The sequence below is a fragment of the Camelus ferus genome, unplaced genomic scaffold (assembly GCF_009834535.1).
Source record: "Camelus ferus isolate YT-003-E unplaced genomic scaffold, BCGSAC_Cfer_1.0 contig322, whole genome shotgun sequence".
NCBI lineage: Eukaryota > Metazoa > Chordata > Mammalia > Artiodactyla > Camelidae > Camelus > Camelus ferus.
This window is the reverse complement of record NW_022588593.1, coordinates 196603-484960: the sequence shown is the minus strand read 5'-3', so window position 1 is coordinate 484960 and position 288358 is coordinate 196603.

Genomic DNA, 288358 nt, shown 5'->3' with positions numbered 1-288358 from the left:
TGCTTAATCTAATCATACAAATATTCCCATTTTATAATATTTAAAACATATACACATTACTATATATAAAACAGATATATATTACTATATATAAAATAGATAAAAAACAAGGACCTACTGTGTAGCACAGGGAACTATATACAATTTCTTGTAATAACATATAATGGAAAAGAATGTGAGGAGAAAAAATATATATGTATGTATAAAAAGCTTATATGCAAAAAGGAGAAAATAAAATACGTCTATGATGGTTTATTTTATTTCTATGATCTCTCTATAATATTTTTATTTTATTAATTTAACAGAAAAAATAACATTTTTATTTTCATATCATTTTAGTTATTTCTCTTGTTTTTTTTAAAAATTAAATTATTATGTATATTACTATTACTCATATTACCTTGTCTCTCTTTGTCTTTCTCAGTCTCCCTCTCTCTCACACACAAACACACATCATGACAATCTTTTCACGATATTATGTCTTACTCTCCAGTGCTTTCTTCATTGCTGCATTCATAAACTATTACACAGGTTTTATTTAGCCTTCTTTCAAAAAACATTTGATTTCTTTCTGTTTGTAATTTCTGTCCTCACTCATTGGAACTGTCTGTCTTCTTAAACTTAAACATACTGCTAGGTATCACCTCTTGGTTAAGTAGCTTTTCATAAGTTTATTGGCCATTTGGATATCCTTCTTGTGTAATGCCTGTTCAAATCTCTTGCTCGTTTTTCTTTTTGTTTTTCTGACACTTCTTATTGGATTCTAGTCCTTTTTGTAATTCCAATATGCACTTTTTTGTCCTAGATACTTTCTTTGACTCCATAGCTTCCCTTCTTTCTCTTAAGTAATTTAATAGACGTCATTTTATGTAGTTCAGTTAAACCATTTTTAATCATTTAATGATTAATATTTTTAGGAAGTTATTGTTTATTTTCAGATTATGAAGGTATTCTTTTATGTTTTCTTCTAGAAATTTTACTAGTTCCACAAGTTGGCTGGAATTATTTTCTGTGTAGGATCTGTTGAAAAAATTAAGTTTATTTATCATTGTTGTTATTATTAATTTGTCCACATGTATATTCAATTGATCTAGCACCCATTATTAAAAAAGATCATACTTTCCCACTGTCTTAAACCACCTTGATCATAAATCAGAGTTAGATGCTATTTCTGGATTCCACACCTGGTCATTTTCTGCCCTCTCTCCCTAATTAGGACGGCTTTAATATAATTCTTGATGTCAAATGATGAACTTCTTTCCACTTTGCTCTACCTCTTCACGTGTGTATGAGACATCCTTGACACTTGGCACTGCTAATAAATTTTGGAATTTTCATTTCAACTGCCATTTGAGATTTTTTGTTGGAATTTCATTAAATTTGGGGGGGATTATTAATATCTTTAAAACATTATGAAAACTGTTTCATAATATAATATATCCCTCTATTTTTCTTTATTAATGTCTTTGGCAGTGTTTTAAATTTTATTTAACCCTTTTATGTAAATCTTTATTTTTTTCTCTAGATTTTATATTTTCAAATTGCATGCTATTAAAAATTGCTTTCTTTTATGTTAATCTCTAGTTGCTTGCTATGTGCTTATAGATATACTGTTAATTTTTATATATTGACCTTGTGTTTATCATCTCTTGCTGACATACTTATTAATTTTAATATCTTTTGGTAAGTTTGTAGGTTTAATTTTTCACAATTAATATAAATAATAGTTTTATTTCTTCATTTTCGATAACTCACCTTACTTTTATTGTATTTTTTCACTGGATACACCTTCTAATAAATAAAAATGATAACAGGCCTTTTAAAGTTATTTCCAATCTAGAAATATATATATTTTTTAAATTTTACTATTAAATGTGATAGTAGCTGTATAAATATCATCTCTATCTACCCATATGCTTTCAGATTGACGAATGAATGCCCCCTCTTCCTAGTTTGCTAAATTTTTTACCGTAACAATTTAAATAATAATCTGTTGATATAATCATGTAAACTGTTTCCTTTATTCTGTTAATGTGGAGAACTCCATTGATTGTTTTTTTAAAATGTTAAACCAAAATCATATTTCTGGAAAAACCAACTTTGATTATATTGCATAATCCTTTTATACACCCTAATGAATTTGCTAATACATTTGACTCCATGTTTTTATTATGGATTGTTCAAATTGTTGATATCCTTACTAATTTTTTGTTGTTCCATCAGTTTCTACAAGAATATTGTTAATATTTTCCATTATGATTTTTGGACATTTTCTTTCTCATTTTTGTCCATTTTTGCTTTATATTTTTGAGGCTATATTACTAATAATGCACAAAATTAATATTGTTATATTTCCCTGATAAATTTTACTTTTTTAATCATTATGAAGTTAGTAATATTATGTGATGGTATTACTGCACTTCTAAACAGCAAATATTATTGGTTCAGTCACTTGCTAAAACCCATCAGTATATGTGTATAATTAAGACTGCAAGATCTTTCTAAGATTAAGACAAAAAACCTTTTAAAGTTGCTATGTAATCAAGAATAAATTCCATCACATGGCATTCAAAAGCCTTCCATGACCTTCCATAAAATTAGCTTTTTTTAAAAAATTTAATTTAATTTTTTTTTTTTTTTTTTTTTGCTAGGGGAGGTAATTAGGTTTATTTATTTATTTTTAGAGGAGGTACTGGGGATTGAACCCAGGACCTCATGCATGCTAAGCATGTGGCCTAGATCCTTCCATTTGGAAATCTCCATATCAGGAACTTGAAGACAATTTTATCTCCACTCGAACTCAGTAGTCAGTACTTTTCCACTTTTACCCCTTCCTTTTCTCTCCCTTAACCTACAGTCTTTGGGTCATACAATAACTGGAGTCCTTTGTTCAAGGTTCCATCCACAGCGAGAATCTGCTGCATCTGCACTGATCCTCAGTGCTGTTCCATGGGGAAAGCAGATGCTTTCTCCAATTTATTCTCTTGCTTATACTATTACAAAGTGACTAAAGACTTGACTGTTACTGGGTTTTGTCTTAACTGAACTACCCCAACACTTGGCAGCTCAGCTTTCTTCAGCTCAGCTGATAAAAAACCTACTGTAGTTTTTCACTTGCTTCCTCCTCTTGCTATTAAAGTGACTAGAATGTCCATCCCCTAAATTTTTCCCTCTACAAATTTTCATCTTTTAAGAGTTATCTCAAATACCGGCTCACCTACAGAGACATCACTCTTTGCCGTTGACTATATTTTCATACTAGCTTTATTAATTCTATTATATATATTACATATAATATGTAATTATAATTAATATAAGTATAAACTGTGTAATTATAATATATAGTATTATATATTATGTAGAGTTTATATAACTATATAATAATACATTATAAAATAAATATTATATTTAAATGTATATTTAATAACAGCATATTTACATTGTTATAATAAATAAATAGTATATTTACATTGTTGTAATAAAATTTTTAATAATAAGTAGTATATATTTACATTGTCTCCTTCTAAGTTGCATATATGTGTAGCCAGTTACATAGTGGCAAATATAGTGCCTGATGCAAAGCAGATACTCTTTAAATGTTTAAAAAATAATTGAATGAAAAATGCTCAAAATAAATAAAAAGTAAATAGCATCCCCTAGGGTATTTTTTTAAATAATTTTTAATGTTTTATTTAGTGTTAATTTAAGAAAAATAGAACCTGATTACATACCATTTCAATTTTGAAATAATTTAAAAAATGAAAAAAGATTTTTCTATGTTGAGTTCTTATTTGTTAGCTAATTAGGTTATTCTTTGAAACAATAGCTTCAAGTAAAAGTTGTAATGCATATGGAAGTAGCACATTTAAAATATACAATTACTCTACAATCATAAAAGTGAGGTTGAAAAGAGATTTTTTAAAAAAACAAATCTCTAAAAAAAGTATAGCAATCCCTTCATAGGATGGATGATAAAAACTTCAGGGAAACATTGACCACAGTGGTGTTTAGTTTCAGGAGTTATACATATATTCACTTATCTCTCTCTCTCTCTCACACACACACACACATACACACACACACACACACTTACATTTTTAAATTCTGACTTAACCCAATTTGAAATTATTTTAAGAAAAATTATGATAGAAATACTTTTTTTCTATTCCATAAAAACTTGCCAAGAAAAATAGGTATACTTTTACTTCAGTGCAAATGTGTTTGCATGTGATTCTATTTTGAAACAGTGACACTATACATGTAAGGGCCATACTATAGGCTGAAGAAGTTGGGAAGGTTTAAGGCCAAACCATAAGTGAACCTTCTTCTAGATTTCTTAGCATGTAAGATAAACATTCACATCATATAAGCTTTATTTATTTTAAATTTCTGTAATTTAATCCAAAGTCATCTTGTCAGGCAGGTTATTCAGTAGTTTTAAAGAAAAGATCCTTGGATTTAGCACAGAAGCCAATACTGCCGTCACAAATCCTATTTGTGCAAAGATGTTGATTAGATGAATACGAGAACTGACATGGTTGTTCCTATGTAGGCTGCTAACTAATTACCCTGATTATATCCTGTTTCTGCATATTATTTCTATTGTATGTAGACTTCTACCTTGACTCCTCTCTCCAAAGTGTCTTCTTTAGATTTTTGGTGGAGTCCTACCCCCACTTCCATCTTCTCCCAAATGTTTGCTTACAGTCTTCTATATGTTGGTATATTCCTCAAACTATCCCATTATTATCTTACAAAAATTTAAGTTTCTCTTAAGTTTCTAGCCACTCATGTCTACTCCACCTAGTCTCAGTGTCATGAATCTACCCCTTTTAGTATACTTCCATCGTCATTTTAATAAGATTAAGGGGTGGGGGTGCAGTATGTGAGAGCAGTTACCTCAGTTAACAATTGTCAAAGAAAAATTGCATTGGACTTATTAAATAAGCATTAAGACTGTGTTCAAGGCTATTGCAATAAGGAGAGATTGAATTTAACTCCTCTGAAACAAAGGAGGGATAAGTACAAAAGGGTGAGCCAGTGGAAAAATTACTAGAGGGCATCAGAGAGAGGTTGGTCAATGTGTGTGGCCATCTGTGCTTCCTAATGGGCCCTTTATCTAAGTTAGATTTCTACCCTTCCACAGGGCCTGGGAGACAGGAGTCCTATCTTGATGATTACATTCAAAGGAATGTCTGCGAGGTCCTTGGGAAAGACATTTCTGGATTATAGAAGATTTACATCACAAGGGGGCAGAGAAAGAATTCATAATGATAAGTTGTCTAAAGTAAATGCTCTCAGTAAAAAGAGGTGAGGTGCCCATAGTTAGGAAAAGAAAACAAACAACAACAACAACAACAAAAAACCTGTCTAAAATTTCATCAAGCTGAGAGGAACTTTAGGGCCATCATAATCACTATCTTTATCAGATTCTCAGAATTAGTATTTCTAAAACCTTCCTAAATAATTCTTATGCATGGCTAGTTCAGGTACAACACAACTGTAGTCTTTTATAATGGTTTCATTCAAACTGATGACTAAAGTAAACTCAGAGGACACTTTGTCTTCTTTCTTATAAAAGAAATTCATTTTGCTTTTACCCCACCTACAAATAATTCTACTAATTGTTCTCAGCAAATGATTGTGTTATATTTGGTATTTATTATTTTGCAGATTAAATTAAGACCAGAAAATACATATTTTTTTTACATTCCTACCAACTGTGTAGGAAGTTTCCCTTTTCTCCACATCCTCTCCAGCACAGAAAATAGTTTCTTAATTTATTAAAATCAGTAACATAGTCCAAGAACCTCATATGTCACAACAGTGGTAAAGCTAATCTGGGCTCTGTTACTGTAAAAGTAAAACATTTTGTCATGGTTAGGCCATTTTGGGGGGGGCTTAAATTTTAAGCAAATTAAGTAGATAGAAGAAGCTTCTCATGAGGATTATAGTAATGAGTCCTCCAAGTGTCTAAGGCCCTTTCCATTTCTCCAGAACTGAGGGGCCTCCTGGAGATAACTGGTCCCTACAATCTAGTGAGATTGGGCATTAGATGAAACCTGAGTGCTTCTCCCACTTAAGCAGTGGTAGAAGGACACTGGCTGCTATTTTATTGCCACTGCTGTACTCCAGGGAATCTCTTCTGGTCACTATAACTTGAACAATCTAAAGGCTCTCCTTTATGGACCCTTAAGCCCCAGACTTCGTCACTGTACTGCAGAATGCTGGACACTACCAGAGTTCTCATTTTAAGGACCCTTTTTCCTGCCTTTAGCAATTGAACTAAGTTAATGGATTTCACCTGCTTCTACAGTGCCCCTTGAGGCTCCCGCAAAGGATTTAATCCAATTTCACAAGAAATCTGGAGCCTCTAGTGATTCAGTTAGAATCACTAGTCAGATGGCCGTGAACAAACGCGGATGATCTGCATGACCTTCACTGAGATCAGCATTGCTAATGTAGGCAGGAAAAATGTAGCTGATGGCATTTGTTCACCATCTTTCACAGATCTGGGCTCTGGTTGTATCTCTACAGGACACAGTCAACTGGTAATAAAGTTTCACAGATTAAAATTAGGCCGATAGATATTGAAATGAGATTTTTTTTCATGTTAAACCAGTTAATACTTTTTTCTCAGAATTTTTTTCATTTGTTTGACAATTATGCTTTTATTAATGCAATAATTTCAATCATGATGTTTATACTGTATTTCTTAATTCTAGAATGCTCCTATATATTTTGCTTGTTAAAATATTTTATCAAAGTGTATGAATTTTATACAAAAAGGATAGGAACAAGCTTATCCAAAACATATTTCTTCTCTTCAAAATTAAAGTGTAATACTTCTATCATCACACTAATACTATTTTTAATATCTTGTTGAAAAATAGGGTGTATATGAGTTAGTTTATTAAAAAAATTACTATTCTGTCTTAAAAGAGAGATTAAAAATGGATAAATACAATTTTATACACCAATGACAGATTCAGAAATCTAGTACTGTACTCTTGTTAGAGTACCCATCTATGACTATGGAGCTTTGGAAATGTGGTCAGTCCAAACTGAGATGTTTGTAAGGGTAAAATACATAGTGGATTTCAAAGACTTGGTAGAAAAAGAGTAAGTAAAGTAGCTCATAATTTTGTATTGATTGCATGATAAAATGGTAGTATTTTGTAAATCTTGCATTAAATACAGTTTTATTAGAATTAATTACTTTTTGTTTTACTTTTGTGGCTACTAGAAAATTTAGAATTGCATACGCAACTTTTCAATTTTCAGTATTCAACTATTTTGAACCTATAAAAACAGCTAGTTCATGTAGTTCAATTTTTCCATCTTTCATTTTCCCTTTTGATTTAGAAGCTTGCTAGAGTTTCTCTTGTGGTATCAAATGACCCATGACCATCTCCTCCTTACCTCATAGCATCCAACCTAATTAATGTATCAGGGCTGCTCAAAAGTCCCATTTTCATAAGAGATTTATTTGTGACAATATATTGGGCTGGATCAGAACCTGCCTAAATTTATTTTGAGGAATTACACAATAATGCCTGTATGGTTTTCTGTGGGTTCCTACTCTTATGACTAGTATAAAGCTTAGAGTTTCATCTTAATAGTCTCAGAATGTTGCAGATACTGAAATATACCCAGTGATGCTGTTTGATTTTAATGGGGAGAGGAGTTAATTTTAATCTACTAGTATGACTCTAATTAGAATAAATCTGTCTAATAGACTAAATGCCCCAGAAGCTGTAAATGGAGAGAGATAATGAAAACTAAGAGGGAAAATTCATAGAGGTGATGTAGTATGGCTGTCTGAGCCACGAGGGAAGACAGAGACTGAATGTAAGATTAAGTAGTTTCTTGCTATACTGTGTATCTGTGCCCAACTGCTCTTTGATCTGCCTCCCCTTAAAGCTACAGTGTAAGGGAAGGAAGTGTACCACTATTGGCCCAACAGCTCCGCTGTGGATAACTTCTCTGAAAAAAAGTTGAGTATGAGGAGAGAGGGAGGAGTTTCCATGTTGAGGATGGGGAGAGAAAAGAGCAGAGGTTGACAGGTTGGACAACCTCAGTTGGGGCAAAACCACTGACAGTGGGAAGAGTAGGTTGCTGACAAATCAAGTGAACATAAGAGCAGAAAAATTAAAGTTACAAACGGCATGTCTGATTATAAGTGGCAATTCCACAGTATCAGAGGTGGTTACAGAAACACTTTAGGGAAGCAAATTACAGAAATAGTCTGAATTTTGAATTCTAGAAACATCCTTTGTTTCAAGTCGGGAGAAACAGAGCTTTGGGATATTATTGTAAATATAGCAAAATTTTGCTGTCTGGTGCTTCAGATGAAAGGGCAGACAGAAAACATATTGTAAAAAGTTTCATTCTTATTCAACTCTCCCTGCACATGTATTTGCATTATCTCTTGAAAATACATTTCATAATGTCTGTATCTTAAGGTTGAAGCATTCTGGTCAAATTTAGAATTTATCAAAGGCCCCTTTGAATATAATTTGTATGGAAGACTTCATAGATTTTCAATAAAGAACATTTTGTCCTAGAAACTTCAGGCTTTTCCCAAGTCTGTCTTGTACATGGAGACACTTTCTGCTATATACTTTAGATTATAACATGATGTGTCTGTTACAGTCCAATGCCATTGTTGAAAACTTCACCTTAGCTCAGTTAATATCTGTTTCCCATAGGTTTCAAGCGACTTGCCCTAATGCCTTCAAGCAACTCTGTGATAAAGCAACCCAGTAGGCCCCTCAGTGAAGCAACTGTACCAGGTAAGAAATGCTACTGAAATCATTCTTTGGTCTAATATCTTGACTTGTTTGCCTTCATACACACATCTTTACACATGTGGATCCTTTGTCCTCTTTTATCCCCTGAATGATCCCCTGCTCTTTCCCAGCATTCTGCTATATGTTGACGATGGAGTGATAAATAGAATTTTAACACAGGATATATTAAAATAAAACTGTTAGCTCCCAATAGTAATTAGTAGTGAACCTTTGCCTGGGACTATGGGAATTAAAAATATAGCCATTTTTAATGCTTTTGTTTTCCTAGATGATATGAACTTCTAGTTCCCAATGAATGTAGGTCCAGATAATTATGTGACACCTTGATATCTAAGAGATGCTAACCTAGGCATTGTCTCTCTTCAGTTCTCTTGTTCTTCATTGATAGTGGCTAATTTGAAACTTGCTGTTTGGGAAAAAAAAGTAAATTTATAATATTTCATCTACTCACTTATTCTTTCATTCAGTAAACAAAAAGCAAGTAGTGCTAGCTTGAATTTTATAGTAATTAACGGTAACTATGGCGTAGTTAGTTAATAGGGCCATCTTAAACCCCTTTTGTGTTCTCAGAATAAATTTTATTGATAAAAGCCTCTTAATATCTTTCACATTTATTTTCCTTTCTAGTAATATTGTCCAGAATGCATAGTTCCTGCCCTAATTTGCTTTCTGCTGGGTATTGAATTTTTTGCTTTAGCAGGATTACTGAAATAGACTGGTGAGAAGGAGATTAGACATGAAGAAGATCTAAACTAAGTGAGGAGGCAGTCTGACTCATGGAGATGAGTAGAAGTGGAGATGCGGAAAGGGTTGAAAATATTTGGAACACAGGATTAGAAGGACTATTTTTTTTGAAAGGATACATAGGCTGAGGAAAAGTCAGTCTGGGAACCTAGGATGGCTTGTTCAATACATAAATGCTTTGCAAATATTTTTCATGATTTTTTTTTCCTGAACATGTTTTGCCTGGTCATTTGTGAAGTGCCATTGGATTGACTTCAAGTGTGTGGGATTTTTCAGATAGATGTGGACCAAAAGAAACATAACACAAATACTGGTTGAAGGAATAAAATAGTAGGGAAAGAAATAACTAAATGTACAGACACATGGATTTCCTGAAATTTGAACTAGTGATGGTAAATATTTATTATGGAGTGCTAGGTACACTCTTTTAAATGTTTTACCTATAATAAAAAAACTAATATTTATAATAACTCTACAAGTTAGGCACTATTATTTTTCCAATATAACAGATAAAGAAACTTAAGTCTGAGTCATTTAGCATCTTGTCCAATGTTTTATAGCTTGGCAGAGTAAGGATAAGAACAAATTTAAGTCTGTATACCTACAGCCTAGTAATATTTATACTTTATTGTCCCTATTAAATTTCTGAAGTACTCCTTAGGGATAAATACTGTATCTTCTTCTTTTTTTTTTTTTTTTTTTTTTGAAGGCTAAAAAATATATACATTAAAATTTCATTTTTTTGTATCCACTCAAAAATATATTCTAAGGCTACTTAGGACTTTGATAACCAGCACATCATAATTTCATGTCTAGAAATCTTACTGCTTAACTTTATCCATATCAACAGATTAATTTTCTATTTCCCTGTGTGGAAATTTCACACAAGTTGATATTCCCCACCAATGAAACATTATTAATGGAGGTTGATAATTCCTACTAGAGTTTGCCTAAAGTAAAGATTTTATTTTTGACAACTTCATATCAAACTGACTAGAAGAATTTGAAGGATAATTACTTTAAAGTATTTATTTCCAAAGTCATTTTTAAACTATATTATGGTTTTCAAGTGTGATCAGCCTACATTATTTCCAGAGAAGAGGCAATTTGGGGAGAGAATCTATAGTAGCTGACACTTATTCTCACACTTTTTTTTAGTGACAAAAAACATAACAATATTAGAATAAACATAACTAAGTAACAATTTTCAAGTATTCCCCCATAATACATTTGACTTTAGAAAACTTAAAATGAAGATAAATATAGATCTCTGTAATGCCTTGAGAAATTTATACATTTTAAAAACATATTAAGGAAGCTTTTTTGATTTTAATAGTAAATAAGTCTTCTAGAATAGTTTTTTAAATTTTAATTTTAGCCTGCATCATGATTATCTGGGATGCTTATTAAAATGCCAGTTCCTGGACCACAAACCAAGGGATTCCGATCCAGTGTCCAGGATTAAGCCCATGACTTTGTTTTAGTGACAAGCCCCCAGGTGATACTGATGTTGCTGCTTCATGGCTCATACTTCAAGTGCCATTGTTATAGAACACTTTTGAGATATCATGAAATGAAGCAAAAAATAAAACAGTTAATCAAAATACAAAAAGAGCTAGATCTATTCCCAGAGATACTTCTTATTTTGTGTATTTGTTTGTTTACTTTTGAAGCTGAATGTCTACCCAGAAAACAGAAAACAAACAAACAAACAAACACTAAGTATTTTACTTGCATAGTCTCTGTATAGTAAAAGACAAACTCTACGTGTCTGTGCTGAAGAGTACAATCAATCAGCCTCTGGACATAAACTGATCCCACCTGTGTTAATCTCCGTCCATTCTGTCTGTCCTATTCTCATTAGATCCAAAACACACTAATCATGTATACTAAAATTAGAAGCTTCAATAGAAAAACAGCAAAGGCAGGCCATGAGAACCAGCAATCTTAAGATTGTAATTTACATTCCAGTGGGACTCATCTATGAAAAGACTTATTTTAATTTAATCCTCAGTGAGAGGTCCTATTTTTAAGAGAAAAAAAAAAAAAAAAAAAAAGAAAGAAAGAAACACTGAAATGGGCTCTCTATGAACAATGCAGATTTTTAACATAGTTAGATTATAAGGTAATAACATTTTGCAAGTTTCTCAAAACTTATGCTCCCACACAGGTTTAATTGCTCCAAGCCATTAGTGGAGAACATTTTCCTGAGAAATGTATTTTAAACAAAAAGGTGAATGGAAAGCAACTGTTTCAAATATCTTAAAGTGTGGAACTTTATGTAAAATGTTTTTGTTCTATAAAAAAATATTATGGTCTATTATAAGTTTAGAAGTTCTCAAATTGCTCAATTGAAGAAAATACATCAGTGGGAACAAACTCCCTTATAAATGAAAAGAGATAACTTTATCCGAATTTCCTTTTTGTGTGTTATTTTAGGAGACCAAGTTAATCTATAAGCACAGTAAAATTTCAAAACAATCCAAAATCTAAAAAGTGTGCTATCTTTTCCTCCATTTACCCCACCCCAGCTCCATTCCCTACCCTTTTCTATATTGCTCTCAGTTCAGGATACTGACCCCTGGACACTGTCTCTCTACGATTCCTTTGATAACTATCTTTAGTTAGATTTGGATAATGGTAGCACAGGCAATTTAAAGGAGGAGACGAAAGTTAAAGTATTTTTTCCCCACCAGATGATTCTGATGCAGACTTAAGTTTGATAAGCACTATATTAGAGGACTTATTTAATACTGAAATCAGATGAGCTTCATTAACATTTTTAAATGTATAATTCCCCAAGGCATTACAGAGGTCTGTAGTTATCTTCCCTATAAGATTTAAGTTCATGCAGTCCCTTGGCAGTCCCTGCATCCCTCTGGGGTAATAGCTTCCACCAGCAGGCATACTTATCCAAGTGTCTAGCACCAGTAGCTATTTCCTCCTTTTCCCCTCAGGTCCTTGAGGTGTTAACTGTGTCCTTCTGTAGGTACTCTGGGGGTGTCCCACTATCTGGTTTGATTTTTTAACACAGTTTTCCACCTCTACACCACTGATGTTTTGGACTGGATGGTTCTTTATTGTGCAGAGGTATCCCGGGCACTGTAGGCTGTTGAACATCATTCCTAAACACTAAAACAAGTAGCACTTCTTCCCAGGAGTGACAGCTACAAATGTCTCCAGACTGTCAGATGTTTCCTGGAGGACAAAATCTACTACCCCGACATCACACACACTCTAGCTGAGAACCGCTAAACTATCTCACACTTCTGAAACTATTCTTTTCTTTCACATCTCATTATTTCAACCTTTGGAGAAAAATCTTGATTCATAACAGAAACTGATTAGCTAAAAAATATTTTAAAATGGACTTATTGACCAATAATGGAAAACTAAATCATGATTAATTAAATCTATATGATAAGATTATATTAGGCCACAGAAAAAACTTTAATCTTTACAAATGTATAAGAATAGTTCTTAATGGTATAACTATGGAATTTACTTAACAAAATAATTATTTTCCAAATTGGAACTTTGTTTAAATAAAAATAATATAATATTACTAAAATGTGTATAATATTATAAAAAGAATCATATTATATGAAGTAATATAAACTTTTCTAAAGAGTTTTAAGAAGAGTCAAATAGCCCAAAGCATATAAAAATATATAGATGTTCATCAGAATGATGTAAAATGATTATTACTAACACCAGGAAATATGAAAAATAAGTAATGTCAAAATACCAATGAGCATATTTAAAATATTATAAAATAGTCCTTATTAATGCTGTACAAGCATTTCCAGCTCTCTGCTTACTGACCATAAGATAAGACTGCAGAGAACAAGTCTAGCCACATGACTCTCTTTACCCAAAAAATACGTGCAGAAGCAGTTTATTTCTCTTTTCATTTTTTTGGAATTGATGCCTTATGATTGGCTCTCATATTTAAACACAATGATAGTAAATACTAGTCAACCTCACACATAATGATAAATAAAATATATCATCAGTTAGTCATGATACTGACCTCGTTCATCTGTTTTAACAGTTTATTTTTTTATGCCTATTCTAAAATTTCAAATTATTAAAAACAAAATTAATTTCTTGTCAACTCATCATTCATGATGAAGGTGGGAATGAAACACTGCATATAATTATAAAAACTTAGATTAGATTTAATATCACTAATTCACAGGGAAATATACTTGAACAAATAAATGAAAAGCTAATATTGTATCATATAACTGAATACTTTAAGAAGAGTAAACTATTTTGCAATTAATTCTCTCTAAAATTGCAAAGTAATCCTTTAATTATTAGCTCATCTACTCTCAACCCTTGAGAATTGTGAAAATTAAAAGTCTGCTAATTGTAACATACCTGAATTTTAACCTCATCCTTTAAAACCTCATCTAGTGATTTTTCTAATATACTTTTTTTCTTTTCGATGCATTACTTTCTACATCATAAAGTGTGATTAACAAATGTGGATATATAATGTATTCTATTAATTTCTAGATCATAAGATATTGTAAACAAATGTGGGCTGTCACATAATAATGTGGTAGAAATAATAAAAGCAGCAAATTAATATTTAAACCTGTGCATGATATTCTGGAAATCATGAAGGGGGCATTTCAAATGTAAATTCACTCAGTCTTCAAAATTACACTATAAATGTCTCTTGCTATTGTTGTTTGTGTGATATTTAAAGATATAGATGAACAACTCAAATATATTACTTTATTTTTCAAATTATTACTCCAATTGTACAAGTAGCTGCTCTTAAAGCAGCTTTTCTTTCATAGAAAGACTATTAAAGTAGCAAAAACCAGTCTCTTGCAATAGTTAAGAGAGTCTCAAAATTTAGGAAAAAGTTAGTTCACAGAAAAGAAAGCTTTAGGTTGTCTTTTGGTTTTTCATGATCAAGGACATTTATGTGTAAAATATATATGCCAATCAATCTGGTTATAGTTTAGTGATTCTTCATTGTACTTGTGTATCATTGGAAGGGAGAATGATCTCATGCCTCACAAGGAAATGTAGAGTAGAATGTAAACTCCATGAAAGTATATGTTTGTAGCTGTGGAATATGCTTGTATAAATTTGAATTTGTCTTGTTCTATGCTGCGTCCCCAGAATCTTGGCTACAGTTTAACATATAGTAGATATTTCACAAATTTTGCATTGTTGAACACATCAATAGGTAATCAGAGCTATATTTAGATAATAAAATGAGGATATGGAAAAGAAAATCAGAGGAAAGTTACTGTAAGAAGACACTGAGCACATAAAGTTATTGTAATTGTGACTTTACCTAAATAGTAATCTATATTTTTGTCTAATAAACATTTTTTTCATGGTGTTCCAATAAAGATGATAGCCTAAGGACTTAATGTACATTTAGTGAGAGAAACTTGTACAGGCCTATTTTAGATACTTTCATATTACAATATTGCTATCTCTGTACAAAATGTACATTGTAATAACAGTGATGCCAATTTCCCCGCTAGCAGCAGTCCAGTAGTCCTGTTGTGAGTATAGCCAAGTTTTAGCACATTAAAGCTCAGAAGACTAGGTTTCTAGAATATGATTTGTGAAATCTTACTTGTTCCTCATTTGTATATTGTATGTGTGTGTGTGTAATTACACCAGATGCTAATGTCTCTTTAAACTTCTAAATGAATATTTGGTTTATTATTATTTATTCTCTTCAGAGCCTTATTATGTATCCTTACCTGAATTGTTATATCATGTTTGTGAGTTTGAAAATTAGTCATGATTAAGATTATACTTAATTTTTAAAATTAATTACTATGTTTCAGCTTTCACTACTGTTTTTCCTCTCCAGACCGCCCTCCCGCAATTGACTTCACTCACAAACAGGTCTTTAAAATACTCTGCCACATTATAGCAGAATAGCATGGTGGGTGAGGCGCCAGGAGTCGTACCAGAAAGCATTAAACCTTACACAGATTATGCCAGTAAGGTTTGCCACAGCAGCAGTGCTGCATTCAATTATAAATAATAACACAACTGCAAGTGCATGCCCTGGGCTTTCAGCTGATTAAATATCATAACTACACAGGCTCCAGTACAGAGGTATGAAAGAAAGATTCCCAGTTTTTACCTAGAAGCTGAAACTCTATCACTTAAGTGTTAATTGGTGTTACACTGAGTAACAATTCTGTGAACTGAAAAGGCAAGACAAGGGCTCCCTGCTGTAATGTTAAAATGGTATGCATCTATTATCAGCTCCCTAAATTACCGATAGTGTATACACCACCTCATCCAGTTGAAATAATGCAGGAGAACAGTAGGGGGTGAATGGGGCAAACCTGCAAATTGATAAACAGATTCAGTTCATGGACATCTGAATTATATTTCACTATCATGCCTCCTACATCATACAAATAATTAAAAAGAAGCTATTAAATGAGATTCGGTCATGTATTTTAGAGTTAATATTATGTATTTGTAATTAATGCACATGTAATATTTTGTACTGTGAACATAAATACACAAATAAATGTAAACATTGACAAAAATTTAAATGTTGTCAATGTTTATATTGAGTTGTAATGTCAGAACCCTGGGGACTGTTCTGAGCAAAACAACAAAAAGATCATCATCCTTGAAATATGTATAGTTCTTCTGCACTGTTAACAACTGCATAAGGTAGATCATTATCTTCAATTTGCACAAGAGGAAAATGACACTCAGAGAATTAGTGCTGAAGACAGGTGCACAGTCAGCCAAGATGACCATCTCTAATTCTCAATTTTGATCTCTTTGTACTGGAGTATGTTATTTGTGAACATGTCAAAATTGAGTGCAGTGATAAGTTTGTCCCTTTATTTCAAGTAATCATACTTTTAAGAATTCATATACATTACATTATATAACAGAAAAGTTCCCATAGTCCCCTAGGGAGTCCTGGTGTCTCTTATTACAGTGATAATATAAAAAACTAAAGTATTTAGTTGTTTGAATTTTTGTTCAAGAAATATAATCCGTAATTTCTTTCTTTTTTATTGTAGTCAGTTTACAATGTTGTGTCAATTTCCGGTGTACAGCAAACTGTTTCAGTACAGTCATACAAATACATACATGTATGCATTTTCATGTTCTTTTTCACTATAGGTTACTACAAGATATTGAATATAGTTATCTGTGCTATAATATTAAAAACTTTTTGTTCATTTATTTTACAGATAGTAGTGTCCACAAATCTCCAACTTCCGATTTATCCCTTCTCACCCTCTTCCCTCCCTGGTAACCATAAATTCATTTTCTATGTCTGTGAGTTTATCTCTGTTTTGTACATGAGTTCATTTGTGTCTTTTTTTTTTTTTTTTTTTAGATTCCACATATAAGTGGTATCATATAGTATTTTTCTTTCTCTTTCTGGCTTACTTCACTTAAAATGACAACCTTCAGGTCCATCCATGTTGCCGAAAATGACTTTGTTTTTATTAATTTTTATGACTGAGTAGTGTTCCATTGTATGTATATGCATATATATATACATTTCACAACTTCTTTATCCACTCATCTGTGAACATTTCAGTTGCTTCCATGTCTTGGCTGTTGTAAATAGTGCTGCTATGAACATTGGGGTTTATGTATCTTTTCAAATTAGAGTTCCCTCCAGATATATGCCCAGCAGTAGGATTGTTGGATCATATGGTAAGTCTATTTTTAGTTTTTTAAGGAATCTCCATACTGTTTTCCATAATGGCTGCACCAAACTACATTCTCACCAGCAACGTTGGAGAGTTCCCTTTTCTCCACACCCTCTACAGCATTTGTTTGTGGACTTTTTAAAGATGACCATTCTGACTGGTGTGAGGTGATACCTCACTGTAGTTTTGATTTGCATTCCTCTGATAATTAGCAATATTGAGCATTTTTTAATGTGTATGTTGGCCATTTGTATGTCTTCACTGGAGAATTATTTGTTTAGGTCTTCTGTCTATTTTTGGCTTGGGTTGTTTGGGGATTTTGTTACTAAGTTATATAAGCTATTTGTATATTCTGGAAATTAAGCCCTTGTCAGTTGCATTTGCAAATATTTTCTCCCTTTCCTTAGGTTGTCTTTTTGTTTTGTTTATAGTTTCCTCCATCTGTAATTTCTTGATTAAGAAAAATAATTTGTTTTTTGGTAGTCACCAATGTGTTTAGATATGGATGAAAGATTATTTTTCATGCTTGAAAAAAATCTTTGTATGAATACATCTATTATGAACACATTGACCCTTCACATAGTGGGCTACAACAAAATTTATAGTATTTTCTTTATATGTACCCCAGTGTATACTGGAACAATATGTGCTGAGTTAGATTTCCTTTAATTGAAAATACTAAGCTTACACTTAGGTTTGATAAATTCTACAGTTGTGCTAATGTGGTAGTCATCAGCTTGATGTGGCTGTTTAAATTTAACTAAAATTAAATAAAATTTAAAATTCAGTTTCTCAGTCACACTAGCCACATTTCACATGCTATCTTGGTATAACTGTCCAGAGGCTATCAAACTAAACATTTTAATTGTTGCAAAAATCATATTTAACAAGGGAATTTTAGAGCATATAAAGTTGCATACATTTGAGGGTTTATATAGTTTTTCATGCCAATTATATGAGAAATGCTGAATATATCATAATACTCATTTCAAATATATAATATATATGACACAGATGTTGCAACAACCACATAGAAACAGTAAAATAACTATTGTTAATATGCTAAAGAATTAAGTGGTAAAAACAAAAACATTACACAAGATGTCTACAAGGAATTTCTTTGACAGGTTACCAGAAGTAGGAATGCAGCTGGGCAATCTATCAGTGAATTTAAAGATAGCTTGATATGTTATTTAAACTTAATAACAAGGAGAAAAAAAGAATGAAAACATCATCAATCATCATCATTATCATAATCATGAAGAAAATATAGGACAATGTCAAGCAGTCTTATATATGTAATTGGAATCCTAGAAAGAGAATAGAATGAGGCAAAAGAAATACTTGAAGAAATATATGAGAACTTCCAAAAATAATAGAAGACAATAATCCATAGTTTCAAGTAGTTCAAAGAACTCTAAGAGGCAAACAAATGAATATATAAAGAATAAAGCAGAACACAGCTTTGCAAGAAAGAATCTCAGAGTTCTACAGAGAGACCTCCCTGAGTATGCAGAAGAATACTGATCAGTGCATGCAAGTGTTGCCCAAGTCTAGGGAAATAATCATTTGAAAAATTAAAGAAAACAGAGCCCAACACTTGCAAAGGGCTAGGAATAGTGCCTGTTTCCACTCCTGGAAAAATCACATAATTCATGAGTAATGAGTGGAGTACATAGAAAAGTTTTCCCTCAGAAGTAGGAAATGTTTAGTCTTAAACACTCCACCAACCCTCACGAATCTTAAAAGCAAGCCATGAAAGGAATAAAGTAAATTAACTGCATTAGGAAATACAGAAATATTCAGCACCCAAAGTGTAAAATTCACAATGTATGCCATCCAACCAAAATTTTCCAGGCATGCAAAGAAAGGGGTAAATTTGATCCATCAATAGGAAAAAAAAAGTCAATCAAACCCTCTCAGGACTGATATAGATGTTAGAAAAGAGGCCATTAAAACTATATTCTATATGTTCAAAGAGTTATATAGGTGCATAGAAATATGAAAAGACCCAAATATAACTTCTAGAGATGACTATAATATCTGGGACAAAACATACACTAGTTAAACACTGCAGAAAGAAAAGATTAGAAAACCGTAAGACACAGTAGTAGAAATTCTTCAAAATAAACATAGAAGCTATTAAAATAAAATAAAGAATAAAAATTAATAAAAAGAGAAACATTCGTGGGACAACTTCAATAGACATCTAACTGAACTTCTCAAATTTGGGAGGTCAGAAAAATATGTGAAGAAATATTGACTGAAAGTTTTCCAAATATGAAGGTACCCACAGATCCAAGATTTTCAGTGATTTCCAAGTACATGACTCTTGAAGATAACATCAAAAGACATTATAATCCAATTGCTTAAAACTGCTGATAAAGGAAAAATCTCAAAAGCAGGAAGAGAAATAAAGACATTACATACAAAGGAACAAATACGTAAGATTTACAGTAACTAGTCTAGTGAAAACAATTGAACAATGTCTTTCACTGTTTTCAGCGCACTGTTCATTTGGTGTAGTAAAGGGGGAAAAAAACACTATTCAGAATTCCATGTCAGATGAAAATATCTATCAAAAACAGGCAAAATAAAGACTTCTATAGATATATAAAAGCTGAAAGAATTCCTCCCCAACAAAACCATACTAAGGGATTTGTTAAATAAATTTCTTCAGTAAGAGAGGAAATGATGACAGAAGGAAACTTGAAGCTACAGAAAGGGACGAAGTACACCAGAAAAGGTAATAATATGCAAAAGTGAACTTTGTTCCATAATTTACACCATGTGAAAAATAAACTTGACATGGATCAGAGATTTGAATAAAGAGTAAAATGATAAGGTCTTTAGAAGAAATCATAGAAGAAAATATTTCTGTTCAGGAATTTGACAAGGCTTATTCTTGGCTATGACACCAACAAAAGAAAACAAAACATAAGCATTTGAGTTCTATTAATTTTTTTAAAAGCTCTGCAAAATGCACTAAGAGAATAATAATAATAAACAGTCTAATAAAATATTTGCCAATAATATATCTAATAAAGAAAGTTTATGCACAATGTCAAAAATCCCTCACAACTCAAAATAAGATGAACCCAATGGTGGAGGAGGGGTGGGAGCAATGAAGTAGGATTTCTAGTTTCAGTTTCTACACGTAAATATCTTGGAGGTCGTCACTCCCATTCTTATAATAAGAAAAATCTGGACTAACTGAAAATAAATGAATTTTCTTAGGTGCCTTAGACAATTAGTATTTCAGGAAAGCTCCAATCTGAAATCTGTAGAGACAAGTGCATCCTCAGAGCTGCAGCTAAGGGTAGAGTCTGTTTCCCAGTAGCAGAAGCCTTTGAAGCCATAAATTAATAACAATTAAGTGGTAACTTTGATGAATGGCTGGACACTGAGTGTGGAAGTGTAAAAATGAGAAGTTCCTAAGGTTTAAATTCTTAAGGAAGCCACATACTTTTTTGGGCTTTACCTCAAGGAACCCCATCAGGTTCTCAAATTGAGAATCTAAGTAAGATACCTTCATGGTTCTAACAGGGTAAAGGAAAGAGTAATCCTTATTTCCCAGATATATTCCCAGAGACTTTTCCACACAAAAAGACTCAGTAAATAAACAGAAAGCCTATTCTTCAAGGAAGAACACTTTGCTTGAGACTTATCCTTGCTGGGTGAAGATCATTCCTCCCACTTCAGTCTCCTCTAGCATTTCTGCCTCACCTAAGGGAAAGAGAGTAAACAAAATCAACAGGACTCAGGGCTTCAAGGAATGGATTGGGAATGCTGCAAGCAGAGAAAAGACAAAAGAACAAGGGAAATAACTATAATACTAGAGATATATTTGTAAAGAACATAGCCCAGAGACACAGATCTATTAAAAACTAAGATGTTATCTTGAGATTATAATACCCTTCCTATACTTTTTATAAGCGTGCCAACAGTGCTCCAATGTAACAGTAGATTGCAGCTGAAAAAAAGCTATAGGCACAGACTCTCTCTCTAGGAAGTACCTAGGATAGATCAAAGTCAAGAGGAAAAATAAAAACAAGAATACCAGACAAATCTGAAACTTCTGGCACATACTGTAAACAAAGATTAAAATATGGCTGCAACCAACATCAAACTCAGCCCCAAAATACATGTAGGAATACCACATTCAAATTACAGAACACCAAGATAAGAAAAATCTTGAGGTCTGCAGGGAGAAAACAATACACATTACCCATAGATGAATAAGAATAATAATTACAATGAAAAAACATCAAAATCCAGATGATCAGGAGTAGGTTAGAGTGAACTATTTCAAGAGGTGAAAGAAGACTGCCAACCTAGCAATTCCATATCCAGAAAAATTATACTTCAAAAATTAAGGACAAATAAAGACTTTCACAAAGAAATAAAAACTGAGGGGTTTTATCAATAGCACATCTGTACTGCTAGAAATGGTAAAAGAAGTTCAGGCAAAGGGGAAATGATATAAGCCATAAACTTGGTTCTACATAAAGAGAGGAAATGAATTGTAAGAAAAAAAATATATGTAAGTAAAATTAAATCTTTTTTTCTTATTTTTAATTGACCTAAGTGTTCACAGTTTATTTAAAGAAATAATAGTAAGAAAGTATTGGATCATTATAGCATATGGATAAGTAAATTGTACAGCAAAGATGCAACTGATGTGACAAAAAGTTGGAAATACACTCTCATAGGTAGTTGTACTACATGTGATATTATATAGTGTTGTTTGATGGTAGAAGGAAGTGTATATAGGAAACTTCAGGACAACCACTAAAACAATTTTAAAAAGGCTTAAATTGAGAGGCTTAAAGGGGATATAAAGGAATATTATTAGATGCTCAGTGAGAACCAGGATGAAATGCAGGGTGAAAAAAGGAAACAAAGAACAAATGCAACCAAAACAGTCAATTGTAAACCTGAGAGGTATTAATGAAACTCTACAGATAATTATTAAAAAGAATGATCTAAATACACCAACTAAAAAATAGATTGCTAGAATGGATTAAAACATTATATATGTTGCCTATAATGTATTTATTGTAAATATAAAGATTTATATAAAGTTTCAAGTAGATTAAAAGCAAAAGGATGGGAAAAGATATACCATAATAATCCATACAAACAGCAAGATGCTGGAGTAGCTGTTTTAATTTAAAACAAAGCAGACTTCCAAACAAGGACTATCTGGGATAAGGAGGGACATTATATAAAGATAAAGGGGTAAGTTCTCCATGATGATTTAACAACCCATGATGTAGCCACACCTACTACAGAGTATCAAATATGAGGAGAAAACTGATAGATCTGAAAGAAGAATAGACAAATATGCTTTTATGGTTAGTAATCCACATCCTTCTGTAAATAATAGATCAAGCAGGCAGAAAATCAGCAAAGGTATAAATAACGTTGACCAGCACTAGCAATCAAGTTGACCTACCTGACAGTTATAGAATACTCTATCCAACAGTATAAGAACAGACATTCTTCTCAAGCTTACGTGGAACATTCAACAAGATAGTCACATTCTGATTCATAAAATACAACTTAAAAATTTAAAAGAGTACAAAGCATATTAAATGTATTCTCAGACCACAAAGAAATTAAACTAGAAATGAATAACACAAGTATATCTGAAAGCCTCTCAAATATTAAAAAATTAAGCAAGACACTACTAAATAACTTGGATCATATTAAGTGTCTCAAGAGAATTTAAGAAATATTTTGAACTTAACAAAAATGAAATACACCTTTTGGAAACTTGTGGGGTACAGTGAAAGCCACAATTAGAGGGAAATTTATACCATTAAATGCATATGTTAGAAAGAAGATCTAAAATCTGTAACCCAAACTTTCACCTTTGTAAACTAGAGGAAGATAGATTTAAGGCTAATGCAAGCAAAAGAAAAGAAGTAATAAAAATTAGAGCAGATATTTAAATGAAATTTTAAACAGGCCAACAAAAGGGGGGAAAATCAATGAAATAAAAAACTGTTTTTTTTTTAAAAGATTGATAAAATTGATAAATCTTTAGATGGGCTAACCAAATAAAGTGGAGAAAACAAAAATTACCAACATTATATAAGAAACAGGGTTTATCACTACTGTTCACACAGAGGATAATAATGAAGTTAACAGACAAATCTCTGTCCACAAATTTGATATCATAGGTGAAATAGACCAATTCATTGAAAGACATAAGCATAATTATATAGAATACCAAGGAATCTACATGACAAATGCTTTAACTAATAGACAGATATAGCAAAGTGGCAGGATACATGTCAACATATAAAAATCAGTTGCTTCCCTATATACCAGCTATGAATAATTGGAATTTGAAATTAAAAACTGTACCATTTATGATTGTACCCCCTCATCCCAAAATAAAATTTAGATATAAATCGAACAAAATATGTACTGGATCTCTATGTAGATAATTACAAAACCCTGATGAAGACAGTAAAAGGTGATCTAAATAAATGGAGAAATATTTCATGATCATGGATTAGAAGATTCAATATATTTAAGATGTTAGCTCTTCCTAACTTCATTTATAGATTCAATGCACTGAGAGTCAAAATCTCAGGAAGCTATTTACCCAATTAATTTGAACACTTATGTCAGCACAGAATCCATACATGGATATCTATAAAAGCTTTATTCACAAGTGCTCAATCCTGGAGACAATCAAAATGCCTTTCCACAGATGAACGAATAAACAAACCAAGATACATCCATAAAGAGAACACTAATCAGAAACAAATATTAATATTCTATAAAACCATCCAAACGCATGTGTGAATGCTTATTGCAAAGTAAAAAAGGCAGACTTAAAGGGCGGTATTCCATTTCTCTGGAAAAGGCAAACTTATAGAGACTCTGTATAGATCAGTGTTTGACTTGGATCCAGGGACAATAGGAAGACTTGAATAGTTGATGCACAGGGAATATTTTAGGAAAAACAAGATTTTCTTTATGATACTGAAATAGTAGATACATGACACACTTGTCAAACACATAGAACTTTACAGCACAATGACCTTAAAGTGTGCAAATTTTAAAATAAATCAGATAGTCAGAGGATCACAGGAGAGAATCAGACTGTGACAGATATTCTAATTGTATTATAAATGTATGGAATAACCTCACTGATAAGGTTAGCGGAAAAGTATCAACCTATGAAGTTTTGGAAGTATGTGGAATAATTAAAACAAGGCAAAAGAACTTTACAAGAGCACTGTGTTTTAGTTGATAAAGTTGTTTCCCATAGGAATACAAGTAAACAATTCTGAAACCACCCTATGTGTATACTAGCTTGAACAATTAAGTAAATAAATACCGTACGATGGGAGCCAGGTTCCTCACTGTTGGACTGGGAAATTACAGATACACAAGGAAAGAAGGCTACCATTACCCCATTGGAGATGTTAGTATGAACTCATGTTTAGCTTAATACAGACATAGTTGGTTACATATAAACATATTTATAGATATATGTACCTACTTGGTATAGTGTACACAGATGTATCTTCTTTCTCTGTCAATTGAAACAACTTAGAATGAACACCTCAGTAGCAATCAACAAACCATGCATTCAGATCTTGGTTTCTATTTTCTTTCACCATAAATGGATCCAGGGTTCCTTGGGAAATGACTGATTCTAGGACTGGGGCAGGAAATCCAATCCAGTAATTCTCCTTCTTGGTATTTGGTCAATATAAATAATAATATATGGTCACACAAAAACCTATACATAAACATTTGTAGTAGATTAATTCATAACTGCAAAAAAATGTAAATAAGCGAACTATTCATCTTATAATTAGCTGAGTAATTTTTGCTACATCTATCCATATACTGGATGTCCGAAAATTACTTTCAATTCTGATACTAACTATACTAGAGATAGTGCAGACCCCACAGGTGAAAGGCTCATTCTTACAAGACTGTCCTCACTTTAGATACCAGTTGCAAATCCAGGCTTCCCATACTTCTGACCAACTGGCTATAAATCAGTGGTTCCCATCAATGGAATCCCTTAGATTCTATAATTCACGAGAATGGTTCACAGAACTCAGGAAGACACTTTATTTACTATCACAAGGTTATTATAAAGAATACAACTCAGGAACAGCCAAATGAAAGAGATTCATAGGGCAAGATATGAGCAATGGTGCACCTCATTTTGTTTACCAATCCATAAGCTCTCTGGAGGACTTCATTTAGGAATTTTTAACGGAGGTTCCACTATGTGGGCATAATTGAGTAGATAATTTGCCATTAGTGACTGTACCTAATCTCTAGCCCTTCTCTCCTCCATGGTAGTCTGGAGGTGGGGGTGAAACTTCTGATCATCTAATCACATTGTTGGCTCCTCTGCTAATCAGTTCCCATCCTGACACTATCTAGGGGACCACCAAGAGTCATCTCATTAGTGTAAATTTAGATGTGGTTTAAAAGGACTTGTTATGAATAAGAAAAGATGCTCTTCTCAACCCCAAGGGTTTAAGGAGCTCTGTGCTGGTTATTGGGACAAAGGCCAAAATATATATTTCTTATCATATCACACTACTTTAATATTATACACAAGTAAATAACAATTATTAACACCTTAGGTCTTGGAGAAAATATTAATATTTTGGAAAATACTAATGTGGATATTTGATTTTTCTACTAGAGCATGATGTGTAACATCTTTGCACTTCAGTTTCCATTTCTATGTTATTACATATGTTTGTGCAATAATCAAAAGAGATGACACCTGTATGCAGTCAGGAAGTACCTGCACACAGTGCTCCAATGCATGACACATACTGCTGCTATCTTGGTTGCTACTACCACTATTACTATTGCTGTAGCCTATGTCTGTTATTAAAATTTGTAAAATAGTACACTTGATTAAGGCTACATAGTAGACATAAGGCTTAAATATGTTTTAATGTAAAAGCTGAAAAATTATTAATATGTAAAATAGAAGCTGGTTGGAAGAATTTGGGAAAAAGCAGGGCAGGACCAGGTTATGGGAGTGGACAAGACAAAAGCCTGGGATAGCTTCCGAAAGAGTCCTCCTTATGTGCTTCCACACAATATTTTGCTTCCCCCCATTGAAACATTTTATACTCAGTTTTGGGATTATTTGTGTCTGTGTTTGTATCTAGATTATTCATGATTTGTAAAGAGAAAAAGAGTTTGTTTTTCTTTAGTGTTTATATTCACAGAGTAAACCCAGAGCCTACCACTCAGTATGTACACAAGAAATACAAGTTGAGCAAGTAAGAATCCATCTCTAAGATTTTGTGTTTTTTAAGCTATATGGCTATTTTAGTAAATTTTGACCATACACCTGAGACGTGAAGATATCGTGCGTAGGTATCTAAAAGTGTATTTGGTCTTCCAAGAAAAAAAAAAAGAAAAATACAAAAACCACAACAGAACTTCAGTGCACTAATTTATGGGTCAGAAAACCCATCTTTCTTTTACTCTTCACATTTATATTTTGTATAATTATTCCTTTTCCATTTTATTGATACATAAATGTTCATTAAGGTTTTAAAATTTATTTTGCTATATACAAAATATTTTTGTTCTAATATCTAATGCATTTTAAATGTAGTAAATTTCTAATTTATTATTTTACAATTAACCTTTTGCCAGAAAATAAATTTTCTCTTGGCAATTGATTATAGTAGTCATTATATGTATAATGGCAGTCATAATCAATAAATCATACTCCAAAATAATATTTTCACATTAGTAAAGTATGTATTAGTTGACAACACTTAAAATAAATTGCATACTATAAGGAAAGAAAAATAATAGAAAATAAAATTTAAATGTCTAGGTTATTCAACCTAAACATATTCCCATTACCCTTGGAGTACATCGTAAGTGTCCATGTTTAAAAACCCTATATTTCCATCAATCTACTTTTTAAAAATTACAAATGAAATATGTTTGGTGCAGAAATAACGTTTATAATAAAAAATAAAAATATGGGGAGAAGGATTAGCTGTAATCACATGCCCCTCCCTCAACCATTGCTTACATGTTATACTGGCTTCCAGTATAATTTCTACATATATTTGTAAAAAAAAAAGAAAGTGGACTCTCCTAATAAAGGCAATAGCATAGTGTTGTTAAATGAGGAAAATCAAACCTTTGTACCTATTCACATTGACAATTTCCCAAACACCTGGAAAATGTACCTTCAGTTCACTACATACCAGCTTGTTGCCATATTTTACCTGCTATTTTACATTATAATGACATGATAAGGAAGAGACAAAATTGTGTTTCCCTGCTGACGATGTAATCAATACACACCTGTTTTCTGCTGGGAAAACTGCAGCAGTAGATGTGGTAGCGTTTTAACCTGTAAGACGGTGACAAAGTAGCATGCTGAAAACATATGAATTTGACAAATTTTCACATACTGTTTGTAAATTGAACACAAGCAGTGGGATGCTGGCATTTGTTACTATTTCCATAATGACAGATTATGATGCTTCAGGTAAAAGTTGGAATCATTCTTGGAAAAGAAGAGGAAACCCAGTCATGAGATAAAGCTATAGGGCATATACTTCATGTTTTCTAATATCTCCCAAATATATTTATTTTAATATGAAGTTTCTTCTAAAAGCAAAAAATACTAAGTCAACAATATCCATAAAAGTGGAGGAATGTAAAGTACATTAAATGTTTTCTTAAATTATTTTATTAATATATTTCAAACAAATTTGAAAGTCTAAATATGATGGTTGAGTAATTGTTTTAATTTTCTTTAAAATGAGTTATTTGTGCAGTGCATATGTAAAGATAAGCAGTGTCTGAATGTAGGTACAGCATCAGTTACTCTTCCTCCAAATTAGGATGTATTATCTACATTGTTCATCTGCTTCACACAAAATTGAACAAATTGGCCACGTAATCAAATACTTTCTTACATAGAACAAAACAAAAAAACTATTGAGTTTTTGATCAATTATACTTTGTCATTTGGAGAGAGTGCTTTCAAAGAATGCAAAGAAGGCTATTATTTTACTTTTTTGATGAAGGGAAATCCAATGGCACTTTAGAAACTGTTCAAAAGTTATTGGAGTATTCTTCATTAATAATAACAAATAAAATATAGTCTTTGTATATTTATCAATACATTTATTGCTTTACTAGTTAGTTATTTTTCTTCATACATGATCATACAAAAATAAAGTCTATTTGTCTTTAAGCTCTAATTAAGAAAGTTGATCTAAAGATACTCTGTAACCCAAACAATGGTATTTTGAAAGAATTACACTGGAATTCATCTAAAATTATGGTTTTAACAATTTTTTTCTGGAAAAAGAGCACAGCTTTTCTAGTTACTCTTTGTTATCTGTTTATTTTGTAGTGTATATTATAAGTTTTAATTTAGTTGTTATTTATAGTTTGTATAATGCCATTTTTGTCCAGTATTAAATAATGAAGTGGTTTAGAATGTGATACTAAAAAATCTAATTGCACGTGATTCTGTTTACAGCAGGAAATTATAGCTTCTATACCAGAAAAAGAGAAGGAAAAACCTAAGATAACATAAAGTATTAGCTTTCCCTTTTCAAAGTTTTGTTTGAATAATTAATAAAATCAACCAATCACCTATATGGAGATTATAGGAAATATAGCATCAAACATTTCTCTTGTCACAATTAGCCAATAGACCCCTCCATCATTTGCAATTCATAATCTACTGTTTACCAAAAGACCAAATAATTATGCTGTTGAGTTGCCACTAATGCTTCATGTGCAAACACTAAATCAGCCTACTTGGATGGTGCCTTCCCTGACTCATTCCTAATTTATTCAAGTATTTTACTCTTTAGTTAGTATTTTGTCCCTGTCAGAGGACATAAAGGTACACATTACAGTTTAAATCTTATATCCACTTCAGGGGACATATGCCAACTGAGTGGAAAAGTAGGGATAAATGCTTATACAACTAAATCTACTGCTTCTCTCAGGAATTGAATTCAACTTCACTCTAATACACCAAAGTCTCTTTAAGATCTGCTTCAAAGGGTGGAGAGATAATAAGTTTTTCTTGCCTTGACTCATAATTATTATGAGATTGAATGAGGCAATAATAATAGCTCACACAGAACTACCCTTAGTGCCCCTCTTGTCTGTGTTCATTTTGATACATTCAGCTGGCTAGCCTGTGCTTAACCTTGTTCTGTCCATCTCTACATTCTTAAATCCAACTGTCTTGAGATCTGACTCTGCCAAAGCCTGGTCTACACCATCTGCTTTGACTGACTGCCAGGATTTCCAGCTGCCCTGACAAGCCCTGAAAGACATTCTGGTTTTTGTGTCTCCTATGAATATATGAAGTTTCCAAATTAATAACTCTCAGTTAAGTGAAATACTACGATGTCCCAATCATAGACAACCATACTTCTCTATTCCGTTGATATTTGAGGTGATTTCCAGCTGTAAAACTCTCCAACACTTAATGTATATTACTTTATTTTCACTGAAAAAATTGACAATAAATGTTGAGAAACTGAAGCATTTGCGGAGTAGACCAGCGCAGTGTTATTTCTTATAACTGTATGTTAAAAGCAATATCTAAAGAAATTGATATGAGTCCTGAAAAACAGGATAGTAAGGAATGATGGGCTAGTGGTGACTTCATCTTTAAATGAGAAAACACAATTCAAGGAATAAGGAGAGTCTTTTAAAGAGTCTGCAGACTCACTGGGTGCTCATCAGTGAAAAACTAACTCTTGTCATTTCAGTTTAGCAAATGCTTACAAAACCACAAACACTTGAGTGTTTTCTGAACTGAGTCCCAGTACTCAATATCCTCAGGGTCTAGTGTTCAAGATTTGTTCAAACTTAGAACATGGTGGGTCTCTAAATTGATGGATAATATCATCCTACAAAGCCCTGTCTTTGTAAAGTAGACATTTATAAGCAAACTATTTCAAAGCACTTATTGTTCTTTTTTCACCTTCCTCATTTGTAAAATAGAGATACTGATGATCATCTCAGAGTCCTGACTATGTAAAATATTCAGCTTTCAAGCTATTTTAAAAATGCTTCTAATGCTGAAAATGCTAAAATTCTAAATAACAGACTAATATATTTTCTAATAATTCAAAATTAGAGAATATTAAAATCATTTCTTATTTGTTATATTTGTCCTTGTTATATAGGTTAGATTATTGGGTTGAAAAAGACTATTTTGTCTTGGTTTTCCATTGGGCTGCTTAAGTTTGATCCACTTCTGTAACTGGAAATTCTTTAAAAGAATGAAATTGGAGTGATTCTTGCTTTGAGAACTTATCTTTACAAGATATGTTCATCCTGACTGCTGTGGGGTTTATTCATTATAATTAACACATAAGACTTTCTGTTGAATATTTTAAAATACTCAACAAGTTGCAAATGTGTTTTTCTTAAAAATAATTTATAATCCTTCCTATATTAACTGCATTGGGGGAAGCTATGGAATCAGATTACCCAGAGTAGTATAAAAGGCAGTATAATTGATAAATATTATAGTTGTTTAATCTAAAATAAATATTATCTCATTGACCATTTGGCATTTTTGTTTATTGCTTGTTTATATTGCGTTAAGAAGTTTTAGCAAACATTTTCAAGGCTGAAGTTTTAGAAAACATATACTTTAGAAAATATATAATTATGCTGTGATTGGAAGGTCTGTCTCCCTCTCTCTTTCTCTCTTTCTTCCTCACAGATATACATACATACATATACATACATATCTCTGACCACACACACATATAGGTGAAATCTATTTTTTCCTGATAATAATCGAAAGGGAGAGAGAAGTAGATGGGTAAAATAAGGCAGCATCCAGAGGTAACTGCCAGGAAGAAAGAAGTAGAGGTTTGAATGAGATCCAGAAGATTAACAAAACCAGAAACTTTGCACACCATATCTAATGCATCATCTAATTTTCCACTTGCAGGCCACCATAGATTATTTAATAGACAATGTTTGTCACCTTGTAAAAGGGCAGACAATGTCTATTTATCTTCATTTCCCTTCCCTTCTTGCTAAAAAACCCAAAGACAAAAATATATAAAGGAGACTCAAAGACATTAAGAACATTGCAGAAAGACTACCAAAAGGTAATATTTATTAGAGCACATAGAGTAGGCTCGAGTTCATGCTATACAGTAATTATATAAGAGAGAAATATGGTGGATGAAATTCATAATGTGCTAATCATTAATAACTAGCAAATTATTGAGTATTTCTACACCAAAGAGTTGTTTAATGCTTTGAATGTAAAAATGTATAGAGCACATTCAAACTCACTGAATCAAATGAGTATTGCTATTAATAACTGATAAAACACATATATATACTTAAAATATAACACAAATGATTTTTATGTCTTTTGAATTTATTCTTTTGTCTCAACGTATTTCATAAAAGATTTTATCTACATCATCAGAGAGATGTTTTTTAGCTGACAGTCTAAATCTAATTATCCAATTTCTAAAAGTGCTATAAATTATCACTTAATAATAAATATTTAATTACCACAAGCCTACTATTTATTCTTAAAAGCCTGATTCTTACAGTTTACAATCTAAACCTAATTTTTTCTCCTCCCACCAAAAACAAACATACCCAATATATCTTTCTACTTAGATACTTTATTTATTCTTCAAACATGTATTAATTGAGCACGAATTTTGTGGCAGATTCAATTGTCTTTAAGTACCCCTTATGTACCATGCATACTTGCTAAATAGAAACCAAGTGGGCACCAGTCCTCTCCATTTCTGTAAAAGGAAGGTTGGTTATTGCTCTGAATGAATGCTATGCTCTTTTCATTTTCCACTTCACTAACTCAAGAGTTTTTTGAGGTTACTCTCATCCCCCATTATAGAATGAGTATGTTATGAGCAGGTAAATGGAGCTTTAGTTTCTGGGTTACAAACATGAGGAACCACATCTATATCTGATACCAAGGTCTGTCCAGCACCAGATATAAAAGATACGGGGCTTCACAGAATAACTGGATATAACCTTGTGGTTGTCCCCCTTTGGGAGGGATAAATGTGACTAATGAGACATTGTTTTTAGCACAGTTAATAAATATTTTACATCTTCCTTTGCAGGTAGGATGACTAAAGAAATGAAAGGAAGACTAACTGAGTGAAGCCTTTAAAAAGCTGTTTAAAAGAGATTGTCAAAGCTGGGAGATATGTATTTTGCCTTTCACATATAATCCTTCTTTCTCCTTGAAATAGTAATGTGATGTAGAAAATGGAAACAACTCACAAAGGAAGGCACAAAATGGTTGGAAAAAAAAAAAAAAAAAAACAGGAAGATTCTGGGTTCCTGAATGTCCATTGAGTTTCCATTAACATCCTTGGATTTCAACCTCCAGAATCATTTTAGGTAAGAGAAACTAAATCAGTATCTTGAAAATTCCACTGTTATTTTGAATTTTAAAAAGCATATATCCTAAATGATAGAGCATCAAAAGGACATCAGGACCAACAAAAGAGTATGTGCTAATAATTTTAAAGGAAAAGTTAGGAATAGAGTGAATTTTTAAACAACAAAAATGTTATCATCTCCACTAACAAAGAATAAATTTCTTTCAGGGAGTTAATTTTTATAAACAAATGATAAATGATGGATATACATTTTCCATCATTTCAGATTTTTTAGCAAAAGCTATTTTTTCTGTTCTTTTGATAATATTTAGCAAAAAAGTATTTTAGAAGAAAGTGATAAAATCACAGTAGATACAAAATAGTAACAACCAAAAGACTCAATAAGAAAACAATTTTTTTACTATAGAAGAATTTAAGATTTCAGATTAGTTGACACAAATCCTTGCATTAAAAACATAATCCGCCCAAGTCTACATGGGCATTTGAATATCTCAGGTACTAGATATCACATGTGTATTATATCAATAAATTATATTAGGTTATTTTCCTCTTACATTGAGAAGATTTTTAGAGCTTGCACTATAAAGTAGAGGTAACTGCAAATTTTCATTTGGGATATATTTTCATTCTTTACAGCAAATGAAGTTTCATTTGTGGCTCACATTAGTATATTCATTTGGCATCCAATTTAAAATAATAATTACACGCTTATTATTACTACTAACAAGAGTAATACAATTATTAAAATAATTACAAAATAAGTAAAACTTTTCTGCTATTTGCCAGGCATAAAAATTATTTGAATATTTTCAAAAAACTGATGGTAGGCATTGTTAACTTTAAGTTGCATACTTATGCATACTTAAGTCAAGGCAGTTAACTTTCTCAAAGTTACACATCTATAATATCTTAATGGAAATTCCACTTTCTGGTAACCCTAAACTCGTTCCAGTGTGTTATAACATTAACACTCATTTACGAATTTATATTCTTAAGAACAATACAATTTTCATTTTAAATATTGTAAGAAAGAAAAGTATGCTTGATCATTATCTTAAAATCATGATTCCTTTTGTCTATGTACATATATATCTATCTAATTTACACCCTTCAAAATTCACTATGTTTGTTGTAAGTTCTAATGAGTTTTGACAAGCACATAGCAGCATGTTTCTTTCATCACAGTCGAGACAAAGAATAGTTCCACTACCCCAAGAAATTCACTTGTGCTACTACTCTATAATCAATCCCTCTCGACCTCCCAACCACAGACGACCACTGTATTTATATAAATGGAATCATTCAGTATGTAGCCTTTTGAATCTGGCCACTTTCACTAAATTACCCTGTAGATTCATCATTCCTATCACATGTATAAACAATCTATTCCTTTTTGTTGTTAAACAGTATTCCATTATATAGACATACCATAGTTTATTATCCGATCACACGTTAAACTTTTATTTTTAATTTTAGCTATTATAAGCATATTACTATAGACATTCGTATAGAGGTTTTTGTATGAGGGAAGAAACTTCAATTTTTAATCAAACAGTAGACATCAATTTGACTTTATAAAAAATTGCCAAACTGTTTTCCAAAGTGGCCAACCATTTTGCATCCCTACAAACAGTGAATGAAAGCTCCAATAGCTCAGCATCTATGTCAGCACTTGGTATTGTCTTTTTAAAATTTCATTTTAACTATGCTTTCTTTTATAAACCATTCTCGAGTGAAAATAATACAATCTGGCAGAGAATTTTAATTTCCTCTTTCAAAGCTTACCTGTACCACAAACTATGTCATCAGGTGCACAAAGTTGACTTTTTTCTTATCAGGTGTTAATATTTACCCTTAATATAACTGACAATGGCTTCAAACATGGCAAACTTATTTTCTAAAACCTTTTGTTATATGCTCACTTTAATTCTGAGGTCATGAGGTTTTTTCTTTCAGTTACTACATTAGCTCTCAAGAACTGCAAACCATACGTATTCAGTATAAATGGGATGCCAACTGTTACACATGCAAACTTGTGTTTGAGCTTCACATACAGTGATTCAAAGGCAAGTCTAAAGAGCAGAGGATTAAAAGATAGTTAAACACGTCACCAGATCAATTTGGGTTATCCAAATATATATCCAGAACCATGATTTGAGCTTGTATGCGTACATATATACATACATCTATAATACATGCATGCAAACACACTTTTATGAAAGTATTTTAAAATTTGTATTTCTATTTTAATGATGGCAATGATAAAATTTTTTCTAAAGGTTTTTTGCATTTAAACACATTACTTATTAATGGCTATCTAATAGTATTGAAATAACATATTAAGTTGTAAAATAGTAAAGAAGTTTACAAACTATGTATTTTACTTAAAAATTGTATGTGTATATGCATCTTAGATCATAATCTATAAATAGACAATGTCCTATTGTGTATCATTGGATCATATTCTACAAACAGTTCTCTAATAGGGGTATTTGAAATGCATACAAATTAGGTATTGGAAGACGTGTGTCAAAGCTGATGGTGGGGAAGAGGATGGGAAGGAGTAAACTGGACGTCTGAGATTTGCAGATACTAACATATATATATATATATATATATATATATATATATATATATAAAACATAAAAAAAAACTAGTTCATACTGTATAGCAAGGAAACAATATTCAATATCCTGTAGTAACTTATGGCAAAAAAGAATATGAAAATGAACATATGTATGTTCATGTATGACTGAAGAATTATGCTGTACACGGATATTGACACAACATTGTAAACTGATTATATACTTCAAAATATATATATATATTTTTGTATATATATATATATTTGTATATATTTTGTATATATATATATATACAAAAAAAAGCTAATGGTAATTATCCACTAGGTGGTAGATTTTTAAAAATTCATCACAGTAACTATTAATTGATAATTAAATATAATAAAAACTAATTTTATTTTCTCTTAAGAATTTTAAAAATTATCAATAATTTTAAAGCTGTTAAATACATACAATGTGAAAGTAAACAGCTATAAGTAAGCGTAAAGTTAAACATAAAACTGAGTATTTTCTAAAAGGGTACACTTAAAATTGCCAGTTAATTTTGTAACTCACTGACATATTTATAAGTATGCAAACTAGTAGAAGGGAATTCATATCTCATGCTTCAGCACTCAAAGAATTATTGATGTAAAATAAAATAATTACTTATAATTATATATTGCTTTTACAGAATTATGTCCTATAGATATAAAAAGAAACAGTTTTAATTATTGGTACAAGTAAAACAATTACTTGTTCAGTTTTACAAAATTAATTTAAAATATTTGTTTTCAAGATATTCTTTTACAAAAGCATATAAATATTTATAAGTAAAGAGAAATTACTTGGTACACCACTGTTTATCACTGTAAATTTCTTATAAATAAGCCCCATACCATTGCTTAATACTATCATTTTACTTAATAAATTGGTTTAATTTAATTTAATATAGTCAACTAATTATTTAAGCCTCTCTCTGAACTTTTGAATGAGGTTTACTTTTCTCTCTATTTCTTCCTGAGTTCCTATATAACATTCCAAGGAACACACTGACCTAAAATCCTGAATTAACTCTCAGGGTTGCTCTGTTGCCTCCCTTCTCACTCATCTACAATTCATTCTCCTCTAAGTTACTTTTACCTAGCAGAATCCGAGTGCCAGACTTTCACTATGGTTGGCATATTATTTCATTAATAATTTTTAAAAATTGCTTAAATATCATTTTTAAATTCTATTTTTGTTCCCTTAGGGTTTTTGCGATAAAGAAGTAAATGCATTTCCACCGCTTGCTTTTTAAATAACACCTCAACAATAATTCAAATATTTCTTTCTGTTAAACTTGTCTAAATTTTTCATTCTCATTCAGTGCTACAGAATATTGTTAATTCTTGCTTCTTTGAGTCTTTTGTCCAATAAAACACTAGTTCAATAATGCAAAAGATTTTAAATTACTACAATATTTTATAGTCTTTATTGTTGACCACATTACTTAGAGTAGACATCTGTTGGATGCCAAATGCATTGTTTACCAAATTTTTGTTCATCGTAGTTTTTGCTGTATCTGTATATCACAAGAAATCTTATTTTAGTATATAATCCTAAAGATCACAAATGTATGCATAGAAATTAAGAGACATAATGAATGATCCCCTCTTGTTTCAGATGACTGAATACTTGTTGGGGTAGATTAAGCGGTTGCAATTTTGCAGCTGACATAGTCACAACCTAAGCAGCAGGTCTATAATTCAGGTGATGAGAACAAGCTAGAATACTAAAATGCTTCCCACAAAAGCCTCCTTCTAAGAAATAATACCCATAAAATCATAGATTTTATGTGATATATGTTTCTAATGAATACATTTAAGTATTTAAAACAAAATAAAATTTTTCATCATTTTTGATATAAAAGTATTTCATATATCACCAGTAGTAGTTTGAGAAAAACTAGCCAAGAACACTTGAATGGAAAGAATTTATAGGATTTCTATCATAGCCTGACTTCCTTTCTTCTGATTGTATTACATGAGTACCAAATGTAGCCTTGGCTTACATGTTATGATAAATGATCCCTAAGGATATAAATACTATAACCGTACTATTTTATGAACCATGTTTATCAAATTATTTTTCTCTATCATATTACTTTTTGTATTCCTGGCATCTAGCATATTACCCGGGTCATAATAGATTTGCAAAGTATACTTGGTCTGAATCCTGAAATAAATTAAACTTTTAAGAAACATAACAAAAATATTTGTAATACTATATGATGCTCTATTACTGTATATACATATATATTAACACACACTTTTATATCATTTTGTACATTTACTTCTGTAATACTATACTATGCACATTTCTCATTCCATCTATTTTTTTCTTTTTCACTTTCTTATTTTATATCTGTATTTCACATATTTTCTTTCCTTATTTCCCTTTCTTTCTTTCTTTCGTTCTTTCGTTCTTCCTTTCTTTCTTTCCTCAAACATCAGTCCACGGAGCTCTAAAAATTCCTGAGTTCTATTCTAAGAGAGTCTGAAAAAGACTCTGATATAGTGAGTCAAGGAAGTGAACTTTTAGCAAAGCTCTTTTGTGATTCTAATGCAGGTCATCATTTGAGAACACTTTAGGACTCACTGTAGTTATAAACACAAGATAATTTGGTTAATTTGTGAAAAAGCAATATGTTAATGAACCATTTTGGTAAATTGTAATGTTTTGTAGATTTTAAAATGAAATATCATTAACACAAGAGATCAAGAAATAGAGAAATCAACATAAACTAGAATACGGTAGTCTCTCCCAGGTTAGATATTTAACTTGTAGTATACAGTCAGTAGAAAACTTTTGATTGAGAAACATAACACCTACAATAAAATCAGTTTAAGAAGACCAATAGCATGAGTGAATTTTTGAAATCACCTAAAAGTTTAGCATGAGTAACACCACCAATGATAACCATAATAACAGGAGAGTAAATAAGAAGAATATCAATAATATTTTACATATGTTAAATTTATAACAATGGAGTCTTTCTATGATAGTAATTTTTATTCTCCAGGGGAGAATTTTCTTCTCTATTAGACACAATCAAGGTCTGTCTGAATGTGAGACATGGATTTGCTAAAGTCCACTCTCCTAGATGACTTGTGGCCCAGGAAACCTAGAGAACATGGATTCAAACATTCCAAGCCCACCCTACTTCATGTGCTTTTGTTGAACCACAATTATAATAGCTATTTTTTATAGCCCAATATTCATATCTTTTCCTTTATATACTGAAATATAGAAAACTAATAGAGAAATTTATTAGTGACCAAGATCTCCTTTACATTACTCTCAGGTCTCAGGTCGACTAAATTTTAGACAATTTTTTTTTCTTCCCCTGACTATAAGCCTCCCTTTCTTAGAGCATTTACTTTAGAGAACTTGCAGTTGTAAATTCTTTTTCTGCCCCTTTGAGATGTACATTTTCTTCTAGTCTCTAGCCAGTTTTGTAACCCATATGTGCCTTTCTCAAAGACCTGGGAGCCATCCCTTTTAAATATAGTCATAAAGGAAGAAAACATTCCTGTTTACCAGTTTCGGTGGGAGGGTAGGAGCATAACTATGATAAACTGCAACTGGCAAACATGACCTAATCATACCCTCCAGTACTTTTCCACTAGTTCATCCCTCCTGCCTTGTGTTTTAGGGAAACAGAGCTCAATCTCCCCATTATTGCAATAGTCCTGAATAAAGACTTCCTTGCCTATTTAACATTGTCCAGTGCAATTTCTTGACATTAGTACTTACTTCTTTTACTTAGTATTACATGAAATACCCCTAAATTACCAAGAAAACTTTAAAAATTCAGAAACTTTTAACTTCCATCTTCCCTTTCATAATACACACTACTTCTATTGGTTTGTTTTATAGAAATGGTATCAGAAAACTCTTCAGCTCCAGCATATCTAGCCACTCAATTGCTGCTTAATTAATTGGTAGTGACTCTGTCATTATAAACAGCAGTCAATATTGATGTGTCATTTTAACTTATCTCTAGTCCCAGGTTGCTATAAGTATACCCACCAACAACCTCTTTCTCAAGCTCCACATTTGTATTAGCATTACTTCCTAATTCAAATAAAGACTTGTAAGATGAAAATAATGGAGGCATTTTTCAAGTAAACAATTATTATTCTTTCCAATTCTTAGTTTTCTGATCCGTAAATACTCTTTCAGTGTTTGATAGATTAAAGCGATTTACCCAGTAAATTCTTCATATGTTATTTTTAAGTTCATACTGTATAGCAGAGGGAACTAAATTCAATATCTTGTAGTAACTCATGGTGAAAAAGAATATGAAAATGAATGTATGTATGTTCGTGTATGACTGAAGCATTATGCTGTACACCAGAAATTGACACCACATTGTAAGCTGACTATATGTCAATTATATATATATATAATATGAATAATTATACATATAATATTAATATCCAACTTAAAAATAGTGGCTGTTCAAAAATATAAAAGTTGATTCATTCCACCAAAGCGATTTGTATTCACTATGTCCTAATGTTGAGGCATCATCAATTTAATCATTTTTAATTTTCTCTAGACTTGATCATAATGTTCTTAAAAGAGAGAAAATGACCAGAATGAAAATTACTTAAATTGAAATAATTTATTTCCTAAGTATAAATTCTAATGGTATTGTTGATGTACTTGAATAGCATTCATGTCATTATAAGAAAAAGAGAACCATAAGTTGGCATATAAATCATAATATGATGACATTAACAATTTTATGGGGGGAGCAATTAGGTTTCAATATGTAAGGGAGTGCTTTGGGAAACTTAAAGTTCTTTTATAACCTCATTATATTAAAATTTAGCTATATAGTTGAAGCACATATTCAAAGCTTAGGGCTTCCTTAAACTACACTAGAAAATTGTTTAATCTTTGAAAATGGGTTATAGAGGCACTCTTTTACAAATTTTTCTCATGAGACTTATTTTTAACTTCAAAAATGTTACTCAAATGTATAATAAAGCATGCACTTACTGCATGCAAACACAACAAAAAAGCAAAATAAAACAAAGTAACGTATAGCCTCCTTTTCATAATGCATACCACTTCTATTGACTTGTCCTAACTTCCTCACATTTCTCACAGTTTAGGCACAATGGGTTCATCCAGTTTTTCTTAACATTTCTCATTTCTTGGCTTTAGTTGTTGGGAGATATGACTTAAAGTCACAGCTATCAGACACTGTGCTTTGAATTTTCTGAGCTTGGAAATCTTAAAATACCTGCCCAAATAGGGGATTTGTTCAAGTCTCATTAAAGCAAATCCTTAGTCACTAAATCTTGGGCTGTTAAAATCAACTTTCAATGGAAACAGGTCTATTGGATTGTTCCTGAAACGTATAATTCTCTAACTTTGGGATACTTCCCAGGAAGGAGTCTAAGAATTGAATAAAAATGTCAGTCTCTCTAGTAGGAAAAACAAAAGAGTCATTGTGACTGTTTATTGATTTTTTTTTTTGACAAAGCTAACATTCATTCTAGTAAAACTGTAGTCTTCCCCTTCAAAACATAAATTGCATTTTCAAAAGATTCTAGAGCAATATTAATTAATAAAAATGACATTAACTGTTAATGACAATGTCACATTAATGTTAAAAATTTACATTAAATTAAAAGTTTATCAAAATTTTAAAATAGAAATAAAATAAGAGATATGAATCTTTACTATTTGTATTTAGGAATACCTTTTTACATTCAACTTCATATATTTATTTTCATTCCCCCATTTTTTAATGTCCCTGAACATTTAAATGGTAATGATTTATTTCTCAGAAACTTCCTTTCTATTAATGTACATGGATACTTGAGATACATGCATAGATTCTTGAAATACATTCTCCTTTCCAAAATATTTATATTGAAATTGCTAATGTATTAATTTTTATAACAAAATAGCACAAAAGATTGAAAATTATAACAGCAGAATTTCTGCTTACTGCATTCATTCCCATACCTCTTCAATATAAAATAAGTTTGCAAAATTAAAACTGAAATATATAATATTTGATTCTGTAGCTGTGCTACCAATAATTTATTGGCTGCCTAAGTCATGTACATAGATGCAATTGTAAATTAATAAAAGGAATCAGGTCATTAGTAGGGGAAAAGAAAATGTGGGATGAATATGGAGTGTGGTGATGATGAGGCATAGACACATCTACAGGTTAAATGATTTCTTCCTTTTAAATAAAATTACAAATGTTTCAAGAGTAATACAAAATTAGCAAGCTTCTTGGCCTATTGCTAATTCTATGCTTAAATTGAGAGATGAAATAACCATATTACTAAAACTCATGATCATCCTTTAATTACATTGGAAATACATTTTGATTTTCTTCCATTTAATATGGAAAATTGCTTTGGCTAAAACTGTCCTTTTTGTTCCCCTGTTTTAAAAATGTAGCCCCTGTATTTTTAATCTATAATCTCCTAAAGTATTGAATTACGTGGTTTGACTTTACACTACGTGAAGATTGAGTATTTCCTTTTGTTCTTTTTAAATTAACCTTCCATTAGTTTTGAGTGATCTCTTCTTCTTGTATTATGGAATAGCATATAAAAAAAGGATCTTATCAATTTTTACTATACCCTTCAAAATCTTAAATAACTCAATTATATTCACTCTATCTTTTCACATTTCCAGGCTAAATAATCTTAGCTTCCCTACTTTCCTTTTGTATATGCATAAGTTTCATTCTACTTTAACCATCTTATGTGTCCTTTTATGAACTCTTTCATCCTTATCTTCCCCCAGGGAATATATCCTAACTTAAGACAGTGCTTCACATTGGAAGATTCTCTATACAATTATAACATACATTAGTGCTATTAATTTGCATTTATATACCATTTCATTTATGCAAAGTGCTTTTCAGTTTATCTTTATAATATTGCTGGGAACTTATTAGCATATGTTTTTGGAAAGAGAAAGTACAAAGAGGTTGAAACTAACCCCAAATCACTAGAGGTGCATCTAAATCATCATCTTTTTAAAACAACAAAAAATGATTTTTTTCATTTAAATAATCTATTTAAAATGCTAATTTGATTGATAGGAATTTACTAAAGGACCTGATAATTTTCTAGCAATAGAAAGAACAAGTGAACAAAATTATAATTTTGATACAGTTATTCTTTTCAAACTAGTAAGACCACTTTTAGACTGTGCATGAGAGTGACTTAGAAAAGTATAACTTTGCCATTTATTTTGAGTTTAACATAATTGTGTTCAAAGAATAATGAATTTTTGGTATTTTAAAAACTAAAAATTATTGCAATCACAATTAACTGAAATGACTCGAATCAAGCAAAACCCATTAGGAATATAGATTTCAGTTCAATATCCCAAGAAAAGCCTGTATTAGAAGTGACTGTTTTGGTTATTTGAATTATAAAACTCTGTTTTGGAATCTTGGCTTGGTGGATATTCACCATATTAATTCCTGTGCTTGCTTTTTGTCATGTTAGGTGTAATGTCTAAAATTAAGATTCAATATTATATGCAGCTTTGACTGGTGAAATCAGTTAAGTCTAGATGGCCTAACCAAAAGTTTAATGTTTTCTCTCTGCTCCTGCAAATAAGGTCCCTTAGCCAAACAAATCTCCTTCTCCAATGGACCAGCTGAAATTACTGCTTATCAATAAGTAGCAGATTTCAGTTCCATGCCAGTCCACGAAGTGATTCAAACAAGGCCCATTACATCCTCTTGGGGAATCAGTGGGCACCCTACCCTTTTGTCTGTCTGCTTTGCAGCCCCTGATTCTTCACTCTGTTCCAGATTGCAGCCCTCGTGTGGCCCTGTCTGGAGTGGGTGTCCTTCTCCCCTGAACTGTGAGTATACCTGACTCATAAATTACTGTCTATCTTATCTGTCAAGTGTTCAGTATCATATGTCTAGCCATCTCTATAACTCCAGGGCAGGCATCCCTCTTCTACCAAAGGGTTGAATAGGAGGTGATTAAAACTTCACATACTCCAATGATAATTCTTGCATCACTGGATACATTCTCCATTAGAGAGAGAGAAAGCCGTAGAGTATTTTATGTGTTAGCATATATTCCACTTTGATTTATTTAAAAACTGTGAAGATGTGGGCATTTTCAAATAAGCATAAAGGTTTTACAAGAATATTTTTTCACTCTATAGAGTCCCCTAGGGGAGTAATGTTTGAAAATCAATTTCTTATGATAAAATCAAATTCTTAAGGCATCTACTGGTTTTTCCAGAGCAAGCAAATTTATGCATTTTAAATAACCTTAGTGAAGTGTGGCTAATTTCAGTGTGGCATACAGAAATACCACAAGGAGTAAGCAAAGAATATCTCAGAGTAGATAAAAGAAAAGCCTATAAATACATACTAAAATTATTGAGAATACTCTGTGTGACAAAACAAATACTAGGACGTTATCTCACTTAATCTTTACAATAATTCTAAAGGATAGATGTTATTTTCTCACTTAAAACATATAGAATCTGATTCTAAGAGATAGTATATAACCTTTTCAAAATGTATACAGCTGGAGAAGAGCAATACCTTTTTTGGTAAATTTTTTAAATGCGTATTTATTTTTCATTATACTTGAAAGATACAACGACAGAGGAAAAATTCGAAGGAAAGAGAGAAAAGAAGGAAGGAAGGAATGAAGGAAGGGAAGAAGGACACTGATTAGGGGAAATCAGTTGGTTTTTTTTTTTTTTTTTTTTTTACCTTTTTTAAGTATAAATGATTAAAACTACAGAAATAGGATAATTCCAGTTAATTCACTTAAAGAATGAATCCTGTTTCTCTTTTAGTAAAATTACTGTGGACATAATTGTCCGCCTTACCTTCATCTCATTACTTACTGTTGAAAAGTATATGAAAAGTACTGCATAAAGAAAAAGCAAATTTAAAACTAGAAATGAGATTAGGCATCATAAAGTACCAGGACCATCAACTCCTAAAGCCATTGAAAATGTCCATCAGTCTCCTTTAAAAATCTTTATCTCACTTCTCTTCCTCTTTTAGTTAAAATTGTTTTCCCTTAAATACCAGAATTCATGATAAAGGTAAAAACTTAGTTTACATTTGGATTTTCAGTTTTATTTACATTTTTCATTTAACAATATATTATTTTCTCTGTTTTACATTCAGTATTTTACTGATGATATGGGATCTGTAATCTTTTATGGAGTAGCCTAGAAAAGTTTAGAAACATAATCTATGTAAAATTATTTACATAAAAATGCATTCCTAATTCTAAATAATGAGCTGATTGACAATTTTATTATTACAGCAAAGGGAGAGTGTGGTCCTTTATTTTTTAAAAATTGCAATTTTTGAAATGCATTTGGAATGTATATCTAACACTTTTTCTTTTTAAAAAAGAAAAATCACAGTGTTAACTTCAAATTCTTCATAATCTTTGACTACTTCTCGGGTAATAATCCTATATGCTAAAATGTTCAGTGGAGATGATATCACATACATCACTAGTCTTGGCTTATATTTACCATATCATTTATAATGAGTAATGAATAAATACAATGTGACTTAAGTGAGATTAATCAGTCTCTCCACCTTCCAACCTGCAATTTCTTCTCTCATTTCACTTGGCTTTAGAGAAAGAGAGTAATCATAACTTTGTTGTCAAAGTGGACAATAAAAATAAATATTAATGCTCCTTGTTGTTATTAAAAACTCAAGTTTAAAGAATCTTCCATGTATCTTCAATATTTATGTCACTGTTACAGAAAGTGAAGTGCTTTTTTGATACAGAAACTATCTACATAGCAAGTGCACTTTATAGAGAAGCAATGGGTCTTTTGTGATTGTTACTACAGTCCAGTAACTCAAACTTCTTTGATCATAAAATTGTACCTGGGAAACTTGTTAAATGGAAGAATCAGCCTTGGAAAGGAATTCAGCAAGTGGGGCCTAACCTTCCTAACCAGTCACATCACTGCATCCCAATGTGTCAAATTCTTAACTGCTAAGCTAAAATAATTCGTGTGTCACAATTACAGGCATCTACCCATATAGTTCTTTCAGTTTGAAATTCCTCCCTCCTATTCTCTGTTTAGTAAAATTCCACTCATCAGCCAAAAGTTTGCAGGTATGTGATCCCCATTCATGAAGTTATATTAATTTCATTAACAGAATTGTTCTTTTCTGTTTAGTTTCTAAGTTGGCATCTCTATAAATGACTTCATAGTGAGTCATAACATTATTATTATAACAGCTGTGATATCACAGCATCTTTATGTGCTGTGTGCTTTGTATATAGTACTTAATCCTCATACAATTCTATATTTTTATTTTATCCAAATAAACACTGAGACTAATAATAAATTTTTAAAAATTTCTTAATACTATGCAGTTAATTATGAAAGAAAGAATAATCAACACTTCTTAGTCTTTTGTCTTAAGTCACCTCTGTTTGGCAGAAACAAAGATTCTGCAAAATAATTTAAATGAGGGTATTATTTTAATGGCATATATCTTATGGATACATGGAAAATTATAAACCCAAGTCATAGGGAGATTAAAAACTGGGATAACTCTAGAGATTTTAGTGGCAGGTGGCTACAGCCTTGTGCCTTCATGCTCTACTGTTGATGTGTTTCCACAACCAATGGACAATTTCCCTGCCCCTGTGGAATGTTAGTCAAGAATGATATCAGTAATCCTAAACCACCCTATTTTGTAAGACAAATGAGCAAAAGTATATGAAAGTTTCTTTTAATTAACTGATCAGCAACTCTTTATTTAATTAGAAGAGTTAAAATTTATTCAGAGTTTATTTTCTTGCAAGAAATCACTCACATATTTTAAGTTAAAGGAGAAATGAGTTGTAAGTGAGAAAGCCATTTCATGGAAGCCAGGCACAGTGAAAAATCTAAATCTCAAGGAACTGGTGTTCACCTGGGAAATTAGGAGTCCAGTTCACTTTACCTGCAGCGTGCTTTTGTCTCTACTTGCCTTGGCTTCTCTATTTGGGTTGATTTCATTCTTATCTCTTTCTGCTGATGGATTTTCTTTGCACTTCAAACATAGTTTTACATAGGTATCAGAATTTCTATCAGAGATTTTATTAGTTGAATATTAATTTTATGATTAAAAGAAATTGATACATCCATTTTGGGTTGGTTATTCACATCTTATCCAATCAGCTAGTGATGATGGGTGGGTGATGATTCTCATTTCACAAAGAAAGAACGCACTGTGTGCCAGAAATCTCCTCAAAATTCATATACCTATTTTCCTCCTCAGGTTAATACCAATAGCACTCATGCCCACTCTGATTTACACTTACATTTATAATTACCATATTTATTAATCTAGGTTTAATAGTTTAACTAGTAAAGCTATATAATAAGAAATAAGGATTCTTAAAGCTTATAATAAAGAAAAATAAACATTTCTACTTTTTGATACTTTTGTCCTTGTCTGTCTTAAACCATGGCAAACCAATGATTTGCATCAGTATTTTTACTGAAGGGAAATGATTCAAACCTCCATAATGATATCCTTATGTGCCTGTGTAAGCCTGAAAATCATTCCAACATCACGATTGATGAATTTGCTGCTGTCTCAGGTTTTAAAATTAATTGGAGAGAAATGAAAATTGTAAAACAACTTGCTTTGTCTGCACAGCATGCCTCCTATGTAAATCACTAAATGAACACCAGAGGGAATTAAATATTTTGGAATGGTATAAAAATAAATTTGAAACAAATGCAAAACTTTTGAATGAAGTATATAAAGATTTTCTTAAGTCTATTATGATGTAACTATTAAATTTTAAAACAGAGAGATATATTGGTCTGTAAAGATAGTAGTGTTAGAATATATAGTTAATTAGGTCAGATTTTTGGTCATTTTATTTTATGCTTGGGAACAATGTTTTTTATTATAATTATAATATGATAGTCTAAATTTTCTCAAATCATATCTCGTCAACATTTCCAGAAGTAAAAAGTCATTCTACATCATTTTTCAAAGTGAACAGATCCTTTTACAAAGTCTGGACTCTAAACTCTAAGTAGTGAACCAAGGTTCCATTTCCTGGACACAGACAACTCAACTTGATGTCAAGTAGATGATCTGCTTAACTGAATTTTGGAAGCTGCCCTGCTTACATTCTCTGTCACAGTAATTTCTCTTTTGAATGGATAATCTGTTTTGTTTCAGATCACTGATGTCAGTAGTTTATCTTTACTGCTAGGAATGCCCTGACTTTACATTTTAGATCTCAGGCTTGTTATTTCCCCGACCTTGGCCTGTCCTGTAATACTTGTCATACTCCAATGAGTAACATATTAGTGATTTTACTTTGAATACCTTCTTTTTTTGAATTTTGCTGAAAATCAGCTAACCATGAAAGACAGAATATTTTAAAAATTCAGGAAGATATTTTTTCAAAACACAGTAGAATTTTTGGTTCATATTTAGCAATTTAATATGAAATACTTCTTGATACTTCAGGAGAATTACCTGGTGTCAGTGCATTTGACATATTCCTGATATTAAATAATTAAATCTTTCTATGAATGCTTCTCTGTATGGTCTAAACCCATTATGAAACATGGGGTTAATCTCCAGTCTAATCATGTGGAAACACGTGAAATAAATCTCAATTGATGGACATTTTACAAAATTCCTGATTAGTATTCCTCAAAACTATCAAGGTCACAAAAGACAAGGAAAGTCTAAGGAACTGTTTCAACTAAAAGGAGCCTTAAGGAGACAGGAGGCATGACAACTAAATGTAATGTGTATCCAGAATAAAATTTTGAAACAGAAAAAGGATATTAGGTGAAAGTAAGGGAATCTGAATCAAGTATGTATTTCAGTTAATAATAATATATCAATATTGGTTCATTATTTGTGAAATGCATACCAATAATAACGTAAGATTTTAATAATGGGGAAACTTGGCGCTTGGAAACTTGGTGAACTCTTGGTACCATCTTTGCAAATGTCTATAAATCTAAAACTATTCACATATAAAAAATTTATTAAAAATAGAGTTATTCATCTTCCAGGTGATTTGAAACCAGAATATAATATGTCTTGAATTATAAGTAAAATCTAGTGATTTCAAAAGTGAAATAATTTACTAAAGAATATATATATGTAGTATAGTATACTAAAATATACTAAATAATAAAATGAATGTTGTTTATTTAAAAATTATATGTTTTCCAAAAAAAAATTATGTGTTTTCCGAAGTATATTGATATAAAAACTAATACAAAAGTGTATTTTTTGTATTGTTAAGAAATAAGTATATAGGAAATAATTATATATAATGGAAGAAGGAGTCTGTATTGCCTTCTAGTTTATTCTAGAGTAATCCATTATTCACTTGAAACAAACATATATGTATATATGAATAATGTTTCTTTAGAGATAGAAGGAAAAGAAAGAAGAGTAGAAAAGAGCCATCCTAAACTCCATAGTACAAATATATCTTTCTGGCCAGTCTATTACATCTTTTTCATGTTTTCAAATTTACATAGTAATAATCACACAATATAAACATTTTGTTTCCTTAAACCACAATAATCCAAGTGTATTTAGATATTGATAATCTTCATTCTGATTCATTTCAATAGGGACATAATTTTCCACTCAATAAATGATCCCTTGTTTACTTAAGTATTTACCTAATACCTAATGTAGGACATTTAGATTATTTCTAAATTGTATAACAATACATTGTTATGAAGTATTTTGTACTTGTAAGCAGTAGAGTGTTCAGGTTTATAAAGGAGATATACTTGAGGAGAGAAAGAAGTGAGAGACAGACAGATGAAGAGACAGATAGAGAATGAGAGATTGAATTTGAGTGACTCTTCTCTTTGTGCATCTAGCATTTGGGTTTTCTGAGAAAGAATTATGGTGACTGCTGCTGTCTATGGAATAGCTATAATGGACTGTCTCCTTTAAAGCAACTCAGCAAAGTGAGCAGTTCAAGAAAATTTATTAAAGACAATAAAATTTGATTCTGTTATATATTCAGAAGTATTTTTATATTTCTGTATTAAGTCAGAGACATCTGGATATAAAATTTTTATTTGAAGTTTTTTTTAATATTTCCAAATATTTGATAGTTAGCAATTTGATAGTTATTTGAAACTCACAAGTGATCATTAAGCCTCTACGAATTCATTTAAGAACAAGTTACAATTTGATTTATCCTAGTCACAAAATGAAAATGAGCAGCAGAACACAAGTAAAAGGCAAAACTTTGTTTTTCTTGTGTTTAACTGATTTTGGAATTTCCCGGTTTTATGGACCAGCATATAGTCATTTAAGAATAATTTCAATCAGCCAAGGCAGTTCCCATTTATAGCCATATGGCCAAATTCTCCTAAATTTTACTTCTACATATTGTACTAGTTGGTATCAGAGCATCAATGATCTCGAGTACCTTGTAGTACGTTTGCAATAAACATCTGTTTAAGTTTGATTAACTGTCAGGACAAATGTTTATCTTTGGCATCTAATCAATCTGAGACTCTTTATTACTCTGTGTACTGTACATCTCAACTATTTCCATGATGTTGAAGGTAGCTGTCATCCTGGTTATGTATAAGAACTGAAATGCCAGTTCTTCATTGCCAAATCCAGTAAGATCTGAAGACATGTTTTCTCTTTTGCCAGTCTTACCAGTGATACAATAACTTACTGATATCTAGTCAAAAGCAAATTTATTACCATAACATATTTTTAAAAATCAGTTTTTAATTTAACTAAAAAAAGAAGAAAAGATTTTCAAATTTCAGCAAGCAAATAATTCTCTACCAAAAGAGCACTTTTAAGAAAGGGATACTAATGTTACAGGATACCCCCTCTCCACTAGTCCTAACGCATGGAATTTCTGGGTTAACCTGAAGAGAACAGAGGCCAAAACTTATGTAGATTATTAGCACTGTTTAATGTAAGCAACCGGGAATTGAAATAGGCTATGCAAGGTATCATATTCAATGGATTAAATAATGTTTTATATATAGATTAACCATTTTTTGTATTGCATCATTTTTGCTCTTTTAGTTTGTTCCTCTTTCCATCAACACAAAAGCAACCAATATCCCATAAGAGTTAGAAAGTATTATGAAGATAGATAGGTGAAGGTAACCCTCTTCATGGGATGCACTCCTCTCATTTGTAGTTGTTCCCACCAACTTGCAGGGATTTCATTAAATATCTTACTTCTTATGAATTTTATGGCATCTTTTGATATATCAAATCTCTTCATTCACTTGACAAAAGAATACTGAATGTTAAGTATGTGTTAGGCCCTATATTAAGCAGTGAGCTAATAATAATGATCACAATATAATTGCACACCCACATGGAATGGGCTAACTCCACTAGCCCTAACAATTTCTCAGATGGACGTGGGTGACCCCAGTATCTCACTGCCAAGGATATTGATGAAATTAGCATCCACATGTGGTAGATGAGATAAATCTTCTCCTTACAGAAACTGTACAAATGAAATGTAGGAGGAGAGATGGTCAGTACTTATTTATTCAAACATATCTTAGTAAACAACAATAACAACTGCCTCCCTCCAACACCTGTGAAGTAGCTCTAAAGAAATAAATAGGAAATGTAGGTTTATTTAGGTCTGGTACTGCCTTAGACCTTGTTGGTTATGATTTAATTATCCTGAAGAGAAAAAAGAAAATAAACAAATGAGCACTTCAAGATTATTTTTGATACTACTGTGTCTGCCAAATGAAATAAAATAAAGTGAATGGCAATATCAAGAATGCTTTACAGGAGTGTGTATGCCTGCTTCAGCTTAGATGGTAATGGAATGCCTGGGTGCTATATCAATTATGTAGTTACGGGGTTTTCCTGTCTATTGAAGAAGAAATGCAGAATAGAGAATACTGGATACTATGCTGATGGGGAAAAACCATTGGTCAAGGAGATTAACATGCATTTTAACTTCTGAACAATTAAAGGTGGAAATCGTTTACAACTATTTCAGTTTTGTGTATGTGTATCCCTTACTGAGACAGTAATAGCAACTTCTTTCTTTTCTTTAATTTTATAAGCAGATCCTAACCTGTGCTTTGATTGTTTAGCTCAAAGGCCATAGAAAAATTACTTAAGCTTTCTGTGCCTCAGTTAACTTAACTGTAAAATAGATACCTATAAAATAAATACATATATACCTCAGAGGTTCTAAGAATTAAATGAATAAATATATGAAAATTTATATTAAATCATAAGGTCTATGCTAAAGTATATAATATAAATAATTATACATTCATAAATAAATCACCAAAGAAAATTACATATAAATGACACTTGGTACAATGTAAGCAATACTTACCTATTTTATAAGTTTAAAATATCTCATTGTAATGAAATATGACAAATTATATTCATTTCCCCAGCTGCCTTAACAAACTAGCATAAGCTGGATGACTTAAAATAGAAAGTTATTCTCTCAAAGTTTTGGAGACTAGAGGTCCAAAATCAATGTGTCACCATGGCCATGCTCTCTTTAAAAGCTCTAGGGGAAACTCTTTGCTTGTCTCTACCTTGCTTCTGGTTGTTGCTGGCAATCCTTAATGTTCCTTCACTTGTAGACTCCTCAATCCAATCTTTACCTCCATCTTCACCTGGTATTCTCCCTATGTGTCTCTATATGTGGTGTTCTCCATGTGTGTTTCTCCTTTGTCTCCATATCCTCTCTTCTTCACAGGCACACTAGTCATTGGATTTAGGGCCCACCATAACCTGGTATGATCTCATATTAACTTGATCACATTTGCAAAAACTTATTTCTAAGTAAGGTCACAGTTGCACACACCAAAGGTTAAAGCTTGAGCATGTCTTTCTTTTGTGAGAGGGACACAACAATTCTTATGTAAAATTCATTTGGCCATCTCATAAATACTTACTGAGTACTTTTTAATAGTCTGGTCACTGCACCAAAAAGTGCTGTTTTGAAAATAGTTTTAAAATCTTTAGGTTATAAAGTGAAAGAGAGACTAAAGGTAATGAGTGGGAGCTCTCTTGAGTCAATTTACGAATGTTGAGAACTACTAGGCAGTGTGCTTAATGGTCATACTTCTATTGAAAATCAAAATTCTGTATTCAAAAAGTTAAATGCCTGTTAAGGGTCACACAATAGGTAAATTGGAACTGGATTCTAATACAGTTCTTCCTGCTGCCAAATGCATTGTGGTTACCATTAATCACATCTATTAAAAATAAAATTTGTTAATTATATTAATGAATTAGAAAAATAGATTGAGTTATAATTAGACTTGGTCAGTAAGACACCACACCTCATTTCATTACACACTTGATTTTGTGTGTGTATGAAAACCATATGTTCATCAATATATAGATCCATGCTGTAAACAGATGTGCAAGAGGTTTAGTTATCTTGATGTTTTCAGTAGTTTTTGTTAAAATGAATAAAAAACAATATGCTATAAAGCCAACCACAGAATAACTTCTCCATAACTACTACTAAGAATTATCATTCTCTGTAAATGCTTATTATTCACACCTTCATATTATTAGAAAATTTTAGGATGACAGACAGCAAAAAAAAAAAAATTTCTGCCTATCAGTTCATATGGTAGAAATAAATATCTTTTGGAAAGATAAACATCAAATAATGTTTTAAAAGTCAAGATGACATATTTAATTTGGTATTAAGTACCCTTATAAATAATGTAAACTATTACTTAAAATTACCTTAAATATATTGATGTATTAAATATTTAATGGAACACTCAAAATAAAATAAAAATATTATCCTGATTTCCATTACTGCTTATCAGTGGAAATATATGAGAAAACATGTCAAGATAAAGATGGCGACTACATTTTAAAATAAATAACTCAGGGAAATGACTCAAAGTTGGATTATAAGGAGATCCTGAATTTACCTCCATCCATGGATAACAAATTTATGACTGAATGCAAAATTGCTTCCTCTGAAAAAGCCCTAAAAATTGCATAAACAGTGCCTCCATAACAAAGGCAGCATCAAGATGGGTAGGATAGGCAAAGACATGGTCTTCCTCCCCTCAAAAAAAAAAAACACTCTAGGCACTGTCATCCACATATGTGAAGGGCCTGAAAAATACAGAAATTTTCTCTAAAGAATGAGAGGTTTGTGCTCCACATTGGGTACCTCAATCTTTAGATCCTGGGAGGAGAAATCAGCCTCCCAAAACCTGCTTTGTAAACCATGGGGATTATTTTTTATGAAAGCAATAGAACTTTAGGGAACAGAGAACCCACTCTTAAAGGGTTCATGCACAGATTCTTTCACCCTCTTACACAGGGCAAAAACATCAGTCTGAAAAGCACCAAGACCAAATGTGAAGGAGACTCATTTAGTAATCTTAAAACATTTGCCAGAGAAAGAAACCTATTGGGATACTCTTTGGAGCACCATTTTTTGCTATTGTAAACTCATTCAACCTTGATAAGGCTGCTGCTGGCAGGCACCATTTGGAACTTACCCTCTAACTGGCTAATGCCAGGAGGCAAGCCTTGTTGAGAGCCCTACCAACCGCCAGGGGACAGCTGAGCATTGCAGCAAGGTGGGTAAGAACCCTGCCCATACCTAGTCCACAGCAGGCAAGCATGCACAGCTTACACAGGGAATGCAGCTTGAGAGCCAAACTCTGGTCATCTGAGGGATTGCACCTCTGGCCCCATGGGACATATACTCAAGGCCACTCCTTCAAGCCTGAAGAGGTGACTTATTTGCCTAATACATAGAAAGAAACATGAGACTCAGGTGGAATGAGGAGACAGGGGAATATGTTCCAAAAGAAAGAATAAGACAAAAATCTCAAAAAAAGATCTTAATGAAATGGAGATAAGCAATCTACCTGATAAAGAGTTTAAAGTCATAATGATGTTTACCAAACTTGGGAGAAGAATGGATGAGCACAATAAAAAATCAACAAGGACATAGAAAATGTAAGAAAGTATCAAATAAATGTTACGGAACTGTAGAATACAAAAGCTGAAGTGAAATCTGCAATTCTACTATAGACTGAAAGAAGCAGAAGAAAGGGCTTGCAAGTTGGAAGACAAAGCAATGAAACTGACCTGGACAGAGCAGTAGAAAGAAAAAAAGGAATTAACAAAAAAGTGTCTTTGGGACAGCATCAAGCAGAATAACATCTGCCTTATAGGGGTCCCAGAAGGGAAAAGAGACAGAAAGGGACAGAAAATTTATTTGAAGAAACAATGGTGGGAAACTTCTGCAATCTGGAAAAGAATATAGATGTCCAAATTTAGGGAGCACAGGGAGTCTCAAACAAGATGAAGCCAAAGAAATCCACCAAAGCACATTATAATTAAAATAGTAAAATTTAAAGAGAGAATCTTAAAAGCAGCTGGAGAACAGGAGGTTATAATGTACAAGAGAACTCTCATAAGGCTATCAGCATATTTTTCAGCAGAAACCTTGCATACCAGAAGGGAGTGGCAAGATAGACAGAGTTCTGATAGGAAAAAACAAAACAAAACAAAAAAACTTTCCAACCAAAACTTCTCTACCTGGCAAGGTTATCATTCAGAATTGAAGGAGAGATTAAGATTTTTCTAGATTAAACAAAATCTGAAAACTTTCATCACTATTATACAATCCTTGTATGAAATGTTAAAGGGACCTCTTTAAATTGAAAAGAAATAGCACTAATGAATAACAGGAAAGCATAACAAAGTAAAAATCTCACTGGAAAAGGCAAATATGTAGTAAACATAATGGATCAATAACTTACAAAGCAAGTATAAAGGTTAAAAGATGGAGCTGAAAGACCTGTACACTGAAAACTATAAGAGAATGATAAAAGAAATTTAAGATGACACAAATGAATGAAGTTATACCATGCTCATGGATTGGAAGAATTTATATTGTTTAAAAGTCTGTATGCCATAAGGAATCTACAGATTCAATGCAATCACTATTAATATACCAGTGTCATTTCTCACAGAACTGGACTAATAATTCTAAAATTTGTATGGAACCACAAAAGGCCCCAAATAACCAAAACAATCTTGTGAAAGAAGAGCAAAGCTGAAGGTATCACACTGTCTGATTTCAATCACTACTCTAAAGCCACAGTAATCAAAACAGTATTGTATTGGCATAAAAATAGGCATACAGATCAATGTACTAGATAGAGAGCTCAAAAATCCACACGTATGTGGATAATTATGACAAAGGGGCCAGGAACACAGAACGAAGAAAGGATAGCCTCTGTAATAAATGGTGTTTGGATTAGTCAGAATGGCCATAATTAAAGTATCCATAAATAATAAATGCTGAAGGTGTGGAGAAAAGGGAACCCCTACACTGTTGGTGAGAATGTAGTTTGGTGCATCCATTTTGGAAACAGTATGGAGATTCCTCAAAAGACTGAAAACAGACTTACCATATGGTTCAGCAATCCCACTCCTGGTCATATATCCAGAGGGAACTCTTAATTCAAAAAGATACATGCACCTCAGTGTTCACAGCAGCACTATTTTCAGTAGCCAAGACATGGAAGCAACCTTTGTTGTAAAAGAATAAAATAATGCCATTTGCTACAACATGGATGGATCTGGAGATTGTCATTCTAAGTGAAGTAAGCCAGAAAGAGAAAGAAAAATACTATATGATATCACTTATATGTGGAATCTAAAAAAAAAAAAAAAAAAAAAGACTCAAATGAATTCATTTACAAAACAGAGACAGACTCACAGACATAGAATTAAAATGTATGGTTACCAGGAGGGAAAGAAGTGAGGGGGGATAAATTGGGAGTTTGGGATTTGTGGATACTAACTACTATATATAAAATAGATAAAGAACAAGGTCCTACTATATGTCACAGGGAACTATATTCAATACCTTGTAATGGCCTATAATGAAAAATAATTTGAAAAAGAATATGTATGTATATATGTATAAATGAATCACTGTACTGTATATCAGAAATTAACAACATTGTAAATGGACTATACTTCAATAAAAATAGGAAAAAATAAATGGTATTTGGAATATTGGACAGACTCATGCAAAAGAATGAAACTAGACCCTATATTATACAACAGACAAAAATTAACTCAAAATGGATTAAAGACTAGAATGTAAGCTGTGAAACCATAAAACTCCTAGGAAAAAAATACAGGTAGTACACTATCACATTAGTCTTAGCAATATCTTTCTGGATATGTCTCTCCAGGCAAAAAAACAGAAGCAAAAATAAATAAATGAGATTACATCAAACTGAAAAGCTCTGCACAGCAAAGGAAACCACTAGCAAAACAAAAAGACAACCTACCAAATGGGAGAGGATATTGGCAAAACATATATCGTTTGAGGGGTTAATATCCAAAATATATAACAAACTCACAACTCAACAACAAAAACACAAACAACCTGATTTAAACATGAGCACAGTATCTGAATAGCCATTTTCCCTAATTATTGGGGAAATGTAAATCAAAACCACAATGAGCTATCACACCTTTTAGAATAGCTATTAAAAAAAGACAACAAACACAGAAAGTTTGGCAGGGATGTGGAGAAAAGGAAACACTTCTACACTGTTTTTTGGGAGTGTAAATTGGTGCAGCCACTATAGTAAACAGTATGGAGATTTCTCAAAAAATTACAAATACAATTACTGTATAATCTAGCTTCCTTTTCTGGTTATATATTCAAGGAACATGAAAATACTATTTAGAAAAGACATAAGCATCTCTATGTACATTGAATCATTATTTACAATAGCTAAAATATGGAAGCAACCTTAGTGTCCTTCAGTGAATGAACGGATAAAAAGCACATGGTTGCCATTTTTGACAACATGAATGGACCAAGGTCCAATGAATGGACCTTGAGGATTTATGTCTGTGAAATAAGTAAGATGAAAAAAGACAAATACTGTATGATTCCACTCGTATGTGAAATCTAATTAAAACAAAGCAAAAACAAACTCATAGATACAGAGAAGAGATTGGTGGTTGCCGGAGGAGAAGGGGGTTGAGGGGTGAGCGAAATGAGTGAAGGAGGTTGATTGTATGTTGATGGATAGTAAGTAGTATGGCAGTTATCACTTTGTAGGGTAAACAGATGTTGATTATAATGTTGTACACCTGAAACTTATCTTACCTGTTTTATCTCAATAAAAATAAATAAATAAATAATTTTGATAGATTGAGCAAATATTTAAGAAAAGAAGAAAACTGTCACAAAATGTAATTATTAAATATTCAACCAGGTACATGTTCTTTTCCTTTAAAACAATGGCCATTAGAGAAATAAGGTAAATTTCAAATTACAGATTTCTTACAATGTTTCATTTACTTGGAGGAAGACAAAAAAGATAACGAGATTCTTATTTATGTTTAAGGAATTAACTAAATGTGGCGAGGATTTAACCAAAGCTCTTCCCAGATGAGAAAAAGATAGCCCATTTCAAAAAGTTCTGACTTGTTAGATGAACCAGTTCCATTCACCCTTGGTGTAGCTTGTGTGCTCTAACTAAAACCACCTATGCTAACCTATACGAACAACTAGAAAATGCTTCCTTCTGTATCTTAGGAGCATCATTTCTCTTCCTCAGCTTTTGAAACGGAATGGAAAGGAATATAGTTCCTCTGGTGAAAAAAATCAGGACCAATATTTAAATATTCAAACACTGCTTATGAAATGAAACAAATATAATCAATCATTTAAAATAAGTAGAGCATTAAGTATCTTTCCCTGAGATGTCCATAGTATATTGAGAAAGAAAATAATTCAGTAAAAAAATTGGATAAGGCAAGCTTCTATTCATTTGCTAATACTTTTTTTGCATTTTATGGGTGTCTGGTGATTCTATAATCACATACCTTGTATAAATCACAAAAATGAAAATAAATATACATGGACTGCTTATATTGTAAGAGAAGGAAAAAATAACTGTTTACTTTCATGAATGTCCCAATCTTCTAATCATAATGTACCTTTCCTTTTAGACGCCAATGAAAAGAACACCCCCTGCAAGAAAAAGTCTAAATATGTCTAAAAATTATCCACATGATAGAGTTTTATAATATAGCTTTAAAAATACATGAATATATACCCTTTCATGAGAACAAGCCCGTTACATCAAATTGTATATCATTTAAAATGATAAAAACTCTTTTACTGGCACTTGTAGCTAGGGCTGTAATTTGAATACCTAGGAAATCAATATCTGCTTTAGTATGTGATTATAGCCAAATAATTGAAGTATCAGACAAGCAGTGAACCACAGGGTTTTTCTGTGCAACAGCAAGGCGTTCTAACTCTAAAGCTTTTCTCAGTGCTAGTGGACCTCAGGTTGTAATTACATAAAACTTTTAAATGTACTATTTTTTCAAAAGAGCCTGTTGGGGTAACCATTCAAGGGAAGAAAAAATTCTAAAAATACCAGAATTGACACTTCATACTAAGGCAAGAAAGAAGGAACTGTTTAAAGGTAAATTGATAAGGAAGATTCTTGAGGGCTCTCATTCACAACACCTTAACAATACCATCCTCCCCGTCACTTGAACCTTTTCATGCACAGCTTGGAGTAACTTAGAAGCATTTGGCTTCATTCTTCACCAGATCATCAGGGATTTTACTTTTTCTTTACTTACTTCCAAAAGCTTAAAATATTTTTCTGGTTGACTCTCATATCTTGTCCTGAAAATACTTTCTGTCTGGTAGGAATAAGTTCTTCTCAACCAGAGCCGTTGCACCATTGTAGCCTCTGGGAAACACAGTCCTTACTACAACCTCATCTAGTACAGCGTAGATCAAAGACACGTGCTTACCGGGCCAGGAAGGTGGTGTTGAAGGAAGGCAGTGGGCAACAAACAGTTAATTGATGGCAATTGACACCTAACTTCAGAGTTGGGATGGAGTGGGTGTGGCTTTGAATGTGGCTTGGAATGGACTCCACTTAAGGAGGAACTCTTTTACTCTGTTTCAAGGGTTAACTGGCTTGTTGTGTGTGTGAGAATCTGGGTTCATTTTTTTTCCTGGTCTTTAAATTTTTCAAAGAGAATCTGGAATTTCATTCATTTCTGAAAAATGTTCTAACTTGCAAATGTTGACAACTACATTAAGAAAATTAACTACCAGGTAAAAGCCTTTGGTTGGGGGGCAATTATGTGTGTGTGTATATATATATGTGTGTGTGTGTATATATATAATATATATACATGTATATAGTGTGTATATATATATATATATATATACTGTGCAGTAGTCATTTAAAGTAATTATAAAGCATAGAAATTAATCTTGTTGCATTTCTTACTATATATTATTGGAAACTTATCGTGTTAGTATGATTACTGACCGTATTTTTTGATACTCATGGAGCAATGCTGCAAAATTAAAATATTTGACTATGCTTTCTAACTTCCAATTGAAATAAAGCAATCCATTTGCCTTAAGAAAAACTGATCTTTAGACTCTTTGACAATGCATACTGTAAACGTTACTATGCAATAGAATCTATCCAATAACTTCCTAATTTCAAGAAACTTTCTAATCTTGATGATGTCATTAATTTCAAATCTATGCTTATTAGAGTGAGGTCATGATTTTTCTCAAATGGCTCATTTAAAGGATAAAAACGAAACAATATACTATATTATGTGCCACATTGTGAATTTAATCAATAATAATAGCTATTGCATTTTAAACAACAGCCATCAAAATTATATGTTTTAATATTTTATTGTATTCAGTTAATTAAGTTGTTGATATATTATTTTCATATTTTAGAACCAACCATTTCTCTGCACCATGCTGGCATTTTTCTCAAATAAGTCAAAATAAAACTTCTAAGTTTCAAGATTGTAACTGGAATATTATATAGCACATGATAAAGGAAAAGAGAGAGTGGGAAATATTGTAACTTTCATCATTGTCTGGGTTCTAGAGATTGTATATACTTTGTCTTGATCTTCAAAGATAAGTAGAAACTGAATAATAACATAAGAAGTGTCAAAAATTGGACTAAAGTTCAATAACTTATGATCCATTAGCATAGGAAACCACATTACTAAATAGTTTTCTGTGAATCACATTGGTTTTATTAGCAGGTTTTTGATAGTTGCCTGGTAGTCTTAGTCAGTTCCTCTCTTCATAACATTTGGACCATTACCACTCTCTCCTGGGTGCCTGAGTTTTATACTTCCAAACAAGATTAGAAACATTTTGAATAAACCTATCTTTATAATTTCTCTTCTTGACATTCTAGACCAGCCTAAATTTGGTCCCAAAGAGTTTTTCTTGCCTTATTTCTCAGTACACAGTATTAATCAATCACAGGCAATATATGCCCAATGTAAACATGGTCAACCTCTGAAGTATTGTCAGACCTCAAATACACATTTCACTCATGCACCTAAATTGCTATCTTTCTCTTCTCTTTCTCTTCCAGAAATACGTTTCATTCTATTTACCATCTTTAAACACTATCTTTAAACACTTTACTTACTTTTAGTAAACATTTTATTTTATTTGGCTCAACATCAGAAAACTCTTCATATATTTGATAAATCTTAGGGATGGCATAAATTGTCTCATACTATTAAAGCCAAAAAGATCTGATGTTCATTGGTCAAGACTCCCACGTAGCGAAAACACAGGAGTTACCTAAACTTGGGAAGTTAGATACACCTGCTTTGGATTTTGAATTGGAAGCTAAAGATACCAAAAAGCAAGACTAATGAAGTCATATTTGTGTTGACAGAAGTGGTAACAGTGATAATTTATTATGTACAAACGGAAATGACAATGATACGAGGCAGTGTCCATTAGTCTTTTTATGGTGAGACTACATTAAAAAGTCATCTTTTTATAGAAAATCATTGCATCTGGTGTTTACTGGCTGCCACAATAGTACTCTAAACAAACCAACACCATGGTGGGATTTTGACAGTGGCTTTGGATACATAGCCTTCTTTGTTTCTGTTTCTACAGCCTTGTTCCTCAATCATCCCAGTATTTCTGTGACCCATAAATTTATATTCTGTTTAACTAATTAAGAATTAGTTTTTATGGCTTGCAACTAGAAAAACTCAGAATAATATATATTGGTATCAAGTTGGGGTAGTGAAGACAACTGGTATCCAGCTGTTGCTAAAGAAAGTTCTTTATATTCTCAGTCTCATTAAATAAAAATATTGTAGAAATTGTTTTTGTCTGTCAGGGACATTAGAATATCTTTCCTATTTTTTCCTTAATATTAAGTGAATTCTTAAATTCTGTGCCATAATTTTTTTTCATAATTTGTATTGTAAGATTTTAATCATGTTATCATTCCATAAACCCTTGAATTGGTCCATAAGTTAAACATATTGTATTGATAAAATAAGAAATCATAAATTAATAGAAAACCAGTATTCTTCTGAGGGTAAGAGATATCTCCCACAACATGTAGAAGGTTGACTCCTGAGTAAATCATCTCACGAAAAGGAAGGGATATGCAAGGCCTCTCTCAAAATGGAGGGCAATTTTCAATACCTTGTGTCCTGCCACTCAGTATGGGGAACATTTCTTGGTATTTCTCTTATGTTTGAAAGGCATCGCATCCTATGACATGTTTAGGTGTATTGACAAATTAACCAGGTGACTCAAAAACCTAACAGATTTTAAGGCCCAGTGTAACAGAAAACTCTTCAGCTGGCCCAAGTTTCAGTGCAAGAAGCTTTGTTGGAAGAGTTGTAGAATCTAGAGCGTGGTTTGGTATACTTTTCTTATAAAGCCAGCTGGTAAATAATTTAGGCTTGTGGGCCATACAGCCTCTCACAACAGCTCAAAACCATCATTTTAGCATTAAAACAGCCATAGACAATTCTTAAACAAATAGATATAGTTGTGTTCTAATAAAAATTTATTTATAAAAACAAGCCGCAGGACTGTAAGCTATAGTTTGCTGATTCCTGATCATAGGGTTCAAGTATGAGGGAATAGGTTTGAGAGGACATTAGTTCTCAACTCAAGATGTTATTCTAACATTTTACTATGGTAAATAAGTCAATTAAATAAACTTTGTCTCAATTTTTCCTAAATAAAATGAAGATAGCATTATTTTAATTGTATGTGTAATTTTTTAAAATACAAGATTTCTGGTGAAATATTTAGAAATAAATTCACATGAAGTCTGCAACTTACTTTCCAATAGTATGGCAAAACCAGAGAGAGAGCAGTAAACCAAATATGGCAAAAAACATAACATGTTTTCAAAATCTAGGTAAGTTATATAAGAATATGCACTGAAAAATTCTACTTTTCTCCAGGATCAAAAATGTTTACAATAGGTAGGAAAAACATAGTAAAACCCAAATTATTATGAATTTGAAATCCTTGACTATGATATCCATTGTCCTAAATTTAGTATTTATAAGGCAAATAAACTTTAATATGTAATTTACTATTTGTTTTATCATTGGAATTCTATATTTTCTAACTGGTTTGATTCATAGGCTCAGTTTATTTTTTATATTTCTAGTAAATATAATAAAATATTTTAATATATACTAAATGTTTGAGTGTTATAGGAAGAGCTAGTATTAAGTCTTGGGACATCTTTCACACTCCATACTTTGCAGAGGAACAATTGTCATTATATCTTTAGGTCATCTGACCCTTCCTGGTTCACATGATATTAGGAAGAAAATTGAACGACCTACTGTAGACATGCTAATTAATTTGAAATTTTTCTTTAGAGAATGTTAATAGTATTGTTAACTCACTGGTTCCCTCTGAGTTGATCACAACTTCATTTCCTTCCAGCCACACTGAGAAACAGATAAATTATGCATACATTAGTCAGACTTCATTGTAATTAACTAAAAATCTCTCATTTCTTTCTAACACGATCATTCTCCACGAGTTATGTCTAAACAGTTTGAAGCAAGTAAAATAAATCGATCATTTCCACTTTATCACGTAGCGGAATAAAATGGAGTGTGCTGCTGAATTCAGGAGAGAAGTTGTTTAGATTTAATGTTAAAGTAGAAAGAGTAAATTTAAAAACCAAAGGACATTAAAAGATAGTGCCTATGATACTAAAAGCCAAAAATATCATACCATAACTTAATCTCATATCTAAAGTAACTAATACATTCTTATGATTTCTATTGAGGCTGATTTCACAAATTGAGCATATATATATTTCTAAGTTGCAATAACTTTGGCACAGAAATAGTAAACTTTCTGCTAACTATGCTGTTTGATGTACCTTCAAGTCTATGTAACTGCAAGAATATAGAGAAAGTCTGGGAAAAGCAGAGAAAAAAAATACAAGTACGTGATGTTTGCTGAGCAAATACAGTTGATGGAAGAAGTACATAAGAGAAATTCCATTAAAAGTACTGGAGTGAATAGATAAGCAGTTTTGATGAGTGGCTTAATTTTTTCCATATACATTTTTCATAATTTGCTTTTTTCTGATGCTTGGAGAGTTAATATTCATATTCTTTATGTTTGAGGATTTCTGAGGGATATCATTTCTTTCCTTCAACAAACCTTCCCTTTTTTTGTCAACTTGAATGTTTTCCAGATTTGTTCTGATCCTCCTTTTTTTAATCTGACCAGAAACTTTTCTCCCATATTTTCTCTTTTGGGTCTGCATAATAATTTGAGATAAATTAATTTCACTGATTCTGTTGTGATTTGGTCAGAATGAGAAAAAGTCAAATGGTCTTTTCAAATGAATATATGTATATGAGTAGAGATTAAAAGAAAAAAAGAATCACATATTCATCCAACTGATTCCCTCATAAGAACTCTAAATAAAATTAGGTCAAGATTTATCTATTAGCCATTATTTATCAATTCTAGTCTGCAGCAATATATATAGAGTTAAGGATACATTTTCCTCTTTGTTTCTAGAAGCTACCCAGAGAAAAAACACATTTAAGGACACAATTTTCTTTTTTTTTAAATTCTAGTTTTATTGAGATATAATTGACATAACAGCACCGTATATGTTTAAGGTATACAGCATAATGATTTTACTTACGTATATCATGAAATGGTTATTACAATAGGTTTAGTGAACATCCAACGTCTCATAGAGACGCAAAATTAAAGAAACAGAAAATTTGTTTATATGATGAGAACTCTCAGGATTTACTCTCTTAACAACTTTCATATATAACTTATAGAATAGTTAATTTTATCAATCATGTTGTACATCCCTAGTACTCATTTATAACTGGAAGTCTGTCCCTTTTGCCCATTTCCGTGCAGCACTATATTACATCCTGGTGCAAAAAATAGTGATTGGATAATTTTATACATTACAAAGTGATCACCATGATAAGTCTAGTTACTATTTGCCTTACAAATATATTATACTGTGATATATTATTATTGACTATATTCCCCATACAGTACATTTCATCCCAATCATTCATTTATTTTGTAACTGGAAGTTTGTACCTTTTTACTTTCCCTCACCTGTCAAACCTGATAGCCAACAGTTAAAGTTTCAACCAAATTATTGAAAACTATTAAAGTATCCAAAAATTCTTGTGACCTAATGATGCATAGATCCTGGACAAGAGAGCCATCAATTTGCATCTAGATAATTCTATGTAAAAAATTAGTGTGAATGATATCCATTAACTTGAGTAGACATCATGAATCAGAATGATAACTAGAGCAAAAAGAACAGCAGTGATTTCTCTGACAAGAAAACACATGACATTGTATACGCTACAAGATAGCATAACAGTGTAAACAAATTTAAAATTCCCTAACTTCTGATATCTTTAGTCTCAAGAGAACTGTTACACTTTAGTGAATATCCAGATATACTTCTAAAACACTTTATCTGTCTCTCCCTCTTGTTTTCTGCTTTATCCTTTAATTTTTTTAACTGACAAATAAAATTGTAATAAATTTAAAGTGTACAGCATGATGATTTGATATATGTATACATTGTGAAATCATACCCACAATGAAGTTAAATAACACATCTATCACGTCACAGTTACTTTTTTCTTTCTTTCTTTTTTGTAAGAATGTTTAAGTCAAATTTCAAGTATACAATATAGTATTATTACCTATAGTCACCATGCTACATCTTCAGAATGTATTCATCTTGTAAAAAGTTTGTACCCTTTTACCAACCTCTCCCCCATCTCTCCCATCTCTCATCCTCTGAGAACCCATTCTACTCTCTGTTTCTATGAGTTCAATGTTTTTTTAAAGATTTCACATATAAGTGATAACATGAAGGATTTTTCTTCTTATGTCTATATTATTTCACTTAGTAAAATGCCCTTCAATTTCATCCATATTGTCACAAATGGCAGGATTACTTTATTTTTTAAGGCTGAATAGTATTCTCTTGTGTGTGTGTGTGTGTGTGTGTGTGTGTGTGTGTGTGTGTGTGTGTGTGTGTTTATTCATTCATTCTTCAGCAGATCCTTAGGTTCTTTCCATATCTTGGCTACTGTCAATAATGTTGCAATGATCATAGCAGTAGAGATATCACTTCCAGATAGTGATTTTGTTTCCTTTGAACATGTAGAAGCAGGGTTGTTGGAGCATAAGGTAGTTATACTTTTAATTTTTTGAGGACACTTCATATTGTTTTTCATAATGGCTATGCCAATTTACAGTCCCACAAACAGTGTGCAAGGGTTCCCTTTTTCCAAATTTTGCCAACATTTATCTTTTGTCTTTTGATAATAGTTACCAGAACAAGTGTGAGGTGGTAACTACCTATGGTTTTGATTTACTTTTCTCTGACGATTAGTGATGTTGAGCATTTTTCAGAGTACCTATTGGCCATTTGTATATTTTCTTAGGATCTTTGCCCATTTTATAATTGGATTATTTGGGGGCTTTTTTGCTATTGAGTTTTGTGAGCTTCCTATATGTTTTTTTATATTAACACCTTACTGATATACGATTTGTAAATATTTTTCTAACATTCCTTTAGTTATCTTTTAAATTTTGTATTGTTTCATTTGCTGTACAGAAACTTTTTAATTTGATACACTTCCACTTATGTTTTCTCTCACAGATGAAATAAACTGTGTAAAATCTTCATTTTTATTTTTTAAATTTCCCTTTTTATTTCTTATGGACCCATTGGTTGTTCAAGATTGTATTGTTAAGTATCCAAATATTTGTGAGTTTTTAAATTTTTCTCTTGTTACTGACTTCTGGTTTCATATCATTGTCCTTGAAAGGGTTTCAATCTTAAATTTGTTAAGACTTGTTTTGTAGCGCAATCTATCTGAGAGAATGTTTTCTGTGTGTTTGAGAAGAATGTGTATTCTGTGACTATGAAAAGGAAAGTTCAGCATATGTCTGTTAGTTCTACTTGATCTAAGAGGTAGTTCAAGTCCAATATTTCCTCATTTATTTTCTGTCTAGTGATCTATTCATTGTTGAAAGTGAAATACTGAAGTCTTCTAGAATTCTTGCATTTTCTTTCTCCCTTTGATTCTGTCAATATTTGTTTGTATATGTGATCCTCTAAAGTTATATGCATACATGCTTATAATTGTTATATCCTCCTGATTAATTGACCCCTTTATCATTATCCAATGACCTTCTTTTTCTCCTGTTACAGTTTTTGAATGAAAGTCTATATTTTCTAATATAACTATAGCTACTTCTGCTCTCTTTTGGTTTCCATTTGCATGGAATATCTTTTGCATCCCTTCACCTTCAGTCTACATGTGGCCTTAAAACCAAAATGTGTCTTTTATAGGCAGCACATATTTAGATTTTTGTTTTTTAATGCATTCAGCCACACTATGACTTTTGATCAGAGAGTTTAATCCATTTACATTGACAGCTATTACTGATAATAAGGTCTTACTATTGTAGTTATAACTGTTTTCTAGGTATAAGTCTTTTGTTCCTTTCTTCCTCTCCTGTGGTCTTCCTTTGGCATTTTATGGCTTTCTGCTTTGATTTCTTCCTCTATCTTCTGTACATCTGCTATAGTTTTTTATTTGTAATTGTATATGTAGAATATAATATGTAGTTAAAACATCTTATAACAGTCTGTTTTAAGCTTATAACCACTTAACTTTAATCACATACAAAATCTCTATATTTTTATTTTCTCTCTCCCCACATTTTATGTTAATGTCACAATTTACATCTTTTTACTTTATATTGTGTATCCATTAACAAACTATAGTGTAGTTATTTTCAATAATTTTGTCTTTTAACCCTTACATTAGAGTTATTAGTGAATAAATGTGAGTTTATGTATACATATTATTTTAGAAATTATTCTTTTACTCATTAATATATCACTAATATCCTTTATTGTTGATGCATATGGGACTTTATCACTGGGTCAAGTTATATTTAAATTACAAATAGAAATGTAACATTTGGTAATGTTTCTGAATTTGTGTAAGACAAATTACTATGGTGAATACTTTTGTACATGAATATGCTTGTAAAGTTTAATGTTTTTGTGTGCACTGCTTTCTTAGAACTTAGCTGTTGGTTAAAGTGTGTACACATTTTTAAGGTAAATAGCAAAGATACATTGCTCTTCAGAGAGGCTTTTGGCATTACAATCAAACCAAAGTCAATGAGAGTTTCTGTTCCATTATACCTTTACCATAACTATAAGTTATAATTTTAAAATTTACCAATATAATAGTTAAAATGTAAATTTTCTTATTAGTGAGGTAGGACATCTCTGTTGTTGAAGATAATTTTAGAAGTTTTTTTTTGCAGCTTTTGATTTTAGTTGTATAACACTATTACTTTATTTGCGTGACTTCAATATATTTTCTATTCTTTTTAATTTCTCTGTGTGTGTGTTTGTGTTCATGTTCTATATAAGGCTCTCATCCCATAGTTTTATTTTCTATATTTAATATTTAATCTATTTGTTATTATTTTCAGTATAATTAGTAATATATGAATATAATTTCATTGTTCAAAAACATACCAGTTTCTAAAAATACATTTTATGAGACCTTATTCACAATAGTATGACATAACAATTATTTCATATACTAAATTATCAGAAAGATTAGCATTTGTATATTGACTTTATTAAAATTTGTATTAAATCCTTCACAAATGGCAATACCTAAAAATACGTATATAATTTTATCATTTTTATATGGAAACCTCTCTCTTCAGTTTCTTTTTTTCCTTTATTACTTCTATTTTTCCTTCCTTTCTTCCATTCTTCTTCTTTATTTATTCTTTCATTGTTGTCAATTATCAAAGCTATCTTCTGATGGTTATTTCTTCCAGGTGGCCTTTTAAAATTTTCTGCCATTTCTTAAAACTTGGGCTACTCTCTTCATTCTTTGTATAGTGAACTTAATATACAGGTTAATTCCAATTTCTTTCCATTACTTCTACATGAAAAATGAAATCTTTTTCTAATTTATGAAGTTAAACTAATCTGATAATTGAATTCAGAAATGAGAAGCATGTCAGGATCTATGTGGCATTTCTCTCTCTCAACTTACAAGTATTAAAAGAAACAATTTAAGTAGAAAAGTACAATGTCTAAAGGTATAAGGATTTAGAGTAGGAAAATCTTTACGAATTAAGAAGAATATTCAAATTTTATTTAATACTATCTCAAATTGGATTTTCCAGAAATCAGACTCTAACATACTTTAGCATGTTGGTTGTTCACAAGGGCGTGCTCTTGGGATCAACATTGTGGAAGGAAAAGAAACAAGCAAAATTGAGGAGGAGAAGTTGAGCCACCATGCTTTCCTAACAAAGGCCCAGATAAAACAGTGGGAACTCTAGAGCTGATATGGATCCTCAGATTTACTTTGAATTGGAATAAGGGAACCATACCTTTATAGTATTGGATGAAGGATGCCTCTGGAAGAATGTGACCTTGAGTAAAGCAGTTTTATTTTAACTAAGGCACAGCCTAAAATAGGCTGACAGCTGAGGGATGTTTCCTGGCATTGATTCCAGAAACTGAGAGGATAAATCTTTAAATCATAAGGGTGTATCTAGATGAATAACACAATATCTACCTCAAATACTGTTGAAATTGGACCTTTTTGAGGGTGAGAATCACAGAGATACCACCTCTGGATCAACTGAATAGTTTGCATATCAAATATAAAATATAATTATCTAAATTTAGGATATTAGGCAACATACTCATAATACCATGCATTGCCTATTAAATTTGGAAAATATTTTTATATCCTTATAAATAGAATTTGCCATCTACAATGTATTTTAAATTAATGTGCATGTATCATTCAAAAGTATAGAAGAAAGCCAAAAAGCTTGTGGGAGCAAAAATAAATAGTACTTTCATTGAAATTTGTTGCATCTGTGTTATGCACAGCATGGAGTTTTATACCTCTTGAAGTGAACACTTTCAAAATAAGGATGCAAATTTTGTTCTGAAGAAAAAGCAGGTAGTAGTGGAGCTAGCATTTGTTGAGTACTTAAAATATGCCAGGTTAGCTACTTTATCACTGCATTTGAGGAAATGGAAAGGAACTAATTCTTAGTTGCTGACATAAAATCTCATCTTCTAAGATTTGATGAGGACTTAAAGTGCAAAAACAATAGAGGATGTCCAGTTGCTTTTGTACTTCTATTAGTCCTTACTAAATCTTAGAAGATGGGAGTTTATGTGAACAACTAAGAGTTAGTTCCCTTCCATTTCCTCAGATGCTGTGATAACAATGACACCGATTGTATTACATGCTTTCCACTCTGAGAAAAAGTTACTCATTTCTTATTTACTTATTTTTTTCTTAAGAATAAAAACTGGTCAGAGAAGCAAAGACCCTACCAAAAGATCCCATGACAACAAAATGATTAAAAATAAAAGGGAAAAGATCATACATGAAAATGGAAAAATTATCAGTCATAGAAAAAGATGCTATCATACCAACAATTCAACATAGCAACTATTCAACACGGTCCTCTGTATTAAGGACCTTGCAATGTCCTTGGAAAAAGGAGAAATAAACATAGAATGCAAAAGGCATTGTAAATGGTACCAGACAATTCCCAGTGAAATACAAGAGACATCAAAATGTGGTGTGATTAAAATTAATAGCTCATATTATAAGAACCCAGGATTTCAGTGGAAAGAGAAGCTACTGAGTCGAAATAATCTAGAGATCTTTATTTAGAAGAATGAGATTTATCTGGGGCCTAAAGTATTGTAGGAATCTGAGTAGTTGGAAAGAGAGAGTAAAATAGTGAAGGAAGAAAAGCTGCAGAGTGTGGTAGAGAGGGGAGCAATGGTTAGTCAACTACTAAGCTCTTTTGGGAAGGGAATGTATGACTCAATGTGAAGGATACTGAATTTGAGGCCAATAAATCCTAGTGGAGTGAAAATTATATTTACTCTCCAGATTTTCATGGGAGAAGAATTCTTGTCATTGTCAAAGGACAATCACATTTGTCACGTTATCAAAGGGAAGACTTATTTTTGTTGTTGTAACTCTTTAATGGTTGGATTTCCCTTGTGGCGAAAAAAAAAAAAAAAAAAGAAGACTAAGCATTACAGTAGAAAGTGCCCTGTAGAGCAGCAAAAGAATACACTGCTCTTTGTTTGGGAATATAATCCTAGGAATAATTAAAATAAAAATAAATAATAAAGTAACAATAATAAAAAATTTACTGGCAGGACCACTGCTCCACTGGGGGTATAATTTTGTTCTAAAAATTTCACAGATTTTTTTGCAGCACTCTGCTATCTGTTTTCATTGACATAAAACAGAAAAATAAGAACAACCCCAAACTCCTTACTGCTAGCATTTTTTTGTATTATTAGTAACACTAATATTTATGATTGACATCAATGTCCTGGGCTCAAGTCAGACTAATTTCTTTTTCCTCTTCACTATTTCATGGCTACTGCCCTACTTTAGTCCTTCATTTTCTTGCTTGGTGTGCTATACCAACTCTCTTTTTTCATTCTGTTTCATCCTCCTTAATGTTATGGAACAAGAGTTGGCACACTTTTTGTATGTAAATAGCAAGATAGTAAAATTTTAGGCTTTGCAAGTAATAAGGTCTCTGTTTAAACACTCAATTCTGCCTTTATAGGCATGAAAATGTTGTAGGCAATGGAAATAAATGACCTCTGTCCCAATAAAATTTTATTTATAAAAATAGTCAGTGGTCTAGATATGGTTCAAGGGCTGTATATTGTTAGTCCATGTTGTGGAACACAAATTTATTAAAGTGACTATGGCTTTGCTTATATAAAAGGGGCACAGTCTTCTTCAAGCAATGGGAGAACAATGGGTGAATACATTCTTACAAAATGATGTGGAGACTGCATTTATTACAGTATATTATCTTTCAGGACCATAGAAGAGATGTTATTCTAGTCCTAAATCCCATATCCAAACAATCTCTCTCTATATACTATGCTTTAACTATACCATTCCCGGAACATAGTGAACATTTCTATTATTCAAGTCATATTGCTTCATCTTTACCTATGGCTTAAATACCATCCACACATAATGGAAACTTGCTGATCACTAAAACACAACCTAAATATTACCATCTCACTATAATTTCCCTTGAGTACTCTGAACAGCTCTGATGTGTTTCTAGAGAAATTCAAAGGAAAAATACTAATAACTAAAATTTATTTTAAAACTTAAGCAGCATGACTAACACAGTTTCTCAATTATAAAAAATATAAGGGAACAGTAGTCTTGAGTTGCTCATTTATTTTCCCAAATTTAGTGAAAACTGAGACAAATATTTGTTTGAAACTAAAGCACAATTTCTCTCCTCTATACCAGCTTACCTCAATTATAATTCTTGCCAATTTTGTTGCATTTATTTTGTTGTACTTCTATCTCCAGCCCTGGATTAAATGATTCCTTGAAGGCATATTTATGAATTTCTAATCTTTTACACAGTTCCTAAAATATATTGCCCAAAAAAAAGTTTATTAAAAAAAAGGTGTCAGATATGCTTATATCCATCATCAATCTTTTCTTCTTAATATAGACGTGTTTATCTATTCATGTGGACTTTTATAAATGTATGAGAAAAAAGACCATAACAATGTATTTCCCAATTCAAGAGGCATGTTGGATGTTTATCAAAGTGACCTGCAGAAAAACCACATGTCCTTGAAGATATAGCCAATTAGAGTATATTAGGCTGGGGAAAAGTTTCAGTTTTATTTTTATTCTTGGAACTATATCTTATATTGCCACTAATAAGGCCAAATGGGGAATTATGAGATGGATAGGCAGTAAAATACCATCAGTAAAACTATCTTACTTTTGAGTTTTGCCCTTTTAACGCCAGAGCACATAGGTAAGTGTGGGTTGATAGTCTAGGTTTTTCTAAATTTCATTTACCATCACTTCTGGCCACTGCTTGGTGGTATCAAGAGAAGATATTGGAGACTGCAGTAACTTAGACGCTGGTAATAGTTTTGATATTTTACAAGATGAACTTGAGTGATTCTTCCTGCTTATGAATACTATAATTTCCATTCCTGTCCATATATTTAATCTCAGGTGATTCATGCAATTCACACACCCACATGCACACACAACACACACACACACTCACTGGAAAATCTATTACTCTGTGTTTACCTGTAAAACAAGATGTCAAACATCATGAGCCCAATAGATGTTTTAGTATTTTACTAACACTCTTCACAACTATTTTTGTTGCCATAACTCTTTTGCTTCATTTTTTCAGAGATTTACATGAAATACAACACATTATTATTTTAAATAATTTTATCTGAAAATTGATGCTTGAAATACTCTTTATGCGTATTTCAAATATGACAGCTGTTAATATTTTAGTTTATTCAAAATACTACTCAGTTTGATAAAATATATTATTCACAATTCCCTTGTGATAAAGCTATTATACTTTAAAGAATAAATCATCTTCTTATGATAGATTGTTCAGTATTTTATACTTATAGCTACAGAAACTTTTAAGTAATTTATTCTTATTAAGGACTTCATATTTTAATTAAAACTATTTTCATATTATTATAGTGTAGTTCTGATTGCTAACTAACCAGGAGTTAGGTCAAATTTCATATGTTAAAGGCAGAATCTTCCACAACACTTCTCTCAAATCTAGCATCAACTGCAAATTTGGAAACTCCTAGGCCACACACACTTCTCACCAACTGGCTATTAAATTTGAGGTTCCAATTTCTTCCTCAGGTTTGATAATTCACTAGAATGGCTTGCAGAAATCAGGAAAAGACTATACTTATGACTATAGTTTTATTATAAAGCATTAAAATCAGACAAGCCAAAAGAAGAGACAGATAGTGCAAGGCTTGAGAGGGTCCTAAATGTAGTCCTTTTCCCATGGAGTCAGGAGGAGTCACCCTCTGGCATATCAATGTGTATCAGCTACCAGGAAGCATATCTGAGGTTTGGGTGTTCATGGTACTTATTGTATACATAATAATATGTATGCAAGATTGATTGAATCTTTGGTCATGTGTGTTTAACCTGAACTCCAGCCCTCATTTCTTACTAGAAGATTGAGCTGTTGTCATGTAACTCAAAACCCCAACCTTGCAATCTCACATGGCTAGCATTTCTGGCATGGACAGGCTCCATCCTAAAACAATCTGCAGGCCTACTTGAGTCACCTCCTTAACATAAATTCAGGTGTGGTCCAAGAAGCTCATCATGAATAAAAAGACACACTCCCCCAAGTGGGGAAATATCCAGGGCTTAGAGGCTCTATCCCAGGAACTAAGGACAAAGACCAGCCAAATTCTTTATTACATAAGAATTACACTAAGACTTTGCTTTACTATTTTAAGGAAAACCATTGAAATAAATGGTGTACTGAAAACAAGTCAACAGATTTTAAATATAATCTCAGTTTCAATCAGACTAAATGAAAGTTCAACGGTTGCTTTAGAATATCTTATTATAGCTATCACGTTAATGGGTAGACACCACACTAATTCATAAGAATGTCAATAACTTCTAACATTGGACATATTCATATATGTGTGGTCTAATTGAGCATGGTCAAAAGATTAAATCAATCTGATTCACTGTGGCCCATTTTATAACCCTTTGACCATGAGGGAACCACAAATACCAAGCTCATTATTCATAGAACCTTTTTAGGAAGAAGAGAAACTCAGTTATATTTATGCCCTGTCTAGCCCTAACATTTAGTCATCTAAATACTATTTAGAAAAATTTTAAAACTCACCTCTTTGTCCCCAAATTTATCAGCATGATTTGGACAAAAGAAAATCACTGGTGCTATAACTTAATTTTTGTTTTCATCTAAAACTGGGGTCAAGGGAGAAGTTGACATAAACAATCTAAAAAAAGTTCTTCCATGGTAAATATTAAATTTTTGAACATGAAAATGTGTATTGAATATTTTTTGCTGCTGTAATGATATAACTATACTAAAGATTTGTGACATAGGCCCTTACTCTTTTGCCATAATTTTGCAAACTGTAGAGCCCATGACAAAAAAAACTCAGTAAGTAGTTTTTAATTAGTGACTGTAATGGAGGAAAAAGACTTTTTAGATTACATTTTAAATACTATTTTTCTGTAAAAATTGATACATTTATACTTCTCCTCTTGGTTTAAAATCATTTCATTATTCTGTATCAAACTATTTCAAATCTCAATAAACATAAACCCAGGAAATCAAAAGTGGTGCCTTAGTGTTAAATATATTAACACATTACTACTACCTTGTATATGCATACTAGGATGATAAAAAATCATACATTCAAGATTAATTTTAAGTACATTATTATTATTCCTAGTGTGTACATAAGAATGCTGAAAAGCAATAGATGGAAGGCATAAAAATAATCATTTACTTTTATTTTTGATAACAATATCTATCATTCATAATGTCAACCTTGGGGTTTGTTTATAAGGAAATACGCATTTCTTTTTGTTTCCCATGTGGTTTATCTGCTTATTATATATATTGCTGGTTAGTAATATTGTTTGAAATACTACATTATCTTCTCAGGTAACAAATAAATCTAATCCTACCAGGAGGGAGTATTCAGGTATTCAAATGGCCTGGAGTGTGAGAGCCTGAAAAAGAAGGTGGTTAAAATGTGGGCTCTAGATTGATTGGACTGTATTTGAAAAGCATACTCACATGCAAGTTGATTACTCTTTAGGGATTGGCTAATGCTGAGAGGGGAAGTCTCTACAGGGTCAGCAAGGCCCCAGATGTCAAAGCATCAGAATATAGAAAATAAAAGACAGAGTTATTAGAAACCCAACTGCAGCCCTCTCTAATTTCTTAATCCCCAAAGTGGAAACAACCCAAATGTCCATCACCTCAAGAGTGGGTAAACAAAATACCACGTATCCATAGAATGAAATATTATTCAGAAATAAAAATTATGAAATAATGGTCCTACAACATAAGGGGGCCTTGAAAATATTTGTTGGGTGAAAAAATCAGGCACATATAATTAGATAGTGGCAATAGTCGTACAACATGTGAATGTACTAAAAACCACTTTAGGTTGATGAAATTATGGTAAGTGATGTATATTTCAATAATGTTTTTAAAATGTAATATATAAATAATAAATTAATATTGCAAGAAAAATACTAGCATCACTATCTGGCCTATATTTCAGTAATAACCATACAGAAATGGTAGTGAAAATATTGTTGTAGTTACAATAACTTTAAGTAATATAAAATTCCCTGAGATATTAATACCATAATGAGAAATACTGTGGGAAGAAAATAATGAAGCTAAATAAGAGCCAAAAAAGGAGTTATTTCAAAGAGGGAGAGAAAATCCATTGTCATAGACATAGTCAATATTATAAAGAAACCAATTTTCTTAAAATAATTTATAAATCTAATTCTATCTAAATAGAGTACTGATGGATTTGGGAAGGTTTGGCCTTTACATTTCTTCTAAATATCACATGATTTTATATAAGTTCATGACTGGAAAGAACTTTTAAAAAATTAAAATAGTTCTGGAATCAAAATGGGTAGACCAGTGAGGCAGAATATATTTCACAAATAGATTATTATATTAAATTTATATAATAAGTTATTTAGTATAGTAAAATGGCCTTTGTATTTAGTGGAAAAATAAAATTGTTGAATGCAATCTTTTTGGACAACTTACTAACAACTTGGAAAATAATTAGGGTGTAGTAATGTCTTATACCTCATTTCAATATGAATTAAAGTTAAAATGAAACACTGAAAATTTTGAACCCTTGAAGATACATAGGTCACTATTTTATAATGGAAAATGAAGATAATATTTTAATATAAAATAAAATTAAGAACATAAAATACAGTTTATAATTTTGTATATATGTATATGTCATAGTAATATAGTATAATATACAATATTATGATTCAAAATAATGCACTGATTTTTGTATATTTTTGTATTCTCAAAATGCAAATATATTAATATATGACCATATATATATTTGTATACATTGCCTGCAGTTAAGAAAAAAGGCTCTGGATTGACATTTTGACCAAACACTAAGTCTCTGTTATATCAATTTTTCTCATCTGAAATTCATCATGGAAATAGATTTACCTTTTGAAATATTTGTCACAATCAAATGAAATTATACATCCAAAATAAGTTAATGGTGTTTGAGATGTAGTAAAACTTCAATAAATGTTACCCAGTAATTAATATTGTAAAAGTTTCCACATTCAGAAATACATTAAGTAATAAAAACGATCTCAAATTCCAGCCCTTCCCCAAAGGCAAATAATATTAACAGTTGTGTCCACATTTAAATACTTTTTAATTTACTTTCATACATGAATATTTTAAGGAAATCTTTACTTATTGTTAACATTTTATAAAAAGATATATAATTTATATCATTCTGTGAATTGTATTGTTCTTATCTAACAATTTAACTCATTTGAGTATATCATTGGGATTCCAGCATCCATTCCTCCCATTCTTGTAACACAACTCATTTCTGAGCCATTACATCAATACAAATGGATTGGATGTGCTAACTCCACCCCTAGTTCCAGGTGTGGTCACATGACTTAAGCCTGTGTAAATAGGCTACAGAATCTTCTTGGACACAGTATCTTGTTTACAGATGAGCAAATGATCTGGTTTGTGAAGTGTAACACAAAAGTACAATGAAAAGTGAAAGCATTTATATTTCTGCCAGATTCAAAACTAAGCCTGAAATAAGTGGCAGCAATGTTGCCACTAATTATAGTAAGAATCAACCTAGAAACAACACAAATAATAAAGTACTAAAAGGAGAGAAAATGAGAGTATGATGAGTACATTGCTGGAATCCTGAATTTCTATTTGACTAAAGTCATAACTATCTCTGAATATTTCCATTGAATGTAGAATATATTCCTTTTTCCTTAATTTTGTTTGAATTAAGTTTTGTTATTTACAACCAAAATTAATAAATATATAGAGATCTCTCTCTCTCTCTTTTTCTGTGTATATTATCACACCAATGCTAAAACAAATACAGACGTCCCTTTGTATCTGAGGGGGATAATTTTCAGGACCTTCACAGATTCCGAAATCCTTGGATGCTCAGATCCTTTATATGAAATGCTGTAGTATTTGTATATAACCTATGTACATTTTCCCATATACTTTAACTAAACTTTAGGTTACTTACCATATCTAACACAATACAAGTGCTATGTAAGTAGCTGTAAATACAATGTAAATGTCATGTAAATAATTACTTGTGTGTGGCAAATTCAAGTTTTGCTTTTTGGCACTTGCTGGAATTTTCATTTTATATCCATTTTTGATCTGCTGTTGTCTGCTTCCACAGATGCAGAACCCAGGAATAAGGAGGGCTGACTGTATGTTCATTCATAGAGATGAGCATATGCACAAGTGTTCTTTTTGTGTGTGGAAAAATAACTAGAAATTGCTTATTTGAGTCAAATTCATACGCAGTTTCAATTTTTATATGTATAATAAAATATTTCATGCTCCATTTTTTCTTTTAATTTAAACTTTTATCAAATAAGACACACATTTATTATCAAGTGTTTCTTTGCCAATACTGAATGTTAAAAATATTTTATATTTTCCATAATCTGATGGATAATTAATGACATATTAGTAAAGGCTAGCACAGCTATAATGTACATATATAATATATCAACCATTTGTGCTTTTGATGTCCAATTTATCTGGCAATAACTTTAAAACTTTAATAACTTTGAATTATTTTTCTGAAAGATTTAAAAAATCTTATATTACAGTTAATCATATTTGTTATACATACTGCTAAAAATGTCTGCCTCTATCACATTTTTTTTTATATGGCATCTTCTTTTGTGTAAATGATTGCTCTGTTTAATGTCAATCTTTATGGCTTCTGATTGTGTGTCTAATTTAGGAATGCAGTAAAGCCATCCTAAGCATAATACCAAAGCAATTACTATAAAAGAATTGCTTGATAATTTAATAATGTAAAAAAGAGCTTCTCAACAGAATGAAGAATTCAAATAATATAAAGGACAAGTGAAAAAATATTCACAATACATGTGGTAAAGAGAGGATTCATGTTCATCATATAAATTATGAAATATAAAAGGTGTTGAGATTTAAGTTTTTTTAAATATAAAAATATGAAAGATTAAACTTTCATTGTCCAGGAGATTATTGAGACATAGGTAATCTAACAAACTGTAAGAAAAAATCTGATATAAAGTTTCTGAAAGGTACTTGATAAATATGCATGAAGTTATGCAAAATATGAATTACCACTGACCCAGAAATTACACTTCTGAGAATTCATTTGAAAGGAAGAATTTATTTACTATATGACATGCTTATATTATGTATTAATTGCAACATTGTTCATAGAAGCAAAATATAACCAAAATGGATTAAATATTTCATTAAAAATTTGAATGCTAAAATCAGTTTTCTTGGGATGGTGTCATAAAAAGAGATTTTTGTTTTTATGTATTTTAGAGTTTTTTAATCAATCATAAAGGTTTACTTTGATAGTAAAACAGTTGCAAAAATATTTTTATTTCAAGGATAAATATATGCGAAAGGCTGTGACTAATTTTGGAAAAAGCAAGGAAAGGAGAAAGTTCTGAAGCAATAATCATGAGGGTTTTAAAACAATCAAAATATTTAAGGAATAAGATTCTTTCTTCACTTTACTGAATTATTGTTTTTCTTTTATGTCTTTTTCTCCTTTTCAGTATATCTTGGTGTGTTAATTGCTTTGTCTTTTTGTGATTGCCACCCCCATATACTATTCTTTTTTCTTTTCTTTTTTTCTTCCCAATACAATATGCTTTTTCTCAGCATTTTCTATTAGTTCCTGTTTGCTACTCAATGCTAATTTGCATTTTAAGTTGTTACTAAAAGCACCCTTTTGTCATTTCTTTTCTGTTAAAGTACATAAATTTGCCCTTCTTTATTTCTCATTAGTTTCTCACATTTTAATTCAAAATCAGCTTTATTTACCCAGGAAATCTAGAAGAGTGCCTAAATGTTCATTCATTTTGTCAGAACTAAATAGTATGTGTTTCTAGGTGAATGTTCTCATGGGTATATTTTCAACAATGTAACTGCTAAATTCTGACAACTCAGTATTTATTTCGAACTTAAAATTCAGGGCTGAATTATTAAAAGATCAACAATTTGAAATAGTTGTATTTTTGCTATTTACTTCTCTTTGGGCAAAAACGATTCTCTGCCCCTTTGACCTTGCCATTCAGAAAAGGTCACAACAAAGTAATTTTGAAAAGATGTACAAAATTGAATTGTCAAAAAGAAATGAAGCATATATAAATTTTAATTTCTTGGCACATGGTAATCAGATTACATCAATTTTAAACTATGTAGAGCTGAGCTTTAAAACATGAAAATATCAAATGATGATAGAGTTCAGTGTTTTATCTGTCTAGCCCAGGGTGCATAAACATGTCATAGTATCACATCAAATTAGATACAAGTTTCTCCCCATTTCACTAAGTATTCAGTGATACAAATATCCTGGAGTACTCTGGAGGTTTGAATGCAATGTCTACCAGTGGGCAATGGCTCCACTGTTTTTAAAGTTATAGAGAAAGTTATTGTACTACATTCACTTTACACAATGTAACATCAGGGACTCTTATGGTATGTTGACCTCCTCTAAACCACTGAACTTCTAAGAGACCTCACCAAAAATGCAAAGTCCTTACTCTATGGTCACCCTCCATTTCCAATCACTTTTACAATTGAATACTGTTTGCATTTACACTATCCCTTATAATCAAAAGCTCTAAATTTTTTCTAAATCATGTATAATGACCAGATGGCCATGTCAACTAAAATTTTTTAAAAAGCACAATGTGAGAGCTGTGATTTTCAGTTTTATTTGGGGAACTTACTGAGGACTATAGCCTGTGAAACAACCTCTCAGGAGCTCTGAGGGCACCTATCTGAAGAGGTAGGAGGAGAGGCCAGTATATATATATATACATATATAATTTTGAATACATGTAGTTAATACATGTAGTTAAGCATACATCTCTTAGACGGTTACTGTTAGTCATTAGGAACAAGTATCTCAGTTAATCATTTTAGCGTTTTTCTATGTATGGGAAAATGCAGGAATCCCAGTGAATAGATTTTTTTTCCCTAAGATTCCCAAATTACAGAGTGTCTGATCCTAGTTTTCCTTCTGAATTCCTTTCAGGGTACACTGTCAGTCAAAAACTGCAGTGGCTAAGGACTTTATCTGTATAGAACTTGATGGTGAGCAACATTCTTCGCTTTACAGTCCCCACTTCTGTTATAAATTTAACCAAGGTTTGGGAGGCACTTTATGACTGATTTGTCCCATGGCACTAGGAAGGCTCAATCCCTCCATCAGGTGAGGATTTCAGATTTCATCAATACTTCACTCACAGTGCTAATACTAGACTAGGCCCTATTAACGGCAGCAATAAAAGTCTTTGGCCCAGCTATCTTGCTAGTTTGTTATGGTTCAGGAAATGATTCTCCCTTGTTGCTTCTTCCCATATCTAGAGTTATATTATTTTAATCTTACATAGAACTATATATTTGGTCAACCATTTCAAGTGCCTTAGTCATCATTATTTTTGTCAGAGCCTTAGTTACACATTGGGTAATATAAGAAGCAACTTTAGGAAAGATATAAATAATACAGTTCACAGCATTAATAAAGTTATAAGTAAGAATTTAAGCCAAGAACTTTTGTTAGATGTGACTCTGTATATCCCCAGTTGATCTGATCCAGTCTGTTCAGCACCAATAGCTATCTTTAAGGGTAATGATATATTGGCATTGTTCTTAAGGCACCCAGTCCAGATTCCTAGAGTTATTAGGCTAATTAGCTTTAGTCTGATTTAATTGTTCACAACATGAGGCCTTTTTACGTAAATGACCCTATTTGGTGTTACCTATATAAATTCATCTAATTACTGAGGGAATGTCCCTCCTAATAAGTGGGAGGTTATAGTTTTTAACTGAAATTTAGCTTGTTGCTCTGATTGAGCTTGAGTCACTTTTAAAGAAAATTCATATTTATGGACAGGGTGAGAGCAAGTATGATTAATTAACCAAGTGAAAAAAAAAATCCCATCTCGTAATATCAATAGTGGCCGGAACAAAACTATAACTTCTCCTAAAATAAATTTCCTAAGGTCTGTGCAATCAGAGCATTGGAGAGGAAAAATCCACCAAGGTAAACCAAAAGTACTAGACATAGGTAGTTTTCCATAAACCCTCAAATTGGATTGATGTTTTAAATCTGCTTTGGATCATACCCATGATAGAAAAATATTTGATTTATATGTAAAAGCCCCAAAAATCAAGAAAACACTACAAATACTCATACAGATTAGGTCCAGCATCTTGGAATAGCTCTCTATTTTTTAATGAAGTCTTCTTCTTGTCCTGGGGAGGGTGTCATTTCTCCTCTGTTTGAGCTTCATTTTAAGGTGAGTTTGAAGTCAGCAGTTCTCTCTATAGACCAGTCCAGTACAGGGGACCTTTAGAGTGGGAAATATGAATCCAAGAATTAATTCTCTTTAATTTTTGCTGTTCATAAGCTAGTTAAGAGTAGCTGATGACATCCATCTAGATTGGAGAGAAACCTTTAAATGTCTTTTCCAATATGCATAATCTCCTGTTTGGATGGGCATCTGATCTTCATCCAAAAATAGATTACTACAATAAGCTTCAGAAACAAGCTTATAATGTCCTTTTAGCAATTCATTTAAACTTTACAGTAATGCAACATAGTTACAAGAAGCCATTTAGGACATGAGTCTTAGGAAGTAAAAACCAAACCTCAAAGACAATTAACAGCGTTAGAACTTAATATCCATTGAAACATATTTTTTCTCTAAAATTACCCTCAGTCCTACTAAATATAGCCAAATTAAGACTAATTTGTTTGCAAAATAAGTCTGGCTACAATAAACTTGGCCTGGTTATTTATATAAGTGTAATGCAAATAGCAAATTTATCATATAGACTCTTTTAACTTTGTTTTGCTGGAACATTTCAAAAGGAGTCTTATACTGACTTTTAAAAATGCTTCTCAAGACCAGGAAAGCCATGCCAAGGACTTGCCATTAGATTCTGCATGCAATTCCTACAGATTGGGGTGGATTCCTCTCTTCTTGAGGTCCCCAGTATCTTGTGGTTCCTGCAGCTACCAGGAACTGACTTTTCTTGTTTACCTGGTAAGTTTGCTGGGAACCTTGTAAGCAAGGCACCAAGCTATTTTTCCAAGGGCTTTTATGTCTCCATAAAGTTCACCTTAGTTTCTTAAACCTATCTGGTCATATCTGATTCTACACATATTCTTAAATATGACATTCCAGCCAAAGCTATGGTGATATAATCAATGTTTCAAATCATATCCTGTTATAGGGAGCACAGAATCTTATGCAAATAACTATATTGCCTTGAAAATAAGAATAATTACAAAGTTTCCAAATTCTGGAGAGATCAGGAAGAGTTAAAAGATAAATATTTTAATTCTGCTTACATAGGTATAATTTACCAAACTGCTGTCATAGTTAGCTTAAGAGGAAAAGTTTCCTTATATCTGGAAAAGAAAGATTAAAAGCCAACAACATTTCAGACAAAAAGTCATAAAAATTATCATGCAGCCTATATAACTAATTCATCTTGATCTTGATCTTCTGTTAGCAGTTTATGAAGCTATTAGAATTTCCATTTGAATCCTTAAATTTCTTACCCAGTTCAGTAGTACGATCTGAAAGTTGTCAGAAACCTGGACTTATCAAAAAGTTTTTATAATTCTTCCTGAAGATGAATATTTGTAAAGTCATCAGAGTAAATTAATAACTGTCTATAAATGACAAAATATTACATGGCTAAAGAACTAATTTTAATGCAATTGTCAAAGAAATGTGGATATATTTATGATGTATAATATTTTAAAATGATAACTAGAATTATTATTGATAACATTATACCAGGACATATTCAAATTTTAGAATTTTATATAATTTCTATAACATTTATATTAATAACATGTACTTACACAATATAACCTAAGAAGGTTTATCTCCACTCACTTGACAATAATCCCCATGTAATTTAATATACCAAATAAGCCTAATTAGTTTAATATCTCTCTGAGATTTTTCAGGGTCCTTCTAAAGCATTTCTTATGTTTGCTAGAAGTCAAAAGTACTTCCTTTAGAATTATATTTTGGTAAGTTTATAAAAGATATTAAAAGGTTTTAAAACACTTGATCAGATAGAATCATTCATCATTGTGAAACAATAGTTATTCACTTAACCAAAGTGAGAATAAAAAATTTCAAAGGCAAATACAGAAAGTTACAACAGATTACTTAAAAGGTAAGAAAGATTGCAATCTGCTATCAAAGCAGATCAATATTCCAAGAAAGTTTTGTTCTCCTAACAAATTCTAATTTTGTACTAGCTTACTTTTAATATTAAAACTCATTCTTTGGAAAAATATCTATTCAGATTGTCTGCCCATTTTTTAATCAGCTTGTTTTTTTTGTTTTTTTTTTTTTTTGATGCTAAGTTGTATGAGTTCTCTTTATAGTTTGGATATTAACTCTTTATTGGATATATCACTTGCAAATTAAGTAAGTACTTGCAAGTATAATTTCCGTATGTACAAAAACCCAGCTGAAATATTAGGCAGATTTTTTTTTCTGGCACTCTTTTTCTTCTATTTTGAAGGCTTCATTTTCATCTCAGAGTCTATTTGTCAAGATAAAGTTACTATTAACAACTATGTGATGGGCCAGTATGCTTTTTGTGAGCTTAACTCCTCTGGGTGTCACCCTAGAGTTATTTCAGCTCTTTCACGTGTCTCAGGCTCTCCTCCAGGCAAGCTAAAATTACCGTGTGTACTCAGAGCACTGAATGACAGATCCTTAAATGTGCAACCCAGATTAGGGGGCGGGGGTTTAAATTAATGAATGGGTTTCTCTATGGGACCATTGCATGTTACAGACTCTCCTCCACCACTTTTGTAAATTCCTTAGTTGCCTGAGAAAGATATAACCAGGTGGGAGGAGATTTGTCCCTTCTCTTTGGAGCTAAGTGGTCTCATATGGTATCTTCAGTTTTAATCCAACAAACTGTTAAAGTGGTCAATTTAAGAAATAGTGTCAAGTCAGCTTCCTACCTAATCATCTAGTGCAATACTTTTAAGTGTCTTTCAAGTGGGCACTTTCTCATTATTTTTCAACTGAGTTCTTTCTCAGCATCTTTCAAAAGAGAAATTAGCTACCTTTTTTATCCACCACTGAATAAATTGTCAACCATGATGGCAGATCTGAGACCAGGAGTGACCCAGTTAATCTGGACTTGCTAAGGAGGCAAATGGGCACAAGTAGCTTTGGATCCTCATTGATTTCAGGCACAGGAGAGAAGTCTGCTCTGGGTTCCTTTGTTTGCCAAAACTGTCAACTAAATTTTTTGTTTTTAAACTCACAACATGAGAGATGTGAGCTTCAGTTTTATTCAGAGACCTTACTGAGACTATAGCCTGGGAAACAGCCTCTCAGTAGCTCTGAGAGAACTGCTCCAAAAAAGGTAGGGGGAGAGGCCAGTATATATATGATTTTGGTTAAGAAATATGTGCAATCAGCATACATCTTGGTAGAAGGTTACTGCTAGTCATGAGGAAGAGGCATCTCAGCTAGTGATTTTAGAGCTTTTCTATCTATTTGAAGATGCAAGAATCTGCATTCATATTTTTTTCCCTGAGATATCTATATCTAAGGGGCCATTTTTCCAAAGCTCAGAGACCTCATTCTGGTTTTTGTCCTGAATTCCTTTTAGAGTGCATTATTGGTCAACAATTACAATAACTAATGATGTAACCCTTGTAGAACTGAGAGGTGAGCAACATTTTTTAATAGCCAGAAGAGATAGTGATCTTGAACAGAACTCCAAACTTTAGCATGACAAATATACTTAGTATTCCCTTAAAAATATACTGTTATCTACTTCCTTAAAAGAAATGATAAATGCTTTTATTCCTTCATGATCCATTTTTCTTATTCTAGACTTGTTTGTACAGCTTCTTTACATAATATGATATCAACAATCAAAAATAAAGAGAATGAAAGAACAATAAAATAAAATCTATAATTTGAATATTCAAAATATGATGCTATAATTAATTAGCAAATAAAAATAATAAGAGATGTTGAATTACCAGAAGATTTACCAGGATAATATTAAAAAAGATAGGCTGAAACAGATCATATATTTATGAAGATTGCCCTAACAGTTCATTCTGTGTTTGATTTATTTTTACAAATCCATAATTATTAAAAATTAGCCCACACATACAACCAATTTACAGTCATTAAAAGTGACCTTAAATTATGAATACAAATTTAATGGTGGGGATGGTAAAACAGTTTTATTATTTTCTTCTAATTTTTACCATGTTGTATTGCAAAATCATAGTTTAAAAAGAAAAAGAACTCAATAAAAATAGGGATTAAAAATAATCTATAGAATACATGAAAGATAATGAAACCTTTTTTTCTTGTGTTAATAAATAATAAAATATCCTGAACAATTATGTTTCTGTTCCTTCTCTTCATGATATTTACTGTAGAGATTTTTGGATGCTTAAAATTTTTATTAGTATGAATTATCTAAGGAAATGCCTTGTGTTTCTGCACTTTACTTGATCAGAAATTCTTCCATCAGACATTGAAAAAAATCACTTTTATATTTCATGAAATATTAGAATGCTAACCTAACAAATTTTAATTTCCATGCTATCTCTTCTTAAAAAGATATCTTGCATTCTAAGTGACTTAAGGACTATCTTAGATAAAGTATGCTTATTCTTTTTCCCAAGACATACATTAATAAAACTAATTAAACTCATTGTTAACATAATTGTCATTTATCTAACTCTACAGTATAAAACAATGTTTTAGGATATTAAACAACAGCTACAAAACTCATACCTTTTTTGATAGTTTTGCTCCATTGATTACTAATTTTTATGAATACAATTCTTCCATTTCATAAGTGAGAAAACTAAAAAACAGAAGGTCAAGCTCTATTAAAGTTTTAGAACTTGATTTCAAGGATGAGACTGTTAATTTTAGACAAATTTGGTGAAATCTGTTTACAACAGGAAGAACAGTCTGTACTCCTTTGGACCACGTATTGATAAAGTTTGCCTTAAAACTTTCAAAGTTTTAAACACTGCAAACAAATTAAAATCAATTCTGTACAATTTGTCAAGCTTGAGTCTTTATTAGAATTACTAATTATCTGTATCATTTGATTGAGAAGACATATGATTCTGAGCACAGCAAGGGGTATGTAAAACCATTAACTGTCTCTCCCTCTAGATATTACAAGTGATGTGTAGACCTAACTCAGCAGGGACCATCTGTATAACCATGCCCTGAGGGGAAGTGGAACATACTTGAATGGAATACTGTTAAATGAGCCTAGTATGACCCTTCTCTCTCTCTTCCTCTAAGTACTTATTCTATATAGGCCTCCATTTTTGAAATGCAGGCATTAACTTCCATCCCATTCATGTAAGACATAACATGATACATTACTATTTTTAAACTAATCTAATAAAGGTAAACATTTAACCATGAAGAACGTCAACGATGCAAATCAGTTTTATTTTGTATGTTGTTAAGAGTTCTGATATTGTGCAAAGTCATTTTGCAGCACTATGATTTTAGCAGGACCACAGGTTTGGGCTACCCTAGAGAAGCAATATGATATTTATTCAGCTCCTTCTCTTCTAACAAGCCCTATGTCACAGGTCTCAGAGAAAAGAAGGAAGTTAAATTGGCCTTCACCTGTGGGAGCTCTGCTTCTCTTCACCTGACATCATGAGAAGTTTCCTGGACTATGCAGTGCAAGTCCTCTAACCCTGAGAAATTAATGCTTTTTTGTGCTAAAATAAATTCTGTTCTCACTTTTTAGTTCTAGCACTTCTCAAAATAAAACTTTGGTTAGAAAAAAGAAAAATCTTCCGTATTGAAATAACTCTAGGTAAAAAGTTTAGCTATGTTAATAGCTCTGTAGGGGAAAAAAGAACAGGCAGGGAATGATAAATAGTCACACCTTGGAGGCATTTGCTCTTTTACACAAAGTGGATAGGGAATGCCTCTCATGATTTTTGAGAGGAATGAATTAAACACGAGTCTGGACCAGATAATTATCTGGGAGAAAATCATTTCAAGCATAGGTTGTCAAGAAGTTGAGTGTCCCTGAAGCAGAATAGGGTATTGCAGAGAGGAAATACAGGCTGGATTACATAGCTCCTTTTAGGCCACATTAAGGATGCTAGATTTTAGGTATTTGAATAAGACAGAACATAATCATAGAGTATGCAATTCAAGAGTGACTTAATCTGACGTATTTGTATATTATGTCTTTCAATGTCAACTGAAGAGTTGTAGGTTAACAGTGGAAGCAGAAATGCCGGTTATAAGGCTTTGCAATTACTCAAAATATGACAGGAGTTTGTGTTTGGATGCTAATGGTGGAGCAGTAAATAATGGGTGATTTGAGATGTGTAATGAATAAAGTTATGGTAGCCTTTGCAGATGGATTATATGTGTTTTATAAAAGGATAATGGTAGATAATGATGTGTCTTTGGGTTTTTGTCCTGAGGAAGTGGTAGAATGTTACTGTGATTTACTAATACAGGAAAAAAAATCAGGAGGATCAGGTATGATTAGGGTGAATAAATATTTGATATTGAAAATATGAAATATGAAATGCTTTTTAGACACATAAGGGCATAATTGAGTTAGGCAGTTGGCTATATAAATGGGATGTTTAGGCAAGCTGTCAGATTAGAGAAGTAAATTATGGGGTTATCAGTGAAGATATGGTATTTAAAGGCATGGGACTGGAATGGGATCCTTTAAGAAGAGAAAGTATGTGGAAAAGAAAGAATGTCAGAGATTGAGACCTGGGTTGTGCTGATTACAGTGATGAGGAAAATGAGGAGAAAGCAGTCGAACTGGTTGATGAGTTGGGGTAGATGGAGATGTTGAGATCAGAGGAATGGTTTTAGGAAGTAAAAAATAATCTGGGTTAAATATTGGTGACTGATGAGAATTAAGAACTGATTGCAGATCAGGCTAAATGGATCTTGTATTCATAAGACTTTAAGAATTGAAACTTCTTTGTAATTGTGGGGATAAAAATGAACTGAAGTAACTTGTTTTAAAAAATTGGAAAATAATTTTTTTTAATTTGAAGGTTGTGTATATAGAGTTTTTCTTATAGGGAAAACTAAAATAACAGTATGTGGTTGTAGGTCAAGGAATGAATTTTTAAAATAGGAGAGCAGATGGTAAACATAAGATGTTCTGTATGATGTAATTATCTACTAGAAATTGAAAGCAGGCAATTTATTCTCAGTTGTTACAATAAGTTGCAGTAAGTTGGCTTGATATTTTAAGAACCTGAAAATGGTTTGACCATGGACCATATAGATTGTTGAACTTGAACAGAGAGTTGTAAAAGCATATTTTCAAAGATATTCTTGTCTGGCATAAAATGACAACTAAAAAAATAAATAATCTTCAAAAATATTAGCCATTATTCATAGGATCTATGCCATATGAAAGTTATGTTTTACTGTACAGTTTGAATACTCAGTTTAAAATGTAAATTCAATAAATGTTTAAGACAGAATTGTCCAAAACTGAAAGGACAGAAAACAATACAGAAGAGGTATGATAAGGAGAGAGTAGAGAGAGACTGCTAAGTAATATCTGATACCATAATATTAAAAAATGAATTCATGTAACTAATATAATTATAATTCATATAATTCATAATAAAATATTATATAATTATATAATTAATATAACTCTCAAAAGATTTTGCTTTTTTGAAGACAATTATTTTGTCAATCCAGAACTAGGTTTTAAGGAGAGCTCAGATCAGAAATACAAGTTAAGTCATCACCAAGAGAACTAAATTTGACCAAGGGAAAGCTGGCACTGTTTTTTAGGGCATATTCAATTCAAAGTCTTGAACACATTTCCAAGTCGTGAATTAAAACATGGCACAAGGCATTAAAGTAAACTGTAAGGGGATACATTTGGTTACTCTAAATCTTGACAGACATGCCACTCTCTGATTTTAACAACTTTTTTTTATTACTGAGTATGGATAAAATTACACATTTTAAAATACAGGTAAAAGTTTTAAAAACTTTAAAATAAACAGAATAGTGATTTTAAAAGCTAGAAAAAGTAATATTTTCAGTGTATTTATGAAACATTTATTTTTGTGAGATCTGTTTTCACAGAGATAAAACTATTCCATGTAATCAATAAAATATTATTAAAAGTATAATCAGGAAAAATGAACTGTCACTAGACAATCTGCCACAGCATTTTTCAATGAACAGGATTTAGTTAAACTAATTAAAACCATGTGCTATTAAAATGATAGTGTAAAGCTGTTATACATAATCATGTGTTTAATGTACCACACTAAATAATAATGCATGCTTTAATCAAATTTGGAAAGGGTTCCTGAGTTTTTTTAAGCTTTCATAGAAATGCTTTTGTACTTTGGAAGTTTAAATGGGAAAAAAATGTTTCACTTTTTGGTCTCAAATATGAAGTTGCTCTAGAGTGATTATCTGGGCTATCATTTCCCCTTAAAAAGACATGAAATGAATATAATAACAACACCAAAAAAACCCTTCAATTGATACCAATTCTGGAATTCATCTCAGGGAAAAAAAATAAACATATTTTCGTAAGTAAAAAAGGCAAAGGAAATATCTGTATGGCACAAGAGTGTACACTCAGAGTAAACCCATGAATGAAGGAAATACAAAGATGAAATTTCATTCAAGAATGTGAATATTTAAATATTATATATCTCAGTGACATGGGACTAGAACAGTTTATCAAAATGTGATATGTGTATCTAAAACATTACTTCAAGAATTATTTCATGTGATACTCTACTTGTTAAATGCTGCAGTAACCTAAATATAAGTGCATGGTTTGATGCACATTTTAGACTATAGGGACTCCTCAAATCATTTAAATCGCATTATTCTATTGCATTTGTTTACTTTTAAAATTATAACCAATTTTAGTTGTAAATTGAAGGCATCTGAAATCTATTTGGTCTACAGGCCATCAAGTCCTATTTAGTCTTGGCCTCAACATGCTTTTCCTCAATATCTTTACGATTGGTTCCTCATACTTCAGAACCCATCAGACTTAATCTTGGTCTATACAGAATTGAGGAATTCCAGCTTAATATTCAAACTGCAGTCAAGTCAATTCTTGAAGGTAGATCAGCTTTGATGTGGTTTTTTTTTTTTTCTATTTAAAATGAGAGGATGTTTATCCTGTTCCCAATCCTACAACCTGTCTTACAATCTAATTTCATTAATTAGATTTCATTTCTGTTTTCTGTTCTTGAGATCAATTTTTATTAGTAACTTGCTAGTACCCTTCATCATGTAAGCCTAGGAGCCTGTCAGGCTTGTGACATTCTCTTGGTGAATTAAAGTCATGCTGAATTCATTCTGGTGGCTTAGGCCACCATAAGACAGATTTCCATAATGTCAGTTGGCTCTCTGCCTAGCTGTCAAGTCTAGAATTGTCAAATCCAATTTCTAAATGGATCCAGGTTTTATAATTTCTGTCAATGCATTCTAGTCATCTCTTGCTTGCTGTAAAATTCTATGATACCTGCTCAAGTTCCATTATCTGAATTGTTGGTTATCATATTCTGAATACAAAGCTTAAATTTCCCCCATCATATGATAACCCTAGTGTCTCCCACTTTCTAGCAAAAATGTCTACTTACAGGTTCCTTCCTCAACTCCCTGACTATTCCTTAAAATATACCAAATATACCAAGCAAGATTTAGCCTTTGTCAAGATATGGCAGAACTATGTAAGATGATCACTTCTGAAATGACTGAAATGATGCTTTAATTGGATGTTATGATATTAATATTCTATTTCAGAATTTGCATTCTATTTATAATTTTGGAGAGATTTTTCATTATTATAAATATGATATCATTATGCATATTTATACTTAATTGTTAATAGAAGCAGTACCTTTCATCAATTTGATAGGTTAAACTATAACCTATAGTTTACTACAAACTATAGAACATTTTAAGTCCTTTTTAATTCAACAAAATTTGTGTTGACAAGTGTTTGTTTTTTTAGTTCTTTCTAATAAGTACTACAGCTTAGGTCTATAAGATATGACATGAAAATAAAACACATAGCAGTTAAATGGGAAAAAAAAAGTGATACTGTTCTGTTTTTAACTGATGTGGCGTAAGAAAGATTAAAAGCATTTAGTGACATAAATCTATTTAGGTATCAGAGAAAGCCAGTTCCAAAGTGGTGGTATACTAATTATTAGGTGAATATAATAACGATAGATTTTGCAGTGTTGTAAAGCGAGTCAAACAATGTCTGATTATTTAATTTCTAGCTGAGTTTTTATGTCTCCTGAATGCTTCAACAGAATTCAGTTATGTTGAGTTTATATATAATAGGAAACCACATGAGGTAATTATTTAAATATTTTCAGGGATCAAGATATATGTTAACTTAATTACATGTTCTAAGGCACAAACCAAAAGTATTCATTTATTTTTACAGATGTCTTCTCTATTTCCATAGAATTCTCTTCTTCTATATAAAGTAAGTTTACACAATTTGAGCATCAGAATGAATAATGACTGGAAAAATTCTAAAATATTCAATTTATAAAAATGTATGAGTCCATGAAGACATTAAAAAAAGAAAAGAACAAAGCTCATTTGCCACCAATATTACTCCAGCTCTTATCTGATTAAGAGGCAGAATTAAACATAAATGCTGCCTTTTAATCCAACTATAATTCATCTCCTGTTGATAATCAAAAGCCCTTCTTTAAAGAGGGCCATCTAAAAACATAGAAAAAAAAGATACAATTAGAAAATTACTTCTTACTGAATTGATGATTTAGTAAATGATCATTAGTGCATGCAAAAAAAAAGTGAGTGAAGGATTATTGGGGATCAGATATTTTTAGAGTGTGAAGAGTATCATACGTATTTCTTACTAACTACAAAAGAGAAAACATCTTTATAATAGAGACATATGATCTATTATCATCTAAAAAAAGATTAAAATTAGCATCACTTATTTTGGGACAACTTGATGCTGTGTGCCAACTGATGGGATACAACACATAATGCATAACATTACTTGTGCCATATTGTTGACAAAATATATTTCATCTGAATCATATCAAGCCTTTGGACTTAATTTCCAGTTTAGAGATAATACAAAGTTTGTGGAAAAGGTTAAATGACATCATCAGGAAACAATTAGGTAAATACAGTATAGAGGAAATTCTAAAAGGAACAGACTTACTGTCTTCAAAAATGTATATCATAAAAGAATAAAAAAGTGAGGGTTTAATACAGATTTTAAGAAGAATAAAAAGGCACAACTACAAAATGCAATGTGTGAAACTTTTTGGCTCATGGCTGAAAATAAAATAGCTATAAAGAATATATTGGTGGACATTTAGGGTATTTTTGAATATGGACTTATGTTAACATATTTGAAAAATACTATTTTTTTTAGGTAGGATACCAGTATTATGGTTGTGTGAGAGTATGTCCTGTTTAGGAAATGCATGCTGATTTATATATCTCTATTATTATTATTTATATTTACATATATTTAGAAATTTAATTAGTGTGTAATCTTCAAGTAATTCAGAAAAATATATATACATAAATGCTAATGAGTAGATAAAGCAATAAAATAAAATGTAAAATAATTTTAATCTAGGTAATGAATATGATGCATTGGTATTTGTTAAATGATTCTTTCATTTTTCTATATATTTCATATTTTTTATAAAAATAAGATGAAATTGAAATGTACCAGGACATTTTTAGAATAAAAAAGTAGGATTATGATGGTAATTTTCTAACTTAATATGCATATTTTCTTTGGTTTAGTAAACCAGTTTACAACACTGTTTAAATGCTGCCTTCAACTTGAAACACAAAAAAGTCTAAATCCCAAAGAAGGTCTAGTATTATCAAAAGAATATTACTTAAATATTTACTAGATTGGTCTCCATTATCTTTTGAGCACTTCTACATTTGTAATACTCGTCACTAATTTATAAAACTGCCAAGATGATTTTAATGTTGAGATTTTTACAGATAAACTTTGCTTCATCAAGTTGAAGCAAAGGCTTTTTCCTAGCGTTAAAGAAAGTTCTGTTTCGCATTTGCTTCACTCTTGCCTAATAAATTTCATTGAAAATCATCCTGTGGGCTGTCGATACAAACTTTATTAGATAATAAATAAGTAAAAGATTTAAAAAATTAAACAAAAGGAAATGATGAATTATGGGTAGCATTTTCATGAGCAACAATAATCAACTCATTGCTTTTTTGAAACCGAAGTGTAACTCTTTGCAATAGTCACATTCTATTTTGTACTTGGTATATTGTAGTATCAATCTTGTCGAAAACAAAATGTCTTTCACTAAAAATCAACAGGGTATTCTAAGCATATTTGCAGCTATTTAAAACTATCCACTGTATTACTGATGAAAAATGAATGAATAAATACTTCTTATGACTTCTAATTGTTTGTTAATACATTGGGAACAGTTAGTGTAATATACATAAGACAGATAGAGGCAGAAAAATGCCAAGTGCCAGGATCCCAAACAGCCTCAAATAGCTGATTAGATGGTGGTTCAGATTCAGGTGGGATAAATCCTTGTTTTCTGGAAGAAGTTTAAATGAAGACTGCTAGAGATGTTTTTAAATGCAATCAATGAAGGAATAACATAATAAGAGTAAAATGTAAAGAAATATAACAAAGCTTATCAATTATATTAGTGTCTACTAATAGTTTATTACAAAATTGTAATTTTATCTGAAAAAAGCAACCCACAAATATTTTAAATAATCTCAAAACTTTTTCATATTTTAACTTTTCCTTGCAAATCTTAAAGCAATTAAAACTAGAAAACCAAATTCTGCATGGCAGCTTAATGATTCCTCTTGTGAATAATTGGATTTAAAGTATTGTTGAATAAAATTTCTGAAATATAGCTGAAAGTTTTCAGTAATACGGATTTGATGTTTAATAGGTTATTTAGAAAGAAGTTGTGAGCACAGTTGACATGGATATATATCCAAAACTGTAAGTTTGAGTATCAAAGATTTTTAACTAAAAAAAAGTACTTATTTAGGTAAGTTTTACTGGATTTTATTTTTAGTGATTTCAATTTTAAAAAGTGTATCTAATTGAAGAAATAAATTCTGTTTATGTACGCCTGCTTGAGAACGCTGAATATTTTGTGATTATCTTGCCAGCCTCACAAGCAGCAGTCCACACTGCTACAGTGATGCAGCCTCTTACTCTCCCTCTAATCATTATGTAATGCTCTTAACATATTTTAACTAAATGACTGATTTTCATATATAACTGTCTGTGAAGAATATAATCTCTTTAGCTGATGGATCATGTTTTATTTGCCTTTAACTGCTTAGATCCAAGCATAGGACCCAACACACAAGCATAGGACCCAACACACACCTGATTCTCAATATATTTGTGTTTAATATCGTTAAACAAGCTGGAGAAGAGTTGTTGACTTCGTGCTCGCAGAGACCTGACTTGTACCAGCTAACCTGCTCTACCACTTACTATCTCTGAATGAAATTGAGAAAATAACTTGGTACTGTAGATTCTTAATTGTGTCATATTCAAATTGTCAGTAAGATCATATACTTGCAGTTTTCAAGAGGATTAATTATGATGATAGTAGCAGGAAGTAATCACGGAGTAACTTTGTTGAGTGCCTACTATGTAACAAGCATGGTCCTCCTTGTGTGATGTGCCCAATTCTCTCCTAAAAATCTTACATCAGTAATTTTATTTACTCCTCAACAACTCCATAAATTGTGTATTATCCCTTCCCAATTGTACTGATTGAGAAAATGAAACAAATGGAGTTTAAATACTTTGCTAAGGATCAAACAGAAAATGAACTGGGAACCCAAGGTGATTTGATTCCAGGGCCTCATGCTATGTAAAGGTTCTGCATATAATACACAATCAATAAAGATGAGATTAAAAAAAAAACAAAAACAAAAAACAAGAACACTTCAACTGCCTTTCATGAGTTTTTTGGTTTTTGTTTTTTTAATGCAAACCTTCCTTTGATTCAATAATCGTTAATGAGTATGTCACTTTTATGAATGTATGAATATACTTAAGCCTTCAAAGACTCTCACTTCTGCAAGTGGTTGAACACTAAATGGATGTGAATAGCTGCAGGGAAATACTCTCTGCATAATAGGAGTGTCTTCCCTTTTAAAGAAAACCACGTGTGACTCAGGGATGATGTGGCACTTCTGCCATATGATTTACAGCAACATATCTGTTCCTTTAATTCCTCCTAGCAGTTTCAAGCCAACTTGTGGTGTTTTTGGCTTAAATTGCCCTTGCCTTTCTGTGGAGATTTGACATTTGACATTTGACATTTGAAAATATGAAATAACAAGTGTTATTTCCATTTAATTCTTAAAAATTTGGCTTACATCTAGACGGGCACCTGATTTGGAGAAAAGCAGAGGCTCTAGCCAGCTGGAAATAACGAAAAAGTAAAATAAAAAACAAAAAAAAAACGAGGCAGCTTTTTCAAGATTGTAGGTCTCTCTCTCTCCCCATTTAAATTGTTCCAAACCACACTTCCTTAAAATTAGGGACCAAAAAAGTCTTGACTCTTTCTCCTTAGAACCTTTGTAATCACCTATGGCAGGCCAAGGGCTATAGCTCGAGGCAGCCACATGGCCAGACTCTCTGTTCTCATGTCTTTGGCTATAAGTAAAGTCTGTAAACCAATTTCCAGACTATGTTAAAAGTAGTTTAACTGTCAGAAGGAAAAAAAAGGTGCTTTGATGTTCAGTATTTGAAATTAAACATTTGGTTTATATATATGGCCTTTTTAGGATTATTAAACTGTAACCAGTCACTTATATTGAGTTTCACATTTCTATGCCTAATAATTATACCACTTTTCAGCTGCCTCCAGTATTAAGTTCACAAGGACCAGTTATTGTTAAAAGGAATATTTAAAGAAAATTCACTTCTAGTTTATTCACAATACTACACATATTTACTTTGTTGAGTTCCCTACAGGTAAGCTAAGCTAAACAGTTAACGTTCCTCCAAAAACTTCCCTTCAAATTTTTCCCCAAATATTGATAGCTTTCAAAAAAACTTACTTTCTGACTTATAGCCATTATGATATATAAGGAAGAACACTAGTTTGAGTGACTCATTTCTAAGAGAGTACATATTTATTTTCCCCAGTATAGGCATTTTTTTAATGTCCTTCTTATTTCCTCAATAGATACTAGAGAGTCAGACATAGAAATAGAACTTTCAGTATCTGAATAAAACTGAGACTAGGTAGCTTGGTCCATCCCAGCATATCAGATGAATTCTTCATGAAAACAGTCTATTCTCTGCATTGCAAACCAGCTGCTAGAGAACATTCATGAGTCTCAAAGGAGTTCTATTTCCACAGGACTGTTTCTACAGAATACTACTAAATGGCAACAATAAGATGTTTAGGGGTACTTTATTTTCCATCTCCACTCATTCCTCTAGGTCATGCCATATAAATACCAAATTGAAATACAGTGTGTTTGCTATTCAAAAATATCTTCAAATCTAGCCACCTACAGTCCCCTTCTAGCCAGACTGGATGCCCTAAGCCCCACTTAAATAGAAATTTTTTTTTCTTAACATTTTTTATTGATTTATAATCATTTTACAATGTTGTGTCAAATTCCAGTGTAGAGCACAATTTTTCAGTTATACATGAACATATATACATTGTCACATTTTTTTTCTGTGTGCTACTACCATAAGATCTTGTACATATTTCCCTGTGCTATACAGTATAATCTTGTTTATCTATTCAATATTATACAATTTTGAAATCCCAGTTAAATAGAAATTCTGAAGCTACCACTGGTGTTATTTTTTCTGTTTTAAAATAACTTAATCAAAATAAATTTTGAATGTAGTAGTTGTCCTGTTCTTATGCTCTAAAGGTTTGCCAACTTCACAGTGACCTCTTTGTGCTGCCTAAGTAAGAACAGTTACAAGTTTTTTTTTTTCCATCTATGAAATTAGGGTAAGGGGCTCTAATTTTATGTAACTGTTGTAAACTTTGGATGTAACACAAAAATTTGCATCAAGCATTCATCTCTACAGCATCACTTCTAAATTTTTCAAAATATTCAAAACTGATATATAGATATTAATTAGTAATCAGACTTATCAAAGCCCAAATTTATTAAATGATTTAAAAATTAATTCTATAAAAGTATTTCTTAAAGATAACCCCTTAAGATATTAACATATTTCTTGCATTTTTGTACATTAATGAATTAGAAGGAAAACAATGAAAAAGAATAATCTTCAGTTATTCATCAGATACAAAGTGCTTACATATTTCATCCAGAGAATGATTCATATTCTCATACATTCTACTTACTATAGGATTATGATATTCATTTTGGATTGTAGACTTTTCCTTTGTAATTCAATTGAGCAAAACTTTTTTCTCACAGTCTCCATATCAGGAAAGTGTATTTGCCAATACAGTTTATGAATTCACAAACATTAATGTGCCACTACATGAATTATTGGGGAGATGTACACATTGCTAATTTCCCTTAACTATATTATTGATTAGACTGTAAATACAGAATGAGATCCAAGCAAGAACTTTTATTTTCAAACTTATTTAAAAAGTAATTTCATGAACTTAATATGAATGTTTTTCTTGCCGGTGATTGCTATGTCATAGAGGCAGATATAAAAGAAGATGTCTTATAAACTACAACTGGTAGCTTGAAAAATAATTTTATTCTCGACTTTAATTCCTAATTTGTAAAAATAGTGCGTAATTAATATAACTATGTTAAATTATTCGTATACAAATCAATGTAATTTCCCTTACATTTAACTTCAACTTTATTTTATTCATATATTACATGCTTAAATGTACATGAGCCTATCAAAGGAAGACAGCTGGAAAGATTTCGATTGTTTGTGTTTGGTTTGTCAAAGTACCCCCCTATGATGACTAAACAGGGCAAGAAATAGAAATATATCCATATTTTAGAAACCTCTACTACAGGTGCTTCTAGTTATAACGCATACAAAGTTAAGTACTTTTCTTACTTCCATAGATTTGATCATCTGGCTTAAAAGCTTATATAGTAGATCCACATAGTATGTATCTTTTTGTGTCCAAATTCTGGCACTCAAAAGTTTTGATTGTGAGAACCATCCATGTCACTATTACACGTGTTAAAATATTATTTTTCTCACCATTACTGTGTTGTTCTTTTATTGTATACATATAACACTATTTATCCACCTACTATTAATGAACATTAGGTTGTTTCCAACCAGGGAATTTTGAATAATAGTAGCTATAATCATTTTTATGCATGTCATTTGTTGCACATGTGTGCTTGTAATTGGGTAAACATAAGCATGTGTGTAGAATGGAAATTCTAACTAAATACTGCCCCTTTCAAACTATATTCTACCAATATGTACTCTGACCAGCAGTGTATGGGAGTTCTAATACATCTTTGGCAACTCTTAATAGAGTCAATGTTTTATTTTGTTGTTGTTTTAATTTTCTTGGGTGTGAAGTGTCATTTTATTACAGTTTTAATTTTGTATTTCATAATCATACAAAATGTTGATCACACATATACTGACTTCTTGAATATAATGTTCTGATAATTACCTGTTTCATTAAGTTACTTATTTTTTTTCTAATTGATTTGTAAGCAATTCTTAATCTGGATAGGACTCTTTTGTCAACCAAATATGTAGAATATATCTTCTCTCATTTTATAGTGACATTTCACTCATTTAATAATGCTTTATAATTAAAAATATTATTATTAATTACTATTTATATTGCTATTAATGCTTTATAATGAAAAAATAGTTTAAGTATCACTTTTCAAATTTTATAATTGGTGCTTTTTGTGTCTAAGATATCATTGTCTATACCTATAGTTTTGAAGATATAATTCACATGCCATAAAATTCACCCTTTTGAATCGTACAATTCAGTACTCTTTAGTGTATTTATAATTAGTGCAACCGTCCACAAGTCTTATCACCTTTAATAGAAACTATCTATTAGGAGTCACCCTCCTTTTTTTCCCCTCTCCTCAGCACCTAGCCACAACTAATCTTCTTTCTCTATGAATGTGTCTGTTCTGGAAATTGCATATAAGTGGCGTCGTACCTAATGTAGCCTTTTGAATCTGGCTTCTTTCACCTAGCATGTTTTCAAGGTTCAATCATTTTGTAACGTGTCAATGCTTCTTTCCTTTTTGTGGCAAAATAATTATCCATTTTGTGGATAAACCATAAATATGTATTTATCAGTTGATGGGGATTTGGATTATTTCCACTTTTAACTATTAATAATGCTTCTATGAACATTTGTGTACAAGTTGTTGTTTAAACATAATTTTTTAATCCTTTTGGGTGCTTACATAAAAGTGGAACTGCTGAGTCATATGGTAAGTCTATGTTTAAATTTTTGTCAAATTTATGTCAGATTATGTTAAACATTTTGTCAAATGTTTTTTCAAAGTAGCTGTACTCTTTTACATTCTCACCAACAATTTATGAGTGTTATAATTTAGTAGTGTCCTCACAAATAATTGTTATGGTCTATCTTTTTGATTAGAGCAATACTTAGTGGGTATAAAATAATATCTCATTGTGGCTTTGATTTGTAATCACTAATGACTATTGATGTTGAACACCTTTTACTGGGATTACTGGCCATGTTTATAGGTTTTTTAGAGAAATATATTTAAATGGCCCATTCTTAAAATTGGATTTTCTCTTTATTGTTGAGTTGTAAGACATTTTTATCTATGCGGACACTAGTCCTTTATGATTTTCAAATATTTCCTTGATTCTGTGGGTTGTCCTTTTCAAATTACTGATGGTACTTTAAAAACACAAAGGTTTTAAATTTTTGTAGAGTCCAATTTATTCATTTTCATTCTTTTGTTGCTTTGCTCTTGGAGAAATGTCTAAGAAATATTGGCTAATTCAAAATTGCAAGAATTTATACCTATGGTTTCTTCCATGAGTTTATAGTTTTAGCTGTTACATTTATGCCTATGATCCATTTTGTGTATTTTTGTGTATGTGTAAGGAAAGAATTAAGCTCATTCTTTGCCTTGTGGGTATATAGTTGTTTGGTCATCATCATTTGTTGAAAAGATTATTTTTCTCTGTTGATTTGTCTTTGAAACTTTGTTGAAAATTGACTGACCATAATGTAAGTGTACATTTCTCAACTCTCAGCTCTCTTCTGTTGGCATCTATAGCTGTATTTATGCCAGTACCATGCTATCTTGATTACTGTAGCTTTCTAGTAAGTTTTGAAATCAGGAAGCTGTGTCCTCCAGCAACCTCCAAGTTTATTATTTTTCCCCTAGGCATTTTTTGGTAGTCTGCATTCCTTAAAATTCCATACAAAGTTTAGAATAAGCTTGTTAGTTTCTGCAAAAAGGCAGTAAGGCTTTTGATTAGGATTGCATTCTATCTGTAGAACAATTTGAAGAGTGTAGCCATCATAACAATATTGGTCATTCAGTTGAGATTTTATTTATTTATTTATATCTCTTTTCACTTCTTTTAAGAATGTTTTGTAGTTTTCAGTGTGCAAGTCTTGCATGTTTTCTTATGTTTATTACTAAATATTCTATTCTTTTTGATGCTATTAGAAGTAAAATCATTAATTTTGAAATTATTCATTGCTGAAGTGTTGAAATGTAAATGATTTTTTTAATAGACCTTGTGTCCTACCAATTTGGTGAACGTGATTAGATCTAATACATTTTGTTTATTCCTTAAGTTTTTCTAAATAAAAAAATCATGTAATATGTTCATAGAGATAGTTTTAATTTCTTTCTTTCCAGTCTGGGTACTTTTTCTTTATTTTTCTACTGCCTGACTACACTGGCTATAACCTCCACTTTAATGTTCAATAAAATGGTATGGTGGACATCTTTGTATTATTTTTGTTTTTAGGATGAAATTTTTTTTCTTTTTCCATTAAGTTTGATTTTAGCGCTGGGTTTTTTAAATGTATGTGTTTTATTTACTTGAAGTTCTCTTCTACTCCTAGTTTGTTGAGTGTTTTCATCAAAACAGGGTGCTGATTTTATCAAAATATTTTACTATACTATTGAAGTAATCATAAAGTTTTTATTTTTTTAATTGTAGGGTATTACATTGATTAATTTTGATATATTAAACTTTGCATCTTAAACTAAATCTAAGCAGGTCATGTTGCTGGATAAAATACATTAGTATTTTGTTGAGAAATTTTGTGTCTGTATTCAGAAAAAATATTGTATTTTTCATTTCTTGTGATTCTAAATCTAGTTTTAATTTTAGGATAATCTTGGAGTTTTCATTTCTATTTTTGTACTATTCAACTACAAAATTTTATTCCTTCTGTCTCTTCAGTGACACTCTGGTGATAATCTTTATTTTGTTCTCATACTTTATATAATTATTTGGACATCATTTATTTGTTTTGGTTCTTTGAGGATATTTTAAATAGCTGATCTAAAATCTTTGTCTCAATTCAGTGTGTTTTCTCATCAGCTGTTTCTTTCGACTGTTTATGTTCTTATGAATTGGCCATGTTTCCTACTCTTTGTATAACTTTTAACTTTTTGTTGATACTGTATGTTTGAAGTCAAATAATGTGGCAACTGTGAAAATCAGATTCTTTCCCTCCCCATATTTGTTGTTGTTACTGTTTAATCTAGTTGTCTTTTTTTGCTTGGTAACTTTTCTATACTAATTCTGTAAAGTCTGTCTTCTCTGTCCCGTGTGCTCACAGAAGTCTCTGTTTGGCTAGTTTAGTGCCCAGCTAATGATCGGACAAAGATTTCCTTAAATGTCTTGGGCTTTGCTTCTAAGAAGTCTTTCAGTCTTTGCTGAGGTGTTCTCTGTATATTCTGGTGTATGGGTGTAGTTCTTCAATGTTCAAGCAAGTTGTTTGCAACACTTTATTATTCTTCACTTTTTGCTTGTGCAGAACCTCAGGTAAGCCACACTTGAGAGGGGGGGCTTCATCAGGTATTTCCTGGGTAGGCCCAAACGCCGAGCATGCACATCATTTTGTGCACATTTGTGGGCTTCTAAATCCTCAGGATCATATGAGAGCTTTACAAAGTTTCCTATGAACATCCGTCCACCAGCTTCTCCTTTTAAGTTTTTGATTAACGTCTTGTTTGCCACACATGTTATCACTGCCTTGGGGAGCTGAAATGTTAAGCAGCTTTTGCTAATTCTCATAAACACTCTGGGAAAAGGCTGCACTGAGTGAAGTCTGAGTGAATTCACTGAGTGAATTCAAGTCAAATAAATAACCTCTGAAAGTGGGAGTTTTCCACAGAACAGTAAGACAAGTAAAATAGTGGCTATCATGTAGCTGTAGAGGAACAAGGATGGGACATGGGCAAATTAAAATTCCCTCAAAATTCTTTGTTCTTACTGAGATCTTTCATTTTTTAAATGAATATTCCTTGGGTGGCTGCAAGCCTTTTGATATCCAGAGCTCTGAAAAATGGAACCTGATATGTTCTGCCAGTTTACTCATTACTCTATGGAGGAAATAAATTTCATTAGTCCCTCCTCTATAGTTTTTGCTGATGTCATTCTCCATCATTTTTTGAAAACTGGGCATAAAATTATAGGTTGAGATATTTTTCTTTTAGCAAGTTAAATATGTCATTGTATTGTCTTCTCACTTACATGATTTCCTACAAATATTCTCTTTGTTTTCCTCATTCCTATGTAGGTACTCTATTTTTTCTCTAGTTATGTTCAAGTTTTTCAATTTGTGTTTAGTTTTTAGTAGTTTGAAAATTATATCCTTTTATATATATTTTTGTTGTTGCTTTTTCTCTATTTATCTTTTTGGCTTTCTCTGAGATTCTTAGTTAGGTGGTTGGTGTCAGTCACTAACTTCAGGAATGTCTTGATCATTATTTCTTCAATATGTATCCTGTCCTTTTTCTCTCTCCTTTTTATGTGATATCAATCATGCATACGTTAGTATGATATTTTTCCCAAAGCTCTTGGATGTTCTGTTGTATGTTTTTAATTTGTTTTTTGCATTTCAGTTTGAACAAGTTCTATTTATTTATTTTCAGATTTGTCTAATTCTCCTGGGAAAAATTCTGTTTGCATATTGGGTTAATTGGAAAATCACTGAAGTTATAACTACTACAATAGGTCACACTTGTTTTGTGGTGATAGAAAAATAATCTCACCACCTGAGGAGGCAACACTTCAGACACTGCTAAGTACATTTGTCTTTTAGAATCACCTTTAGAACTGTCTTCAAAAAGGACAGCCTTCCTATGTGACTCTCCCAAACTATTGCAAGTACCTTTAATTTACCTAATTGCTACATCTACCAGTCCCTGGCAGATAATACCAACAAAGATTTTGTTGCCATTCTCTTCATTTTTACTCATATTTGTATACACTGGAACAGAGGAGAGGCCCCCAGCAACCCCATCTCCAACACAAAACACTTGTCAAAGTCTGTGGGTGTCTTGCACACCTGTATTCCAGAACTATCACCTGGTCATTCTTTGAGGCAGACAGATGTCATTCTGCTAGTGCCTTGAACACTCCTTTTGAAACAAGAATTAGATTAATTATTCAAACTGAACTTAGAAATCTGAAGCTTATTAGGGAGACTACACTGCAGGTATTCTCAGTCTTTGCCCTTCCCAATGTATAGTAATTCCGCTATCAGGACACTACATTCTGGTAAAAGAATTTTTTTAGGGGCATTATATGTCTCTGGCTTTGTGCTTCTTATCTGGTAACAGGGAACTAACTTACTCTGCTTCCTAAAACATGGTGACTTGTAACTTAGGAATAAATAGAAGAGACTTTCGGTATTTTATGAAATACTGACAGTAGATTGTGCAGCTCACATATGACTGTGGGTATCTTTTCAAAAAAAGGCAACCCTTGGTTTCTTGGGAATATTTCCCAGAGGGCTAACTGATTCATTATTTATATGCTCCTTGGAGACAGTTGTCTCTATAATGTGTCAACAAATTAGAAATCATGGTACAAAATGTATGCCTGACTTTAACTGAAATGATCAATTACATTGCAATGGCCCTGGAAGGCATTCAGTTCGACCTGGACTCACTGGTCATAGTTGTTATAGATGATTGTTTCAAACTTGTTCCTTACAGGCCAAGGTAGAATCTGTGCAATCACTAATGCATCCACTGTGCGTGAACTAATGCCTCAAGCCAAGTGGAAAGGTCACTGCTGAAACTTATGTGGAAAGACATCAGGCTTTCTAGGTTAAAGCCTGACTTGTTTGTTCAGCAGTGTCTAGTAACTTAGTCAACGTTTCAGCTTTTCTTCATCAGGCTGCTTGGCATTTCATTGAGAAGAATCTTAGTTAAATGTTGTATGAGACATTTGAATGGATTTTGTTACTAGCCTCTCTAGTTCAGATTAATCATAGTATCTGATTTAGTGGCATATTTATTGGAAAATTCATAAGAATTTGAGACAATGTAGAAATGAAGGGTGAATATTCTGGAGAGACAATATTCCACAGATCCCTCATGAATTCATTATATTATCCCTCCCAAAACAAATATGGAACTTAAGGTATAGCTTTTTTGATTCAAATCCCAGGTCCACTACAAAATAATAGCTGTGTGACCTTTGTAAAGTTTCTTAATATGGTTCAATTTTGCCTCAGCCGAAAATAGGGATAATATTAGTACTTAATTTATTTAGTTGTAATGAATTTTAAATGTGTTAATATTTTTAGGCACTTACTACAAAGCCTTGCTATATGTATTACTTAAATACTAAAATATAAATATTGCTGGATTACTGTAATTATAAAGTAAGGAATTTTGCCTCACCATTATGTTTATAGGATTAATTAATAATGCATACTATAGAATAAGTACATCTAATATTAAGTGCATAAATGGTAATCCTTTGTAGAGAACCAATTAACATAATGTATAACCATTCATGTTCTTATAGTTTTACTCTAGAATGATAATGGGAATCTTTTAGAAAATTTGATTCTAATTCAAGATCTCCAAGCATCCTCATGACTTTGACTGCATGCACTAAATCTGGGAAGTAGTTTAAAAAGTCCTTTTTACTTACATTCAAAGTAGAAAAATCATTTCTCTTCTCCTCCAGGTCTGAATAAATATAGATCACTTTTACAAGAAAAAATCCCCCAAAAGCAAAAAAGATATTTTTTCACTGTAATATAACATTCATAATTGTGGTTCCAATACCTGGCAGATAGACAGCATTCCATTAATCAATCAATCAATCAATATTTAAATGAATTACTTAACAGAATTCAAATGTTTCCTGACTCAAGGTAGCACTAGTAGAACTGTCTACTTCATAAAATTCTCCTGAGAATTCATAATAGAGAATAGAATTCACAGCAGGAAAATCACACTATCTACTTCCTCCTCCCCCAGTAAATTAAAAGTGCTTCTTACATCTACTTCTGCCAAAGAACTACATTTCCCACTCACTGTTCAATGCCCTTGCCTCAGATATACTTCACAGAGGGATGATAATTGACCTTTCTCAATAAGAAATAAATGTTCAGTGGTTTAGAGGAGAGAAAAGTCTCATCTGTTTGTTCGCTTCAAATTTTTTCCCACAACCTCACCCCAGCTATATTGGCTTTCTCTAAATATGAGAATGTAAAGTCCTGAAATAGAGATCCCATCTCCCAAGCTAAATGATATGGTAGTCTTACAACTTAGATGGCTGAGGTACTTTCATTTCACATTACCTCAATTAGGATAATAAACCCTGAAACAAGTGAATGGTTGTTAAGAGCTACTAGACAGCATTAAATTAAAAAGGAAGAAAATATAAAGTAATGTTTTTAGAAAGGATAAGTCTACTTAAGTTATATAACAGGATAAAACACTTTGGGGAAACTTTTTCTATGTCATAAAATTTACATGATTGCAATATCATTTCAAATAACCTCAAAAATAACTCAATTTGTACTACAGAATGAGATACCAAACTTTTTCATTGGAGTATGTACAATATTTGTTGCTTTCATATGTGCAACATAGTGATTTGACATTTAAATACATTACAAAATGATCACCACAAATACATCTAGTAACCATTTGTTACCATACCAAGTTATTACAGTATTATTGACTATATTCCTTATGCTATATATTACATCCCCATGAATGTTTTTATTTTATAACTGGTGGTTTGAGCCTCTTAATCTTTGTAACCTATTTTGCCCATGCCCTTAACCCCCTCCCCTAGGGCATCTGCCAGTTTGTTTGAGTCTGTTTGTTCTGTTTTGTTGTTTTGTTTAGTTTTTAGATACACATGTAAGTTAAATCATATAGTATTTGTATTTCTCTGTCTGATTTATTTCACTTAGTGTAATACTCTCTAGGTCCATACCTGTTGTCATAAATGGCACGTTTTCATTCTTTTTGATGGCTGAGTAATAATCCATTGAATATACATATCACATTTTCTTTATTCATCTATCAATTTGATACCAAATTTTAAAGGTCAACATTTGAGCCTATTTTAAATTAATGAGCCAGTCCTTTGTTTTAAGCAGCTGTACCTGTATAAACTTGGAGAATGATTCAGAATTTTCACCCTGAATTTTGATAATTTGAAATTCAAATAAGAATATTAATTACTACTTCATTTATATGCATTTTAAATTACTTAAGATTTAATGTATAGTATAAAATTATTCTACACAATTAATTTGCTAATGAGAGTGTGAGCTCTTGGACAGCAAGGTCTGTAAGGATATAATGCTATTTAATTTAGAAATAATATGTCTAGTTTCTAATCTGACTCCATCATTTACTAGCTTCATGACCTTAAGAAATAACTTAAAACTTAGTCTTAGAATCCTAATTTTATAAATGAGTATGATATCTATAAAATAAATACACATAGATTTAAAAAATAATTGAAATTGAACTAATTCTGAATCACATATAATCCTGCAAAAACCTGCCAAAATAAGACAAACGAAAATTATAAACTAGGACATCATAAACTGGGTTGAGTGAAATAATCATTGCTCTAGTTATGTTTATTTCTTAAAGATAAATTATTGGTTAAAAATAGGGATTATACATTTCTATACTACACCATGGGTTATGTTAATTTCCATAATTCTGGAGAAAGAGGATATGATACATGAGGTTTGCAATTCTCACTTACCAATGTTAATTTCTATAATACTTTAAGATCGCATTAAACATAGCTAAAATGCCTTTTTTGAAATTCTAATAAAGAAAAGACAAGAAAGGAGGACTAGATAAATTAACATAAATTAAAATAGTAGACAACTACACAACAAATTAAGAAATGGTTGGTATCAAATCCAACAATGTTAATGTTTAGATTAAATGTTATTTTACAAACTGCTCTAACTAAAAGGCAAAGATTGTCAGAAAGGAATAAAAATTTAAAACATAAACAAAAGAAAAACCTAGCCCCAACTAATTTTCCATACAGATAGCATGTGGCTATTTAGCAATATTTGTTAATGTAGATTTTATTCAATATTGAATTACTTCACTGCATTTCTTCAACTTTGTTTTTCCTCAAGGTTGTTTTGGCTCTCTTGGGTTATTTGACTCCACATAACAATTTAAAAATTGACCTGTTGCTTACTTATGAAAAAGCTAGGCTGTTGATTACAATCACAGATTAGCTTGGGCAGAGTTGCAACTTAACATCCTTTAATCTAGTAACACCAGATCTCCATTTATTACGTTTTCTTTAATTTCTCTTTGCAATGCTTTGTAGTTTCCTGCACTAAGCATATGTCAATAAATGTATTCTACAGTATTTTAATTTTGATACTATTAGAGCTGGCATCTTGCAAGTATTCCAAGTTACAAATGTCATTGATAATTGATCTTGTGTCCTACAACCTTACTAAAATTACTTGCTAAAATAACTGTTCTCATACATTTTCCTATATCTTTGAGGGTTTGTACTTATAATATCAATGCAATATCTGTAATAAAGACAGTTTGATTTCTATTCTAATCTTTTTGTCATTTGTTTTCTTCTATTATTTATCAGCTATTATTACCATTGAATAATATTGTAGTGAACTATATAATAAAATAAGAATTATTATTATTACTCTATATTATAAATAAATTACATTATAAATATATAACATAAATATATTTAAATTATATTATACAGAAAAATACAAAGAACAAAATTGAAAATGATCAACACATTTAAACAGATACTTCTAAAAGGAAAGTATGCATATGGCCAAGAAGCATGATGAAAAGCACTCAATGATACTTATCAGAAAAAAATGCAAATTCTACCATAATGAAGGTCTGTACTACTAAATGTCACTAGAATGACTATAATTAAAAAATACTAAAACCTCAAATGTGTACCAAACTCTCTTATATTACTGGTGAAAGTATGAAATTAGACAACTGCTTTGTAAAAATTACTTGATAGTTTTGGGGGTTTTTTTGGTAAATATACATACATCTGTCCTATGAGTTAGCAGTTCCACTCACATATCTATCCAAGTGAAATAAAAATGTATTTTCAAATGGCCTATAAATGCATGTGCATAGAAGTTCTCTTCATAATGGCACCAAAATGGAAATATTCCATTATGAAAGGGTTGAACAGATTGATTGTAAAATAGCCATACAATGGAATAGTTTCAGCAATTAAAAGTAGTAAATAAAAGAGTGAAAAACTACTATATGTAACAAAAAGTTGAATCTCAAAAGAAAATCACACTGTGCTTACACAGATTTTTTTACCCACTGATTTTATTAACATGAATATTCAGAACAGACAAAAGTTAACTGAGGAAACAAATTGGAAGACTGTCCCCTTACTGAATGATAGATGTACTGGGAAGGGGCAGAGGGAACTTTCTAAGGTGAAGAATTTTTACATCTTAATATGGATGTGAGTTATAAGGGTGAATTCATTTGTCTACACTCATTAAACTGTATACTTAGATGTATATTTTCATGTATAATTATTATACTTATATAGAAAGACTTAAAAACTGAGAAAGGCAGGGAAACAGCTATATATAAAATTATACCTAAGTAAAAAATAAATAGAAATACATGTATAGATCTAGTTTTGTCATCATATTATTTTACTGTTAAAGATTAATACATTATTATTCAATAGTGTACTACTAGTAAATTTAGTAAATCTGTCTTATTTGACAAATCAACAAAAAATAGTTTTTGTAAAAAAGTGACACATCTCCAATTGCAGACATCTTAGGTTAAATTAAGATATTTTTGATAAATTTGTTGGCTTAAAATTAATGCTGAATTTATGCTAATAAACATCTCTAGAGATACAGAAGTTTTATAGGTATATGGCATATCCTGAATTTAGAAGAAAAAGGAAAATGGTGTTGGTGGATAAAATAAACAAAGATTTGCAAAATATTGATAATTTTTGAAGCATTATGTGGGGGTTCATTTTCATATTTTCTCTTTTGGTTACATGTAAAATTTGCCTAATAAAATAGTTATTCTGTGGCATTTTTAGTTTTTATGTCATAAAAAAATTTCCCCCACTATAAGATTTCAGGTGTCTCATGACTCTAGTTAAATGCTTTTTCAAAAAATATTTTTTATCAATACATATTTATTGTAGAACAGTCAAAACATATAGATAGATCAGAATAAGAAGCTAAGAATTCATGATCAAACTACTTAGAAATAAGCACAATGTTAATGCTTTTTATTTAAATAAGTAGTATGTTTTCTTAAATAACATAAAAACAATCTCTTAAAGCATCTTACCATATTAAAGGCTATGGTAGATTCTTCTATAAAGAGCTCTGCTTAACTTTGCTTAATTACGTATGTGTTGAAATGTGTGTGTCTATCTTGTGTGTGCATGCCCAAGAGTTTATGCAAAAGTGTTAGGCAAAACTTTTGTTACAATTATTTGTAACTCAGTTTTGGACACCATTCATTTTTTCATGTAAATATATTATTAGTTTTTGATATAATAAAATAGCATGATATTCATCATTTATGGGTTTTTTCATAAATAAATATTAAGGTTTATCAAATGCCACTTTGGTATGTGTTGGAGTGATTGTAGGGCTACCTGATTATAGGCAATTTTAATTGAACTGAGTGGTCAACCAAGAAACTGAAAATATTAACAAACAAAACACTAAAGAAAGGAGTAAGAGAAATTAATTTTAAAATGTATAATATTATTTTAAAAGTATAATTGTTTTAAAATAATTCTAATAGCCAATTTTTAAAGAAATGAATGAAATAGAAAACATTGGAAGGTAATTTTTTTAAAAGTTAGAAAACATGAATGCACTATATTGCAACAGGGAAAATGAACATGATAGGAAGAAATAATTAAGACCAAGTCAATAAATACAATTAACAACTTTATGGCACTGCATTTAAAAAAAAATCAAATGCCTGCACACGAAGGTGGCTTTTTGCTATATTTTAGTCTGTGTGAGTGTGTGCATAGTCACACTTTATATAGAGATTGTGGCCCATAAAATTGAGGTTGTCTTTGAATAAACATATTTTTGGTAACTATTCCATTGGTGTAAAAAATGTAGTTATAAAGAAGGTACAAATGATAATACAAATTGTACTAGCTCTTCAGTAAATTAACCATTTTATTTATACCATTAAATATATTCTATCTTTGTATATGTTTTGCCCAGTTGATCTGCTAGAGATGGAGAACATAAAAATATAATGTTGCTTTTTACTTCTGTCTACCAATATTTACATTTCCTGAGAGTTTTACACAAAATATTTTTATGGCTTTGACTATAAAAATTTTCATTAAAATTGTATTTTGATAATGAATTGTATGTACTCTTTCATACCAGGTATAATTAATGTTCATTATCTTGAATTCTATTTTATGTACTATTAATATGAATTTGGGGGGGTCTTTTAGTTACACTAGTTAGACCTGATTTTGATCAACTTCTTTTTAAAAATTCTTTTTGTATCCTTTTCTTGAGTTATACCCTATCTCTACAGCATAGGCTAAATTCTGTGATTCAAAACTCAGGAAACAAATTTTCAAGCAGGAAATTTAATGCATTTAATCTGTTTGTATGAGCTATATTTGGTTATAATTTGTCATCTTGGTTAAAATTTTATATCTCTTACCCTCATAGATTCCTTGCTTTTATTTTTGGCTGTATATATTATATCATCTTTAATGTGTCTTTTCTAGCTGTCAGAGTAAAGATTTAACAGCATCTTTAAAGATGGAAGTCCTCCATTTAAAGCAGATATTAAATAAGATCTTTCCTAGCTCTCCCACAATCTCATTCATTTTTCAGTAATTGTTGATATTACCTGGCCTTTAAAAGCTAGAGTTCACTTTTATACATACTTTCTCCTTTCAAAATATATAAGTATTTGTATTTGCTAATAATAAAATGGCCAGAAATTATTCTATTTTTGTATATTTAATTTGTAATCCTTACAACAGGTCTGATTATAAAATGATATTCACTTTTTTGGCTATTAAATTCAAGTATTTCTTCGTTACTTGGAAACTAACTTCAAAACATTTTTAGGAGTAAATACATCAAATGTTTATAGAAATATTATCTGATGTTCCCTTTCTGTGACATCTGTATATGAAAATATCTTATCTGGGTATAAAAATAGTCTGCGATTCACATTTGATCATTGCTGCATATGCGTAGTCATGGAAACAGTTTTCATTTAAATTTGTGGAAGAGGTTTTGGTCGTTTTTGAAATCTGTTCCTTTACATATATATTTGTATTCAATAAGATTTTTCTTTATCTTTATAATAGAATCACAGTGTGCATGGAAATGTGCATTTTTTAGAATATTTGGAGTCTTTCTAGTTTCTTTCTTCTTTTACTTTATTACATTTCTTTTAGTTGCCTTAGTTTATTCTGCATGAATACCAATTAATAATTAATTGTATATCCATGTCCTTAATTACACATATAAACTTTCCGCAGTGATATTTTTCAACTCTTTTATTTGTATATTTCGGTTGTTTTCGAATCTGTTTCCACCTCATTGATTTAATTGTCTTATTTAATAACAATTTGACTTCTATTTTAGGGTTTAGTTATTTGATTATACTATTGTGATTTAATAGATATAAATTACACTCATGCTTTATTTTCTTTTTCATTGTTATATTGTCTTATTACTACTTAATTGCATTCTACTGCCACTTCATCTCATCCTTTTCATTTTTATCTATTTTTTTTACTAATTTTTCTCTTGTGTTCTTACTTCATAAAGAACATGTCTCTTTTATGCTCATCATAATGCCAAACATTTTTTTTAAATTTGAGAATTGAAGATCCTAAATTAGGTCTTCATTTCAGAAATAGCCACTTGTGGTATTCCTTTTCCCTTCTGCTATATTTTTAATGGAAACATTTTTAGATTTATTTTATACTCAATAAGGTGATTCGGCTTATATTTTACAGGTAGGTACTTGTGCCCCTTTGGAAGTATTATTTTTGACAATTAAAAAGAAATCCTTTTCTTATATGTGAAGTTACAGGTCAAGTTGATATATGCTTCCCACACTACGTTTTGAATATTTATAGGCTTTGTCTGGAAACTTCCTTGTACTCCACTACTTGGATCTCTAATACTTTTAAATAATAAGCAAACTAAAATTCTCCAGAATTTATAGTTAATAGCATTGATTTTGTCTTCAACGCTTTCCCTCAAATATACCCTAGCGGTATATTTGAGAAACTGTTCCTCCAACAATAGAATCAATGGTTTTCCCCAAATTCCTCTTTAATACTTCTTCCCTATTCCTCTTTGTGCACAGATATATTCTGTGATTTACTCACTTTTAAAAGATGTTAAAAGGTGATATCCAAAAGTATTGATGGCTCACAGAGGTCCCCCACAACAAAACCCTAAGAGGCAGATTGAGAGTTGTCCAGTTCTCTGATTGTTACATGCTCTGAGTCTCTAACACAGAAAATAGATGGTATAGGGGACTGCATAATTCTTGTTTTAACTTTTTGAAGATATATTCTATGTTGTATTTTAAAATAGGTATTTTAGGCAAAGAATTGAAGATAAAATATACTTTAAAAATCTGACTCCATCTGTCTTTAATTAGTGTTGATATGTCCACAATTCAAACATTTAATTGTCTGAGTCTAGTTTTAGAGAGTACACCAATGTGTTTATGGTTATCTTACTGAAAATCTTGTGTAGACAATATTTTGGGCTTTTAGCCATATTATTTTGAATGTATTACTTATTTAATTAGAGAAAAATAAATTTGTCCCAGTCTTCTCATAATCTGTTAGAGTAATTATAAGTTAGTTGAAACTTTTAGAGGGTAATTTGGTGATATCTGTTACACTCTAAATTTTATATATCTGCTGTCCAAAAAATTTCACTAAAGGAAGTTTATACAGATATGTTCAAAAAATGTGCAGTAATTATATGTTCTTTCGCCTTTGTAGCATTACTTGAAACTAAAATAACTCTGGAGAAAGTTGAAATGTTTATCAGTTGAAGACTGTTTAGATACTAAACATATCTTTAATAGAATTATGGGCATCTAATTGTACTGGTGTATAAATTCCTGAAAATTTTATTATAAATTTAAAGCAAGTTTTTGAAGAGTTTGAATACTATTTTCCATTTATAAATATATAATGGCAATAAGATGGTATATATATATATATATATATATATATATATATATATATATAAGAATATGTATATAGTCTTTATAAAATATATGTGTATCTGTGTTAATATGCGAGGATTGCTAAGAAGCAAGGAGAACTATAATACTTCATACATTTAATTATTTTATGTTTTATTTTTTAAGGTTTATTTTCACAAATTAAAAAGTAATCAGTTAATGAAAAACAAGATTTCTAAATAAAGCAATAAATCCTATTTCAAAGGATTGTTATAAAACAAGTGTGATATGCATGATTAGAGCTTTGTAATCTACAGCATCCTATAGGAGAAGTTTTAATTATACTTTTGTTTGTGATCCCAAAGCATAACACTTAAACACAGGGTTTTTCACATACCAGATAGTGTGCTTTTGTAATTGGCATACCTATGGGGTAAACTTAAGATCTTTCTTTTATAATCACTTAACTCATATTTATTTTGAAAACCTGTTTATAGCCAGAAGTATTCTGCTTAAAACATATTTCATCCTACATGTAGTTTTAGTTATTCTTTTATTCTTTAAATATAATTTATTAGTTTTTGAAAAAATATGTGGAAGAATGTCCTTTGCATAGTCTTAATAGGAAACAGCTACAATTCAGTTAAATATCAGACTGTTCTAACTTTATGCTTTTACATGTACTGTTTTTTAATAAAAATGGTGATTTAAAATATCATAATGATTAGTAGGTATATTCATAACCATATATTTATCAACAAATCTGATAACATTGCCATATTAACTTGGAGAAGAATGATGGGAGAATGTCCAGGTGGGTAACAACCATCTGTGTTAGCATCAACATGTCCAAACCAGAAGGCATATATGTTCATGAAGGTATGATATTGAATTAAAAATGACTTTTGCAGTCTTTTAAACAAGAAAGAACTATGGATATAGTTATGTAGCACAAAATTCAAGTGTTTGCAGAGTTTATAGACTAATGAAAATGGGGCACACATTATGAAACAGTAGACAACTTAGCCTTTGGGCATTGGTTGAGAACTTACGATGTGATAATACAAATATCTAATCTCTCTATATTGACAAACAAAATGGCTCAGGAGCTTTGGCAGCTGGCTAGAATCACAGTTGTTGAACAAACATCCTGGGCTTTCCATTAGTGTCTTCCTGTCTTCCATCCTCTGAAAGCCATCCAAAGCCTAACCATCATTTCCTTTATGTCCACCAACTGTTCCTCCATTGCTCCAGTGGGTTTCACTTACTCCCCTGAGTAGTTTGATTAAAGGCTTTTTTTTTTTGTAAAAATCTCTCTCAAATTTAATATTTGCTGTTTTATGAGAAAAAACATGATATTGGAAGTAAGAGCTGGTGCAGTGGTTTTTATGGCAAATGTTGTTACAAATATGATGTGCAAAGTTCATTAAATGGTATTCATTTAAAGTTCAAATTCTAATAGGTGGTAGGTTTTCATAAAGAAAAACAGAGGCCCTATGGGAGTCCTGGATTCTATTCAAGGTCATGAGTCTGATTTGTTGGGTAGTCTTTGGCAAAGTAACTTAAGTGGCCTTAACCTAATCTAGAGGATTTTCCCCCCAGTCTGTAAAAAATTAGGTTAATAACACATGTTTATTTGTAAAGTGCTTTGGTATGCTCAGAGTAAAAATGTCACAAGTGCAAATATTGTTAGTATTGTGTTTATTAATTGCTGAGGATGGCTTCAGTGCACCTTTGCTATTTAAAAGCCATGCTTGCAGCTGTGAAAACATTATGTTTAACACAAGCAATTTTCAGTGGTGTTTAGTGCAGAATTCACAGGGAAGGCAGCTGCTGGAGGGGCCATTTATTAAGAGTGAGAAAGGACAAGAAACTGTAGCTATCATTTTAAAAGTGAATGGTGATGTATATCTGTATATATTTCAGTTAAATAGCAGATTATTCTAATTGTATGACTTTGTATGCACTGTTTTGTGCTTTGAAATATCATAATGATAAGTAGATTTATGGTTTTGAAGCTTAACTATATCAACAATTCTAACTGTATTTTCTATATTTTCACTTAACATTGCCATATTAACTTGGAGAAGAATGGTGGGAGAATGTCCCAGCAGATAGCAACCATCTGTGCTAGAGTCCAAATGTCCAAACCAGATGGCTATGTTCATGAAGATTAAGATACTGAATTAAAAATTAATTTTCCAGTCTTTTAAACAATAAAAATATTAAATGTGTATATAATTTATAATGCACCAAATATATATATATAGATATAGATATATAGATATCTCAAACACTCCTGTGTTTATGATCAAAGAAAGAAAAGACTGTGGGGCTTTTTTGTTCTGTTACCGTCAATCTCTTGCCTTCACCACATTGCCCTAGGCCTATCAATTCCTTTCTCTCCTGCAGAGTTTGCTTTTATATACAATGTATTACTGCGTTTTTGCTTCTCAGTAAAGATAGGCATATTAAAATATTATAATAAAATAAAAAGAAGTGGGGAAATCTAACGACAGCATGTATCAGAAATATACATCTTTGTAAAAATTTCTTCTTCTCTTTGGTTCCTTTAAGCTCAATAGTATTTGTTCAGTTAGGCATCAGACAGATTAATAGTAATAGTTTCTCTTCACCTGTTTTTTCTTTTACTGATCTTCTCTGTCCATGTGCTATCTTATTTATTGTGCTCAGATTTACTTATAGTCACAAATTTTTATTGTCAATCTTTCCAAGATGGTGTATGTAGATTCTCTGAGCTTCCTACTATCAGCAGTTGGGTTGCTGCTAATGGAGACGAGTGAGTTGACAGAAAATAAGACCCTGATATGAGTGGGAGAGAATAACTCTAAAACCCCTCCTTAGCTGCCTGGTTCCTGCTCTTCACCATCCAGCTGAATTAAAACTTCTCTGTATAATCTCCTTTAATGGAAACAAAGTAAGGTTTTACAATCAGGGAGACTATAATTAGTAAAGCATTTCTGATTTACAAAAAAAAAAAAAAAAAAAAAAAAGGAGATAGGAAAGGAAAAAGAGAGCCCTAAGGGAATGTCCAGCTTGTTGACTTTGTTGCTGCTTCTTTCAGTTGTCTCCTTCATCTCTCATTTTTCTTTCCTATTTTTTTTTTATTTTTCCTTTTATTCTTCTCTGCTTTCTTTACTCTCATCTGTGGATTTTTACTTGTGGCCACTTAATTTAGAAGAAAAACAGTCATATGAACTATCTGTGAGCCAGAAAGCTGCAATGAAAACCATGACAAACTGAAGTGACTGTACAGATTATTCAGGTGAATTAAAAAGAAGTCAGTGAGCAAAGGAAGTGACACACATTGATGTATTACTTTAACCAAATTGAACACTGTTCACAACATGTTTTGCTTAGGTTTCATGGACCTTAGATAACAGACACTTTTGCAAATACAGTATTATCAAGCCATTTATTTTTAACCTCATTGGAGAGGTTGGGTTAATGATATGTTTTATTTTTGGTGTTACTCTTTTCTCTTATTTCATTTATTCCTTTTCATTCACACACTCCACTCTCCTCCCTACCCACCCTGACTCTGCTACAGACTATCTTTTGTGCTGTTGTTTGTTTCTACATGTTCTAAAACAATGCACTATTATATTATGTTATTAAACTTATTTTATTGCACATATTTGGTTCACTGACGACTATGGTTTTTAAGATCCATTTATGGGCTTAGAGGATTTTCAATCAAATTCTCCTAAGAGCAGCATCCTTTAAAGTGGAATGAGTTTTGTTTTGGGTGGCAGTTAAGCTACTTGGAGGTCAGTTTGATACTTTCAAATTTTGTTAGGGTAGCCTAGACTTTACCTGGACTAATTAAGCTTTACTACAAGGCATGACCCTTCCGGGATCTCTACTGAATACCATTGCTGTTCAGTTAATTGTCTCTGATCTTTTTGGTTGGATCTTGAATATTTTCTACTCCAGTTGAATCTGAAGAGCTTTTCATCTTAAATTACCCTAGTTGTTCTTTCTCCTGAATGTGTTCTTTGACAGGTCTTATGGATATTTACCCTATGCTTGTACCCCTTAGATTCATGGAGCTCTTTTTTTTTTTTTTTTTTTTTTTTGGAAGGGTTGAGGAATGGGTAACTTCCTCGTCTCCAATAATCTCATTCACAAATCCCAGCTGCTAAACTCCTTAAATGCTTATATCTGTCTCTTTGAGACTGCTTCTTGTCCAATATCTGAAAACAGCTGTTCACAGATTTTTCTAAGTTTTCCATTATGAGAGGATAATTCTAGTACCATTTCTTCCATTCTGGCCAAAAGAAGTAAGTTTGGAATCTATATCTTTTCTGCTTAGTTAGTATCACTTAGTTATCAAAGTTGGAACTTTTCACATACAAAATAAACTCCAAAATCTAAATGTAAAATAACTTGTTGGATGCCAAAAAATGCAAACTAGTATCAATTATAGGCAGATTTACTCATCTAAGATCATCTAACATTAGATGAATTCATAGTAGTTCATCCCTGGTGACATGGTTTTTCCTAAGGAAATGATAATATTAGATTACCAGTAGATTAAATAATCAAAAACTGACCTTTATAAAAGAAATAACTGAAATGATCTTAAAATCCCAGAAAAGGGTGAGCATTGGCAAGTAAGTTATATATCATATCAATTAATAAGATATCCATGAAATATTTATTATCAGTTTACATAAGGTAAGAAATTACAAATAGTTATGGTTTTTGGAAAGTGGGTCCAATGTAGTGGGATGGACCTGGTTAGGAAATATATACCTCTTAAAAACTGTATCTATAAAATAAAATATGATATAAATAAATCAATTACACAAATAAAATATAATTATATGTATGCATGTGTAAAAATCATTTATACAGTTATAGTAGATTTTTATAGAACAGGCATATTGATTTGGGCCTTGAATTCCAGGAAGGATCTTTATATACCTGGAAGAGAAGGAAGGAAATTTGTGCTGGAAGAGAAAAAAAGGGAGAGAAACAAATTTGTCCTGAACAATGCAAAATGGTGAAGAGGCTTAGAAGAATAAACTATTGAGATCATTGTTTAAATCAAGTTTTCTTGTATAGTATCACAAAAGATAAAGATTAAAAAAAGAAAGACATCTATAAAATATATTGTTATTAGGACTGTTAAATTTGTAGTGAAATTTAAACTCCGGTTTTTAAGTTTTTTCTAACATGTACAGGACATAGAAGTTCGAGGTACAATATATTTTCTAAAGCCTCATTATTTTCACCTATAAATATCTCTACCTAAAACTTCCCAAGTTTGTTTTTTTTTTTTTTCTCATCAAATTAAATAATGTTGGTGCAAACTCTTGGATATTGATTGAGAAAGTAAATGTCCTAGTGAAAATCCATTCCGAACTCTGCATAGTGGGTAGGCAAAGTGGGAAGGACACTCAACTACATAATGATCATAATTTCTAGCATCTAATCAAAAGTATGAGGCATGTGAGAAAGGAAGAAAGAAAGAATAAGAATAAATAAATATCACCCGTACCATGGAGGACAACCAGTCAATAGGAACAAACTTGAAAATAAGAAAGACTTCAAAACAATGATTTTAAATATGTTGAAAGAGTTAAAGAAAACACAGACATAATGAGTTGAAAATTATAAAATGTTAAGGAAAATGAGAAAAATCTAGAGATTAAAAACATATCTAATTTTTAAATTAAAGTATAATTGATTTACAATATTGTTAGTTTCAGGTTTATAGAAAATTAATTCAGATATAAATATATATATATATTCTTTTTGTTTTTTTATTCTTTTCCATTGGAGATTATTACAAGATATTGAATATAGTTCCTTGTGCTATATGGTAAATCCTTGCTGTTCATGTATTTTACATATGGTAGTATATATCCCTAAATCTCATATGCCTAATTTATATCAGCATCCCACTTCCCCTTTGATAGCCATAAGTTTTTTTTCCTATATCTGTGAGTCTGTTTCTGTTTTTTAAAAAAGTTCATTTGTACTATTCTTTAGATTCTATATATAAGTGATACCACATATTGCCATGTTCTTTGGCATACTTCACTTAATATGATAGTCTCTGAGTCTGTCCATGTTGCTGCAAATGGCATCATTTCATTCTTTTTTAGGGCTGAGTAATATCTGTTGTATACATAAAGCACATCTTCATCCAGTCATCTGTTGACAGACATTTAGGTTACTTTCATGTCTTGGCTATTGTAAATAGTACTGCTATGAACTTTGAGGTGCATGTATCTTTTAGAATTAGAGTTTTCATCTTTTCTGGATATATGTCCAGGAATGGGATTGCTGGATCATATGGTAACTCTATTTTCAATTTTTTAAGGAAACTTTATACTGTTTTCCATAGTGGCTGTACCAATTTACATTCCCACCAACAGTGTAGGAAGGTTCCCTTTTCTCCACACCTTCTCCAGCATTTATTTTTGTAGACTGTTTGATGATGGTCATTCTGGCTGGTGTGAGGAGATACCTCATTGTAGTTTTGATTTGCATTTCTCTCATAATTAGCAATGTAGAACGTCTTTTCGTGTGCCTGTTGGCCATCTGTGTGTCATCTTTGGAGAAATGTCTATTTAGATCTTCAGCCCATTTTTGGCAGGGGAGTGGGGAGGGTTGTTGTTGTTGTTGCTGTTGTTGTTGTTGTTTGAGCTATATGGCTGATGAACTGTTTGTATCATTTGGTAATTAAGCCCTTGACAGTCATATCATTTGTAAATATTTTCTCCCATTCTGTATTGTCTTTCCATTTTTATAGTTTCCTTTGCTGTGTAAAAGCTTCTAAGTGTAAGTCCCATTTAATTATTTTACTTTTATATCTTTTACTTTCAAAGACTGACCTAAGAAAACATTGTGATGATTTATGTCAGAGAATATTTTGCCTATGTTTCCTTCTAGGAGTTTTGTAGTGTCATGTCTTATATTTTGTATGGTGTGAGGGAGTGTTCTAACTTCATTAATTTACATGTGGCTGTCCAGCTTTCCCAACACCACTCACTGAAAAGGCTGTCTTTTCTCCATTGTATATGCTTGCCTTTTTTGTTGCAGATTAATTGACTTTAGGTATGTGGATATGTTTCTGGGCTCTCTGTTCTGTTCCTTTCATCTGTATATCTGTTTTGGTGCTAATGCAGTGCTGTTTTGATTACTGTGGCTTTGTAGTATTTTCTGAAGTCTGGAAGGGTTATGCCTCCAGCTTTGTTATTTTTCCTCAGAAATGCTTTGGTAATTCTGGGTCCTTGTGTGGTTCCATATACATTTTAGGATCATTTGTTCTAGTTCTGTCAAAAATGTCATGGGTAATTTGATAGGGATCACATTAAATCTGTAGGTTGCTTTGGGTACTATGGCCATTTTAACTATATTAATTCTTCCAATCTAAGAACATGGGGTATCTTTCCATTTCCTTGAATCATCTTTGATTTCCTTTTATCCATGTTTTAGAGTTCTCACCATATAAGTCTTTCACTTCCTTAATTAGATTTATTCCTAGGTATTTTGGGATGTGGTTTTAAATGGGATTTTTTTTCTTTTACTTTCTCTGATATTTCATTGTTAGTATGAAGAAATGCAACAGATTTCTATATGTTAATCTTGAATCCTGCCACCTTGCTGAATTCATTTATCAATTCTAATAGATTTTTGTGTGGAGCCTATAGGGTTTTCTTTACAGAGTATCATGTCACATGCATATAATGACAATTGTTACCTCTTCCCTTCCAATTTAAATACCTTTAATTTCTTTTTTCTTGTCTAATTGCTATGACTAGGACTTCCAGTTCTATGTTGAATAAACGTGGTGAGAGTGGGCATCCTTGTTTTGTTCCAGAATTTAGCTTGAAGACTTTCAGATTTTCACAGTTTACCATTATGTTAGCTGTGGTTTTGTCATAAGTGGCTTTTATTATTTTAAGATATGTTACCTCTGTAACCACTTTGGCAATAGTTTTTATCATGAGTGGATGTTGGATTTTATTAAATGCTTTTTTTCTGTATCTATTAAGATGATCATGGAGTTTTTGTCTTTTATTTTGTTGATGTGGTGTATCACATTGATAGATTTGCGTATGTTGAACCACCCTTGTGTCCCTGGTATGAAACCAACTTGGTCATAGTATACGATGCTTTTTTATGTGTTGTTGGGTTTGCTAATATTTTGCTGAGAAATTTTGCATCTATATTCATCAAAGGTATTGACTTGTAATTTTTTTTTTTTTTTGGTAGTGTCTTTGTCTGATTTTGATATCAGGGTGATGGTGGCTTTATAGAATGACTTTGGGAGTGTTCCTTCCTCTTCAGTCTTCTGTAAGAGCTTTAGAAGGATAGGAATAAGTTCTTTGTTTGGTAGAATTTCCCAGTAAAGACATTTGGTCCTAGACTTTTATTTGCAAGGATTTTTGTTTTTAAATACAGATTCTATTTCACTTCTCTTGATGGATGTGTTCAAATTATCTTTTTCTTCTTGATTAATTTTGACAGGTTGTATGTTTCTAAAGACTTATCCATCTCCTCTAGGTTGTCCAATTTGTTGGTATATAACTGTTCATAGTATTTTCCTATGTTATTTTGTATTTCTGCAGTATTGGTTGTTATTTATCCTCTTTCACCTCTTATTTTATTTATTTGGGTCCTCTCTCTTTTCTTGGTAAGCCTGGCCAGAGGTTTGTCAGTTTTATTTACCTTCCAAAAAACCAACTCTTGGTTTTATTGATGTTTCCTATTATTTTTTATGTCTATTTTCTTTATTTCCTCTCTGATCTTTATTATTTCCTTCCTTTTGCTGAATCTGGGTTTTGTTTGTTCTTTTTCTAATTTTTTTAGGTGGTAGGTTAGATTGTTTACTTGGGATTTTTCTTGTTTTTTGAAGGAAGGCTTCTATTTCTATGATCTTTCCTCTTAGAACTGTTTTTGCTACGTCGCATAGATTTTGTGTGCTGAGTTTTCATTGACATTTTTCTCAAAGTATTTTTTATTTCCTCTATGATTTTATCATTGATCCATTAGGGTTTTGTTTTATTTATTTATTTATTTATTTATTTATTTGTAGCATGTTGCTTATTCTCCATGTAATCATTTTTTTTTTCTCATTTCTCTATTTGTGGTTGTTTTCTAGTTTCATGCCATTGTGGTAAAAAAAAAAAAAGATACTTAAAATAATTTCTATCCTCTTTGTTGCAGCTTGTTTCACATCCATACTCATATGATCTATCCTAGAGAATATTCCATGAGCACTTGAAAAGAATATATGGTCTTTTATTTTTTTGTATGTATCACCTTATAAATATCAATTAAATCTAACTGTTCTATCATGCCTTGTTGAGTTTCTATACAGAAGACCTGTCCATTGATGTCAGTTGGATGTTAAAGTCTCCTACAATTATTTTAGTCCCATCAATTTCTCCCCTTATATCTGTTAATATTTGTTTTATGTATTCATGTGCTTCTATACTGGGTGCATATATGTTAGTGAGTATAATATCCTCTTCTTGTATTGCTCCTTTTATCATTATGTGTCCTTCTTTACCTTTCTTCTTAGCTTTTACTTTAAAGTTTATTTTGTCCAATATGAATATTGCTACCTTCACTTTCTTGTCCTTTCTATTAGCATGAAATATTTTTTTATCCTCTCAATTTCAATCTGTATGTGTCTTTTGCCCTAAAGTGGGCCTCTTGTCGGCAGCATATTGTAGGGTTTTATTTTATTACCCAATCTGCCACTCTGTGCCTTTTGATCAGAGCATTCAGCCTGTTTAAATTTACAATAATTATTGATAAGTATGTATTTATTGCCATTTTAAAACTTGTTTTCCAGTTGATTTTTTTTATTTTGTCTTTGTTCCTTTTCTTCTTTTTGTTTTTCCTTTTGTGGTTTTATGATTTTCTTTTGTATTATGCTTGAGTTCCTTTCTTCTTGTGTGTATGAATCTATTATATGCTTTGATTTGTGGTTACCCTGGTTTCATGTATGTTAACCTATAACTGTACTTGTTTTAGATTCATAGCCATATAAACTCAGATGAAGTGAGCTCCATGTTCCTCTATTCCACCATGTTTTTTGAAGCCCCAATGAATCTTTGTATTATTTAAATTTAAAAATTACTGTATGGTTCAACAACAAATTAGATACAATAGTAAAAAAAAGTTAACTTGAAGATAATAAGAAACATTATTTAAACTGAAGTAGAGAGAAATAGATTTAAACATAATAGAATATATAAGGTCTTGCTTAATCATGGGCCTATCAACAATAGTCTTACATATGAGTAACTGTATTCCCTGAAGGGGAATGGGGAGTGTGGATATTTGAAAATTTTCAAAATTTGGTGTAAACTATAAATCTAAGAGCCATATGGCTAAATGATCCATATAAGATAAATATGAAAAAAACTATAGCAAACTGAATGGAATTGAATTACTGAAACATATCATATGGAAAAAGTACTTAAACATGCAGAAAAACCAGATACTTTGCAAATAATTAAATGAGCACTAATTTCTCATGAAAAAAAATCAAGCTAAAATCTACAGAATAGCATCTTTTTAGTGATGGAAGAAAAAATTTGTCAAAAGGGAATTTTCCATTGAGAGAAAATCACCTACATTTTGAAAGCAAAATGAAGCCTTTTTCAGACAAAACACTACTGATACACTTCTTAATCAACAAATCTGCATTTAAGAAAAGGTAAAATAAGTTATTGAGATTGAAGGAAAATGGTAGTGGAAGAAAACTTGATCTAGACAAAGGAATGAAGAGTGTTGGATATGATAAATATGTTGATAAATAAAAACAGTTCTTTCTAACTTTTAAAATTTTTATAAAAATAATTTGCAGTTTAAACAAAAATGTCAATACATTGTGCATTCTTCTGAATACAATGTCAATATAATATATGCAAACAGTGTCAAAATGTAGAAGAGAAAAAATGGAAGCACATTATTATTTTTCTGCATTGCCCTTGAAGTTTGAGAATAGTATTTTATGGCATACTATAATAAGTTAAATCTGTATGTTGCAAATGATAAAGTAACCATAGAATATAAATACATAGTGAAAGAAATATATATTGTAAGTCAATAGTGAGGATAAAATAGATTGCTAAAAATAGTCAAGTATTCAAAAAGAAGACAGGAAACAACACAATGGAACAAAGAACAGATGGAACAAGTGAATAAAAAGATGACATGTTTAAAGATAATTATAATTTATGTAGTTGTGTGAACACTTCAGTGAGAAAAGCAATCCACCCTGAGATTATCTGGGTATATAAAAAAGGCATAACTATATGTATTTTCCACAGAGATACATTAAATGTAAAGACATAGGTAAAAAAGTAAAAAGATAAAAGGGATATTTGCAAATATATTAATACAGGAGTTTTAAGTATACATACATTTTAAGACAACTGAATTAGCTATAGTATTATCCAATGAAGACGACATTAGGACAAATGGTGTTACCAGAAATGAAGAGGGCATGTCAAAACACACAGGTGAAATAATCAAGAAGACAAAACAATCATAAATGTGTATACCTACCAGCAGTGCTTCATAATACATAAAGCAAAACTACCAGACCAAAAAAAGAAGTAGATAAGTGTACAATTATAGTTCAAAATTTCAGCAATCCTCCTTCATAAATACTGTAGCAGTATCAACCAACTTAATGAAAGTACATTTTAAAAACTATCTACACAGTAATGGTAGAAAATACTGTATTTTTCCAAGTGTGATGGTACCTTGCCTAGGATAGCCCATATGCTGGTTCATAAAGCAAGACTCGTTAAATATAAAAGGATTGATATGCACAGACCAAATTCTGTCCATGGCAAAATTATATTAGAAATCAAGAACAGAAATTTGTCTAGAAATATCCCCAAATAATTTAAAATGAAATAATGCCCTTAAATTAATGCATGTATTAAAGAAAAAAAATCAGTACAAAATATTTTGAACTGAGACTTTAACACAAAATGTAAGAAAATAGTAAGATAGAACAAAAGGCAAAAGTAGCATTTTTTGTTCTTGTTTTTGCGTAAATGATGATAGTGCAGGTTGAATTGAAGGAATCTAACTAAAACTGTTATTACTGATGAATAAGTAATGGCAGGGACACAAGATATCACGTCAACATAAAAACCTATTATATTTCTATATCTTGGCAATAAACAATTGAAATGAATTTAAAAAGAATACTATTTACAAAAAGTGTGAATTGTAAGAGCAAGTTTAACAAAATATGAGCACGATAGGTCTTCTGAAAACAAAGTATTCATGGGTTTGAAGAATCAATATTGTTTGCATGTTGATTCACTTTAAATTCACATATATATTCCATACAATTCCAATCACAGAAATAGAGATGACTCTAAAATACACATGAAAATCCAAAGAATTTATGGTAACCAAAATTTTTTGAAAATGAAGAAAAATCTCTGAGGATTTACTTCCTTAAGTGTTACTATAAAACCACTGGAATTAAGATAATGTGAAACAGATATTAAAATAGACACATATCCCAATGAAACAAAATGGAGAGCTCTAAATTGGCATACACAAGTTTAATTTTCAATGAAATGTAAGTTTAAATTAAAAGGAAAAATGACTTTCTTTTAACAAATGGTGCTTGTCCAATCAAATATACACTTGAAAGCTAGAAGAAAACACTTTAATCTTTACTTTTTATCATAGAGAAAAATTAATGCAAATACAAAAGCTCAAAATACAAACTATATAGAAGAAATCAAAAGAGAGATCTTTATGACCGTGTGATAGGCAAACATTTTTTTGACAAAACCCCAAAGAACAGTAACTATAGAAAAAAGTGTAAATAGGGCTTGAAAAAATTTTAAAAATATGCACAGTAGAAAGGATAACAATCCAGAATGTATAAAGACAAAGATTTTCAATCTGGAAGATATTAAAAACTTTTACAACTAGGTAATATAATAAAATGTATTAAAAATGGGCACTTCATGAATGAAACATATCAATGAACATACCCTATAATCACATAAAAACATACTTGAAATTATTAGTTATCTTATCAAAAAAATGAATATTAGAATCACAAAAGATCCGCTACAGACTGACTAAAATAACTAAAAGTAAAAAGATTAACAATACCAGGTGTGATGAACACCAGGAGCAACTGGAACACTTACCTATTACTGATAGTAGTAGAAAATGGTACACATACTTTTGAAAACAGTTTAGCACTTAAAAAAAACACACACATAAATATTATATAACCTAACAATTTTACTCCTAGGTAGTTACCCAAAAGAAATGAAACATGAATCTACAGACCTGTACACAAGTCATATTCACGATAATTTTTATTCATATTCATTCCAAAAACTGGAAAAAAAAGTTCAGCAAAAAGTGAATACATAAAAATAATTGCTTTATATCCATGAAGTGGAATATTATTCAACACTTTTTTATAAATAAATTATTGATATATATGAAAACACTTGCTAAAAATATGTGTATAATACATAGAATACACATAAAGACACATATGTATAAATACATACAAAATAACATTTTTGAATGCCATTGGAAAAAGCATAACAAAACCAAACCAAATACATATTTATATGAAATTCTAGAACAGGTAAAACTAATGTATATTGCCTGAAAATAGTTACATAGTTCACTGTTGACTGGGCCAGAGACTGGGATGATAAAGTAATTGAAATCAAAGTTGCATGCAAAGAGGCAATGTTTTGTGGAGATAAGAAATATTCTATATTTTGATTATTCTGGTGGTAATTACATAGGATATGCATTTGTTAAAATCATCACATTGTTCGGTTAAAATGTATGCATTTAATTTCCTGCAAATTATACTTCAGTCAGGTTGAATTAAAATAATGGCATGTTACTGGGATGTTCATGTTGCCACAGATTGCCAAAAAAAAGAAAATTCTTTCATGATTTCTTGAAAAAGTACATACAAACATTTGGCTTAGCTTCTTACATTTTAAAATCAATTTGCAATAGAAAATTATTATCAAAAGTGAGAAGTATTTCTACCTTATACATGTGAAAAAACAAGGCATCCAGTGTTATTTGATTTTAGTCATTTACACATAAAATTAGAAAATTAAATGTCATCTGATTGAATGTTTATTTCTGAAAATGAAGGAAATAAATATCTTAAATTAAGCTATATAATATAGCTTAGAAGGGGCTTGGTCATTTACACAGAAAAAATGCTTAATTTCCTATCATGCACCAAAATCTTTAAAAATAACTTATAATTAGAATGGCATAATTAATTAATAGTCTTTAGATTATCACAATCAAAATGAAACCATCCTTCTATAGCAAAATGGGGTGCCTGAACCAGTACCACAGGATAGGAAGATTCCTATATCGTTAAAATATGCTGAGATAAAAATTTAAAGCTCACAGTTGGAAGCTAACATTTTAGACTATATTGCATTGATAGGAAAGTTTTAAAAAATAGAATGGAACATCTTAACCCCTCTAAAGAATACCATGTTAATTTTAATAGGTTAAATAATCATAATTCTATTGCTAAAATTGCAGCAATGATGTATATTTGGTGAAATTGCATGAAAAATAATTTTGTAGCAGAATATCAAGGTTTATTTTAACTTTATTTAGTAATATAATCAAAGGATTAAAGGACGAAAATATTTTAATATCATGAAGTTAGATTTTTAGTTTAATTTTACCTTGCACATATTATTCCAACCCATATAACCTTTGTTAAATGACTGTAAGTGGCGTGCACTACAGATGGAAGACCTTGGCCCACCTACAGCTATGTATATCTGGTGTGTCAGTTTGTTCTTGTTAGCTTGCCAAAATCCACATTTTTGCAGGGGTGGCTGTAGGCGGGTGGTAACACACAGATGTTTTACTTAAAACAGAAAGTAGACTCCAAAGACTGAATAAATGCACTCCAAAACTAGGGATAAGAATACAAATAAGAGGGATTAAAAAAAAAAAATCTGTCTGTATGCTATAAACATCTCAAAATAGCTAAAAGAACATTTAAATAATTTTTAGTCAAATTAGGTGATTCACAAACTAGGCAATTTATTCTATTTTGAAGAAGAGAATTATGTAGAAGTTTGTTTGGGGTTGTTTCTAACAAGATTTACATTTAAATTTGCATGATGAGTGGTCAAGTGCAATCCCAAAATTTCCTGTTGTAGATTACTTAGAAGAATAATCCTGCAAATATCACATATGATGTTAGCAAACCTTCATCACAATGCAAAATTGGGCTTATTATTTGGTTTATATAAATAGAAAATAATGTGAAACTTGAGCTTCATATTAACAAACATAGTCAATGATGTCATTCATATTTATAAGGTAACAGTGCTTTGAGTTAAAATAACAATACACTCTTGATAATCTAGATAGATAGGTTGGATGTCTGTAGTTGTCCTTTTGTCCAGAAAATCCTTATATATATATAATTTCTTGTTCACTAAACTAATTATAAGTTGGGGTTGTTGTGCACATCAGAACAAAATCACTCCAAATACATAATCTATACTCGAGCCAAGAGCTATAATGGAACATATGCTGGGGTGATAAACATGAAGGTAGGGGCAAGGAGCTCCTGTATTGCCATTCAGGGCTTCCCAGCAAGATGTTGAAAGAGGGGACAGTCTTTAAAAACATGAAACTTTTTATATTAAAAGTTTTTATTTTTTTCTCTTCAGAGAGAAAGTTCTTTTCTGATTACAAAAGTCATGTATGCTTAAATATATAACATTTGGAAAATACAAAAAAATACATTTAAAATTACTGGTAATCCAAACATTCCAGATAATGTAATTCAACAGTTTTATGCAATACTTTATAGCTTTGCTATGCAAATATAAAAAATAAAGTTTATTTTTAGCTTTTATTACATATATTAGAGATATATTGTGTCAAAAATTACTTGTGCTCTTCTATAAAAAAATCAAATTTGTATTGGGTGCCTACAGCAGAAATATTTGACAATAATACACCATAACTAATGATTGTCAATATGTAGTAATTATAGAAACACTTGCTCTGAAATTAAAGTTAGGATTCTTACAACACTTTTAAGAGCTTAATAAACAAGATTAGCATCTCCTCGTTCTAAATTTTGTGTACATTTGATTTGTCCAAACAAGTGTGTCATTGTGAAAAAGTAATTTTCTTCTCTTTTAATCTCAAATATTCACAAGTAAATGCACTTAAAATGTTAGTCACTTTTTTTTCACAGTTTAAAGGTGTATAATATCATTTCATTAATTGTCTCTCTGATAATTCATTCTTTTTATACACGTACCTTTCTGAAAAATGACAAAAATAGAAATTTTATATGTATATACATAAGGATTTAAAACTACTAGTGGTGGTGCGTATGTACATATATAAATACATGTTCAAAATCTTGCAGATACTCAGTTAAAATAATAAATAATTTAAATAAAATCATCAATTAGATGATTATCAATCATCAGATGAGATAACCAGGATGCAGAGAACCAAAAAACGAAATAAAAATTTAAAAGAAGTGACAACTTAAGAAGGATGTGTAAAATATGTGGTTGAGCAGATTAAAGCAACCAAGTATGCAACGTCAGTGAATTTTCTCTATCCCTAACTTTATTTTAGAGAGTTTCTGAAGTTTGTATTAGGAAATTGTCTTAAGTTTCTGAGTATAGCCCCTAGTTGTTAATACCCCGCACCATGTCTATTCATTACTGTAAATACACTATTCCTCTTTGTAGATGATTCTGGTCGGTGCTGTACTTTTAATTTTTTTGGAGATGCAGAGGGGTAACATAGCTTTTGAAAGTCAAGAATTTGAGAAAATAAAGGTTAATTTTGTAATAAGCACTAAAGGATTTATTTATGTTCTTCGAAAAACCATCTATTAAGTGATATCATTTTGATATGAATAAATAATAAAGATATGTAGGAAAATTGTACTCTTCCTTTCTTGCTGGTATGAAAATTCCCCAAACTAAAACTTCTTAAGTTTTATAGACTTATACAATGAAAAAATTTACTTAATTATTCTTAAGGATACCTATATTGGTCCAGATCTAGTTGGTCCTACAAAAGTAATTTAAATATCTGCTTCCGATTGCAGAGAAATACATTTTGTGTTTGATAAATAACCTGAGATGACCTATTAATCTAAAGTATTTTATTTTAAAACACCTAAATTTAACCTACTGATGAAATAAGGTTGCAACTCTATAATAAATTTTTTATTTTAAAACACCTAAATTTAACCTACTGAGGAAATAAGATTGCAACTATATAATAAACTTACCACAAATGATCATTATTTACTTTCTTTTGAAACACCTCAGGCATGATTAAACTATATTCAGACACTCAAGTAGTAACATGATATGTAACATTTAAGGAAGTACAGAATCTGGTATAATTGAAGGAAGTTGTCTTCCATCTAAGCAAACAAATACTAAATTATACATTAAAGTAAATAGATATTGAGACCTAGTCAATGCTTCCTCAAATTTCCTGTAGTGTAAGTCAAATATTTTGATATTAAGGATTTGAATCTAAAGCTTCTTTTCTTTCTTTTTCAGTTTTGGATATTAATTATATTTTTGACTGTGGATGATCTAAGATTAAAATCAAATCAAATATGTCTTTCTTCCCCTTGTCAGTTCAGATGTAACAAGATTCAAGTGAAAAGTCAGGATATAACAAATGAAACTTGAATAATTTACTTTTTAATATAAAACATATGGATGCTTTTTCTTTTAATTATCAAAACACATGTCCTAGTCATTATTGCACATGATTAAAAGTGTAATTTTCTCCTTAGCGTCTTAGAAATTATCCTAGCCCCTTAGAAGCTCTGTATACAATACATAAGTTTACAATGGAAGCTATAACTGGAATTGGCCGACAACTGAATTTTAATTCATTAGCTACATATTGGCTATGCTATTGAAATAAATTTAATTCTTTGAAAAAAATTGACTACAGACACAAATAAAATTTTATACAAAACAGACAAATTGAGCAGTATGTTTTGATAATGTAGATGCAGACTTGAAGGCTAAATTCAATGTAAACATACACAAATTGTTAAGAAACTTCTTTGTTATGGATGACAATGTTTTGTCAACCCAAGGAAATATATTCTAGCTATGTATTGAGGAAATAAAACCTGATTCTAGCTAATCAAATATAGCATTATGTAGACAGAGCATAACACTAACCTCCGTAGAGTTAATTCTTCTGAGATATTTAACTTATTTAAACTGAATAAATACATGTTTACCGAACAACTATAAGTATATTTTGTATACAAGACCAAATTCTACTTAAGTCATAGCACTCTGGGAGCAATTACTCCTGAAGGAGACATAGGTGAAACTAAACTTATTATTCAAGGAAAGGGAAATACTATAAAGGAGATATAAGCGACATGTAAAGAGTAGTTAGAGAAAGATTTGATGTACTCCACTAGGAGCACTCGGAATTTCTATGAAGAGATGTCAAATGGAAGAAGCAGTATTTCAATGAGTAGAGGCTGGCAGAGGAACTGGAGACTATGAAGAGAGGAAATAAACATGAAATACTGGTTGGCTATCATGTGCTAGATACTATGGTTATGCATTTGACATAACTTGTTTAATCACTATAAAAATTATTTGAGGTAAACAGCAATATTTACATTTAACAGCTGAATTACACTACTTACAACTACCTTTGAGTCATGCCAGAGCCCATTCTTTGACAATCAAAGCACTGTATCTTTCTGGACAGAAGAAAGCAGTATTTATGGATTTATACTGCTAGGCTAACCTTGGGCATCATCGCAGAGCCTGCAGTCTTTTTGTCAAGCTAGATATGCAAGCATGCCTGTAAATCCATTCTAATTTTTTACTTTTATCTAGAATATGACATCATATTTGGAACTTTAGGAATTCATGATCAATTTATGAACTTAGGTGACTTTTCATCAAATAGAAGGGAAAAAAGTAAATCTGAGAAGACAGCCTGATTCAATGTAATGAAATATTTTAATACAAAATCTTACACATGTATTTATGCTGTAAGGGCTTTGTGTTATACATTTAGCTTATATTAGGGTCTAGAAAAAAATAAGAGGAAATACACAAAATTATTTTTAAAACCCTCACCCAAATAAGTTGATTCAAATAAGAATGCTTAAACCTGATCCTATGTTTTGAGGAGAAATAGTAGAAAGCTTTCAGTGCCCATTTGTCTTATGGAATATCTACTTTTTTAACACAACTGTGAAATAATGATGGTCTTTTCGATAGGGAATTAACAGAGAATATCTTAAGTGTTTCTTTTTACCCCTTGTAATTTGTAAACCAAATTATAAAATATTTGAAAGATTTGTAAAAAAAAAAAAAGTAAAGGGAGATGAAATTTTAAAGCACATGATGGGATAAGAATATTCTAATTTTCTCCTCACTGTTATAAATATTACATTTCCTTCAGGCTGTACATAAAGAACTCTGTTTCAACTCCAGTGATTTTTGAAGGTAACCAATTCAGCTTCTAACTAGATATATGACCTTGGGAAAATAATTCAAACTCTCAGAGACTCAGTTCTTTCAAATGTAAACTGCTAGGATTGAAATATCTGTTCCTTAAGGCCCAATCAACTTTAACATTCTGCTGGAAATACATGTTTTCTTGACTTACAGCTGTTATATCATGGAAAGAAAGATGCACAGTTATGGTAGACTGATTAGAGTATGACTAGTTCAGTAGGAATACATAAAATTTGAGACCAAATGTACATACATTGCAATTAGTTTCTGGAAATTGGAAACCATCTTAATATGCTGTTTTCCTTTAATGGGCCCAAATCAAGGAAATTTATGGACTTATTTCTCAACTTTTCTAAAAGGCAAACAAAACATGTTTTTTTTTTCTATTTCCTAATTTTATTGTTTTTTTAATCCACTCAGTATGATCAGAATGACAGAATAGTCTCAAAATCTCAAGCAGTATAATTTAATGTAAATCTGACAGTTATACACATAGATACATTTCCCTATATTGAAATCACTTTATTGTTACCATGTTTACTTTTTCTTTCTTTGTTATATGTATAAAACTTTTGTTACTTGCATTCTTTCCCATCTAATATTTGTAATTCACTCTATATTACTACAGTTAAGAAAAGCCAAGTTTTTAAGAGGGTCAATTCTATGAAGGATGGCACCAGGACTTGTGGTAGTGATCACCTTGTATTTTAAACAAATGTCAAATTATAATGCTGTCTGTCTGAAACATAAAATAAAAAAGAGAAGCTATGATTTAAATTACATAAACATTTTATTCAGCTCTATTATACAACACATAGTCAATATCACTGCTAAACTTATTTCTAAAAACATGCACGCACACATACACACATATGTAAGGTGCTATGCAGTCACTGAAAATTATATAGACTGCCTATGGCAATATTCATCAGTACACAAGGAAGTAAGTTGCAATGTAAGATGTGGAAACACTTCCCTGAAATGTGATTTCACTTCACATTCAGTCATGAATGACCTCAGTGACTCCATGTCCTGCTTCCAGTGATCTCCACTATGAACACACTGTTTGGTTTCCCATTTCCTTTTAAATTTTTTTATATTTTTATTTTATTGAAATATAGTTGATTTACAATGTTTTGTTAGTTTCTGGTATACAGCAAAGTGATTCAGATATATATATATATATAGTCTTTTTCAGATTATTTTCCATTATAGTTTATTATAAGATATTGAATATAGTTCCCCATGCTATACGGTAGATCCTTGTTGTTTATCTATTTTATATGCAATAATGTGTATATGTTAATGCCAAACTCCTAATTTATCCCTTCTCCACCCCTTTCACCTTTGGTAACCATAAATTTGTTTTCTAAGTCTGTGAGTCTATTTCTGTTTTGTAAATTACTTCATTTGTATGAATTTTTTGGATTCCACATATAGTTAATTATCATATGATATTTCTCTTTCTTTGTCTGACTTAGTTCACTTAGTATGATAATCTGTATGTGCATCCATGTTGCTGCAAATGACATTATTTCATTCTTTTTTATGGCTTAGTAACATTACATTGTTTATTTATATATATGTGTGTATATATATATACATCTTCTTTATCCATTCATCTGTCAAAGGATATTTAGGTTGCTTCCATGTGTTCCCAATTTAAATAGTGCTGCTATGAACATTCTTGTGCATGTATCTTTTCGAATTAGAGTTTTTGTCTATTCCAGATATATGCCCAGGAATGGGATTGTTGGATCATATAGTAACTCTAGTTTTTATTTTTTTTAAAGAACCTCCATTCTGTATTCCATAGTGGGGAACTGCACCAATTTACATTACAACCAACAGTGTAGGAGGGTTCCCTTTTCTCCATACACTCTCCAGCATTATTTTTTGTAGATTTTTTGATGATGGCTATTCTGCTAGGTGTAAGGTGATACCTCACTGTAGTTTTGATTTGCATTTCTCTCATAATTAGCAAGGTTGAACATCTTTTCAGGTGCCTGTTGACCATCTGTATGCCTTCTTTGAAGAAATGTCTATTTAGATCTTTTGTCCATTTTTTAACTGAGGGTTTTTTGTTTGTTTGTTTGTTTGAATATTGAACTATACAACTGTTTGTATGTTTGGGAAATTAATCCCTTGTCTGTCACACTATTTGTAAATATTTTCTCCTAAACCATCGATCATCTTTTCATTTTGTTTATGGTTTCCTTTGCTGTGCAGAAGCTTTTAAGTTTACTTAGGTCCCATTTGTTTATTTTTGCTTTTGTTTCCATTACTGTAGATGTTGGATCCAAAAAATATTGCTGCAGTTTGTGTCAAAAAGTGTTCTGCCTATGTTTTCCTCTAGGAGTTTTATAGTGTCTGGTCTTACATGTAGATCTTTAATCCATTTTGAGTTTATTTTTGTATATGTTGTTAGAGAATATTCTAATCTCATTCTTTTGCACACTGCTGTTCAGTTTTCCCAGTACCACTTATTGAAAAGACTGTCTTTTCTGGTTGTATTTTCTTACCTCCTTTATTGTAGATTAATTGACCATAAGCAAGAGGGTTTATTTCTGGGCTTTCTATCCTGTTCTATTGATCTATGTGTCTGTTTTTGTGCCAGTACCATACTGGTTTGATTACTGTAGCTTTCTAGTATAGCTTGTAGTCAGGGAGTGTGATTCCATCAGCTCTGCCCTTCTTTCTCAAGATTGATTTGGCTTTTCAGGGTCTTTTGTGTTCCCATACAAATTAAAAATTTTTTTGTTCTAATTCTGTGAAAAATGCCATTATTAATTTAAAAGAGATTGCACTGAATCTGTAGATTGCCTTGGGTAGTATGGTCATTTTAACAATATTGATTCTTCCAGTCCAAGAACATGGTATATCTTTCCATCTGTTAGTGTTGTCTTCAGTTTCTTTCATCATCATCTTATAGTTTTGTCTTTTGCCTCCTTAGGGTGCTTTAGTCCTAGGAATTTTATTCTTTTTGATGCTGTGGTAAATGGGATTGTTTCCTTAATTTCTCTTTCTGATATTTTGTTGTTAGTGTATAGTAATGCAATGGATTTCTGTATATTAATTTTGTGTCCTGCAACTTTACTGAATTCATTAATAAGCTCTAATAGTTTTCTGGTGGCATCTTTAGGAATTTCTATGTGTAGTGTCATGTCATCTGCAAACAGTGATATTTTTACTTCTTTCTTTGCAGTTTGAATTTCTTGTATTTGTTATACTTCTCTGATTGCTGTGGGTAAGACTTCCAAAACTATGTTGAATAAAAGTGGCGAGAGCAGACATTCTTGTCGTGTTCCTGATCTTAGAGGAAATGCTTTCACCTTTTTACCATTGGGTATGATGTTATCTGAGGGTTTTTCATAAATAGCCTTTATTATGTTGAGGTATGTTCCCTCTATGCCCACATTCTGGAGAGTTTTCCTATTTCTATCTGATTGGATTTGATCATGGGCCATTTTCTCCTAGCTCTAGCAATGTGTCTGTTTCTGTTAAATTACTTCTAATCATGTGCTCGCCTGTGCCTATTCAGAGGAAACCATATGATATTTACTTAAAGTGACAACAGCATAAATAAAATCATCTTCTTAATTTGATGGTTTAGAATTCAAACATAAAATAAGATTGACCATAATATTTGTTCAGGGTGTCTAACTTGGAGGATTTTAATTTGTCTTAAAGTACAAATGTCTCAAAAATTTCTAAACTACAACATTATCTTTACCTCTCACATTTGTGTGTGTTTAAGGAAGTAATATTTCTTCAAACTCTAATGAATTTTTTTAAGAACTATAAATTAAATGCATGCAAACACACACTTACATGTATGAATGTGTAAATAAATTATTGAATAACCAATGGACTACTATATATATATATATTATTGGGAGTTTTCTTTCTACCCTGTTTTGAACTCTCTTTAATTTTTTTCTACATATTGCATTCTGTAAGATTTCTTTGTTTACCAGTGTTCTCATCCACTGTATCTAACATTATAATAAGTCCACGTGTTGTTTAATATCAACAATTAATTTTATGTTTGGGATTGTCTTTTATATTTTATAATACAGATATATTTTTTGTATAGCTCTTTTTCAATTCAGCATGTGTGTGTATGATTTTAGATTTGAGTTCCTATTCTTTCACTTTGTTTTTTGTCTTTTATATTTGCAATCATTTAAACATATTCCTTTTATATTATCTTTCAGGTTACTTTATTATCTCTTAGACTTGGATTGAGATACTCTTATTTAGTTAATCTACTATCTCTACCTTATGGTGAATTGCATCTTTATATAGTTTTACACTTTTGTTGTTGAACTCCTTCTCGGAAGGGGACTGTATTTTATGAGATTCCAATATATTTCTGAAATGCAGAAGTATCTCTAGAGAGTGACTTTGCCCTGGTTTCTGCCCCCAGGGTTATAGTTATTTTTGTGATTTTATCTCACCTCCTAGATTCCCAAACCCTGTGGACTGTGGAAAATCTGTCCATATATTCATGCATGATGTAGACATGGTGTTTATATTACTTAGTGGAGGCATTTTTCCCCATTCACAGTTCCATACAGAGTCAAGCTTTCCTAAGTAAGAAAACAAATTATAGTTTGTCTTTGTTTATGAGGCTGTGTGAATTCAGTTGACCTCTGGAATTTGTGAAGAAGTTAACAACTCCACTATCTAGCTTCTAAAGCCTTTGTCTGAGTACAATATTTCTCTGGGCTTCTAGAGCACCAATTCACACAATGATTGCTCTGATCATTACTTCCCTCTGTCAAGCACTGGGAAGGATTAAAGATTTTACCATACTTTCAAGATGTCAGGTCAACCTGCCACAATTTCAAGGATGCTGGTAGAGGACCTGAGATCTCTGGATCAAAGGTGAAGGATAGTTTATTTTCATGACAATAACAGTAAACAGAGTATTAGTATTTTCCTGGGCTGTTTTACTGAACTTCAAATCCCTCAGGAAAATGCAGAGGTCCAGGTGAAACTTGATATAGTCAATACATTATAGGAGAGGAACCATGGGCTTAGGGATCCTGGATCTGTTATAATGAGCAATTAGCATGCCTGACTTTTTCTCAAAAGGCACAATCTTTATCTTCCAAGCTGTAGTCAAATCTACCTTTTGATGCAAAGAGAAACACCATCTCTACTTTCCAAGGCTGTTTGCCACACAAACTCCCTTCAAAAGATAGGAACAAAATGACAGTCTCTCTCAAAAGACATGCCCTATATCTGTAGGGAATGTCTTCCAACACTTTGTTTCTAGAACCTAGAAATTCCCTCCCCCCACCTTTTTTTTTTTTTTTTTTGGTTCTATGTATTCAATCATTTTTTAGTTAAATTTTAACCAGAATGTCAACATATTTGAAATATGGAGAGAGTAGTGTGTCTTAGATGTTGTATCATACTTCTCCCTTTAAAAAATCTTGGCTCAAAAGTATTTTCCTGATCACATTGAATTGATTCTGTTCTCTTCTGCCACTGATTTTTGCTAACAACAAGGAAAAAACAAATCTGAGCTTTTAATGTTCTTATTTTGTAAGTAAGCTGCTTTTTCTTCCTTTGGTGTATTTTCAGATTATTCTCTTTGATTGCAGATATCTGTAAATAACATGCATTTCCATGTTAGTGGTCATCAGTGTTCTAGTTACATCAATATACTAGTTACAACTAAAATGTTAAATTTGTTTTTGGAGTATTTCATTTCATTTTTGGTCCCTAGTAGAGGCTAATAAAACCAAATTATCAATCATCTCACTTTTATGTGTTCTCAATGCATTATATAAATCAACTTCATTAGTTACTCAATTGGAAAAGAAGCCATCTATACCTACATACTCCACGGATACTAATAAACCTCTCCAGGAACTGAGCAGAGTTGAATTATCTGGGTCCCTCTATTTAACATGATTTATTCTTTGATGTCATTCCTACAGTTTGGGTCACTGTCACCAAGAAGAATTTTAACTCTTCTTTAGAGTGCAGGACTGTTACTATCTTTATTTACAAATGTGATCTTTAACAAGTATTTATGTTGGGATAAGTAATGTGTTGGGAACTGTTGGACTTCAGGCATGGTGACTGCATTTCAGAGATACAATCATACTTTACAGCTTTAATTGGACTTAGCAAAATGTGTGTGCATGTATTAGACATTTAAATAAAGTATGTAAATGCAGGTTTAATATATTCATGAGCATACTAAATTTAAGAAACCTCACAATCTTCTTGAAGATGTCATGGGAATATATTGGAAACAGTGAGTTTAATTCTTAATTTCCTAAAGTTTCTAAAAATGCTCCATTCCAGACCTGCCTGTAGCCTCTGAATATGACTATGAGTAGTGCTTAGTTTCGAAGAAAAATGTATTAATGGCATTTTTATACAAATTATAATTTTACACCTTTTTCAAAAAGAGAATTCCATGGTGTTCTTTCAGACTTAGTTATAAAATTTACAGAAATAATGGCTTATTCTAAACTGCTGTTGGTTATAACCTTACTTTCTGTTTTTCTTAATTCCAGTGTTCAGCCAATGGGGAGAATTTCTCTCTATTTGCAGTCAGACAATGTTGAGCTCTATTTTTGTTGTTGTTCTTCTTGTTGCCTTTCTGTTAAGCCACTTTTTCTTGCACCAGACTGGTACTGATTAAAATGGAACTTCCCTCAGTTGGGCATATTACTTTAAGGCCCATCATATTTCTTTGAGATTAACTGGATCCACCTACCTATCCCTCATGACCTCTCTTCCTCCATCCTGCTAAGTGTAATAACAATTTCATCACACTGTTAAGCCTTGATAACATAGGATTTCCCTCTCCTTCTGATCCTGCTGATTTAGCATCTGAAGCTATACAGGATTTTCCCTTGTTACAATTTTCCTAATAGATAACACAAAGATGTTCAAGGTGTTTTTCTCCTAACTGAGCCCCCAAATAATAAAAAGTATTCAAAGTGTTTGGAGGTAGGGAGTATATGGAAATCACTTTATTTCTCCAGTTATTTTTATGAAGCTCTGTTAAATTGTCTTTTCTATTTTCTCTAGATATCATCTATTATTTTTTTCCATTTATGAGAATCACATTTTGATCAAAACAAGGAATAATATACATACAAATGGGTATGCATTTCACAGAGAGGTTAAATTTGTTAGCACTTGCAAGTAACACTCAGCTCAACACATTTATATACTTACTGAGTATAACTTCTAATCTTAAACTTTCTTTAAACTTTCTTTTTAGAGCTGAACAATCTTCCATGGTCTGGACATATCACAGTTTATTTATTCATTCACATACTGAAGGACACCTTGGTAGCTTCCAAGTTTTGGCCATAAAAAAAAGCAGTTATACACATTCATGCACAGGTTTTTGTATGGACATCCATTTTCAGTTCATCTGGGTGAATACCAAATACCAAGGAGCACAGTTGCTGTATAATATGGGAAGAGTATGTGTAGATTTGAAAGAAATTATTACCAGTACCTGTTGTACCATTTTGTACTTCCAACAATGAATGAGCGTTCCTGTTGGCCACATCCTCATTAGGATTTGGTGTTGTCAGTGTTTCAGATTGTGATTACTCTAGTAATTGTATAGTAGTATCTCATTGTTAGTTTAATTTTTAATTCCCTAATGCCATATGATGTTGAACATACCTTTTCAGGTGCTTATTTGACATCTGTATATCACATTTGATGAGGTATCTGTTCAAATCTTTTCCTCATTTTTTAAAATTGGATTGTTTACTTTCTTATTAAGTTTTAAGAGTTCTTTGTATATTTTGGATAATAACTCTTTATCAGATATATCTTTCAAAACCATTTTCTTCCAGTCTTTGGCTTGTCTTCTCATTCTCTTTACAGTATCTTTGCAGAACAGAGGTTTTTTTTTTTATTTTAATGAAGTCCAACTTTTTTGTTTCTTTCATGGAAAGACTATATTTGTTGAAGTTGATTAATCTTTATGGACAAAATCATAATCATACAAGATCATATTTTACATTAGGGTTCACTCTTGAAGTTGTAGTTTATATAGGTTTGGCCAAATGTATAAAGACATGTAGCCATTGTTATAGTATCATACAGAGTATCTTCACAACCGTGTGCTCTGCCTATTCATCCCCACCTTCACCCCAACCAATTCCTGCCAACTGCTGACCTTTTTACTATTTCTATAGTTATGCCTTTTCCAGAATGTCATATAATTGGAATCATACAGTGTGTAGACTTTTCAGATTGGCTTCTTTCACTTAGTAATATGTATATATAAAATCATTTTTTACACAAGGATGTTCAGTTGTTCCAGCACCATTTGTTCAAAAATTATCCTTTCTCTGTTAAGTAGTCTTTGCTCCTTTGTCAAGGATCAGCTGACTATATATTGTGTGGGTCTATTTTGTGGCTCTGTATTATGTTCCACTGATCTATCTATTCTTTCCCCCATTTAATTTTATTTTGTTTTCTGGAAGATTACTTTTATAAAGTATCATTTATATTATAAATTTCTAAAGTAGTAATGTTCTAATTTTAATACATTCATGGAATGCATTTAATGTATATATTTCAGATTTCTTCACCCAGAACTTAAATAAAGGCACTGAATAATGAAGCATTAAAATAAGTTTTTATTGCACATATCTTTATTTTAGACAGTCAAGAGTTAACATTTGTGTTATTTGCAGTAAGCCCAAATGATGAGAATTGTAGCTTAGCTTTAGTTCCAAAAGATAAATGTCATTACTCTCATGCAGATTGGTTCTGTTTAGAAAAAAACAAGTTATTTTTGCCCTGTACCTTTTTCTAGCTACATTTCAGATAGAATAAATATAATAAATGATACCAGAAAATAGATTTTAAGAATTATAGGAAAATATATGTCTGATCTCAAGTGGGGGACAGTCTTACTGAGCATCTTAGTGGAGGAAAGACTATACACAAATTTAATTATCCTGAAGTGAAGAAAAAAGACATCATAAACAAATGGCAAATGTTTGCCATTCTTGTAAATCAAAGGCTTTATATCCTTATTCTATAAAATTTTAAGAAATCAGTAAGCAAAGATAAACACTCTGTCAGAAAAATAAAAGGGAGACCCACGCAAGGAACGTAAGTACTAATGGCCAATAAACCTATGGCAAAAGGGTTTAATCACAAAAAAATGCACATTAAAACAATAATAAAATACCTCATTTTGCTTTTCACATTGGATTTTTTTATTTTAATTCTAAGTGTTGAAAAGATTGCATAGAAGCAAGTTAATGAAAAGAGCTGAAATTTGTTGAGGATTAACTTTGAGCCAGGAAATCTCAAAAATATCTGGTAGGATTGCACATTGTCACCAAAACAAACAAACAACAATAAACAAACAATCCCCCAAAAAAAGCAAAAAAAAAAAAAACCCTCAAAACACTATACAATATAATTATTTTTTCACCTTATATTATTTTATAGAGTTAAAAGATCTTCTTTTTTTTATAGCATGTGCTTGCATCTTTTGAATCCTAGATCTAAAGTTTTTTGGTTAAGACATGAACAATATGGTATATCATATATTTGTCCTAAAGTTCATTAATTTAACTTTTACTTTGTAAGATAATAACTTTAATTTTTATGCTGCTATTTGTTTAGTTCATCTATTAGTAGAATCGACTAGGACAATGAAGAACTCAGCATGTTTCTGTATTTCCCTAATGTTTACTGCCTTAGTTAAGTCACTTTTGTGCTTTCTTCCAATCTAAATAATTACACTTTTTGCAATTTTCCAAACGTGTGCCAGAATCTTGGTAGTTAAAGCAGATAGAACTCTATGATATAATCACATAAAATTGAGACAAGGTTGTTTAAGAGAAAAATAGAAAGCTGTAACCTGAAACTTACAAAATATTTTTCTAAGAGAAACAATAAAATGTGCAGCAAACAGTGAAGACACGTTTACTGTAAATTCCAGAGGGAACCTGATTTTCTGTCTTCAGTAAGAAAGTCTTGCTAATCAGTCCCAACACAGTTTTTAGGACAAAGGTTAACTTCCCTCTGAGAACTCAAATATGCCTAAGCCATGACCAACAGTATATTCAGCACTAAAATCTTACCAGGAAGGGTTTTATCATGGTGAGCGCACTTTGGAATATTGGTAAATATGCTTCTGTTAATAAAAGCATATGAGAAACATAACTATGACCATGAATTATGTATGCATACAAGTGTATTTTGTCTTCTTCCACAGAAACTTTGAGGAGAAACATTTCACCATTTATTATTTATCGGGCATGGATTATGCGTACTGTTCGAGGTGTTTAGAAAATATAGATGAAATATGCCCTGTTAACTTAAAATTATAACAAAGGAATAAAGACTCTTTCTACATAACAAATTATATAGCTTGGTAGAAGTTGATTACTAATGTGGAAATAAGAAAAAAAGAAATGAAAGGATAGGGCTGGGGTGGGAGTGAAGGGTGATTGTAAATGTAAGTAAAATGATCAGCAGTTGAAAAAGTGATATGTCAGCAAATACTTTAAAAAGATGAGGAAGTTAGCCACGGGAAAGCTGGAAGAAGAATACTTTTAGCAAGAAGATACAGGCATTGCAGAGACCCAAAGAGGAAGTACATCAGGCATACTTTAGGATCAGCATGAGAGGGAGTGTGGCTGGAGCAGAATGAATGGAGAGGAGACTTACAAGAGTCAGGTTAGAGAAGCAATGAGGATGGAAGGGCGTAGATCATGTGGGGCTTAGTTGGCTGCTCTAAAGACTTTGCATTTACTCCCTGAAATGGAGAGCCATTGGAGAATTTTGAGTGAAAGATTTAAATTACATTTTTTTTAAAGTACCAATTTTATTCTGTATTGCAAATGAACTGCAGAAGAGTGAGTAGATAATGTAGAAGCAGGGAAACTGCAGTCGTGCAGGCAAAATGTAATGGAGCGTGGTGTTGCTGGTAGATGTAGCCAGTGTCCAGGTTCTTGTCCCATCCCAGAAAAAGTTCAGAGACAAGATGTGGGGGTTAAGAAAATAAAGAGAGGATTTATTAAGAGACAGATAGTACACTCTCAAGGGGAGAGTGAGCCAGCTCAGGTGAGCAGCTGCACTGAGTTCCTTTGGCAAGTTGGTTACATAGAGTATAAAAATGAATGGGCAGAATATTCATTGGGGAGGGAAGGGTTTGGGGTTGTATTCTCTGATTTTCATCCCAACTAAACCTTCCCGAAGGGAGGGAGTATTTTTGTCCTTATTTAGTTTGGATCAAAAGTGTCATGGCGTCAGTGTATGATGGGTACTTCTAATCTGCAAGGCTATTTTATTGAAATGAGGACATAATGAGCAAAAGGTTACATTCAGACACTGGAGATTCCTGCCTTTTCCCATCTTTCATTGGTCGTCTCCAGGCCTCTAGTCACCCCAAAAGGTGTGACCCTTAACAGCCCAGAGATTTCTGCTTTTCCTTCTCTGCCCAGAGACCCCTGGTGTTTACAGGATGTATGCTTTCCTGCATTTGGCCTGTGCCCCTCCTTTCTGCCCAATTCCTGCCATTTGGCCTGTGTCCCCCTCTCTCTGCTCATGTCTGGCTATTGGCCTGCTCTAACAGTGTCAACCATAGAAATGTGGAGGTGTTAGGGAGTGGATATGTTTTTAAAGCCGAGCAAAGATATTTTCTGGCGGATTGAAACTAGCGTGTGAGAGAGAGAAGTGCTAAGGCTAATACGCACTTTGCTCTGGAAACTAACGTTATCTTTCAAGGCTGGTCACTACATTAACATCCTTGAATAGACACTTTAAAAGAAAAGGCAGGCAGTGCCTTGCTCTCAAGATGTACAGAAATGTGAGACCCATGGAGAATTGTCTCCCATCCACCCATTTTTCCTCATACAATTTCCTTTATTTGATAAAACAGTCCTGCTGGAGACTTTGCCTAAGTCAGAAACTTAACAGTTACTTCTTTTTTAATTAAAGTATGGGCAGTTTACAATGTTGTTGTTAATTTCTGGTGTACTGCATAGTGATTCAGTTATACATATATGTATATTCCTTTTCATATTCTTTTTCATTATAATTTATTATAAGCTGTTGAATATAGTTCCCTGTGCTATACTGTAGGACCTTGTTGTTTATCTATTTTATATATAGTAGTTAGTATCTTAACAGTATTCTCTAAGCCCTTCATTTTGCTGGGAATATGGCAACAGAGACATGCCTTCTTCCTGCCGTAGCTGTCTATGAAAGATTCTTGCACTCATATTGGGACCTTGCGTGAGGCCAGCTTCAGAATGAAGCCAGTTCTGATGAAGACAGGCCAGAGAGGTGCAAAGTAACTGGACTTTTATAACAATGTTCAGAAGCTCTTTCAAGCCTCACCCATAGCCACACCAGTCTTCAAACATTTTAGTTCCTATATCGTACATGGATTTGAGTTGGATTTGCAGTTACTTACAACCCAAAGTGTACGCTTCCTTTTTTTAAGGTGAAACTTAAACTGTACTTCTCTTTGTGGTATTTCCCTAATCATTAAAAAGTATTTTGATCTATTTTATCATATTATTATTATTATTTTAACCATATAAAAACTTTAACATATTTGCTTTCCAATTTTCTAAAAATTTAGTGTTTGTTTTTTTAGATTACCTTTCAATTTTTTAATAAATTCCATGAGAATGTTATAATCCAGTCAGCATTTCTTTTTGTATCTCTTTGCTCCAGAATAGTATGAGAGATTATAACTGATAATGACATCCAGTAATCATATTATTCCAATAATAATACTTAGTGGTATAGGAGACCTCAGTCACCATCCCCCAACAAAGATCAACAACTAGACAGCTATCCACAAACAAAAACAGCTCTTAGATTGCTTAAGGAGTCCATGTATGAAACTTCAGGCAACACAGTGGAACAAAGAAAAACCTTAGGATAACCATGCAAAAAAGGAAGGAAGAATAGCTTTTTATCTGCCTGTATTATCTCACCCCACAGACCGGCCCTGTTCAGCACCAAGAGGTAGTACTTCAAATAGAAGGAATTTCCTGGGCTTGGAAAGGGAGAACAGAATGAGGGACCAGCTTCCCCACCTTTTGGGACACTGCATGAAGGCTCTGTTTTGGTTTTGCCCCATCCAGGGACTGGCAAACCTGAGACATATACAGCTGGCTAGAAACAAGAAAGGACAGCAGGTATGTGCCACACAGTGGGAATGACCATGGTTCCCAGGATCTGCTCTATAGAGGGTACAAGCAGCTCTCTGCACTGAAGAAACCAATGGCCAGCACAGCTACCATAGACCCCTTGCAGAATTCATCAGTTTTCACCCTACAGGTATTTAGATTGCAGAGGCCAGCCTCCTGAGTTTCTCCCTGCTCCCTGCACCTCCCACCCTGCCTGCTAGAGCTGGGATCTGCACAGGCATCCAGCCAAGGCCTCTGTGGCTGTGTGGGTGTGAGACACCAGCCTAGACCTGGGTGGCTGACCCCAACTGCTGTGTATGCATTGAGGGCTCAACCCTGTGCACACTGCAGATCTGACACCTGGTCCTGGGTCCCCATGTGCATGCCTGTAGTGAGATCCTAAAGCCATGGAATGCACACCCAGACTAGGCCATATTTCCTCTCCTTGGCCTGTACCACTAGGCTCACCTACAGCTATGCCCACCAGCTCTGCACCTCCACAGCTCCAGTCCAACAACTTTAGTGACCTCCACTCCCCTGAACACACCCATGGGAAGACCCTTCAGGGGCAAGAATGCAGGAGAGTGCTGAAAGTTAGGGCCCCCACAACTGCTTGTGAACCCAGCTCTGGCCCTGCACCCTGTACCCTCTGCTTTGCTGTGCTTGCTGGCAACTGGACCCTATGACTGCGTGTCTACATCCCACTGGCCTGACTTCTGTCAGTAGCTTTCACTGCTACGCTCAGGTTCCTGGCAAGACCCTGTAGCCACAGTAGTGCCTGCTGACCTCAGAACCCCTGTAGTTGCCAGGGTGTCTGCAATTGGCCCTGGGTTTTGCCGCTGGCCCTGGCCCCCACCAGTACATGTACATTTGCAACCTGCCCCAGCTACCACACAGGCACCTGGATCTGGCCCCTGCAGCTGAGTGTGTGCACATCACTGACTCCCACTACCATCACTGCCCACCCTGGGCACTGGTCATTGGGCCTGGAGACACTGCTGGGTACCTCAGTATCACTAGTAGCTACAACTGAACCCTCACAGCACTCACCAAGGACCACATAAATGTTGATAGATGCTGTAGACCCCAGTGACCTGAGCCAAAGAGACTTTACACCCCTCCAACCCGGAGCCACCATGTGCCTGAACACTTAGCTCCCTGCACTACTAGACCTGGGATCACTGCATACTCCAGTGTGGCCCCCCTGAAGGTGAAGTTCTTTTCTTGCTGAAGTCAGTCCATCTAATCTGGAAGAGGTATCCACTTCTTCAACTGTGCAGACACCTATGCAAGGCTACAGGAATCACAAACAATCAGGGAAACATGGCACCACTGAAGGAACTGAGCTTAAAGAAATAGAGATACATGAATTGCCTGACAAGGAATTTGAAATAATTGTTCTGAAGAGGCTTAGAGAGCTACAAGAGAACCCAAGTAAATGTACAGCACGTTAAAAGGATCATAGATCATGAGCAAGTGTGATTTATCCTTGGGATACAGGAATGATTCAATATAAGCAAATCAATAAATGTCAAACATGACACTAAGAGACATCATATGATCATCTCAACAGACAAAGAAAAAGCATTTGACAAAACTAATTTTTTTTTTCTTGCTGGGGGAAAGAAGTAGTGGAGGACTAGTTACTGCGTTACTTTTAATAAGGGAAAAGTCAAATTGTAATTTTAAGGTCTGAAAGCTATCAAGAAATAGTGGCTTATTTTATAGCATGTTTCCAAATGCCAGCTATTGTTCTTCTTGACACATATTAACTGATTTAATCTTTAACACAGTACCAGGAATTAGGCATGTTTGTCATCATCAGGCCACTAAGTCACAAAGAGTAACTCAGCCAAGGTCATGCAGGATTCATGCCCAGAGTCCCTGCTTCAAGTACTCCGTGTATTGTTTGTTATACATCATGGTTCTCTCTGCTTCTTCTAATTTCATAACCTAGCTTGAGAGTATTACATCATTCTGCTTGAATGGTTTGCTATCAATTGTCATTGCGTTTATTTTGCAGTATTGTATATGTAACTTTGATGGGAGATCCATTTATAAGGACAGGAACACAAGTTTTCATGTTAAAGAAAAACTTACAGTTTGCAGGATTTGAACTTGAACTTTTGATGCACTCAGAGGTATTTTGCAGGAAAGTCTTTTTAATACAAAAATAAGTACAAGGATGAAGATGAGATTCAGAGAGTGGGTTTAATAGCAACTCTTCACCATCTGGCTATTCTATCAGTGGAGTAACACTGAAAATCCTCACAGGAAACAAACTAACATGTTTGTGTCTGTCAAAAAGATGACACCTTAGAAACCAAAGAGTGATAGGAAAAATCTTACCGTCAATCTTACTGTCTGTTTATCGTTGTTCTCAATTTATGCCTGTATAAAGCAATGCTGTTCTCTCATCTGTACACAATGTTGCCTGTATCACTACAAAAATATGAATTAGTATTTGAGAATATCTGAGGAATAGTCTAAAAAAAAAAAAAAAAGAAAGATTGGTGATGCTGTTTTGCCAGCTCTTGGTACAGCCTAGAGTTAATGGTGAGCACATATATCTTATTTGTATCTTTTGAATACTTCCCACCTAAGGGAAATAATAGCATGTTTCTGATTACAACTCTCTATTTATCTCTTAAACCACCCTGTCTCAATTTTGATGTTGTGATTATATCACAGTGTTGAATCTACCTTAACTACATGGTTCCTGGCATTACTTGGAGAAATAGAAATGGCTGTATAACTATTTGGTTTGGAAGACAAAAGCCTCCCAGGGAATTTTATTAAGGAATGTAAAGTTAAAGATGTGGAGAAATATGATTATCTCATCATAAAGGAGTTAGTTAAATTGTGGTTAAAGAGCAACACAAAACAGTTCTGTTAACGTAGGCTTTTAAAAGGGTTAGTAAAATCACTACACAAATGCTGACAGAGCAGGTGCAGGGCTGATACTGAATCAGTCCTAGGCTGGGGCTGGGGGCAGGGGGACAAACAAACAGCCTCCTTTATCTACCCTGTTGAGGTCCACGGTGTCTGAGGCTGCTGCAGGGCTGAATTCAGATGCTAGACATAGTTTAGGACCTTGTGTACACATGTGTGTAAAATGGAAATCATGAATGGTGACCTGCAGTAGTATATAAGTCTAAGTTATACCCCAATTTTAAAAATCACATTAAAGTTTAATACTTGGGAAAAGCAACAACAGCAACAAAAATCTAATTTTCCTCAAACCAGCTGCTTATAGATGCCACAGAACTTTGAAGGAAAGACATTCTGTAGCTAGATAACTTGAATAACTGGCACAAAAGCTACTTAGTTGATTTCAGAATTAAACTTCTAGTGAGAAGGGCAATAATTTGATGAAGCCACAGACTCCTTTGAACTCTCAGAAAAAAGGTTTACTACAGCAGACTTAACTCACCCAGAAAAACCAGTAGTTTTCCTGAACCTTACTGTGATTTCTTTTGTCTAAAAGTATAAAACAAAGGGAATAAAGGAGAAGGTACTTCCAAGTGGGGCAACTCTGGCCTCTTATTGCAATAACCAGCTCCCTGGAGAAATACTCAAGAGGCCAATTCTCTGCAGCAACAGAATAAAAAATATACCATGGGTCACATTTTTGCACTGAATGCACTAGACCTTGTGAAGTATAAACTAACAATATTACCTCAAACGGCTAAACATACACTTGAACTGATAAATTTAGGACATTGTATTCCATTTCTTATCACAGAAGAATTTGCTTTGGTATGCAAATTATAAAATGCATGAATATATGGGTCTAAGCCAAAAATATTAATCAGTAAAACACAACAGGGTGCAATTTTCATAATTACAAGCTGCACTAAGCAGTATAGCAAGATTTAAGGTATGGTCTTGATTATTACTTTATGATAAATGTGTGTCCTTCAGTTGTCTTTTAAGGTAGCAGAAATATCAGTTACTGTACGGTAGATTTTTTTCCTTAATTTTTTCTCTTTTTTTAGTTACCATAAAACTGGACATCTGCTCCTCGGACAACCTTTCAGAAAGGATTTAAGAAAATTGTTTTCTTTACGTAAAGTCATAACAGTCTTGTGTTTTTTGTTAGATCAATCTGGCAGGAATGAGCAAAGATAAATTAAAGTCAGGTGGATTAGAAATGAGAAAAGGTGGATTAGAGGAATGAGAAAAGATGCTAGAGAGGCCTGTCTGGAGATTTTTGAGAAGGTTTTGGGGATGTGTGGACAAGAACCTGCACCAAGACATTGACAGTGAGTGTCATGTGGGTTGTTTTGGATTAAAGAAACCTCCCTGAGGTGGACCTGTGAGCCAGTGGAATGTAGGAGGGGCGCCTAGCACAGTGCTGCATCCTCCCAGAAGTGCAGTGACCTTTTCCCCCATGCACTTTTCATAGGAATACAAGTGTCTTTAATCTTTTCCATACCCCAGGTTACCAATGATCTCAACACATAAACCATATATAATCTTTCACCCAGCAATCCCCCTCTAAGAATTTATGCAAAGAAATAAATTTGGGAAGTATAAAAAGTAAAGAGGACACAAGAAAAGAGCTGTGATTGGTCCCATCCAGGACTGGGGTTCTCAGTTCCTCTTCTGTCTTGTGGAACAGAGATAGGTCTGATCAGTTTCATTACCCTTGTACAACTGTGCGTGTGTGATACCTGGTTGTTTCTTTTTTATACACTGTGGAAAAGTAAGTAAGCTGGTTCCAGTGGCATAGTCAGAAATGATATTTAGAACCCAAATGTTAGAGCCAGGTGACGTGGGTTGCTAAAGGCCTTATAAAAGGTTATTGTAAAAGGTAATTATCACAGAGTTTCAGCATTACCCGATTGGAAGTGGACACATTGGAAAGCCACACTCAAGGTTTCCCACAATTTCCCTCACAGAAATTCAATCTAGACAACTTGAAACTCATCACTGCTGACCTTAGCGTCTCTCATGAGGATCTTGTAAAACAAGAGTTCCCCTAGCCTGTTTTGTTTTTTTTTTAACCATGAAACTTTGTAACTCTTCAGATAATTATTACTTACAAAAGACTTATTTGTCAGTGTTTATTTTTCCCAGGGGACATAAAAACTGTCCTCTGTGGAACTATATCAGGTATACACATAAATATTAAAGACAAAAAAAAAAAAACCACTTAAATAACAGCAATTAGCATTGTTTAAAAAATGACAATTTTAGACATGATAGATATGTAAACAATGATGGTAATAATAAGAGCAGTTAATATTGATTGAACCCTCACTTTTTGGTCATGCCAACATGTTCTTTTCAGGGTTTTACATGCAGTAACATTGAATTCTGATGGCAATGCCCTTGAGGTTAGTACTGTTTTACAGTGTTTGATTCCATGGAACCTGACTTTAAAACTAGGACTTTACTCTTTACCTCATGTCACTCCATTCATTATTAAAGTTCATGTGTGTGTGAGTATTTGTCTGTTCTCCTTTCTTTTCATTCTTTAATTCATTTTATATATATATATATATATATATATATGTGTGTGTGTGTGTGTGGGTATATATATTTACACAAACACACAGATTGAAACTCAGAAAACATTTATTTAAATGTTAACTGTTTATTTCTGATGGAAGATTCAGAGGATTTTTGATTTTCATTGTGCACATCTTTGTGCATCATTTGACATTTTATTAAGAGAAGATATCATTTTTAATAAAAATATTTGAAAATGAAAATATATAGTTACATGGAAAATATTTGGAATACATTGTTTTAAAAAAGTAGGTTTCCAAATTCGTATACATTTATGATGACATTTTTGTACCCTTGAGTTTACACATACACCCACATGCATACTCACACACACAGGTAAAATGTTAGAGGTACATCAAAATATTATAAGTATAGATAGTGATAAAATTATGCATAATTCCAATTGTCTTCTTTTTTGCTAAAATGAACTTTATTACCTTACTATAAATCAACATATATTATTTCATAATAGGAGTAAGCCAAGAAAAATAAAACTTAAAAAAGAAAAAGAGAGTGAAAGAGGAAAAACAGGGAGTGAGATAGCAAGCCAAGTGGATTTGGAAGCACCTGGGATGTAAAACCTATTTCTAGTGTCCTCATTTACTAGCTGTCACTTCACCTATCTAAAGCTCAAAGTCCTTATTTGTTAAGAAGTAGACAGTGATAATACTTACCTCATAGTATTACTGTTTGGAGCAAATTCAATAGTTTATGTGAAATGTAGTTATGAAAATGGCCTCAAGCTCAATAAACAACGTAACACAATTCCTAGTGGGAAAAAGAAGTGTGACTTCAAGCTTTTATGGAAAAATTACAGTTCTTCCTAAACTAGATGCATTTATCTACTTATCTAACCAATGTGTTCTTAACTACTGATCTTTTCTGTGGTATTCCATTATGTGTCTTAGACTCCCACAACTTCAAGCAGTAGGCTTCAAAGAACAATGACACACTCAAGGTTTGCCCTTCTTTCCGGTCAATGCCAAGGACATAATAACAGTTTCTGAATTCCATGCCTACTCCCCAAATAATAGAGCTTGGGACTCAAGCACATTCCTAGACCTTAGTGAATACTCCAAACATAAGTGTTGGACCTTTGGTTGTTGCCCTGTGGTACTTTCTACCTCACTCTTCTCAGACTGAATCCTTCTCCCAAACTTCAGATCACTGACTTTGGCCATAACAAGCAGTCTAATCCTTATCAGTTAACTTCCAAATACAAACATTGCTTCTCCCACTTGACTCCAAAGTATTGGGAATGTCTAGGGTTTTATGCTCCAAATCATTGCTTCTCTGCTTGTGCTCCTGCAGGAGAGACTACTGGTCGTAGAATGCATGATGACTTGGGGATGTCTTTATAGCAGATCCTTCTTGTTCTGTAGCTCCATATTCTTTAAAGTACTTGGTCTAGGATGCCTCATGCTTCTGTGTCTGTTGTGTGCTATTGTGGAGAGGCTCATGTAACACCATTCATCAGTCTTGTTTGAAGAATGCTGCTGATCTGAAGAATGGTTAACATGAAAATACTGACTTCCTCTTGTATCTTTTAGATTTAATCAACTGACCAACTAACCAAACAACAAACCAAGTTTAATTTCCCTGCTGTTTCTGTTTGCTATCTTGTTAGTCTGTTCCGACTATTGACCATGTCAACACTATAGACATGCAGCTCTCCAAGCACTGCTTTGAACCTACATTACAGTATTTATCCTGTTCCATTTTTAAATGTTCGCTTTTTGATTTTTACTCTTTGCTCTCAGAAGGCAAACGCACCATCCAAACTTGTTCCCACTTCTTCCTGGCTCCAGGATCCAGAGACCTCATTAGGCTGTTTATTCCTTATATCCTAAATGAGAGTAAATTAGCTTCAGCACAGAATCTGTTCTAGGGAAGTCATTAATAGTGATTTACTTGTGCCACATGTATTGGTACTTGGTTTTGGATGAATAAAAAATAGTGACTTACATTTTTAAATAAAATTACATAATTAAGTTTGGAGTTTCAGTTCTATGCTCAATGCCATATTTGTGATAAGTACTAAAAACATTTGTCATAGAAATGTCAAAGTAGAGAAACAGTAACATCCTAATGTTGGTTATCAGACATCAGTACTAGCCTCTCTTCATTTCTAAAATGGGAGTTAATATCTTAGGGATCAAGTAAGATGACATGTTTGAAGAAGTTTTCCCAAAAATAAAGATTTCCAGTACATGTAAGTTAATTTTAAACTAATTATGCCAAAATGTAAATAGCCACTATTAAGATATTCTTTGTTTTAAACTTATTTATTTTTATCTTTATTTTTACTTCAGTAGTGCTTTACAGTTTTCAAAAGTTTCACATATGATTTCATATAATTCCATAATAACCCTTTTTTATTCCTTACCCTTATATTGCCCCTCCCTACATCCCTCTCCTCACTGGTAACCACTAGTTTGTTCTCTGTATCTGTGAGTCTGCTACTTTTTTGTTTTATTCACTAGTTTGTTGTATTTTTCAGACAACCATATAAGTGGTATCATACAGTATTTGTCTTCCTCTGTCTGACTTATTGCACTTAGGATAATACCCTCCAAGTCCATCCATGTTGCTACAAATGGCAAAATTTCATTCTTTTTTATGGCTGAGTAGTATTCCATTGTATGTATGTGTGTGTTTATATATATAAAACATCTTCTTTATCCATTCATCTGTTGATGGACATTTAGATTGTTTCCACACCTTGGCAATTGTACATAATGCTGCTATAAATATTAGGGTGCATGCATCTTCTTTAATTATTTGGGGGTTTTTGGATATATACCCAGGAGTAGAATTGATGGGTCATATGATGGTTCTATTTTTAGTCTTTTGAGCAATCTCTATACTGTATTCCACAGTGGCTACACCAATTAACATTCTTACCAACAGTGAAAGAAGGTTTGCTTTTCTCCACATCCTTGCCAACATTCTTTATTTGTGTTCTTTTTGATGATATCCTTTCTAGCAGGTGAGAGGTGATATCTTATTGTGGTTTTGATTTGCATTTCCCTGTTGATAAGAGGTATTTAGCATCTTTTTATGTTCCTGTTGGCTATCTGCATTTCCCCTTTGTAAAAGTGTCTCTTCAGTTCTTCTGCCCATTTTTAAATCAGGTTGTTTTGTTGTTGTTGTTGTTTGATGTTGAGCTGTATAAGCTTTTTATATATGTTGGATATTAACCTCTTATCAGTCATATCACTTGCAAATATCTTCTCCCATTCAGTAGGTTGTCTTCTCATTTTGTCAATGGTTTTGTTTGCTGTGCAAAAGCTTTTAAGTTTAACTAGGTCCCATTTGTTATTTTTGCTTCTATTTCCTTTGCTTTAGGAGACAGATCCAAAAAATATTGCTGCAATTTATGTCAAAGAATATTCTGCCTATGTTTTTCCCTAGTTGTTTTATAATATCTGGTCTGACAATTAGATCTTTATTCATTTTAAGTTTATTTTTGTAAGTAATATTAGAGAATGTTCTAATTTAATTCGTTTATACATAGCTATCTTGTTTTCCCAGCACCATTTACTGAAGAGACTGTCTTTTCGTCATTGTATATTCTTGCCTCATTTGTCATAGATTAATTAACCATAAGTGTGTGAGTTTATTTCCTGACTCCCTATCCTGTTCCATTGATCTATGTGTCTGGTTTTGTGTCAGTACCATACTGTTTTCATTACTGTAGCTTTGTGTTATAGTCTGAAGTCAGGGAGCTTGGTTCCTCCAGCTCTGTTCTTTCTCAAGATTGTTTTGGCTATTCAGGACCTTTGTGTGTCCATATAAATTTTTAAATTATTCTACATGTTAAATAAGTTAGGCTTTGGAGACCAAATATCATTATCACCATCATTATCATCCTTATCATCATTTCAATGATAACAGTAACAACAATTATAAGTATTTATTGAGAGTTTACTATGTGCTAGAAACAGTTTCTGTTATTTTTATAATATCCTTATCTTTATTACTTGCAATGTAGGTATTATTCTCTCAATTTGACAAGATGAGGAAACTAAGGCTCAAAGAGTGTGGCTTGAGCAGCACTGCAGAAATGGTACATGACAAAGACTAAAATGAAATTCTAAACCATAAGTTCTTATCTGGAATCACAAGGTAACTGGAATTATAATAAAAAAATTATTTTTCATACAAATGTAATGGTTTATTCAAAACCTATGTGGGTAAACATATGGAGAGTACTTGTAGACCTGCTCTTTGGGATTCTGCATCCACAAGCTGTCTGCTTATTCTCTGAAGAATTACTCATCTCTCTGCCAGGATCTCAGCTTATGTCCTCAGGATATATGTGTTTCTTGGCACAGGAGTCACCCAGCTGGACTTGAAAGGAGTGACCACACTTAAGAATACAAGTTACTCAAGAAATAACTTTTCTGTTATCTCACAGCTTATTTTTAACAATGGCATTAGCCTGAAATTAGATTTTGTTATTTGAGTTCTGAAGCTATCAACACAACAGGATCCCTTCCCTGTTTTAACCATCAATATCTAGATTTGCTAAAGTCAGTATTGACAACTGTACCTGGTATAGATTTATGTAAATATTCTTATGCCATTTATGTGATAATTATTACAGAAAATTGCCTTCACAATCTTCAGAATAATCCCTATAGCTTTCTATCACCAGTATTTCAGGAAAAATGTAATCTTTCAGAGTTTCATTCCTGATGTTATGATTTACAAGAAACATTAATTCCTCTAGCTTCAAGGTTCACATGTATAAAATTTAGGTACTATTGCTGTCCAGAAGCTTTCTTTAGATGAGATAATACATGCAGAATATTAGCAGATGCTTCATACATATACACCTGCTCACTAAATTATAATTACCTTCCTATTTTCACTCACCCAGGTGAATCAACCTTTGGAAAAGATAAGAGCAATGAAAGACTTTGTGTCAGATTGTAGATATGCATGAATTTTAAAAAAGTATACTAATTTGATATGTGTAACACATCAATCTTATACAACCATTTTTCTTAAGGAAAAATTAGAGAAAATAATTTTAAGTTTAACTTGAAGTGAAGGTATACATAAAGAAATGTTCCTACAGGTAAAGGCTTATTAAAACGAGGTCTTGCCTGGTCCCTCTCTTGAGGTTTGGGAATCAAGCTTAGCTTCACTTTATCCCTTTTAACCACATCCACTTAATTTCTCTATTAAGTAGTTCTGCTCCATTTGACCCAGGGACTCTTAACCCTTATTTCAATTCTATTTTCAATGAAGAATAATAATAACAGCTGTGTTATTCCTCAGAGGGTTGTGATGAGCAAAATAAGAATGAATGAAAGTGAAAGAACATTAACAGGCTGAAAATATTGAAATAAATATGTTTGAATGATTCTGCTAGGAGCTACCTTGAGTAGATAGTTCGTTTAATCACAGATTTCAGGGTCTAAAAAATCTGAGGCTGAGATTGCTATATATATCACACAAATCTGCCTTCACCTCATTTCTTGTGCACATTGTTAGATCTTCCTTTATGTGTAATCCAGCAACTAAGCTGTACTCAGCAGAGTCTGAGCAGAATGATGGATTTGACTCCCAGACCTACCCCTTAAAAACCTCCCATGCCAACGCCTTTATGGTTTTTCTTATTGTTTTCACTTCAAAATTCTGGAATGGAGACAAGTGGCAAGGCGACTCTAGGCACACTTTGTTCAAAGTGGCAAAGTCTCTATCTCCATGGGTCCATGAATACGTACAAAAGAGAGAAATGCATCACTGACATGTAAGGAAAAAAAAAATCATCTATTATGCAAATTTGGGTCAGTTTGTTATTGTAGTCAATAAACCTAACCAAGATAGAAATCTACTCTAATCATGCTGAGAAGAATAATCTACTTTCATATATTTTGATTCAATTAAGTCCTTCTAATAAAAACATGAAAATGAAAACTTTAGCCAAAATCAAAATAGGACATTTGCTGTCAAAAACAAAGCCAGACAAATACTTCTCAGTTCTCATTTATAGAAATTATAAATCTAAATAATGCCTCTAATGCTTGTAAAGTTTTACAATGCTGTCTTGACAATTTTTTTTATACTTTATGTAAAGTGATCATTATATTACCAGGATTATAGTTAGTGTTCTTTAAATAGTAGCTTAATATAAATGGGAATCACTGAGTTTTTCAACTTTTCAAAAGAGGTTCTACTACTACTAATTCATTTCTAATACAAATTACTATGTGCTTAGCATGTCTTCAAACTTTACATGCATTTTCTCATTTAATTCACATAACAACCCTCAGAATAAATACCATTATGACGCTCATTTTACAGACAAGGAAACTGAAGAGTAAGAGATTAAGCAACTTGCCCAAGGTCACATAAGCAACTTGCCCAAGACAAGCTAGATCATGCTACAATAAACAAATGCAAATTTTAGAGGCTTGACAAGATTTCTTCCTGAAACCATAAGTTAGTAATTTTCTAGAGGTTCATGCTCACTATTGTTGCTCGCAAACCTAAGCCAACCAAGTCCTTATTTTGAAATAGCCCCCTCTCACTTTGACAAGAGGAATCAAACGTGACAAATCATGCACTGATCCTAATGCTTCTTCCCAGAGGTATTGGGGGTTAAAGCGTGTCACAGAGTCACACCAAATTTCAAAGTGCAAACCTATCATATACTTGGAAAAAAAGAAATGTGAATTCTTATGAATAGCCTTAATATCTAAAGGTTATAGCTAGCAAGTAGTGGATGTGGGTTGCAAATTCAATGTTGTTATAAAGTGTAGGGCTTTTAACCACTAAATACTATTGCCTGGCTAACAGGGCTCTTGGGTGTATTGGAAGGTGATTCAAGCAAGGAGTCAGTAGATATTGCCCTCCTGACAGAAAGCTGATAATTTGTTTGTGACTGGGTCCCATAGACAAGTGACCTCAGCTCATGGGGTTTCAGCATTGTCCTGTACATATTGAGGAGCTAGGGCTGGTGGCATCCAGAGCCCCTTTCTGTTCCTGTCAAACACGATCTAGGGGATAGAATTATAAAAGAGAGCCTCTTTTCCTTCTATTATTAGTTGTGTAGAATGTTATCCCTGAATCTGAGTGTAACAACCTGGTTCTGGTTCATATCCGTCCTTCAGTTGGCTGAGTGATAATGTCACCTTGCTTTCGTATAATGCTTTACAACCTACATTGCTCTTTCTCAGTCTTAGTTCTTAATACATCCACAAGTTTTAAAGGTGTGGGGGAAAGTAATTTATAGGATATCAGCAAGTAACCTTTCATTCATCACTTTTCCAATTGTCCCACAGAGGACAGGGTAAAGTATGCCAGTTGTTGCTGAATATAGTAAAAATTAACAATTTTGCCATTGAAAAAAATGTTTGGAATACAATTTTGTATGGTTCTGGTATTTAATGACATCTCAATTTGAAATGAAATAAACTGGAAACTGAAATGTTGCCTTTAGTTACATGTGAGTGAATATACATATTTATCTTAACTCAGCTTTCCCCTACTCCCTCCCCAAAGAAACACTGGATAATGGAATTTTGAAAGGCATAATTCTATAAAGACAAGTAAACAAGAGAGCAAATAATTTTTTCTTTACTTTTTATTAGCCTATTTGGTACTGGGTGTACAATTTGAAATATTTTTTGACATCTGTGTAAAATAAGACTCATCATCACAATCTAGATGGTAAATGTATACACCACTCAAAAGGTCCCTCCTGTGCCTCTGTAATCCTTCTCTTCCTCATCTTCCTGTTACCAATACCCTCACCCATCTTTAGGCAACCACTGATCTGCTTTCTGTCTCTAGATTAGTTTGCACTTTCTAGAAATTTACACAAATTGAAACGTATACTGTTTTTTCTTCTGCTTTTTTTTTCACCCTGTGTAAGAGATCCACGCATGTTGTTGCTGTATCAATAGTTAAATCTTTTAATCACTAAGTAGATTCCAGTGTATAAATATAAAACAATTTTATCCACTGACTGTTTGGTGGATATTTCAGTTGCTTTCAACTTTTGGACTTTTACGATTTGAGCAGCTCTGAACACTGTTGTGTGAATTTTGGTACGGACCTGTCCTTTCATTTTTCTAGAATAGATACGTAGGACTAGAATGACTGGTTTATCTGGCCAGTGAATGTATGACAATTTAAGAAAAAGGCCAAACTCTTTTCTAAAGTGAGAGCTCAAGTTGTTTCCCATCCTTGACAACACTAAGTATACTTTTACATTTTACCCATTTTAATAGCTATATAATAGTATTTAATTGTGATTTTAAATTGCATTTTTCTAGTGACCAATGATGTCAAGTATCATTTTATGTATTTATTTTCCTTACATATATCTTTTTGTTTTTGTTACTTTTCCCAATATTTTGTTATTGTATTGCTTCTTGTGTTATTATTGAGTTTTATGATTCTCTCTCTCTTTTTCACTCTCTTTCTCTCTAAATATACATATAATATATATATGTATTTCACTTTATCTGATATTACATACATATCAGAAGTTTTTAATTTTTATGAAGTCCATTTTATCAGTTTTTTTCAATTTTGTGACATATCCAAATAGCTCTTTGCTTAACCCATCTCTTATGTTATCTTCCATAATCTTATAGTCTTACATTTTACTTGTAGGCCTGTTATCTATTTTGACTTATTTACATGGTGCATGGTAGGAATCAAAATTAATCTTTTTGCATATGTATTTCTCAGCATCAAGTGTTGAAGACATTTTCTCTCCACTGATTATTTTTGCAGTTGTATAAAAAATCAGTTGTTTATATGTGCATGGGTCTATTTATAGACTCTTCTCTTCCACTAACTTGTATGTCTATACTGTTGTCAATCCCATGAAATTTTTATTGCTTATAATTTTATATTGTCTTAAAATCAGTTATTTTTAGCCTCTCAACTCTCTACTTCTTTTTCAAAGATGTATTGACTACTCTAGAGCCTTTGCTTTTCTGTGTGCATTTTAGAATCAGTTTCTACCAAAACAAACACAACAAAAGAGCCTAGTAGAGTTTTAATTTGAGATATATATTTAATGTGTAGATTAATTTGGGAGCTATCACTTTGTAACAGTATTGGATCTTCTTTTCATGTAAAGCTTTCCATTTATTTAGGTCTTTTTTTTTACTTTGGTAATTTTTATGTCTTTTGTCAGATTTATCTGTAAGATTTTCATATTTTGATACTCTTTTATATGTATTATTGTTTTATTTTCTATATTTCTTTGACTGTTGGTAATACATAGAAACATGGTTGATTTTTGTATTAATTTCAACTTTCTGTGTAACTTCCTCCATATTCTCCATGAATTCTAACTTTTTTGGTCACCTCAGACTTTGACTCTGTCTTCTCAGCTTAGAGGTCCACCAGAGTCATCTGGTGTCAACCTCCCTGAAATAAATAAATAAATAAATAAATAAATAAATAAATAAATAAATAAATAAATAAATAAATAAATAGATAGATAGATAGATAGATAGATAGATAGATAGATAGATAGATAGATATTTAAAAATATTTAGCAGCAGAAGAGCGAAAGCCGCAGTCTCATGCTTGTGAGAATTGGAGTAGGTGTGTGTGAGAGAGGAGACAGAATAAAGGCTATCATTATTTGTTTACATTATTCCTAGAAAGACTGACGATTTGGTGACACCAAATGCTTTTGAAGGTGGGTTGCTTTTGAGGATGGTGTTGAAAACTGGAGAGTTCATTCAAAGTCTTTGTAAAGAACAGCGATCAAACCAAATAGGAGACAGCTGCTCAGAATCAAGTGAAAACTTCCTGGGACTCCTCGGGACAGATCAGTGCAGGAAGACAGAGGACTCCACGACAGGGAGGTCACTAGATATGGGAAAGAGAAGCACTTGAAAGATTAACTGTATGTTTTACCATATTGCAAGAAAATTTATAGTTTGTCAGGATACTTGGGAATGAATTAATGTAGGTACCCAGAAATCTAAGTAAATGAAATAAGGCAATTAACAACTTCAGGGAAAATTAAAAGTTGCATAGGAATGAAAATTTAATCTCTGTGGGGGCTTAACCAGGCCCAAGAGTAGATACTATGATGTCATTCTGAATCCTGACTTAACAAAAAGATGAAATACCATTGGTGTGATGGCAGGAGTAGACACAAGCATGTGTGTCTATGGTGTAAAGGCGCTGACTAATCTCTCTGTAGCAGGCAAAAAGTATTATGTACTTAACAATCAAGAAAAAACAGTATGAACATACTTTGTTTTATTTTTAGAATTACATAGATAAATGACCAAGAAAAAAAAAAAGAAAATTGAAAGTGATTGCTTTGAGTCAGTAGGAATCAGATGAGTAGTGAGCAAAGGGCTGCTAGTGATTATTAACAAGTTTGTCGGTCTATATACATATATTACTTTGATTAAAGTGAATGTAAATTATAACAAAAGTTATTTCAATATTAAAACATACATTTAGAAGCTTCAATGTGTCTGTTTAAACATTTAACATCGGTAGCCTCGTTGAAAATGTCTGCTCTGCCTGTGACTAAGTTGTACTTGAATATGTTGCTTCACCTATTGATGCCTCAGTTTCCTAATGTGGAAAATGGAAGTAGTAGCTGTAACTGCCTCACACAGTTTTTAAGGAGATCCAATGAGGATTGGTGAAGTGCTTAGTTTTAGGACTGGCACATAGTAAGTGCTATCTTCTAGTCTATTACAATACAAGCAAAAAAATAATATTGAATATCACAGTTTTAGGAATGTTACTTTGACTTCATTTAAAATGTAAATTTTGGTGTGTATACACACACACAATGGAATACTACTCAGCCATAAAAAAGAATAAAATAATGCCATTTGCTGCAACATAGATGGACCTGTAAATTGTTATTCTAAGTGAAGTAAGTCAGAAAGAGAAAGAAAAATACCATATGATATTCCATTCATACGTGGAATCTTAAAAAAAATGACACAAATCAATTTATTGACAAAATAGAAACAGACTCACAGACATAGAAAACAAACTTATGGTTACCAGGGGGTAAAGGGGGTAAGAAGGAACAAATCCAGAGTTCAAGATTTGCAGATACTAGCTACTATATATAAAATAAATAAACAAATTTCTACTGTATAGCAGAGATAATTATATTCAATATCTTGCAGTAATCTAAAAATGAAAAAGAATATGAAAACAAATATATATGCATATATGTATGACTGAAACATTATGCTGTACACCAGAAATTGACACAGTATTGCAAACTGACTATACTTCAATTTAAAAAAAGATAAAAGGAAAAAAATCTAGACTAAAGAATCAATGCCAAGAACACAGGACATCACTCTATCTTGAACATTTGCATTGATTAAAAATATTCAGACATTAAATAAAGTAAGTTGTTTTTGATGCTGCTGTATCTGTTTAAAGAAGTGTTTCTGAGCACACTAGTCAGATTTTGATTGCCCATTTTATTCAAAATATGTTCATTCAAGAATTTTTTTCAAAACACTCAAAACTCTGCAGTATGACTTGTAAAAACCAGCAGTGTGGAGAAACAGCTGGCCTGGCCAAGCTTCCTGGCCTAGTTGTGCAGCCTGAGTCTGAGATGGATTACCAGAAGAAAAGTTGGCCTACTTTGAATCTTTAGATAGAAGGAGTCTGTTAAAGTAGAAATGACCCTGAAGGATGTTGCTGTTGTAAAGAATAGTTTACTCCAGTTTCCACTTACTTGTTAGGCACCAGGGACAATATAAACTGTATTCGCCTCCAGGCATCAGCTTATCCTGTGGAACCACTGCAAAATCATTCCAAAATATGTATTAAAATCAGCAACTAAACAGAATCAACCTTTTCCTTATCTGTTCCTTATTTTAGTAACCTTTTTGGGATTTGTTGCCTGCGAATACATATGAGGAATTCAATATTGTAAAAGGGACATAATTATCCTGAGGAAAATATATCCCATTAACTCAGAAAAAAAGATTTAAAGAGCCAGAACACAAGGACAATTTCCGACTATGTATTTGTAAAATATTTAGTAAATGATGACCCCCTAAAGGGCAGTGACTGAGTTTTTCTGTTTTTCTCTCTCCCTCTGTGTCGTGTCCAGGACATATTCAATGTTCAGTGAATGCTTATTTCATTGAGTTAAATCCTGGTTAAAAAATCTTTTCTGGGGACATTTTCTTTTCATTGTGACTCTGAGGCTGTCTTGATGAATATGCAGTTTATTCATAGTATGGTAACCATAAAGGTCAGCATGACAGGGAAATGGAGAAAATATGAATATAGAAACTTGAAGATGAGTTGATTCATTTCACAAAGGTAAACATCAAATGCTGCATAACTGTCTGCTTTTAATTAGCTTGTCAAAAGATTTTGACAAAGACCTCCAGTGGATTACTGAACAAACCTGGATGCAGATTGCTTCTATTGAATCATTTATTGGCTTTCATAGCTTTTAATAGAATTGATCTAATCATGCTCATTCTATTCGCTTATCAATTTTACACTCCTCTTTTGTTTGCATTTATAACTATAAGGTTTTGTAGAGATAATTTTGCCTTCCTCATGTTTGCTATAGCTGCTCTCAGCTTGAAGACATACTTTAGATCTCTCCTGATATTTTTAGTTAGGTCTCAGTATGATGTTTCTAGTAGTGTTTATACTTTATTTGTTTCCCTTGGTTTTTGATAAACAGTTTTTTATAGCTATCGTTTCCTTTTCCCAAAGACTATTATAACACAATAAAAATAAGGTCATTTTTAAAAAGAAACTCAGGAAGTTAATGCCCTTAATATAATACCCAATTTCCTTCATCTCTTTCTCATGAATCTTTTTCATCCCCCTCTTCCTCATTATAAATAAGAATGAAATGTTTCTGAAATTAGCAAGTTATCTGGAGAGTGAGATGATATGATACAAATCAATTTTCATCTTCACAGTATTAAATGAATTAATTCACCAAAGTAGCTTGCAAGATAATGAAAGCAAAATGCAAGCAAAGAAATTGAATGACCTTTAACAAGCCTCAAAAAGAATTAAATGTCAGTGTCCTGAAGAGGAGTTCCCTCTGTTTATTTCTGTCAGCTACACATTTTAGCTCAGCCAGATGATGATGGGGGGTGGGGGAGGGGTGCTGGGTGATCCTTATAACTTGGATTTTATTTATGGTGAAAGTTTATTAATTGCACAGGACCACGATGCATTTTTTTATTTGAATGATTCCCTTTTCTTGAGCTTCACAAATGTTTTTTTTTTTTCTGAAAGACAAACTATTTTATCGGGTAACAACTTTCACTTGGCATATGTAAAAACTACATTAAAGTCAAAAGTGGTAATAGTGTGTAATACAGATATTTTACAAATGTCACAAAAGTTAGAAGTATTTTTCTGATCAAAAGTAAAACAGAGCAGACAAGCTATTGAAGTGCTGAGCAAATTAAGTGCAGTTGTCCACATCAAAATGAGGAATCTTAAAATACTCAAACTTTTGAGAGCATATCAAGAAAAGGATAGGAAAAACAGAGGTGAATAGAAGTAGAAATAATAATGTTAATAAACCTAGACAAAATGTTTGATGAATAAAGCGGGGCCCTATTCTAACGTCAGATTATTAATACTCCTCTAGTGTATTATAATTGATTATATACCATATAGTATATGAACAGTTACTCATAACTCCATCAATCAATTTTATTCTGCATTTAGAAATTTATATATCACTCTTTTCTGTGATTCTCAACTACAAAGAGGTAAGAGACAAAAAATAGGAGAAATTTGAACTAGAGCCTCACAAAATTGTGCCAGTATAAAAGGCTTTCTTATATACCGTTGAACTGGATACAGAGAAATATAACAACTTCCTCCAGATAACATAAATCACCACAGGAAAGGACTTGAACGAGTGTTTTGATCCCCATTTCAGAGCACAAGCTATGTGTTATGCATAAAAGTAGAAGAACCAACTGTTTTCAGTATGAAAGATAAGAAAATAAGCATAGAGAATTCAGGCTTTGAGCCCCTGGATACCAAGAGTAAAATATTGTGCCTATTAATGCAAGGACAGTTCCATTTAGTTATTTTCCAGGATCCAAAGAACTTCTTCCTACACAAATATAAAAGAAAAAAATTAAGTCATTGATAAACACTAAAACTACAATGCATAGACAGATAAATTCGTTTTATTTATCTACCTTGGTAAGTAACAGAATTCCAGAAACTTAGTCAATTCATTTTGTTTAAAATATATTAGGATGGATGATATACAATTTTAAGTTCCATAGGAAATACTAATAATTAACAATATGGGCATATTGTTTGTAAGCAAATGTTTGTGCTTTTTTCTTTATTTGATTATTTTTCTAATTTAGCAAGATACCTACCTAAATTCACTTTGTAAATCTCCTTGAGTAGAAAAAAAATAAAGAAAGAATATATATTGAAAACCTATTATGTGAAAATCACTGTGCAAGCACATAAGGGATACAGAGAAAGCAGAGCATAGTCCTCCTCATTAAGAATATTTTAAAAACTTATTTTATCAATAGTGTATGCACACAGTAAGCAATTATAGTAAGGAAATACTGTATACAATTACATCCATATATTAAACAAGCAAATATTTACTGATTACCTGCTATTCCACAATGTATAAGAATCCTGGGTGAATACTACCTCTAAAGTTTCTACCCATGTTTTCTTTATAGATTTTGGGGCAATTAGACAAGTGAGTTATAGTGTAATGGGATAAATATTGTTACAGTGATCCAAGAAAGAGACATAATTTTTCATTGCCATGGTTCAAGGCTGAATTTAGTCTGCTATTAGAAATTGGTTATAATAAGTAAGTTAGTAGGAAAAAGAGAACAATCCAGGACATAAGTCAGCAAATGCATACCCTCTCCTCTGAACATCATGGTATGGGAGATGTAATTCTTTCTGATTTGTGTAAAGTATAAGCACTTTGAGTCTTAATGTGTCAATGGATTTATTGATTTTTAAAATTTATTTGCAAATTCCACCTCACTTAGTACCAGGCCTTGGGCAGAATAGGTGCACCATTAAATTCTATCAATTGAATGATACACATATATGTATCTATTCTTAAAACTTTATGTGCATCCTCAGAGAACTAATTTCAAAACACAAATTTTCATGAGCAAACTACTTTTGAGCATGACATTTGACTCATATGGGCTTTAATTTCTGTGTGAACAAAATACAATTTAATTCTTAACATGCATGTGTTAAACATATTTAATCAGAAAGGCAAGTAACATGCCCCCAAATTGTTCCTGGAATATGATAGCCTCAAACCCACTCCTCCTCAACTGAACTCCTTACTTCAAGCCTGAAGCCACTACCACATTCTAACAGCTGATGGAATCAAGTAAGAAGAATATATTCTTCAGCTTAAACTTTCAGATTTGTATTAACATTTTGGCAGATTTAGTAAAATGAACTACTCCATGTATTTTTCAGCTCAACGAGTTCTAACATTTGTATACCAATGTTACTTGCACATGTACAAATACACACGCATTGGCAAGACATGCCTTAGGATACAGAAGGATTTGAGAGGAAAACTGCCCTGTCAAGAAAAATTTGAAATAAATCATTGAATATTAGCATTCTTTCCACTTCTAAAATTGTATCTTTTCTACCAAGGGCTGATTTTTGGAGATAGAAGAATTCATTGTAGAGTTCTCAGGGCTGAGAGCAAATGTAACTTTTCATTGCTAAACTCAGTAATTTCAGGAGCAGACACCTAATCTGGATATTACATTTTCGTGTGAAGGTGCCTTTTCTCCATCTCATGCACTAGGCATTTAGTCCTAATGGATGCTATTTGCAGACATTGCCTCACCATAAATAACTGTTTCAATGAGGTCTGGACCTTTTGTGTTCAACCTGTAGTCAGTGTTCCAACTGAATGTCGTCTGTGCTTATATCCTGCTTCAGGGAAAAACCACACACATGCACACACACACACTCTCACAAAAATCTCACCTGTTTCACAAACCACATCTCCATTCTACACATCATGATTTGTGTCACGAAAGTTTTGGTCAGAATGAAGCAAGTTAAATTGAAGATGACAAAATTTCCCATGTTTTCTAGTCAACAGTCCAAATGTGTTGTGCTCTGCTGTATATCTGCTTGCATCCATCCTACATATTTTATTTATTTTCACATTTATTTCTAAATAACTAGACCTACATTTAAATTTATAGATATAGAGCCTCTGGGCACATTTGAAATACAGGGAAATAAATAAGCATTCTTACAAAAAGGCTATACAATTCACAGTGGAGCCCAATTTTCTTTGTATAGCAAGGAAAGGGAGACAGACACCTGAGCCTGAAGAGACCAACTAAACGCTTTACCATATTGAAATAAAATTGCAGTTTCATGAAACACCTTGTCTTACAGAAGAGGGGAATAGCTGTGTAGTAGGATGGTACAGAGAAAGACATGATTTGATAATGATATCAAACTTGTTATCTTAGCACAGAGTAAATGTGCCTATTATTATCATTATTTTATTATTACTGCTATTATAATTATTTTAATTGCTAAGCTGATTCATTAAAATCCCTATAAAAGTTAATAATCTTTGAAAGTCATTAATATCTCTTGAATCCACTTCATATAATAATTGTAAAATAATATTTCCCTAATTTAATCATAATTGAACAAACATCATAATTCACAAAACAAATGTAATAGATCCTCAAATTCCAAGGTAACATACTATTCAGACTCACGTATGACTATGAATATTGGACCTCAGGAAGTTTTTAGGAAGAAAAGAAGTGTAAGAAAACAATTTACCCAGGTAAATTTATTATACTCTGTAGCAGAATAATATGGAGTAAACAATGATACCAAACCTGTTGTGAAGAGTAGAATAGTTTAGCACACAGTAAATGTCTCTATTATTATTATTATTAGTTTCTTTGTTAACCTGACTCATTAAAGTCATTGAAGTGTTTAATAATTCTTCTGGCAACTATTAAAGTATAATAATTCTTCTGGCAACTATTAAACTTTTAATCTGTTATATATAATAATTTTAAATAAGCTTACTATAGTTGAATAAATAGCAATAATATAATATTAATATGCAGAAGTGATTATGAATATTGGACCTCTGGATATGCCAGTAAAAGGGAATTTTACAAAGAGACTTTTCCCAGGTTAGTTTATTGCAATGTGAACAGAAGAACTGAGGAGGAATTTTAAGTATGAAAAGACTTCTGTGATTATTACCTTAAGCATGTTAAGTCTTTGAGTTCTAACGGAATGGGGAAAATGGCCCATGAAGGGTTTCCTCTATAAGTAGGATTATATTTGTGTGGTTAATTTTAAATTGAATCTTTATGAAAAATAAACTATAGTCAACTAAATGTTAAAAAAATCATAAATCTAAATGTATATCACTTCTGATAAAGATTTTTATAAAGAAATCATTATAAATACAGAGATTGGGAGATTTTGGGGACTCTAGTCCCCAGTGAAAAGCATTCTAATTAAAGTTTAAGTAATTTGTCCTTTCATAGTTATTCTAGGTATGAATTATTAAATATTTATACTGCATTACTTATGAATGTTTCTATGTAAGTAACAATTGTCACATATGATCTTCTTGATGTTTTAGATGTAATTACACTTTCCCATGTAAGAGAAAAGTGCATAATAGAAGACAGAAAAGCCTTTCCTATGGTTTAAATGTTTCAAATGTCAGAATTCTGTAGAAGCTAATTAACAGTATTTCAAACTTTTTCAGCTCCAGAAAAAAAGAACACCCTGTAAACCAATGAATAGAGAAGAAATTGTACAAGCCAGACAATTTTTAACAGTAATTTAGAAAACAAAGTTTTATAATAATAACAGTAGGTATTTATTTTTAATTACCCTAGGTAATTTGCTTCCCTTAACTGCAGGAAACTAGTTTTTGGTAATTACTATTGCCTTAAACTTTATCTGGAACTCCTTAAAGAGTTCTTCTTAAATGGCAAAGAATTTAAAAATTCATGACCCTGTTTAGGAAAAATGCCATATTTAAATCCCTGGTTTAGATGCTTGTTGGAGTTCATCCAGAGGAAACATACAGAGCAAGCAAGGAAAGATGACAGTAAGAATGAAATAAAATCATTTGAGTACATTTTTGTGTGAGTATGTGTGTGTGTGTATAGATAGATTGATACCTTCGATTCGGAGTGTTAACGTTTGGCCCATTCGTTCCCTTCATTTTATAGGAGAATTCAAATTGAACTAAGAATTCAACTCAAACTAGTTAATTCAAAACCAACTAGTGTTTTATAAAGAAATGACTGAAAGATAGAGGACTGAAAAAAGTCTCATAACATACCCAGCTTAGTGCTAGTTTTGTCATTTCCCTGCTTTGATTGTTTAAGAAGGGTGTTACAGGTAATAGTAATAGTTCTTTCTTTATCAAAGTGAGATTCATGGACCAGCAGCATTGTGTAATCTAAAATGCAGATTCTCAAGCCCTACCTGAAACCTACCAAATCAAAGTCTGCATTCTAACAAGGTCCCAGATGATTTGTACGGACATCTTGGTGTTTCAACCTTTGTTAAAACTGTAATTTTGAAAGTCAGGAGTACAAGAGCTAAGGTTGAAAAACAGGGACAGACCATAGAAGGCTTTGTTTGGCATGCATAAAGATGTATGTATAAGAAACCCTCACTCAGTCAATTTTGATGATAGACATTTGTTCAATGTCCAGAGTCAAGGTGGCCTACAAAGATATTAACTTCAAGGGGTGAGTTAAGTTTAGCTGCAGTTTGTGCTGGCTTCGTTCCCAAACTGGTTACACAATGGGTGCAGGTCTCTGGATACTACATCAAGAGGTGTCATTTTCTCCTATAAATCTTTCTTAGGAGTAAAGAAAAAAAATTCCCAGAATTCCCTCAAAAGACACTAACTGTTTCTCACTTTCCAAAACTAGACCATATGCTTATCTCTAAAAGAATTAGTGGCATTGGAAAAAAGAGATTACCATGATTGGCTGAGATAATCAACATCTGTCTCAGAGGCTCAGTTTGGGGTTATCTTCCCCGAGTCATCCAGGGTTAGGCTGAGAACTTTAAAAATACGTACTCTGTTGGGATAGATAAAGGGAAGAAAGAGGTGTTTTGTAGACAACCTGTTCCTTTAGTCAATGTGGAAAAATTGAAAGATTTTTAAGCAGGATAATAACATGATTACATCTGTTTATAAAAAAAAATATTGTGGAAGATATATACTGAGTACAAGGCAGAGAAACTATTGTTAAGAAGCTATTACAATTCAAGTGAGAATAGGCTAAAAATCGAAACTAAAGTAATTGTAGCAATAGAGATGAGATAGACTTCAGGAACATCGTCTTTAGAAAGTAGACTAAGGGGACTGGTGACTGAGTAATTGAGCGGCTATGGAAAACATGAGGATAAGAAGGGAGTTAGGAAGGTTTGGAGGCTACATAGATGAAATATTTCCTCAAATGTAGAAATTATGTGTATTTTGTTCAATAGAATATACCAAATATTTAATACAGTAAAAGATACAATCTAGGTGATTAGTAAGTATTTATGAATGTAAAAAATAAATGTGTCATTAACTAAGGACAGTAATGCAGATAGAGATTTGAAGATGGACAAAGATGACTTTGCATCTGTGGAATGATGCTGCTTAGGACACAATTAAAATTTCAGATTTGGGAGGAGATATTTAAGCTCAAGGTGGAATAGCTACTTAGATAATTTCTAGCTCTTTCTTATCTATATTCTCTGGGGTTTTGTTTCTTTTCCTTTATGTTTTCTTTTGGTCCTTGTCTCTCCATCAGGCTTACTTTCCCACACAAATGACAGGAGAAATCAGGATATTGAATGTCATTCAGAGAGAAATCGTGGTTCCTGAATTTCATGACCCTAGACTTACAAACTGCTTATCTTTTCATTGACACTATGTTGTCTATGAGGATAAGATAATAAATCAGGCAAATTTGCAGAAATGAAATCCATTACTGAGTCATGGGTTTATCTAATGCAATATTTTTTCACACGTCTGCATTTTTCACATTTCATTTCTTCTCCCTGGAATGTTCTTACTGCCTTTATCTGCCAGCTTAATTTTTGCGTTTATTTTTGTTTGTTTTTATTTTTCCTAACTACATGTGAGTGTTTCATCCTACGTATTTTATTCTATTTTTGTAGTGCAATGACTATACATATTGGGTCTTCAGTAAATATTTCTTGAATGTATTGATAAGTGTACCTCTAAAAACCAAATTTTCTTGTGCTAGATATCTGTTTCATAATTCATTAGATTGTTAGATTCCTGAAGTCAAAAATCTGTGACTTCATTACTGTGCTAAGTTATTCAATGATATACATGTATTATATATATATATATACACATGCATATAAATTTATAGCTTGAATTAAAGATAAATTAAAGATGCCAGTTCTTTTTAACAAATTTATTATACCAGGTGAAAATCTTTATATTCAATATTTTATATACTTATAATTAGCTATATTCCTTTCTCACTTTGGGAAAAAAGGAGAAGTTTGAACTGATGCAATAGCTCCTAGATTTCAACCTCCTCTATTAACATTTTTATATGCTCTTTCAAGATCTTCCCCATACTCTAAAGGAATTATGGTAGAATAAATGACCATTATCACTTGCTTGAGTAGTTTCGATATCATTTAATAGCCCATCTGCATAGATTTCTGTTACAGAACCTAGTGACCTAATACAGACGTTAGATTAACCTTCAGGTAGACTTGATAGAAAGAGCTATTAAGCATGCATGGATGGCTAAAACTGGTATACAAGCAAAGTTTATAAACCAGCATGAATGAGAAGCATTCTGACTTATTAAACAGACCTATTTCACCATCCCATCAAGATAGCAAACATTTAATAAATTATAGTCTATATTTTAAAATACTATATTCAGTAGTTTTGCGGTACATTGCACAAGCAATAGCCCTGTCAAACTATCTGAAAGTTCCTGGAAAGTGTTAACTGACAGAGTCAGAGTACAGTCTTGAATATCACACAGATTAGTTCTTGACCCAGATGTATAGAAACCAGAGCAGAGCAAATTATCTTAAGTGACCGGTTATGTCTGGCATTTGAAGTCACTATGGATTTTAAAGTATCAAAAAAAAAAAAAAAACCCCACAAAACTTTGTGACACTATCTCATATTCTCTCTAAGCCTACATTTTATAAAAGTCACATCAAAAGTGATGTAGTGAAAAAAATTTGAGATTTTTGTGAAAGATAATCCTTAGTTTGAATCCCTGTTCACCTACTTCTAAGTTGGATAACCTTGAGTAAATAACTTAACATTTTTATACCTTCTCTCTTGTTCGTGGTGGACTGATAATTTCTACCTTGCAGTGTTATTGTGGGATTAAAACAGTAAATAAAAAGAGTGAGAGAGGCAAAGATACATCTGGTGTTAAGCAGTGTGCACTCAACCAATGGAAACTTTATTATTATTGCCAAATATATGAACTTAATGTCTTGGTTCATCTTGGATACTATTGATTATTTTATGAATATTTCTTTTTTTCTTCCAGTTTTATTGAGATGTAATTTACATAGAGCACTGTATAAATTTAAGATGTACAGCATAATGATTTGAATTAACATACATCATAAATGATTACCTCAATAAATTTAGTGAACATTCATCATCTCATATAGATACAAAATTAATGAAGTAGAAAAAAATTTTCCTTGTATAAGAACCCTTATACAAGAGAGGATTTACTCTCATATATAACATAGAACAGTGCTAATTATATTAATCATGTTGTACATTACATGCCTAGTACTTATTTATCTTATTATTGGAAGTTTGTACCTTTTGATCACCTTCTTCCAATTCCCCTTTCCCTTAACTTCATACCTGTGGTAATCACATGTCTAATCACTTATTCTATGAGTTTGTTTGTTTGTTTTTTGAAGTACAATTGAGCTACAACACTATGTTAGTTTTTGGTGCATAGCACAAAAACTTGGTATTTTATATATACATGTATTTTTTATTGAAGTATAGTCAGTTACAATCTTGTGTCGATTTCTGGTGTACAGCACAATGCTTCAGTCATACATGAACATATATATATTCTTTGTCATATTCTTTTTCACCATAAGTTACTACATGATATTGAATATAGTTCTCTGTGCTTTAGAGTATGAAATTGTTGTTTATCTATCTTATATATATATTAGTTAGTATCTGCAAATCTCGAACTCCCAATTTGTCCCTTCCCACCCCCTTCCTCCCTGGTAACCATAGTTTGTTTTCTATGTCTGTTAGTCTGTTTCTTGTTTGTAAGTTCGTCTTTTTTTATTAGATTCCACATGTAAGTGATATCATACGGTATTTTTCTTTCTTTTTCTGGCTTACTTCACTTAGAATGACCATCAACAGATGACTAGATAAAGAAGTTGTGGTATATTTATACAGTGGAATGCTACTCAGTCATAAAAAATAATAAAATAATGCCATTTGCAGCAACATGGGTATTTTATACATAATAAAATGATCACCAGGGTAAGTCTGGTCACCATATGTCACTATATATACAAAGATAATACTATATTATTGACTATATTCCCCAAACTGTACATTTCATCCCTGTGACTCATTTATTTTGTGACGGAAAGTTTGTACCTCTTAATTTTTCTCACCTATTTCACTCATTCCCAACCTCCCTCACCTCTGGCAACTACCTGTTCTCTGAGATATTACTGATTTTTTGAGTAAAGGACCATTAGCATATAATATAAATGGAGTTTCTGCTGCTTGTTAAGAGTCACTTCTCTTGCCGAGGAAGTCATTTAATTTTTTACTATGATTTTTATGTGGACTATTGTAAAAAGAAAAATGTAGTTTTCTCAAAATGATTTATGAGGCTTTTGTGATATTTATGGCTTAACAGTTCAACAATAATAATAGAATATATAGTGCTTATTAGATATTAGGAACTCATTGTTCTAAGTATTTTATGTATAATTAATGCATATAATCCTCAAAAAGCCTCTGTAAGAAAGTTAGTATTATTATTTCTATTTTGGATTTGGGGAAACTGAGCCATTAAGCTAAGTAACTGGGCAAGTCACACAACTAGTAAGGGGTAGAACCAGCATTCATTGTTAGTCCAAAGTTCATGCTTTAACCATTACACTGCACTTTCAAGTGTACTTTGTTTCTATAAGTAATTATATAGTCAATGTATGGGGTTTTTTTTCAATATAAATTTCCAAACTGGGAATTATAATTCCTGTTAATAGATTCACATTAAAAAAATCTTGTGTATGTTATATTTTGAGAGTCTTACCAGGGTAATTCAGGCTTTCTGTCTTTCATTCAATTTATTTGCAAAAGTATGAAATAAATAATCTTAGATTGGATTTCAACATGAATGATAATTTCATATTTATATATATAGTTTTAAATTTGATTTCCCATTAACTTTAACTATGTAAAGATTCTAGGGAATGGATTATTAATGATAATTGGGAATTACAGTCTTAGCAAAAGTGTCATTTATGGAACAAACATATTTCAGAGATCTATAATAGCTAAATTATTTTTTAATATAATAGACAACTCACCTTGGACTTGTTTTATGTATGAAAATAAATACTTATTTATAAACCATAAAACAATGGGATCACATTTTGACAATTTTATTTATTAAAATTGTTTATCATCTCAGTGAATAGCACTGAAATTTAAATCTTTTGTATTTATAATGTCAAAGCATCAAACAAAATTCATTTAGTAGTAAATTAAATTATTAGAAGTATTTCTACTTTAAAAGCACTAAATCTTTAAATAATGATATGATAATATAAGTGCTAAAATTAATGAACTACCGTATTTTCATCTACCCACCATCCTCTACAATCTTTGAATCTTTGGAATGTGTTCCTTCTTATCCAATTACTTTTGGCTTTAATCACTTTAAAAAAAAACACACAGAAGTCTTTGAAATATATGACGCTATACCTGCTGGTGAAATGAAGTCTTCAATCCATAGGCTCACTCCCTCAGGGCCAGGGCAAACAGGGCCACCTACCTGAGAGGGTCTAGATTTGGTCAGATTTCCAATAGGTGTAAGACTAATTTGTGCCCTCCCAAGCCTCAGCCTTTCTTTACCTCTTACCATTCTGTTACAAGTGAACACCTTTTCTTTCATTCACGTGTGTCCTGTTCCCAAAGATGGTTCCCAAGTAAGTTTGCTGAAGCCCTGTTCACTTCGCCACCCAACTTCAGGGAGACTGGAACAAATGGTATGAACCATCTTTACAGCAATCCAGTGGAATAAGGTCCTCTTCTAAACAAATTAATGACACAGAATGAATGCAGTGCCATCCACTGAATTCTCAAGTCACTTAATATCTAGTACTTTCTGCTCCCATGTTTCACTGACACACTAGAGTCCCTTAAAGGCTGCAATGCACCATTTTAAACTGTCTCTGACCCACCCAAATGGAGATTACTACCCAAATCCTCCTTATTCAATGGGACATAGTCTCAGCAGGCCTCAAATCCAGATCAGACTTGGCCGTGGTAGGACATATACCACTGAATAATTAGATTTCAGGAATGTAACAGAAACATCTGCTTCTTTAATCATTCTTACAAGCTGTGGGTATTAGTCAGGACATTAACATATACACATGCAATTTGAATCTGGAAAAAAAGAAACTGCAAACTCATGCTTTGATGTTAATACATAGAAAATATCATTTTTCTTACAACTTCAACAACATTATAATCATTTTTTTCAAAATTCTATCCTTTTAATGTGCTTCTACACAATATTTCTAACATACTCTAAAAAGGATTTTTAAAATCAATTCTTGTATTTGTGTTTTAGTGAAATAAATATACATATTTTGAGGTATCTTAAATTAGTTGGCATGAGCTCGTTAAAAAAAGGTCTCATAGAAAACTCATTAAGAAATTGAATGAAATGGTTTATATAATAAAGCCCTAGGCATGAGAAATGGAATGAAAATATACACAGCTGAGGAAAAGTGAATGTTGCAAAGACAGTTCATTCTAAGAAAGTAAAAATCTATGTAATAAATGGAAAGAATCATATGAATGGTGTAAGTAAGAGGATTGCCGTGTGATTCTATTTCCCTAAGAATAAAACTGTCCTTTTTATACATTATCCTTCTTTGACTTAATTTCTAATACCATCAAGGTGTGGCGAGTATTGATTTAAAGTATATAGTAATATATTTCAGCATATAATAATCTGCTACTTCAGGTCAGTCTGTCTTCCATCTCACTTTATATTTTAGCTCAGGAAAGCACTTTTCCTTCAAATTCTAAAGGGGGAAGACACCTATGTTTCTGAATTTCAAATTTGCTGTAGTATTAAACCACATAGAAAGTAAAAAATGAGAAATTTGCCTGGATGTATAAGTTTTCCATCCCACAGTCAGATGGGATGAAGGCCATGTCAGGAGTAGAAGCTATTCTATGTGCAGTGATGAATAACTGGTGTTAACAGCAGTTACAGAGGCAGAGCCATTAGAGAGATGGATGGATTTATCAGTAAGTAGAGGCACACAGATCTGCTGATGGGAAGGTCACAAAGCAAAAATTAACAATTAGGGACATTAATACGTTCTCCCACACCAGTGCTTTCTCAGTAGTGACTTTTGACAGGTACAGTCTGGCTCCCGTATGTCTCTGGCTAAACCTCAGGGACAGTTTTAGTTCAATTCACAAACATGCCCATGGATTTCCCTTTCAAGATGATAGAAACAATAGAGACAAAGTGTTAGCTTTTTGTGTTTTGTATACATTGAAACAAGTCACTTTCTTTCCTGATTAGACAAATGAGAAGTCTTGCGTGTGAAGTACTATGTCACATAGCCCAGGTAAAGGAATCACTTTTTTTTTTTCAGCAATTACATGTGTTGCTCCTCGTTGGCATGATCTCAGATTTATTTTTAAATTTATTTTAAATTGCCAAAATGATTATTAATAGGAAAGCCACTCTTACATTATGAGGAGCAAGAAGAAAAAAATAAATGGCTAAAGAGGATGAAGAAATTACAAATCAGTTTCCCAGATGACATATTGCTTATCTCATTGTTTTATTTGGGCTCTCTGAGCAGTCCCTAGACTATGGATTAATACAGATGTCAGAACGAATAACACATAGGCTTCAATGGGCATGAATTTAAAAAGTTATTTCTTACATAGTAAACAGCAGAAGGAGTTTCCAAAAACAGGGGCTCAGGTTAGGCCTGGAGTGAAACAAGAGAAACGGAGGTGGGTGCCTGATTTTTTTTTCGGCTAAGTGGTAGTTTTAGCTTTCTTGCAGGTTTGCCCAGAAGTCAAGTAAAAGGGAAGGGGGATGCGTGGGGCTTGAAAGTTGTCAGTAGTCAAATTAAGTTTTTATCTTTATCACATTTATTTTAATATAAAAAAGATTAACATAATATCAGTATTTCAACTGTTGAGATGAAACAGTTTCCATGGAATTTTCTTCTAATGAACAATTGTAATGTCTTAACTGGAATCATCACACATTGATTTTCATGGCATTTCTAAGAGATTTTGCCTATCTTACCTTATTTAATTATTAAATCTGAGGACTTAGACCCCAAATTATTTTCTTCATTATTTAATATTTCTACCTTAAGTTAGTTGTGATATCACTGCATAACTTCCAGTTAAAAAATAAACTATAACAATTATTATATTCTTGGACAAGAATTTACTTTACTGTAACTCTGCTTATTCTTAAACACTTGAAGTTATTTGCATTTATAGAACCTAAAGTAAAACCTGATGAAAAGTAATTTTCACAGATATTTTACAGAAATATGTGCCAAATATGAAAACAGTATTAATTGTAAAAACTAGGTCTGATGGCATTTTTAGTGCAGAGTGAGGATCACAGAGAGAAAAGAGACCTGACATTCGGTAAGTGTTGTTATGTGTCAAACACCACGGGGTTTTACCTATTTTTCACACCTCTTTCATACAAGAAGAGTATCATTTTTCACGATTTATTTTTGAGAATATTGAGATACAGAGATATTAAGAAATGTTCTCAAGGACAAAGTTAAAAGTAGGATCCACACAAATTCAAAAAACCCATGCTCTTTATATTTCCTATGCTTTTTATTACAAACTGTATTAACGTGCAAACCTGTGAAATGTCTCAATAAATGGCATAGGACAATTTCACATGTAATCACACACACAGAGTTTTGTTATACTACTATTCAAAATCCTATGTTGCCTGTTTTAATCTCAGCTTAATTGCAAGTTCCTGATTTTCCACAACAGGTTCTCTATAGCTCTCATACTGGTCTTAATAGGGTCCAGGCTGTTGACATATTTCTTACAGATCATCATGTTCTCTGTATATTTTTCAGCTTTAAGTTATTCTAGATGATTATTTTAAAAACTCACTCAAATTATGATAGTCAATTAGTTACTCCCTTTCCACATTATATTAAATCCTATTAACAATATTATCAGTGCCTAGTTCTTAAAATCTGAAATTCACAAAATCATCTGCTCATCGTGTTTATATCTATGTTGAACCAATGTTGTATCAATTTCCTATTTTTGTTGTAACAAATTACCACAAACTTTTTGGCTTGAAACAACACAAATTTATTATTTTACATTTCGGTTCGTCAGAAGTCTGAAACACATAGGTTAAAATCGAGAGGCTCACGTAGCTCTTTTCCTTCTGGGAGACCTCAAGGAGAATCCCTTTGTTTCTGTTTGTGTTCTGTTTTTTGCCTTTCTCACTGTCTAGAGGTCGCTTTCATCCTTGACTTATGGTATCTTCCTCCATCTTCAAAACCTGCATTTCCATCATTGCCACTTCAGCTTCCAGCCTCACATCTCTTTCTCACGATTCTGACTTTCCTTTCTTCTGTCATTTTTAAGGATATCTTTCAATTACATTGGGCCCACCCAGATAATTCAGGACAATCTCAGCATCTCAAAACCTTGCTTTAATCACATCTACAAAGTCCTTTTTGCCATGTTGCTAGGACATCCAGTACTATGTGGAATAAAATTGCTGCCAGTGGACATTCTTGCCCTGTTCTTTATAAGAAAAGCTTTCGACTTCTAATCTTTAAATGTGATGTTAGCTGTGGGCTGGCCTTTGTTATGTTGAAGCCTATTCTATATTCTTCTATATTCAGTTTGTTGAGAGGTTTTATCATGAAAGGATGTTGAACTTTGCAAAATGCTTTTTCTGCATCTATTTTGATGATCATATGATTTTATTCTTCATTCTGTTAATGTAGTGTATCACATTTATTGATTTATGTATGTTGAACCATCCTTGCACCTCAGCAAGAAATCACACTTGTTCATAGTGTAAGATCATTTTAATGTATTTTTGAATTTGGTTTGCTACTATTTTGTTGAGATTTTTTTGTTAATCAGAGTTCTTGACTAATGATTTTTCTTCTCTTGTAGCAAACTGAGTCTCGTTCTTTCTGTGAATGTTGCACTACCACATTTTCCTTTTATATTACCAGCTGCTTTTCCAGCCTTCAACTTTTCTCTCCAAAATCTTTAGTACTGATGGCTGTAATTTCCAGCCTGTTATTTCTGTAGACATAGCTCTGGGGACTGGTCAATGTTCTGGAAGATTCACCTTTCATTCTTACCATTTTAAGTTGTTCAAGGTTAAACTTTCCTGCTTTTGTCTACTCTTGGGTACTTCTCAGTTTTAAAATTTAAAAAAAAATTGGTGATCTTAAATTCGGGGAGAGAAAACTACAAATCTGTCTCTCTTTTATTGAAGAATAGTTGATTTACAATGTTTTGTTAGTTTCAGATATACAGCAAAGTGATTTATATGTATGCATATATATATATATATAATTTTTCACAATCTTTTCCATAATAGGTTATTATAAGATATTGAATATAGTTCTACATTCTAAACCATAGTTTATCTATTTATATATAGTAGTGTGTATCTTTTACTCCCAAACTCCTGACTTATTCCCTCCTCCTCCTTTCCCCTTTGGTAACCATAAGTTTCATTTCTATGTCTGTGAATCTATTTCTATTTTGTAAATAAGTTCATTTGTATCATTTTTTTAGATTCTACATATAAGTGGCATCATATAATATTTGTCTTTCTCTATTCGATTTACTTCATTTAGGATGATAATCTCTAAGTCCATCCATGTTGTTGCTAATGGCGTTATTTCATTTTTATGGCTGTGTAATATTCTGTTATATGTATATACCACATCTTCTTTCCTCATTCATCTGTTGATGGATATTTAGGTTGCTTCCATGTCCTGGCTATTATAAATAGTGCAGCTATGAACAATGGGGTGCATGTATCTTCTCAAATTAGAGTTTTCATCTTTTTTGGATATACACCCAGGAGTGGGACTGCTGGATCATATGGTAAGTCTATTTTTGAGATTTTTCAGGAAACTATACTGTTCTTTACAGTGGCTGCACTGATTTACATTCCACCAACAGTGTACAAGGGTTCCCTTTCTCCCCACCTTCTCCAGCACTTATTTGTAGACTATTTGATGATGGCCATTCTGTCTGGTGTGAAGTGATACTTCATTGTTGTTCTGATTTGCTTTTCTCTAATAATTAGTGATGTCTAGCATCTTTTCATGTGCCTTTTGGTATTCTGTATGTCTTCTTTGAAGAAATGTCTATTTAGATGTTCTTCTCATTTTTGATTGGGTTGTTTTTTTTTATATTGATTTGTGTGAGCTGTCTGTATATATTTAGAAATTAATTGCTTGTCAGTCACATTGTTTGCAAGTATTTTCTCCCAAATTATAGGTTGTATTTTCATTGGTTTATTGTTTCAAAAGCTTTGCAGTGCAAAAGCTTTTAAGTTTAATTAGGCCCAATTTGTTTATTTTTGCTTTTATTTCCGTTACTCTAGGAGGTGTATACAAAAAAATATTGGCGCCATATATGTCAAAAAGTATTCTGCTTATGTTTTCCTCTAGGAGTTTTATAGTATCTGGTTTTAAATTTAAGTTTTTAATCCATTTTGAGTTTGTTTTTATATATGGTGTTAAGAGAATGTTTTAATTTTCTTCTTTTACATGTAGCTGTCAAGTTTTCCCAGCACCACTTATTGAAGAGACGGTGTTTTCTCCTTGTATGTTCTTGCTTCTTTTGTCATAGATTAATTAACCATAAGTGTGTGAACTTATTCCTGGGCTTTCTATCCTGTTTCATTAATCCATGTGTCTGTTTTTGTGCCAGTACCTTACTGTTTTGATCACTGCAGCTTTGTTGTACAGTCTGAAGTCAGAAAGCATGATTCCTCCAGCTCTGTTCTTTTTGCTCAAGATTGTTTTGATTATTTGGGATCTTTTGTGAATGATACTATACATAGAAAATCCTAGAGATGCAACCAGAAAGCTACTAGAGCTTATCAATGAATTTGGTAAAGTTGCAGGATACAAAACTTATATACAGAAATCTGTTGTATTTCTATACACTAACAACAAAATATCAGAGAAATTAAGGAAACAATCCTATTTACCAATGCATCAAAAAAAAAAAATCTAGGGTTAAACCTACTAAAGGAGGCAAAAGACCTGCACTCTAAAAACTATAAGATGCTGATGAAAGAAATTGAAGATGACACAAAGAGATAGAAAGATATATTGTGTTCTTAGATTGGAAGAATCAATATTATTAACATGGCCATACATCCAAGACAATATACAGATTCAATGCAATCCCTTTCAAGTTACTAATGTCATTTTTCAAAGAATTAGAAGAAATAATTTTAAAATTTATATGGAAACATAAAATGTTCTTTTAATTTAATTTCACTTTTATAATATTTTCCCCCCACTGGGTGATTGTAGGACCACTTTCTTTCTCCATCTTTTACATGCTCTCTTATTCATTTTTACTTTATCTTTCTCAACTTTCATAGCCACTGTAAAAATTTGGAAGACACTGGCCAATGTATACATAAATCTTACAAATAGTTTTTATATGTTCAATATTTCTTAACATACAATTTGCAATAAAATATTAACTATATTAAGCATAGTTCTTATAATCTAGTAGAGAGATTCTATATTAGAAAATAATATGAATTTCTATATAAGTATTGATATAGGAGAATTTATTCCACTATGGCAAAGTCTGTAAATGGATTATCTGTCCATGCCCAGGTGGACTGAAAAACTATTGAAAATTGTGACATGTTTTGAAACATGAGATGTTGATATCTCTGGGTGCCAACATTGTAGCTTCCATCTAGAATTCCTCAGGGCTCATCACTTGTATCCCAGCATGCCATCCAATCTTGCCATCCTGCTGTGTAGGCTCCACTCCTTCCACATTCTCATATACCCCAAGTTTTATACTTTGAAATCTTCATTAAATGCAGTCCTGTCTTATGCTCTAACCTCTTATTTGTTCTAATGCTGTTCAATGTTATTATCAAATAGACTTACATAATAAAGGGCTTGATCCTGGTTACTAAAGAATCCAAGGGGAGATTTCCCAGATTATGCTAACAAATAGTAGGTGTATAATGATAATGATTTTGATGACTTTGGGGAATGTGTTGGGTGTAGGTACCCACTATTCACTTACTTTCCACTGTTAGCTAGTGCCACTAAAATACAGAACCTTCTTTTACACTTCCCAAAACCTACTGAGAATGCAGTCACCCTGCTTGTTTATGTATTCAAGACCCAAAACATTCTCATATGTCTCAGAACAGCTTATCTTTCTTTCTTTAGCCATTATGTTACCATCTCTATGAATCTCCTTGGGAGGCACTGGTTAGAAAGAGAGAGGCTACATTAAATCATGTTGTATAAAGAGCCTCAAGAATGAGAAAGAGATTTGAAGGGAAATGGTGAGATGAAAGAAGATCAATATGACATTTAGTAAAAACTTGTTGACAGAGAAGCATTCAAAGAAAGTCTCTACACAAGTAAAAGATCAAGAGTGTCCTTGCTAACAGTGTCAAAAAAAAGAAAACCTGAGTGATCAAGGAGATAAGAAGTTCAGAGCATGGGGTAAAATATAAGAATATAAGAGTCAGAGAATATAGAATAGAGATGAAACCGAGAGCAAGTTAAGAGGTTTGGGAAGGTAGCTGAGTAGAAAGAAAATATTTAAGCTTGGTGTGAGTCTGGGAGGTTAGCATATCAGCCATGAGGAAAGCCACTCAGCCAAGTAGAGGATATTGGGCATTTCTGATAAGTATAGTTTGTAAAATTGAAAATTTCTACATAATTTTTAGGAATAAATGATCCTGAATATAAAACTAAAACATAGAAAGCTATTTTACTGAGTGCATTATCATATTTGCTCTATTATTTAATGTACCTTCATGATGAGATGCTTTATCCTGATCATTATTCTCTCTGCTAACACAGTGCTAATATTTATACTTAATCATACTAACATCTTCTGGTGAATCTTTTTCCTCCCCTAAAAGTCCATAGCCTCCATGTAGAGCTGCTTGTTAAATTCTCCTTTATGTAGCATGCACACTAAATACTGAACAGGGATACTGGCCTATTAATGCCTTGCATTTAATGGCCAATATCGACTTTGTTTCTAAACTCAGTATTACTCAGGAGGAAGTGATAAAGAGTTTGTTTTGTGAAGTAAGTGGAATCATAATAAATTTTGCAGAGACCCAGTTTTTAACCCCTCATCCAGCAAAATTTTCACTGGAAATGATCAAAAGAGTCAATATACCTAAAGAAAATTAGAGGATTAGAGGATAAATATGAATAGTAGCAAAATACATAAAGAGAAATTGGTTATTACTCCTTCATTTTCTTTTCCTTTCTCCTTTTATTTATTTTACTCATTTATTTATTATCATTTTGGAAGATAAGAATGGGTTTTTAACTCTATAAGGAGGAAACTGGATTCTCCTTGAAGACAATTGTAATAACAATGTTTCTAGTGTCTGTATGTAGTGATTTGTCATCCTCTATAGACCCTATTCCAGTGTTATCCTTATTTACCACTTTAGATCTGGCTGTGTCATTCCCCCTTTAACAAGGGCATGCAACTCATACTGCACAATAACCAGTCACATTAAACACATCTTTGCTTCTTGACTACCCCAATAATAAACTTCTGCCCTTCCTTGTTTCCTGCCATAAACACAAGAACGCTCCAGCTCGCCCTTCCTCTCTCTCTGCCTGCCCACCTTGCTGGGGGCTTCCCTGTTTGGCCCTGATTGGTGCCATGTCTCTTGTTTCAAGAGACCTGTGAATATGATAAACTTCTTCCTTCCTGACAGTCGTTTCCACTCTGCATGTTTTAAAATACCTGATTACAAATAAATCCTAGGTACCCTTAAAATACTAATAGTAATGAGTGGTAGGTAAAAGTTATATTATTCTTGCATGTAATACTAAATAAAATACCACATACATCATACAATTTGCACATATATACTTATGAAAAAGTTTATATCCCATGATGAAAATAAAGGGATAGGTTTAACTCTTTATTTTATTTTATATATTAAAATGAGTATTTGAAAGACTTCCATTGTGAGATGGAATAATAGGCAGTTTTCTGAAATTCTAACTCTCCTCAAGCCACCCTTCTTTTACTTAAAGCTGATATCCTCACTTAAAATTCTCTGGGAAATATCTAGTTCATTCAAGAAAAATTACTTAAATACTCTACATACCTTCTTCTCTGTCCATTTTTATTTTTCACATCAACATGAGGTACAGCTATACACAGAGTTTCTCATTCTGCCCAAGACTAAGTCCTCTATTTTTTATAATACTTAATTTGATAATCCTCTCTCGTGTAGCTTTTAACATCTGTGTGTGTGTTTTAACTTTAAGTTAAAAAATAGATCGCCCACATATGCAAATATATATCAAATATATCAAACTTAAATTTGTATTTCAAATGGATACAAAATAATTTTCACTACAGTTCTAATTTTAATTTCACTATTAAGAAATTTGATCATGTTTTAATAAATTATTCTTGTTTTATCTCCTATGAAATGCTTATTCATTTATTTTTTACTAGTTTTTTTGTTGTTGTTTGTATTTTATCTGTCTCTTCAATATTAAGGCTTTATTATATATTTTTAATGTGTGCCCTTTTTCAGTTAAAATCTATAGCAAATAATTTCCCCTTGTTTGTAGCTTGATTTCCACACTTGTTGATCAATTATTAATTTGCATAAGGAAGATAAATCTTTTCAATGGTTTGAGTTTTTATATTTTATCTAAGAAATTGTTCATACTTTGAGTTTATAAAAATATTTACCCCTTTTTCATATTTAAGACTAAACCCATTTATTTTTGATATTTTAGTAAGGTTTAAGAAAATAATTAATTTTTGTGATTTATTACATCCTTTAACCATTAAGTCATTCTTGCAGTACTAATCTTCAGCAGCATCTTTTTCATATAAAAATTTCCATATATGCATGAATCTGTACCTGGGATTAATTATGTTGCATTGATTTATATTACAAGTCCTGCACCAATGTCTAATTTCTTAATAATTATAGTGCTATAAACTCTTGACATAATATGGACGTGTTCACTCTTCCTTGTTCAGATTATTCAGGAGAGTCATGGGGATTCTTATTCCATTCCATGGGGATGCTTTTTCATATACACTTAAAAAAAATCAGTTTGTCAAGGTTTTTTTACATTTATTAACAATTCTTTCTAGCCATGAACTTCTTTATGTCACTATATTTACTAAAGACCTTTATATAATTTTGTTAAGTTTTATAAGTTTCTCCATAAAGGTTCATTATATATTTGTTAGAGTTAATCTAATATATTTTTATTGTAAATTTTGACACTGTCATAACACATACTTTTAACTTCAATATCCTAAACATTTTTGGCTTATATTTTATACTAGATTAATGTGAAAGTCTTGATAAACTCTCTTACTGATTCTAATATTTTTGCTAAATGTACTATTATGTTTTCTATAAAGACAATATCTTTCAAAAAGACATTTTTATTATAACAATCTTTCTTCTTACTCAATGAATAGGATCAAATATTTATCAACTGATAAAATGTGGGAAATGAAAGCATCCTTGCCTCATTCCTGATTTTACAGTTGTTTTCAACTTTTAAAAATTACATTTTATGTTTGCTATAACTTTTTAAGATTCATCCTTTGTCAGATTAAGGAAAAATTAAGCACAAAGTTTGAAAACATTCAAATTTTTCTCTACATCTATTGATCTGTTTTTTGATCGCTTCTCTGCTTTGTTTTGTTTATCCAATACATATTAATAAATTGTATAATATTGAAGCAACCTATATTTCTGGATTAAAATCCAATTTGTCATAATTTGTATTCTTTGTATATATTTCTTCATTTACTTTGTGATAATGTGGTAAAGATTTTTGTATAATATTTTTATTAGTCAGAATAGTTTGTAGAGTTCTTTCTCTGTGACTTCTTTTGCTTTACATATTTGTGATATTCTTTTATAAGCGTATCAATAATTTCCTCCTTTATGTAAATGCATGATATTACAATTATAAATACACAATATGGAAATTGAAGGGACCCAGAATAGTCAAAACAGTCTTGAAACAATCTTGAAAAAGAAGTTCAAAGTTGGAGGACTTGTATTTCCTGATTTCAAAACTTACTACAAAACTGCAGTGATCAATACAGTGTGGTAGTGGCATGAGGACGGACATACAGAACAACAGGATAGAATTGAGTCCATAAATAAACCCAGACACCTATGGCTAACTGATTCTCAACAAGTGCCAAGGTCATTCTATGGGAAAAGAATAATCTTTTCAAAAAATGGTGAAAGGACCTCCAGATATCCACAAAGGAATGAAATTGGAACCCCATCTCACCCCATATGCAAAAAATTCACTCAAAATGGATCAATGACCTGAAGGCTAAAGATAATACTATAAAATCTTAGAAGAAAACATAGGAATAAATCTTGTATTCAGTGCTGGATTCTTAGATATGAAGTCAAAGCATAAGCAACAAAAGAAAAATAGATAAATTGGTAATAAAAACTATGATAATGAATAAAATACATTTCTTCAAAACTGAAAAATTTTTTGCATTACACATTATGAAGAAAGTGATAAGATGATCTACAAAATAGAGGAAAAAATTTTCAAATCTTATATATATCATGTTTCTGATAAGGAATATTCAGAATATAGAAAGTACTCCTACAACTTAATAACAACAACTAAAATCTTAGGTAAATGATGGACAAAGGACTTGAATAGACATTTCTCCAAACAAGATATACAAATGGTGAACAAACACATGAAAAGATAACTGTCATCATTAGTCATTAGGGAAATGCATGTCAAAACCACAATGAGATATCACTTCACACCTACTTGGTGTTAGAAGATGGCAATAATTAAAAGTGGAAAGTAAGGAGTGTTGACAAGGATGTTGAGAAATTCAACCCTCATATATTGCTAGTAGGAATATAAAATCATGCAGTCACTGTGGAAAATAGTTTGATGGTTCCTCAAAAAGTTAAACATAGAATTACCATACAATCTAACAATTCCACTCTTAGATATATACTCAAAATAATTGAGCACAAATACTCAAACAAATACTGTACAGATATAAATGTTTATTGTAGTATTATTCACAATAACTATAAGTTGGAAACAACCCCCATGTCCAACAATGGATGAATGGAGAAACAAAATGTGGCATATACATAACAATGGAATATTATTTAGCTATAGAATGGATGGAAGTCCTGATACATGCTACAAAAGAGACGAACATGAAAACATGCTCAGTAAAAGAAGCTGGACATAAAAGGTCATGCATTGTTTAATTCCACTTGTATTAAATATCTGGAATAGGTAATCCAGAGATACAAAAAGCAGATTGGCAATTGCTAGGGGATGGGCTATGGAAGGAATAAAGAGTGACTCCAATAGTATGGAGTTTTCTTTTAGGGTCAGGAAAATAATTTGGAACTCAGTATAGGTGGTGTTTGCACCACACTATGAATGTACTAAATGTCACTAAATTGTACATTTTAAAAATGGTTTATGTTATGCAAATTCACTTCAATAAAAAATAAGTTTCAAACCCAATGGTTTTTCAGGTTAGTATCGTTTTTCCTTCCACATAGTTATTTTTCCACTCCACTCAGAGCTAAGAATAGGACACAAAATATCTTCAACATCTTCCTTAGTGTAGTAGATTGCTTGTTTGTTTCTTGTTCCCCGGATCACTCATTGCAGATCCTGTTTTACAGTGATTCCAGATTTATGCTGATGTTCCATTATTGCAGGCCCTCAGATTTTTCTCTTTCTTCTGCATTGAACCTGTAATGACCTGAGCTTTAAAAAATAAAGTATTAATTTTCATCCTTTTAGGTTCTAACTGTTGGGATTTTCTCTAACTCTATTGCTACCTCTGCTCTGATATATCTTGTGTGTTTTATATGGAATTTTAGGTATTTTGTACCAAGTTTTTATTTTTCAAGTTTGCTAGGCTACTTGATTGCCAGAAATTTAGAGTCATACTGACTTCCATTTTCTTATTCTTCAACTGTTGATGCAAAAATGTTTTTTTCTGGGATCATAATGATTTCATATTGCAAAATTCAATGGACAACTTTCTTTCCTGCCATTATTTGATCTTTCTCTGAAGTCAGAAGATTGCCTTCACCACCATCATCATCAAGGGTTCCACTCTCCTAATTTTCCTTCCATCTATCTGATCACTATCTCTTACCTGTGCTTCTTTTATCTGTACCAGTGATGAATTTGGGCTATACACCATAATCACCTGGGAACATTTGAAAAATATAGTTGTGAATACTTAATATTAGGCCTATTAGGCCAGAATGCATGGTGTCATTTCTACATCTTTATTTTTCTTTTTTAATTCCTAAATTGACTCTGATAAGCAGATCTACTATACCATACATCTTTTCAGTTTGATGATATTTACTCCTGGGTAATATTTAACCCTATATATAGTTCAAATTCAGTAAGAAAAACACTGAACAATAAATTTTTAACATCAACTATTGCTCTTACTGTATTATCTGTCTAGTTAATAACAATACTACCCATTTTGTTATCTAAGCCAAATATTAGATGATTTCACATACTTCTCATTCTCATTTATGAAATGTACTTTATGCCCATCATTGAGCAGCAGGAAACTGTGAGTCAATTTCTGAAGACAGAAGTTTAAAATGTTATGGAATTTAAGATTTAGTAACAAACGAGATCACCCAGATTAGAGCTACCAAGTTAAAAATAATATAGGAAGAGTCAGGAAAGCCAAGTGCAAAATCAATAGCCCACGTTCAGAGACAGACACAGTTTATTGGGCATAGAATGGGATCATTCTGAGCTGTTGAACAAAAGCCTTGCCAATGTCTAAAACATCTCTGTGGTTATTTTTAGAAATGTGACCTGAAAATCTAATTCAGAGTAGTATGGTCAGAGAGAATCTACCTCCTTCTATTCAAAACCCTGGGTAACTAAGTGGCACTAGAGATTCTTAGAATTAGCCTGATTTAAACCATTACCTTGCTTTTTTCTATTTCTAAGTTTGGGGTTAAGGTTTCACTGTTATGCTATTTAACACAGATTCCAGGACTTTAGATTCTAGAGCAGGAGGTAATGTAACAGTGGGTGAAGCAGCAGTGTCTTCAACATAGACTCACTGTCCCCATGTGGGGCATCTTTGTAAATTGGAAGGTTTATAATTAAAAAAGGGAATGTGTTGAGCTGGATTTAGAAGTGGTAAAATATGTCTGTGGATTCTCGTAGTGATGATGAGGATAGAGAGAATAGGCACAGAGAGCATGGCATTTATGATATCTTTCTACTGTCAGTGGTCCAGGCAGTTGTCCACCAGCTTTTGGCATAGTGACGTGCCTCTCACCTAGATATCAGTTCCTAGTCAGCCTCTTCTGGGTATAAATATTTGGAATCCCATGATATTTTTGTGGGTCTGTGGGCATCATCTAGATTCCTCCCATGTTCCAGCTGCTTAGGCGGTGACAGCTGTGAGGGATCAGAGGTGCATGAGAAAGCAACAAAGGAAATGTATTAGCCTTAAGTTGTGTTTCTGAGTGAAGACACATAGGAAGAGTTATACTGCCCAAACTGTGACTTTTGTATAAGTCAGACATTTTAACTCAGGTCACCAGAATTCCTTAGTGGCACTTCTTGTACAAGCCAGGCTAACAGTAAAAGAGTGCCTTTTATTCCATTTTCCATTATTCCTTGTTTATCTCCTTCCAGGAACACATAGGGGCAGGATGATGATTCTGCCAAGGCAAAATTAAGATATTCCTGTGTGCCTGCATAATCCCATCAAAATGTCATGCAGTGGCACCCCAAGTTTCTGTAATTTCTACCCCATAAGAAATATAATCAACTGGACCTGGTAGGTGGAGTGGGAGAGGAGTCTAGTATAACCTCCATATGTCAGATGTGAAAAGGATGGTTGACGGCAGTTTACATCACAGACGATATTACAGAACAACATGTGACCTTGGGAAACAGAGAAAAAAATTTTTGTGGTAAAATTCTGCTTCCTTATACAAAACTGTAAATGTATATTTACCATTATATACATTTAGTACAAGTTTCAATGTTACATTATATAATTGTTTCTTGCTCTCAGGGACAGCAACAAAGTTCTCTTTATTTCACAATTTAACATGCAGGATATTTTGAAGTACATTATATGTGATTTCTATCACAGTTGAGTATCAGTTTAATTCATCTTCACAGAGTTTATGTACAGAGTTTATGTTTATATATTAGATTTTATGTTTGGTAGACAGATAGATGAAACAGACTGATCCTCTGAGAATAACAGGAGGACAGAAGTTGGATGTACTGAAAGGTGAAGGTTACAACAAATTTTACTGTGTTTTAAAAGGATTACAAGTCAAAATAGGTGGTGTTGCAGCTTATTGGATACTTGGCTTCACAAATAATTAATACTTACTATTATTTATTCTCTCAACATTGAATGGATCACTGTGTTTCTGGCATTTATCTTTATCACATGTATATTCTAAACTTAACAAAACTGTTTAAAAGAGAGTTATATTTTTTCAATAGCAAATTTGAAAAAAATGTAATAAAACTGGCTAGACATATAGATCCTAATGTACACTAAAGGAAAAGCTCATTTAAAATTGTGTATTTCTGGCATTTGAATTGTCTCCTGTACTTTAAGGATTTCAAGTGTTCAACTCGTCAGGTTGTTATTAGCAGTTCAATTAGTGGTTTTCCATCAGTAGAAAGCAGTTAGCCTGGTTTCCTGCTATTTGTAAAACAAACACTAAAAGTAAAAAAATATATATCTGATCCAAGTATTTCTGAACTAAATTTAAGTAGATATCAGTGAAATACTGGCACAAGCTTCTTCCAAATTTCTTGCACAAAACTGCACCCACACTGTCATCATAAACCACAGCTTGTGAGCATTAAGAAACCACAGGCCAGTCTAATCTGCTAAAAAATTCTTTGTAGTTATGTACAATATCTTTCTGTGTAATTAAAGGACATTTGCTCCCTCTCTAGTCTTATCTTCTCACCTTTTCCCATACCATAATAAATTTTTAAAATAATTTTAAAATAATTATTTCAATTTTAGAATGGATTTGGATTTACAGAAGAATTACAAAGATAGTACATAGGATTATCTTATATCCCACATCCAAATCCCCCTATTATGAACTTCTAATGTTAGTATAGGAACCTGCCACACTTAAGGAACCCTATTGATGCATTCTTATTAACTAAAACCCACACTATTCAAATTGCCTTAGTTTTACCAAATATTTACATTCTGTTCCAGGAGCTCCTTTTGGTGTGACCTTTCCTTGTTTTTAGTGACCTTGACAATTTTAAGGAGGACTGGCCAGTATTTTGTAGAATGTCCTTCAGTTGGGTGTTACCTGTATCTTCCTCATGATAACACTGGGGTTGTGTGGTTTGGGGAGGAAGACTGCAAAGGTAAAATGTCTTTTTCATCACACTGTACTTAAGGTACAGACTATCAGCATAGCATCACTATTGATGTTGACGTCACTCAACTAGTTTGTGCAGTGTTTGTCAGATTCCTCACTGTAAAGTTACTCCCTTTTTTCACCATTTTCATACAGGATTCTTTGGAAGGAAGTCACCCTACTTAAGGAGTAAAGTTATGCCCCTCTTCCTTGATGGTGGATTATCTACATAAATTATTTGTAATTCCTCTGCATGGGACATCAGTCAAATCCCCTCCATTTATCTATTTAATTAATAATTTGTTTATATCAATATGGTTAATGGGTTTTTATTTTATGCTTTGAGCATGACCTAATATTACTTTTTTGCTCAAATTGTTCCAATTTAGGCCAACAACATCTCTTTCAGTAGGCTCTTATGTCCCTTAGATTTACACTTATCATTGTTTCTTTTGTTTATTTCTTGTTTATTTTCTTGTTTGTTTTTTGTTTCATAATTTTGGTTCATATAAGCTGCTTCAAGATCCTCTTGCATATTGCTTGTCCTAGAATCAGGCATTTCTCCAAAAAGTCATTATTCCTTCCTTCACAGAACCATATTAGAAACCAAAATGTGGGTGCTAGTGCACTCATTGCTATTAGGAGTAAACATGTTGTCAATAAAGGGCAGGAAATAAGTTCTTTTCTGCGTGTACCCATATCTGTATGCATATAGAACATCTGTGATACTTTGCTTCTTCATTGCATTAAGTTCAAGCTAATTACAAGTGCTATATGCCCCATGCAAAGACTCTTAGTTGGAGTTACAGTCCATTTCCTTGAGTGTGTGTGGAACAAGGAGCTATATCAAATATGATATTGAAATCGTAATTGGGAAGAAAGCAAAGGATGGGCATTTAACCTAGTCTAAGAATGGGGAGACAGTTCCTTGAGAAATAATATTGTAGTTTGTATTTGTTTAATATTGCTGCATAAAAAAACTACCACAAATTTAGTGGCATAAAAAAACCACTTATTTATCATCTCATAGTATTTCCAGATCAGAAATCCAGTCACAACTGAACCAATTCTCTACTCAGGGTCTCACAGTAAAAAAATATAAAGGTATTCACCAGGGTGTGTTTTCACCTGGAATTTGAGAGTCTCTTTCTAAGCTCATGTGGTTTGGCAAAATTCAGTTCTTTGCAGTCATGGAATTGACTTCCCATTCCATTGCCAGCTGTCATCCTGGTGCCACTTCTAGCTTTTAGAGATCTCTCATATTCCTCCAACTCAAGTCAGCAAAGGAGAACCTCCCTCATGTTGTGTTCTTCTCATACTTTGAATCTCTTTTTTCCAGGAAGGGCTTAGTCTTCCTTTAAGGCTTCACCTAATTAGATCTCATCCACTGAGGATAATCTCCCTTTCTTAAGGTCAACTGTGCCTTATCACAAAACCTAATCTGGAGAAGAAATGCATTATATTCAAAAGCCCCATGCATTATAGAAGGTGTGTGGACTTGGGGCAGAAATCTTGTTGACCAACTTAGAATTCTGCCTACCACAGCTCTGCGTTTTGAAAGTTTAATAGGACATTTTCCAGGTGCAGAAATTGAGAAAGCAGGCAGTAGTCAGAGAAGAGAAATAAGTCAATAGCAAGATACGTAAAGTAAATTTCCAAGTAACTCAGGATTAATACAGTAGGGCACTTCCCATCAGGGCATTTGGGAACATGAGACTGTACACATGATTTAGCCTGAATTATGGAGCCTTCATTTTACGCTAAACCGTCTCCAATTTTTCTGTAGTTGGAGCATTTTATTCAAGGGAGCAACATGGTAAAATTTGTTATACTAATAAAATATGTAGGCGAAAGCAGAAGTGATAATTCTGTGTAATACTGAGCTGGAGTCAGAATCAGTAAATAGGTCTGAGCAGAAGTTGACAAAGGCCTTCAAATATGAAAATGATCATAGGAAAGAGAAGGTTTGTGCAGGACCCTTGACAACTGGGTAAGGGTCCCTAATACTTTCAGTTGTGTAGGCCATGAAAAGGTTGCTTGCAGAAAGGCATGATCACAGACACAGGAGAGGGAAAACTTGAGGTCTGTAAGGAGAATTTAGAGTTATTGATTAAGAATCACAGGAAAAGTGTGAAGATTTTTGGGAAATAAGACCAGAAAGCTGGAATCAATCATTCTGTAAATTATCTTGAATGGAAACGTGCTAGAAAAAGTAATCATTCGCATTTGAGATTATTGAAGTGTTCCAGTGAGAGATTTGTTTGTTTGTTTAGGACAAATCATGAAAATATTGGGATAGAAAAGTCTGGAAAGTAAAAAGAAATGCATCAACAATTACACAATTAAAAGTTCATTTTACTTAGGCATCAGAGGACCAGAATTTTTGTTTAATCTTCTACTTAGTAAGTAATCTGATTTGATTTATTTAAGAAAAATAGTAATGTAACAGTTTTTCATGAGGTTTTTGCATATATTCTTTTTAAATCTGTCAAAAATCATATTAAGTAGGTAGTATTTTGTCTTTGAAACTTATTACAACCCCCCTCCCCCAAATTCAACACACTCTTCTCCGTGCCCAACCTGGGGACAAATGACAGGGGACAGAAAAAGAAAAGCTATGAGCAAAAAGTGACATAGTGGGGGAGAAGACAGTACCCTCCCTATCTCTTCTTTTTCTGTTCCCTGGACTCTAGAGCCAGCCAGGGATTATGCATAGAGTTGCAGGAAAGCTTTCTCAGTTTTTTAAATGACAGCTTTCTATTTGACAACTGTCATTTCAAAACTAAAACAAACTCTGTCACTTATTAGAATGGAATATACAGTCACATAAAAATACATTTCTATTTCTGTTTCTGGAACTGAGATTTCTGCATGTGTACAAGCATTTTTAAGTTATATGCAGGCCACTGAGATGATTACACATTGCATTGTCGCTGGCAATTAGCTTGATGTACACAGACTGGAAAGAGAAGTAGGCATATGGCAACTATCCATTTTATTTTGTCAGTCTAGGAAATTTGATTTTTTTTGTTCTGACATTGTTTGGCTATCTAGATGGATCTATTTATTTGATAATAGTCAAATTTCTGTGTCACTTATGTTTAGATTTAGCTTGAGCTTGGGAAATATTTTTGTCATCTTAACTTTTCGGATATCCGCTTGGGAATCTGGATGAAGAGAGAATTGGCATGGAAAGGCACAGCAACATAAAGAGTGAAAAGGGAAGATGTATGGGCATGTCTCTTTTTTTACTGAAGTATAGTTGATTTGCAATGTGTTAGTTTCAGCGCAGAGCAAAGTGATTCAGTCATAATTTTTTTTCAGATTCTTTTGCATTATATGTTATTACAAGACACTGAATATAATTTCTTGTGCCATACAGTAAGTCTGATTGGACATTTCTAAGTTGATTTTAGAAAGTACCAACAACAACAAAAACAGAAATCACTGCCAAAGGTATAGAATATACAATTAGTGAGGACCTATGATTGACCGAAGCCACAGTACTGTACATCAAGAGGAAACTTGTTTTATCAATGCATAACTCTTTCATTGCCTAATTCATTCACCTAAGGATTAGAAATAATACAAGTGTGAAACTCCTCCATGTTTTCCTCTTGTTTTACTCTTGATTTATACAATATTAAATATAAATCAGTATTTTACGTAAAATTTTGATAAATTAAGGAAATGAGGTATGGGTAGAGAAAACAATTTGAAATTAAGCCATCATCTTTCATCTACAAGATTTCAAGATCATGTCAAAAAAATCGCCTTGTGCTTTGCAGTTCTTAAAGTATGTTCACCATCCTGGCTTGATTTGGTCATAATAGTTGTCATGGAAATAAACAGAATGTACACTATTATTATTTATCTGGTTGAGAATTTTTAAGACTCTGGAAGTAAATTTTAAGGGACTTGCTCCCTTATGGAATAAACAATTATGTAACTGAGCAATCTTCCCAAAATTTCTGATCATCAAACTTCCAGAGCCTTCTGTTACTTTCCCAGTGTAATTTGTCCCTAGGTAACAGCAGTGAGAGGTGGCCCTTCCTGGAGCTCCACACATCTGTACCTCTTTCATTTTCTCTTATTTCAGGTAGTCTTACCTAGTTTCTTAGGATACATAGAGTAGGCTGTGAAGGGCTCTTAAATCTAAATTGTAAGCCTGAATTTTTTATGGCTTTGCTTTAGGTCATAAACATACTCTCTATTTCATAAATCCCACTCTTACGGAGTAGAAGATTTGCCTTTAAAGATTCTTGTCTGTGCCCATGATTTCAAAATTCTCTCATATGGACAAGAGATATAATTAATTAAAGACAAACTGATCAATCTTAATCTTGCCTGACTAAACAGATTTCTTTGACTGAACTGGGGTAGGGTCACACAAAAGAGCAGGAAGGGAAACAAAACAGAGATTAATATTCAAGATATTATTGCAATTTAATAATTTTACAGATGAGGAAAGTAAGGTCCATAGTAATTGAGAGTGTGATATGTGATTATAGAGGTAAAAATGGAAGGAGTAGCTTGAGATTTCCATGCTTGAATCTCAGGGAGAGATCTTTTGATGAAATAATTTGATTTAAGTCACAGAGAAATATCCTTAATTGGAGAAATATGGATTCATGCTTTTCTTTTAAAGGCTAAATTTGATTAGATGGAGACTCAAAATTCTTTATAAGGCAGTGATTGGTATTGACTAGATGTTATGAGAACATTTAGAAGACTGTAACTCACAGCTTGGATGGTAGGGAGGCTGTGAAGGGAATGTGGAGGAAAATTGGCACTCGCAGTCTGCCTCTATAACGATGACGTCATGAGCCACTGCAGTTGCTGAACTTTGACACACCCTGAAAGGAATTCAGGGCAGAAATCAAGAGTGAGGCACTGTGTGCTCTGGGGAAAACTGGCAGAATAGAACTTCAGATAGTTAGATATTTTACAGGAAACTTAATGAGCCCAATATCTTGCATCTTCTCATATCTAGAAAAGAACTAAAATCATTAATGGGGACATCTGCTCCTCATGATTAGCAGCAACTTTCTGCCAAAATGTGTGCTTGATTGCACATACTCCTGCTTCACCAAAATCACATATGTACTGACCTCCCCTTGCTACCTTTTCAGAGAAGTTCCTCAGAGCTATCTGAAAGGCTGTCTCCTGGGTTATAGATCTCATTTTGCCCTGAATAGAATTTAACTCACAACTTTCATGTTGTGCTTTTTTTTTTTTTTCAGTTAACAAGCAAGTGGCAATTTGAGACAAAAACAAACTAAGAAACAGAATAAATGGAATTTATATACCAGAAGGCATAAGCAATTAGATCATAGAGTACATTTGAGGTAGTAAAGAAAAAAGGAAAAATAGAATTGGTAAAAGTTGTAGACAATGAGGCTTGCACATAGGTCAGGAATAATCTATGTCATTCATTCCAAGGGCAAAGGATTTATAATTTCAGGAGCCACATGAAAATATAATTAAATCTGTGATTTGGAAGGAGAATTACTAATGTTAAAATAAAACTTCTTGGCAGAAAGAGCAGTTAGACAATAATAGGAGTATCCCAAGAAGGAATGATAGTTTACACTTGAAATAATTCAAGGGCAAGTAGTCTCATGAAGAAAAAAGGGCAGATCAAGATACATTTAGTAGGAAGAACAAACAGGGTGTTATGATTGATGGAATGAGAGATTGTGTGTGAAAACATCTGATATCTGGCACATACAGCTATTCAATAAATGTCCAATCTCCCCTTTCTTGCAACCTATGTTGGATTGCCTTTAACATGATTATAACTTAGACCAGTCTGCCTTGGACGTTATGTCAATATAGCTCCTAAAGCAACTGGAGTATGATTTGAAGGTCTCTCATACACAAAGCCAGAGAAAAGGAAATCATGTTCACATACACATTTGCCTACGTGAGCACTCATTTACATACAAACATACAGTTTCATACATTTCCACAAATCAATATGGATGTTATATTCGATTACCTGAAATATGGATGTTGTATCTATAAATTTAAAACATCAGAAAACCGTTATAGTATCAAACTTGTGTGCAATTAATATTTGCAAAACAAAAGGTTGGTAAATCTTGATACTTTTTGTAGATCTACATTTTGCAAGTTAAAAGCAGAATAGGATTTAGAGTAGTAAATTCTAATAATAGCCAACAAGCAAAATCAGTCAAGTTCCTTTGTTATTTCCCACCCAACTCTACATTTTGTGCATTTGTTTTTTTCATCTAGATATATAATAGTTTTGGTAGATCAGTAAGTACTATCAAAAAGCTTAAAGCAATTTAAATAAGAAAGGAAATGTGTAAGTAATAAGGGGAAAGGAAAGGAATATCTTTCCTCTTAGAATTAAGTATGAACTACAAATCTCCCTCACACCCCACCCCCAATTTGTAGCATTTTTTCCAATGTCTTTTCAAATGTCCTCTGCTTCTCTGTAAATATTTTCATTAGTCCCACTACATTTGGGTTCTTGATCTCATAATATTAATGCAATTGGGAAATCCCGTTTATCTCATTCTAATAAAAATATATCTCCAAATGCCCCCTAGAATACTGTATTCTACTTTCTAATGGTGAGACTATAAATAAATTATACAGGGAAATTTACCTACATTACTATTAAATAATTTGCATACTATCAAATCCTTTGCACACTAAGTATAGAGGGTCCACAAAATAGGTTAGCCTAATTTCTCCTATTTTCAGAACAGACTTTGTTTACTGGTAAACTAGCTTGGGAATTGTGTAGAGAAGTTTAAGACGGGCACTTAAGTCTCAATAAAGTCAAACCAAAATATAAATAGAATTTAAGTGTCACAAAACTGATACCAGATAATATAAAGTAATAAATATCCATGATAATGGTGATACAATAAAATAATAAAAATAATGTGTGAGGATTAAATGACAGTTTACATTTTAAAGCAATGGTTCTCATTCATGATTCCACACCAAAAATCATGTATGTAATATTTAAAAATAAAGATTATTGAAATTCCTCAACCCAAAGATTTCCAGAGATCCCATATAGGGAAGTATAGGTGAGAGCCCTGGTATTGGAATTTATAATTTCCCAAATTATGGTAAATCACAGCCAACTTTAAGTACTACTACTTTTAATGAGCGGTTGCTTCTACTATGTGTGATAGAAATAGATATACGTTTAAAATTTGAGTTAACAGGGACATACTACCAGGGGGTTTAAATGAATGTCATTCAAGACAGTCCAAAGAAAATCCTCCACAAGAATCATGGAGATTTTAGCAGGACACTATTTTTCCCCCAAGCTTGGATCAATAGCTCCCAAGGAAGGGAAACCATAAATCTGAAGGGAGATGATCAATTAGATAAGGTTCTGGTTTTCCTGATGAAACAAGTGCCATACTTCAGGATATGCCTGGATGAATCACAGAATGAGTAGAAGTTCATTTCTATAAAATTAGATAAAAGGATTTTATGGAATATGAAGGAATATGTATAACTAATATCATATAATTTGGGAAATATTCTAAAGAAGATGATTTCATTTATTTGTTCACATTAACTCTTCAATCGGAGTTACTATTTTTCCTAGATCAATTTAAAAGAGATTTGGGGAAATACATAAATTAGAAAAGAAAATGAGTACAGGTTTATTTTTATGTCTGACTCTCTTTGCCATAGGATTAATAAACATATTCCAAAGTTATATTACTTACTGCTTTTTATTTTATTGGCCTATTTTCCCACATTCTACCCCAATTAATTTTTCATTTCTTACTGATCACACAGCACTTTTCCTAAATATTGAGAAACAAAGGTTGAAAAATCAAACCGCTGGAATTTTATTAATCTGTCAACAATTGAGGAACATGTGTTCATAAAAGTATATTTAAATTTTTTTAAGATGTCACTTTTTAGGCCAACAAAAGCATCGATTACTTTATTTAGCTTATACAAGAAGTAGTTCTAAACATGGACACTTAGGCATGTTTTGCATGCTGTTCTCTTCTAGATTACTACCAACTTGGAAAATAGTCAATATTTTACAGAAATTGGGTCAACATAATAACATTCAAGCTTTTGTTTCAGGACTGAACTTTTTAAGACTATATAATTGCATAATTTTAAAAGACAGCCTTATTATTAGAGGTATTTGAATGCAGGAAGTACGTGAATAAAGCATATTTGGTTTTTTTGATTAGTGTTTATAACTTCCCAGATATGTTTAAAAATCAAAACACTGCAAATATTATTTGACACTCAAGTTTAAACATGACCTCTATTACTATAATAATTTACTACAGAAATTTTAAAACAAACTGCTGTAACAGCCACAGTGAGTCAAAGCAAAATCATTTTGATGTTCCACATGAAAAATAGATTTTAAAAAATTGTCTGAATTGAATCATTTCAGAAGGCCCACCACCTGTCATTGCTTTTTCTAAAACTAAATGCATCCATTACTTTATATGTGGAACTTCTACAATTGCAAATCAAATTTCTTTTCCAAATGACTGAGGCCCATTAGCCCATTGTACAACAGTTCATGTCTGAGAGCCCATGAAATTTGTGATGTGGGTGATTTTGTGTTAAAGTCTGATTAAAATGGGGGAAATATGTGGATTGAAGATGTATGGTTTGTCATGGGCCACTACAGCAGTTTCACTGCTCTGTTTATCTTTTTTCAAGCTATCCTAAATCAAGATAACAAACAAAAAATATAACAGGAAAATAAAGAAAGAACATTTAATCACTGTATTAGCCTCAGATGAGTATTGATCCCTGGTCTGCACTGTGAGATAAATGGAGATCAAAAAAGTAAACTTCCTTTTCAGTAATCACATTAGATCAACACTGTGGGTGCTTTGGTACCAGCCGGGATTACTTCTAGGCTAAAGACTCAAAAAAGAATCAACATCCATTTCCCAACTTCCCTTGTGGCAGCAGGATTGTTGCATGTATTTATGCCATTAAGTGATTCGTCTGTGTTCAAATTTGATTTTATTGACATTTATTTTTATATTTTTGTCCTCAAGTTTCATAATCTGCTTCTTACTATGAAAAATTTAGTGTGAATTTTTCAAACTTTAGGTTTTTAGTTTTTAGTAAGAAAATGCATGCTTAATCTAAATTTTTCAAACAATATATAAAAACAATATGAGAGTTCCACTCTTCTTTGATCATCTCTTTTTCCAGAGGCAATGACTACTAACAGTTTAGTGGGCATCTTATTATTTTTTCCTGAGACTATATAAACCTAGATGATAGAATATTACATATGTAAACCTATTTGTTTTGTGTCTAAGAAAGGAAAAGTTAAATGCTTTCATGTAATCACTCTTTGGCTAAATGAACTATATAAAAACTGACATTTCCTAGGAACTCTAGAAGAAAGGCTTGTAGAAATATCCTACATATGGTAAATCAGAAGATAGTCATAACTGCAGGCTTGGATGAAGTTCCTAAGGTTGTAGCCTTCAAGAAGTGTTTTTTTTTTTTTAATTACAGTATACTTGATATACAATGCTGTGTTAGTTTCAGGTGTATAGCAAAGTGATTCAGTTCTTTTCAAGTATAGATTTTTACAAGACATTGAATATATTTCTCTGTGCTATACAGTAGGTCCTTGTTGTTTATTTTGTACATAGCAGTGTTAATCCCAAATTCCTAATTTGTTTCTCTCCCATCTTTCCCCTTGGGTAACAATAGTTTGTTTTCTGTGTCTGTGAGTCTGTTTATGTTTTGTAAATAAGTTCATTTGCCTCATTATTTTTAGATTCCATATATAAGTGATATCATATGATAATTCATCTTTCTCTGCCTGACTTACTTCAGTTAGTATGATAATCTCTATGTCCATTCATGTTGCTGCAAATGGCCTTATTTCATTCTTTTATGGCTGAGTAATATTCCATTGTGTATATATACACCAGCTTCTCTTTATCCATACATCTGTTGAGGGACATTTAGGTTGCTTCCATATCTTGGCTATTGTAAAAAGTGCTGCTATAAACATTGGGGTAAATGTGTCTTCAAATTAGGTTTTTTTTTAATCTTTTCTGGTTATATGCCGAGGAGCAGGATTGCTGGATCATATGGTAACTCTTTTAAGGAACCTCCAAACTGTTCTCCATAGTGGCTGCACCAATTTACATTCCCACAGTGTAGGAGGGTTCCCTTTTCTCCACACCTTCTCCAGCATTTATTGTTTGTAGACTATTTGATGATGGCCGTTCTGACTAGTGTGAGGAGATACCTCATTGTAGTTTTGATTTGCATTTCTCTAATAACGTTGAGCATATTTTCATGTGCCTGTTGGCCATCTCTATGTCTTTTGTGGAGAAATGCCTATTTAGATCTTCTGTCCATTTTTTGATTTTTTTTTTTTTTTTTTTTGATGCTGAGCTGTATGAGCTCTTTATATACTTTGGAAATTAATCCCTTGTTGGTCACCTTGTTTGCAAGTATTTTCTCCTGTTCCATATGATGTCTTTTTGTTTTATTTATGGTTTCCTTTGCTATGCATAAGCTTTTAAGTTTGATTAGTTCCCATTTGTTTATTTTTTCTTTTATTTTGTTTGCCTTGGGAGACTGATCTAAGAAAACATTGCCTGTAATTTAAGTCAGAGCATTTTGCCTGTGTTCTTTCCTAGGAGTTTTATGGTGTCATGTCTTATTTTTAAGTCTTTAAGCCATTTTGTGTTTATTTTTTTGTATGGTGTGAGGTAGTGCCTAACTTCATTGATTTACATTCAGCTGTCCAGTTTTTCCAGCACGACTTGCTGAAGAGACTGTCTTTTCTATATTGTACATTCTTGCCTCCTCAAATTAAGTGTTTTTTAGTAAAGGATAAAATAAGCCAAGAAGGGATCACATACCTCACACATACCCATACTTCCAAGCTGTGCACACTAATAAGACTGAAGCTTCTCTTCTTATGTATGCATTACACTGAAATCTTAACAGAATGCTTCCTGAGCAAATAACTTTTAAACAGGTAATATTAAGCCTCCCTGTCTCTAGGGTTATCCTGTCAGATTCATTGATCTTTCTTTCATTCCTGGCTTATCAAACAAAACAGCAGAAAAAATGAAAAACAAACAAATAAATAAAAACCCCAACAACTCCAATGAAGAGAAACTATTATTACTGCACATTTTCAGGATGCTGGTAATGGAATATACCTTTCTGTTGTAGGGTAGGTAAGTGGGCATACTCCATCAGAAAAAATCCAGTACTGTCTGGGCAATATCTTAGTGCTCAGAAGGTGGTTAGGTTCATGAAAAATTCAGGTATAGCAAATAATTTAATATCTGGAAGAAATAAAACATACAAAATTGTTACTGCATCTTTTTGAGATGAATTTCTCATTAGGATTCTTGACCTGAGATAAATTATTTGTTCTAACTCTCCCAATAAAGAGTGTCTAAAATTCTGAATAAAATATATGCATAAACCAACTTATAAAATTCAAGGTTGGCTGGCAACAGAAGCAATAATGATCCATGGAGTACAGCATTTTTTAAAAAGCATTCATCTATGTTTTAGACAATTGGAACCAACTTAATTATGTGCTTTATTCACTTTTTTTGAAAGAAAATAGGGCTTATTAACTTCATTTATTTATGTATTTATTTTACAATATCATATTTTAAAAACTGAAGTATAGTTGATATATAATATTATGTTACAGGTATACAATATAGTAATTCACAATATTCAAAGGTATACTCCATTTATAGTTATTATAGATTATTGGCTATATTCTCCATGTTGTACAATACATCCTTATAGCTTATTTCATACCTGATAGTTTGTACCTCTTAATCTTCCACCTCCATCTTGCCCTTCCCCTTTCCTCTCCCCACTGGTAACCACTAGTTCCTTCTCTACATCTGTTAGTCTGTTTCTTCTCTGTTATATTCATTAGTTTGTTATATTTTTTAGATTTCACATGTAAGTGATATCTTACAGTATTTGTCTTTCTCTGTCTGACTTACTTCACTTAGCATAATGCCCTCCAAGTCCATCCATGCTGTACACCAGAAACTAATACATTTAAAATCAACTGTACTTAAATTAAAAAGCAAACAAACAGCCCATTTAAAATATGAGCAGAAGAACTGAACAAACATTTTTCCAAAAGAGGAAATGCAGATGGCCAACAGGAACATGAAAAGTTGCTCAGCATCACTAATATCAGGCAAAATCACAATGAGATATCATTCACACCTGTCAGAATGGCTATCATCAAAAAGAATACAAATAACAAATGTTGGCAAGTATGTGGTGAAAAGGGAACCCTTTGTACATTGTTGGTGGGAATGTAGTTTGGTGCAGCCACTATGGAAAGCAGTATGGAGGTCTCTCAAAAACCTAAAAATAGAACTACCATATGACCCAGCAATTCCACTCCTGGGTATATATCCAAGAAAAACAAAAACATTAATTCAAAAAGATAATACACCCCAATATTAATAGCAGCATTATTTATAATTGCCAAGAAATGGAAACATCCTAAGCACACACCAATAAGTGAATGGATAGAGAAGAAGCAGTATGTGTGTGTGTGTGTTTATGTGTGCATACACATACACACACACACACACCACACACACACACACACAATGGAGTACTACTCACCCATAAAAAGGATATTTTGCCATTTGTAGCCCTTCATTCACTTTTAAATCCAACATCACAAGGCACCCAGGACTCTCAGCACACTCCATCTCCTGGAATCTCCTCCCTGTAAGCCTTTATATGCTCTGTTCTAACTCTTTCTTTTTTATTAACATTTCTACACCTCCTGAAATAACTCCTTGTACTTTTGGAAATATATTCAGTCATTATCTAAATCCTCCAAATTTTCAAATATTTTTAATATTTGTTATGATTATGTCTTTACCATCGAGCTCAGCTGAGGATAGTTCATGACTCCAATCCTCTTAAATAGTGGATATTTTTTATTTTCTCACCTCTCATTCCACTAGCCTAGAGGTTGGGTAGTGCCCTCCTTTGCTCCTCATTGCCACATGTCTGGATCAGTGGTGCACTCTCCTCCCTAAAACCCATGTCACCATACCATCCCTAATGATTTCTATCTGTCACCCTCTACCTGTATTATACATTTCCTGTTATGGTCCATCATAGTTTAAGCTGTCAACTATCTATCTAGTGCTCCTTTCCTCTCTCTGTACACCCTTAGCAATATCCTGTCCTGCCTAAATCCAACTTTCTTGACTATGCTTTGCCTAAAATCATGCATCTTAATGTGTTCAAGGAAAAGTGAAAGACATGCTGCTAGGTTTCACTTTAGTTCTGTTGTAAGAGGGAAGAACAAATCTGACTCCATATTGGATATGTTCCTTTACCTTTTATTTTTAATGCTTTAAAGGCATTCTGTTGGTTTTGCTACAAGTTAGAATGTTGCCTATAGCCTGAAATATACAGGGTAGTCCATTCTCAAGGTTCTGACCTTTATAAGGCATAACACTTTTCCATTCATATAGAGACAAAAAGTTGTAGAACAGAGAATAACACTTACCTAGTTGCAGAACAGAGAATAACACTTGTCTAGTTGGAGGGTTATAGGAGCATTGTGACCGATCTATGTGGATATCTGCAAGAACAAAGGATTCAGAAACCAAGAAGTTTGCAACAACCAACCATATACAAAAGAAGCCTAAATTCTAACTCGGGTAAAATAGTTCTTTGGGACACTAATCCACCATTTTCTTCGTCTGCTGGCTTTCTGAATAAAGTTGCTATTCCTTGCTCCAAAAACACATTTCTCGATTTATTAGCCTGCCTGTGGTGAGCTGCATAAGCTTGGACACGACAACACTGACTACAAACCTAAAGAGCCCCATATCTATTAATTACACTATATTTATATATCCCATTTCATTCTTTCACTGATTTATACAAATATTTTATACTTCTATTTTTCTCAAATCTCTAACAGCTTCTCTCGTATCCTCATTTTTGCTTTGAATTTCCTTCCTATTTTACTTAGACAACTGAAACAATCTCAGGTACCCAAGACCTCATCTACCATTTACCTGCATATTGTCCTCGACCTTCTTCTTTTTTTTTATTTTAAGATGAATTGTCTCTGGTCTTACATAGGGCAAATTTCTGGACTTGTGTTTTCTATCCTTTCTTATCTTTATTATTCAAGGACATATCTCTTGACATTTTCCCTTTCTCCTACATTAATATTTTTCCTCTCACTGAATGCCACGTAAATAATGTGTTATTTACTTCTCTATTTATTATATTATTTTCAATATTTTATTCATAATATTAAAAAGACTTGTATATAGATTATTATACTTATCATAGGACCCCTATTTTGTGTCATTCAAATTATATAATCTTTATAAAAATGCATTATTCATATCTTTGATGTTGATGTTAAAAGTATAATTTATTTTAATATATTAATTTTTCTATCAATATTGATGAGCTTTTAATATTTCTTTTAAATTTTAAGTTGATTTGAATTTCTCTGTAGAAAACCATATTATCTATTATTTCCATATTATGACTTACTTGTTTATTTCCAATATTTATCATTGTATTTATTTATTTCCTGTTCTAATTTCAGTGGCTGGAAACTTTAGAAAATAATGAGTATAGGAAATGTTAATGAGCTAGCTTTTCTTGTTTCTGATTTAAAGGAAATGTTTTTAATATTCTCTCGTATTTCTATTTTGTAAAAGGCTTAAAAATCATGAAATGACACTAAATTTTATCAGGAACTGTTTTGAATATATTGCAATTATCCTATCATTTTTCTTTTTTATATCTGTCATTATGCTGAATTCCATTAGATTATGTTCTAATTTTGAATTCCTGCTATGCAGAAATAAATCCAAATTTGTCATAGTGTGTCACTATTATGTTTTTATACCTTCCTATTTTTAACTTGCTGAATTTTTATTTCAAACATTTGTATTTATAATTGTAAGATTGATTTGTGATGTAATTTCCTATGTCCTTGTCTGATTTGAGTATTATGATTTTATAAGCTTCATAAAATTGGTCACAGTTACTCCATTTTTAAAATGTTTTTCGAAAGCATGTAAAATAGCTTGGTGTATCTGTTATCGAATAGAATTGTTTTTTGATCTATTTTTGTATTCTATTTGTATTTATTTAAATTATATTATAACAGAGAAGAACAAACTTGGTTCTATATTAGATCTATTTCTTTAACTTTAACCTTTGTTCTCGGTTGCCTGTGCTTAGTCATGCTGGCTCTGCACCTTTGTAAAATAGTATCTCCTATAGCCTGAAATATACATAATAGCTCTTTCACAAGGCTCTGCCTACCAGGCTTGACCTTTAAAGGCATAACACTTCATTCATATAGAGATAAAATGTTGCAGAACAGAAAATATCCTTTGTCTTGTTGAAGGTTTATAGGAACATTGTGACCAGACCTATGAGGACAGCTGCAAGAACAAATGATCATCACATCCCTCTGGGGTTTGGCCTGCATTGAAAGGTATGCAACAAACAGCCACTCCCTCTCCTCTTTTAGTATCAAAGAAGCCTGAATTTTAACCTGGGTAAAATGGTTATTTGCCATCTTCTAAGTCTGCAGGCTTTCCAAAGAAAGTTGCTATTCCTTGCCCTAATCCTTTGTCTCTGGATTTATTGGCCTGTCTCAGCAAATGGTACCAGCTTGGACTCAGTAACAATATTACTTTAAAATGTTGTCCATTTAATAAAATCATTAGCATTATTGATATAAAAAACCTAGTCTGTCTGTTTTTTTCATTTCTAGCATTTATGTGTTTTCTCTGATGCCTTTATCCTCCATGACTAATCTTGACTGAAACTTGGCTCTCTTTTATTTTTATTGGTAGATTCCATTTTATTAATGTGTGTGCCTTAATATCCCTACTACTGTTTATAAACTTACTCTCACTAATCTATCCCTCTAATCTAATTTAATGATTTAAATTATATTTCATTTTTTCAGCTTTTTCTTTTTTACATTAGATATTTAAATTATAAACTTATCTGTCAATACTGCTTTGATTGTATCCTACAAATATTATATGAATTATTTTATTATCATTTTTAAGAATTTTCTTATTTGTTTTTGGCACATAAATTATTTACAAGTTATGTTTTTAAAGTTACATGTGTTTTGGATTCACTTAATAATTTTGTATAACAAGTATATAAAGTCTATATTTTTTATACTAACATTACTTGAATTGTATTTAGCTTTTTTTATGACATATATATAAGCAGTTTGTTAACTGCTTAACGTGTAACTGAACAAGTTATTTAAATTCATTTTTAAAATTTAAATATAGTTGATTTACAATGTTGTATTAGTATCAAAGTGATTTGGTGATATATGTACATATATACATATATATTTTCTTTTTCACATTATTTTCCATTATAGATTATTATAAGATATTGAATATAGTTCCCTGTGCAATACAGTATATCCTTCTTATTCATTTATTATGTATATAGTAGTGTGTATCTGTTAATTCCAAACTTTTAATTTATCCCTCCATCCACACTATCCTTTGGTAACCATGTTTGTTTTATATGTCTGTGATTCTATTTCTGTTTTGTAAATAAGTTCATTTGCATCATTTTTTAGATTCCACATATAAGTGATATCATATGATACTTGCCTTTCTCTGCCTGACTTACTTCACTTTAGTATGATCCTCTCTAGATCTATCCATGTTGCTGCAAATGGCATTATTTCATTATTTTATAGCTGAGTGATATTCCATTGTGTATATATCCCATACTTTATCTATCCATCTGTTGATGAACATTAGGTTCCTTACATATCTTGACTATTGTAAATAGTGCTGCTATGAACATTGAAGTGCATGTGTCTTTTTGTAAAGTTTTCATCTTTTCAGGATATATGCCCAGGAGTGGGATTGCTGGATCATATGGTAACTCCTATTTTTAGGTTTTTTGAAGAACCTCTATACTGTTCTTCATAGCGGCTGCACCAATTTACATTACAACCAACAGTATAGGAGAGTTCTCTTTTCTCCACACTCTCTCCAGCTTTTATTGTTTGTAGACTTTTTGATAATGTCCATTCTGACTTGTATGAGGTGATACCTCATTGTAGTTTTTATTTGCTTTTTTATAATAATTAGTGATGTTGAATATCTTTTCATAAGCCTGTTTTCCAACTTAAGTCTTTTGTGGAGAAATGTCTATTTAGGTCTTCTGCCCATTTCATTTATTGATTGGGTTGTTTGGTGTGTGTGTATATATATATATATAAATATATATATATATATATATAAAGCTGTGTGAGTTATTTGTATTTTGGATATTAACCCCTGTTGGTAACCCCTGTTTGCAAATATTTTCTCCCATTCAGTAGATTGTCTTTTTGTTTTGTTTATGGTTTTCTTTGCTGTGCAAAAGCTTTTAAGCTTGATTAGGTCTCATTTGTTTAGTTTTGCTCTTTTTCTCATTACTCTAGGAAATGGATCCAAAAATATATTGCCACTATTTATGTCAAAGTGTGTTCTGCCTATGTTTTCCTCTACGAGCTTTATAGTATCTGGTCTTACATTTGAATCTTTAATCCATTTTGAATTTATTTTTGTGTAGGGTGATCGAGATATTCTGATTTTATTCTTTTACATGTAGGTGTACAACTTTCCCAGAACCACTATTGAAGAGACTGTCTTTTCTTAAATGCTTAATATAATTGTAAGATTTTATTTATACCCATAGTATCATTATGTATACATATTTGTGTATATAAATATAATATAAACTACAGAAGAATAATATTTAAGTTAAATAATATAAATTATGTATATTTGCTTTTTGTAGAAAATAAGTTAAATTATTATATTTTCCTTATGAAATTTTTTTAAGTTAATTTGTTACCATATTTATTTGAAATATTTTGTCTAATATTGAGATAGATACTTGTTCATTTATTGTTGTTGTTCCTTTTTTTCCTGATGTATCCTCTTTATGTAATTTCAATTCTTCCCATTTAGATGCACACTTGATAATCAGATAATAGCTCTATAGTAAATATTCAATCAATATCCCAGTGTTATATTTTAAAGGGCAAGTTTATACAATTTATATTTGTTGTAAAGTATGATTTATTTGAATGAATTTTTTGTCTCAGTGATATTTTGTGTTTATTCTTGTCCTTATCTGTTATCCTCATATTCATCTGTTTTCTTAAATTTTTGTGGTAACAGCTCTATTGAGATATGATTTACATATGATACAAGTTACTCATTTTAAGTGTACAATTTAAAAGTTTTTAGTGTAGTCAAAAATTGTGCAACCTTTGCCACAATTTTCAAATATTTTCATCACCACAGAATGAAATCCCATACCCGTTAGCCATCATTGCCCAATCCCTCTACTTTCAATTCCATCCTTTGGCAACACCAATATACTTTCTATTTTATAGTTTTGCCTATTTTGGACTTTACATGTAAATGGAATTGTGCCATCATGTAATATGCAATTTGTTTGTCTTTACATCATGTTTTAAAGGTTTATTCATGTTGTATCATGTATTAGTACTTTAATCCTTTTTAATGTTGAAATGCATTTCATTGCATGGTTATGACAAATTTTCCACTCATTGGTTGATGGACATTGAGTTGTTTTTACTTTGGGACTGTTATCAATTTTGTGTTGACATGTATTTTCATTTCTCCCTCAAAATAGGGGGAAAAATTGAAAATCATGTATCTGATATGGGATTTGTATCTTAAAGAAATTTACAATAATTATAATAATAGATTATCATTCTAGTACTACAAAGATAGGCTAACTTAAAAATAGGCAAAGGTCTGAACACATATTTCTCAAAGAAAATATGCAAGTGGCAATAGCACATGAAAAGATACACAACATCATTAGCCATGTGGGTAATGCAAATCAAAACCACAATGAGACACCACTTCATACACACTAGGATGGCTGTAATCAAGAAGACAGATAATAACAAGTATTGGCTAGGATGTGGGGAAATTGGAACCTTCATACATTACTGGAGGGTGTGTATAATGAGAAGCCATTTTGGGGAACAGTCTGGCAGTTCTTGTTTTTCTTTTGAATATTTTCAGGCCATTTTCACTTAGCAAGTTTGGAAAAGACTTTCTCTATTTCTATTATGTTAGTGATTTAAAGTCAGGCTAATTAAATAAAAAGTTATTGATCATATCTTCTTGGTTCCCAAAAATATGTCTTGAAAAAAATTGAACTCCAATTAAATTTTTCCCCATCTTACATATCAAACCCATACAACGGGTTTATCCTATGCTGTTTTTAAACTCCAAACTTTATTATTGGCTTATAAATTAGTGTTACTTTATATTTCCGTGCTGACTTGCCAGTATAATTGTTCATCATTCCTTCTTATATGTCCAATTTTTTCAAAGTATTTTTATTTCATTCTTAGTACATCTTTAGAATTTCCTTTAGTAAATCTTTAGAATTTCCTTTAGTAAATGCATATGGATTTTAATCCCTCTGAAGTTTATGTTTTCTGGAAATGTTTTTATATGGCTTTCAAACTATGAATGGTAATTTAGTTGGATATTTAATTCTAGGTTGACAATTACCTTCTCTAATAAGTTAGAAGACATAATTCTATTGACTTTTGGCTTTCATTTTTGCTGTTAAAAGTTGCCATGTGTCTAAAATGTAAATATATTCTAGAAATCTCATTTAACTAAAAGTCTCCCTTTCAGAATCTCTTGTAGGTTTTGGTACATTGTCATTTTACTACAGTGTACCTGGATTAACATATCTTTCTTTCTTTTTTTATGGTTAGTAGTTTGTTGTGCTCCTCATATCTGAAATCACCTCAATTCTGAAACAAATGTTTACTATTATCTTTTGACTATTTTCTCTTTCCAATTCACTTTCTTGTCATCTTGCAGAACTCGGAATTAATGCATTAGAAACCCACATTCCTTTTTTCATTTCTTTTACCTTTCTTTGTCTTTATATTTTACACTATTTGAGGTTAATTCTTCAGGTTTAATGATCACCATTAATTCTCACTTCATATTGTCTTTATGTGCTGTGTAACTAACCCACTGTGTTTTGCATTGTAGACAATGAATTTACATATATATGTATACGTATATATATATACACACACATATATATACACATATGCACACACACATATTCATAGTCATGGACTATATATGAAATACATACCTATGCATATAGCATAGGTATGTATTTATAGAAGTGTTATTAATCTATTTCTTATATCTGCCATGTTTTATATTTAACATTTCATTCTCTTTTTTAGTGGGTCATTTTCTTTTACAAATTTCTCTGTTTAAACATGCCACATAATAGTTGGGTTGTAAAATGTGATTTTAAATTTTTCCTGTGCTTACCTTAACTCATAATAGCTTACTGTGTTTTATAATTTTTTTAAATTTATAGCATTTAACTAAATTGAGTTATAACCTCTGGATGTACCTCAGGGTTATAAAGTTGATTTAACATTAGAACACGCTCAATGCCATTTACTAAATTAATCAATATTACAGAAGTGAATTGAATAAACTCATTAAAAAGTATCTAACAAAAACTTAGAGTGCATATCATTAAAAATGAAAAGTTATAGAAACTCTTAACAATTTAAGGTTAAGTAAATTATCACCATTTACATTCAATTTTCAGTTTTTTTGTGTTGGGCCAGCTAGTTAACAAAGTAAGATGAAGATAAATACTAATATGCCAAGATTCAGAATAGAAAAAGAAGCAAAACTGATTTGCTGCATATGATATAACCATATAACTTGACAGTCAAAAGTAAAAGAAATTATTGAAGGATTTAACAAGCTGGCTAGTTATATGATTAATATATAAAATCATATGTGTTTCTATACCCAAACACAAACAAAAAATGATCTGGATGACACTTATAAATATAATGCTTAAAGTCATAAAACATCACATAGAATGAAAACTTAGGGATATTTATTATAGTTTGTATACTAAAAAATACTTAACACAAATTTCAGAAGACTGTTTATTTCTGATTGTGTTGAGGAAGAGGCTCATGGTGGGGATTGCCAAAGATTCTGAACTATCTGTTATTAATTTGGGTGATCCTTTTAAACAATGTACAGTAATTTTACACTTTTAATATATGTATAACACACCACCACTCAAACTTATAAGGAACAACACAGAGCCAAAAATGGCCAAGAGAGTCTTAAAGATTTGGCCTAATAGATATCAGAACTCATTTAACCTTATTGAAATAAACATTATATGATTTTGGAGAACAATGGAATAGAACAAAGTCAAGAAACAGTCTGCTGTATACGTAGAAATTTGGTGTGGCAGAGCTTGTTTTTGAGAGCATTTTAAGAGGAGATCCTTCTATAAATGACATGCGGACAATGAAGCATCCATTTAAAAAATAAAATTAGAAGTTGTAAGAACAAAAAAGTATCAAGTTGAATACATTAAAATGAGATACTTTGTATATAAAAATGCACTATAAAACAAGTGCAACTATAAGCCACAAATTGAGAGAAAGTATTTTCACACAAAACACTGATGAAAGAGTAGTATCTATAGTAGTAAAATAACCTCTACAAAGTTAATAGCATGTCACAGTGAAGTTATGGATCGGTGGGAGTGGGTGAGGGAAAAAAATTGGTACAATCACTTCAGATAACAGTTTCCAGTTTTGCTATAAAAGTAAAAAAAACCAATTCCAGCTAAATAATCCAGATAAAATTGTGAAAATTAGCACCAGGCATCAGATACAAGCCATTCTTAATATTCTTAACAGTGTTATTCTCAGTTGCAAAAACAAAAACACAAAACATTTTGTTTTTGGAAACACTACAAATGTACAGAGACAGGAAAATGCAGTAATGGATTGTAGTATATTCATACAATGTTTAACTCTAAAACCATGAATATATCTTAGATACTATTGTTTTAAAAAGCAGATGTGTCAACAACCTCTGCTTAACCTCATTAAATTACCACAAAACTAGTGGCTTGAAACAACACAAATTAATTATAATTCTGGAGGTTAAAAGTCCAACATGCATCTTGCTGGGCTAAAATCAGGGGAAACACACTGCCTTGTCTTTTCCAGCTTCTAGATGCTACCACGTTCCTTGGCTCACAGTCCCCTTCCACCTTCCAAACCAGCTTTAGCATCACTCCAACCTCTGGAACCCTCATCACATCTCCTTCTCTGAGTCTCCCTCTCCTACATCCCTCTTTCACTTTCAAAGACCCATGTGATTACACTGGGTTCACTGGCTCAGCCAGAATAATCTCCCCATCTCACAATCCTTAAGTTACTTATATCTGCAAATTCCCTTTTGACATGTAAGTAATATATTTACAGATTCCAAAAATTAGTATGTGAACATTCTTCTGACTATCAAGTTGAGTATTATAATAATTTTTTTATAAATTTCAGAAACAAGCGAAAAAAAGTACAGTATATTGTATTGGGTGAAATAACTTCTGTGGTAATGTTCTATTTTTAAAATCAAAGGAATGATGAAGACAAATCCAAGATACTGTTTTCCTTGGTATGTGTGGGAGAAGGCCAGGGAATGAGAGCACAGAAGCATCTGGCTAAATGCAAGGGATTGGCAATGTTAAATTTTGAAGTTTGGCAGTATTTTCATGGATTTTTAATTATGCTTAATAACTTAGTGTATTGTTATATATCTCATTTTGCTCATAACAGACATTATATTATATTGTAATTACATATTACACTACATCGTATTGCCTATTACAGTGAAATAATTTAACAAAAATCAACATATTAAAGACAGAAATTGAGAAATATGTACATTCTTTTCTAATAGTGTATATATTTGTTTCTAGCAGTACAAGTATAGTGCATTATGTAATTGATCATGTATAAACACAGGGAAGTAAATTATAAAGAAAACAATATGAGAGTGCATTGAATCTCTCTATTGTTATAACACTCATAATAGCCTAATATTTTAATTCATGTTTTATTTGTATAACTCATATCTCAAATATTAAGTTCCCCAAATACCTAGCATAGTGTAAAATAGTTCGTTAATCAGTTTAGTTTCATCACTTGTGGGTAGATGTGTAGTCAGACACAGTGTGTTTATCAGCTAGGGCTGCCATAACAAAATACCAAGAACTAGGTGGCTTAAACAACCAAATTTTTTTTTTCACAGTTCTGAAAGCTGGAAGTCTGAGATCAGAGTGCAGCAGAAGTGGATTTCTGGTAAGAATTCTCTTTCTGTCTTCTAGAAGGCCACTTTCTCTCTGTGTGTTCACGTGTTGGAGAGAGAGTGAACTCTTTTTTTTTTTTCTTATAAAGGCACTAATCCAATCACAAAAGCCCCACCCTCATCTAAATCTAATTACCTCCCAAAGGCCCAATATCCAAATAACCTCACATACGGAGTTGGGACCTCAACACTGGATTTTGAAGGAACATACTTTGGTCTGTACAACACAGTTTCATTTTTAAAGCGCCTTCTTCAAATGTAGTATCTTAGTCTGCCCGAAATGTTAGAACAAAAGTACCATAGACTAAGTGGTTGACAAGCAACAGAAATTTACTTCTCACAGTTACGGAGGCTGGCCATCCAAGATCAGGGTGTTAGCGTGGTTGAGTTCTCATGAGGACCCACCTCTTGTTTGCAGAATAATGATAGCTCATTTTATCCTCACATGGCAGAGAACAGAAAGGGAAAGCTAGCTCTCCTTACTCTTACAAGGGCACTGATCTTATTTAGGAGGCTCTACCTGCATGACCTCATGTAATCCTAATCGCCTCCCAAAGACATCTCTCCTAATACCACACATAGGGGAGGGGGAAGGGTTTTAACATATAAACTTTGGGGGGACACGAACATTCACTCTGTAACATAAAATATTCTCTAAAAATTCTTCTAGAATACTGAATGAAGTGGCACTCTTTATTCTTAGAGGTCATAGTCAGAATCCCTAACATGTATATCCGATGATTATTGATTATTACTCAATAAAAACTGAAGCCATCTTCATTTACCACTTATGTACTATTTATCCTAGCGATATGGTTCATATTAAAGAAATAAGCCTATTTATAGTACAGACAAATATGCTGATGATTTTTTCAGTTAATGTACCTGTTTTGGAGGAAGGCGAACGAAGAAAGCAAAGCAAAATAGGAGAGATAACATGTCAGGCTGGAGAGCAATTAAGAACATACAACTGATAATATTGATCAACAATCAATAAAATTATTTTATATAATATGTTTTTCCTGAACTAACAGGTCTTTTACTTGGATTTTAAGTTTTAAGATATATTTTCCCAATTTGAATCTCCTATCAATCTTGTGTTTTAAGAAATATGCATAAATTGACATCAAGCTATAAATATTTCAAATCTTAATTCTTGAAATTAATAACCAAAAACATATCTGTATGTGAACTATCCTGCTGCAGCACTAAATTATTTAACAAGCAATAGCAAGATCAAATTGCTATTTGACCCACATAGACAGACAGAGACAAATCTAGATTTACTCACAGTGGATCAATTTAACAATCTCATTCCATGACCTGTACCCTATTTTATGCACATCTGCACCCAGACAGATTCATCTCCATACTAGTTCCCAAATTTGATTTGTTTTAATCATGCCAGAAGGAAGGAGATTAAAAGCCTCTACTCAGGTAGCTGAGAATTTTCATTTAAAATAACAGTGACTAGCAATCCTCCCTCCACGATAAATTCATGTAATTATCTGTGTCTGCCTTTATTGCTTCTGTATGCCATTTACTTATCAGTCTCTTAAGTCCTCTTAGTTGAGAATATTTAAACAATCCACCCAGAAACAAAACATAAAAAGACTGATCACCATGAAAATAGGCATCCTAGAAAAAATGTGCATGTATGTCAAATTACTAGGGATGTGAAGCACACTGATCAAATGCAGAAAGAATTCCACTAAGTGTTAAAACAGTTGGAAAGTTCTCCCCCACCCCCAAGTCCTACTTTTAAGTTCCTTTGATACAAGGTGGCACAAAGTCAAGAGAGAACTTAAAACAAGCTTCACATTAATATTTGAAAAAGGGCACCCACTGTGTTTGATGTGGCGCCCTTCATGCAAATCATGTAGTCCAAGAGAAATCCCAGTAGGAAAGATACTGCTTTCTTCTTAGCTTGCTCCCTTTTTTACTGCTGGATAATAATGAACTTCTCACACTCCCTTTGCAACCCCCCTGAGCTATACAGAAATTAAGTTATTACTTGCTAGCTGAAGATTCTTTGGGCAGATTATCGAAACATCTTTTTTTTTATTATTATTGATTTGGGGTTAAGAGAAAAAAGGCTCAAATTCCAAACTTTATTAGGGAAAAAAAATTTAACTTCTTTTTCTAGAAATGAGAAACAAGATCTGAGCAAAGGTGACCAATATAAAGTATATTCATTTAAATTATTTCAAGGCATGATTAGTATTTATAAAAAGCTTTCCTTTATGTACGGGCAACATGCAGGGACATTGATTGAGCTGGACTTGGGGAATTAACAGAGAGAGCCAATGCATAGGAAACCTGTCACTAGCTGACTATCAACTCCTCATAAAGAACTCCTGCCTTGGGAAAAAGGTATAGAAACTAAAACCCAGTGTTAGAATCACTACTATGTTGACAGCACTCATTTTGTGGTGCACTTGGGAGCTCTAAATTTTTGGTGACTATGTATTTATCTTCAGGAATATATTAAGAACTGGCATAAAGAAAGCCCTAACCCTTTCCTTCTTTAATAACAATGTGGAAATGTTTTAATGTGTCCCCCCACCTCCACAGTGACACCAAATTCATCTAGGGGAACGTTGGGTAACTTTGTAACTTTTCTTTGACTTCTTTAAAATGGAGATCATTTTTGCTGAAGCCTAACCAAACAGTTTCAAGTTTCTGTTATCAAATATAAAAAGGAAATATCAACTCTACTTAATAGTTTACCAAAGACTTTACACACTAATTTTTCATTTGGGACTCACCACAACTTGATGACAAAATTACTCTTACCGTCCTCATTCTGCTAATAAGAAAATGGATTCCTAGAGAGATTATGTAAATTACCTCTGTGCTCCTAAAAAGGTGATCTATTACCTTTGCCCTTTGACTCTAGATTACTTGAATTTCTTAGAATAACCTAATTTCTTTGGAGTTAAATAGCTAGCAAAGAATTAAGATCAATTCCTTACCCTGAAAGAAATTTGGCCTGAAACCTCCATAGGACATTTAGTAAATGAGTTTCTCTGTATACACTATTCATATCAACTCCAGCATGTGAATGGGAGCATTTGTGGAAATACAAACTGCATGCCAAGGTCTGGGCTAAAATTATAGTAGTTTTGGAGGATGAAATGGAGAGACTTAATTTACTTCACGTTAAGTCACCTGAAAATTATATCATGAGATTCCTTTAAAAAGGTTCATCCACCTCCTGTCAAAGTTCCCCTCTCACTGTACCTCCATGCTTTTACTCTAGTGAATATGAAATATTGGATAAGAATGTGGAATTTATCACTCCAGGTATTAGATTATTATTTTTCTTTCCTGTACTATTTACTTAAGAATTCTCTCTCTTAAAAATGTGTTTTTTCATTTTTATGTTAATTATTTTAAAGTATATACAATGTTGGCAATATGCAGGTTTTGTATCTGGTTTATTTGCAAAACTGTCTGACACAATAGGAAAGTAGGTTTTATATTATGGGTATTTTTTTCATATTGTTTTATAATTGATCATTCTGGCTGTAGCAACCTCAGAAACTACTGAAATGTGATAGTCTCAAAATAATTGATTTACCATCTACAAATCTGCACATTCCTGGACTTTCTTATCATTTTTGTACAGATACTAAGTTCTTAATAAATATTCTATTCTGATGATAAAAATTACACTAGTTTATTTCTTTTGCAGTGTACTCATACAATTTCTTGTGGGTTCTTGATTTTGATAATTTTGTCTGTATTACTTTCCTCATATATCTTATTGGTACTGTTTCTAGTATGATATAATAGAAATTATTTTTCCTCTTAAGCCAGTGCCTGTGTAGAAGATGACCATACCATCCAATTTTTAAAAGTAGGACAACTGATCCTAATTTAAAATTAAGAGCCTTAGATTAAAAGGCCCACTTTAATATTCGACTCGCATTCTGCAAATTTATTACACTAAAGCTACAAAGACACTTCTATAGTACTGAATTTGAATTTTGGAAAAACCTTGGACAAAGGATTTAGTTTCCTCCTTGAATAAAATTAACATATCTAGTGACAAAGAAAAATAAACCCAAGGACGTAAATAGATGTTAATAATGATGAAAAGGATATGCTTGTCAAAACATGGACTCTAATGATTATTTTACACAATTACCATCAATCTGATAGCCTTTAAATAATGATTGCTCATCATCTTTTCAAATAGGACCATGAATTTCAATGTAATTGATCAGACAATTAGCTCATCTGAACTAAAACCTGCATGTGGTAGGTGCCAGTGTGCTGAGGGAAAGGCTAAACAAATTATACCTGTGTACTGCTCTACACAGCATGTGATACTCCTCCTGTCTTAGACAGATGATATGCATGTGCCTAGCTGCTTCTAATCACTGTTTTAATGATCTTATCTTTCATAGCTAACACACAGTTACCACTTAAAGAGTGAGCAGATAGATATGTTTCATAATCACGTGTCTGTATAGTTTTCTATCAGTATTTAAGTTTTCTTTTTTATACATGTATACAGTTTTTAAATTTTTATGCATCTACCACTGATTTGGCTTACAACATGAGGGCGTTGGTACTACCAAGTCAATGTTTTGGTTTTTCTTTTCTTAGCCTCCTGAATAACAAAATATATAGAATAAAGAATGTGCTGTCTTGGTCTTGTTTGTTTTGTTGTTGTTGTTAAGAAAACATTAATGATGTCTGCTTAAGCATGGAATTAACCATTCAAAGATACTGTATTTTTGTTAGTCTTTCAGTTATGTGCCTCTGGGTTAACACCTATTATTTCAGCATATACTTTATAGACTGAGGGTGTTAGAATGTTGTAGCCAGTAGTCAAATTAATAAGTAGCTACAGCACCCAGTCTTTCAAAATTATACTTTGTAGAGAGAAGTGGGATTAAGTAATAACTGGGAAACATGGTGTGTCATTGTCTTTTCAAAAAAAGGCTATCTCTGAACTTTCTGAATATTCTTTGTATATCTTTCAACAAGGCAACAATGATGTTTTGTATTTAATTAATGCCTAAATCCAGACAATTAAAAACCTTTGTACACATGTATTTATTATCCTTGTTTTTCATATATAGATGTTTGACAAGCTTTAGAAGCTGATTCAAAGTTAAATAATGAGTCATTTATGGATAAATTTCATCACTGTATCCACCAAAACATTCTATCTCTTTTAATAATTTAATGTGAAATGCAATGCTTGTTATTTCTCTTTGTATAAAAATTAGTGTAATTATTATGTTAGCTAAATATAAAGGTTGATAATCAAGAGTTACAGGTTAGAGCATATCTTTCTCCAACATAAATCTCTGCAATATGCTACAAATGCAATACAAAGAATAAAAGGGTAATATTAAACATGTGTATACATAGTTTATTTATGCTACAAACAGAACCTTTTAACCAGATACAGAGCTTTTTCTTTGATTAAAGAAATGCCAGCTGCCCCTACTTTTGCAATAATATTGGTCAGAGAGGAATTACTGTTTCAGTCACTGCCTTTCGGTGGCTTCAATGAAAAAGTCAATTTTGGCAAGGATGTGGAGAAAAGGGAACCCTCGTGCACTGTTGATGGGAATGTACATTGGTCCAGCCACAGTGGAAAACAGTATGGAGTGTCTCAAAAAACTAAAAACAGAACTACCACATGACCCAGTAATTTCACTCCTGGGTACGTATCTGAAAAAAAACAAAAAACACAAACACTCCAATGTTCATAGCAGCATTACTTACAATTGCCAAGGTATAGAAGCAGCCTAAGTGTCCATTAACAGATGACTGGATAAAGATGTGGTGTGCATGTATACACACACACACACACACACACACATATATACACACACATACACATACATATACATATAGAATGGAATACTACTCAGCCACAAAAATAATGGAATTTTACCATTTGCAGCAACATAGATGAACTTGGAGGGTGTTATGTTAAGTGAAATAAGTCAGACAGAGAAAGACAAATACTGTATGATATCACTTATATGTGGAATCTAAAAATACAACAAACTAGTAAATATAACCAAAAAAAAAAAAAACAAACAAAACAGACACAGATATAGAGAACAGACCAGTGGTTACTAGAGGGGAGGAAGGAGGGGAAGTACAGGGGTGGGAAACTGGGAAGCACAAACTATTGGGTGTAAGGTAGACTCAAGGATATATTGCACAACACAAGGAATATAGCCAATATTTTGTAATAACTGTAAATGGAAAGTAACCTTTAAAAGTTGCATAAAAATTTAAAAAAAAAAGGTCAGTGTTACTGGACTTTTATAAAAATTGCTTAGAAAGTGCCTACTGTTTTTAAATATGTCAGGTGAAAATATTTTTAATATTAATCAGTTTGGAGTAATCTATTTGTGTCTTGTCTTTAAATTTTAAAAGGCCTATAGTTTCAATTGTGATTTTAGGAAGCCTGTCTGTCTAGCTTTGTGGTTCCTAGTCAAAAGGAACATCTGAATAAAAATTAAATAGTATTAATGTTTTTAATAGATTCTTGTTTCCATTACAAAGCCTTATCTAAGCTGGATAAAAATTCTGAATTTCTATTTCAATTCTGAAACCACTATACATGTGTACAGGAACTGAACAATTGGAACCAGGTTTCTCAATGTTGGAGTGAGAAATTACACATAAGCAAGGCGAGGAGGCTAAAGTAATCCACGTGGTAATGGATTGATGGTAGAGATATCAGTATAAACTCATATTTACCTTAACAGAGATTGATGATTATGTACAGAAATATATAGGTATAAAACATACACAGGTTAGTGTGCATGCATATTTATTTCCTTGCTGAGAGGGCCTAGAAGACAAAAAGAAATCTTTCTTTTCTAATATATGCATTCAGTGCCACAAATTTCCCTTTTAGCACTGCTTTTGCTGTATTCCACAAACTTTGATTTTTTTTCCATTTCATTTAGTTCAAAATATCATTTAATTTTTCTTGAGATTTCTTCTTTGAGCCATGTATTATTTAGAAGTATTTTTTTAATCTCCATTTTTTGAAATTTTGCAGGTATCTTTGTGTTTATGATTTCTCATTTAATTCCATTGTGGTCTGAGAGCAAAGTATAATTTCTGTTCGTTTAAATGTGTTAAGGTGAAATTTATGGCTCAGAATGTGGTCTATTTTGGTAAATATTCCATGCAGGCTGGAGAATAATACATATTTTGGGGTTGTTGGATGAAATAGTCTACAGATGTTACTTCCATCAGTTGATTAATGGTGTTGTAGAGTTCAACTATGTTCTTATTGATTTTCTGCCTCCTGGATCTGTCCATTTCCGATAGAGGGGTGTTGAAATTTCCAACTATGATAGTGTATTCATCTGTTTCTCCTGTTTCTCCTTAAGTTCTATCAGTTTTTGCCTCAAATGATTTGATGCTCTGTTGTCAGGGATGTACTCATTAAGAATTGTTATGTCTTCTTGGAGAGTTAACTCCTCTATCCCTATGTAATGCACTATCTCTGATAACGTTCCTACTTTGAAGTCTGCTCTGTCTAAAATTAATTTAGCTACTCTTGCTTTCTTTTGATTAGTGTTAAAATGGTACATTTTTCTCTATACCTTCACTTTTAATCTATGTATGTCTATATTTAAAGTGAACTTCTTGTTGATAACATATAATTGTGTCATGTATTTTGATTCACTCTATAATTTGTTTTAATTGGTGCATTTAGACCACAGATGTTCAAAATTATTATTGATATAGTTGTATTAATATCTAACATACTCATTATTGTTTGTTGATTGTATTCTTCATTTCTATTTTTGTCATTCACTCATTTTCTGCCTTTTGTGATTTTACTTGAGCACGTTATACTATTTCATTTTCTCCTCTTCCTTATCAGTATACTATTATTTTATTTTTTTAGTGGTTGCCCTAGAGTTTATAATATGCATTTACAATTAATTCCAGTCCACTTGCAAATAATATCATACTACTTTACAGGTAGTGTGAGTGCCTTATAATGACAAAATAATGCTAATTCTTTCCACCTGTGCCTTGTAGAACTCATTTCATTTATATATAACCATACACACATGTGTGAATGTATATAATTGAATACATTGTTGCTATTATTATTTTGAACAAGCTGTTATCTGTTAGATCAATTAAGAATAAGAAAAATAAAATTTTTTATCTTACCTTTACTTATTCCTCCTTTGATGCTCTTCCTTTCTTTATGTCGATCTGAATTTCCTTCTCTTAAAGAACGTGTAACTTTTTTTGCAAGGCAGGTGTACAGGCAACAAATTCCCTCAATCTTTGTCTGAGGAAGTCTTGCTTTCTACCTTTTGAAGGATAATTTCACAGGGTAAAGAATTGTAGTTTTTTTTCTCTTAAAAACTGTAAATATTTTATTCTATTCTTCATGCTTGCTTGATTTCTGAAGGAAATTCAGATATAATTCTCTGTAGGTAAAGTGTTTCTCCCCTCCTCCATTTTCTTTCTCTCTGAGTTTTCTTTAACTTTGATTTTCTGTACTTTGAAAGTGATATGCCTAGGTATAGTTTTTCTTTTTTTCTTTGTTTTTGTTTTTGTTTTTGTATTTATCCTGACTGGTGTCTGAGCTTCCTGGATCTGTGGTGGTGTATAACAATAATTTGGGGAAATCCTCAGTCATAATTGTTTCAAATATTTCTTTGTTCCCTTCTCTCTTTCTTCATCTTCTGGTATTCCTATTACACATGTTACATTTATTGGTAGTTATCCCACACCAGGTTATCCCAGGTTATCTCACACACAGTGCTTCCCTGTAAGGAGGCACTTTACCTCCTTACTTGCAGAACTGGAAACTGGAAGTTTCTTCTTTAAATGTTTTAACGATTTTGTGGCCTCCATGAAATCCTTACATCATGCAGAACTTGTGTATTCTGGTTTTTTTTCATCTTAGAATTTCCACCTGTCTGTTTACATTGCCCTTCTGCCCTTGTACGTGTACTTTATCCATTAAAGCCCTTACCAGGTTAATTACAGTTTTAAAAGTCTAGTCTGATAATTACAACATCCCTGCATATCTAGTTCTGATGCTTGCTCTGTCTTTCCAAATTGCGATTTTTTTCCTTATAATTCTTTTTTTTTAATCGCTACACATGATGTACTGGGTAAAACAAACAAACAATTCTTGTAAATAGGACTTTAATAATGTGGTGATGAGGTGTGGGGAGAGGGGAGCATTCTATATTTTTATTATTAGATCTTTGTCTCATCGGGCCTGTGTCCTTAACTGTGAAACTTCGTCAGGTGTTTCTCCGTTTTTTGTTTTTTTTTTCTTCCCTTTCTTCCCCCTTAAGTAGGACAGAATGGCTGGAGTGGGCTGGGGTTGGGTACTTTTTCTTCCTCAAGTCAATTGGGCTCTAACTAGTTTCACCTGAGGGCAGACCTTATTAAGAAGAACAGAGTGCTCTGATTCATTTCAAGATGTGGTTCCTTTACCCTCCCACAGCCAGAAGCCAGAGAGGATTTTTCTAGAAAATTTACTGCGGGAAACTGGCGGAGCTCCTGAGGGTAAAGTCTCACAATATTGTAGGGGGCCCTTATGACTGGACCCCTAGGATTTTAGCTCTCAGACTTGTCAACGCTGGGTCTCCATCAATTCTTCAGTTACGGTTCGGCTTTTTCGGCTTTGACTCTGGTTCCTGCCATGGTTTCTGCTAATGAGTCTCTGCTCCGGTAAGCCATACTCCCTCTATGTGCCTGTATTTGCCTGACTCTCCAATCTTGGGGGCAGCAATTTGCCCTGTGTCTTCCCCCTCTTAATGATCCAAGAAGAGTTTGGGTTTTTTGTTTGTTTTTCTTTTTCAGTTTATTCAGCTTTCTACTTGTTATTAGGACTGAGAGTCACTTTCTTACCTCCTTACATGTGGAACTGGAAACTGGAAGCTTCTTTAAATGTTTTAATGATTTTGTGGGCTCCAAGAAATCCTTATTACATCATGTGGTCTTTTTTTTTCTTCTTTTTCTAAATATTTTACAGTTTTATTTGTCGTATTTAGGGCTACATATCCTAGAATTGAAATGATTTATAAAATCTTTGAATTCATTTTTGTATGTAGCATGAGTTAAAGATCTACTTTTATTTTTATGTGTATCCAGATATGCTAGAAAAAATTATTAGATGATCCATCCTGCCCAATTGCTTTAAAGTATCATCTCCATAACATGTCAGCATCCCATATACAGGTTTGTTCATGTTCTATTTCTTTGTCTATTGGTCAAAAGTCTTTCAGCTCCATGCTGAAAATATTATATTTCCATAATCAATGTTAATATTTCACAAGACAGTGTCCAAACTTGCATACTTCTTCAGGACTGTTTGAGTGTATTTTTGGCTCTCCTTCATATTTTCCGATGACCATATGAAAAAATTCATTTAAAAAACATTGAATTTTTAGTAAATATTCAGTTAATTGGAATATTAATTTTAGATAAATTGATTCTTTTTTACATTATCACCTCTTTTTAACTAAGACTATGATATAAATCTCCACCATTTAAAACATTTGTGACTCCCAGTACTTTATAGTTTTCGCTATGATAATCTACCTTATGTTCTGTTAGGTTTTTTTTATGATGTAACCTATATTGCTGTTACTGTTGAAAGCATTATCTTTCATTTTTAAATACTTTTTCTGGTTTTGCTCGTATACTCAAGTAGATATGATTTCTTTATATTGATTTCACAGTTTAACTAGTACACTCATTGTTTTTCCTGGTGATTTTCTTGGATATATATTTCAACAATCTTCTCACCTTAAATAATGAGCATTTGTTTCTCTCAGTCTTTACACGTTCCATTATCATTTTTTCTTTCCTATTTGCTGTAATGTCGACTAAAAATACTGACAACAAGAATGTTTGACTAGTTTCTGATTTTAATCAGAATGCTTTTAATGGTGCATAATTACAAATGGTACATGATGTATAGATGTCGTAAATAAGTTTATCGTATTGAGAAAGTCCCTTTCTTCCTAAAAGATTAAACCATGCATAGCTCTTGGATGTTAAAAATAAGCCAAAACAAGCTGATGCTTCTTTCCCATGGAATGAGCAGTTACATGGTACTTATGCTGTATTTGGCTTGACCTGCTTATTTGCTTATGTGACCAGCTATAGAAATTCTTCTTTATATATGTATTGAATTGTGTATAATGATATGATATTGGATGTATTTTGCTAACATACTGTTGAGGATTTTTGCAAAAGTGTTAATCTGTAAGATGGGCTTCTAATTTCCTTTATTAATTGTCTTCTTTTATGGTGTAGGTAATAATTTAAATGAGATTATTAGCCTCATAAAATGAGTTGGGTTGCATTTTCCCTTTTCCTGTTTCCTGGAAGAATTTACAAAAAAAACTGGAATGTATTTTTCAAAACTTTGGTAGGCATAATTAATTAGTTCTTTGAGAAAGATATATAACTACTGATTAAAAGTCTATATGAGTTGTCTTTTTTTCAGTAAATTTATTATCTTGTAATACAGATCATTATAAATAATGTTTATTCAGAAATTTTCATTCTGTTCTTTGTTTTACAATGTTATTCTGAAAGTATAATATATATATAGGCATATAAAGAGGATGAATTAGAATATAGGAAATATTTTACAAGTTATAATAGTTGGTAGACTGGCCTCTCTAACCAAAGTTTACATGTTTTAGCTGTCTTATTTAGAGAATTATTTGATGAGAGCTTTCTTTCAATTGCTTAAGTAACAAAGCTTTATAACTGGGCTATGTGAAATTTGCACTTACTAGAAAATGGAAGAATAATATTCTTATAATTTTGATGTTTTGATATTCTGTTGTTATCTTTGTAATGTTATCTTTGTAAAGAATAAGCTATATGCAGAGATTGTCCCTGAATGTTTAGAGCTTCATTGGAATATGCTGTAGGTGTGTAACTCATTGATCATCTTGTGGGTGTTAACACTCAACTGAGCGTAGTTTAAAATTTTAAAATCTGATGCCCATTTTATTCCTCTGGGGTTTGACAAAACCACTTAAGAATACTCCAATGGAATGCATAATGACCTATAATACTCATGTCCATTTTATGTACCTATTAATAATAGTAGCTGCAATAGGACTTTGAAGTTAATTACAGAAATTTAAAAAATGAGATTACTATGATATCTCTAGATAGTACGTTTTTCCAAATTATTAAGTCTCTTAGAGTTCTAACCAACATAAGATGTGTGGTAAATATTCCTGATGGTCAACCATGATGTTTGCTTTATAAGCTAAAAGCTTTAGAAAGCTGTAAACAGGTGGGAAAAAAAAAAAAAAAACTTAAGGAGTGGAGAACATTGTGGGAAGTTTGAGAATTATCCCAAATTTGAGAATTGTCCCAATGATAAACAGATTGACTTGTTTATACCTTTGAGCATTACAAAACAGAGTAATTACACTCCACATTCTCAAGGCTTTCCCAGAACCTTCTGCGGGTTGCAGTGGTGAAAGTCAGCCCTCTAGCTGTGCATTCAGGTGGGTTGTTGAGCCAGTGTACTCATCTCTCTACGCGATACCTTTCCCAAAACACCACTTGGTTGCAAATCTTGGCACCTGCTCCACCTGCAATGCTGAGGAAGAAATTGCCCCTGGGGAGTATCTGGTCAGCTTGAGAGGGAGGCAGAAGGAGGGGATAGTGACCAGGTCAGGAACAGTAAAGTGACCACAAAGTCAATGTTTAGTTGGAAAAGTGGCACATGGCAGCTTGTCCAGTCAGGAAGAGTCCTGATTCCAGCCAGATCTGGTCTCACCCCAGAACACCCTTCTCCACCAAGTTACTATAGAGCTTCAAAACCAAATCCTACAATTCTGCTTCTTCTATTTAAAAAAGTGTGCTTTAAATAACCAACTGTATTGACTCTTGTAAATTACCATTGTTTTGTGAGTGACTTCTAACTTAATTTTGTGTCTAAGAAGGTGGTTTATAATATCTTTTCCTTCAAATGGCTAAGATTTGTTGGATTATCTAATATGTGGTCAGGTTTTAAAATAGTCCATGTATGCTAGTAGAGAAGATGTATTCTGTAAGTATTTGGTACAATAATTACATGTACCCATCAGAACAGACTATTAACTGTATGGTCCCAAGCTACTATATTTTGTTCTAGTTTTTGTCAGCGTGATCTTTAATTACTGAGGAAATAAATGACAGACAACATGACTTTCTCTGAGGCTATCTCATTTTCCTTATATATTTGAAACTAAGTATACTTACATACATTTATAATTTTATATATTATACACAAAATAAATTGAGCTGCATTTCCTCTATGTGTTCTTTCTTCTTTTGGATATCATGTGTAAGACAGGGAGTGTATTCCTTGAAATGTTGCAGTAGAGAGTTTGCCACTTCTATTTAGTGGTATTTTCATTTGAGCCATTTTTCCTCTTAAAAAGTTAATATTTCTATAAATTAATCAATTTCCTCTAGATTATTAAGTTCACTAGCACATCTTATTGCTTTTTTTCATTTTTAAATGATTCTTATAGACCTATCTCTTGACAACAATTCATTCACACTATCCCTATTTATTGAGTTCCTAGCATATGAAAATACCCTGTTCATGCCTTTATGAAACATTCTGTTGGTAATGACAGTGAAAATAAAAATAGGCAATTAAACATGTAACTTATAATATGATAGGTGATTTTGAAAGCAATAGATGCAAGATGGTGGAGGAAAAGGAATGCAGGAGAGAAAGGCATTTGGTGGTTTTGTTATTCAACAGAGGATATTTAGAAAAGACTCCTTAATAAGATATACTTGTCAAAAGCCTTCAGGAAGTGATGGAAGGAGCCATCCAATCATCTGGACAATCAGCCTACTGGCTGGGAAACAGCAAGTGCAAAGGACCGAGGATGCAGAGTTTTTGGTGAGTTCATGGAGCAGCAAGAAGGATAGTGTAGCTGAGTAATGAAATTAATAAAAGGAGAGCCGTTGGAAGATCAGAGAGACCATGCTCCAGAGCTGCTTAAACTATTGTAAGGCCCTTACTCAAAATAGTTCTGGTCTGGATGATGAATTTTATTTACTCTAGCTGTACTAGTTTCCCAGGGCTGCCATAACAAATTACTACAATCTGAGTATCTTAAAGTAACAAAAGCTATTCTTTAATGGTTCGGGAGGCCAGAGTCTGAAATCAAGATGTCAGCAGGTTGTTTTTTTCTAGAGCCTCTCTTTTAGCTTTTGATAGTTTTTGGACATCCTTGGCGTTCCTTGCCTCTTTCACATTCTGGTATTCCTAGGCATTCCTTGGTGTGTCCCTGCACCAAGAACCCAGGACTCCGATCTCTGCTTCCATCTTCACATGAACTTCTTCACTGTATGAATCTCTCTGTGTCCTCTTCTCTTCTTACAAGGACACCAGTCATTGGATGTAGGGCCCACCCTAATTCAGTGTGGCCTATGTTAAATAAGTGCCTCAATAAGGACCCTATTTCCAAATAAGGTCACATTCTACATGATTTGGGAGAGAGAGGATTACTTAACCCACTGCACTAGCCAAAGATGAATCAAGTACTATTTCCTTCCCAGTGTCCACTCCAGTCTACAGGAAACATCTCCCATTGCTTGCTCTCAGGGATATTTGAACCAGTAACCCCCTACATTGTTCTCTGCCTGATCTGCCTTCAGAGAACTCCTGGCATATTATTCTCTGGAGGAGTTTCTAGTTGAAGGTCAAACACCAATCTAGTCGCCACAAACTACAGCCAACACAGGGCTGATTCTTACCACATTCTGCTCTGTAGTTTAGTGGCACTGGGGCTCAGAGATTTCTGTGTCTAGTCAGTATTCGGCCATGAGGTCTCTCCTCTTGAAAAGCACCTCCCTTCCGTACGGGAGAAGGAAGGGGAGGAAATTCACAATATTCAGGCAACTTCCTGCAGAGAAATTCTCTCTCCTGACCTTCCTCAGTCAGTCACCCCATCATACGCCTTTGGGTGAGCTGAGGAACAAGGTACAGTTTTCCAGTCCTCTCTTGGTAAATTCTCACAGATGATCCGGCAACTCCTAGAATGGTGTGATCACTTCACACTCTTTGTTTTAAGCTCATGGCCCTCAGCCAAAACTGAGACAGCTGACAAAGTTTCATTTAACATTCTTATTTGGAAGAACTAAAGAAAGTAACAAAAATGCATTCATGTCCATTTTTTCTTCACCCAATTCAGGGATCTTTAAATTTATGAGAGTAATTTATTCCCAATCCAAGTATAAAACAACAACATATTCAAAATGTCACATTCAAATTCCAGGATTCATAGACATCAAAGGCTTTTATTGTCCTCAATTTAATTAATGTGACTTGAAATGAACATAGACCACATTGTAAGGAATAAGAGTGTTATATACTATAAATTCGAACAAATTATATTTGTGATGAACACAAAAAGCTGTGAATGTTATCCCAGTTGTTTGAGAATACACTAAGATAATTTTAACCCACTTTAAAGACCATGAATCAAAGAACTGCATGCTTTCCCAAAGACCCAACTGAGTACAAATTTAAAATAGAATTATAATTGTAAATAACTTTAAACTTTTGTCATAATCATAGGGTTTATACAAATTAACTATTAAAACTTCTAAAATATATAAAAACACAAAGCAATTCTATCAGATGTGTTAACATTTAATATTTTGATATAAGTAGTCCCACATTTAATACATATTTTTCTTAAGTAGGATGTTTTATTAAGGTACATTTTACATTGGTTTGTTTATACCATACATGCTATTGATACCTACTTTCTTAGCTTCATATTTAGTCCCAAAATTTTCCTGTGTCATTATATGGTCTTCTGAAGCATTACTTTTTTTTTTTTTTTGCTTTTTATTATAGAAAATTTCAAAAATACACAAAAATAGAATAGTATAATGAGCAACATCATTTGTATGTTTCATCCATTGTTTTCCCAGTACTTTTTTGTTTGTTTGTTCCTGGACTATTATAAACCAAATTTCATCTGTAATATTGTATCTGTAAACACTTCAGTGTACATTTCTAATAGGACTTTTAGGAAAAACAATTTCAGTAACATAATCACACCTAACAAAGTTAAGGTAATTATCTTTTAATATTAATTAATACACAATGTTTGCTATTTCCCCCATTGTCTCAAAGATTTATTTTTGTAAGTGGCTTGTTCAAATCAGAATTCAAAATACTGACACATTGAATTAGATGGTATTTTTCTTAAATCTTCTTGTTTTTGTCCCTTTATTTTTTCATCTTATTTGTAGAAAAATAAATAGATCTTTGAACTGTGGAATTTTCCACATGCTGGATTTGACCAATTTCATCTTTAGAATGTCACTTGGCATGCTCCTCCCCCTACCACATTCACTGTAAATTGATATTTAGATCCTCAGCTTTGATTAGATATGGGTTTAATTTTTCACTGATGAGAATAATTTTTATGCAATACTGTGTTCTTCCTATTGTGTCATATAAGATGAAAGACAGTATCTGACTTATCCACAGTTACATTACTTGCAATGTTTATATAGTTGTAACATCCTTTTCTTTCTTTCTTTTTTCTTTTAAATTCCTTGTTGAATATTTGGGATCTAAACTGTGCTTCATGGAATTTGATAAAGTTATAGTATACGTAACATCTTCTAATAACAATAATTTTCTTATTAAAGGCATACCTTATGAACAGAGAACTCAGTTGAGGGATTTTGTAGGGCTTGTCTTCCTTGAGTAATTTCTCTGCTCCTGGTCACTCTTGATTTAATAAGATACAGAAAAATCTAGGATCTGGCTCCAGTCCCCCTGAAGTAAGGTCAGTATATGGGGGTGTAGCATAACCTGAAAGCAGTTCAAAGTCTTGGTCTTAGTGTTTATTGTTGCTCAACTAAACTTTGAAACAAGTGTGTGGTCCACATACTGTTGCTGAAAAATCAGCCTCTGTACCCCGACAAGTGAATTCAGAGGAAGAGTTTTGGGAGCAAAGAAGAGAGCTGCTTTATTGCTTTGCCCAGAAAAGGGGAGTATCAACAGCGAAATGTCTTGGAAACTGTGAGTTCATCTTGGGGTTGGGGCTTGGTTGTTATATAGGCAAACGGAATGGAGCATATCAGTGATACCAAACAAGAGAGTCTTTTGCAAAAGTTTATCTTGTGTCACAGGATCTTCTGGTGGTCCGTTAAGTAGGTGGTTGCCCGTGGACTTGGCGTTATCAGGTCTGTTCCCTCCAGTGTCACGGAGGCTCTTGAGGATCTGGCCATTCCTTCAATGTTAATGTTCTGTGACTTTCTTTCTAGAAAATAGCTTCTGGGTTTTGGATACAAGTTATTTAGGGTGGGGCGTAAACCATAGGGTTGGGGTTGCTGAGCACATGATCAGTCAAGCAAGTTAAACAATAGCAATAGCAAGGAGTAAAATCATGTCAGATAGAAAGAACTCTGAGAAATGAATTAACTGATCTCAGTGAACTCTGTAAGCTGTCTTAGCATCAGGGAAGCCATTTTGTGACTCCTTCAGTACCAAGGGGGAGCTGTGGCATATTATTATGCAATAAATAATCAGTAAATACTTAAAAGATCTACAGTTAGGAATGCCTGCCTATAAATGATGTCAAGGAGTTTCTGTACTTGGTAATTATACTAGCTTATTTGGTATCTGCTGTTCGGAACTCTCTTCTGTAGATGGTATTTGTCTAGAGCAGAGGTAGTGGGTACCTCTGTGCTACCCAGCCCTTAGTGGCTGAGAAAGCTTTGTAATCTGAAGGTGAAATTTCAGTGGTTATTATATTCTAACCCTGCCTTGGAAATAAATGACAGCTTCTTGTTCTGAAAGCATGTTCAAACTTTACTTTCCAATTCCATGGGATGTCATTAACTTTTCTAATAAGTGGTAAGTTCCCTTTATGTAAGATCAAAGAATAAAATGTAAAAGAATATGAAAAGGAATATGTGTATATATGTATTGACTGAATCACTATGCTGTACACCAGAAATTAACACACATTGTAAACTGACTATATATACTTCAATTAAAAAGAAAAGAAAAGAAAAAAAACAAAAAACAAAAAACAAAAGACAGAGAGTAAGGTGTAGCTAGCTCAATGTTTTGGTCGTATTCTTTCCTGTGTATGTCATGGACCCCAAATCAGTGGCTGAGTGGCACAGATCCTGTGACTCCGAGACCGAGATTCTCTCAATCTCTCATTCTGCTCTGCTTTTCTTATGTCTCTCATTTCCTCCTCTTCTCTGAAAATCAGCTTCATTCTTTCAGATTAAGCCCATTGGATCTATGGCCTCCATCAGTTTCCTAACGGCTTTATAATAAGAAAGTGACCCACTCTGATTCAAACATAAAATCTTACCAGATAGGAAGGAAGGAAGACAAACTGATTTAGGCATAAATCTGGCAAATATGTGCTGGTTTGATTTTTGACAGAGGTACCAAGGCAGTTCAATAGGAAAATGGTATTTCTCAATAAGTGGTGCTAGAGACACCATTGGACAATTGAACACCATACACAGAAAAAAAAAAAAAAAAAAAAAAAACCTCAAACTACACCTCACACCTTATACATAAGTTAACTCAGAATAGACCATAGACTTAAAAATAACATGTAAAATTATAAAACACATTAGAAGAAAGCATAGGAGAAAATTTTTGTAACCTTGGGTTAGATAGACTTCTTAGATGCAATACTAAACACAATGCATTTAATGACAAATTGAATTTCCTTAAAATTAAAAATTTCTGCTGTTTGAAAGATACTATGAAAAATGAAAAGATAAGCTGCAAACCAGGAAAAAAATCTGCAAATCATTTATCTCAGAGAGGATTTGTATACAGATTATATAAAGAATTCTCAAAACTCAGTGATGATAAAGCAACCAATAGAAAGATTGAGCAAAAGATTTGAATAGACATTTCACCAAAAAAGATATACACTGCTGGCAAATATGCAGCTGAAAAGATGCTCAACTTCATTAGTTATTAGAGAAATGCAAATTAAAGCTACAATGAGATACTACTGTTTACCAGTTAAATTGGTCTCAAACAGACTGACAATTCCAAACATTGGCAAAGATGTCCAAAGTTAATGCTCAGATATCCTCTTCATTATGTATCTAAAAGATACATTATTTTTTTCTCATTCTCAATTTCCACATCTGTAAAATGTGGCTATTAATGACTACTTATCCCATACAGATGTTGTGAGAAACAAAGGCAAAACATCTAGAAAACATTTTGTAAAATACTAAGTACTTTACTAATAAAAGAAATATTACCCTGGTATAATTGCAGTAAGGTTAATAGGAAAGATTCAAAACAAAAATGCTGAAAACAGAATAATAATTCATTAGTGTATGAGGTATATTTATATCACTCCTGAAAGATAAGAAAGAACTGTAAGAAGCATCATTATCAAGTAAATATGGCAGTGATATTAATGCTAGCAATTTTTTTGATCATAAAATTATTGGCCCAGAATATCAAGAAATGCTACTAGCCAATTTAATGATGTATATACTAGCTATGCATATACAAACAATTTCTATGTGATATTTAAGGTAAACAGATATTATTTCAATGTTTGCCTTCAAAATGGCCTCCTATGATAAAAAAATATTCATTATACAAATGTGTATTTCCTTTTCTTTGCTTCTGTATCTGATCAGTCACTATAGAGCAGCTTGGTAACACATTGAGCTGTACTGTTCTGCAAAAAAAAAAGGATAAAAAGGAATAAAATAACGACTCCCAATCTAAAGGAAAAATTAAAATGTCAACAGTCCCTTGGTGACAGTTTTAAATGAATCTTTAAAAGAAGCTTATTTTGGAAAGCCTTCTGGTCACCCCCAATTACTATGGTTGCCTTGGTTGTGACAGCTGGTGTATAATCTTTGATTACACTGTCATTAAAATGTCTTTTATACCTTTTTTAATGCCATCAACACACCATTTGCTTTTCAAATCACACCCTAAAGTGGGTGGATCATGGGCATTGAGGTATCTATGAAGTTTCTAAGCCTTTTTCACACTTTTAGGAGCTGGTAAATTCAGACACAATATGGGAATCTGATGCTGCTCCAGCTCTGATATACTAAATTTATCCTAGAATTTTTTTAAACATCTACTCACATTTTTGATCTTTTTTTTTTCTACTCTCTATCTCAACAAAAAAAAACCCCACTAATTTCATTAGAGTTCATCAGTATACCTTGTTGAAAATGGTAATAATGAGGTCGGTACAAAGGTGCAGCCACCAAGCACATCAATTATAGCTTCACAGGGAAAAACCACAGTTGTTTCATAGCCTTAGACCACTTCTTTAACCCAGTCAGCCAGCATGAAAATTTGCACCATTGAAGCAGAGGAACATACAGATTTATTTCTGTGGTATAGACAGGAAACTTAATGAGGAATAAGAGGGTCTTTTTTTTTTTTTTTCCTTTTCCTGATCATATGGTTTAAAGAATAAATTTAGAAAACTTCATTAAGTCCCAGTTTCTTTGAGAGTAAAATGAGGACAATAACTGCTCTTTTTACTTCTTGGAGTTGTTCTGATATAAATCTTGACACCATATAAATTATTATATGGAAAGCACTGTAATGTAATACATTGCTTGTGGTAGTGGAACCTGTAAGTAAATTAATGAGAACAGGTGTCCATTCCTAGTGACTCAGCAGCCTGAATCCCACAGAAGGAGTGCTGGTCAGATCATCTGAGGTAGTTCTGTGTCCACGAGGGTCTTCAATTGCTCAGCCAGGCAGGAATTAACTTCAAAATTGCATTGGGAAAAAAGGAAGTTTTAAAATCAGTTTTCAAAAACATTAGAAAAAGGATATTGACTATGATTCCATTTTTTTCTTCATTGGGAGGATTTTTAGATTGTTCAAAAGATTATGATACAATCATAAAAAATTAAGTGTCTTAGTAAATTGTTTTCCATAAGAGATATTCAGATACTTAAAGGACTGTGAAATATTGATAGAAATGAGGATACAGAAGTTGCTAAAAAAATTTAAAGAAGCCTGAAAGAAAAATATTTAAAAGCTATAGTATCTTGCATTTTAAGGTTTTTTAAATTATTTGTTTTGCTTTTTGTTGTGTAAACACTTTTTAATGCTGATGAAAATATTTGATTGTTTGGTTTGCATTATTCCAAGATATTGACAAACTTAGAAGTAATTGAATATATTCAATTAGGAGATTAAGAAGTTTTAAATCATGAGTTTCATGTGGGAAATGTAATACAAGCTCTTTAATTGGGAAAAGGATAGTAATCTCAGTTTTAAACTTTAAAACAGTTATCCATTAAGTATGTTACAATTATATTATTTGAAATAAATCATCTATTTGCTATATTATTTACTGCACTTCTTAGTTTAAGCTCAGATTTCACGACACTTTTTTTGAGCATGGGAAACTTTCCAATCATCAAGTGCTTATTGCTTTTGAGGTATATCCTTGTCAATATCTCTGCTATTTCACACTATATTTCCTCCACACCTCATCGTAAAGCACTCATTCAGTTCCAGTGATTTACTGCTGGGGAATTTCTAAAGTTTGCATCATGAATTCCTTCACAGAGACTTCGCTCTCTGTTATATCCACACCGATTTTCCATGAAAAGTGCTTTTGGAATTGGAATTTTCCCATCATTATATAAAATCTCATGTAAAATACTGACGTTTTGAACTAGTTCCTTTTTTACATATCAGATATTTAGAGGGCCTGTGATTATGAATGCAGCCTTTGCTTAAGTATATATTGGTTCTGAGATAGGTTTTCTTTTTTAACCATATTCCAAATAATGAGACATATGTGAATTATTCGTAATAAAGAGGAGATGACTTTTTGGTGATACTGCTATGTTAAAAATCATTCCACATAAGAATGAACTCTGAAAATCCTACCATATATTATTAATTCAAAATTTGTAAATGACCCTGAAGTAACAAATATGGTAAATATTAAAAAAAAATGAGAATTATGACTGCTTTCAGGGAGTTTCTCTCTCATTAGTAGAATAATTTAAGTATATGCATAACTACTAATCAATATCAGATAAATGACTAAATTAAAGTATCTGGAGTCTCAATGTGGACTGGGAATAACAGTATTCCTTGAAACTTTCCTAATTTCCAAAAAGGAGTTTCCTTGATGCTGTGGGATCTAAATGTTAAGAAGTAAGTCTTATAGAAGAGGGGTCAACTTTTTGCCAAATTTACTTATGTTTTTAACAGGACTGTATTGTATAGGTGTATGCTATTGATTGAGGCCAAGATATCTGTAACTTAAGGAATGGATATAGTATAAGCACTAGAGGGGTTTTTAATAAGCATAAAATTTAATGTGTGAAATCATAAATAAGTTCTTGACTAACCAAAGCAGTGTTTGGAAAACCAGCCAAATCCCAGGGTCTCTGGAAGGACCATTCACCATCTGTTCGAGGAACTGAATATCTGAATTGATGACAAGTACACAGTCATACAAGCAAAGGAGTAATAGCCCTTCCTCCTTGAGTTGGTGAAACCATTTATAGATACAAAGACTTACAGATTACCTGTCTTGGGGCAGGTGATGAAGCAGCACATACTGAGACTATCAGGAAAGAAAATGAGGTAATGACATAAATAATATAAAAATATTCAAGGAAGGAAGAATAAGAGGAAAACAATCCTGACTGTATGTGAAATTGAATCTTTGAGTATAGCACCATCTCCGTCTCTTGCATGTATTTATCTACTCATGACTGCTGTTGATGGACAATTGAATGAGTGTGTGCATTTTCTTTTGGAATCAATAGATGCTTAAAATGGTATTATGAGTCTGCTACTTGTTATATTGTTTCTTTATATCTTTGTCAATGTAATCCTTTTAAAACTTTGCTCAGCAATTACCTAATCCAGAAAGAAACTGCTGTGTTAAGGGCCACTCCTCTTTGCTACTAATACACTTCCAATTACAGTGCTAACTATGTCCTGTTGACTAAATCCTCATAGGTTTAAAATTTGGGTAGCAAATATGAGCAAGTACTTTTCTGCTTAGCATAGGCAGGCAATCACATCTCTTTATGTCACCACTTACTTTTCAGTGTCTTTTTCTGTCCATTTTGCAAGCATTGCTATGTTTAAAGCCTTCTTTCCCCCTTTGACTATTCTTTCATGTTCTCAGTTTACTGACACTTTAACCTGAATTTTAAATGAGCAATAGTGAGAGTTAATTTTTTACTCTCACTCATAGACATGTGTATTTAGACATTTGTTTAAATAAGTCCTTTCTAAAGGATATTGAATCTCTAAAATATAGACTATACCTTACTAACATAGATTTGAAAAGAGATTATAAGTAGAATATACTCTTGGTTTATCCCAAATAAAACTCTGTTCATCAGAATACTCCTCACTTCATCCATCCATAATCTCATCCCTCAATAAGTATGACAGTTTGATTTTAAAAACACATTTCTCCCAGAATCAGCTCATCACTTATCTTGAATATCAGGTACATTCTTAATCATGTATCAAGTGATATGTGACTAGTAGGCTTTTTCTTTACAATAATCATACTACATTTTTCTCAATATTTCTAATCACATTACCTAAAACTGCTGGACTGCTTTCTTTATCTAATAGATAATGCATTGATTAGAAACTGAGGATTCAGTTTGAACATATAGGAAATAAGGGAACTTAGGACTAAAGATGGAAGACATATGTTTACTGTTTAAGCATATTTCTATAAAGTCTTGATTGATTGTGCAATAATGCCTTACAAAGCTCTTAAGTCCTCAAATGGAATAAACAACTTTTATCCATGTTGGTCTCTATCTACATTTTGACTTCTCTTACTCTTAACTCATTAATTTATAGCTTCTATCAATGTTACTTTTTTGAAACTCTGTTTTAACAAGTTGAAAATTATCCCCTAGTACTTGTTTCAACATATTCTGTACACTCAGGTTTTCTCTGGAGATCTGGTCTCTGGTATTTACTCCTGCTTACTAAAAATTCTGTTTCTGTGATAGCTCATAATTGTTAGTCACCTTGAGGCTTCTCTTCAGACTCCCTTTTTATCTATGCAATTCTTTGAATGTTGGTGTGCCTTTCCTCACTTCACACACACACTCTTTTAGTGATCCTATTCCTGCTTAATGCTTCACTGTTGACCTGTGTATTGATGACAGTTGCAAATGTTCCCATGAACTGAGATGCACAGACCTAGCTGTTGACTGCACATTGCCAGCTAGATGCACACAGGCATCTCAGATCCATCATGCCCAAATTGGAACCCATCAATTGTTGAATTTCTGCATCAATCTCTTTGCCAAAATAAATATCTCTATAGAAATGAATAATTTGATGATATTGAGTTCTTTGGCATACTAATGACCAAGTGTAGGAAAATAATTTTTTATTAAAGTACAGTGGATTTACAATATTGTGTTTGTTTCAGGTGTACAAGATAGTTATTCTAGTGACTACTTCTTTGCAAACTGTATTACATTATAAATGTTGGATATAATTCCCTGTGCTGTATAGTAAATGTTTCTTGCTTATCTATTTTACATATAGAAGTTTCTAGTTGTTAATCCCATACTCATTTAACCCTAAACTTCTCTCATTTGGTAACCATAAGTTTGTTTTCTATATCTGTTATTCTGTTGTGTTTTGTATCTAGATTCATTTATATTATTTTTTAGATTCCACATATAAGTGATATCATTTAGTATTTGTCTTTCTGTCTGACTTACTTAACTAAGCATAATATTCTCAAGGTCCATCCATGCTGCTGCAAATGGCAATATTTCATTATTTTTTATGGCTGAATAATATTCCACTGCATATATATATATATGTATTATTTCTTTAATCCATTCATCACTTGATGGATACTTAGATTGCTTCCATGCCTTGGCTGTTGTAAATAGTGCTGCTGTGAACATTGGGGTGCATGTATCTTTCAAATTAGAGTTGCTTTTTTCAGATATAGCCCCAGGAATGGAATTACTGAGTCATGCAGCTGTTCTGTTTTAGTTAGTTAAGGAATCTCATCATACTGTTTTTCATTTTTCATTTCATTCATGCACCAATTTATATTCCCACCAATAATGTAAGAGGCTTCCATTTTTTCCACATCCTCTCCAGCATTTATTATTCTAGATTTTTGAAAATAGTCATTCTGACAGGTGTGAGGTGATATCTCATTTGGGTTTTGATTTCCTGATGTTTAAAGATGTTGAACATCTTTCTTGTGCCTGTTGGCTATCTCTATGTCTTCTTTGAAAAAATGTCTAATTAGCTTTTCTGACCATTTTTTGATTGGGTTGTTTGTTTTTTTTTCAATATTGACTTGTATGAGCTATTTGTGTATTTTGAATATTAACCCCTTGTTGGTCAGATAATTTGCAAATATTTTCTCCCATTCTATGGGTTGTCTTTTCGTTTTGTTGATGGTTTCCTTTGCTGTGCAAAAGCCTTTAAGTTTGATTTGATCACATTTGTTTTGCCTTTATTTCTTTTGCCTTAGGAGACAGATGTAAGTAAATGCTCCAGACATTTATGTCAAAGAGCGTTCTGCATATGTGCACTTCTAGGATTTTATAGTGCCATATCTTAAATTTAGATCTTTAAACCATTTGAGTTTACTTTTGTATAGATGTGAGGGAATGTTCTAATTTCATTGTTTTATATGTAGCTGTCCAGCTTTCCCATTACCACTTAATGAAGAGACTGTCTTTTCTCCACTGACTATTCTTGCCTCCTCTTCATAGATTAATTGGTTCTAGTTGTGTTTATTGTGGTTGTGTGATTTATTTCTGGTCTCTAAATTCTTTTCCATTGATCTGTATGTCTATCTTTGTACCAATACCATACTGTTTGATTACTGTAGCTTTGTAGTATACTTTGAAGTCTAGAAAAGTTATAACTCCAGTTGTTCTTTATTCTTAGGGTTGCTCTGGCAATTCTAGGTCTTGTGTGGCTCCATATAAATTTTAGGATTATTTGTTCTAGTTTGGTGGAAAAATGGATATTTTGATAGGGATTGTATTTAATATGTAGATTGCTTTGGATAATATGGTCATTTTAGCAATATCAATTCTTCCAATCTAAGAAAATGGGATGTTTTTCCATTTCTTTGTATAATCTTCAATTTCCTTTGTCAGTATTTTTTAATTTTCAACATATAGGCCTTTCACTTCCTTGATTATGTTTATTTCTAGGTGTTTTTTGGTTTTTTTTTGGTTTTTTTGATGTGATTTTACATGAGATTTTTTTTTAACCTTCTCTTTCTGGTATTTCATTGTTCATGTATAGACAAGCAACCAATTTCTGCGTGTTAACATTGTATCCTGCTACCTTGTGGATGTCATTTATTAGTTCTAATAGTTGATGTGTGGAGACCTTCAAGTATTCTATATAGAGTATCATATCTGCAAATAGTGACATTTTTTCCTCTTTTCCACTTTGGATACCTTTTATTTCTGTTTGATTGCTATGGCTAAGTCTTCCAATACTGTATTAAATAAAAGCAATGAGAGTGGGTTACCCTTGTCTTGTTCTTGAATTTAGCAGGAAGGCTTTCAGATTCCCACTGTTAAGTATTTTTCTGTGGCTGTGGGTTTGCCATAAATGGCCTTTATTATGTTGAGATAATATATTACCTCTATACCCACTTTGATGAGAGTTTGTATCATGAATGGAGGTTGTGTTTTGTCAAATGCTTTTCTGCATCTGTTGAGATTATTGTGTGGTTTTTGTCTTTCCTTATGTGAATGTGGTATATCACATTGATTGATTTCCATATGTTGAACCAACATTATGATCCTGGAATGAATCTGACTTGATTGTGATGTATGATCCTTTTTATGTGTTGTTGGATTTGGTTCACTAATATTTAGTTGAGGGCTTTTCCATCTATATTTATCAAAGATATTGATCTGTAATTTTTTTTTAGTGGTGTTATTGTCTGGTTTTGGTATCAAGGTGATGGTGACTTCATAAAATCAATTTGAGATTATTCCCTTCTCTTCAATTTTTTGAATAGTTTAAGAAGGGTAGGTATACCTTCTTTATGTGTTTGTAAAATTCCCCAGTGAAGCTGTCTGGTCTTAGATTTTTCTTTACAAGAAGATTTTTTGTTTGTTTGTTTGTTTTTAATTACAGATTCTATTTTTCTTCTAGTGATTGATCAAATTGTTTCTTTTTGACTCAGTCCAACTAGGCTGTATGTTCCTATAAATTTGTCCATTTCTCCTAGATTGTCCAATTTGTTTGCATATCATTTTTCATAGTATTCTGTTATGATGCTTTATATTTCTGTGGCATTGCTTGATATCTTTCCTCTTTCACTTCTTATTTTGTTTATTTGAGTCCTCTTTTATTCTTGGTAAGCCTGGCTTGAGGTGTGTCAGTTTTGTTTATCTTTTCAAAAACCCAGCTCTTGGTGTTATTACTTTTTTTTTTCCATTTGTTTTATCTCTGTTTTGTTTATTTTCTAATTTTTGTTATTTCCCTCTTTCTTCTGACTTTGGGTTTTGTTTTTCTTTTTCTAATTCTTTTACGTGGTAGGTTAGGATGTATATATTGCTATGAACTTCTTCACTCTTAGAACTGCTTTTCCTGCTTCCCATTGATTTTGTAAGGTTGTGTTTTCATTTTCATTTGTCTCAAGGTATTTTCTGATTTCCTCCTTTATTTCATCATTGACCCATTGGTTTTTTAGTGGTATTAGTATGTTGTTTAGTTTCCATAAGTTTCTTCTTTTCCTGTTTATCTTTCTGTAGTTGATTTTTAGTCTCATACGATTATGGTCAGAAAAGATGCTTGAAAGAATTTCTCTCTTAAATGGGTTGAAATATGTGGTCTACCCTAGAGAAAGTTCCATGTACCCTTGAAAAGAATATGTATTTTGCCTTTTTTGGATATTATGTCCTGTAGATATCAATTAAGTCCAGCTGGTATTTTGTGTCATTTAGGACTTCTGTTATTAATATTGTGTCAGGATGATCTGCCCATTGATGTCAGTGGGGTGTAAAAGTTCCCTACTATTATTGTATTATTGTCACTTTCTCCTGTCATGTCTATCTGCCCCAGATCCTGCACAAAACTGTGGCATGGAGTGGGCTGGGCTTTGGTGCCTGATATCTAGAAGACAGACCAGAGTGTGCAGGTTACAGAGTTTCCTGTGGTGCCACTGGAGTACATGCTGACAGTGGGTCCCCATTGCCCCATGGAGATCCCACCCCAGGCCCCCCAGGCTGTCCTTGAGTAGCTAGACTGAGTCTTCTCCAAGGCCCTGCTTGGCCCAGGCCTCGCCCCAAGCTGTGATGTGGAGAAAGTAAGACCAGAGTATTAGTTCATCTGGGAGTAGGGATGGGAGCGGGACTGGGGACTGAGGCAAGTTGGTTCTTGGTGCCACCCAACCTGAGCTACACCCCAACCCCCCCACCCCCCGAAGCTGTCTCTGCATAACTAGATGGAGTCTGGCTGGTTCAGATCTTGCACCAAGCTTTGGTGTGGAGAGGTTGGGCAAGTGTGTTTCCGCACTGGGACTGGGGAGTGTGGTGAGGTAGCAGCCACCAGTGCAACACTCCTTCTATCCAGATTGTTGACAAGACAGCTCTTGCACACTCTTTGCTAGTATAGTCTAGGATTCCCCAGAATTTCTATCTGTCCCAGTAGTTCTCCCAGCAGCCAAGGGGGCCTCTCTCCTCTGAGTAGGACCCCAGGACTGGGAGGCGCAGTCTTCAGCTTGACCTGCTCACTCCCCAGGGCAAGGGTCCACCCTTGTAGGTCCTCTTTCTTTCAAATTCCTCCCAGGGCTGGGGGTCCCAACTTTATGCCTTTTTCCTATCCAACCCACTTACTTGGAAATCTTTCTTGTGGCTTTGGTTGTATAGGATTTCTGCCACTTTCCAGTTAGTTTTTGATGTGAATTGTTCCACATATAGATGTTTTTTGATGTGTTTGTAGGAGGAGATGATCACCATGAGCTCCTACTCCACTGTCTTGATTCAACCTCAGGAAAAATGTTTTAAGAAGGAAGTTTATTTCTTCACCCTTCCATATTTTCCTATTTTTCTTTGTCCTTCGTCCCTTATGTTGCTCCTTAATGACATAAATTTCATATTAAACTGATTATGTATGTATGTATGTGGATCTCTGTGTGCATATATATATACAAATATATATGATATCCATAGATATGATATATATAATACATATCTTTGAGAGAGAGAGAGAGATGATAGATACTCATCCAGATTGCTGAGTAACACAGAGACTATGGTTGACAGCACATGGCTGAGAAGAAAGTAATTAAATTCTAATACTCTGTGTTCTAAGAAAGGACTCAGATTTGGTATATGATGACCAGTCTGCTTCAAAAGGAACCAACTCATATTTTCTGTCTTTATCTTCAGAAGACACTAGAGAAAGTGACAGTTCTATGACTTTTAGGTGCCTAAGTCTAGGGTCTATTTTCTCTTAGGAGAGCTTGATATGGGCATCTGTTCCTTAAGGCAAGGGGATATTCTAATAGAAGGACTAGTTCCTGACCCTGGTCCAGAGACTTCTAAAGCCATCAAGTGTACGGGAATAGCCCACAGTTAACACCTTGAAGGACCAAATCTAGTTTGCCTAGGAATGGAAGACAGCATTTCGACCTGCTCAGTTCACAGTTAGAAGTTGGAAATAGGCCTCAATAGCATGGTTGGTGTCACAGTTGAGCTGAGGGAACATGTCAACCTATTAGTCTCATGGACAACATAACATGAATTGTGGATAGGAGTGAGTCATAGCTTAGTCTGTGGAGGTCCTGACATGTCTAAGCATGCCCACAAGAAACTCCTACACTTTCTTCTTGATTCTGCTTCGTAACCTCATTAACTTACTCATTCTTTGGCCTCAGGATGCTTTAGATGAATCGATTAGCTAATAAATAATTCACAGTAAGATATTCCAACATGATTTTCACCAATAAAAATTCCTGTTATCTGAGGACTATGGGAATTGAAGGCAGTGTAGCAGGAGAAATAGGGAACAAAACTGGTTCTTTTTACAACATCAATTATGTGGCAAGCAGTAATCCAGAACCCTACATGTAATACAATGCTTAATCTTTACAACAATCCTATGAAATAATACTGCTATTAAAGTTCATTAGATAAGAAAAGTGGTTTTCAGGTCGCAGAACTAATTTTGTCCAAGATCAAACAAGGAAGGATTGGCAGAATCAGAAATAACCCTAGGCCTACTCAGGGGTTAAAATGCTTCTTGTTATGACAGCTTCAGCATGGAGAGCATTTTCATCAGGGGACCTTTTTATACATTACATTTTAGGTTTACTTCTCCACTCGTTTATAAAATGATGATTGCTTTTAAAACCTATTCTCACAGTATCTCTGTCCCTAAAGTAAAAATGTACGTATTTAAATGAATTCTAAATCTTGATCATGTACTATCTTAACAAGTTTCTAGATGTATGCATTCTCAATATATCTGTTTATTGATTCACAATTTTTCAATAATATTTTAATGAGAGCTAAACATGCCATATAGTAGTCTGTATACAGTTGACCCTTGAACAGCATGGGTTGTTAGGGATGCTGACCCCTTGTGCAATGGAAAGTCCATCTATAACTTTACAGTTGGCCTTCTGTATCTGTGGTTCTGCATTTCTGTATCCAACCAACTGTATATCGGGGTAGTACTGTAGTATGTGTTCATTGAAAAAACATCCACATACAGTTCAAACTTATATTGTTCAAAGGTCAGCTGTGCTTTGTAAATGTTAACTCATTTACTCATCACATCACACATGAAGCAGATAAAATTTTCTTTTTATTTCTTTCTTTAAAGATAAGGCATGGAGAAATAATTTTGCCAAAGTGCCTTGCTTAGTAGGTAATGAAGGGAGGATGTGGACCTAAGTGCTCAGCTTCCAGAGGCATGCCCCTAAGCACTTTCATGTATTATTGCTTCTATACGTCCTTCTAGGATAATGGTCTGAAATACGCAATAGTATTATAGATTGCAGGGATATTATACAATGTACACAAAAAGAGAAATTAAAAAATAATGAAATACAAATATGAAAATAAGTTCTGTTACTTCTTCTAAACTTGAAATATCACCTTTTGCCTCCCAGTTTGGAAACTACTAACTCATATTCTACAAGTTTGATCTCATCTTGACTTTAAAAATAGGGATACAATCTTTAGACATATTTTGAGAAGAGGATTTTATTCCTTTACAAAACAAGCAAGAGAGAGAAAGGAGTTTTGTTTTTTTTTTTTCCCCCTCAAGAGGTTTTGTTGACTAGACCCTGAAGATCATCTTTGGAATAAGAAAGAAGAGAACATATGGAAATTAGTAGCAAACTATCAAAAGAACGATAGTACAGAAGCAGTAAGCAGAGTTTAAAAACCATCTGTGTATTTATTGAATATGTCTGTATAATAAACATGCTTTGTAGGAGATCAGTTGAATTTGCAGGAGTGGTTTTATCTTCATTGTCTGATTAGAACAAGTATCCTCACCTTCTGAAGAAATGTTTCACTATCAGGCATAGAAACTTTAAAAAGAAAAAGCACTAATTAAATATTTATCTATGTTAAATGCATAACCTTATAGCAACAACATTATAGAAACAGAAAAGATTGTTTCATTTAGTTTAATGAAATTCATACTCGAATAGGAATTTTCATGTAATAAACTACTAGATTTCTGCTATTTGTCCAATTTTTGCTTTTGGCAACAACATGAGTTTTTAGCTTCATTGCACATTTCCCTCTGAGTTTTCCTAGCCACAAGTAGACAGGTAATTCGTATGTCTCAGTGGGGGTGTTTTGGAGCATGTTTCATGCACGATTTCAGAGAGAGAGGCAAATGAGATAACCAGGAGAGATCCCAGGAGCTAACTTTTCTTAGGCAGAAGCTCCATTTAAAAAGCATAAAATTGTAATAAAAATTAAAAATGCACAAAGTGCATGGAAGCGATTGATGGTGGTGGTTAGAGAAAAAGGGACCCAATTTAATCAATCTCTTCCCTAAGAATTCTATTACTTATTGCAGGTATGACAGGGAATCATTCTGATGGTGGAATTTAGCTAGTAGGCAGATGTTAATATGGAATTGCCAGTTTAAATTATCAACCTCAGTCTCAATATCCTTCATCCTGGAAACAGTTTCAACTAAAGTTGCTAATAAACAGAAGAGAGACTATTAAATTCCAAATACTTCAACTTGATATATTAAAAATATTCATAATTGACTCTTCAAAGCTTGAGAACATGTCATTTTTCTCTATCCTTAGAAAAATCACTTTAATATAGCTTGCTTTGTTTATAACCATTCACATTTTCTAAAAATAAGGGTTATTACTTGGAGAGGCCATCCTATATAATTTGTGCATTTTCAGGTAATTTTTTTAATGAACTTGGAATTTAAGTCTGCCTAACACATTGTCACATATACCTAAGCCCACAAGGCCTAACATTAGATTATATTTTCTCTGGAAGGTCTCAGAGACTGTTATCTCCTAGAAAAGAGAGACATACTAAGAGAAACAACTTTTAAAAGATGTTTTAAATTCAATATATATTATGATAAATAGTAGAACTACTTTTTTAAAAGAATCCAGAATCTACTGTACCCAATTAAATATGTCCCCATACTAACTGTTTCTAGTGCCAGACAGAACTAGATACTCACATTCTCTAGATAAATGCCATATTTTATCAGCAGCAAAACAATTTGAAAGCCAAGATCCCCAAACTTACTATTTTTTCCATATTTTGAATTTTGAGTTTCAATAATTCTTTTCATCAAAAAGATGGACACTAGAGACTATCCAACCATACAAAGTGTACTTCGCCCAGTCATTGATAACATATACACACACAAAAATGAATTAGAGTTTCATCTGATTCTAGGCCCAGAACATAGCCAAGGCAACGTTTTATCTAAGAATTCTCAGAGATTAAGTATTATACTTCTAAAATGTAAAAGCAACTTAAAAATGGGTAGATAGATAGATAGATAGAATATATACATATATAGTTGTTATATATATCTATCTATTTCTATATAATGCATAGTCTAAATATTGCTTAGGACTTTCTTTATAGAAGATTTCAAGAAGAAAACATTTCAAGGATTGGATCCTCTTCTTAGAGAAGACACATTCTCTTTGACTTCCTGTTCCATATATTATTTTGCAAATGCTATTTATATACTGAAGCATTCAAAATTGAAAAATCCTGATTGGCTTATTTTAAAGAGTACATTGTCAATTCTCAGTCCTGTGAAGTGCCACTAGTAGTGCCTTGGGGAATACAAAAGCCTCCCTTCTTGCCTTGTTATGTTTCACAAATGTCTTAAATACTTAATTCTTCTTACAGATGTAATGCACTGTTAATGTGAAGATTCAATAAATTAGAAGTTCCATTTATGTTACAGATATTTATTACATATCGAATAAGTGAGAGACTACTTAAAAGCACTGGAATAATTTAGGCAAGGCATGTTGTCTCATCAGATAACAATATCTTAGTGGAATTACATTTATAGCATGGCATGTTTATAATAACACTACTCCTATTTCACTAATAGATCTCCTTTTAGATATTGTCACTTTATGTTTTTATTATTTTATTCTTTATCTTTCTTCTGTCAGGCTAGAAAAGAGATAGAAAAATACTCTTAAGCAAAGCCCCTCTATATGAACAGTTTAAATCTCCCAATCAGCATGTCAGCCTCATTCCTGAGGCCCAATTTTGTGTTATCCTTGGAAAGAAGCATACACTGGAGGACAGGAGCAGTCTTCTCCTTAAGCCATACTCCTAGACCATCCCAACCACAGGGGCTCAGAACAACCCCATCTTGAGTTCAAGGGCTTCTCGGGGCATCTGGTTGAGTCCACAGGCAAAGTGAGTGGGATATGGTAGAGGTTCACAAAGCACCCTGAAGGGTTCCAGTTAGAACATGGGACATCCTGCTCATACACTGGTGTCTACCCTGGCAGATCCAGGACATCCAAAAGAAACTAAGAAAATTTTGAGGAAGGCATACCTGAGCACAGGAGCCCAGTGAAGCCAGGGGCCTGGAACAGAGGTACGGCTTACTGTGTTGAAGAGCGGTATTCCTATGAAAGACACTTTTCTTTTTCATCAAGATGCTTTAATAATCTCCTTTTATTCATAATATAGTTGAGTGACTAAATCACAAGTACATAGTCTAACTTTTCCTCTTTTCTATCATTGTAATTAATGCTGAACAATTTTTAACTTAAGTCTTAGATCTGAACTCGGGTCAAAGTAGTTTTTCCCCTAAAGCACTTGAGTATAATGTGAACAAATGGAAAATGGACAATCTTAAACATAGTTAAAGTAACTTTCTTATAACTGTCCTGCTTTAATTAACCTTACATATTCCTCTTCTTTGAAAAATATTTCCTGATATTCATTGGTGATTCTAGAATTCAGTTGTTACAGGAATAATTTTAGCCAAAATTATGAAATATTAAAGTATTGAGTAGCATACATGCCCAACACTGCACAAGGAGTTTGAATATTCAACAAATTTAATTTTCATTGCATTAGGTACTCTTTTTCAGTAACCACTCACCTTTATCAGTTAATTTGTTTACTCATTCCACAAATTTATTTACTCATTCCACATCATGTCAAGTGCTTCTTATGCACAACACACTAATCTCGATCTGGATACACAACACATAACAAAACAAAAACAAGATCCAGAACATTCACTTTCATCAAGACCCCTTTGGCCTTTCTTCCCACACCCAAAGGCTTCTAAACCACCAACCAAGGGCAAGTTTGCTTCCTACATTCAACTTTATACATGCCTTGTTCCATCTATATAGGTCTCATTGCTCTCTGCTTTCCTTCTTTCTCTTAAAGCTTATCTACCTTTCTCTTAAAGCTTTTCCTACCCTGGAAAACCTGTTGTCTGGTAAACATACTAGTAAGGGGTTATGTTAATGACCTACCTTCCTAGTACTATATATTCATTTCAACCTTGCTCTACTGGAGAGACCTCCACTGCAACTTGGACTTAATCTTGAGAAATGGTGCCTGTCATGCTATTCTGTACAGTTCGTTTCAATTATGAGAGAGGGCAATGTAACAGAAAACTACTGAGGAGATGGTTCTGTTCTGCAGAGGCCTTAGAATTGCCCTCATATATTATTTAACTCTGTCTGAGGGCTAAACCCTGTCTCTTCTGAGTTATTGACACTTTAGAAAGAAACAAGTCAATTTTCTTACATATGCTTTGTTGCCTTTCCCCCGCCCTGTATTTAAATCAATAATTTGCATGTGATTTATGTAAAATAAACATATTTTAAGCTAAATAAGTTTTTATAAAGGTGTATATCCACATAGCCATCACTGCAATCAAGATCTAAAAGAAATACCTCCCCCAAAAAGGTTCTCTTTTATCACTCCCAAGACAATCTTCTTGTAAGAATTTGACCTAAGCAACCACTGGGTTGTTTTTTTTTTTCTGTCATTACATATTCAATTTATCTTTTCTAGAGTTTTATAAAAACAGGATCATCTGCTATGTTCTCTTGTTTGTCTGGCTTCTTTCACTGAGCATGTTTTTGAGATTCATTCCTATTATGTCTGTTAGAAATATGTTTCTTTGTATCACTGAATAGTATTGCATCTTATAGATAAATTTCAATGTGTTTATCATGTCAGCTCTTGATGAGCATTTGGATTGGTTCCAGTTTGGGGTTATCAAAATAAAGCTGTCCTGTCATTCCTATTCAAATGCTTCTGCAGCATTTGTTCAAAAGACTATCCTTTCCCAACTTAATTTCCTCAGCACCTTGTCAAAACTTATATATGTGTGAGTATGAGCATGGATTCTTTTCTCTTCTCCGTTGATCTACATGTTCTTTCTTCTGCCACTCCTGATCACTGAAGCTCTATAAAAAGGCTTGAAATCAAGAGGCACAAGTCCACCAACTTTTTGTATCTTTCTTTGAATTTTCATATAAATTCTAGAACCAGCTTGTCACTTTTTACCAAGGTGAGAAGATTTTTCATTCATTACTTAATATATTTTAGTTGATACAGGGCCTTTTTGGGTTTTTAGGTTTCTAGATCAGTTTTTAAAATGTATGCCTTACAAAGTATTTGTCTATTTTACTAACATTTCAAATGCATCAGATCCATTGGCATAAAATTACCTACAATATTGACTTATTATTCACTTATGTCTAAGGGTTCTGTAGTGATGATCCCATTTTTATTCCTGATTTTGGTAAATAGTATTTTCTATTTTTAATCAATTCATTTATTTTTATTTTTATCTATTTATTTTGCATTTAGTATTAAATTTTATATTTTTGTCAGTCTAGTAGAGACTTTATTAATATTTTCTAAGTAACTGATTTTGGTCTAATTATTTTTATCCAGTGTTTCTAAGTTTTCTATTTAATTGATTTCTACTCTTTTAACAATTATTTGCTTGTTTCTCCTTGAGTTTGATTTGCTCTTCTATTTATACCTTCTAAAGTTGGAAAGTTAGATTATTGATTTGAGATCTTTTTTGTTTTCTAATATAAGCATTTAAATGTACTAATTTTACTCTGCAGACTGCTTTCATTGCAACCAAAATTTTTTTTATTATTTAGATATTTTCCAATGTATTTTGTGATTTTTATTTTTGAAACATGTTTAATTTCCAAATACTTGGAAAATATGAGTATTTTCTTATTAATTCTTTATTTCATTTCATTATAGTGCTGTTACATATTTCGTATTGCATGCCCTTTTACATTTATAAAGACTTGTGTTATAAACCAGAAAATAGTCAGTCTTAGTGAATGTGCACAAAAAAAGAATGTATATTTTATAGTTCTTTGTTGAGGTGCTCTAAAATGTTAACTAGGTCAATTTAGTTAATAATATTATATCTTCTGTATCTCTACTAATTTCCTATTTACTGGTTGTATTAACTAATGATAGTGTAATGCTGAAATACTCCAACTATAAATATGAAGTAGTCTCTTCTTTTTACCTCTGTCAATTTTTTCATGGACTTTCAAACTCTGCTATTGGGTGAACACTCATTTTGCATTTGTATATTATTATTATTGTTGTTTAGTTTTCTCTTTATGATATTTATAATGAATTTTCTCTCTTTATATCTGATACTATATATTTTGAAATCTAGTTGCTCTCATATTAATATAATCACTTCAGATTTTCTAATTTCTCTTTGTATGCTGTATATTTTCTATTCTACTTTTTCTATGTATTTACATTTAAATTGAATATATATAGTATACACGTGGCTCTTGCTCTTTTTTCCAGTTTTAATATCTCTGCTTATTTATTAGAATGTTTAGACCATTTATATTTATTTTTGTTACCAATGAAATGAGCTTTAAATATATTACTTTGCTATATGATTTCTGGTTAATTTTTAAATTTGTTCTTATAGCTTTTTGTCTTTACTTTTTAACTAGTAATATATAGCATTCAAGTTTATCTCCAATGTTGGCTTATTAGCTTTCTTTTTTTCTTCTGATATTAACTCCGGAGTATTGAGTTTAAACTTATCATAATCTATCATGAAATATTACATTCTTTCACATTATATGTAAATTTTTATGAGAGTATACTCCCATTTCTTTCCTTCTTTCTTTTGTTTTACTACTGTATTCAGTTTACTTCCACATATGTTGTAAAACCTGCAGTAATCAAATAGCCTTTTAACAAATTAAAAAGTACTATAAATTTTAATGTTGTCTATATGTTTATTATTTCTGGTGCTTTGTCTTCCTTTGTATGAATATATGTTTTTAAGTTATACCGTTTTCTTTTTTCTTAAAGATTTCCTTTTGTATTTAATTTAGTGTAAGACTATGAGTGAAAAATAAGCTCTGCTTTTTCTTCAAAAATCTTTATTTTGTATTAATTTCTGACAGATATTTCCTGTAAATATAGAAATCCAAATTGAGAGGTTTTTTTGTCTGTAATTTCCTAATTTTTCTGTAGGTAATGTACCTTTTTTCTTGAGCTACTTTTCATTTTCTTTTTACCACTGTGTTTCAATAACTCGTTATGTTGTTTATTAAAATTGTTTATTTTCCATTAATCCTTATTGAGTTATGTTGAGTTTCTTGGGTATATGAGTTTATAGTTTACTTCAAATTTTGCAAATTTTATGTTACTTATTTTTTAAATTTTTTTCTGAGACATCTTTATTCTAACATACAAATTCCTGTATGCTAAACTGTTTAGTATATTACCATAAACCAATGAGAATCTATTATTTTGGCAAATTTTTCTTTGCTGTATTTTTGGATAGTTTATATTACTGAGATTTCCAGTTCACTGAAATCTTCTTCTGCAGTGTCTAGTCTAAATTATTCCTATTTACTAATTTTTCCATTTCAGCTATTTTATTTTTTATATTTTGATTTCTCTTGTTTTCATGTCTTTCATTTCTCTTCTCATCATCCTTATCTTTTCTAGTAAATCATTGAACATATTAAGCTTATTCATGAAAGCTTATTTAATGTAATTTTCCATCTTTGATATTCCCAGGTCTAAACAGACTGAATTTCTTTCACTTTTTTTTTTTCATTTTAGTAATTTTTGTTTGGATGCTTTAAGGCTTTTTGTTTGTTTTTGTTTTAGTTTGTATACGATTGGTGTATAATACTTACACTTTTGTACAAGTTTAGCCCTACTGCTGAGGCATAAACCTTCTGAGGATTTACTGAAAGCTTCATACAGTCAAAGATATTTTTCCTCCCTGGCTGGATAAAATTCAAATAATTTCCAGATCTGAATTCAGATGATTATTAGTTCTTCAAAATTTTTTCTGACTGGTATTGTCAGTTTTTACCCTAGTTTTGTGCTGATTGTTATTGTTATTGTCAAAGATTACTAGTAATCTATACAGATTTATGGGTCTCTGTTATTGCATTGGAAGGTCCCTTTTCCTGTACTGTGATCTGGAAATTTCAGCAGGAGGAAATCTGTAGCAAATGTATGGCATACCTCATTTGTAACTCTTTTTTTCAAGGATAATAATTCTGTGATTCCTCTTATTAAATGTCTGCAAATATTCTTTTTATATGTTTTTCCCTACTATTCTAAAAGTTTATAATAGGAAGATAAGTCTTGAAATTGTTATTCCTTGATGGCAGTTGTTATTCCTTGATGGCTAGAATTGGAAATCCCTTGCTTCCTTCCATTTTGGTGGTGGTGGTGATGATGATAACTCTGCTTTATGACTGCAAGTTTAACCTTTGTAAAGTGAAAATATGGAGGTCATGTGTGTCTTAGATTGGACAAAAATCATAGGTCATAGTAATTAGTCTAAGATAAAATAGGTTATTTCATTGACAGTAGATGAATGATTTGGCTACACACACACACACACACACACACACACGCACACGCACACGCACACGCACACACAAATTGTATCTTTCTACAAAGGTATTCTGGCTGACACAGAGTCTCAATATTCTCATCAGAAAGGATGACAGTGTTTCAAATGTTCCTTTGGTAGTTAGAACGTAGCCATTTGCAAACAATCTGCAATAACCCGTAAGTGATTTGGAACTTATCAGTGATACTGCAAATTCACAGCTTTGCTGTGCTGTGTAGAAAAAGCTTTCATTCTGTCCACTACTAACTTAATATAATGTGCTTCTCTGTCCTGGAAATCACCAGAGGTAATGACCTGAATTATACTTCTACAGAACTACATCATAAAGAATAAAAAATGCTCTAGGGGCTGTACACATAGGACACACTTGACCCATTGCTAAAATGATACTTTCTTTGAACTGAAGTATCACAATTATTTGCAGTTGTTATGTGACTTAAGGCCTAAAAAGCTGTTTTGAAAAGCAAATACAGCACAGCGTCTTGATGGAACTCACCAAATCACAGTTCAACTGAAAAAAAAAAATGTTGATGACATCAACATAATAAGCCACATATCCCTGATATATAAAATATACCCTGCTTTTTGCAGAGATTTGTAGAGAAGTGGTATTAATCTTTTAGACTCCAGACAATTTTAATACCTTAGAACTTTCAGTTTTAGGTTAGATATGCATAGTGTCGAAAGAGCCTAATATGACTCTTGAATGGATAATATTAATTTATGGTGCAAGTTTTCTCCTGAGCATGCTTTGAATTAGTATAATAGAACCTCCATCCACTTCAGGGAAAGATGGAGAAAAGCTATGGTCCCTAAGCAGCCATAGGGCAACTTGGACTTCCTCAGGTTAAATGTGGCCATGTCATTTCTACCATTAATCATTCTCTAACTATTAATTTAAATAATACTTGACACGCCCTATCATAGAAACCCTATACTTTGTTTGGTTTAACATTAACTTACACAATTTTTTTTTTTGGCCTTAACGACCAGCAAATATTGTGGAATGAACGTATCTTGTTTGCATTGAAATTCCAGAGGTCAAAAACATTCAGATTAAATCAGGAGAAAAGTCACTGGGAGTACTGCTGGAATATAAAGTGTTTCCCTCATGTGCCAGACACCTAACTGCAAAATTCACCATTCATCACTCTTTAAGACTTGCCATTTGATGTGTGCCGAGCATTTGACATACTATAGATTTTCATCAATTCTAACTATGGGGGAGGGGCTTTAACTTCCACAGGTGAAATGGATAAAGCAACAAAGTAGTATGGAATACAGAAAATACAAGGAAAAGGACCACAACTCATTTTGAAAATGATTTCCACATGAACCCTATTCAGTTTTTTTTCATAATTCCTTAAAGAGGTTCAGCCTCACTCCCTAGTCAGTCTTCTCCTTTTATAATAACAGGTATTCAAGCGTTTTATCTGATTTGACAGCTTGCATATAAAAAAAGAACCAAACAGTGTTGGTTTTCATTTTCTTTGACTTTTCGCATTACAAAGGACTGCATTAATGCTGCCTTTTGTAGATTAAAGTAGACCCCATTGCTTCCCACAATTGATCTTGCTGAAATAGTATTGCATGAGTTTTGTAGATCAACTGATTTCAGCATTATGGAAAAGGCAATTTAGAGTTACATCCTATGTAAGCAGAAATATAGAGAAAAACTAGACAAAAAAGCCACTTACAGCATGACTATGTGCCTTGATAACATTCAGATGTCTGCATCAATTTGCAGTCCTATTGCTGGGAACCCTAACATGAGTGGTTGGTAATGGTATACATTTTAAGCTCACCAATAAACATTCACTGCAGAAATATTCTACTAAAGCAAGTGGCCCTCCTATTATGATTCTTTCCATTTTATTGAAGTCTCACAAATAATGGTACAACAAAATTCATGAAAACAGTGCAATACTCACAGAAACTCCTATAGAGGAAAGGAATAACAAGGGAATGATTGAAAAGATGAGCCCCAGATTTTACCTCGCCCTTCCCCCAATTCACCCTTTAACTTTTCTTTTACTCTCTGTGTCCAGACAGTGTATGTTGAATAGTGTCTGAAACACAAAATTGAGATTATCATGGGAAAAGGCACAAATAAATTAGAGAACAGATTTTCTGGGGACAAATTCTCTACTATCCCCGAGCTCCTATAAGACTTTTGCTTGGCTTGCCCATTTTTTTGAAAAATAAAACCTTAATTTTTTTCTTCACCATTTATGTAATATTATATAATACATCATCTCAGCAGGACACTTTAGGAGTAAACAGAGTCCACCTGATTGACTACAGCCAGGATAAGTTAAAATGAGAAATAGCAGACATCTTTCCTTTCTGCACTTTGGCAAAGGAGAGTCGTTTCTGAATGACAGAGCTAACTGTTTGACAGTCTAGAAACCACATGATTTATGACTATTTAGAATGCCCAAAGACTCTAGAGAACTGAATTCATTTCCTTTTTCAACTTAGTACCTAAAGATTATAGTAATTCTATTAACTGCCTTTTTAAGTATCATCTCTTAGGTCAATATATCCTTAAGTCATGTACCTTTAAGGGCTATATTTTAAAAGAGTGCCAAAAAACATGCTTTTTATATTTGTATCGGGTTGTGTAGGACAGGGAGTAAGATAAGTGGTAGTATCAAATCAGTACATATGCATTTATCTAATTCATTCCTATAGAATTAGAGTTTTGCTACAACTGGTCTTTTCCACTCTCCTTCAGCAAACTTGCTGTAGTAACCCAAAGTAGTTTCACAGAAATAGGATCCGCACACATATCCTAGGGAGTGAAGCCAGGCCTGGAAGAGTCTTGAAGCACAATCCCATAAACCCTTCTGTTCTTAGATTTGGATTGAGATTACAAAGGACCCTCACAAAGAGATACACTGTTCGCATTGGCTTCTCGGAATCCATCTTGTTCTTTCAAAGCAAGTTTATTGAGACCAAGGCACATTTTTTATGCCCTTCATTTCCTTATATGCTACCTGGCACCTAGTAGGCAATCAGTATACATTTTTAATTAATGAATGAACAAATTAGCAAAGCAATTAACTGCCCTGCCTTCAGAGGTTTTACATATAATTTATTTCATTAAAGGGTCAGTGAATTCTGTTGTTTATATTACAGTAATAGGTGTAGGGGAAGAATCCATGCTCTTGTTATACAGAGCTGCTCTTGCCTGGTAGAAATACAGAGGATCTGGAATTCATACATATATTTAAAATGTCCTATTAAGAGCACCTGACTTTCCTGCTACATCTGCTACATTAAAAATTACCTAGTGATGACTGATATTAACTCCACTATGGTAGTGATCATTTCACAAGTATATATAAATATTAAATTATTATGTTGTATACTTGAAACTAATATAATGTCTTATGTCAATTATGCCTCAATATAAAAAAATACTTGGAAGTTATCAATTTCATTTAACGTTAAACTCTGCATCTTATGTCCATCCCAAACCATCAAAGTTTTAAGAACATGCCACTCTATCCTATGCTGAATGCATCCTCTGCACTATATCACCTGATATTATGTAGCTAAACAGAAAAAAACACCAAAAATATCTCTGTAGGACTACACTTTGCTAAATAATAAAGATAGATTTCAGTAACAGAGATGCCACATTGAAATATGACTGAAAACACACTTCTACATTTACTCTACTGATGATGATTTTTGGAAATCATAAAAAATAGGAGGCCTTTATTTCTAAACTATTAATAATTTCATGTTTAAATATGTTATGAAATGCTACAATAATATTAGTAGGTGATAAATATAATTTGACCAGGATGAGGCTTATAAGTCGAGTTATCATAAATATGGGTACATCCAGAGAAAAAAAAGAGGCAATATGACTGTTTTGGGCTAACACAGAAGAATGCACTAGAAGAAACGTGTTGCTGAAAGAAGTTGAGTAGCTGCTTCTCTAGCACTGAGCAGCCTGTTTTTCAGTCTGGGTTTCCATCCAGTCCCTTATTTCCTCTTTTCATTGCTTATATTCTCAATATCTGTGCACAGGGCTCTCTCTACCAATAGATTGTAAATGCCTGGTGTACACTGACCAAAGCCTTATTTATTTTTGTATCTTCTACTTTGCTTCAAGAATACAAGTTACCTAGTAGTTGCTGTAGAAATGCTAGTCATTTAATCCTAAAAGATGACACATAATATATATATATCTTATTCAGGTGTTTCCCAAAAGAGGAAGACAGAATTTAGATGTCCTGTTAAGCCTTTTTATCTCTAAATAATTAGGGTTTTATATGTTTTTACTTCTGCTTCTCATGAGATTATTGCCACTTTCTTGACTAACAATCACATCAAGTCAATACTTTTCCTGGCCATATTTTCCAGAAGATTGATGAGTCAATCTTTGTCAAGATTGCCAAAACATCAATTTACCATAAAATTGGCTACTTCCTCAATTTAAACAATGAAGCAGATTAAAGCAGCTTGAGCACAGCAATGAAAATATTATGCCATTGGAATGCAAATGCATACACAGCCTGAGGCTGTTTGATTCACACCAACATAATTACATTTAAGCAATGTAAAGAAATCTTCCCCTTAAGGGAAGATCTATTTCTGCCCAGAAATAAGTTGTGTCCTGTCTAAAGCTTGCTAACATGGCATCTCTCTAATAAGCTTGTACTGCCTCTAAATGGGTACATTTGGCTAAAACATGTAGAGTTTTAAGTCAGTTTTCTACTTTAAAGATTAAGTCATACCAAATATTCAGATGTGCTGTCGTTTTAGTTCAACAGCCACCTTCAACCAGGTTCTTGTGGAATCTAGTTCCATTCTTTCATCAAACACCAGTATTGTCACACACATGTAGCCATGAAGATTACAGGCACAGGGAATGACTTCTTAAGTCACTTAACTGAACCAAATCAACTACTCACTAAGAAGTAACCAAAAATAAAATTTAGGAAAACAGTTATACAATTTGAATGAGGAATGTTTTACTATCTAGCCAAAGCCTTTGCACGATTCAACTTCATTCTATTACTTTGCTTAGGTTGGAGTAATAAAAGCACAGGTTTGTACAATTACAAATAAAACTGAACCTGTCCAGACAGCTAGCTCAGGATGTTCAGGAAAAGAAACTGCTCCACCTTAGAAAAATCCTTTGACTAACTAATACAGACATTTCACATGAAGGAAAAAAACCCCACAAGTAATTGCTAATATAAATGTACTAAGGCATATAAATATACTTACGTGTAACTGTATGAATTTATCCTTCCCACCTACCCAAATTCTTTAGAGATCCAGGAGGAATAACATTAAATTCTAAGAGTAAATCAATTGTTTAATTATTTTAATAATTATGTATACTACTTATGACACTTGAAAAGGTATTTTTAAATAATATAATAGGAATGCTTGTAAATTAGGATGTCCTATAAAGTTGAATTTTCTGGTCAACTGAGAAATTACATATTTATATATTATACACTTAAACTTATAATTATAAATTAAAAAGCATTTATATAAATGTAATGTAAACTGAGTTAATAGTAACCTTATTATAAACTCAGCTAATATTAATCAAAGACTCATTTTGTTTCAGGGTCATCGTAATAAACAAACATGGCCTTTGTGTATATGCTAATGTAGGCCAACAAAGAGATCAGCATACATCTTATGACATATCCTAAAAATTACATTTAAAATAAATTCATAAGTAAAGTTTATTTTCCATTTGTCCTTACTTATAAAAAAAAAAGAGCAATAGATCCTCTAAATCCCTGATCTTTCTACATGTTAACATTTAAGATAATGGATTTAATAATTAGGTTTATTACAAATAACATGCTAAAATATGGAATGATAAGTGTTGATGAATTAATGTGTTCTCTTAAGCTTCACTGTATTATATCTACTTCATCTAAAGCTGTGCCTTCTTTGAAATAAGTATGCTTATGTAAGTCATCTTTTAAACTCATGTTTAGAGTATAAGTCCATTTTGAGAATAAAGTTATTGAATAAGACAGCTACTTTTATAAATTGTATGTAAGCATTAACATATATGGAGAAACTCAACTGTTAGAGAAAATTCCATTTAAAAAAACAAACAAAATAAATTCAACAGAGTTTTCTAAGAACTTCCTATGAGAAAATCAGATTGATGAATTCTGCCTGGCATTTCAAAGCTGCATAAGCTGCCCTCACTCCATATCCTGGGCCTGTGCTGTCTGAAAGGGTGAGAGAGAAGTATAGGTCACATTTCCCACCCTTTGGAAGCTTACACTCAAGGTAAAACTAACATGCACCAGACAGTTGGAGAATTACAAAGGAGATTACATATATAAATGTAACAGTGTGTTTTTGTGAATGAGAGTTGGCATGTCAAACACATCCTCTAGAAAAACAGTGTAATAATCTTAAGATTTGTTTTATAAAGTTGATACTGTGAGTTATTTTTGTGAACAGCCTGATGTTTGGGACCTTTTTTTTTTTTTTTTTTCCCTCAAACAAGTCCTTATTAAACCAGGACTTGGATTTATATGTGTGTGTGTGTGTGTGTATGTATATACAGGAGAATATTAAAAAGGAAAAATGTTCTTATCAAGTGGATTTTTCTTATTTCTGTTGCAGGCTGAAACTATGTCATTACCAATGTAAAATGGAAAACTGGCTATAAAAGCATCCATTTACATGAGAAATTACCCAAGTGCCCCCACACATACTGCCTTCCATGCACAATACAAAGTGGTTCCATTTTCAGTAGAACATATGCTAAATGTTTAAGAGCAACGATGATTTAGACAAAATGGAAAAGATTTTTTAAACATTTATTTTACACTTTACAGGATTCATTTAGATTGGCAGATGTTCCAAAACCCAAAGAAAAGTAACTTAACTAGCTAGTGGAAAAGACAATGTTTTGAAGGAGTCAAGAGACGGGGAAAAAAAAAAAAAAAAAGTCCCTCACCTGGTAGCATTCAGTATCAGAAAACATATAAATGAGTCAGTAAGTAATACATAAATAAATAAAATTCCAGAAGAAATCTAATAGTTAAAATACTGAAGGGATTCCAAATTCTTTCAGGTACCTGCAGCAAATGATGTATTGATTTTGCTGTTAAACTGCACAGCTGTAACCAACACATTAGACATGGAAGATAAAAGCAATGACTAAAAGCACCTTATTTCATCTGTCACACCTGAGGCACTGCCTTCTTCAGACCCTTAGTGTATTAGCACAGAAAATCAATTAGGTAAAGAGCTAAACAAATGAAGAGAGAATAAAAAAGGCCTCATTCACAAAGTGGCAGGGATGTCAACAAGCCCAGGAGCCTTTAGTAAACTATATGATGTCTCCAAATAAACCATAACAACTTTTTCTGAACTTTTAAAAGTCGGCGATTATCTATCATGGATTCCTCTAAGCCTATTTTGGAAAGTCCTCAGGCATTAAACAACACGTGATGACTCCAAATTTCTTATGGACAAAAATGAGCCATCTGTGACATGCACAACAGAGTATTTTATTTCAGCTTAAATTTTAATACATATACATCTCTTAAATCATAAAATCTGTGTGTCAAAAAAAAAAACAAACCCAGTATTGTTGTCACCCTAAAAGATTCTTAAAATGATTACATACATGAATCTTCAGATAAAAATCATTGTTACTTAAAATTTGTATGGCCTCTCCTGTGCTTTCATATGAGCCCCAAAGTTGCAACCTAGATGATTAATTTCTCAGTCATATAAATAGTCAATTCTTATCACTATATTCAAATGGCTTCTTTTTCAGTATACAGAGCATTAAGCATGGGCTCAGCCTCAGGGATTTTAAGTACCATAGTATTAATCTTCCGTTAAGGAACTTCTTTTTTTTTTTTCCTACAAAGAAAGTCAAGCTGCTTCTGGAGAGAGACCTCATAAAATGGGAAATATGGAGACTACATTTGGACATTGAGATTGTTCTATGGCCAGTGCTTACCTCTTTTCCTGTAACTTCCCCAGATAATAAAACTATTTTCAATTTCTATCTCTATTTCTTACACCACTGATACATACCACCCCACCAGTTTTCAAGTCACTACCTCTTCAATCTCATTCACCCACAGCTGTTCATCTAGGATCTCATCTTCTCCTCCTTCCCTTATCCATCTTCCCCATAAAGCACTTTATAATTCAATATACAGACCTCTACCTGTAGAGCTCCAGCTCTACCCTGACCAAGTTCTCATAACTTCTTGCACTCACTTGTGCCCTCTGCCTTTTCATTCTAACCACTGACGTCCAGATACCAAGACCTTTCCTGCAAAGACTTGGTTCTCCCACTTCCCTTCCTGCTGGTTTGCTTCCCCTCCCCCATGCTGGATACCAGCCTTTAACTCCCTATGTCCTGCCTCCTCCAATGAGATTCAAATCAACAGGTATTTGTTGAGTGTGCACTATGTTTCAGTCTCTCCTCACACTGTGTATGTGTAAAAGCACACATAATTCAGTCATTTCGATCTCAATCAATCTTGTATCCTCTTGGTTCATTGTTACCAATGGCAAAACAAATTTAAGGAGGAAAAGAAACTTGCCAAAGCTAGTGACTCCATCTAGTCATGCTAACACTCATTAAAGACTTGCTCTTTGTTACCTCCTTCTAGGAAGTACCTCTAGCTTTCCTCTTTGTATGTAATAGTTAATCAGAGCAGCTCTTTGCCATCTTGGATTATTGCAATGCCATGGGAAGAAGAAATAGAAATTCATCTCCAGTATTTCCAGCGTGCCATCAGGAAAAGCTAATGGATGGTGGAAATGTGCGAGATGTGGGAGGATGGCAGTGGCCCTTTGGAGATTAATTTAATTGTGTGTGTATACACACATGTACACGTATACACACATACATATACGTATGTGAGAAAGAGACATGGAAGTATATAGAAACATGAGATTGAAGAGGAAAGCAACATGAGCAGCCTAATGTGTGTGGCGTATCTTCAAAATCAGCTTAAGTTGGTGTCCAGGAAATAAACAGACAAGAAAGTAGGTATTGATGGGACATAAGGATCAAAAAGCAAGCCTCACTGACTTCACAATTTCCCTGAGATGCAGTGCTACTTTATAAGAATATTTTATATATGAAAATGCTTCTTTCAATACTGAAAACATTAGATCAAAATTCAGTCCTTTTATCAGTGGATATAGCATGAATTCAGATGTATTGTGTAAACTCAATCCACAAGGGGATTTGTTATAGGACCCCTTTCAGATACCACAATCAAAGGAATAGCGTAGTACAGTTGACCTTCTGTATCCACAGACACTGAACCTGCATATATGAAGGGCCAACTGTTTGGGGGAATATCTACTTTCAAGTACTATTGAGGAAACTCTGAAAGTTCTTTTAATAAAAATTGAAAGGTTTGAAATGTGACATATGAACATTCTACTTTAGAGGGCACCTAATGCATATTCAGTGATATAATAAGGTAGGTAGTGATATTTGCATAATTTATGCAAGATTTTTAGACTCATATTGAAAACAAGAATAACAAGCTTCTGTGATTCTGTACCTATATTTTTTGACTATCAGTTACTTGACTCAAAGTATATCCTATACTCAATAATTTAGAGTATATAGCCAGAGATTTTCAAAATTCTACAGTTGATTGTGTATATTATACACTCTGACATTAGAATATGAGGGGTTTTTTTGTTAATGGTAATACATACATAGCTCTGAACCTGGGCTGATCAAAAACTTTTCTAAGATTTCTGAATATTTTGTAGCCAACAAAATATCCTGTACTTTAGTACACTTCCTCATGGCCGCCTAAGGTCGCATGTAATTGAGCACATCATAAATGTGTGTCTTGGTGGTATTTTAGCACTTGCTCAGAGAAGAAATATCCATCAGTTTCAGATTTTAACAGTTTTCCAGCTGCTAAAGACAAACATCTTGATCCACCTCCTGAAAGTGAACAATTCTTTCAAAATTGACAATTCCTGATCACCATGGACATTTTATAATTTGACAAGTCAAATTAAAACAGTTCTGGGGTTCCAGAGGTTGAAAAGTCCAGCTTTTACCAGGATGACTTGTATGCTATGGCCGAGTACATTAGAGTACAGAACAGCTTTCTAAGTGACTTCAGATATTAGCAAAGAGGCCTGCTTAATGCCTGAAAGTCTCTTCATCAATATCAATTTTTTCCATAAGTTAATGTCTCCAAAATGACTCTTTTGAAATGCAACTCTATTAGCTGGGAAGGTAGTACATTGTTCCATTAGCTTGTGAGAAGGAATTACTTAGCAAAGTCCTCAGGGAATGCACACTAATAAATAAACTTTGATAAAGGAGAAGAATGAATGTCAGAAAAAAAATCCGAGCATGGATCTTTGCCCAACCAAATAGGCCCAGGTAGGTCACTCCAAAAACCAGCAGAAGGGCACTATTGAGGAAGCAGAGATAAAGGTGAGGTCATCCGAACGACAATTTTTTTTCCCCCAGAGATTAACAGGGCTTATAGGGGAAATTGTAAGAAGATTCTTTATGGTTCCAGAGTATATGGACTCATTTTCCTCTGCCTCCACTTCCTCTTCTGAAAAATAGGAATGGTAATAGAAGCTGCATCATTATAGATAAGTCATCAAGATGACGTACATAAAGCATTTAGAACTTTACAGTAATACTAACTTTTTAAAAATACAGAGATGCATTAATATCGCAACAAAGTCTCTTGCACCTTTTCCATTTTAAAAAGTACTGTTACTTTTATGAATTAATCATATTCCGAAAGGCCAAGGCCCTGAAAAATTATTTTGCACAGTGTTTTATTTTCTGCAGCGAGATCAAGGGTGCTTGCTGTTTATTTTTTTCTGTAACCTAGTGAAATGTCTGAAGCTTTCCTTTCTCATGTTAGAGAATGAATTTCAAACCAATTATAAGCAGCTGTCCTCAATTTTCATTCCTAGCAAATGAACATATTTTTAAAGAATATTGCAGGGTATTTTTCACACTCCTCCTAGATGATAGATAAATTCTTCAGGCACTTCTCATTGCCAGGAAATGGACGCTCTTGTTGCTGTTCCAATAAAGTGAGCATACACAAGGGTCTCTGGGAGACCGATGATCTCACACACAATTTCATTTGTCAGCTCCCTGTAGTCTTTGAGCTTGTCTTCAAGGAGACTTCACCTGCTTGAGGATTTCAGGATTAGATTTTTCTATGTAATTTCCCTTTGTAATAATGGGATTCTGTGGGCGCTTTCTCAATTATTTCTATTTCCTAGGGTGAGGCTAGAGAGGTAAATGTAGAGATTTATACACTTAATTCTCTGTGGATCAAGATGGAAATACCCACTTTCATTCTTACTTTTTATTTATTAAACTTCTGTACAACTGATATTTCCTCCAATTTGCAGGCTAATGTGGTGGCTGAATTTTTATCTTTTCCTTCTTTCCTTCCCTCCCTCTGTTTGCTTGTTTGTTTCGTCTCTCTCTCTTTCCCTGTTTCTTTCTTTCTCTCTTTCCTATAGTCATGAAATAGGTATTAGTATTTTAGTATATTCCAGCATATTCCTTTTCTTTTGAGAAATAGCTCTGCCTGGTTGTGTATTTAAAGACCCTTGTGTTACACACATACATAGAGAATCATGCAGAAATAATTCATACACAAACTAAATCAATTCTCAATTAACCATAATAAAATTAGCTGAAATAGAAACAACTCTCCTTTATGCCACCAACCTGCAAAATTTCAGTATACATGTTAAGGACCCTCTTTGAACACAATGCCACGTTTATTTGATCTCCAGTGCTTATATATATTGTCATCCCAGTTCAACTGCCACCATAGTCATCAGCCACTCACATTTCCTTCTTAAAATCTAATCTCATCCATAACAATGGAACATGTTTTTATTTCTCAGTAAGTTATCTACTGGCCCCTTTCTTTCCTATTTTCCCACTTCCAAAGATAGGGGAATGCATTTTAGAATCAAATGAACCAGTCATGTAGGGCTTGGATACATGTAAGCTGTATTATTTTGGTTAATTATGTAACTAATAAGAAACTCCTTTTCCTAGTAAGGAAATAAGGATTATATGACATACAATTCCCAATTTTGCAAAAACACTAAAAATAGTATCTCTATAATAACATAGTTCCTGGCACCCAATCAATTATAAACATGGTGGAAAATAATCAACATTGTTATTGGTTACAGTAGAAACTCAATATCATCATCCTTCGCAACAAATCTGTAATAAAGTATCAGCTATAGCTTTCTTCACAAGAGTATCAGATAAATTTATTGAGGTATAGTTTTTATGTAGGAAAATCTAACCTGTTCAAGTGTTCAGTACATGAACTTTGTCAAATGCATATAATTATACACTCACCACCACAATCAAGATAGAAAAGAGTTTCATTGATCTGAAATGTTTCCTTTGTAGTTAGCCATCTACCCCAAACTCCAGCCAGTGGGATCCACTGATGTTTCTTCTTTCTGTAGTTTTGATTTTTTTTTTTCTTAAGAATACTATATAAATGGAATCAAAGAACATGTAGCCTTTTGAGCTTGGCTTCTTTTGATTAACATAATGCATTTGAATTGTGTTCATGTTGTAACGTGTGTTGGAGGTCTGCTCACAGTTCATTTTAACGCTGAGCAGTAGTCCAGTGTATGAATGTCTCTAACATTTGTTATCTTTTCTCCAGTAATGGTCATTCTGCTGTTTAGAGATACTGATGATTATGACTAAATTAACTATGATTATTCACAAACAAGTTTTTGTGTGGACATAGGTTTTTATTTCTGTTGGATAAATATCTAAGAAAAGTATTGCTGGATCATATGATATATTTATTATTATAAATACTGTCAAACTGTTTTGCAAATTGATTTTAACAGTTTGTATCTCCCCTGAAGCAATGTATGAGAATTGTGATTGCTTCTCATTCTTTCAAGCATTTGATATTTCATGTTTTTTCCCTTGTTATTGTTTATTTTACCCAGTCTAATAAGCATGCAATTTTATCACATTATCCAAAAATTAATAGTAATAATAATGTTGAGCATTATTTCATGTGTTTGTGTGCCATATGTGATCTGCAGTAAAATGTAGGTTTAAGTATTTTGTCTATTTTTAAATTTTGGGTGTTTCCTCATTATTTAAGTTTGATAGATCTGTATTTTGGATTCCAGTTCTTTATCAGGCATGTGTTTTACGAATATTTTCTCCCAATCTGTGCCTATTTCTTTATTTCATTTATAGTGCTTTATGTAGAGCTAAAGATTTTAATTTTGACAGAGTCCTTTTTTCTAATTTTCTTCTATGATTTATGCTTTATCTATAAAATTTTTGCCTAACACAATGTCACAATGTTTTTGCACAATGTTTCTTCATAAATTTTATCATTTTAGATTATACATTAAATCTATGTCCGTTTTGAATGAATTTTTATGTGTGGTATTGGTTGTAAGTTATAGGTTGAGAGGATCTCTTTTTATCTTTTCTTTGATATGGATAGGTGTCTAATTGTTCAGCATCATTTGTTAGATTTTCTATCAGATTTCCACTGATGTGACTTGATATCTCTGTTGAAATTAATTAAAATAAGTGTGTGTGCACATCTTTGTCCTTTATCTTGTTCTATGATCTGTTTACTCTTTAAAAAATTCTACAATGCAACTAATTAATGCAACTTTATATTGAGCCTTGAAATCAGATAGTGTGAGCCCACAGACTCATTTTTTCTTTTAAAAATTGTTTCAATGATTCGAGTAAATTTGCTTTCCATGTATGTTTTTAAATCAGCTTGACGATATCTGTAAAATACCTGCTAGAATTTGCAGTGGCAATAGAATGATGTGGGAAAAACTGACATATTAACAAAATCATGTTTTCTAATCTATATAAATAATGTACATATCTCCATTTAATTAGATCTCTGACTTTTCTCATTGATGTTTTGTAGTTTTTAGGACATAATCCTTGCATATATTCTGTCAGGTTTATACTTAAGGACTTCATGTTTTTGCTGCTATTCTAAATAATACTTTTCACAAAATTTTACATTTTAATTGTCCATTGCTCTCATATGGGAATTTAATTTATTTCTCAGTATCATCATGTCATCTTGCTTAACTCATTAGTTCTAGTAGTTCCTTAAAGAGACTTTGGAATCTAATACATAGAAAATGATGTCACCTGTAAATAGAGGCAGTTTTCATTCTTTTCCAAATGTTGTGCCTATTTTTTTCTTATCTAATTGGACTGACTAGAACTTCTACTAACATTTTATATAACCATGGCAAATGTAAACATATCTGCCTGTTAGATGAGAAAGCATTCATTGTGTCACCATTAAGTATGATGTTATCTGTAGGGTGTTTTGGAGTTGTTTTTGGATACAATTCTTTTTAACAAGTTAAGAAAGATTCTCCTATTTCAAATGAGTGAGAATATATATAAATATTTTATTGATATGTTGAATTAAGTTGTTTTTATTTTCAAAAGTTGAACCAAACTTGAATTACCAAGATATGACCGTGATATATTATTTATATATATATATATATATAGATTTCATTTTCTAATATATTGTTGAGAATTTTTGTGTCTATGTTCCTGATGAATATTGAACCACCATTTTAGTTTATTTCCTTTCTGTTACTCTTTTACTCATTCTTTATGCTTCACTATAACAATGACCTAGTAAAATTAGTTCAGAAATATAGGATCTTCTTGAAAGCATCTCTCCCTAATGTCTTATGTATTGGAAGAGTTTAACTATAAATTCAATTTATTCAATAAATAGTGTGATTTAAGCTATCAATTATGATTAAATTTTGGTAGTTTAGTCTTTTGAGCAATTTGCTAAGTTGTGGAATTTATTACTAAAATATTCAGAATATTCTTTTTATAGTTTTTTACTATCAGCAAGATCTTTATGGATGTCCCCTTTTGATATTTGTAATTTGGTATTCTTTTTTTTTTTTTTTTTCCTAATCAGTCTGGCCAAATTTTTGTCTTCTTATTTTTTATCTTTATGATTGAACAAATTTTAGTGTTCTTAGTATTTTCTGTTTTATTTTACAGTTTTATTGGTTTCTGATTTGAGTTCAATTTTCTCTTCTTGTGGTTTCTTAAAATGAATACTTAGCTCATTGATCCTTTTCTAATATAAGCAATTAATGCTGTGCATTTTCTTTAACTGCTTTAGCTATGTTCTCAAAGTTTGATATGTTTTAATTTTTATTCAATTAAAACTATTTCTAAATTATTCTAGTCTTTATATTTTCTCTATCAATTATTTAGAAGTATGTTATGCAATTTTTAAATGTCAGTGCATTTTGTAACATATTTTTTTTACTTACCCCTTGTTTGTTTACTCTATTATTAATGAACTTATTTTGTATGTTTTTGCTTCTCTTAAATGTGTTGAAGTTTGCTTTGTGGCCCCAAATATGACTCTATCTTTTTGAGTACACCATGTGCCCTTGAAAAAATATGTATTTCATTACTCTAGTGTAGTGTGTTCTACAATTAATTGTCAATTAGATCAGATTGATTGTCAGTATGATTCAGATCTGTTCTTCTTTATACTTTTCAAAAGATTATAAGAAAGAAATATTTAAGCCTTCAACTATAATTGTAAATTCACCATTCCTTCTTTCTATTTATCAATTTTTGCTTCATGAATTTCCAAATGGTGGTGTTACACTCTAAATAAAGTAATACATAGATATAATCATCTTGAAATATCATATCATCTCACTGATGTGATTATTTATATTTATATAATTTCCTTATACTTTTCCTTGGTGTAAAGTCTAATTTTTAAAATACCACTACAGCCATTTCAAGTTTCTCTTGATTAGTGCTTGCACCATAAATCATTTCCATTATTTTATTTAAAAAATTTATCATCGCTTTTATATTTGAAGTGTTTCCTGCACCTATCATACAGTTGAGTTTGTTTTTTTAATCCACTCTGACAAACACTATCCTTTAGTCGGAGTGTTTATTTACATCTAATGTATTATCTTTTTTCTCTCTTTTTCTTTTTTTCACTTCAGCTAATTTCTCCTAAACTATTTTAAAGTTCACTAAGTTTCTCCTTGGCTATGTTGAGCTTATTGATGACTCCTGCAAAGTAGTTCCTGATGTCTTTTACTGTATTTTATTCCTAGTACTTCCATTTTCCTCTTCTTATGTTCTCTCTCTTCACTAAAATTCCAGTCTGTGCATGCATGCTGTATAATGTTTCCCCTAGATCTTTTTTTTACATATTTATAATAGTTATTTTAAATACTCTGAGATTTACAACATCTGTGTTATCTTTAAGTCTGACTCTATTAACTGGTTTGTCTTTTCTTAATAGGATGCTTTTCTACTGATTTTTATGTGTTTCGTAATTTTTAATTGGATGTCAGAAATCTTTTATAGAACAGAAGAGTCTGAGGAAAATAGTATTTAAATTTGTTAATGAGCCCACCTTTTTCAAGCAGATGGTTTGTGTGTGGAGGGTCTAAATTAATTAAGTCAGTATTTGAGCTGAGTTTGGGTTTTGTTTTGTCATTGCCACAATACATGAAATCTATCATAGGCTTCACAGTTTTCTAAGTTGTGTTTAGCTGGGGGCTGGACTATTAGACAGTTTTACTCAGTGTTAGAGTTTCACTCTAAATTTCTGTCATCCTGCAAATCTGTGCTACATACAATATCCCTCTCCAAACTCTTGCCCTTTCTCCAACATTAAACTGCTGTTGCTTTGTATTCAGTGCTTGTTAGCCATCTAGTAGGGGCTGGGTGTGCTCTGTTTTCTCAGTTAAACCTCAAGTCTTAGAATGGCCCCAGGTGCCTGATCCTTGAAGGTTGTTAATGGAGACAGAACAACAGAATCAGAACAACTGTCTACCTCAGTTTTTCATTATTTCTCTGAATTCATGTTCCATTGTACTTTGTAACCTCTGTATATACATCTTGCTTTCTTAAGTTAAATCATGTCATCCCTCTTCTCAAAAACTGCCAGGGGTTCCCCATCATGCTCAAAGTAAAATTGGAAGTCTTTAGTACCTATAAAGTGCTTCATATTCTGATATCCCATGAAGTCTCTGACTGCTCTTATATTATTTTCTCCCTTGCCGCCTTCCTGTTCCTGGAATGTTTTTTAGGCACATGCCTACCAGAGGCCCTTTTTACTGGCTGTGTCCCTTGCCTGGAATGATCTTCCTTAAGACATCTTCATGCTTAATTCCTTAAGTCCGTTGAATCTGAGCTCGAATACTCCCTTTCCAAAGAGGCCTACCCTGACTTCAGTTAGCACTGTGATCTCTCCCCTTTCCTCTGACCTGAGGCAATTTTCTTTGGCCTTACATTACCTTATTTCCTTTTTCCATAGTATTTCTTTCTTCTCACATAAGCAAGAAGCCTTTACTAGTTTGTTCACTTATATTCCCCAAGCACCTGTAATAGTGCCAGATACAAAGCATGGACTCTCTAAATAGGCACTGAATGAGTGATTGCATTAATAAATAAAAGGGTAAGTGGCAAAAATACTATAACAAAACAAACATATAAACAAAAACAAGAACCAAACCTGGAATATTAGCCGGGGCAATAAGCAAGCAGAATACTAAGAAACTGTGATAAAATTGAGGGAGAAACACCCACTAATTCAGAGAAGGCCAATAATGTACAAAGAAATATATATGCTGAATCAGACGATGGGCATTTCGATCCAGTTCTGTACCACCTTCTGGTGTGACTTTTAGAATTTCCTATAATTATTCAGTCTCACATAGTATGATGTCATTAGATAACTTGTAAAATCCTTCTGTTTTTAAAGCCACTACATGGCCATGTTCTAAGGAATAGCATCTTGATGGCAAATAGTTTTTCTTCATATCACGTTGGTTCTACGTGAGATTTTTCCCAAAAACTTTACCTGAAGAAACACTGTTTCAAATAGAGAGACTAATTTTCCAGCACAATTCTACGTTCTTTCTTCTGCACATCTTTAAAAGATCTTTCAAACTTTATTGTTACAGAAAATCAATAGGGGAGAAATAATTTTAATACTTAATATATAATGAAGAATTACTCAGATCAAGCTTAAAAGGCTTCAGATACACACATTTTCTATTATCAGATCAATCTCTTTTTGAGCAAAATCTGACTATCAATTTTTCTCCTTCAAACATGGCATGTTTTGATTCTCGATTTAGTGGAAACATCCCAAGTGGCTCAACCATTCTCAACTTAAGGATGCAGTCGAACGTTTTATGACTGCCTGCCTCTTGTGCACTCTGAAAAATAAACAAAAGTTTGACAAAATAAAGAGGAGAATCAGAGGTTAAAACAATGTGTTTTGTTCTGCTTTTAAATTTTCTCAGATAAATCATGTATCGTTTTGTTTTATTTCAACAAATGTCTCCATGGCTTACCCTGAAAAATAGTTTGTGCCAGAAATAGTTTATGTTCAAGACACACACAGTATGTTAAAAGATTAAGGATTAATGAAGTCTGGCTGAGCAGGATATCTAATTATGAATTTGGTATTTAAAAGCTGCACTACAATTTACATATTGTATAATATATGTTTTCTCTCTTTCAGGAATAAAATATATCATCCTGTAAATAGACAATTTTCAGAGATCTTTTTTGTATGTATCCACGAATATAGGAAAGAAATATGATTGCATAACTAAATATGTACTATAAAAAGTCAGAGAAATACTATATCTAATCAATTATCAATCCCCGATTTACCACTATCTCTATACTTATACATAAGGGACACTACTGTTGAAATAATGAGAAATGAAGAAGAAAATAATCATATTTATTTAGTAAATTATAATAAGAAGAAATAATAATATTTTTGTTTCCAGACATTATTATTTTGACAAATCCATATTGCTACACTATTCTATCTGAATAAATTAAAAAACAAAGAAAATAGCCGTTGAGCTCCTTGATAGGTACAGAGAGCTTCTGCAGAAGAATTTCTTACTATCAGAAGAGAATGCACTTTAACCCTTGTATTTCAAACGTATTCCTTAACATTCAAAGCATATTCCAAACCAAAAGACTGTATTTAAGATAAATCTTGATTATCAATAATGCATTAAAATTTTTGGCTAATAATAACCAAAAAAAGTCCATGAAAATGAAAAATTAACTCCCTAATCATTTTAGGTCAATCCTGATTAGTTTATAATCTTTCCCAAATGTATCTTTTTGCCCACCTTAGCCAGTTCATGTGTCTGAAGATAATTGAATTTGTGATAATTCAAGATCTGCAATGCCTCAGGCGCATCATTTGAAGCATTAATTTTCACTACATAGGGTTGGAGATAAAATTATAGAGGGAGTACAGGATATTGGCCTCAGTCCCTACTGACCCAAAGATAGGGCCTAAAGAGTATTGACTTTCAACTAAATCTCTAAGACCCAATTAGTAATTTATTATTTACCACGTATCCCAAGTGTAGAAAAGAAGGGAAAAACAGTTGGGTTCTTTGAAGGTCTGATTAATCATGTTTAAATTCCCCTTTGCTACGTTTTCCCTTTTCTTTTGGATGCATGGTCTTCTGTGTATCTAAAAAATATTTCTTTTCAGTATTTAGAAATTCAGTGTTGTATTTGCAAAGGAACTACCAGTTTTGTCTTCATTGACTCAGAAGTCAAAAGGTTAAGTTGTTATTAGGTATGTCCCCAAACTAAATTTGCTACCAATTTGTAGATTAGTCACTGATAACAGATACTGATTTAATTGTCTGGAGTTTTTAACTGTTTGAAAAATGTATTTAGAGCAATTACAAGCTCAACATCATTTTCTAAACAAAATAACAAAGAAGGAAACTTTATTGATACCAAATAAATATTAATGGGGGATTAATATTTTGATGTTGAGGGAAGTTAATGTAGACAATCCTGTCTCTCCCACTGAATGCAACTATAAAATCCTAGGTAGAATGTTTGGAGCAGCTTTCTGAGAACTCTCAATATAAATAGCAGGTAGATTGAAGAAGAGACCAGAATTCGATTCAGTTCCACCAAACTGGGGCAGATTTTACCATTTTCCTCCACTATTGCCTGCCTGTACTCAGAGGCAGATTGAAACATGTTGTGTATACCAGGTATGGACTGAAAGAGATCTTAAAGAAGCCCTTCCCTTCTGGAGCAAAGGGGATGAAAGAGAAATGCTATGAGTCAGATAAGGTGGTAGAAATATTATCATTATTATTACATTAGTAATTTCCTTTCACCCCCAGACGAGCTCCATAACACCTCCAAAATAGGTGGACACTAGCAACTGCTGACATCTAAAACCCTAAGGATGATAAACATGCCTCAGTACCTCAGAAATCTGACTATAAGTCAGGGAATGGAGGTAAATGGGAAGAAAGGAAATGTCAAGCAGATTTCAGAGAAAAGTTTTGGGCCCATAGAATTGTATATGAACACCAGTGCTCACCTCTAAGGTATGCATCCTGTGAATCTGACCTTGAACAACAGAACACAAACTTAGAGAACCCACTAGAGTGTAGGTGGCTGCCCAGGTCCCAGACTGGTCACTAAGATGGTGTACACATCAGACATATGTGAATGCACTGCCAAGGCTTTGAAAACTGAACTGACATTGGAAGCACAGCCCAGAAAAGATGGATCAAAATTTATGAAAACAGAACTGAAATCTGTGAAAATAGAAACATCTATTTCAATAAAGCTAGCCAGGTGCATTGACTGTTCAAATAAAACAAAGCACATCATTCTCCTTAGATTTAAACAACACTTAGTCTCAGTATATATATTCAGAACATCAAAATGTCTAGGATACAATCCAAATTTCCTTGGCATAAGAAGGATTTGGAAAATCTGAATTCTCAAAGGAAAATACAAGAATATACACCAACTCACCAACTCTGAAATAATAAAAGATGCTGGAATTATGAAAGAATTTAAAGCAGATATTATGAGCATGCTTCAATAAGTTAGGGTGATCCCTCTTGATATAAATGGAAAAATAAAAAGTTACAGCAAATAAAAAGATAATAAAAAAGAAAATGCAAATGAAAATATTATAACTGCAAAATAAAAAAACAAAAATTTAAATGGGCTCAGTAGCAAAATGGTGATGCTAGAGGGAAGTGTCTGTGAACTTGAAAGTAGAAGAATATAGCTAGGAACTCAATTGAGTCACAGGAAGGTATAATCAGAGGTTTCTCTGACAAGATCTTATTTGACAAGGGACCTAAAAGAAGTAAGAAAGTAAATGATTCCTTTTTTTTTTTTTTTTAAATAGAAGGAAAGTATTTCAGAATGAGGAAATGGAAAGAGCAAGACCTCAGGGCCCAGGACTTGGCTGGTATGTTTAAGGCTCAGCAAGTCATCCATTAAGGCTGGAGCATTATGAGCCACTGTGTGAGTGGGAGGATGTGTACTCAAAGAGGGAGCAGAGGTGGGAGGGAGGACAGACCATGAAGGGGAATGTAAACCAAGAAGTTTTAGCTTTTCTTATGCGAGCAAAGACATTAGAAAACTCTGACTTTAGGAATACTTGATTTGCATTTGAATGGATAAAACATCTTGCTGTGGAGCTTAGATTAAGGTGAACTGGGGCTTGAATGGGAGAAAGCTATTGAAATGGTTCACAGAAGACATGATGGTGTTTGGACTAGCAGTTAGCATTAGAGGTGACGAGCTTGGCTCTAGGAATAGAAGGATATTTTTTAGAAGAAAATTATAAACTTTTTGATGCCCTTGAGAGAGAGAATAAAGTGGAGTAACATAAAATAAACATATATTGAATATGAAAATTGATTTCTTGAGCAGAATCATGCCCTAAAGCACAAAATAGGCTTCCCATACAGGACTGGATAATTTCTACACTCAAAGATCATTAAAACAGCACTAACCCTTTTCTCTTTCTCTGTATAGACAGTCATACTATCAAAGAGCCTGTGACCACATTGAGCTTCCACTTCTGAGTCCTATTGTCATTGCTTTTCACCTGAAAAAGAAAAATACAATATAAAATTAAAAGAATTTATTTTATATAACCCTTACAGAGGTTGTAAGGAAATAAACTTGACAATCTTTATATGTCTCTGTGTATATGTGTACACTACAATGAGATATTTATGTAATATATTCATATATATAATTATATAGAGCTACATACATAGATACATATATATAGACAGGTAACATAAGGACAGATACATATATGAATGTATATATAATATATATTACATATTCAATTATACATATATACAAAATTAAAGAGTTGGAAAAAAGATATTATATATTCAATGTCTTCTCTTTTCAGTCTTCTAACTTTGCAGTCAGGAATCATACCCTCCTTGCTCATCTTCTGTTGGATGGCTTTTTTTTTTTTAAGATTTCTATATAGAATCATTTTCTCTGCCTCTTCTTTTTCCTCCTCCTCCCTTTCTCCCTCTCTTATGCATTGGCCTAATTTTCATCAAATTAATTACATTTTAAATAAAATTAATAAGAGGACTCATCCTTAAACCTTCAGCTTCTATCTATAGCTTCTAAATCTAAGGCTCTGGTCTTGATAAAGCCACTCTTTTTCTTAACTGGAATTTCCATATAGATAACAGACAATCTTCTCAATGTGTTCCATTGGGCTAGTGGCTCACAAGCCATTCCTCAGCTTTCTATGCAAATTATATTTTTGTTGCGATCTGAATTTAAGATTGTTTTGACCAATAAGGTTCTGGCAGGAGATTAGAGGACTGGAAATGGATGCTGGAGTACCTCCCTCTTCCTTCAGGGGTGTCTGTGGAAGTGGCCCTCTGTCCTGCATAACTGCATTAATCTCCAGGCAGACGTGCCCTTCATGGGTAAAGGTGCAGTCAGTTATTTCTACTTTTTGCTCTGGTAACTTAATCTGTTTTTCTTAAACTTCTAGTCACATGGGTGATAGTGGCTTCTTATTACTAAATTCTGCATTGCCACACTGTCCCTTTCTGACTTTTCAATTCTTCTAACACCTTAGAAACTAGCTATGCTACTCATTTAACCTACTTTTCCTATTGTTATAAATGGTATCATGATTATCATGACCCCAGCTTAAAGCACAAATCACTCATGCATGTCAGTTCTTAATTCCACTGTGGGAGGAGCTGAAGTACAGCCATGTAGTATGCAGCAATGGTTCAGGCAACCAAAGAATTTACAGTCTAATTCACTTTACATAAATAATGTTTAATATTTCTAAATACCCTGCAGTATGACTACCAAGACCCTACTTTGCCAGTGTTTACATAAGCTCTAAGAGGCTAGACAACGATTCTAAGATCAGAAAACAAGGAGGTGGAAAAGTTGGTATATGAAATGATGTATTTCAAGCTCATATCATTTTATTTACAACATAATCAAATGAATAAAACCAATTAGTGAATTATATTTCCCATAAGCCAAATTTTTTTTGTAAAGACACGATATACAGAGACAGCAGTGACACCCAAAATGATTCTTCATTTAGTTAGCTTCTTAGAACTCTTTCAGGCTCTTTAACTTTTTGACTCTATATGTGTGTGTACATATATATAGTAAGATTATATATATAATATGTATTTATAAAAACTAGCAATAATCTCTAGCACTTTGGTATCTACGCCCCCCCACACCAAAGAAAGCAATGAAAAGAATGCCAATTCTAAAAGTAGATTTATAAATTTATTATTAGATATTTAAAGACAAAAATATATTCCATCTGTTTTTCCAAAATATTTTCAGGAAACTATTTCTTCCATTAAGTGCCAATAAATTTTCTTGACAAACATTATCCACATTTAAATACAGTTATATGAATATTGTTAAATACAACTGGTTCTTGAAATTCAAAATACCTATTAATATACTAAAAGTTTGAGAATTCATAAAGAACTATATTAATTTTTATTCAACTTTGAATTGCAATCATATCTCTGGGAGTTTGCTATATAAGCACACACATACATGCATACACAAACAGTTATAAATGTGAAGATAGTGTAGAACATTCAACTTGAGCATAGGAGAAGATGTTAGTCTATTCTGTACATGATATAATGGTGTTCTCTTCTAAAGCATCTTAGTAAAATTTTCTCAGTCATGCTCCTAAATTTTGACAGAACCAGAGTTAGAACCCAAGTCTAATAAGAACATTCAGTTCACCACTGACCAAGTCAGCTATGGGTAGCAGAAAGAGCATAATATTTGAGGTTATGCAATTCAAGTTTATGCTTTGCTTTCACAACTTACTAAATGAGCCAAAGACTTCTCATCTCTAAAATGAGGATATGATAAAATATATGTCCTAATTACAATCAGAGTATTGTGAAGATCTGATAAAGAAATGCTTCTAAAGCATTTTAAAAGAAAACTTATACCTCACTTTAATTAGATTGGGAAGATAATATGTAAAAATCAGATAATTTAATGATCAACAGTTTAGTATGATAAACTCAGATTTCCTTTTCCAAATACAATAGAAAGTACTACAGTTAACTGAAATTTAGACAATTTGTTTTAACTGTGTTTTAAGTGTTTTGAGCCTCATTTATACTTGGATTAACAGAATATTTGTACAAGTTCTTTGCAATTTGAAGATATAAAAACATAAAATATTTGTATTAGATTAAAATGCAAGAAGAATTTAAAGAATATTTTATTACTTTCAAAAATATAAAAAGACATAACTCTGATTATATCTATTTGACAATTCTCAATTGAAGTTTTTCAATAAACTATTCTTTTTAGTCACTTTAATAAGTAATTTGAGTTGAATTCAAGATACATCCTGTCAATTGTGTCAAACCCAGTCCTCACAAGATCCAGAAAGTACATTTTAACTGTAAATTAGTTGATTCTGGAGTTACACATAGATATGGTCTTGGAATATTAACTCTCTCATCCACTGGAACCATTTTAAATATACCAATGGGAGAACATAATTTCATGATTCATTCAACTCTTAGCTACCCTTGGAAATGGGAAATGGCAGAATCCTGGATGAATGAAATTCTCAAAAAACCCCTGATCTTACAGCAGTCATTAATGTTCACATCCTTGACTAATTTCTACCCAAAGTTTCCAGGAAATAAGCAAATGACAAATTTTAAATTCACCCTACACTTGTTTTCTTTCCTATTAGCCATGAGATGCAAATGATAATGAGCAGAGATAAATGATGAAAATTTAGGAAGCCAAGTGGAAGAGAAGACCAAGAAAAATAATCAACCCAATTGTGTAAGAAGTTAGAATGTTTCATTTTTACATCAACTGTGGACTATTTTATTCAAATGTGATTTGAAAAACATTTTTAGTAAATGCCATATATATATATATATATATATGCACATATACACACTAACCCTATCAAAGAATTATTTAGAAAATGCTGAAAGCAACACTATGTGGTAAAAATATCACTACACATTAGAGCAAATCAAAATACCTTACTCAGTTCATTTAAGAGCACAGGGATAAATTTCCTGATGGGTTGATAAAAGAGATTTGGTCTCAGTGACATCTGACTTTGCCCTGACCAAACTTCCATTTTAACCTAGGGTCAAAATAAGTTGTTGGGCATTTTGGGAAGTTGAGGATATTTCAAACATGGTTCCTAATCTCAAGAAACTTGACAATTAGTTGAAATACATGTATTCACAAGGAAGATGGTGAAGATGTTCTCTAAACAAATAAAAAAACATGAGCAAACAGAAAATATTGCTTATACATATTTACAGTTGGTGGGGCTGGAAAAGCTTGATGGAAGTTCATTTTTATCTTAGTTTAGAAATATAAATTTTCTAAATTTTATACGTGAGTATTAAAGTAAAGGGCATTCAAAATTAGAATGAGCAAAGACAGGTAGTTATGAAAGGACATGGTATATACCTAGGTGATAAATAGTAGTCAGATGCCACTATTCATCTTAAAACATGGAGGCTAATCTAGATCAGTGATTTTAAAGTATATTTCATCGTCTACAGTGTAAGCTTGTAAGCCTCAGGATGATTTAAAGCTGGGAGTGTTTTTACCAGCACATCTACTCACTTACCAGAATCTCCACCTCCACGTGCTGCCTTCCTGCCTTGTACTATATACTTGGACTATTCTCTTTCTCTCCAAAGCTGATTTTTCTATTTATCAACAATATTTACTGTCTGTATTAGTTTCCTATAGCTGCTGTAATAAAGTATCACAAACTGATTATCTTAAAACAACAGAATCTTATTCTGCCACAGTTCTGCCAGCCAGAAGTCTGAAATCAAGGTAGCAGCAGGACCATGCTCTCTCAGAAGGCTCTAGGGGAGGAGTCGCTCTTTGCCTTTTCTACCTTCTGGTGGTTTCCAGCAATTCTTGGCATTCCTGGCTTAGAGATGTAACGCTCTAATTTTTGTCTCCATCTTCACATGGCCTCTGTCTATGTCTGTGTCCAAATTTCCCACATCTTGTAAGGACAGCAAGTGTTGGATTAGGGCTCATCTTATCTTATTTCAATTATAGTTGCAAAGACCCTATTTCCAAATAATGTAACATTCACAGGTTCTGGGTAGACATAAACTTTAAGGAGGATGCCATTCAACACAGGACACTGTCTCATGAAAACATGATGCTGCTAGACCTCTCATGTTAAAAAGCGTTGCTCAACCCTCTTTCCTCCACTAGCCACTACCCAATTTATCTTCTGTTTGCAAAAAAAACAAAAACCGAAAACCAAAAAAAAACCTCTTTAACTACGTTGTCTATATTTGCAGCCTCCAATTTGTCTCTCCCTATTGTCTCTTATATCCACTCTAATTATCCCCACCCCAGCTACTCCTTTCCAGATCATGAATGGCCTGCATGCTGCTCGTTTCAGTGGTTGATATTTGGTCTTTATTTACTTGATCTCTGATGGTGTTTGACCTTGATACACTTCCTTAACTGGGCCTCCAGGACACTACCACATCTTGATTTTCCTCAGATTACATGGGATGCTTCTTCCCAGTTTCTTTCGCTTGGTCTCTCACTCTGTTGGTAGTGAGCCCTGATGCTTGGCCTTTGGTCTTCTCTGGTGGTTTCTTTCAGTCTCATGGTTTTGAATGATTCCTACAAATTTATTTCCAGTCAAGTTTTTTTTTAATGACCTACAGGCTCCTATATCCATTGTCTGCTTGACATCTATACTTACAAGTCTATTACGTATCTCAAATTAGCATAAGTTAAAGAGAATTCTACTGACTCTCTTAAAAACCTCTCCTGTCATCTTTCTGTGTCTCATTTTAGAGCAACCCCCCTACTCCCGTTATTCGTGTCAAAAAAACTTAAAGTTAAATAAGACTCCTTTCTTTCTCTATTTGCCTGCATTCATTCCATCAGAGGATCAAAACTAACATGGAATCTGACTACTTTTTACCTGGTCTGAGCCACCATTGTCTCTTACCTGTATCACTGCCCTTGCCTATTAGCTGGTCTACCTAATTCTTCTTGCTCACATACAGTCACTTACTAAGACAGCAACGGGACTGACCCTTTAAACTACAGTCAGATCACATAGTACTTTCCAAAACCTACCATGACTCTAGTCTCAATAACTAAACACCAAAGTCATATAATGACTTCAAGGTCCATGTAACCCTGATTCTCATTATCTTTCTGACCTCATTTCCTAACTCCTCTTTCTCTTACTCACTCAGCTACAACCAGGTGGATTCCCTGCTGATTCTTGAACATGTTAAGCATGCTCCCATTGTAGCATCTCTGTGTTCTGCATAGTCTGCCCTTCCTCAAAATGTCTAAATTGGTAACTCTCACACTCCTCAAATCTTTGCATAAATGTGACTTTCTCAATGAGTCAGTTCTAAACTGGTTTTCTTATTGCTCATCCCACCCCATATATTGTGTTATCTCAATTCTCAACTGACTCTTCCATTTTACTTTGCCTTTTCATATATATGATACACATACATACATATCCATCTATATGCACATATTGCTATATATATATATATATTTATCACCTTTGGAAATACTATACATTTACTTTTTTATTATGTTTGTCATCTGTGAGTAGAAATTTTGTTTGTATTGTTCATTGAAGCATAAAAAATTCCTAAATAAGGGACTGGCACACAATCATTGCTTGAATAAATAAATTAGCTTTAATGGGAAAATGACACACAATTCCTCTTTTTTATCATACGTTATGGGCTCTGGTTTGTCTGTGTTCTTCTTACAGGATGATTCGCAGAACTCATAACTATGATATTTAATGTTTATTATATACATATAATAAACCTCTTCATTAGAAATAGCTGTATTAGTCCTAGCTTGCAATTAGAGAAAGTCATAAAAAGATAAATATGGCACCCAAGACCATAGACCCAGCAAGGGAAGGAGCTATTAACTATTAAAGAACATTATCCTCCCTCGTGATATACTACTATGAATGCAGACTTCTATGTGTGGCCAAACATAAGTAATACACATGGATACCAGTTTTTAAAGAAAATATACACAACTTAGATGAATAAAAAACAAGAAGTTATGTCATTTGTATTTTCTCTTTGATAGTTTGCATTTACTTTTTTAATTAGGTGATATTTTGTAAAAGATGTTGATAAACTCATAATCATAGACTTACCTTGAAATATGACAAGATTTTAAATTCTTAAGAAATCTATTATGTGCCTAAATGCAGTCACATATTTTCCATAAGAGACTATTAAAAATATATTCACATAAGATACAGAAAAGTAATTCTTGTATGTTATAAAGTTGATTTTAAAGTATATTTTAAATGATAGTTTCAAAATCTTTTTTTTAACAGTAGAGTTAATACAACAACCCTGCAGAGCTGGTAAAGCCAATCCTTTTGCAACATGAGGCTACTTAAATCATTACAGAATAAGAGTTTTAAAGCTGGCACAGACATCTTAATCAGGAGTCTATTTCAATATGAATAGACTATTCTCGAAGTTATTTCCTGTAAATGCAAACAATCTTGTTTTGATGGATTCCACTTATTCAGAAGCTCAGTGAAATTGAGCACCTGTGTCTTTTCCCATCCTACAAGGACAGAGAAAGCCTACCCTTGTGTTACCTTCTGTTCTGAGCTACTTTTTAACCTTTAAATCTCAAATTTATGTTTTACTCTTAAGAAGTTTGTGACATTCAGTAAACTACACAATGGAGCAGTTATTTTTCAAATGATTATGGTAAAAAAAAAAAAAAGGTGGTTGGATAAATTACACTATATTTCTATTACAGTTGATACAATAAATGAAAGGCTAAATGGGTATTCCTAGTCCTTCACAGTTACAACAAGCAATTTCCAAAGACATTTAAAAAACATTATATTAAGTTGAATTTTATGTAACTTATATACTGAACATTTAATCTACTAGCTCCTTTGGCTTTGGGGTTTCTAGAAGGAGAGCTAGGCTGCTGCTAAAGATATTCTGGCTCTCATCCTGCCATTTTTGACTGATTTCACCTTGGGAAAAATACCTTTCTGAGTGTCACTGTAGATCAAATGAATCTATTAAATTAGGGGTTGACAGGCTGTGGTTCATTACCTATTTTTGTAAATAAAGTTTTATTAGAACACAGCCACATCCAATTATTTATCTATTGTTTGTGGCCACTTTCTTGCTATAGAGGCAGAGTTGAATAGTTATGACAGGACCATCAGGCCTGACAAGCTTAAGATAGTTACTATCTGATCCTTTATAAAAATTATTTGCAACCACTGGTCTAGATGATTTCTATGATTGATCTAAGTTTTAAATTTGTACAATTCTATGCTTCTCTTTGTTTGATCAGTACTGCAAAACACAAATTACTTACTACACATTTGATTCATGGATGATTACTTGGTGTATTGCAAAGTATTAGGATCCATTACTGTTCTTAACAATATGGTAAATGTCTTGCAATCTCACTTGAGGAGTACAAGATGCATATCACTATGTAACTGGAAATACTAAGTAGCATCTGCTAAGTGTTGCAAAGGCCTAGGTATTAAGGAAATCCATCATTGAATTAATCACCGAGGAGTAAGGCTGTCAGGGAAAGCTTTTAAGCAAAGTGGAACCTGAACTGAGTTGAGATAGAAAGAAAATGAATATATTGAATATCTCCTATGTATCACAGTTGTTGAAATAGGTACTTAGATGTATCATCTTCTTTAGTCACTTAATCCTGTGTGATAGTCATTAGTATCTTCATTTTACACGTAATAAACTTGTGTTCACATAGCTGCTGTATGATGGAGTTTGGATATCACTCCAGGTCTACCTGTAACATTCATATATGCACAGACACATTGGAGACTCTGTACCCAAACACTCCTAAATCCTGATACTCTCTCCTTGGTTCCATGGTAACATAGTCACATTCTTAGAGTTAGCCAAGCTAGAATTTGAATAAAGATTTTATGTCTATTGTAATTATCAAGGCATGTGTTAAAAAGGTCCTGAACTAAGAAACGTATGAGTGTAACGTGTCTGTATATATGCATGTTTGTATATGTGTGTATGTAAAATTATATAACATATATATTATTTTTATGCATATATATATGCATTCACACACTTTTCCCTATTACAATTATTAAAATGTTTCTAAGTATTATTCAACAAGGTTGTATTTTATGTAGAGAAAGAAATGGAATATCTTCAAAGTAGTCAAAGAATAAAATACCCCAAATTAATTCAAAATATTGAGTACAGCCCAGAAAATTTCTATGGAAGAGAGGCAATTTCCTTTTGTTTTTTAACTTTTCTTTTTAATTCCTAAGACAGGTGTGTAAAAATCAACATTGCTAATTTCTTGTCAAATGATTTCTGTCTAAAACTGTTCTATATTTTTCTCAAGGTAAATTCACTACCTAGAGCCAGGATGGCTCTACAGCTAGTAATTATTTCATATTTAAGCACACCATCAAATGCAATTTCTAGTGTTGTTATATGTATTCATTATTCCCAATGACAGAAGAAAATGCAGAGGGACGGGGATGACAACACCCATTAGCCCAATGAAGAAACACACAGGTGGAAAGTCATCTTCACAAGGGCATTATGAGAACTAAGTTACACTGTAAATAGAAAATGCCTTGCCAATGTAACATACAAAACCATCAACATCATCTCCTGAGTACAGAAAAATAAAAGAAAATTGCTTCCTAGATTCTGATATTGCTGTTAAGGAGCATAAAGAGAGAAAGTGACACAGAGAATGGGAAGCTTATAATGCTCGTTCAAAATCTCCAACCGACTGGCCTAAATCGTTTCTATATTGTTTCGATAAACTTCAATTTTGTTACTGTAAAAAAATAAGATTGTTTTTACCCAACTACATCAAATGATTTAGCTTAAAAATCTACTACAGTGATTGATGTACATGGAATCTTTGATTTATGAAAATACTTTAAGGATACAATCCAACACAGTAACTAAAACTTACATCTGAATGGGTTTGATTCCCAGAAGAAATTAACTATTTAAA